The sequence below is a fragment of the Microtus pennsylvanicus genome, chromosome 2 (genome assembly GCF_037038515.1).
Source record: "Microtus pennsylvanicus isolate mMicPen1 chromosome 2, mMicPen1.hap1, whole genome shotgun sequence".
NCBI lineage: Eukaryota > Metazoa > Chordata > Mammalia > Rodentia > Cricetidae > Microtus > Microtus pennsylvanicus.
Genome location: NC_134580.1, coordinates 126,649,973 through 126,936,256, shown reverse-complemented (window position 1 = coordinate 126,936,256; position 286,284 = coordinate 126,649,973). Strand labels below are relative to the sequence as shown.

General features: G+C 46.2%; 6 protein-coding genes across 10 annotated transcripts; 3 read left to right on the top strand and 3 right to left on the bottom strand.

The window, feature by feature from the left end:
- The first annotated feature begins 30,018 nt into the window (after nt 1–30,018).
- Nucleotides 30,019–36,377, top strand: Nanp (N-acetylneuraminic acid phosphatase). The gene is made up of 2 exons (XM_075962437.1): nt 30,019–30,156; nt 34,186–36,377. The coding sequence occupies exons 1-2, from the start codon at nt 30,067–30,069 to the stop codon at nt 34,840–34,842; spliced, it is 747 nt and encodes a 248-aa protein (XP_075818552.1). The 5' UTR covers nt 30,019–30,066; the 3' UTR covers nt 34,843–36,377.
- Nucleotides 36,378–48,495: 12,118 nt separating this feature from the next.
- Nucleotides 48,496–108,329, top strand: Ninl (ninein like). 2 transcript variants are annotated; one of them, XM_075962429.1, is made up of 24 exons: nt 48,496–48,668; nt 69,040–69,233; nt 69,727–69,823; nt 74,454–74,629; nt 75,983–76,049; nt 77,960–78,150; nt 78,850–79,002; nt 82,730–82,894; nt 83,491–83,627; nt 84,298–84,438; nt 87,029–87,203; nt 88,477–88,587; nt 88,714–88,794; nt 91,037–91,169; nt 92,867–92,973; nt 93,462–93,769; nt 95,778–96,857; nt 99,912–100,016; nt 100,435–100,504; nt 102,254–102,412; nt 103,300–103,413; nt 104,301–104,468; nt 105,121–105,234; nt 107,558–108,329. In XM_075962429.1, exons 2-24 carry the CDS (start codon nt 69,051–69,053, stop codon nt 107,747–107,749), a joined length of 4,227 nt encoding a protein of 1,408 aa, XP_075818544.1. In that variant the 5' UTR covers nt 48,496–48,668; nt 69,040–69,050; the 3' UTR covers nt 107,750–108,329. The 2 variants fall into 2 exon arrangements, with proteins under 2 accessions (XP_075818544.1, XP_075818545.1); XM_075962430.1 differs by having other exon boundaries at nt 48,539–48,668; nt 102,284–102,412; nt 107,558–107,883.
- Nucleotides 108,330–110,228: 1,899 nt separating this feature from the next.
- Nucleotides 110,229–130,883, bottom strand: Gins1 (GINS complex subunit 1). Of its 2 annotated transcripts, XM_075963865.1 has the most exons (7): nt 130,587–130,813; nt 127,087–127,151; nt 125,616–125,714; nt 124,185–124,275; nt 117,419–117,535; nt 113,524–113,598; nt 110,229–110,668 (listed from the first exon to the last, which is right to left on the bottom strand). In XM_075963865.1, the coding sequence occupies exons 1-7, from the start codon at nt 130,659–130,661 to the stop codon at nt 110,600–110,602; spliced, it is 591 nt and encodes a 196-aa protein (XP_075819980.1). In that variant the 5' UTR covers nt 130,662–130,813; the 3' UTR covers nt 110,229–110,599. The 2 variants fall into 2 exon arrangements, with proteins under 2 accessions (XP_075819980.1, XP_075819982.1); XM_075963867.1 differs by lacking the exon at nt 117,419–117,535 and having other exon boundaries at nt 130,587–130,883.
- Nucleotides 130,884–136,110: 5,227 nt separating this feature from the next.
- Nucleotides 136,111–199,505, top strand: Abhd12 (abhydrolase domain containing 12, lysophospholipase). Its single transcript, XM_075962442.1, has 13 exons — nt 136,111–136,450; nt 174,252–174,376; nt 181,814–181,919; nt 184,253–184,372; nt 187,216–187,246; nt 188,728–188,773; nt 192,089–192,218; nt 193,098–193,135; nt 193,474–193,553; nt 194,440–194,522; nt 196,643–196,721; nt 197,574–197,701; nt 198,912–199,505. Exons 1-13 carry the CDS (start codon nt 136,260–136,262, stop codon nt 198,949–198,951), a joined length of 1,197 nt encoding a protein of 398 aa, XP_075818557.1. The 5' UTR covers nt 136,111–136,259; the 3' UTR covers nt 198,952–199,505.
- A 996-nt stretch (nt 199,506–200,501) lies between these two features.
- Nucleotides 200,502–247,058, bottom strand: Pygb (glycogen phosphorylase B). Its single transcript, XM_075962423.1, has 20 exons — nt 246,689–247,058; nt 229,972–230,073; nt 227,830–227,908; nt 225,511–225,614; nt 222,971–223,102; nt 222,512–222,623; nt 222,012–222,094; nt 220,516–220,659; nt 219,927–220,019; nt 218,675–218,821; nt 217,669–217,832; nt 216,733–216,847; nt 215,672–215,773; nt 214,736–214,883; nt 212,444–212,502; nt 210,151–210,292; nt 206,195–206,402; nt 204,766–204,900; nt 202,655–202,721; nt 200,502–202,018 (listed from the first exon to the last, which is right to left on the bottom strand). Exons 1-20 carry the CDS (start codon nt 246,929–246,931, stop codon nt 201,866–201,868), a joined length of 2,532 nt encoding a protein of 843 aa, XP_075818538.1. The 5' UTR covers nt 246,932–247,058; the 3' UTR covers nt 200,502–201,865.
- An 8,996-nt stretch (nt 247,059–256,054) lies between these two features.
- Entpd6 (ectonucleoside triphosphate diphosphohydrolase 6) lies at nt 256,055–277,403 on the bottom strand. Of its 3 annotated transcripts, none has more exons than XM_075962421.1 (14): nt 277,205–277,403; nt 273,072–273,399; nt 270,868–270,944; nt 266,359–266,502; nt 265,082–265,157; nt 264,028–264,063; nt 263,082–263,170; nt 262,078–262,157; nt 261,554–261,618; nt 260,266–260,367; nt 259,482–259,619; nt 259,006–259,062; nt 257,269–257,381; nt 256,055–257,069 (listed from the first exon to the last, which is right to left on the bottom strand). In XM_075962421.1, the coding sequence occupies exons 2-14, from the start codon at nt 273,361–273,363 to the stop codon at nt 256,971–256,973; spliced, it is 1,368 nt and encodes a 455-aa protein (XP_075818536.1). In that variant the 5' UTR covers nt 273,364–273,399; nt 277,205–277,403; the 3' UTR covers nt 256,055–256,970. The 3 variants fall into 3 exon arrangements, 2 of the variants coding, with proteins under 2 accessions (XP_075818536.1, XP_075818537.1); XM_075962422.1 differs by having other exon boundaries at nt 277,281–277,374; XR_012909720.1 differs by lacking the exon at nt 261,554–261,618.
- Between the last annotated feature and the right edge of the window lie 8,881 nt (nt 277,404–286,284).

Here is a 286,284-nt window from a genome sequence, read left to right as displayed (position 1 = left end):
AGGACACCCAGGATTCTGGCTACCACTTTAAGTTATCCAGTCAACTGAGGGACAATTGTAACCCCAAGGAACTGTCCGCCTATTTCAGCAGTGCTCACAGTGCACCAGGGTGGAGATGGGTGGTTAGTAACAGTGCCTCTAATCACGGAAAGGCATCTACTGGAACTAAAAATCCTAGGCTCAGAGCCCTGGAGATGAGGGTCCCTTTAGAAGTTAAGGAGACTTCTGGAAGGGTCTGTTGCATTAAAAACACTGGCTCTCACACAACTTCCTGAAATCAAAGCTTCAAGAAATGAACCCTTTGTTGAATCCCTGGCACACAGGGGAACCAGGAACAGTAGATGCAACTGGGAGGGGAATGTGCTATGAGCTTCCAGTGTCCGCAGGAATGGGAACAGAGTCCAAGGTATCAGGAACGGAGGTGAGTGGTGGAAATTTAGTAGCAACTGAAGGAGCTCGTCTTTGAGACAAGGCAAATAAGAGAAAAGGTTCAGGGGATGGAAACATAACTAAACAATGCAGAAGCTAACTGTAGGTGTACACATGGGTATGTGAAAATCACTGAACAGTATATCCACTTGTCTGAAAAAGGCTTAATCCTTTCTATAAAGAAATGTGGCAAGAGTTCGGTTAAGAACTGAGTCAGGGAAGCTTCCTTCCAGCTGGAAACAGGAGGGTCCAGGGATCTCGAATGACAACTGAGAGCCCAGCTATCCAGCCCGCCCTTGTGGTTGAGCAAATGATTAATTGTCCCTCAGTTGACTGGATAACTTAAAGTGGTAGCCACTTAAAGTGGATAAGTTTGAAACCAGAGAAAGTGGCTCAGGTGTGGTCCAGCAATTGGAAGGTAGAATCCATGCCTGAGCCTCATAGAAACAAACTGCTGCTCAAGGACCAATGAGGCCCTCAAGCTGCAGTCTAGAGACTTCACAGAAGGACCTAGGGAGGCCTTCAGGCTGCAGTCTGGATAGAAACTTCACAGAAGGACCAGTGAGGGAGGAAAATTAAATGATACTTCAAATTCCCCCAGGTTGGGCAATAGATTGGGTTATGTATACTCGAATGAGTGTCGATCATTGTCAATGTGACCAGAATCGACAAAGAGCCCAGACAAGTGCAGAGCAACCCTTGGCCAACCCTGCTCCTGGCTCAACATCAACTTCACCTATCGGTTGCTCCCAAACAACACAGCAATTATTGGCCAGGCACTGTGACAACAAGTGCTCAGTCTCTCTCCCTCCCCTGCCTAAAGACATTTGCCCCACACTATGACTTGGGAATCCAGGCAGGAATGACTTTTGTAATGAAGACCAAAAATTAGAAAACCTATCTGATTGTACTTTGCTTTTATTGACAGCATGGCAAAGTGAAGCCGCTCAAGATGATCTTACTTCAGCTTCAATGCCATAGAATGAATCTCTGCCCTACAGGTTAATAAATACAAGCAGAAGTGATGCACCTCAATTTTCTTGCATTGCCGCATTTAGTCCATTAGCTACTATGGAGAGCCTCATGAATTTCCATTCATTGGATGACATATCTTTGCGGGCTGCAATAACGCTTTGCTGCTTTAGTCCAGAAGTTAGCCAAATCTCGATTACCATCCTATCCTCATTGCATCTGGGTCACGAGAAGCTTCCTGGTGATCAAGAGCAGACAAGTTGTCAAGTCTATTTTGCATCAAGACCGAAGGGCCCAATTTGAGTCAGCTTTGTGGGGCAAGGGAGATCGGAATGCCTTAACCACATTTTTAGGGCATCATTTACGGTTCTGAAACCTTGTCCCTGTGAGAGCTCACAGCAGTGCAAGCAGGGGTAACACATCTCACTCAGACATTGTGTCAGGAAAAGATGATTCAACAAAATGTTCAGGGCATGAAACCTCCTCAACATTGGGGAATGTGCCACTAATTAAAAAAAAAACTAACCTAGGCTCAATATCTGTAAGGTTCACTTTTAAGATTTTAATCGATGTGGGTTTGGTATAGTTCAGATTAACCTGTTGATCAGGTTTAGAGTAAGAAAAAAATAGAAAGACCAGTGAGGCCATCAAGCTACAGTCTAGAAACTTCGTTCAAAGACTGCAGAAGCCGATGAGGGAAAGAAAGGAGGAAGACACAGCCATTCGTGGTTTGTGACAGCATGAAGCCAAGTTGCTCCCGGCAAAGAGACATCCTAGCCTTCTTAACACTAGGGTCCTCAGACAGAAGGGCACTGAAGTGGAAATGCCACCTCCATAAATGAAGTCTCTGAGAAAGAGAGAGCCACGATGAAAAGAAGGTAGAAGACACATGTGCCAGAGGCAGAGGACAGGGAGGCAAGCAATGAACAAAGAGTTAATTCACCAGAACTGCTGTTCCTGGGATTATGGCAACCTGGGAGCCTGAATTTTCCCAGAGAGCCAGTATGGGCATAAGGAAGGCCATCGGCAAAGGCACAGGCACTGCTCCTGGTCTTCCACACCCAGTGTCTGCATGGGGTCCAGCACTCGTTGCTGGAGGTTCCTTTGCGACACTGGCCTCTCTGCTTACAGGGGTGGATATGATACAACTACTAACCCTGAAGGGAACTGCAGAATGGTCTTCTCCAAAACCATCATTTGTTCCACCTTGGAGTGAGTCTTCCAGTTTGACCACTGACCCACAGATCCAGGGCAACAACCTGGGGCCTAATGGCTCCACTGCCAGATCCAGCCAAATTATAAAGCAGCCCTGGCACTCTAACAAGCAACACCCTGACACCTACATGTACAACCTTTGCTCATACTGTTTTCTCTGCCTGTGCCCCATCTCCCTGCCTTCCTGGAAAATGCTTTTCTAATATTTCTCAAAACCACACAAACAGATCCTCTAGGATACTGCACCCCACTCAAGGCCAAGATGGCATCCTGAGAACAGAAACCTGAAGGGAAGGAGTTACATTAACTCTGGGGCTCCCCTGGGCCTATAGAGATGTTCTGCCATGAGCAGGTAGTCAGCAGCTCAAGAAAGCCTATAAGCTCTCTTACGGCTACAAGATTCCTTCAAGTGCCAAGTTTCCAGTCAGGAGTTAGCAGAATCAATGCCAATGATGCCAAGTGCCAACCAATTAGCCTAGGCAAGAGCAGTTCTCCTGGTGACTTATGAGTGGCATTCTGGCTGAGCCTTGAGCATCTTGAATGGACTTTGGTTCCTGCTCAGGGAAGGCACAGAGAGACTGTCAATAGAGATACTGCCTCCTTTTCCACCTTTAGACTGGTGAGAGGCTGCTGTGTCCTTCCCAGTCTCTCAAAGAACAAGGTTGGAATGGTACATCAGAAACTCAAGATAGCTGGCCCCGAATGACTCTAATAAGACAGAGCTCAACCTCTATGGCTACATGTCCAGCCCAGAATCATGTCTTCGGGCAGGACAACATGACACCAGGGACCCTGAATAGGTTTGAGAATCACAAATTGTGAAAGGTGAGATGAGCCAAGAACCACCCTAGATAACAGGTGTGGCCCCTGTCCAATGACCAGGGCCAAGCAGCACTTGCTGTGTGGTCAGCTTGATTGACCAGAGCTCTGATCAGGGAGTTCTTGGACCCCACTCTGTCCTACTCTGCTTCTCCAGGCCACCCAAGCTCACATTTGCCAGATTTAGAAGACAGTCATTTAGCTTTCCTGCTGAACACATTGTGAGGGGGCGGGGATTTCTAGTGTACAGTAAAGTCACACACTGGCAACCTTAAATAGCAAGGATGCTGGAAGCCCCACCATGCTTCAGATACCCCTGAGGAAGCCCCATGGCACTAAGGATAGGCAGATAGGTTCATCAAAGACAATTCCACTGTGGCCTGAAAAAAATGAACCGCGTGTGCCCACATAGATCCTGGTACCTGGAAAGCTTCCATTTCTGGGAAGCCATGTCCAACTTTTCTGTTTCTTTTATTTTTAAGCTATTGCACAGGATAACATAGGAAAGATGAGTCCTGGTTTGGGTGGATGAGTCTCATTGCCTCATGGTGTTTTCGGACTCCTGGTAGAAATCAGTAGGGCTTGAAAAAGGATATCTTATACTATGAGTTGAGTTGCTATGAAGGCGATCAGGGAGAGCAGAAGTCAAACTAGTGCTGAGCTGCGTGATTCTCGTAGGTATTTGGATACTTCAGAGAGGTGCTGTTGGCCTGGCCCACCAGCACACAGAGGGAATTAGGTGATGTGTGAACCAGAGACTCTGACCATGGGTTAGTCTCCAGGTTCACAGAACTTGCATGGCCTCTGGGTATCTCTGTGAGGAAGCCATTCAAAGCCTCCTAGAGCTGCCTGGACAACAGGCCTGGCAATGGACAGAACCCTTCGAGGCAGTATTTGTCTGCCTGTCAGTCCTTAGCCAGGTTCCAGACTCCTGTCTCCTGATCAGTTTGGAAGTTAGCAACCTAATCTGACGGAGAGGCATTCCAGGACCTTCCTTCCCAAGAATCTGGGATTTCCTCAGGGTCGTGAGACTGCCTGAAGGATTTGGAAGTGGAAGAGGGGTTTTTGTTTGGGAACAGATAGATAACTGGAACATGGGGGACAATTTTCTGAGAAGTCCTGGTACTATCACCCCCTCACCAGACACCCATCTCCCTTCCCAAACCTTTCTCATGGGAATCCAGGAAAATCGCTCAGGGTACTTTGAAAATCTACGGGAATAAGAACTCTGAAATGAGGTCCTTCTTCCTGATGACAAACCAGGAAGGAGTACTTCCACATGCCCACCACCCACAGCCTGGCTGGTTAGAGCTCATCCCTGGTAATGAGAAACAGTGGTTTCACGGCCTGGGAGGACAACTATCATTAAAGACATTTTCCTGGGCATAAAGACATGGCCGACTGTGGAACTCAGGAGTGGGAGAGCATATGTGAGGAAAGGGCACTAAACTAGCAAGACAAGAATTATGGGAGTAACTGGAAGAACAGGTGGTGTCCACTGGTGGCTTTCTTTGTAGTTGCAGCAGGGTTCTGTCTTTTCAGGCCAAGGAGTAATTGGTAGCCATTGACAAGTTAGGTGTGCCCATTCCTCCTGTACTTAGTTCTGTGTAGTTGTCATTCCTGTGGTCTCTATTGGAAAAATAAGCACTTGTAACCTCATGACAGAATGCTTTGCTTAGTCTTTCAGTCTAGAAAACCTTTGGTGCATTTAAGGTTCCCAGTTGCAAGAAAGACACATATAGCTGCTGCCCCAGTACAGGGGTGAGTCTTATGGAGGTGGTGTGTCATTCTGCCACATTGACTAGCAGTCAGTACACAGACAATATAAAGAATGAGTATGCGAAGACCTATTAGAAGAAGGGTGTCCTAGGATTAGGAAACCCACAATCAATTACAAATCACTCAGCAGTTAAGAGTACAGCAGCTGTGAACACTTGACCTAGAAGACTGGCTGAGAAAGGGGTGAAATAGATTGCAGTCCTCGGGCCAGAGCTGCAGTCAGGCTCTACCTGGGGTCATACTATGAGTTAGCAGAATGACAGGGATGAGGTCAGAGCATGCACTGCACACATCTGGCTGCTGCTTCTATAAGGCTGCTGGGTAGCTTCTGCAATACGTTTCCCTCAAAGATAGGGCTGTTATGGGGATGGAGCGTGTGTGTGTTTGTGTGTGTGTGTGTGTGTGTGTGTGTGTGTGTGAGTGTGTGGAGTAGGAGTATCTCCTATGGAGGTTGGGTAGACTCTCAAAAAGGAAAGACAGGGCAATAAGCGCTGATAACTTGGCCCCTTTTCTCCATGCTCAGGGAGATGAATGACACTTGCGGCTACTGATGCCAGCCTCCTCCTGGGTGTTGTGCTGATAAGGCAGGAGGTGGATGATAACTGAGGTGGCCGTGCAGTTGCTGCCTTGGCTGCTGTCGTGTCAGCATCGTGATCTCTGAGTGACAACTGGTCATTTTCTTTTGCGGGAGCCTAGCAAGCAATGATCACCACCTACTCTAGGAGTCTGATAGCGTCCAGTAAAGCCATGATATTAGGTGGGGCTCTGGGTGGGCTATTTGGTAACCTTTCTGAGTGGAAGTATGGACATGAACAACATGGGAGCAATAGCTAAGTGGTGTGCGACACAAAGTGTCCTATTGGCTTGTGACTGAAGCATAAGGCAGAATGATAGGCAGATTTTGGTGCCACTATGGGTCTGGCTAGCTAGGGAGGGGGAAGTGTTACAGGGAATCCAACTCCAGTAAGGCTCAAGGTAACCAAGTGTAGTCCAGGTTCTGGCCTTGACCATAGGTGAAGCACAGGGACTCAGGACCAGGGAGGATTGTCCTGGAAGTTCTGGCCTGGTTTCATTGATAAGGATTCCAGGCAGCAGTTTTGGGGTGAGGGGGCATAGCTTGAGTCTGGTAATGAGACAGCCGGATTCAGGATCTGACAAGGCCTAAGGCCCACTCCACACACACGTGCCATCCCCAAAGCAGCCCCCCCCCTTTTTTTTTGGTTTTTCAAGACAGGGGTCTATCCTGGAACTGACCACGCTGGCCCTGAATCACAGAGATCTGCCTGCCTCTGCCTCCCAAGTGCTGGGATTAAAGGTGTGTACCGCCACTGCCCGGTGGGGGTCTAGGGATTCTAAAAGTCAGATCTGGTGTTTGTGAATGTGGGTATCCAAAACCCATGGGGAAAGCCTTGGGCTTTAGTGGATCTATTACCCAGCAGGGTGTAAGAACCAAAATTCTTTGAGTTCCTACTACTTCGGAGGTTCTAGACTATGAAAGAAGCTGTGGCCAAGGAGACTCAGTATATAGAGAGCCATCTCTGTGATACTAGATCTATTATTTTTGATGGGTAAGCTACTGGGCAAGAAATTAATGCCAGAACTTGGATGAAGACCCCCAAAGCAACAATCCCCAAGGCATGACAACTCCTATTCCCAATGCTGACCTTTATAAAACTTTTGTCAGCTGGGTCCTTGTATGCAGAAAAACAAAATAAAAATGCAAACCCAATCTTAATGCCCTTAACAGGAAGCTGTCTGAAATCTCAGGCACCTTGAACACAAAGATGGGAAGTACAGCTAGACACAGTAGTGTGGCCTACAGTCCAGCCAGTCAGGAGGCTGCAGCAGAGGGATCACTGTTGGCCAGGAGTTTGAGCCAAGCTGGGCAACAGGGTAAGACCCTGCTACAAAACAAAACAACACAGCATACTGAACAACACTAGCCATTAGGGAAGAATTACATCCAAATGCCTGGGAGCTGTGGGATGTTGTAGCTGGAATCTCAAGTGAGGGCCCTGAGACCCCATCAACCCCTCTATTAGAAAATGACTAGAGTACACGACCCTGGTACTGAACACCTCTTGCAAGATTCTTGGTGCAGAGCCCAGCATCACCTCTCTCCCTGACACCTGGCCACTGAGCTCACAAACTCATTTGTGTAATGACGGGGTGGGTGGTAGGGATAGAAAGCTGACTAGCAGCCACAAATCAAATCATTCTATTCACTCAATTATTAAATTCCTCTTCTCTCTACTAAGGCCACCTTTTGGGAACCAGTCATAGGGAACACAAGTAATTTTATATCATTTGCCACTCAGAGAAGTCTATACAGCATCTCGTCCTCAAATGTCCTTATCATGCATACAGAAGTCAAGCTAAAAACTTCCTCATGGCAGACCAGTTCTCATGGTGCCAGAAGTGCAATGAAGGCCAAAGAGAGGAAAAAAACAATGGCATCCCTGAATGGCTACAATACGAATCTGCCAGGCAAGATGAGCCCACTGGTTCAATAGTGACATAAAGGTTTTACAGGTTAACCAAAGACTTTTAGCTTGGATTTGACGTCTGCTCCACAGGCAGGAATTCAGGCTCAGTGCTATAACTTTGTCAAAAGCCTTGTGAGTGTATAAAATAATGGCTGAGCCTACTTCTGTTGTTTTACTAAACAATGTATTATCAAACTGCTGTCTAAATAGTTCTGCTTACACCCAAATATTAGAGCTGCCTTCCCTCAGCCAGAGAAGCTCCTCTGAAGTGCTCAGCAGTTAGTGCAGAAACTCCTAACTGGTCAAAATGCCGAGAATAAGTGTCAATTGAGTGCTCAGCTCCAATGGAGACATTTATATCAACTCCTCCCCCAGCTGCAAGGCTCGGGGAAGATCACAGAAGGAGGGAGGGAAGTTGTAAGAGCCATAGGCTGTCCCCAGACTGCTGGGAAATGCTGTGTCTTTAGGGCACTCTACCACTCAACTAGTGAACTCACTTGCACAAGCTAAGTCAACAAGGTCTGTCAGACCAGCAACAGGCAGCACTAATCAGACTCTGAGTTGTCAAACAGAAAAGGAGGGGACATGGAAGGAGAAGGGATATGTTGGGAACACCGGGAGGGAAGGGAAGCTGTTGAGGTGCATATGCTGAAGATGCATGGTGTGTATGCATGGAATTTTTGAAGAATCAATAATCCCATTAAAAATTTCCCTGTGATCTACATTACGCTCATGCACCAGAGTCTGTGACCCTCCAGAACTCATGAATTTGGTCATTTCTTCTTACAAGCCAATTGTAAACCAGCTTGTCTCTACTGTGAGAGAATATCCTAGGAAGGACATATGTCAAAAAAGGAGATGCTCTAGAAAAAAGGGAATTCTAAAAATTGGCCATGAATCTGCAACTGCCTGCTTCTTGGTGGTGCCCAACTGTTCTGTCACACGAACTATTTGTAGACAGGACGCAGGACTCTCTTCCGCTGTGAGATTGGGATACGAGACAGAAGGGAGTGGCATGGCATGTGTCAGGTTAACAGGTACGTGACTGCCCCCTACCGTAAGTCTGTCTCACAGAGAGTAGCGACAGTACTTTCCATGGATGCCGGGACTCCCCTTATGAATCATTCCTACAACAGTGGTGAAAGTTGTGTCTTTCAGACCCTTCGTGTGGGTGGGTCTTAAATGACAGTTCCCCTTGGACAACTCTCTGCCTGAGTCTTTGAACCCTTAAACCACAGTATTGTAAGCATATCCAACTCACTGACTAAGGACCAATCTTGTGGTCTATGTATCAACCAACCTAATCTCATATCCAGTGGCCTGCTTAGACTTCTGCTATACACCTAGAAGCAAAGCAAGACTGCAAGGGGGCTTCTTGAGCACATGGGCACGGCCTTGCTTGGAGCTGCCTCACAGAAGCCACGAGAGCTTCCCTAGGATGGACGGGAGACCCCCTCTGATGGTGCTAGGCAAAATGCATCACTACTAAGAGAGGATGCTTCTGCCACTGACGGAAAGAACAGCTCTCCCAGTGACAGGGACAAACCTCTTTCACTGGCAAAGATTCATCAGAATTCTTCTCACTGCCTGCAATGGTCAATTTCTTGATTGACAACTTGACTATGTTTGGTATTAACTAAAACCCAAGTGGCAGGATATACCTGTGACAAATATTTTTTAATTAAATTACTTAAAGTGGGAAGATCCACTTTTATTATTATAAAAAATAAATTTATTCTTATTTATTATACAGTCATTGTTTGACTATATTATCATGGAAGCTTTATATCATGGAAGCTCCCAGTGTTTCACCACAACTTCCCAGGAGGGAAATGAGGCACACAGGTTGTTCCTAAGGTTACCAAGCAAAACCCAGATTGCTACCTCCGTCTGCTACACATTCTATGTTTTTGCCAGAAAGCAAAAGATGACTGAAGATTGCAGAATTGTTATGGTTTTTTTTAATTCAAAGTAAGTAAAATAAATTTGAAAGATCTGGAGAATAGTGGGAAAGTGAAGAAGAGTTTTGAACTGAAGTGTAATATTTAAGAGGAATTGGTATCACCAACAACACATCCATTATTTAAAAAATCATTTCATGTGTTGCTGCATTATTGTAGTGTACATTTCTACCTCTGCTTTAGATACTTATATATTGTTTATGTATTGATATATATATTTACCATATTGTAATGTATACTTGTACATTGTTTACATTTAGAGGTTATTGTCTTCATTTATTGCACAGTTGTTTATTATCTTAGCCTTTAAGTTAGATAGGTATTGAGAATTATATAGATCAATAGTCATCTATGTTTGTCATTTATAATTAGACTAATCAGGTTCTTTAGATACATAGAGATTATATTAAGTATAGATAGATAATCTTCAACCTCTTCAAAGAGCTGTAGAAAATGGCCTTTAATCTAACTCAGAGTTCTATGGTAGTGAGACACAATTGCTCCTGGCAACACCAATCTATTCCCGAGAGAATGTTGAGCACCAAAACACCCTACCAGGAGCCTTTTTTCTTGGCAAAACTGGCCTTTAGAAAAGAAATGCCCATACCCCAACCATTGATAGAGAAACAGAGTATATCCGTAAATGGATAAAACAGGACTGCCATATCCTACCAAGACAGGGTAAGATAGTTTTGAAAAGTTTCTTGCCTTTGAAAATGGTATGTCAGTTACGTTAGGCCTTAGCCAAAGTTGGTTCCTTTAACGCTGCAAACGTGACCTTGGGTGATTGCCCAGGTAGCTAGTTGTCTCTGTGATTTGTTGCACGTTTTGGAAGTTGTTTGATTGCACTTCCTAATTACTCAGGTAACATTATTTCCCTTCTCAGATCTTCGATGGGGTTGAAGACTATATAAATGTAGTTACTTTCCTCTCATGACTTGGCCAAGTTATTTATTATACAAGACCTAAGCTAGTTAGAATAGGATATTTGTTCTTATTGTATATAATTTCGTAGTAGGTTTAGAACTCTCTTACTTAAACAAAAGGGGGAGGTGCTGCAGGAGCTCCTTCCACTCCTTTAGCCAATAGCCACTGAGATACCAGCCCACTAGGGTGTGGTCTCTCTCTCTCTTTAAAAAAGCAGTGGCAGCCCTCCACTCAGTCTCTTGCTTCCAGCTCCATTTCAGGCTCCTAAACTCCTTTCCTGATCGCGCAGAGGGCTGTTGTCTGGGACGGTGATCTGTAAGTTTTTTCCCATTTAAATAAATAACCATTCTATTAATCATTATTCCAAACTGGTGTGGGATTGTTTGTGACTTTCGCCTTCAATGTGTATCCTATGAAAGTCCCTATTCTAGAAACTGAGGCTCTACACATCCTTTCCCTGTTTGACCTGGCATTATGTTTAAAGAAGACAAACGGTTCTCGTTTCGGTGTGGGTACTCATGAATTTTAGTTGCCAGAGTTTGCGTAACATTGGTCCAACACAAGGCTCAAATTCCCTTCCTCACGGTAGATGTAGTGTTGCAGGCTTCCAGATCTTAGTAGTTCCCCAGACATTAGCACAACTGATGCCATGATGGAAGTACCATCCAGGCCTTGGAAGCCAGCATGTAGGCAGCAGCAGCACCTGCTAGAATGAGAACAAAGACGTACTCTATCTAAGTCCAAAGTTCTGGGAAAGTCCCTAAATACACGAATTTTGCATTTTGGCTTCTTTTGTTTGACTTCTGGCTAGATTTTCTTGCTAACTGTGGATTGTCAACCCAGGATGTGGTTTTCAGGCTTAAAAGCTCACCCTGAAAAAGGCTTAGGACTGCACTCAGATCCCCAACACCCAGGGTAGTTGCTGGCTGGCTAATAAAGGGTTCTTATTGGCTTGAGCCATGCCTGAGAGGTCTCTCTGGCAGATACCTCACAAATGTAGCATCAGGAATTCCTCATGCACAGACTTGAGTGCTGGCCCTTGACTCCACAAATGAACATACCAATGTAAAATGCTTATCACTGTCAGTGGCCAATTCTATCATTTCCTCTAGTGCTGCTGGTAATAGGCTGGTCTCAGTGGGCATCTCTTTCCATATCTGCATACCCAGGAAGCAGATAATTGTATTGTCCCCTTGTCACTCAATGATGAGGCCTCACAGTGTTTACAGATGTAAACAATTCATAAAATGGAACTGGCAAAAAAAGATGAGAGTTCAGAGAAGAAGCAAGAAGAGCTACTGCTGGGGTCAGATGTGTTCTTGACCAGCATGGAGTTAGGGGAGGGTAAGCAAGTGACTGTGCAGTGTGGGCACCAACCCCCTTCAAGAGACTCTACGTGGGCAGCAGATAATTTCATGAGGAACGTGGTGGTAGCAAAAGAAGAAAGATGGCACCATCTAAACCTTCACACTAAAGAAACTATAGCAGAGATCTCCCAGCACCAAAAGTACATACAAAGGGATTAGGTGTTGATCCAAAACACACAGAGGATGATGATTAACAACATAGAAAATATGTCTGCCTTACGGAGCGAAGACATAAGAAGTCACTGTTCAAAGTATTCTTCATATGCTTTTCTCCATAAATAAAGATAAAAACTCACAATGTCTAAGATTTCAAACTGCAGTGTACCATACTAAGAATAATTGTTTTGTATTATTCTTTACACATTTATTACTGACAGTATGGTTTTAAAGATTGATTTTTTTTATTTAAAAAATTTTATGTCTATATGTATGTGTAAAGTGTGTGTGTGCGTGTGTAGGTGTACATGGAGTCTAGAAGGGGGAGTGGATCCCTGGATAGCTATAAGCTATGTAGAAGTGGGTGCTGGGAACTGAACTCAGGTCCTTTGCAAGAAGAGTATGCACTTTTAACTGCTCAGCCATGTCCCCAGCCTTGAAGGATTTTAATGTTTGTAGAACCTCATAAGGTTCACAAGGGGCTGAGATGACTCGCGGGGTAAAGTGCCTGCTGGATAACTGTGAGGACCTGAGTTGGTGTCACCAGAACTCACATAAAGCAGCTCATGACAGAGGGAGTCTACAAGCCCTGCTGTTCCTCCAGCAAAATTGGACCCACTTGTATAAAGAGGAAAAAGAATGACTTTTATTCCTAAGTTAGGATGGTACTTATTTGAAAACAGCAACAAGGTTTAAGAGTTTGGTTAAACAGGAATCCAGAAAATGGTGTAGCTATGGAGCAAGAACTGTTGTGACAGTCAATCCCATGGTGAGCGTCAAAAACCCCTTGATGTGCTCAGATTGGGTTTATTCTCACACTCTAGGGAGGGTCCAGAGTCAGGGCCCAGAGCCCATTCCTGGGCACCTACTCAGTACCATGAATCTAAACCCACCTCTGGGGCATCAAAGCCTATGCAGAGGAACAACCAGATATTATGGGCTGGTTGCCGTCCTGGGAGGGAAGGCATTAGGAGGCAGCAGAAATTAAGGGTCCAATGCGGCAGAGGAAAGAGAGAGAAATGAGGAAATATGTCCCATTTAATAATTTTCTTACCATTTGTCAGTTACCCCTGAATTGATATGCATGCCCTCAGTAGACGAGAACCCCATGCCAGAGAATTGTCACTTCTGTCTCCTTCCCAAGTCATGACCATCTTTCCTTGTCACTTCTTGATCATAAGCAATAGAAACAGCCCTAAGAAAAGACCACCTATAACTTCTAAAAATGTAGATTCTACTTGGCTCACAGACTCCTAGCCACCCACTAATCCAGAGACGGCCTCCATGGAGACCATGAAAGTCAGTGTTCCTTCCATCACCCCGTGGTCCACCTCCTTTAGGTCATTTAGGATGCTGTGAATACTGTTGCCAAGTCCTTGACCTTGCAAATCACACACCTCCTGGGAGCTGGGAACTACCCAGAGTTTCATGAGACTCCTGAGTATGCCGAGCAATGTGTGATAACTTCTCCAGACTCCATAAACCTGATGTTTTGTGGTCTTACCTGACCCTCCGGCTAGCCTTGCCCCTTCTATAACAATCCTTGGACTACCCTCCCTCAAACCTACAGTCAGATCTTCTGTCTCCTGTGGACACAGACAGCAGAGACAGCAACTATCTGCAGTACCACGGAGCTGAGGAGCTGAGCTATGAGGACTGCAGCAGTAGATGCCTCCAGTTCTGGAAAAAAAAAAAGGGGGGGTGCAGAATGAGTCATTAGAGAAGCAACCTGGGGCTACTTCAGAGACGAGGACATCGTCCCCTGTTAACAACCTGGGGCTTCCTTCAGAGACGAGGACATCGTCCCTGTTAACATGGGCCTGTAGCAACCTATATAGGTTTGGTGTCAATGTTAGGATTGAAAGCAGGCAACCATGCAGTTCCTGAAGCCAGCATGGTTCCCCTATGCCATGCTGGGGTGTGCCACTGTCAACGCTCTGACCCAGTGCCATAGAAGGGACACTATGGTTCTCACTGCTGCCTCTTTCTTTGTTGAATGTGGGCTTCTGCCACTACCTGGTCTGTGGGCAGGTGCTTCAAGGTATCTGCTGTTCCCAGGGCTGCAAGTGATAAAGGCTCCCAGAGCTGAGCTCAGACCTACAGTTATTAAGGAAACATCATGACTAAATTGGTGGCACTGTGCCCTCAACTGTTGGTACGTCCACACGTGGGCATCCCATCCCTTTTTAACTAACTCACAAATAGTACAGCTGGTTCATGGAACCAAACACTTGCCTGGCCCCTGCACTGCACATCAGTGAACTCCAACCACAGAGCTAAAGACAAGCAGCAGCTGCAGAAGGAGCGCTGTGCCCATTGCACAAGGAACTGCCAAGGCCTAAGGAGGCTCACGATAAAACACAAAACAGGCTGGGAAAAAAAGGATAGGTTTGAATTCCTGTAAATGAGTCAAAAATTCTATTTCAGGGTTCCTCTGGGCAGCAACTGTTGTGGGACTCCTGATAGTCTGAGTAAGCAGGGTCTTCTTTACCATACCCTTCCTGGCAGACTCTCCCTACAAACCAAGGATGACTTTTATAACAAAAATTTACCACCGCGTTGTTTAATGTGTCATTGTACCATGAACTTTTACCGTTTTTAAATGTGCCACCAGGAACTGGAGACCTGGCTCAGCAGCCCAGCACTTGCTGCTCTGTTGGAGGACCTGGGTTAGATTTTCAGTCTACATCAGAAGGCTCACAACTCTGCCTGTAACTCCAGCTCCAGGGGATCCCTGCCCTGTCCTGGCTGTCATGGGCAACTGCACATACCCACAAGTAAACACACATATACATAATTAAAAATAAAACAAATCTTTAAAAATTAAATGCATTTCTGCGGTAAGAGAAGACAAAATACTCTTCAGGCTGTGGTGAGAACATGTGTAGTGTTGTGTGCTTTGAAAAGACATTTAGTTTGTCTCGGAGAAATTTGCACACAAGGGAATCAGTTTACAAGAGCTGCAATACGGCTGAAAACCAAGCACATTTTTTTTCCTTGCAGAAACCAGATACTTTTACATGCAAAATACTACGTGTGTTGGGTAAGATATTATCACTTTTACAAGTCTGTGTTTTGGACTTAACTGTTTTCTCACTTTATCATGTGTACTCTTTTACTGTATAAGCTATTTATGTATAAGTATATCAACTCATTGCTTTTTTAAAAAGCAGTCTGGAAGCCCTCAACAACTGATAACTGAGTTCTCTTATCTTAGGATAGTCTGTGCAGACTGTGTATTTTTTAAATCAGAAGTGGTCTCAGCTTACTGATTATAATGGATAACACCTGCCTTGGTTTTGTTACACTGGCCTTGACCTCTACTGAAATGTGAATTAATTACCCTGCTAAGTAGGAAGCTGTGCACCTTTTATTTGTTGTTCTTCACATTTGAATTGTTCTGTAAAGACAATGCTATATTGACACCTTTTACAGACCTTACTGTAGCTTTTTCCATCCATGTAAACAAACTGTTTTCCTACTATACACACACACTAATACAGACATTCCATAATTCAATGCGGAGATAAGGGTTGGCAGAGGATGGACTAATGAGCAGGGTAGTTTCCTAACGGGGTCATTTCAATGGTTACAGGTCCATTCTGACTATACACATGACTCAAACGGAAAATCCTCAGCCTCTCCACTTCCATTTCTTCTGCATTAGGCTTAAAATACTTACAGATGAAGAAGCAAAGCATCGTGATTTATTTCCACTTTCACTGCTGAATTAACAGTTTCTTCCACCATAGAAACCTATGAAAGAGTGCAAAGCAAATGAAATAACTTCAGTTTGAAATTACATTTAACAAAATTTATATGTAAATTAATCTCCGCCATGACTGATCTACCATGACTTGTTAGCAGTCAGACTTATTTCTGTCGGCACCATAAACAAACTTCCATCCTTTATCTGTCATTTAGCTGAGGAAGAGGGCAAGGACAGTGGTCTTTGCCCTATTTCCTAGTGATGAAGGAATACTCAGGACTCTACCTGTTCTGTCCATGAATGCCCAAAGCACTAAGTACACTCTCCCCACAAAGTCTGGCTGTTACAAAGTCAGCCTCAACCTGGCACCTAAGAAACTGGTTTTCAAGAAAGTTCCAACCATTCACTCAGAAGAGTGGTACACACACTAAGCTGTGTGCATAAGCAGTGCGGCTTGTGTCCAACACCTGCTTCTGTGTGAGTCTGGGTTATTGGTACCTTCTATGAACACGACACCTATGTGACACCTGCAATAAACTCTGAGCACTGCATTTGTTTCTAATGTTCTTCACGGGCTCACATACCACATGCATTCCCACAACTCACTGTCAAAGAAATTAAACAAGTTCTGTGTGACTCTGGAGGAGACCTTGTAGGCTTGGCTCTCCTTTCCTCATAGGCACCCACCCTCCACTTCTCTGTAATAAATCTTATCCAGGTGTGACTGTGTGCTGAGTCCTGTATATCCTGCTAGAGAATCACCAGACCTGGCACCACTGTGGGAACTCACCCATCATGGGAAGCATCAGTGTCTCACCAGCTTCAGGAGCTTGTCATCTATCATCTTCCAGTCACTTCACTTTTGTTGTTTGTTCCTGTGTCTTCCTAGAGATCATGGGCAAAGCACATCATTCAGTGAGTTCTCCAGTGGTCCAGATGTTAGGACAATTGCTCCAATCTTCTTTTCAAATAATTTTGCTCAGTGTCTTCCTTTGGGTTAGATGATGACTGTGAATCAATTAGTCCTTTTTCATAAGGCAATTCTGGAACATTCTCCAGTTTATTGCTAGTGACTAATATATGTTTTATTTGCTGTGGGACAATGCTCTTGTACACTGTAAAGATTTGTCACACATATTAGTTTAATAAAATGCTGATTGGCCAGTAGACAGGCACAAAGTATAGAAGGGGCAACCAGACTGGGAGAATCCTGGGAAGAGAAAAGGCAGAGAGAGTCAATCACCAGCTAGCTGCAAAGGAAGGAAGATGAGAATGCCTTATTGAGAAAAGGTAGCAAGCCATGTGGCTAAACACAGGAAAGAATTATGGGTTAATTTAAGTTATAAGAACTAGTTAATAAGTCTAGCTAATAGGCCAAATATAAGCTTCTGTATGTTTGTTTCTTTGGGACTGAACGTCTGCGGGACTGGGTGAGACAGAAACTTCTGTCTGCATTTTGTGAATTTAGCTTCTAAATTATAGATGAAAAGTTTAATCCCTCCCTGTAAATAAAGCATTGGAAAGTTCAAAAGAAAGCCCTATACTATTCAATTAGTCCACAAAATTGCTATTCTGAGCTGGTCAGTGGTGGCGCATGCCTCTAATCCCAGCACTCAGAAGGCAGAGTCTGGTCTACAGACTCCAAAGCTACAGAGAAAGTCTGTCTCAAAAAATGCTATTCCAATTAAATTTACACACTTAACTTCATATTGTTTTGATAATTCAGCAATTTGTTCAGAGGTTGTGAGTTCTGGAGGCTATGATATCCTTTTGATTATTTTGGTTTGCATTTACTTAAAGCAATAAAAATTATATCAAGTTATTTAAATCTAAGAATAATAAGCAGAATAGTGAAAGATCCATCTATTTTAATCTAAATATGCCCTTTTATATATTCACATCTTATATCTATTTTAATCTAAATATGCCCTTTTTTATATTCACATCTTATGTGTGATTAAATCACATCTACAGAAGTCAGGCAGCCAGTTAGTAATGATTAAGGTTAAAGTTGGAACTTTAAAGCACTTACAAATCTTATTTTTATCACACTTTTTCCCAAGTGTTGATACATTTACTATAGAAAATGCACAAATTTTGTCTATGTGAGAGGGAGAAATAATGAAAAAGACTTCAGATCAAAATTATGGATGAATTATTGCTGTGAAAATGGTGACCCCAAAATTAACTCTGGAGGAATTTCAACATGAAGAAAACATTATTGGTGACAACTGAAAACACCTTTAAGCAATAGACCAGAGGACCAGGTTGACCACATGAACCTCAACCCTGGGGATCAATTTACAGCTGACAGCAGCTAGGAGATGGAAACTCAGTTTTCTTTAGGAGTGTGGTCCATGGTGGTAGGCTGAGCGTGCTCCAGGGGACGGTCCCACACCCATGTGTATGTGGGAAGCACTAATTACACTCAATGATTATCTAAAATAGGGGCTATACTCAGCAGCAGTTAGGAGCACCTGCTCTTGCAGAGGACTGGGGTTCAGTTCTCAGCACCCACACAGTGACTCATAACCATCTGTGACTCCCGTTCCAGTGGATCTGCCCTCTGCAGGCACTAGGCACTTGTGGTGCGCATATGTACACTAAGGCAAAACACACACACATACATACACACACACACACACACACACACACACACTGTTTTCAAAAAGTAAATACATCAGCTTGGGGTGGGGTGGAAAGAGAGAGCACTGAAAGAGACTACTGGAAAGTGGGGGCATTTCAGGGTCAAGGTAAAAACTTGGTACAAGGGAATGTCCCAGGAATCTACAAGGATGACCCCAGCTAAGACTCCTAGCAATAGTGGGTATGGAGCCTGATCTGCCATCTCCTGGGACCAAGCAAGACTTCAAGTGGAAGGAGTGGAAAATCAATCCAGACACATAACTTTCGATTTACATTCTGTCCCAACTATGGGATGTGCTGGGATAATAGTGGCCTAAAGATTAAGGGAATGGCAAACCAATGACTTGTCTAGACAAAAACCCATACCAAGAGATAAGTCTACCTATGAACGGCCTGAAACACCAAGACCTACAGGTTGGCTGATGCAGAGACCTAGGATAGAACCAACCATGACTAGAGGACAAAATGTCAATGTAATGATACCTAACAATATTCTGCTATACACACAGATTGGTGCCTAGGTCAACTGTCATCAGAGAGGCTTCATCCAGCAACTTATGGAAACAGATGCAGACCTACAGCCAAATATTAGGTAGAGTTGAGGAATCCTGCAGAAGAGGGGGAGAAAGGATTATAGGGACCAGAAGGATCAAGGCCACCACAAGAAAACTTACAGAATCAACTAACCTGAGCCCATAGGGGCTCACAGAGACTGAACCAACAACCAGGAAGCTGCTTGGGACTGACCTAGGGACTCTGCATATATGTTAACATTGTGTGGATTGTTCCTCTTGTGGGCCTCCCGACAGTGGGGTCAGGGGCTGTCTCTAACTCTTTTACTGGCTTTTGGAATCTATTTATACTGGATCGTCCTGCCCAGCCTTAATACATGAAGAGGTGCTTAGTCTGACTGCACTTTGATATGCCATGTTTCATTGCTACTCATGGGAGACTTGTCCTTTCCTGAAAAGAAACGGAGAAGGAATGGTTGTGAGGGGCAACAGGGAAAAGGGGAGGGACTGGGTGGAGAAGAGCAAGGGAAATCTACTGCCAGGATGTAAAATAAATTTATTTAATTTAAAAAATAAAAATAAATACATCATATTTAAAGTCAGGTGTGAGCTGAGCATAAAAGGAGGCAGGAAGTTTGCAGGCAGGTGTGTGGGCAAAGACCAAAGGTCAACCTGAGGTGTTGTTTTTCAGAAGCCATTCAGCTTGCCATTGTCCACCTTGTCCTCTGTGGCAGTCTCTCACTGGCACCTGGGTCACCAACTCAGCTAGACTGGCTAGCCAGCTAGCTCCAGAGAAGACTGTCTCCCTCTTCCCAGGGCAAGGACAACCAGCACAAACTACCACACCCAGGCTTTACGTAGTTTCTGGGGATCACATTCAGGGCTTCATTCTCAAAACCAAGAACATTTTACCAACTACCACAGCTCCTCAGGTCCAAGGTATTCTTCATAAGAAAAGCTATTAAGATTGTGTGTTTTTGTAGGGTGAGTTACATGCTCCTTGAACTGTGTTAAACTCTAACTCCAGAACTTAGGGTTGTGTAGTTATTCAGCATAACTGGGATAAGTCCCTGATAAAAGTAAAGAGCGAGATGAGTTAGTTAATTATTTCAGCTTCCTAAACCAGTGTTCGCACTTACTTGGCCATGTGAGCTGAGTGCAGGACGCAGTGGCGGCAGAGAGCAGAGCGTAGCAGACACCGTTGCACACACATTGCAGCGGCCAAGGAGCAGAGGCCGTCTATGAGGTATGTCCATGGGTTAGAGCCATTAAGAGCCACTGTCCTATGTCCAGAAGTTTCCAGAAAAAACCAAGGCTGGAGAGAAGAGCAAACAAGAATTCAAAACATGAGTCTATGTGGGACATTTCAGATTCAAAGCATAATACAGATTTTTGCAGATGTAACCAAGATGAGTTCACGAGATTAGAGTGGGCTCTAAACTGGTGACTTTCCTATGCAAAGTGAAAAAAAGACACCCAGGAGGGTTTGACGGGAAGACCGGCTGATGACGCTGTGATGGTGAGTCCACAAACCAAGGGACATCTGGGATTGCCACCCAGCATCTGACGCTAAGAGGAAGGTGCATACTCTCTAAGAGTTCATTTTACCCAACCCTGACAGGACCTGGATTTTAGACTCTTACAACCCCAGTGTGTGAGACAGTACATTTGTTTTACTCCACCAAGTTTGTTCCAGCAGCCCTAGGGAAACTCAGTCTCTTGCTTCCTCCCCTCTGCCCACTCCACCCCACTTCCGCCATGGAAATGACCCCTGGGAAAGCAACAGGACTGCTAGAGATTAAATTGCCCGATATCCTTCAGTAATAAGGAAGAGGAAAACACGAGTTAACCTGCTTCAGATGTGCACAGGCAGGCAAGGCTTTTAGCTGCTTTACAAAACAAGTAAGTGAAGGAGACAGAACTACACTGTCTCCCACACCTAGCTTAAGAAACTAAGGAGCGAATACAGGAAGTTCACAAAAAGGGGGAGGGCTCCCCTGAAGAGAATACTTCTGTTAAGTAGAAAACAAAGATTTCAGATATCCACTGCATTACCCCCTTTTCACCTAAAATAACAACGGCCCAGTGCCCATGGCCTCGAATTTCACCAAAGTCTTCCACGCCAAGCAGGAGCACCAACTGCTTCATCCAGAGACCTTTGTGCCAAAGCAGCCGCTCGTCAACGGCTTCACCCAGAGGCCTTTGCGCTGGAATGTAACGTCCACCAACTGCTTTACGCAGAGACCGACTGTTGCTGCCTTGTGCAATGCCCGCCCACTTCTTTACCCAGAGGCCTTTGGGCCCCAGTCAGCAGCAGGAACAGAAGCATGTAGTGCCTATTTCTCCCAGATGCCATTGCGGAGAAAGACTAACGTTATCACTTCCGCCAGAAATGCACTCCAACTTAAGGTGGCAGCGAGCACACAGCGAGCACACAGCGAGCACACAGCGAGCACACAGCGAGCACACAGCGAGCACACAGCGAGCACACAGCGAGCACACAGCGAGCAAGAGGAATTGCAGTGATGGCTTCCTGAAAACCTTCAGTGACTAGGAATAAAGTTCATGCCCCATCAAGAGCTGTGTGTTCCGATGTTCTCCAGAATTCCAGATGTGCCAACTGCACAGCTGTTTAGGTTCTAGGAAAGAGAGAATTCGCTCATTTGTGGTAGAAAGTGAAATGTCGGCAATCTAGCACAGAAAATGAAGTCTAAAGTTCCAACAGCGTCGCTGGGCACAGATAAACAGTTGAACACATGCGCTGTGCCCAGTCAGCGCTTTCTTCGGAAGAAAACCTAGTTTATCGAAAGCGGAGTTCCCAAACTGTTCAGTATAGTCTTTATTCTCAGAAAGGTTCGGAAGATCCAGACACCATGGTTCTCGATTATCACCATAAATAAATCATGGTTTGGAATACAAACACTTGGAGATAAAGGCTGCTGTCACAGCATAGTCTCCGACATCTGTGGGGCCTGAATCCTGGGGTGACATTCTGGGTTGTCCACTAAGCAGCTATATGGGCACGGACAAGGTAACTTCCCTGTATTGCCTGGTTCTTCTTTATAATGTCTAAATGTAGCCTACCTCCAGTGACATTACCATATGCACAGTGCTTAGAATAATGCCTTATGCCTGTATGGTAGGCCCTGGGAATGCTAACTCATTCTTTAAAAAATAATTTCCTATATATGTATATGAATACACACATATATATACACAATACATTCATATATATGCGCGCGCACACAAATAAATATATAAATACAAGCTGCTGAGTTCATCTATGTTATTCATATATATGTTTTGGGGGTTGACCACTAGTATTGGATACTCCATCAGAGGATCCTCCCCGGAGAACACTGATTCTCCCTCGCTGAGACTCATTAACTGCCTCTAACTCTTCATCTAGGGACCTCATGAGCGTGTGCCCACACATGGTGTCACATCAACTGGTGTGGTCATCATTCAGATCTTTCCTAGGCAACCATATTAAGAGTTCATGGGCCAAGCTTCCCAGAAGATACACTCTTTCAGCATGTAGCAGTAATAATCAAAGAAAAGGAAGACATGAAATCAAGAGGGAGACACATAAATATGGGAAATAATAAATGAGTATGGTACACACGCATGAATTTTAAAAAATAATAAAAGCAAAAGAGTTTCTCTCACATGAGGATTTAATGGAATGTTTCCCCCAATGGAATCTATTTTTATGGAAATGGCAAGGAAAAGACCCACTGTTTTTCATTTTATCAAGTAGTACACGTAACACTATGTTTCTTTTGTTGTTCTGACAGTCAGAAAGCTGCATCTAAATCTATTTGCTATGAAATTATTAGTGGCATTATTCTCTGTCCCTTCATGCCACTCTTCCCAGTTATGGTTGAATGTCCTTCTAGAGGAAACACTGTTTTTAAATAACCTAAAAACTTTATAAGCAGTAGAAATAATAACAAATCCAGAGGCTCGTTCTTTCTTTCTTTCTTTCTTTCTTTCTTTAGAATTTTTTAGGGCTGGAGAGATGGCTCAGTGGTTAAGAGCATTGCTTGTCCTTCCAAAGGTCCTGAGTTCAATTCCGGCAACCACATGGTGGCTCACAACCATCTGTAATGAGGTCTGGTGGCCTCTTCTGGCCTGCAGTTGTATACATAATAAGTAAATTTTTAAAAGAAGTTCTTAAAAAAAAGAATCTTTTAGTACAATATTTTCTCATTTTACATAGTTATCCCCATTTCCACTCCCTCCCTTCCACCCATCCCACCCTCTCACCCCACTACTCCACCCACTCCTCCGAAAGTGTAAGGCTTCCCATGGGGCAACAACAAAAGTCTGACACTTCATTTCCAGGCAGGACCAAGCACACACACACACACACACACCCTTATTTAGACTGAGCAAGGTATCCCTTCAATGAGAGTGTGCTCCGAGAAGCCAGTTCAAGCAGTAGGAATAAATCCTGGTCCCACTGCCAGTGTCCCCATAGACTGTCCAAGCCTCACAACTGTCCCCCACATTCCGTGGGCCTAATTTGGTCCTATGCAGGTTCCCCCACTATCAGTCCAGAGTCAATGAGCTCTCATTAGCTCAGGTCAGCTCTGTCTGTGCCTATCACCATCATGGTCTTGACCCCGTTGCTCATATTATCGTTCCTTCTGTCTTGGACTGGTCTCTGGTAGCTTGGCCTAGTGCAACGTTGTAGATCTCTGTATCTGCTTCCAGCAGTTGCTGGATGAAGGGTCTATGATGACAATTAAGGTGGTCACCAATCTGATTACAGGGGAAGGCCAGTTTAGGCGTCCTCTCCACTGTTGCTTAGAGTCTTAGCTGGGATTATCCCTGTGGATTCCTGGAAATTTCCCTAGTGCCAAGTCCAGAGGTTTTTATATAAAAAGACAATAGTTTAGATATTCCTAATAGTTTACATATTTAATGCTTGCTGGAAAGGATTTTATGGAATATCTAATAAAAATTGTTTTAAAATACTACTTTTTAAAAAAATACATCATAATTGTATACTGACATTAAACTCACATCTATCTCCATAGTTACCATCTCTTCCTTTTTGTGAAATTTCACCTGGATCAAGAATAGTTTTTGGTTTTCCTTTTTGCTTGTTTCTGGAGCTGAAGGAGAAAATTTTGAAGCTCGTGTGGTTCTTTGGAAACTCCTCTTCCAGTCGGCTTTCTCTGACTTGCTTTGTCTTTCTATGCATCATTCATACATGGCTATGGTGTCTCTGATCTGTCATAAAAGGAACAAGTTTTTCTTTTTATTTCCTCAGTGTGATGCTTCCTGCAAAGATCACAGTCCAATGTCAACTTATGCTGCAATGTAGAGGTGTTCCCTGCTGTCTGAAAATGCAAAAGTATCAAAGCTCAGCACAATCATGAGAAAACCAACTGGGCAGAATCACGACCTAGTTGCCAGCTAGTGTCAGCTATATGAAGTGCATAATTCTCAAAGTCATTGGGAAGTCCAGACTTTTGCCCTGCGTGTCCAACAGGGAAGGCGATCAGAGTCCATGGCCAGTGAGGCTGGCTGCTGGAATTTGCTCTCATCTGCCTGGCTTCTGGTTGTATTCTTCACAGTTTGGGATTAAAACACCTTGGGCAAAAATGTCACCATCATAAATGGATCCTGTGATCCCTAATGTCAAGATTCCTACATATCCTGGCCCACACCTCCTGTGGCCACAAAGGATCTCTCCTCCAACTCAGCTGAGAGAGAGACCTGCCCAAGGTAGACAGGAGTCAGAGAATCAAGGGCAGCGGGGCCTGCCTGGTCCCTCAAGGTAGCTCAAGTGCCACAACAGAGCAGAGCCTACTCTCAGGAACAGCTGGACCTCAGGACAAGCAATGCTCTCACCCTGAGTCCCTCGGGAACAGCTGGACCTCAGGACAAACAATGCTCCCACCCTGAGTCCCTCGGGAACAGCTGGGCCTCAGGACAAACAATGCTCCCACCCTGAGTCCCTTGGGAACAGCTGGACCTCAGAACAAGGCAATGCTCCCACCCTGAGTCCCTTGGGAACAGCTGGGCCTCAGGACAAACAATGCTCCCACCCTGAGTCCCTCGGGAACAGCTGGACCTCAGAACAAGGCAATGCTCCCACCCAGAGTCCCACATCCTCCTATAATCACATGAACACTTTCTGGCTCATTCTCAGGTCCCGATACTCCAGGATACATACTCCATGTCCATATCTGCTGGGACTGTCGCTGTATTTGCCTTGGGCATAGAGACACAGACTGGTGAGGAGCCCTGGGATCCAGGATCTTGCATCCAGGGAGACAAACCTGGGTTCTCCTAGAGCTACTCTTCACACACTGGAAGAGCCAATGCTATGGCCTCTGGTGGGATCCCAACCTCTAAGCTCCTCCACTTCCTCACCTACATGGGGTAGGGTGCAGGCAGCATACAAGGCTTGCAGTGCTCATATCTGCAGGCCTGTCTTAGTTAGGATCACTACTGCTATGATGAAACACCATGACCAAAGCATCTTGGGGAGGATAGGGTTCATTCAGCTTATGTTTCTACACCACAGTTCACTGACGAAGTCAGGTCAGGAATTCAAGCAAGGCAGGAATCTGGAGCCAGGAGCGAATGCGGAGGCTATGGAGAAATACTGCCTGTATTTGTGTTCTTGTCACATGCTCTAGGACGTTCTGGTGAAAGTTGTTAGCTCAGGTCCCCCCTCACTATGGGGAGTATGAGGGTGCTCTTATAATTTTTCTGGAATTTAATCTCTGTCCCTTACCCTGCCCAGCCCTTCCAGGTTAGATGAGTGGGTCGGAAGACTCCACCTTCTACCTTATAATTATTGAGTCTTTGTGGTAACTTAGCCTTCCCTGAAGTTATCCATGTATGGTCCCTCAATGCACAGCTATGAACTTAGATGTGATCCAAGTGGGGTCATTACAGGTAAGAACATTCCTATCGCTCAGGGAACTCTGTAACTGGGACAAGGACATATTCATGATACAAGCGGTCGCCCAGTATTATAAATGACCAGACCTTTCCACAGATTAATAACACGGAGTAGGAATAAAGCTCTTACGGTACAGAGTCAGTTTCAACAATTAGTTCACTATCAGGCTGGACAAGAGACCTCGTGGCACAGCCTTGGCCCAGGACACTTCTGTGCATCAGCATTTCCTTTCCCAGGCCATCCAGTCATATCTGCTGCCAACCTTGATGCCAGTTGCTAGATGGTGGATCCTCTGGTCCTTGTGTTCAACCCACATAGGTGTGCTAAATGAAGGTTGCTTTCTACTTGGGCTACCCCACTTAGGGCTATATCCTTTGTGCTCGAGCCCTCATTGTTAGCCCCATCCTTTCACCATCCTCCTGTGGCCTTCTTCACTGTCTGCCCAGTGGGTACCCCTGCATTAAACGCAGGGCGTGATACAACAAGCATGCACAAGGCCCTGTGTTTGGTCTGCTGAGCCCACCAACATACACACAAAGAGAGAAAGGAAGGAAGGAGGATGGGAGGGAGTGAGGAAGGAAGGGAGGGAGGGAAGAAAGGAAGGAAGGAAGGAAGGAAGGAAGGAAGGAAGGAAGGAAGGAAGGAAGGAAGGAAGGAAGAAATCAGAGCTGGGCCAGGTAGTGAATGCCTGCCTGTAATTGCAGCACTTATGAAGGAGAAGCAAGATTAAGAAATCTACCCCTACACACCAAGTACACACACACACACACACACACACACACACACACACACACACTTGTCTTTTGTGACAGCATGTATAAATCTAGACAACATTATATTAAGTGAACTAAGTCTAGCACAGAAATGGTTCAGAGGAGAGGTCCTGAGTTCAATTCCCAGCAACCACATGATGGCTCACAACCATCTATACTGAGACCTGGCGCCCTCTTCTGGCCTGAAGTCATACATGCAGTCATCATATACATAATAAAAGGGTGATCTGAGGAGCAGACTAGAACAATGGTTACTGAGTGACTTAGGATTTCTATTGCTGGGAAATCACCACGACCATGGCAACTACTATAAAGGAAAGCCCTTAATTGGGTGGTGTATAGTTTCAGAGATTTAGTCCATTATCATCATGGCGGGAAATGGTGGTGTGCAGGCAGACATGGTGTTAGAGAAGAAGTTGAGAATCCTACATCTTGCAGGCAACAGGAAGTGGTTTGCCTACCTGGGTGTGGCTTATGTGTGTGTGAGACCTCAAAGTCTGCCTCCGTAGTGATACTCTTCCACCAACAATGCCAAATCTCTAATAGTGCCACTTCCTTTGGGGACCATTTCCTGCAAACCACCACACTCAGAGACACAGAAAATGTTGAAAAATGTTAGTGAAAGGACACAGATTTTTAAAGGAACAGTTCAGGAATCTGTTAAACAACACAGCCTGGGACTAATGACAAAGACAAGTATATCAACTTGATTTAGCTGTGCCCCAGTGTTTATAGATTTCAAAACACTGTTTTATATAATACATACAATTATATTTGTCAACAACTTAAAATTTTTGAGCAAAATAAAAAGTGTAAAATAGTGTGCTGGCTGATTTTATGCCAACCTGACACAAACTAGTGCCCTCTGAGAGAAGGGAACCGCAGCCAGAATTCTGGGAGGAAGAAGGCAGTGTGGCAGACGCCATGAAGCTCCTGTCTGAGACTGCCACTGCCGCTGGTTAGAATCTTTCCTGGTAAGCCACGACCTTGTGGTGATACACAAATTGGCGGAAATAGATTAGATCAGGATGTGAGAGTTGGCCAAGAAGAGGCTAGATATAATGGGCCAGGCAGTAATTCAATTAATACAATTTCCGTGTGGTTATTTCAGGGGTTAAGCTAGCCAGGCGGCGGGACGCGGCCGGCTCCTCCTGACAACACAGAAATGAGCCTAAGCTAGACTAATAACTAATAATAAATCTCTATGTGATGATTTGGGAACTTGGCAGCAGTCCAATAGAAAAAGCCTGATATACATGATAAACTACTATCCATATGTAGTTTGTAACTTTCCATCCAGCCCATTTCTGGAAAATTATACTCATCTTGAACCTTTTAAACTCAACTAAGTTGTGGTAAGTAAAGTGGTTACTGTTATAATGTGGTATTTAAACAAATAAACAAACAATGCTTTTTCAGTTGTCTTTGAGAATAAACGGAAAATCTTCAGATGCACTATTTTAGTGTAGCATCTTGTCTACTGTATTTTGTAAACACGGGAGGAGGTTTGACCGACTGGATATAGAGCTAGAATGTAACTCTGCTTACAAACATTGCTATTTAGCTCCTGCTTAGGGTGTTCTAATTGTCTGTGAGCACATTAAAAGCAAAAAGCAGATGCAAATATGATGTGGGAAAGATCGGGGTCAAGGAGATCACAGGACACCAAAATGAAGAACAGCAAAGGACTCAGCTTCTTTGGGAAGCAGGGCGCAGAGTCTTTATTCTTAGCCATCTTATACTGTCACAGCTCTGATCACAAAATACATACTGTGTAAGACAGTAACCTGTAACATTTGTTTTTCTCTTCCTGGACAAAGAGTAGCTTTTCTTATGTTACTAATTTGTAGGAGGCTGCTTGTTCATTTCCCGGCCACCCAGACCCAAAATAATCACACAGAAATTTATTAATTGCAACACTGCTTGGCCAATGACTCTAGTATATTCCTAGCTTGCTCTTACATCTTAAATTAAACTATTTCTATTATAGTTTACCACGAGGCTTGTGATTTACCAGTAAGGTTCCAGCGGGCTACTTAGGTGGACTACATAACATTGTCCTGACTCTGCCTTCTTTTCCCCTCTGTCTCGGCTTGGAATTCCTGCCTTTGCTCTATTCTGTGCTGCCATAGGCCCAAAGCAGTTTCTTTATTAACCAATGGTAATAAGACATATTCACAGCATACAGAGGGGAGTCCAACATCACTAACTGAGCCTTTTCCCAGTGTGAAGAACATGACCTCTGGCCAAAGAAATCCTTGTTGGAGTGTGAGGGCAGTTTTCTACCAAAACTCTGCAAACATCCTCTTGTTTTCAAGGTACATCTGGCAAGTACATTGTCCTGGCTGATATCAGTTTGGCAAATCTCCTTCAAAAATGTGGTGATATAATCAATTGAAAGGAAGTTTTTTTTAGGATTATGTACTATTCCAATCTATGACTATATCAAAGTTCAATATATAGTCCCTCTCTGGCTATGTTCTGTTGCTTAACAAAATACACAAATTAGGCACTTTATTTTTATTTTTAAGGAATTTCTGTGCATCCACAGTTCTGGAGAGTCAAGATCATGACATCAGCATTGGGATGTGTTGTAGTGAGCCTCGTGATGGATGGAATCACAGCAACAGGAAGCGCATGCAAAAGAGGTAAACGGTGGGTGTGGAAACGTGGGAGTCATCAAGCTCACAACAGGAAAGTAACTCAGTCCAGTGAGCCTTGCCCACTCTACCAGTGCAGCATTGGTGGAGCCCAGTGGCTTAATTATGTCCAGCACGTCCATGTCCACTCCAGTTCTATCACCTCACTATCCCTAAGCTATACCAGTCTTTGAGGGGCAAATTGATAGCAGTTGACAGATCCATTTTTTTTGTTGTTGTTGTTGTTTACAATGCTCATATCTGTAACAATCTAGGATCTGCCTACTAAGAATGGGGCCACCCACAGTGGGCTAGGCCCTCCCAAATCAATCATATAGCAAGACAGTCTCTCTTACAGTGGTAGCCATAAGCCCTGAGGACCCCAAGCAGCAGGGTTCCTCGGGGCTGGAAGGTGTTCCAGGTTGTGATGGTGTCTGTACAGGCACCAGTGACAGACCAGCCCTGTGCCTGGAGAGCTCCTCCGGTGTGAACCGCGCCGCTAACGATCCACCCACACACCAAAGACGAAGCCATAAAATGCTCTAGCCCATCCCGCGCACGCGCACCTTCTACAAAATTTATACTGTCCGACTCTCGCGTAATCTCTCGGCCGCACATGCTCTCGAGGCCCCGGCGCGCTTCGAGAGAGTCAGGTGACCCCGCGACCCCGCCCCACGGCTTCCCTGCCGGCCTTGCGCATGCGCGGTGCGGCCGAGGCGGCTCGCGCGCGGCTTGAGCAGCCGAAGTGATGGGGTTGAGTCGGGTGCGCGCGGTCTTCTTTGACCTGGACAACACGCTCATCGACACGGCCGAGGCGAGCCGGAGAGGCATGATGGAGGTAACGTCCCCGCGCCGTCGTCCTCCCCGGCCGGGCCAACACTCCGCGGTCGGCTCCGCACCCGCAGGTCCCCCGCTGCTCGCCCCTGGAGCTGCTCTTCCTTCCCGCGCGCGCGGGGCGGGGTGCTGGACTCTGAACTGCCACGACTGCAGAGTCGCCGCCACCTGCGGCCACCCGGGCTCGGACGGCCCGGGACGACACTGCGTGCCCTCCTCTTGCTGCAGTCCCCCGCGGGAGGGGCTGCGGTGGGTTGCGGGGAAAGAGGCTCAGACAAGGTTTTGGCCCAAGGAAGTTACATAACTCTGAGAGGCGGGCCTGGACTTAACCTACAGCAGAGTCGTTTTTCCCCCTCCGCACGCTTCAGTCTGGCTGGCAGGGTGTGGAGACCCCTGGGACGTAAAATGCTGAGTGGGCTTTCTTTTAGTACGGCGTTGCTGATCCGCATCCTTCTTGCTGTAGCTGCAGATGCTATCGGACACCTTCTTTGTCTTCTCCAGTCCTTAACCCACCTCTACTTTCTTTCCTCTGCCTTCAGCTTCAACAAGAAAGTGAAGGAGTACCAGATGTGGAAAACACACTTATAAAATGTGTTTCAATATAAGGGTCCTATGCTTCATCAGGTAGTTTTCGTTTATCCAGATCATAAACTTTCCCCATTTTTTTCTTGCCACATTTCACACATGCAATTCGTGTCTGTCTCATACTTTAATTTTTAATTTTTTTTTAATTTTTGCACACCCTCCCTCTTGGACTGTGCTTTTGTGCACAGCTGTGTTTTTAGAAAAATCTACGTGCCTTATCTCCAGGGCTCTCCCCTGTGTATTTCCAAATCCGTTGGCAGGTAGCTTTTGTCTCCACCACTTGAGTACAATAGGCTTGTGAAGTGGTTAGATTACTCCCAAAGTGCCAACGTCGCTAGGTATTTGGAATTGGTTTTGGGTGTGTGTGTGCGTGTGTCTACGTGTACACGCACACTTCCTTGGTGCTGAGGTTTGAACCTAGGTCTTGCCATCCTAAACAAGAGTTTTCCACGGAGCTGCTTCTCCCCACATTTGGAATCAGTCTTAAAGGAAGCTTTCCACACTGTTGGTTGTCTCTTGTATTCTGACACTCTCTCCATTATCTCTACCTGCAGACAGTCAATGCTTAACCCAAATTCTTACCCAGATAAGCCCAGTGTTTGGAAACTCAGTTTTTGTTTTAAGCCGTTGCTGGTTACAGGCTTCCGAAACCTCACATGGAGTTTAAATCACGGTTCTCCCGGTACCAAGTGCCTCCGTAGGTTCCCTGTCTATGCTTAGCTCAGATCCCCGTAGAGTGTGAGTGTTAAGTCTGTGTTAAATGTCAGGTGGTTTCAATACAGTGCATAAGAAGAATGTAGCACCCAGTGCTCGCACAGTGAACCATGCCCTCATCCACTCTTGTCTCTCAGACCCCCTTACCTGCCTTAATTGCAGAAACGCTTGACCTCTGTAGAATTGTACTGTGATCTTGTCTCCCACTGACCACATCCAATTCACCCTCCACATTCCTGCCTTGGTGAGCTTTGTTTTTTTTTTAAAAAAAAAAAAACAAAAATTTACGTGGGAGACTAAGGCAGGAACATCACTTGAGCTCCAGAATTTGAGATCAATCTAGGCAACACAGTGAGACTCCTATCTCAAAGCAACACCACCAACCCGCTGTATTTCTCTACAGTGGTGACGCCATGCTCTTTTCTTATGCTATGTCTTATTGCACCCGTCAGAGGATGTTATCATGAATTGTTGCAACTCATGTGCCTGTGGCTGACTCCTGAGTTTCCTGAAAGGGAATGTGCTGTCTAAATTGTCTTTGTTTGACATGAATTAGATGCTGAATGAATAGTGAGTGGTGGACAAGAGTTCAAATCTCCAGTCTTTGTTCTTTTATTTATAAATGGTCTATGAAATTAGCACAGTTAAATGTTGTAAAGACTTTATCTTATAAGGTTGCAACAGTCCTTATAAATTTTTATACTATCCCAAAGTAATATGCCAGCTGTCATAAGCCATTCCGAATGTTTTTTGATGGTGGTGCAGGAAAGGCCCTTGTTCTGCTGTCAAGCACCACTCCCAGCCACCATAGCACAATGCCTTGCTCTCGCTTCTGAAGATAAATATTTGCCATGGTATGGCTGACTTTTGAAGCAGGTCGTTCAGTATAGGTAGTTGGTTTGTAGGGTGTGGGAGATAAGGGTGGGGGTGGCTATCATGAAGTATATCAGTGATCAGGTGGCTGCTGGCATGAGACATCATTCCGGAATGACGCTGTGAAGCCTGCCTCCGTTGTCACAGGAAGCAGTGAAGGTGTGGTGTTTATCCAGTCTGCCTCTTGTTGGTTGAATACTGCACTTAGGGCAACGCTTGAGCCCCAGTCTGCATGCTGGATGCCTATGTGGGGAAAGTGGGTGAGAAAAGGATTTGGGCAACATCTGTTCAAGGGCCCTCCAGCATATCCTTGTCTCCTTTGCCTTCCGTTTTGGCTCAAGCGGCTTGCCCCATTGGGGTCAGAAGTCCATGCCCTTGTTGCTTCTGTGTGGAATGAATTAAGCTCCCCTTGTCCATGTTACCTACCTGTCAACTCTTGTTTTAGAGATGACTTTTGCCAAGCCTTATTTAGCTGTTCTTAAGGATGAATTCAGGGACCAGGTGGTAGTGGCACATGCTTTTAATCCTAACGTTGGGGAAGCAGGAGCATGTAAATGGAAGTTTCTCTCCCGCCTGGTCCCACAGCTGTTTAGTATCGGTGAAACACACAGAGGCTTATATTAATTATAAACTGTTTGGCCTTTTAGCTCAGGCTTATTGTTAACTAGCTATTACAATTTAAATTAACCCATAATTGTTATATATGTTTAGCCACATAGCTTGGTACCTTTTCTCAGTAAGGCATTCTCATCTTGCTTCCTCTGCATATGGCTGGTGACTGAGTCTCTGCCTTTCCCCTTCGCAGAATTCTTAGTCTGGTTGCCCCACCTATACTTCCTGCCTAGCTACTGGTCAGTCAGCGTTTTATTAAACTAATATGAGTGACAAATCATTACAGTGTACAAGAGCATTATCCTACAGCAGAAGCAGGTGAATCTCTTAGTTCAAGGCCATCCTGGTCTACAGAGCTAATTCCAGGACACACAAACCCTGTCTTGAAAAACAAAAGAACAAAACAAAAATTCAGTTTTATTTCCATAGTCCTTGTCCGTTTAACTGCTGGTGATACTCTAACCAGCATTAATCAACAAGTTGTCTGTCTGCTTCCTTTTTCTGTGGTGATGCTCCAAGGACAAGGGGTCAGTACGTACTATCAGGCCAGCATGTCTTCAGTGGAAGCAGGCAAGTATGGATTCAGATCCCAACTCAGGAAAATTTTTTAGCAATTCTAAGGATTTCAAGACGCTGCCTTGTCTTGAAGAGGAAATTGTAGAGTTATAGCAAATGTTAAGAAGGTGTGTACTAATTTAGCCATAAAGCTAGCCACATTTCAGTCTTCAGTAAATGTTAAGATAGACCAATGGGTACAATAGGGCTGGGGCTGTAGCTTGGTGGTGTGGTATACCTAATGTAGACAAGGCCCTTGGTTCCATTCCCAGTACTTGTGTGTGTGCGCGCGCGTGCGTGTGATAGAAGTGCTTTTCAGAAGTTATTAAAATGTTCCACTAGATTTAAGCAAAATTCTTATTTTTGTGCCTTCATGACCAGTGTGAAACCTGGTAGCCTACTGAACCAGTGAAATCTTGTTTTTTGCTTTATGTGAAGAATCATCATAAAACAGATGCTGATTTTTAAACATGGGAATGAGAGGCAGAGAAGGACGCAGGGTGGAGGTGGGTGACAGACAGATGATATGTGTATATGATTGGTTGTCTCTGGGGGTGGAGAGTTCTAAATTTGGTATCTCCGAAACTAAGGCCAGTTCCCTCGAGAGAAGGTGTGGTAGTGGGAAGAAGTCTCTGCTTCAAGACACGGCTGCTAAAGACAAGATATGCTGACCAAGTTATCTTCTTCTGCCTAGGTGATAAAGCTCTTACAGTCAAAATACCACTACAGAGAAGAGGCGAAAGTCATCTGCGATAAAGTTCAAGTTAAACTCAGCAAGGAATGCTTTCATCCTTACAGTACCTGCATTACAGATGTGAGGACTGCTCACTGGGAAGAAGCCATCCAGGAGACCAAAGGTGGTGCTAACCATAGGAAATTGGCAGAAGAATGTTATTTCCTGTGGAAATCTACGCGTTTACAGCATATGACCCTAGCAGAAGACGTCAAAGCCATGCTCGCTGAACTTCGCAAAGAGGTCCGCCTACTCTTGTTAACAAACGGTGACAGACAGACCCAGAGGGAGAAGATCGAGGCTTGCGCTTGCCAGTCTTATTTTGATGCTATTGTTGTAGGAGGAGAGCAGAAAGAGGAGAAACCAGCACCTTCCATATTTTATCACTGCTGTGATCTCCTTGGAGTGCAACCAGGGGACTGCGTGATGGTTGGCGACACACTAGAAACCGATATACAAGGAGGCCTCAATGCAGGACTGAAAGCCACAGTCTGGATAAACAAGAGTGGGAGGGTGCCGCTGACTTCATCCCCCATGCCTCACTACATGGTTTCCTCCGTGCTGGAGTTACCTGCTCTCTTACAAAGCATAGATTGCAAAGTCAGCATGTCTGTGTAACACACAGAAGAACACAGCAACCAAGTGCAGAGCCACTTACAGGGTTAGAACTAATGAACACCAAGGCATTCTGTGTTTGGTTCAGTTCTAAGAGTGTGAGTGAGGGATTCACTGCCATGTTGTGAAGAGCCTCCCACCCTGCTGCTGTTGATAGCCATAGGCTGTTTTCATATCTGAGATCCAGGTTTTTTGTGTAGTCCAGAAAACTTGAAGAAGGCAGGGTAGCTTACATGTGGATGTGCATGTACTGGTTTATAGCATAGATATTTTTTTAAAAAATAGGTATTCTAAAATAGAGATTCAAGCAACTGAATTGGGTTGGTATAAGTACTAAATCATACAAATCAAAGCATTTCATAGTGAAGTTTTGCATATTGTAGACATTTTTTGTTAATATTTTGCCTACTTCCAATGTGAATGTTCTTATCTATTATCTGATTTTTCTGCATGGTTTTTGGACTAAATTTTCTGTGGTATGAACATGACAAATTGTTATAATTTTTTTTAAAAAGAACTATTAAAAATGAACCCATGGTGCTCCTTTTCCACGCCATTTTCATACTTGTAGAGTGAGCTTGTGACTTCCATAGTCTTTATTCCTAAAGAGTAAAAATTACCTATTTTCGGGCACACAGTAGAGAGGACTGGGCATTGTGCTTAGGTTAAGTGCTGGCACATGACACCGAAAGGCTCTATGGATCTACAAGAAGAGAATTGTCTCCATGTGTTCAGACCAGGCAGCCTCCCTCCTACTCTGACCTCTGGTGACCAGATGACCACACTAGCAGAGAAAGTTAGGTGTTGAAAGCTTGGTATGGTGGTGCAGAGGCAGGCGGATCTCTGAGTTCAAGGCTGCATAGTGAGAACTTGCCTCAATAAATAAATAAATAAAGAAGAAGAAGAAAGAAAATCAACTTGAATGGCTCTCACAGTTACCTCTGCCTTGAATTATTTTCCACAGAGGAGGCACTGTGACTCAGACCCCGTAGTACTAGCTTGGAGCTTGATTAATGTTCCATGGCAGCATTGACAATCAGAGAATTCCCCCCAGGCTGTTAAACTGACCAGACTCATGATTTCATAACCAGGCTTGGAATGGGTGGCTAATCAGGGGAAGATAATGAAATGGATATTATTGAGTTGGTTTGAGTAGGTTTTAAATACTAGAAGAAAGCACTAAAGGGAAATATTAGGCTACACTGAGAAACGTGTAGGTTTGACTTGAAGAGTGAGACAATCAAATCCTAGGTTCTACCTGCCCGTGAGCCTAATAACCACTGTTCAGTGTCAGTTAATAACAACCAGATTCTCTGCTTATACAGATGTCCTCTTGTGTTTGCCTCTCTCTTTTAGTCTTTAAAACATTATTGTGTCCCTCCTTGACTGTATACAGTGTGGCTTCTATGAAGTAGAATGTTCTAAGAAGAGTGCCTATATGACCTTGATCAAAATGTACCTATGTAAAAATTGTTGAATTGAGAGAATTTGGGCAAAAATAATTATGTAGATGGTTATTAAAATACCAGCCGACATCAGACTGTTGTGTTGAGGTTCTTCTCTCCTGCAGCTCTGGGAACTATGGCAGTCCATTGATGAGAATGTTTCTCTCTGTTTGGCCCTCTGAACCCTTTCAAAAACTGACTCTTTGATCCTGGGAAATGCTAATGGGTGTGTATGAATGTTTGCCTGCATGCATGTGTGTGCACCACGTGTGCAGAGGGCAGACAAGGGCCTCTAATTCCCTGGAACTGAAGTTAGAGATGGTTTGAGCCATTGTCTGAGTGCTAGGAACTGAACCAGATTTTACAAGGCAGCCAGTGTTTTTAACCGCTGAGCCATCTCTCCAGCCCCTATTGTTCATTTTCAATGCCCCCCTACTCCCTTGGGTTTTGTGGGGATTGTTATTTTCTTTTAATGAAGCTCTAACTGTTCAGATGTTAGACCCCCCCTCCATGACCTCCCACACTTTATTTTGCTCATTTCCCCATGTCTGTTATTAACTTTTTGAGATGTTTCTTCAACTTTATTTTGCAGTCTTTCTAACCCTTTTCCTGACTACTTTCATACTTAAAGTTTTCAAGAGCTTTTTCAGATTTCCTGAATGTTACTTTTCCCAGTGGACAAAAGAAGTCATTGATTCCCACCCCTACTCCTGAAAGTCAGCCTTGCCTACCAGAGAAGATCGTCAACTCAATAACATTTAGTCATGGATGCTAGCACACAGCCCTCACCTGGATGAAGGGCAGTTCTCACCTTTGGCTTCAGCCCCGTTGTCCATCATGTTGGGGAAAGTGTGACAACAGGAGGCAGCTGGTCGTTATGCCGTCCGCACTCAGGAAGCAGAAGACAGTGCATCACAGCTGGGCCATCTGGAAGGGACCCAAGGCAAGGAAAACCTAGCCATCTCTTCCTTACCTACTGTTCCTTTAATATCTCCTTAGTTGGGGACGCCTTCCTCCAAGAAAAACAAAACACAAACTAGTCTTCTGCTTGTTCCCAGAAAACTATGTGGTCATTTTCAAAGAAATCACTCAGCAATCTGAAGGGCCCAGTCCAAAAGATAGGCCCACTCTCCACTGTAGCATTGAACATTCTCAGAGTCTAGTCAGACCTTCAAGGCCGGCACTGTTGAGGGATGAAGAGTGGGTGGTTGCATCCCCGCCACACACATACACACTCATCCCCTCCTGGTTGGTAGGAGCAGGACAGAGGATTGAGCTGCCCCCCTGTCCTGAGGTAACGGCACAGCCTCCAGTAGCCTACTGAATATGTGGACTGCCCTTTTTTTTTAAAAAAAATTTATTTATTATGTATACAATGTTCTGTCTGCATGTGTGCCTACATGCCAGAAGAGAGCACCAGATCTCATTACAGATGGTAGTGAGCCACCATGTGGTTGCTGGGAATTGAACTTAGGACCTCTGGAAAGAAAGTCAGTGCTCTTAACCTCTGAGCCATCTCTCCAGCCCCTGGACTGCCCTTTCTAGACAGCTGCAGGCATGGATTGTTGTCTTCCTGTTGCACAGGGTGCCCCCTTCCATCACTGGACCCTGCAGGTGAGTCTGGAAAGGGCTCTAGTTGACTGCAGATGTTCCGTATCCTTGTCTGTTATCAGTGAGAACTGAGGTATATCCTACTCACGTTGTCCACTGTCTCTCATGCCCCTGCCACAGCCCCCTTATGTTTATGCCATACATGCGAGGCACACTTATTCCCCAACCCTCAGTTCCACCATTGGACTACACACTCGGCTCGATCAAGGGGCTCACAGCACTAGAAGCTCTTCAAGGAAATAGGGCTGGAGCAGAGTGAGTTTCAGATCAGTGATAGAGCACTTGTCTAACATCCCCAGCACTGAAAAGCGTCCATCAATTCCCTTGCATCATTTTCGTTCTCAACTCATATTCTTAAAAAGTGTGTGAGAAGTTCTAGGAAAAAACATGCTCTTTCCAGCTGCTTTGAGAACTCCAAGGACTCTGGTTTTCTTTGACGTCTGTTTGCACCAAAGAGTGTTGACTGGATATTCTGGTACATAAGCAATCAGGTACTGTATAGATGCAGAGATCAAAGGACAGCTACTGTGCAGGTCCTAACTCCTAAGCTGTTTTAAAGGGATCAAATGGAAGAGACCATTTCCAGAGAGTGAATTCAGCCCAGCACCAGTGCATGGAGCCCTCAGCAGCCAAGAGGATGTCACTGTCTCCAAAGAGGTAATGTCAGCCTGCTTGAAGAATGGGATCTTCATGAGAGACGGATGACTAGACCTTCAAACACAGGCTCTGATAGGGGGTCCAAAATGGGTAAAGAAAGCTGCCATCAACATTTCAGAAAAGGGCTGTGTGAGCGTGTGTAATAAAGCCTTGTGGCCCGTGGAGACAAGGCTGTGTGTGTAATAGAATGTATGCATAGTGAAGTTTTGGGTACCCAACATGAGGAGCAGTTCTAGTGTTGTGGCTAAGGGTGGGGGGGGGGCTGTGCTCAGTGAGATGGTATGTGTACAGTTTTGTGGATCCGTGGGAGGTTTGTGTATACAGTGGGAATTTGTTAGAGGCGTGTGCATGTACTTCTGCAGCCCCTTCCCTCAGGAGGATGTGTAATGTTGCATGGGCTCTAGAAGCACAAAAACTGGTCTTTCTGTACTGGTTTCAGTGCTGTATTTGGGGATATTTGCATCCCCAGCCCCAGTGCTCTTGGGAGACACCCTCTGGCTGTTTTAGCCACCTGAGGGTGCATAAATTGAGGAGTCAGAGGAGACTGGGAGAACCTGCCTGGCCCACACACTGCAAAACTAAGGGCCAGCAGAGGCTCCTGATAAAAAGAAGGAACTCTGCTAAGGGAGGATAGCTTAAGTGGCCATCTGATAGATTCTCTCCCCACTGCCCCCCCTTACCTAAGAACCCCCAAATTTAGAAGATCAAGAGAAAAATTTCTCCAACACTTCATCTTTTTCTTTATTCTATTACAACTTTTTTCTTTATTCTTTTGGTAGTAATTTACTTGTTTTAGAGGCAGGGTCTCACTGTGTAGCTTTTGCTATTCTGGAAATTACAGAATTTTGCCTGCCTCTACCTCCAGATTGCTCGGATTATAGTGTACCACTATGCCTGGCAACTTTATCTTTTAAAAGCTTTTATCAGGCTGGAGAGATGGCTGAGGTTAAGAGCACTGATTGTTCTTCCAGAGGTCCTGAGTTCAATTCCCAGCAACCACATGGTGGCTCACAACCATCTGTAATGAAATCTGGTGCCCTCTTCTGGCCTGCAGGCACCCATGCAGACAGAACAGGGTATACAAAATAAATAAATAAATCTTAAAAAAAAAAAAAGCTTTTATCCAGCTCTCAGGAGCCTGAGGCAGGAGGCTCACTACAGTTTGAGACAAACCTGGGATATATAATGAATTCTCAGGCAACCAGGGTGAAAGGCTGAAACTGCTGGAGGAGAGCATAGGAAAATTGCTCCAAGATAAAGACCAGACAAGGACTCCATATATATATGACAAGAATTGACGAATGTGGGCTTGCTAGAGAGATGGCTTAGTGGGTAAGAGTGCTTGCTGTGCAGAACTAAGGATCAGAGTTCCAATCCCCAGCACCCACATAAAAGCTGGGCATGACCGCATGTTCCTGTTACAGATTATGGTCCTTCAAGCAAAACAACTCCCGCCCTCATTAGGTTAGCAACATATGCTTGCAAGAGTCCATCATGATTAGGCTTGTCAACTGTTGACATTTTCTCATAGGAGGGGAGGGTCACTGAACCTTCACCTGAGGTTCCAGTTACTTCTCCCAGACATTTGTATGCAATTCTGGCCCCATTGCAAGTGGCCTTTGCCTCTTGCAAGATGCTAGGGTATATGGGCCTGAGAAGATTAACTGAGATGGGATCCCATCTGTGTGCCTGTGGGAAAGCCAGCATCCATGCTGACTGAAGACTTTCTAAGTGCAGCTGCTTTGGGGCGTCACCCAGACTCCTCCAGTAACCCCTTTCCCATGCTCTGTGCATAAGCTCAATACACTCTCTGGCTTCCTAGGGTGAACTTGGGCAGAATAGTACTTTGGCTTACTGTTGGGACTTTATGATGAGGATGCAGAAGCTTTTTCTGTCTCACCAGAGGAGGGATTTTCACAGCAGTGCCTGTAAACCCAGCCTTGGGATGAAGACAGGGGACCATGGGCCAGCCAGCCTCGCTGGAAGAGAGAGCTCACATGCAATGAGTGACCTCGTCTCAAGAGAACAAAGTGGACAATGAGAGGCAGGGCACTTGAGGTCTTCCTCAGGCTTCCTCAAATGTGCATGGGTGTGTGTGTGTGTGTGTGTGTGTGTGCAGTTGTGTGTATGCTCATGTGTGCACACACAATTGATAATTGGAAATGCATGAAACTGAAAATCTTCAAAGAAAGCAGTCATCAGAGTGAAGAGACTGCTCACAGGATGGAAGCAAATTCTATGGTGCATCTGGCAGTGGAATCATTTCTATAGAAGGAACTAATGAATAAACAAAAGAATCCAAGCAATAAGTGAGGAAATTAATTGGATAGTTTAAAAGAAAAAAAATAATGGCCAGTAAACAGATGTGAGAAAAGTACAACATCCTTAGCTGTCAGGGGCAATGCCAGTTGAGAGTACATTTCATTGTAGTTGGAATTATATTTAAAAAAATAAAAATAAAAAACAAGCAAAGCCAGGCACGGTGGAAGTGGAGGTTCAAGAGTTCAGTGCCATACTTTGCCTCATAGCAAGTTCAAGGCCAGCTTGTGCTATGTAAGACCCTGTCTCAAAATAAAAGAAAGATAAGTAAATATTTTAAAAGAAAGGGGGGAAAAAGGAAAGAAAACATAATACATGTTGGTATTCCTCTACACTGTTGGTAGGAATTCAAATGGGTGCAGCCTCTATGGAGGTTCCTCAAGAATCTGAAAACAAAGCTGGATGTGGCGGTGCACACCTGTAATCCCAGCATTTGAGGCAGAGGCATGAGTATTTCTGTGAGTTTGAAGCCAACCTGGTCTCATAGGTAGTTCCAGGTGAGACCTGGTCTCACAAAAACAAACAAACAAACAAAAAAACCCTATTGTGTTATCCAGCTATATCACTCCCGGATATATGCCCAAAGGAATCAAGTCACTAAAAACCAAAAATACTTGTGTATCCACGTTTATTGCAGTTCTTTTTCTTGGTAGTCAAGATGGAACCAACCTAAATGCTGAAAAGTGGATGGGGCTATAAACCATGGTGTTAAGCAAAACAAGCCAGACTCCGACAGAGATGTTTTGTCTTATATGTGCAATGCAGATTTAATTTTAATAATGTATGTGGGACTTGGGAATAGAAGGGCTACTGTGGTGGGGGAGAGAAGTGAGGAGAGTGCAAAAGAAAGGACAATGAGCTGGAGAAATAGCTTAGTGGTTAAGGATAATGAGGAAAGCAAATACCATGTTTTTCTCATGCAGAATGTGCATTTAAATATATTTACATACGATGTGAAGGAACATGGATTATTTGCAAGAAAGATGAACAGTAGGAAGAGACACATTAGAGTAATGAGAGATTGGATATGAGTGGTAAAATAATACGTATGTAAAAATACAATGAGAGCCATTAATTTATACACTAAGATAATTTTGCAAAGAAATCCTAATTTAAATTGGAGGCTTCAGTATGAGCTCATTTATTTAGCATAGAGTGTATATAGTTAGTGTAGGTTGGTGTGAAGATGATAGCCATCTCAATAACCACACTCACTCTGATCTTTGTTTCTAAACCTGATTCTGCAATGAAAAATCAAGGCTTTTTTTAAAAAATATTTATTTATTTATTATGTATACAATATTCTGTCTCTGTGTGTGTGTCTGCAGGCCAGAAGAGGGCACCAGACCTCATTACAGATGGTTGTGAGCCACCATGTGGTTGCCGGGAATTGAACTCAGAACCTTTGGAAGAGCAGGCAATGCTCTTAACCACTGAGCCATCTCTCCAGCCCCTCAAGGCTTTTTAAAGACTTGGCCTGATGCTAGTACTGAGACAAGGAAAATATAAAGTGCACAAAATTGAGAAACACCCTCCTAAAGGGAAAAAAATGAGGGCATCTAAAGTGAGCATTTTGAATGGGTCCCTAGTGGCTACAGCTGGAATAATTTGAACTATGAAATAACAGCCTTTGATTCTAATCAAGAGTATAAAATAAGTATATAGGCGTCCGTGCTGGCATAATAAATGATTAAAAAAATAAATGAATTGGGAATAAGAGATAGGCCTTCCTTATAAAGAATACTAAATAATATATGTAAATAATTCCCCCTCCAGGAGAAGGAATTTAATCCTCTCCTAGAGGGTGGGCTGGATTGCTAGCAAAGAATAGAATATGGAAAGCGACCTTTCTGGCTCTTTCCCCAGCTAAAATGTCACATCTGGTTACTTCCTGAGCAGTTTTACTGATAACTCCATCACTGGCATTATGAGCCCAATATTTCCTTCCCTATCTTCATTATTTGGCTCACGTGGCTTCTACCAGTCAAGTTCAGATTCTCCGATTGACCTTTGGAAGTGTGCAGAACAATTCCCACATCTGCAAAGTGGGTCACTTGAGGGAAGAAAGCTCAGTTCTGCAGACAGTCTGATCTGTGTGATTGATTCAGGACAGCTGCTGCACAAGAGACACCGGAGCAGATGGATTTACCAACGTAAGGGAAATTCATTTAATGAATATGAAGCCTAAGGTAAGAGACCTGAACATTCGCATACTGTTGTGTTGGAGAGGATTCATTGCCCTCAGTATTCGCTTTCTTATTTTGCAGTCATTCTGAATAAAGACTCTGTATTAACCAAGTGTGGTGGCAAACAGGCTGGGAAGCAGAGCAAAGGATCGTGAATTTGTAGCCAGTGTAGAACACGGAATGAGACATTGTTTCAAAGCAGACAAACCAGCAAAAATACTAACATAGCCATAAAGCTTGCATGCCTGCTCTCCTGGCTGCTGGATTCAGTGTCTGTTCCCTGTTCATACAGAGGACTGTGATCTGTGAGTCTACTTCTAAATAATTAACTGGTTATTATACCCAATTCTAAACTAGTGTGGGATTACTTTATAGCATCCATCTTCAATCTTCCTTTTTATTTAGACAGAAAAGGGGAGGTGATGTGGGATTCCCCTCTGTATGCTATGAATATGTTTTATTGCTATTTGTTAGTAAAGAAGCGGCTTTTGGCCAATGGCTTAACAGAGTAAAGCCAGGCAGGAAATCCAAACAGACATATAGAGAGACAGTAGGTGGGGTCAGGGAGATGCCATGTAGGTGCTAAAGGAGAAAGATGCCTTCCTGCTAGATAATAACCAGTAAACCACAAGCCTCGTGGTAAAATATAAATTAATAGAAATGGGTTAATTTAAGATATACAAGCTAGCTTGCAATACGCTTAAGTGATTGGTCAAGCAGTGCTTTAATTAATACATTTTCTGTGTGATTATTTTTGGCCAGGAACAAACAAACAGCCTCCGCCTACAGTGGTAGGCTGTGTATAGAATTCCAAGCTTGAAATCCCAGTATTTAAATAGCTGAGGCTAGAGAATTCAAATTCTCAGGCCAACCTGGGCCATATAGCTATGCTCGTGTTAAAAAAAGCAAAGCCAAAGAAAAATAATTTTTAAGAAAGGAAGGATCTAGTCTAAGGTGGTTAGATCACTGTGGCCACTGCCCTCAGAAGATGGTGATATTGTTCTTGTGGGTTCCTGGTTAGTTCTAGCAAGAGTAGGCTAAGATTAGAAATCCTTTTCACTGCTTGGTGGTGGTGGAGCACACCTTTAATCCCAGCGCTTAGGAGGCAGAGGCAGGCGGATCTCTGTAAGTTTGAGACCAACCTGGTCTACAAGAGCTAGTACCAGGACAGGCTCCAAAGCTTCAGAGAAACCCTGTCTTGAAAAAGAAAAAAAGAAAGGAAGGAAGGAAGGAAGGAAGGAAGGAAGGAAGGAAGGAAGGAAGCCTTTTCACTAAAAGATAGACGAAAGTGAAGAAGGAAGTTCTTTTCCCTCCCAAGTGAAGGAACTGAAAGTTAGGGAAAATCAAGTTCTCCCTGATCACAGAGCCATGAAGATAGATGGTAACACATTTGTGTCAATTGTGGAGAGAAGGCAACAAGCTCCAGATGAAACAGGCAGTGGAGAAACTCTTACAACAATGTTGTTACAAAAGTTGGTACCCTGACAGGACTGATGAAGAGAAGAAAGCGAATGCCCCCCCTAGCTTCTGAATATGATGCTTTGGATGTTGCCAACAAATATTCTGCTAGCTTTGTGAATCCAGCTGGCTAATTTTAACTACACATCTTTTTTCACCATTAAAAAAAGAGTTTGAGGGCTGGAGATATGGCTCAGTGGTTAAGAGCATTGCCTGCTCTTCCAAAGGTCATGAGTTCAATTCCCAGCAACCACATGGTGGCTCACAACCATCTGTAAAGAGGTCTGGCGCCCTCTTCTGGCCTTCAGGCATACAGACAGAATATTGTATACATAATAAATAAATAAATATTTAAAAAAAAAAAGAGTTTGACACCAAGTATGTGAAAAAGCATGGCCAACCCTAGTCAGGAGCACCTAATCTTAGATCATCAGTATTCGAAACTGTGCTCAATTAAACTCTTCTCTTTATAATTACCCAACTGCAAATATTTTTTATATATCAAAAACTGGACTAAAGCAGCATCTTAGCTAAACTATCGCTCCATTTCATCCCCCTCATGCCATGTCCTCCAGCTACTAGACTACCAAAAAGGAAAAGAAAGAAGGAAGGAAGGAAGGAAGGAAGGAAGGAAGGAAGGAAGGAAGGAAGGAAGGAGAGTGTGGTGGCATGTACCTATAATCCTGATATTTGGAAGGTTGAGACAGGAGGATTACCAAGTTCCAGACCAGCCTGGCCCAAATAGAAAGACCGTGTCTTACAAAAGGAGGAAAAGGAGGAGGAGAGGAGGAATGATCAATCAGGAAGAAATCACACAGTACAAGCCAACTGATATCAAAAATAGTGGGCAAGAAGGCTGGGTGCAGATGTAGCTAAAGGGAGGGAGGAAGAGAAGGATGGAGGAGGGAGGAGAAAATGTAGGCAGGAAGTCATAAAGTCATCATCGACTGGGAGGAATCTCAGTGATAGAGCACATACCTATCATACACATGGCCCTGGGTTCAATTCCTGACACCTGAACCAAATGTCACTCATATCAAATGGTGAAGAAAGAGATTTTTTTTTTAGAATGGCAGATTGCTCAAGAACACCATGAAACCTTTGTAGTGGTTCTGTCATTTCCTCCTCTGGTTCAGTCGGGAACAAAAGGACAAAATTCAAAGAAGAAGATATGGTCCGAGGACCAGAGAGAAATTCTGTTAGTGCGTCTCACTTGATCATACCTTGAGAATGCAATGTTGAGACTGGAGATGCAGATCAGTTCGAGCACATGCTCAGCCAGCTGCAGGCTGTAAGCTCATGCTCAACACCAAACTAAATAAGTCAATTAATAAATTAATTAAAATTAAATAAAAAGACAAAAGAAAAGAAAATAGCAATATTAGTTCAAGAGTTTACTGAGTTACTGCCAAAACAACTGCGTTAAATGGAGGGAGAGCTGTGGCCCCCACACAGACAACTGATAATTTTAAAATGAATGTGAGTCAGCCATGCTGGAGAGTGAGCCGCCCAGTTGCTCAGCATTTCCTGAGCGAGAATAGATAAGGTACCAGCCTGGGCTGCTAAACCCATAGACTCTGGGGCAGAAGCCTTGTTTCCTAGATCCTTGGCTTTAAAATGACACATTATAGCCACAAATGAAAGGGGATCCCACTTTGTCCCGTGACAATGCAACTTTTGTTGTTGGGAAGGTAAGTGTCATCTGCCTGTCAGAGAGATTTGAAAGGGAAAAATGTATATCTCTATCAGGAAAAGCAACTGTCTCTATGTGGGAAGTCAGGTAGTCTCAGAACCTGATCTGAATGCCACTCCTTTAGTGACGGCTTGGGAACATGTGTTCTAACTTTTTTGTTAAAAGAAGAAATAGGGGGCTGGAGAGATGGCTCAGAGGTTAAGAGCACTGGCTGCTCTTCCAGAGGTCCTGAGTTCAATTCTCAGCAACCACATGGTGGCTTACAACCATCTATAATGAGATCTGGCGCCCTCCTCTGGCGTGCGGGCATACATCGAGGCAGAATGTTGTATATATAATAAATAAATAAATCTTAAAAAAAAAGAAGAAATAGGAAGTAATTATTGTTTAAAACATACTTCCTTCTGGGGCCTGTACAGTGGCTTAGCTTGACACGGATGTTGCAACTCCAGGAAACACACGTGACCCCCCCCTGTTCACTGGCTAAATTGATTAAATCACCTTTAGAAATCAAACAAATAAAGTGTTCACAAAAAGAAGACCCACCAGGATGTGATGCAGTTGGGAAGTGTGGATTAGACTAAGGAGTATAAGAGAGACAAGACTGACTCATACTCTTTCCAGAGCAAATCTAGAGGACAGTTCAAGCATTGGTATTTTTAAATTTTAAATTGTCATATGGAGGGCCTTATTCCCCTCACATGAGAGTTGGAGCAGGTACGTTTCCCACATATTACCGGCTTGGTTCTAGTCTGTGGTACTGTGGAAGCAATAGACCTTAGCACCAAATCTTCTGGTCATTGAGGAGGTGCCCGGAAGGGATTCTGCCGCTACCCACTCCCACCCCATCCCAGCTTTGATGTGGTGTGAACTAAAACCTCTAAAATTGAAAGCCCAAAGAAACCCTTTTTTTTCATAAGTTTTATCTCAACTAATTGCTGTAGACAGGGAAAGTGAGCAACATACCCTGTTTCTCTCTGGCTAGGAGCCACTGCTGTGACGGCTGATTTTGGTTGCTGACTTGACCGGATAGATCATTTAGTTCATCTCCCTACAATGGGTATTTTTCTCAACTCCACTTCACAGATGAAGGAAGTGAAGATCCCAAGGACCATATAACTGGATGGTAAAAAGTCGAACATTCACTAAATGGCATGGTGATTCTCACTAATACCAGGCTTGCACTCTAACAGTACATAAAAACCCAGAGTGTAGCCGGGTGGTGGCGGCGCACGCCTTTAATCCCAGCACTCGGGAGGCACAGGCAGGCAGATCTCTGTGAGTTCGAGACCAGCCTGGTCTACAAGAGCTAGTTCCAGGACAGGCTCCAAAACCACAGAGAAACCCTGTCTCAAAAAACAAAACAAAACAAAAAAACAAAACCCAGAGTGTAAGGAGATAGAACGTATAGTCTTTTTAAAATATTTTAAAAGCTTTAATATTGTGTGAATGTGTGTGTGCATGATGCTTGCATGTGTGTGTGTCCAGAGGAGCATTACCACAGTGTGTGTGTGTGTGTTCTGAAGAAAGCGGAGTAGATGTATGTGTATGGGTGTTTTGCTTGCATGTATGTCTATGCACCACATGCATGCCTGGTGATTGAGGAGCCCAGAAGAGGGCATTGGGTCCCTTGGAACTGGAATTACAGATGGTTGTAAGCTGTCATGTGGGTACTGGGAATTGAACTTGGGTCCTCAGGAAGACCAGCCGGTGTTCTTCACTGCTGAGCCAACTCTCCAGTACTTCCTATCACCTTTTCATGGGGTTGGGGATTGAACTTGGATAATCAGGCTTGCAAGGCAAGTGTCTTTATGCCCCAATTCATCTCCCCAGTCCCAATAAAACACATTCTTCACAGCAGCAACTATGGCATAGCGCAATTGGGAACTTCATACTACAATCTAGAGGGAATCAGGGCCCTGGCTATATGCCCCACAGCTACACCACTGCCACAGGGTGTGCATAGCTGTCCAGTCCATCACTGGCTGGGACAAGTTATGACACATCAAAAGGGAAACAGCCAAAGTATGGCTGATCAGAGTATGGAATGGGCTTTTTACAGGACCCTGGCTGCCTTCCATTCTGTAGAATTCTCCACCTGAAAGGACTTAAATAACTTGTTTTTTTTATGACACCCTATCTCCCAGAGACTAACTTCTTTACTGTATCCTTTTCTTCCTGACCAACTAGGCCCCTTGGTCCAGCTCCGCTTGCTTCCTTGCCCCGCCCCTAAGGCTCCGCCCTCTGACACCGCCCCTCCCCTTCCCTGGGGAGGCCCCGCGAGAACGAGGGGGCGGTGCCCGGAGGCCTTGGGAGCCCAAGGGAGCGCGCCGGGCGCCAGACACAAAGAGCGGCTGAGGGACGCGCGATTGGGGAGCCCACCCGGATCGCTTTGCAATAGGCTCCCGGCGTCCACATCGCGGACTCAAGACGCGGAGAGCGGAGCCTCCCACTCCCCAGGTGAGTAGGGCGTGGGGATAGGAGCTGAGGGGAGGGGAGCCGAGCGGGGCCGAGGGATGCCGAAGAGGGCCGAGCGGGGCCGAAGAGGGCCGAGCGGGGCCGCGGGGGTCGGCATCCTTAAGCTGCCGCCAGTACGTAGCGAAGCGGATTCCTGGAATACGGGCGCGCGCTAGGGAAGGCACACCGGAGTCCCGCTTTTCTGGGGTGCTCTTTGACCGGGAGGGGGGTCGGTACCGAACTCGTCGTGGGGTGCAGCCGCCGCCCCAAACTTTGACGAACTCGGAGCGCGTGTTGCATGAGCGGACCGCGCTTCCCGCCCTCGTCTTTTTTTGACGAGGGGAACCGGAGCGGGAGGCGAGCCCGGCCTGGGTCCGTGCCCACCAGTCCCCCTGGAAAAGCCGGGGACCGTGCTTGATTGGGAGCACCTGCTAGAGTTGCGCGTAGGTCTCTCCTGTGCCTCGTGAAGACGTCCTTGTGATCTCTGGTTGTATTATCAGTTTGCACTCAGTTGTTGAAAACTGGGACACCTCTCTGGGGCGGAGAAGCCTGTTGCATCTGTGTCAAGGTCGTCCCTGGCTACGCACCCCGTTCTGCTACTTGGCTGTGCACTTCCAAGACCGGTCCATCAGTATAGAGTGGCAGCGATCCCGTGTTTGAGTTCAGTCTAGTTGGCTTTTGAGTTCACAGATCCCACGGTGGGAGTCCAATTCATGGTTTCTTGCGCTCACACACTGTCAGCTGTCTACGCTACAAGATTTAGTCAAGCTTTGGAACCGGAGAGGCGGTCCCGAGAGGGCCCATGCAGAGGTCAACTGTTGCACAATGCAGGTAGCCGAGAGGGATGGTGATGTGTCTTCTTAGAGGCTTTTGGCTGAGATTTCCATGTTCTTGATATGGATTTACACTACTTTTGGAGGGGTGGGGGGAGAGGAAAAGATAGAAAGGAAATAGGTTTGTTCAACAGAACACTAAGCCAAGCAGTTTATGAACTGTACAAGAACAGGTGTGTATAAGAAGGAACATGCCAGTGAAGGCGGTTACAGCAGCAGCCAGCTTGCCCACCCTGTTCGTTTTGCATTAGTGGCTTAAACTACTACAGATCAGGCTAGTCTGTAGTCATTTGCCAAATGCTAACGCTTTAATGGAGGACAAACAACATTCGTGAAGGTGGTCCCAATAAGAACGAAAAAAAAAAAACCCTATCAGGGATGTCATTCCTGTAACCTTGTAATGTTTGTTACGTCCTTGTTATCAGTCTGATCTGCTAGCTTTGTAAGAGTTATTGCATGCAGTTTGGTGTCATGTGTAATGTTTACTTTTGGGGGTGCTGGGGATGGAGCCCATGGTCTCAGGAATGCCAAGCTCTACTTCTGAACTACATCCCCAACCCAGTAACAATAACAAGGATAAGCCGCTCTTATTCGTTCATGTATTTACTGTAACTGTACTTCTGTCGTGACTTTAGTTTTCTCTCCAGAAAGCTTCCTGTAAGACAGCATGCCCTGCTGTGCTAGCAGCAGCCTCAAGCATCTCGTGTGTGGAACTGGTTGAGAGGCCGCTCAGGCCTCTATTAATCATTGATATCTGAGCTAGTGTATGTGCATTCGGTGATGTTAGCATAGTCACGAAATTGGCACATGACTCACTTTAGCAAATTCAGTCTTCATGGTAAAGTAGGGTCTCTCTGTTACATAAAATGGAGAGTCAGTAAAAACTGGAGGAGGATGCTGCAACCCACGCTCCAAATTCATCTAAGTTTGGGGTGGCGGTTACAGCCCATGCTGAGTTTGGTACTGACCACCCTTCCTGGTCCAAGAGCACCCCAGAAAAGCGGGAACACTGGTGTGGCTTTCCAGTCCTTTTTTCGTTTGTTTTTTCCGAAACAAGGTTTCTCTGTGTAACAACCCTAGCTGTCCTGGCGCTTGCTCTGGAGAGCAGGCTAGCCTCAAACTCACAGAGATCCGCCTGCTTCTCCCTCCCTAGTGCTGGGATTAAAGGCGCACACCGCCACCACCCGGCTTGCCCCAGTGCTGATACTGCTTCTTTCTTTTCTTTCTTTCTCTTTTCAGAATGAGAAAATAGTAAAGCCTTCTCCAAAAACTTGAATGTGGGATAAGATGGTACAACACTGACTTAGAAAAAGAACACTTGATAAAGGAAAAGTTAGGATTTAAGTTTTAAAAATCTGTACAAACTTATAGAAAATGGGCTTTTTCTAACTCATTTTACTTTGCAGTTTGAAGACATGCCAGGACATGGGTGGCCTGGGGTTATTTGCTGATAGCCAGGTGTAAATCCCTTAGAATTTGCCTCTTTAGGAGTGTTCAGCAGAATTCTAACAGTAAAGTATGGGTTTGATTGTTATTTGGTGAGTGGCACACTCTAAATTTTCAAGATAATACATGTGACATTTGAGACGTGAAACACTTGAGGATCCCGCCTGAGCTCCTTCTTCCTAGCGTGGGTACCTGCCTTTGAGTATTACCGTGACTAGGTAGCTGTTAGCTACCTGTCCTTTTCCAGACTCAGTAAAGATCTAGAGGCAGGATATAAAATCTGGGGCACCGTCCTGGCCTCACAGCTGAACTCAAAGTTCCCTGGCCTGGAAGAGTTCTCTGTGCTTTGCTACCTTTCTGCTCATCACTGCTTGAGTGGCAGTGACTCTAGGTTTGGGTTTAACTCAGTCCTTGGCTTCAAATATGAATTAGAAATTCAGGCTCAGTGCCAGAAATTTGGTTATTCACAGCAGGAGGTCAAAACTTTGGGTCCTACTCTACCTGGAGTTGTTGGAGGGTGACTGCAGTTGCTCCCACCCCCATCCTCCTGGGTGACCTTGAGCCTACCACGTTCTGACAGCTGAAGTCTTCCAGGAACTGAGGGACCGTGTGGAGGCTATCTCCCATCTGTGGGACGCATCTCTAGCCCTGCACTTTCCTTTCTCTCTGGTATGGACTCACTGGCTCGGACTTAAGTGATGGAGAGCCTGTGAGACTTCTTGTTTCCCAAGGGCCAGTGTGTGGTCTCCCTTGCGTTCAAGTCATGTTTTGTTTCTCGACGAAACCAGAATCCTCTACATAATTTTGATTGCTCAAGTTTGAGAAGAGTGCTGGTGTGTATTACAATTTTTTGTGCATTGTTTTGTAGCTCATTAGAGAGAAATGGTGTTTTCTTTTTGTCTGACGTGCTACAGTCTCAAAGATCCCAGTTACCTTATTTGGGAATCTGCTTCATGTAATAAGCAATGATTTTGATATATTGGAGTTTCACTAAGGGGAGGGTCACTGTCTATTAGGAAAATCAAAAGCTCTGGGTTTTAAGTCTTGTAAGAGCTTTGCACATACAGATGTATGTCAGTTAAGATGTTTTAGCTGCCAGTGACAGGAAACCTAGTGTAGTACAGTGTAAACAAATCAGGAGGTGGGCAAGACTTCAAGGCATCAGTGGCAGCTGAGGGTACTTGAGTTACCCTTTTGCTCCTCTGTGCATAGCAGTATGCAGGGTAGATGCAAAGGTGCATCCTTTCTGCAAAGACAGAGTTGACCTCCATGACTCTCTTTAAGATCAAGGAGTTTGGTTATCTGCACATGCGTGCACTCGCACATTCGCACAAACAATAAAATCAATCTTGAAACAAAGAACAAAGAGTGGAATCTAGTCCATTGGAACTGTCAACAGCAGTGGGAGCTACAACTCAGGGTTGTGTCACACAGCCCGAGGACTCTCAGGGCCCGTGTGTTTGTGGCTGTGTGTGCTGAGTTCTGCGGAAACCTGGCTGGGGGATTTGGTAGGAATGAAGGAACGGCAGACCAACGTTCAGAAAGCTGTGATTGGGTGGGATGTGCTCACTGATGGAAACACCTCATAAGGAGGAGGGATTAGGTAGTCTCAGTAGGCCGTCGCTGTCTGGGAGCAGTCCTAGAGGAACGGGAGGAAGCTATGGTTTCCAGTTTTTGCACACACTGGCCAGTCTTTTCCTGAACCCTTGTGAACCCTTGGGCTAGGGGAAGGCTTTGTTATTCCTTTTTATTCCTCTGAGTGTCACCCAGGTAAGACTTTGCTTTCATATTTCTGAGTTATTAGGGTCTTTGACATGGCTGTGCCCATGTCAATAATACACATTCACCCAGGACTTCATTCTCTCTCTCTTTCTCTCTCTCTCTCTCTTTCTCTCTCTCTCTCTCTCTCTCTCTCTCTCTCTCTCTCTCTCTCTCTCTCTCTCTCTCTCAGTGTGTGTGTGTGTTTCTCAACAAAAGAAATTTCAGGATGAGTAAAGCAGTTAGTGTTGTTGAAGCAGAAAGACAAGACACACATGAAGAGTCAAGTGTGTAGAGGAACACACGGAAGTTCCCCAGTAGTAGCTGCTTATGTGATTGAGGGGCTTGATTCTGCAACTAGATTAGATGTTAGAGAGAGATGTGCTGGTATGGCTTTCTTTCTTTCTTTTGTTGTTTTTTTTTCTTTCTTTTTTTTTTCTTTTTTGAGACAGGGTTTCTCTGTAGCTTTGGTTCCTGTCCTGGAACTAGCTCTTGTAAACCAGGCTAACCTCAAACTCACAGAAATTCACCTGCCTCTGCCTCCCGAGTGCTGGGATTAAAGGCGTGTGCCACCACTGCCCGGCTATGGCCCTTTTTCTTATTTCATAGGAATCTGTCTTTGAAGGGAAGACTTTTCTAGGTACATAGTGCTACCTTGTGCCTGGAGAAGGGAGAGCTAGTAGAGATGAAGCATGGGTCACAGGGAGACTTACCTGTGTTCCGAGGAATGTGAATTGCAGGCATGGCCCACCAGCCACTTCAGCGATGTTGTTTAGACTGTTTCTGGTCCAGTGGAGCACGGCTCTTTACAGGTGATTTAGTCAGTTATGTCAAAATTCTTTGTGTCACTCAGCAAAAGACAGGAATTAGAATCAGGAGAGACAGGGAGCCTTGTCTTTGTGTCTCAAGGGTTTTCTGGCTTTCCTGGATGAGAACCCCTAGATGTGGGGTAGGTCCTGTGCTTGGAGGCAGGATGCTGTGGGAGCTTGGGAGAAACAGACTTTGGGTACCTGGTTCTTGGTGGGCTTGTGTAGGCCTCATTGCGGGAGTAGTGGGTGAGCTGTATCAGGTCCTATGTATGGCTTGATTATGAATCTGTCAGAAATAGAGCCAGGGTTGCTGAGAATTTGGGGCTAAATTTTAGAGAGAAAGTGTATGTGTGTGTGTGTGTGTGTGTGTGCATGTGTGTATCAAGGTCAGAGGTTCTTGTCAGGTGCCTTCCTCAATCATTCATCATGACAGGGTCTTTCATTGAACCTGACACTCCTCAGTTTAGCTAGACTGGTTGGCAACCAGACTCGGATCCTTTTGTTGGTATGTTCACACATGGGCATCCCATCCCTTTTACTGTATACATCAGTCCTATGACATTCCTTTCTGTTCTGTCCACAACTCCTAAAACCTGCTGCAGGGAGACTACACCATACTCCTTGGCCAGAGCCAAAATTAAATTTACATATCAAACACACCCCAAGACACATCTTTATGAGAAAGGCATTTGCCATGAAGACCCTTCATCGGTGTGGCTTAGATAACTGATCCATCAGATGCACGGATCTCAGCACAGGAGAAAAACAAGGTGGTTTGAGGCTTCCCAAATATATAATTCTCCAGCAACAGATGAAAAAGGAAATGATATTGATGAAATGTCTGATAGCAGATTTAAAAATGAGTCAGGAGATTGCTCAGTGGTAAAGTGCTTGATGCTCAAGCGTTAGAGCCTGAGTTTAGATCTCCACATTCCACATAAAAGCCAGACATGGTGCAGTAAGAGTGTTCCCAGCACTCCTGTGTCAAGACAAGCTAGAGACAAGACTTCCAAAGTCACAGGACAACAGCTCGGTGTGTACAGTGTGAAGAGTCTTGAATCAAGCAAGGTGGAAGGGAAGGATGAGCCCCTGAGGTTGACTTTTAACTTCCGCATGCAAACATGATGTACACACATGCACCTGTGCTCGCTCCTGTACTGACACACGAACACAGACACAGAGAATAAGGCTTTAAGATTTTAAGAGGAGCTTCTTGATGCCGTGAGTAGGGTTAGCGCAGAGACTCCCGGAACTCAGAGTGATGCCGTGGGTAGGGTTAGCGCAGAGACTCCCGGAACTCAGAGTGATGCCGTGGGTAGGGTTAGCGCAGAGACTCCTACAACTCAGAGTGATGCCGTGGGTAGGGTTAGTGCAGAGACTCCTACAACTCAGAGTGATGCCGTGGGTAGGGTTAGCGCAGAGACTCCTACAACTCAGAGTGATGCCGTGGGTAGGGTTAGTGCAGAGACTCCTACAACTCAGAGTGATGCCGTGGGTAGGGTTAGCGCAGAGACTCCCGGAGCTCAGAGTGCTGAGAATAAGGGATTTCAAGGGCTCAGTCATAGATGGGACAGCTATGGCACCTCCTCTCTCCCTCGGGGTTCCAGAAACATTTCCCAGGATGATGCAGATTGTAAGAGCTGGGTAATGGGGAGGAGCGCCGAGAAGTGCTGTCTTCTGGACTTGACATGGCTGCTGCACTCCTCAGCGCAACAGCAGCCATGGCTAGCTGCATAAGCTAATCCAGCCCAGTTCTGGCATAGATGGGGAGTGCTCTCCGGGTCCCATCCCTTACCTGGGGTTACTGACAGCTGATAGTTACTAGAGGAGGGAGAATCATTCTGTTCTGAGCGTGTGGCCACTGGCGGATTTCTCGTGATTCAGTGGGTGACTCCACACCCATACACAGGTGGACAGCGCTTGCAGGGAGCTCAGAAAGCCCTGACTTAAGTATTGAACAAATGTGTGTTGTTAATATAGGCATAGCTTCATAAGGACCCCATAGGGTGCCCTCGAGCTCCAAGGGATGGTAAAGCTCTCCTCGGGGTGCTGTTGTGAGTGTCGGCAGTGTGTGCAGAAAATACCCACTCTAGCTTTCTCCCCCACCCATGATGCTTGCTTCTGAAGACTGCCCTCCTACCAAGGTTAACTAAACTTGTCTCCTTAGTTGAGCTGTGTAAACTCTGCCTCCTAGTTTATCTGTATGCGATACTCAGCTCCTGTGCAGGTGTATGCTTTGGCCCCACTTCTCTGTTAACTCTATCTAATAATCTGTTCAAACTTGTGGGGTGCTGAGGTTTCTCCAGCAGAGAGCCCAGATCCCTTGACCCCAGCCTCCTGTGTGTGCATGTGTTTATCTCATTCCCTTGCTGCCCCAGCCAAGTCCCGGGAACTGTGCATGAATGCGGCAATAATTGGGCTGAGTAGGTTAACAAACAAAAGGAAATTAAGCGGAAAGGAACCAAATTAGAGAGGATTTGGGGGGAGTGGAAGGGAGAAGTGGAAGGTGGGTCTGATCATGTTTCATTTTATCCAAATACAAAATCCTCAAGATTAAAGAAAAAGTATTAACATTTTGAAAGTGTCTGCCCTCCATTCACAGTGTCTATGACTCAGAAAACCCCTTGTATCCCCCTTATTCCACGATGGGCCTTCTTTATGATAGCATTTTTGAATTTGGGGCGCACCTCAATTGATGTTGTCTTTGCACCCATGAGATTTTGACTCTGTTTTTGTCATTTGCCATAGAATTAGTGGTCTCTTAGGTTTTTGTGAAGGGCAGTGACTTTCTGTGGTACAGGGTCTAAAGAGCAGGGGAAGATGATAGTCCTCTGAGGAGCATCATGTGTAAACATTTTCTGTCTCATGCCAACATCTGTGCCCAGTCTGGTCTCCTGCCTTGACTGTTTCACCCTTCACTTCCTACACACACGGATACTTTAGAGTTCTGCTTTCTGCCCCGAGCTTCAACCAGACATACCCCGGTATAGATTTGCTGAAGAATGGGGTCATGTTCAATGAATGCTTTAGCATGTGACTTCATAATTGTGCAAATACTACAGAGAGTAGGTACGCAAACTAAACCTACTACGGTGCCGCTGGGATCCATGTTAAATATGCAGTTTTTCTTAGCCAGTTCCTCCTGCCTCAGCCTCCTGTGCTGAGTTTGGTTCAGCTCATTTCTTGGAATAACTGGAACCCACCTGCCTGAGCCTCAGTTGCCCCATTTGTCAAGAGAAAATGGTTCCCAAGATAATGGATGAGGTAGCCTAAAGTTCTGACTTCTAGGACTTTCGATAGGAGTGCCTAAGTCAGAGTGAGAGAATGTCAGTGCACAGTAGGCCTACAGCTGTGTGAGCTTCTCTCTGGACCAGGTATGCGCCTGAGCTGTTCTGCCTCCTGGCTCTCAGCATTCCCTCCCAGTTCCTTTTCCTTACTTGCTATAAGTTCCTGGCGAGTTTGTTTTCACTGAGTAATTTACTCCTGGCCTCATGGAGCAGGTACTTTGTGCGGTATTTACAGTGTCCCTCCGTCTGCTGTCTCCCTGGGCCTCCTGCCAGTGTAGTGCTCGGAACTGTAGTTGCTTTAGACATTGAGGCCCTCTGTGTGTCTCTGCAATGTTTCCAACCCAAGTCTCATTTTTAGCGGTTCGGGATTCCTGCTTGGCTAAGGGGAAACTTTGTATCAGCCCAAGATTATAACTTGTTAGGTTATTTTGTTTGGCATGTCTTTTAAATAGCTACAGTAGAGAAATGAGTGATCATCTCTTTGCCTGGTTTCTTGAAGGGTTGTGTATCTGCATTTAGGATAACTAGTTTGGGGCAATTCTGAATCCCTTGGAGCCTTCCAGTTATTGGTGTTGGCCTTCACAGCAGGTCCATTCTTTAGAAGTAAAAATCCAAAATAGTAATGCTGTCCAGATTCTCTGGACTGTTTATGTACAGAGATTAAACAAAACAGTCAACAGTGTGCTATGCCTCAGGCTCCCCGTTGCATGACTGGAATTTCAGATAGGAAAGAGTAATTATGAGAAGAGTGTGTGTATGTGAACATTCCTGGGGTTTTCTGGTGAGATTTTTTTGGTTTTCCGAGACAAGGTTTCTCTATATAACAACCCTGCCTGTCCTGGAACTCGCTCTGTAGACCAGGCTGGCCTCGAACTCATAGAGATCCGCCTATCTCTGCTTTTCAAGTGCTGGGATTAAAGGCATGCACCACCACTACCCTGCCTGATTAGATTTTTTATAGGTTATACTATTTTATCCTCTTATTTCCTTTATAGCTAACGTGAGAAAACATTGCACCTGGGTTCTGGTGAAGAGAAAGCATCTTACTGGGATTGGGGTGTGAAGTGCCTGGTTGAAACTTTTTCTTAATTTGGTGAACTATTGGCATTAATGGCCTTTCCCTGTAGTGAGGGGTACTAATACAGATTCTTGCATGATATTAAGACTTTCCATTTGGTAGGAAAAGGAAAGAATTAATGTTCCTTGTAGTAATGAGCTGCGGGCTGTGTCCCACCGCCCAGCTCTCGGCCACAGCTAACTTATGCCCCAAAACAACAACACACAAATAGTATTCTTTTAAACACTGCCTGGCCCATTAGCTAGTGGCTTATCGGGAAGATTCTAGCCTATGTCCATCTTGGGTTGGAGCTTCTTCGCGTTTGTCCTGGAGAGGAGAGGCATAGCTTTTGCCCCACTTCCCTTCTTCCCAGCATTCTGTTCTGTTTACTCCACCTACCTAATTTTCTGTCCTATCAAAGGGCCAAGGCAGTCTCTTTATTAACCAATGAAATCAACACAAAACAGAAGACTCTCCCACATCAGTTCCTATATATTTTGGATATGAAATCCCTGTGCTTCATAGAAACGGTTTTAAAATGTTGTATTTTATGTGCACAAATGTTTTGCCTGGATGCAGGCCTGTGCACCAGTCTTATGCTTGGTGCTGTGGAGGCCGAAAGAGGCCACTGAATCCTCTGGAACTTGAGGTACAGGTATTGTAAGCTACTGTGTGGATGCTGGGAATAGAATCTGGGTCCTCCATAAGAGCACCCAGTGTCTTAATTCCTGAAACATTTTTTAGGTACGAAAAAATTCTTGATGTGTTTGTGCACTGTTGGTAGGAATGAGGAACTATTTTTTTTATGTTGGTTTTGTAACTGGAGTTAGGACTCATTTAATCAGCTCTATGGCCTCATTGCCAAGACTCATATTTGTCATCACTGGAAAAGTCCAGCCACTCGAGGGGCCAGTTGTTTGGGCAAGGAAAAAGATTTATGTAGGAAGTTAGTGTCTTGGCTTCTTTTCTGTCAACTTGACATAAGCTGGAGGTATCTGAAAAGAGGAAACCTCAATTGAGAAAATGCCTCCATAAGATCTGACTGTAAGCGTTTTCTTAATTAGTGATTGATGGGGGAGGGCCCAGCCCATTGTGGATGGTGCTGCCCCTGAGCTGGTGGTCCAGGGTTCTGTAAGAAAGTAGATAGAGCAAGCCAGTGAGCAGCTCCCCTTCATGACCTCTGCATCAGCTCCTGCCTCCAGGTTCCTTCCCTAGCTGGGCTTCTGCCCTGACTTCTTTCAATGTGGAAGTGTAAGCCAAGTAAACCCTTTCCTCCCAAACTTGCCTTTGGTCATGGCCTCATCACAGCAATAGAAACCCTAAGTAGGACAGTTATCATGGCAACCTTGCTGGCATGTTATGGGTATAAGGCCTGCAGAGGGAGCCAGGAAGGTAGGCTGCTGCAAGGTGCTTAGAAACTTTGGAAGGTCTGCTATTCCGACACCAGACAGGGCTGCTCTCTCTAAGTCAAGGGGGTTCTGGCCTCTGTGAATCTAAAGAAAAGTTTTTGATAGAAAGTTTTAGAACTCACATCTTTTTGGCTCCTTTTCTCTGGATTGGCTCCAGTGCAGTTACCAAAAGCTTCATTTCCCCATCAGGAGAAGATAACTGAAGGCTACTTCTCCCTGAAGGACAGGGGAGGCAGAGACAAGCAACTTCCTGTAGAGGACATGGGAGGTCTGTGAAAGGCAACTTCTTCAATAAGATAGTAAAATGCAGCTTTTCATTGTAACAGTCCGAGGATCGTCTACAGCAAAGCCAGTGGGAAAACAGTGTGTATAAGAGGTGTGTGTGTGCGTGTGGTGTGTGCGCGTGCGCGGGTGTGTGCGTGTGGTGTGTGTGCGTGTGTGTGTGCGTGTTGATGATAATATCAATGGTGCATCCTTATGTGTGACTGTGGAGACCAGAGGAGGACATTGGGTGGCTGGCTCTACCTGCCATTTTATTCCTTTAGAGCAGGGTTTCTCACTGAACCTGGAGTTCACTATAGAGGCCAGAGGAGGACATTGGGTGGCTGGCTCTACCTGTCATTTTATTCCCTTAGAACAGGGTTTCTCACTGAACCTGGAGTTCACTATAGAGGCCAGAGGAGGACATTGGGTGGCTGGCTCTACCTGCCATTTTATTCCCTTAGAACAGGGTTTCTCACTGAACCTGGAGCTCACTGGTGATTTGTTGATTTATCCCTAGCTAGACTTGTTGGCAGTGAACCCCAGAACCCTGGCTGTGCTTTTGGACCACATCTAGCTTTCATGTGGGTGCCGGGCACTTCAGTTCAGGTCCTTGTGTTTGCAGAGCTAAGGCTCTCACCCACCAAAGCATCTCCTCAGCTGGTGAACAGCCTTTAAGTCAACTGAAGGTTTTCCCTGCGACAACCTTGGACAAATTGCTTGCCTCTGTAGGCCTCAGTTTCTTCACCTGTCGGTTGGGAACAGTCTTGGTGACTCATGAGACTCCATGCATCAGTGCTTAGGAATGTGCCCAGGATATTCATGCTTAAGAAATGTTTTGTTTATCAAAGGTGATTTAGCAAGAGTTCCACCAAGTTTCAGCCATGGACTGAGGGGAAATCCCAGGACCTGCATGCCGAGAGGCAAGTGTTCAGAAACTCAACCTTTAAAGTCACTTGACTAAAACAAAAATGAAACAAACTACTTAGAATGGCAAAATATGTAGAAACTTAGGTCATTTAGGGAAAAGATTCTATTTATGGTTTTCTCATCTTGTGTTTGGGGTCCTTGAGAAATTAACTCCTTATTCTTGAAGTTAATTTCCTCTTTCTAGATTAAAAACATTTTATTTTAAATATTTATTTATTAATTATGTATAGTGTTTTGCGTGCATGCATGCTGCAGGTCAGAAGAGGGCACCAGATCTCATTACAGATGGTTGTGAGCCACCATGTGGTTGCTGGGAATTGAACTTGGGACCTCTGGAAGAATAGTCAATGCTCTTAACCTCTGAGCCATCTCTCCAGCCCAAGAAGGGGATTCTGGTTTTGTTTTGTTTTGTTTTTCGAGACAGGGTTTTTCTGTATAACTTTGGAGCCTGTCCTGAAACTCAGTGTTGTAGACCAGGCTGGCCTCTAAAAATTTTTTTTGGTGTGTGTGGGTGTTTTGCAGGCATGTGTGCCTGTGAACCACATGGTTGCAATGCCTATGGAAGCCAGAAGAGGGCATTATATCCCCAGCACTGAGTTACAGACAGTTGTCAGCTGCCGTGTGGGTGCTGGGAATTGAACCTGATTCCTCTGGAAGGGCAGTCAGTGCTCTTAACCGCTGTGCCATCTTTCCAGCCCCAGGGCTCTTTTTTTAAAAAAAAAATAATGTGGGTTATTTTTTAAGATTATAATTATATCACTTCTTCCTTCCCTTTGCTCCATCAAATCCTCCCATGCACTTCCCCTTGCTCTCTTTCAAATCATGACCTCTTTTGCTTTAATTACTGCTACGTGTATGTGCATGTGTGTGCACACGCTTATGTGCATGCGTGCAGCTCAGATCACTTTATCTGTTTTGAAGACTGGGTGGCTTCTCAACTTGTGAATTTAAGCCATGCCTCTTTCCTCTGTCACCTCCATGCCGCTGCTGAGCCATCAGGTGAGGCTTTAGTTTCAGACCCTTGGCATTCGGTTTGGAACGTCCATCTGGGCCTTTTAACATAGTTTCTTTCTCTGCCAAGATTCCTGGTGTGCATGCTTCCATGCAGAACCTTTTCCTCTACACTGCTGAGCGGCCACAGCAGCCCCAGGAGCTGAAGGCCACTTGGTTCAACCTCTGGATCTTCTGGGAAGTTCTCTGGATGTGTTTCTCTTGTTGTTTTTTGTTTGTTTTTGTTTTGTTTGTTTGTTTGGTTGGTTGGTTTTGGTTTTAGTCTTCCCAGACAGGATTTCTGTGTGTATCTTTGGAGCCTGTCCTGGAACTCGCTCTGTAGACCAGGCTGGCCTCGAACGCACAGAGATCCACCTGCCTCTGCCTCCTGAGTGCTGGGATTAGAGGTGTGCGCCACCACCGCCCAGCTGAGAGTGGTTTTTTGTTTGTTGTTTGACTCTGCACTTCTGGGATGGATTTTGAATTACTTCTTGGTTTGTGAAATGAGCAGCACAGATGTTGTGGGTTCTCTTCGTATTTCGTGGCAAACACTGATTTTTACCTTCACCGGGAAGGCGGCCCCAGCTTGAAAGCCGCCTTCTGTGCAGCAGCCTACGGCTCATTCCAGTTTTCGTTCTTAGCGGAGTGGTGGGAGCTGCTCCGCACAGGCAAGGTTTAGGGCCATCTAAAGAGTTAGGCAAAATTCGTCCATAGGATGTGAGTCTTTCCCTTCATGGGTTGTAACATGTAGTATTCTCCCATTTTCAGTTGCTACTATGTTTAGCTGTTAGTCTGTTTTGAGTTATTATGAGAGAATGCTCGAGGCTGGTTTTTTTTCTTTTTCTTTTTTTAAGAATAGAAGTTTGACTGGCTCATAGTGTTGGTGGCTCTAAGTTCAACCTCAGGTAACTTTATCACTTAAACCTCTGGTGAGGGCATCCTGGTAGTGACATCACAATGGCAGGTGCCAGTGTAGAGATCAACATGTTAAGACCGAAAGAGAGATTTAAAGGGACCAGGCTCACTCGTAAAAGTTTACTCTTTCAGGGACCTGCTGCGGTCTCACTAGAGCTGCACTAATGTCCTTTGGTGGCCTATCCCTTGTGAACTGTTGCCCTTACACTAGGCCCCGCCTTTTAGTAGTTCTGCCACCTCCCAACACTGCCCTACTTCGCACAAAACTTCCACATGTGACCTTCCGATGGGCACATTCATACCCAAATGACCAAAGTCCCAGATTTTTGACTTTTTTAGTTACTAAAACTCTTTAATCTATATCCCCTCCCTCCTTTCCTCGCCCCTATTTTTAAATATTAATTTAACTTAATTTTGTGTATATGGGTGTTTTGCCTGCATGTATGTATGTACACCACCTGTATGCCATGTTAGTTATAGTACCTCCAAGGATTTAGGATGCCATGAGGTATATACAGTGGGTGCTCAGCAAATGCCCATCGGTGAGTGAATGCTTTGTATTTTGCTTCTCCTGGCCCTTTAAAGCTTGAGACAGGATCTGGCTGTTTTGTTCCTGGGTTCCAGTGATTTCCTCGCATCAGCTCACTAGGTAGCAAGCAGATTGCATTGGCCTCTCTGTGGCTCATGTGCTCACGGTTTCGTACCTCTTTCCTGATCACTTACCCCAGCAAGTTACAAAGTTACAGCGCACTGCTGATCTTTTATTCTCCTGCCCAGCAGAGCATTCTCTTCATCCGAAGGTGAATTGACAGTTGATAAGTGCTGAGTCATCAGGCTGCGGAGCCCTGTGGACTTGGTTCACTCATATGAAAGAAGTACCCTGGATTCGACTGTCTCTGTGGCTCAGTGCAAATCATCGCAGATAGTCATCTCTATAGGATGAGGTTGCTGAGGTCTCTTGAGGCAGATACTGCTTACTGGTAATTGCCGGAAACTAAAAATAATGCAAAACATAAGGCCCTGGAGAATAACACAAGGCCTTGGAAACAAAACGACTGTAGAGCAAAGCAGGAATTGTGAGCCAGTGACTTGCTTCTGGTACATGATCTGGGGAAGAGCATAGTGAGCAGCCAGAGCCTTCTGTTCTGTGAAATGAGGTCGCGGCTGTCTCTACATTTTACTGCCTTGTGTTGCAGCTCTCAAAACTGCGTGTTCAGGATACTCAGTGCCTCTGTCCACCTGCTTAGAGCTATCCTTCAACATGTTTCTAAAGCTCTCTGGGAAGCACAGAGCTAGAAACACATCCTCCCCTGTGCCCTCAGCCCTCAGCAGCCAGTTACCTCTGCCTTCTAGGCAAGGGTGGACAGTCACAGCTTCCTGAGTCCTGCTTAGGTCCTGCTGATAGCTGAGATGAGTGTTATTAACTATTTTTGTTGTTATCCACATGGAAGGAAGGGCTGTGGATGAGGGGAGAGCCAGAAACTCAGGTGGCAAGCTTTAAGCCTTCACATGCCTGATGCCCACAGAGGCCAGAAGAGGGTATTGGATCCCTTGGGACTGGCTACGGATGGTTGTGCTCCACCATATGAATGCTGAGAACTGAACTGTGGTCCTCTGCAAGAGTAGCCAGTGTTCTTAACTGCTGAGTCGTGTCAGTTGTGGAAATTACTTTAACTATATAATGATGTGTTATATTTGTTTCTGTTGTGGAATATTAACTGTGTAAAGATGTGTTACATTGTTTATTTCGCATTTGTTTAATTATGTAAAGATGTGTTGCTGTTTCACTTTGCTTACCTAAGGCACCTGATTGGTCTAATTAAAAGCTGACTGGCCAATAGATAGGCAGTAACGGGATAGGTAGGGTTGGCAGGCAGAGAGACTAAATCTGTGAAAGGGTCTCTTTGATTGGATTACAGACCCCTGTGATTTTGAGATGTATTCAGTTTTGTATGTGTGTGTTTCATAAAACTTTATAGAAGGTTAGAATTTTTTTTTTGGTCAGGCACTGATTTATAGTGTACAAGATTTGTGATTTATATATTCAAATATAAACTTAGATCTGTATCTTCATTTATGGCATCTTTGTGTGTGTGTGTGTGTGTGTTGGGGGCGGGAGGGTGGATTATATGAACCTGAAGTGGCAGAGTGACATTTTCTCTTCCAGACTGTGTGTCTTAGTAGGTTGCCAAGGCTGGTCTTGAACTTCTGGATGTAAGTGGTCCTCCCATGTCTGCCTTCCAGGTAGCTATGAGCTACGGGGGTTTGCTGCCATGCATGATGATTAACCTTTTTTTTTTTTTGGTTTTTCGAGACAGGGTTTCTCTGTAGCTTTGGTGCCTGTCCCTGGTCTTGTAGACCAGGCTGGCCTCGAACTCCCAGAGATCCCCCTGCCTCTGCCTCCCGAGTGCTGGGATTAAAGGCGTGCGCCTCCACCGCCCGGCTTGATGATTAACCTTTGAATTCTAATTAAGGAAGAAAAAAAGTTAAATATAAGGTAGTTTGTTATACCATGCTTTGTGATTTCCAGGAGAAATGTCACTTTCCAAGGGAACGCCTATAAATATTGAGGTCAAAAAAGATGTGTGTGTGTGTTTTTTTAAGACATTTGAAAGAAATTTTACAGTCTTTGAAGTACGCCTCAACACCACGTCACCAAGTAATAGCTGTTGCTTTTGTCGCAATGGCACAGTGGGATCTCTTGGATGTGCTGTCAGCCCGTCTTTCCCTTCTCTGGGTGGCGTAGTTATGAGTCTATTTGCTCTATAAACATCCCTTGAGTTTATAAACACACCCATCTCGTGCTGGGCTCCCCCCTCCCCCAGCTCTGCCTGGAAGCTTCACGCTTGCTTCTCTAAAGCCCTTGCGGTGGTCTGCCTCCGCTGCTCTGGGGAGTGCTACTGGTGAATTCCTTGTATCTTTCAGGGACTGGGCATTGGACCCTCCCACACAAAGGAGCATCTCCCTGTCTTTCTGCTCTGACCTCTCTGTCTGAAGGCAGGATTGCTGGACCCAGAAGCATCATGGATGAGGTCAGAACCATATCCTGTCCCGTGTGTGTCCCTCTGAGTGACTCACCCCCTCACTGCCATCCTGGTGGAGAAATAAAGAGAGAATAAATCTATGACAGGCCATGTTCCCCATCCAGGTTCCTGGGTGTTACACGCCTGTGTTTGGTTTAAAAGAATTAGGAGTTACCGGACTCCAGTTCTCTAGTTCAGGCGTATGCTAGTGCTCACCTAGCCTTTTATTTTAGGCTAACTCCTGTCTCCTCTGGACTTTGGAAGAAATTATTTTGCTTTACTTTGGGAAATGACTACAGTTATTATTTCTTTACTTCATTTTCCTTTTTTTTTTTTTGAGATAGAGTCTCATGCAGCCCAAGTTGGCTTCAAAATTGCTGTATAGCCTAGGATAACCTTGATGCTGGGGTTACAGGCATGTGCCACCACCATCACACCCAGTATGTATGGGCTGCTGGTGATTGAACCCCAGGCCTCATGCATGCCAAGGAAATACTCGAGACACTGAGCCATATCCACCACCCTTATTTTTCTTTACAATTGTCTTGATTAGTGACTGAAATCAGAAAACGGCTTTCTGTATGTCACCCAACAGCTGTTAGAGATGCCAAAGCACAGAGGAGAGAGAACACCAATGGCAGTGCCTTAGTGTCCCCAGCCCTGGCAAAGACCACTGTTGGCCCGTGCATGATAGTGCATGGGCTCTGTTTAAAATGCCGCTTCTCCAGCCCTTGCTTTAGATCACATACATCTTTTCCAGTAGCATTTGGAAGCCACTTAAGGTTTTCACATAAACAAATATAGGCAATGACTTTTGGTATAGTGGGGTTTGGAATGGGAAGTCAAGGCTGAGCTGCTGTGAGGATTCTTCAGACACTCGGGACCTTGCTGGTGCAGGGCTGACTCCACTGGGTGTCATTTACTGACTCAGACTCCGCTTATCCATGCTTATCGTACAGCAGGAGCTGTTGATCTTCACAGAGGAGCAGAGCCATCAGAGTTGCAAGAATGGCCCTTTTGTACTGTGTTCACACCTGTTATGATTCTAACACTCAGTGGAATCATTGCAAGTTCAAGGCCAGCTAGAGCCACGTAGTATAAGACCTGGTCTCAAAATGGCAAACAAACAAACTGTAAGCCAAGTAAACAAAGCTGTAACAACTAATGGCTCCTGGGAATTCCTCTCGTCTCCTTCCCCACTTGTTCATCGCGCATTTCTTTCCCTGGACACACCTTGGAGAGCGGATCTTTTCAGAGCTTCATCTGCCCAAAGGGGGCATTTCTAGACTTGGCAGCTTACCAGTCAGCTTACCTTTGCCAAATATCTTCTCCTCATGGCCCCTTGGTTTCTCTAGTAGAAGAGCCTAGGTGGCCGTGTCATCTCGCGGTGCCAGCAGGACTGGAACCCAGGCTCTGGAGTACACCTGTGCTTTTGACTCACAGTGAAGCTCTGATGGACCCACACAGCAGAGGATGCTGTATTACTGTTCCGTCAGTAGGCTTTTGACTTGAGAGGGAAGAAGGGGGAAAATGAGAAAAGGTTTAAGGGAAATCCCTTCCTGTGTTCTCCCTGTGGATACAGGTCCTTCCTTTCTGCAGATGCTGACTGTTCGTTCTCTGTCAGGTCAGCATTGTGTCCATTTCCACACTGCTTGTTGTATTTCCTTTGACTGTCATGGCCTCCCTTTCTAGAGGCATGCTTGCCAGCAGATGTGCATAGCAAGCTTAGCTAGAAGCTGGTAAACATCATGAGTCCTGAAACTGACCCAAATCTGGTTTTGTACATATGGAAACAGTTTTCAAAACATGTTTGCTGTACTCAGGATTTAGTGAAGCTGTTTGGAAAGGATGACACAAAGCGAGCTGCCTTGGAGTGCCTGTCACCCTGGCATTGAGGGTTATCTGCTTAGTCATTGTCCAGTGTGCACCGAGGGCAGCAGTTTCTCAGAGCCCGTGTCTGCAAAGAAGAGAAAAGAACCAGAATGCTTTCTTCTTAGCACAGAGTAACCGAGGGAAAGGAGCCATTGCAGGAGGATCCTTTGGGAGCCAGGCTTCTACTGAGCAAGTCAGTGGATGACTGTGACCAAGCGCTGAGCCCGGGAGCTGCACTCAGCCTGCGTTTTGTACACACAAGTGGTTGCTTCTAGAGCCCTGTGTAGGATCAGGGCCTCAGAAGGTGTTGTTCTGGGCACAAGACAGTCAGAAGTTTGGATCACAGAGGTGCCTTGGATCAGGTTTGGCTTCTTCATTTGATATATCTGGAAGCCTAGGTCCAGAGAGATGAAGGTATTTGACTGAGGCCATATAGCTTCTCAGAGAGTGGACATACCAATAGTACCACTCTAGGGGTTGCAGGAAAACATCAGCTGTACTAGGCCAGGATGAAAGTTGGTGGCTGTCATCATGAGCATTGTCATGGCAGAAAGTGCATGACTGTAAGGCTCATGTGCCTTCTTGAGTTAGACATTGTAAGAAGCTTAGAGAAGACCAGCTGAGCAGATCCTGGAGAAGACATGGGAGGGTGCCTGAGTGAGCTGCTGGGAGACCAGAGGGAGAGGGAGGGGGAGTAGTCACCATTAGGTTGAGTTGTGTCCCACCCAAATTCCTAAGTTGAAGCTTTAATGCCCTCCATACCTCAGAATCTGGCTCTTTTGGAAATAGGGTCTTAGAGTAGTCAATTATGTAAAAACGAGGTAGAACAGGAAGTACTTTGTCAGCCCTCTGGTAACACTGGAAGCATGATTTTGCACATCTAGTGATTCTCTACACACACTCCCTGAGTGTCCTACAGTTTCATGTAGGTTGACAGGGACTCCCTAGGGGCAGCACACTCTTGGGACAAACTGTCAGATGCCAGTTACAGACTCTAGGTTGTAAGCCGTACTTATGGCATGGTATACTATAGAGTTCTTCCTGACCGTGTGCCTGGGCAGCTTACAGGACTGAGACACATTTGCTTGTATTTATAGGCCTGTTATACCCACAAAGGAATTCATGTCCTATGCAGGTAGGTATTTTTATGTATAAAGGAGAGATCTTGTGTTTATAAGGTAAAAGGAAAGTAAGTGTGTGTGTGTGTTGAAAAATGGTGTTTGCTCTCCAAAATATTGCTAACAATTTTTCTAGGTATTGGAATTGTGAATGGTTTGAGCTCTTTTTGTGCTTATCTCTTTCTCCTCCATACCTCCTCCTCTGCCTTCTTCTTTCCTCTCTCCCTCACTCCATTCTCCCTTCCTCTTTTCTTTCTTGAAGATAGGATATTGCTATGTTATCCAGGCTGACCTCAGACTCTGGGGATCAAGCAGTCCTCTGCTTCAGCCCATATATAGCTGGGTTGGTAGGCACGAGCCATAGTACTAGACTTTATCTGTTTTCTGGATATTCTACAGTTTTTCTAAAAAACAAACAAACAAACAAAAAACACAAGAACAAAACTCCTTTTCTTGTAACTGCTGATCAATGAATGACTTGGACCCCTGTCCAAGCATCTCCTGCAAAAAAGAAGCTGATTCTTTCAGTTGTACTTGACCCCAAAAGGGCTCTTGATGCCTTTGGACACAATAGCTCTGGAACCTGCTTTTGTCCAACATGTAGGCATGAGAGGAGTGGGGCCAAGAAGCCTATCCTGACGATGTACTTTTCTCCTTCGTGACCAGCCTGCTATGGGATGGACAACGAAGAAGAGAACCACTATGTCTCACAGCTCAGGGACGTCTACCGCAGCTGCGACACCACAGGGACCGGGTTTCTGGACCAAGAAGAGCTGACCCAGCTCTGCACTAAGCTTGGCCTGGAAGAGCAGCTGCCAGCACTTCTTCAGATTCTTCTTGGAAATGACTGCTTGGCCAGGGTGAGTGTGGGCTCGTCCTGAGAGAGAGTGGAGTCAGAGCTGTGCCACTGACGTGGGCACCTGGTACCCAGCACCCATAGAACGATAACTGTGAAAGGAAAGTCACCAGCAGTGAACCAGGGTTGTTCTGGGGATTATAGAAAGAATTTGAGGGAATGTAAGCAGCCGCATCGACCATGTGGAGGTGAGCCACCACACCCGGCTGGTGTTCTCTAATTGTGTTGTTTGCTTTGGTTTTGTAAAGTTGTTTATTTAGTGGTGGTATGGTGGTTCACATTTGCCTTCTGTCCTAGAGTCTTTTAGTGAAAATGATTTAAATACATATTGTACATATTTGGAAAGTGAGGCAAATGTTTCACTACAGAAGGCAACGGTCAGATGTCTTTTGAGAAAAAAAAGAATCAAGGTTGTTTTGTTTGTTTGTTTTGTCCATCAAATTAAATGTGAATCGGTGGAAAATAACAGTGTCTTCTCCTTACCCTAATTCCTGCAGGTCAACTTCGAGGAATTTAAGGAAGGTTTTGTGGCTGTGCTATCCTCTGGCTCTGGCGTAGGACCCTCTGATGAAGAAGGTAGTTCCTCGGAGTCAGGTAAGAGGATTTCCTCTAAGTGCTTGAGTCTCTTTCCTGTGTTCATCTGCGGTCTTTCAGAGCGTAGCTTCACTGTTCTAAAGTCTAGCCTCTCTCTCTGTTACCGTCAAGTCGTGTGGATTTGAGCAAAATACCTGGAGTTTCCTCTTCTGTGAATGTCATAGGCTGTAACGTGCATTACTGGTAGAGGCCACTGACAAGTGAGCTGAGGGGTGCGGAGCAGGGAGAGGTGGGAGCCCCAGGGCTGTGTGGTACCAAGCACATAGCCTGACCTTCTGTTCTGGACCATAGCATCTGCAGTCATAGCCAGTGGTGTTACAGTGTGCTAACACGGCTAACAGGAGTCCCATTGCGGAAATATTTGTGGGGCAGGAACGTAATGAGTACTACTGTATCGTGGCAGGAAGCCACCAGGCTCAGGGCCTTGGTGGGGAGGTCCAAACACAGTGGGCCTGGGTAGGACGGAGCTGGAGGCAGGTCTGTTTAGGGACATGAGGACTGTATCAGGTGGACAACTATCCCCTCTGGTCTGCAGAGTGGCCATGTAGCAGGTTAAAGGACCCTGGTCAGGAGCAGAGGCATGGAGATGAGTAACAGTGAAAGTCACAGGGACTGGTGCGAGGCCTTGAGCCTCACGAGTATTTTATATCCATTTCTTCCCTCTTAGAAGTTCCATGTCCGAGAGGACATTTATCCCTGACCTGTCGTTAGTACCTGGTGACTTGGGTTTGTGTCCCTGCTGTCCACCATCCCTGAGCTCTGTGCACACAGAACACTGTGCTTCTTGCTCTGGATGACATCAACAGTCCCTTCGTCACCTCCTCTCTGATTGCAGAGGCTCCAGGCACAGGCCACAGAGCCCTGGGGTCTGTGTCAGCTGCCAGCCCCACACTGCGTGCACAAGTGCTTCTCTCCTATCTTTCTCTCCAAACATGTGAAGAGGGCTTGTAGTCTTTCCTGATCCAGAGTTTGGATGGTAACTGGGATATCAGAATGTCACTTTGGAAAGTGAGACCCAGCCCCTATGTTGGACCAAAGATAAAAGGTACCCTACTTCCTGCCATGTGACCTCCTGCCAGGTGACGCTTCACAGCTTGAAACTCTCTGGAGCAAGCCCTGTTTTCCCCAAGAAGAGAGCCACTTTGATCTGCATTTCTTCCCCGCCAGTACCAGTTCTTTTTCTTCCTTGTGATAAAATTTGAGCTTTTCTCAACGAAGCAGCTCCATGCCTTTCCTGAAACACTGCCCATCTCTGTTGTGTGACCTCTAGATTAGTGGGGTTACTCACAGGAGCATGGATGATTCCCCCAACCCCCACCAGCCTCTTTCCCCAAGCTGCTGCTCAGGGCTGATATAGCCTTGAACTTCAAGTCTTGTGAACCTAGTGTCTTCCTGAGCTTCCTCAGTCTGATAAGCTTCGTGAGCTTTGGCTGTCTTGTGAACCTCCCTCCTCCCTGGAGGAAGGAGTGTTTCAACTTGGAGGAACTAGCTATACAGCAGTCTGTTCTCCCATTCTTTTGTTAAAGGCCGTTGGTGATCATGTAACTAAATGCACTTGACTTTCCAACTCTGTTGTACTTTCTCAGTAGTCTGTACTCTTAATAATGGCACATAGGTATGCTGCATTCTGGCCAGGCAGTGAGGCTCCTGCAGGATCCTATGGGATGCATATCGAGTTGGTGTTGTAATGGACTGGTGGGATATGCTGGATCTGGGTGACTTACTCTGCTCCACCTCATGGGAGAGCGCCAAGGCTGCTATAGGCATTGGACACTGCCCAGTGACTGTTACCATTGCTCTGCCGCTGTTGCTTCTGTGCTGAAGAGCCCGATGGTCCCCTTTCCTGAGTAGTGCTTCTGCCCGTGGAGGGTGAGTTCTCCTCGGGATGCTCGGGTGAGATCCGTAGAACTGTTGCGAGAGGAGCATGTGTTTTCCTCCATGGTTCCCGGCTGTGAGGGAAGTGCCCCTGTCTGTGGATGAAGATGGAGAGTAACTGCAGTGTGAGGTCTGTGTGGAGCCTGACCATGGACAACAGAGATATAAACGGGGCCGTCGGACACGAGGAAGCCGTGAAGAGGAGAAGCATAGCAAGTTACACCGTTTTCAGATGTGCCTGACTAACTCCAGGGTGGGGCTGTAGCCATGGCCTGGTGGCTGGAGTCTCTTCTGTGGCCTCCTGGTGGGGAGGACGAGTGTGGGTATCTTCTTAGGTTGCCCAGGTGTCGTGTGCTTTCCACAGCACACGATAGGGGTTTCATCTTAGCTCTACCAGAAGGTGCTTCCCCAAAAGACAGGAAGGAGAACTATACCCAGCCACACCTTGCCTACAAATGAAAACCAGTCAATGATAAGACGCTTTGTTCTGTGATTGCTCCTTCTTGAGAGCCAAGTAACCAGATTTCTTAAGGGAAAACAAGAGTAGCTTCATAGGGTGGAAGAGGTCCCAAGGGAAGGAAACTGCAGATACATGTTGTAGGGGCTTTTAATAGGATTTATGGCAGAAACTGGACAAAGACTGAGGTAGTTTCAGTTGAGATGTCTAATGCTTTCCCAGGTAGGAGGGTGGTCACTTGTTAGCTGTTAACCTTGATTTCTGCTGGCTGCTAGCCTGGCCGAAACTCTGACTATTGACCTTGCAAGTGTTGCTGCTCTCTAGCCTTGGTTGGCATTTTGCTGGCTGCCAACTAAACTGTACTGCCTTTGTTCTTCTGTTTATGTGACTAAAAGCTCTTTAGTGGGGCTTAAAGACACCGAGACAGATTATTGAAGATATTGAAGTTCATTGAAAGAGTTATTGACACCACAGATAGCATTGCAGGGCCTCTGAGGGGAGTCTAGGCTCCAGGACCAGAAAGAGCATGCGTGGACTCTGAAACAGTATCCACAGCCCTCGAAGAAGTGTGAGTGACATGCTTAAGTTTTACCTTGTGTCCTTCCCCACCTCCTCCCCACCCCCGCTTTTTTTTATTCTCTCTGCCTATGGGGAGTTGATTCTGGACTCAGGTCATTTTCTCATGTATTCTTTTGATTTCTTTCTGTGGAATGGATGTTTTTCCTTCTTCTCAACATGCCCCATGACCTCTGTCCCTTCAAGGACCCTGTCGAGCCTGCCAATGTCTGTTGTATTAGAGCAGTTACTAGTAACACTCACGATGACTGTCTGGTGTCCTGAAGAAACAAGCCCTGTGTGTGTTCAGACACCTTGAATGCTACACCGTCGCTCCCCGTTCAGCAGATCCAGAGCAGAACTCAGCATTGGCCCCACTAAACCTTGTTCATCCCCAGTTACTGTGTGCCTTCAGGTCACCCAGATTCCTCAGATGGCCCAAGGGCCGACAGGTAGTGACCGTCAGCACAGAGGAAAGAGTCCAGATGTTTTTTGGTCTTATGAAGCTGCCCTCTGTTTGGTAAAACCTGAGTCACGTGTGCTGTGAAGGGCTTCTCAACATCCTAGCCAGGCCTGGCCTCAGTGGGCTCATCCAGGTCTCCTTAGGGTTCTCTTTCAGAGTTCTGATCCTGAATTCTTCTGAATCCACATCCCGTGACTGCTGCTCTTGTTGCCCTCCCTGTGCTCTCATCTCCACGTGTGCTCAGTTAGGCTTGTGTAGATGTGCCCATCGGATGAAGAAAGAAGAAGCCACAAGAAAGTGTAAGGCTTGGCGTATTCCCTTCAGTCTGGAGACTGCAGTCCATGCTGCTTCTGCTGCAGGCCTTCACACTGCACAGGACTGCAGAGTTGGTCTTGTTCTGTTGCCCATGCCTGCCTGTAGAGCTCTTCTAGCCCTAAGGACTTGAGATCCTAAAGCAACCTAGCAAGAGTGGGGATTTTCTAAAGAGACACATGTGCCCCTCACTCGGGCTGTCGTGACCTTTGGAACAAGACGCTAAGGGAATTGGGACTTCCCTCAGAAATCTCATACTGACGGAAGGAAGTTGCTGAATCCTGGTCTGAGTTGTGTGTGGAGGGGTCTCGTCTCTAGGAAAGCAGAAGGAGTCCACGCGTGTTGACAGGTTTTCAGACCTCCTTGCAGGAGAGACTGGAGTCAAGACAGTGGTGGATCACTGATAGGCAGAATCAGGGCGCCAAATTATGCATATCTCTTGCCTTCTAATTAAACCGTAACCTCGAGGCAGGACCCTGCAGATAGACTCAAGGGGGGCATTGGGTCTCTTTATCCCTTTTCTTAATGTAACTACATTGAGTATACCTGCTTTTATTGTTAATTTGGCTCTTCTAATTGACTTACTGCGACGGTGGCTGAGCCTGGCTTGTTGCCCTGAGTCTAGTACACTAAGGAAGGAGTTCTGGAAAATACCCTCAGTTCTCTAGCTTCGTGTTCTTGGACTGTTGGTGTTTCCCTAAAATATGCTCGAGAGAAAGTAAAGAGCACCCGGTGTTTAGTAGGACTCCCCCGTGCCCGAGCTGGCATTCCCAGTTTTGCTTCAAGTAATAGGACAGCCACTGTTGATCAGTGTCCTTGCGTCCCCAGGCGAACGTGCTCGACAGTGTGTCTGTGAGCCATACTGGTGCTCTGACCTGTAGCTTCTAAGAAAGGGTCTTGTTGGCATGCAGGCCCAGCATCCTTCTTCACAGCCATCCCCTCTGTCCCGTCTCCTTTTCTCTTTCCAGCTACTTCCTGTGCTGTCCCTCCAAAGTACATGAGTGGCTCTAAGTGGTATGGCCGTCGGAGCCGACCTGAGCTTTGTGACCCTGCCACTGCAACCAAATATGGATCAGAACAGCAGCAGGCCAAGGGTAGTGTGAAGTCACCTCTGAGGCGGTCTGCATCCCTAGAAAGTGTGGAGGTGAGTCAGCCTACCTTCCCCACCCAGACTGCCCAGCATTAGGGCAGTGATTGTCAGTTTGTCACTGTCTATACACATGGTCCTGGAGGATGCAGGCAGGGGACCAAGTTCTTGGGCCTTAAGATGTCAGCAGCCTCGGTATGCATGGCAGCTGAGCTTCATTTGAAACTCTCTTATCTGAGGCAGTCCTGATCGCAGGCCACCGTCCTTCAGATTTGGAGCAGTGGGAACTTTGTGAAGACTTACTTCTCTTTCGTGGCTCACCAGCCACTCCTTCCTCTTACTGTGGGAAGTTCAAGTTAGGGTGTCCCAACCGAGGAACATTACATGCCAAGGAATGGAAAAAGAAGCTGTTGGTGAGCCTCCAGGTTAGGAATGAATGTGGGAGTTTGGAATCTATAGTGCAGGATATACCAGGGTCCACACATGCTGACACTTCCCCTGCCCTTGAGCCTTTCGTTGCTAACAGTGGGGCCTTGCCTGCTTCAGGTAAAGCAGTCTGTGCCCTGGGCAGGCGAGGTGAACACACTTACGAGCTGGCGACTCTCCACCTTCATTGTGGCCCTTCATCTCTGACTCTGAGTGCAGACGCGGAGAACACTGTTGTCAGCCCAGTTGAACGGAAGCAAGTGTTTATCGCCACCTTGGGTTCTGGCCTCTGAGAGTTAGGGCAGCTTTAAAGGGGCAGCGCTTTGGTCACCCAGGTGTTCATTCAGGAACCAGAGGGTCACAGAGCACTTGCTCAGAAACGGGCTTTAGCTCCGGTCTGCTGGTGTGGTTTGGCTTTCACTAAAATCACACATCCTTGCTGGCCCTGTCTTCCAGGCCGAGGTGTCAGTGCTTACTGTGGACTGTATTGTCCCCAGAGCCCCTAAAGGGTCAGTGGCTAGCCCTTCTGTTTTCTGAACTAGTAGGGATAGTAAAGGATTGTGCACACGGCCACGATACCGCAGTATTAGTTGTAGGTGTCCCATGAGTGGGATGTTGTACAGTTCCTGTTGAATGCTGGTGTGTAAAACTAGTCACACTCTGCTGTGGGACACAGGAGCTTTTTGTGTTTTCAGTGTGACCTGCTGGTAGTTTATGCTAAGGAGCCCAAGTATGCAGAACAAGACAAATGCCCAAACTCACACCTGAACTCTTTGCTCTCAAGAGGGCGTTAGTCTTCTTCATAACACACAAAGCTTGCTTAGTGGGACCCCAACCTGTTGATGTCAGCCTAAGGGTTCCATCCCAGAGCGCATCTTCAGTGGCCCCTCCCACCCCGCTCTCCTTTGTGCTTCTTCTCGATGGTTCGCCCACTGCGCCACCCACTGGGTACTCACGTCCTTTTCCTCGCTTCTTCTTCCGCAGAGCCTCAAGTCAGATGAAGATGCCGAGAGTGCTAAGGAGCCTCAGAATGAATTGTTTGAAGCACAAGGTAACCTGTGGCTTCATGGCTCATGCTGTGTCTGCTTAGAGCTCTGAGAGCCACTGTTGGACAGGGCAGTGTCTGGAGACCTACATGTTTCATGTATGTGACCCTCATAGGTTCCTTCTCCAGAAGTGGTTAGTATGTTGGTGTCACAGCCATGAGACGGTCACTCGGTGTTCAGTTTTCCCCGTGACCAGTTCCTGAGATAGAGGCTTCTGGCTGAGGTTGCAGGGTCCTGCCGCTCCGATTCATGGCCTGTGGGTTCCAGGTATTGCCCAGGAGTCTCAGACCAAAGGGCTTTGCTTGGCCTGCTTGTAGGTTCTCGCACTTTGAAGGGGTCGCCTCAGGCCCTACCAGGGTTTGAGTTGTCCCCCAGCAGAGAGTAGCATGTGTTTCTGTTCTGGAAGAGCCTCACACAGCCACCAGATTCCCACAGTTGGAGCAAATCAGTTTCAGGAGAGTGTGGCGGGCCCAGGGGCTCTTGGCTGTCGGAGCTGCTGTGGTCTGTGTGTGATACTGAGCTCCAGACAGCCCCTGGGTGCACAGGCATGAGCCGGATGGACCTTTCTGGGATGGCGGTTGTATTACATATTCCTGGGGGTATAGAAATTCACAAAAAGGGGGCTGGAGAGATGGCTCAGAGGTTAAGAGCAGTGGCTGCTCTTTCAGAGGTCCTGAGTTTAAATCCCAGCAACTACATGGTGGCTCACAACCATCTATGACACCTGGAGCCCTCTTCTGGCAGGCAGGCATACATGCAGGCAGAACATTGTATACATACTAAGTAAATAAATAAATTAAAAAAATTTTGCTTTAAGAAAAAAAAAAACAAAAAGAAAGAAATTCACAAAAAGTTTTCCATAGTAGTACCTAAGAGACAATATGGAGGCTTTATAGGGAAGTGATATTTAAACTCGTGTTTGCCTACATTGCTTCTGTGATGAAAGATAATGAAATGGTGCTTACATGTTGGGGTTGGCTCCATGAGGAGAGTTCTCACCATGTAACCAGAGGACCTGCGTTCACTCACACTGAAAGCTGGGTCTGTCAGCACACATCTGTAATTCTAGCGCTGGCAAGGCAGAAACAGTGGGATCCCTAGAGCTGGCTGACTACCTAGTCTTTCCCAGTCAGTAAGCCCCAGGTTCATGGAGAGACTCTGTCCTGGAGAATAAGGTGGTAAGTGACTAACATACCTGACATCGCCACCCATGTATGTGTACCAGCAAGCATGTGTACACCGACAGATATAAACGAACATATATTTACATGTGAAAACACACACACACACACACACACACACAAATTGAATCCTGAAATTTAACTGGGGAGGTGAGACCAAAGCCCGTGGCAAAAGATTCCAAAGCAAGAAGAAAATGTAGGGGGCTGCAGAGATGGTTCAGTAGTTAAGAACAATGGCTGCTTTTCCAGAAGACCCAGGTTTAATTCCCAGCACCCACATGGCAGCTCACAACTGTTTGTAATTCCAATGCCCTCATACAGACATACATGCAGTCAAAACCCCAGTGCATATGCAATAAATAAATCATTAAGTCAAAAGACAATGTATGATTAACTGCCATCATCAGTGGTGCTTGCGGAAGTGATGAAAGGAGCTTGCTAGCATGAGGGTGACCTCTGTTCCTGGCCACTGTGCAAGCCCTGAGGAGCTGGCCGAGGGACTACCCAGGCTTTTCTGAGCCTTTCAACGGGCTGGAAGCAATCTGAGCACCTCTCCCTTTGTAGGACCTGTCTTCTGTGTTATCAGAACCTACCTCTCCTTGGAGGACAGTGGCTTTTATGTTACTTGTTTAGTTGTGAAAGTAACTAATTCCCATAAGGCTAAGTATTCCATTTGGTTTCTTTGTTATTGGGTGTATTTATCAGTGTTTAACTGTGAACCTTTCTTGCTTCAGGCCAGCTGCAATCCTGGGGTTGTGAGGTCTTCGGGACACCCCAGAAATCCTGTAGCCCCTCCTTCGACACTCCTGAGAACCAGGTCCAGAACATCTGGCATGAGCTTGGGGTTGGCAGCAGTGGTCACTTGAACGAGCAGGAACTGGCTTTGGTCTGCCAAAGCATCGGGCTCCACGGGCTTGAGAAACAGGTGAAGGCCTAAAGCTGCCCCAGTGACTTGGTCTTTGTAGAGGGCACATTTAGTGCTGGGTCTGGAAAAGCAGCTCACCTCCAGACAGCTGTTTGCTTCTGTTCTTTGTAACCTCAAATCTTTTGATGGCTCCCAGGGTTGTTGGCCATAGGTTTGAGATTCCTTTGAGAGTCCATTTTCCCCTACACATTCCATCCTCACAACCTTATGGCTGCTGCCCTCAAGGGTCTCAGCTGCTTCTAAAACCCTCACTCTGGGCTTCTACCCAGAACAAATACCCTTCCTTCTTCTTCTGCCCAGTCCAACATAGCGCCTTTGACCTGGCTACACCCTCGGTATGTGCACCATCCTTCTGGGAAGGCTTGTGCAGGAAGTTGGCTGTGGTGATAGCATAGGTCCCCTCTGTCATTGTTCCTACCCTGGATCCATGATGGACCATGAACTATAAGGCTCAGGCTGGGTTTCCAGCAAGGTCCTGTCCCCAGTGGACACTTGAGTATCTGTAGAGATAGGGCATTCAGATGCTGCCCACTCCCTTCTGACAAGACCACATAGGGTTCAGACCAGCTGAGCAGCCTTCGTAAAGCAGCTAGACAGTTTAGTTTGGGATAAGCCAAGTGCCCTTGTTGGGTTCTTAGAGCGAGAAGGACAGAGCAAGGTGACTCTCTAGGCCTGAAGGGTGGCGGCTTTTTTGTTTAGGAACTTGAAGAATTGTTCAGCAAACTGGATCAAGATGGAGATGGCAGAGTGAGTCTTGCAGAGTTTCAGCTTGGCCTGTTCGGGCATGAACCTCCTTCACTTCCAGAAGCTTCCAGTCTGGTCAAACCAAACAGGCCTTGGTCTCATTATCAGGTAAAAGGGGAGAATTAAATTCCAACACCAGCAGTACTTGGTATTGGCCCTTGATCCAGTTAGGGTGCTGGTTGGTGGTTGTGCCAGTGTCACGGCCCTGAGCCCAGAAGCTGCGTAAACGTGTTCACACACCTGTGCATGTGCAGCGCTCCTGGACCTCAAGCTCATCGGGTGGTGAGCATTCCTGACGGCATATTTCACCTTCTCTGGGCTCTGTGTTCATCTGTAACATGGGGACAATCCGAGCATCAACCTCAGGACGTTCCGGAGAATAATGCACTGTGAGGAACGTGGCAGCTCCTCAGCATGGCCTCTCGGGTGTGCAACTGAGTGGTGTTTTTCAGTGAGACAACCGTCTCCTTGTCCTGTTAAACACTGAGGATGGGTTTCAAAGTAGTATAGCTTGTCTGGGATTCTTCCTCCGTATGGATTGAGGTTTTTCTGACCTGAAGTCCTGAATTTTACTTTTCCCAGAGGCTACTGGCCCAACACTTATTTATTAGCACCAAGACATAGTACGAGCTAGCTCTGGGGACAGGTCTTGGTATGGGTAGGTGAATTTGGGAATCTCAGTTTTTAACTAAAATCACTGGAGAGAGGCAAAGAAGCTCAGGGCAAGCTCTGCAAGATGGCATCAGCCCTTAAAGTCAGAAATACCAGGGGCTGGTTGTGGATCCATGGTGAAATTCTTGCCCAGCACGTGCCATCCCAGCTCTATTCTCAGCACTACATATAAACACAAAAATCAAGACTGAAAGCCTGAAGGTGAGGCTTCCCGAGCCATACTCAGTGTTGGTTCAGCTGGATCCCCCTCTGAGTGAGGCCACGTTTCCTGTGCTTTGATATCACTGGCAACTGTTATCAAACGGGATCTTAGAGTCTGAACCGCCTTCTAGAAGGCCCAGCAGCTACCTGTACACCCAAGGCTAGCATATAAGGAGGACTGTGTGTCCCATGTACTTCCCAGAAGTTGCCTCTTCATCTGGCAAAGTCTCACCTTTGGCAGCGGTCATGGTCTAGAGGTTGCAGCTCCTCTCCATATACCTTATTTCTTTTTCTTTCCTGCACACGGTAAGTTGCTCCCATGTTCCTGGCACTATGGATATTGGACCAACTTCCCATCTTGTTTTCTCTGCTCACAAACTACCTGCATACCACTGTACAACACAGGCATTCCTCACAAACCACCTGCATACCACTGTACAACACAGGCATTCCGCTGCATGCATCCATACCTACTGTACTGTGCTCACTGTGCACACATCATCTGTCCATACACAGTTTATTGAGTACACACATACCCACCATGCATGCATTCCTGCTTAGACATGGCACCCCCATTTTAAGCATAGATCTGCCATGTACTCACAATGTAAATGCTCACCAGTTGTACACATATATGTTCACTATACATCATCGACTATATACACACATTTTCTGTATGTGTATGCCTGCTCTGGACATGTGTACATCCATAGTAAATTTGAACTTTCTGAAGACACATGTGAATCCACTGTATGTGTGTATGTGCTGTAGACCTGTGTGCATGTACTCTACCTGTATGTAGATGTGTTTAGGCTCTGTACATGTCTCACCCAGCATAGAGACATTCAGTGCACCATACCTACACATCCACTGTATGTGTTGAACCTGCTGGGGGAACATTCACATCTATGGTACATGCGCACCCACTGTACATGAGTCTTGTCTCTGCACCACCTACTGTTGACCTCTGTACATTCAGTATATATCTGTATCTACTGGTAACTCCATACCTTCTGTATGCACACATCTGCTGAAGGCATGCACAGGTTCTGTATATGCCCATCCACTGTAGACACATGCACAGGTTCCATATGTGCATCCAGTGTAGACATGTGCACATCCATTGTTCTTGTGAACCATGTACAAACACATCTTATTACATACACTCCTACTGTAAGCACACATGCAGGCTCTGTACATACATAGCCACTGTGAACAGTTGCTCATTCACTGCATATGTGCACCCGCTGTATACACAGATCTTCTGTGTTTATCAAATGTAGATATGTGTCTGCTGTAGACACATCCATAAGCACAGCATATATTTATCTACTGTATGAACCTACTGTGCGTTTGCATGCATGGCACATATCCACGCCTACTCATAATATATACGTGGATATATGTAAACATTAACATAAGCCTATATTCATTGTACGTAGTGCATACGTACACACACACTGCTCTAGCATATTATGGCACATGCTGCCAAGGTGAAGAGAGAGTAGATTCTGACTTTAGTTTGTAGAACACTAAATTCCTGCCCTTCTTATGTCTCTTGTTTTGGAATGTCTGCCTCCTACTTTGGGCAGCATTCAGGACTACAGGGGTTTCAATAGCATGACCTGCTTGACTGCAGGGTTGAGCGTACCGTGTCCTGTGTGGGCTCTACTGGCTTTATGTGGATGTGTTGGCTCCAGAGAGATTCACATCAGTCCTGCCCTCCTGCTGGAGCACAGAGCAGTTCCTCAGTGCATTCGGGTATCAGGGCTTATGCACAGGTGGTCATCATTAGGCATGGTAGAGATGTTGTTTGCAAATGGGGCAATATGTTTTGTAGGGTTGTAAGACAGCCACACAGGTCAGGAAGAACTCTCCCTGGGTGTGCAGGAGAGGCAGGGCCAGGTAAAAGAGCAGATGTATGGGGCGAAAGGGAGACGAGCTACAGATGGAGAGAAAACTGCCAGCAAGCTCTGCCCGGGTGCTGCACATTGATGCAACATCTTCAGGCTGGTCTGGGGGAGTTGTCAAAGCCAGGTCCAAGAAAGGAGCAAACCAGGATGGGGTGAGGACAGGATGGTAAGTGTTGGAGAACTTATTTCAGCACAAGAATGTTGAAAAGAAAAAGGAGATGTAGGCACTGGAGGTGACGAGGAGAGTTCACAGCAGCCCATCGAAATCATGCAGGGTATGGGGTGTGGTCCTGGGTCCAGCGGGTGCCTGGAGACCCCCACCACAGGCCTAGAATAAAGGAAGCACTACCTGCCTCAGTCCCAAGGTCTCTTACAGCTGAGAGTGGTGGGGAAGAACCCTAGGTGGAACAGGAGAGAGTGGGAAGTCATTCTTGTCTTTGGGTTCAGGTAGTAGAGAAGCCTTGCGGGCAGCTTTCCCTCTGGGAGACAACTTTACTGTCCCATAAACCTCTGTAGTACTGCCTAGCTCTGGCCTGTGGGTCTGAGTTCTGGGAAATGTGGGGTTCCGCTTGAGCTGGTCCGCCTTCTTTCTGGGCCTATTTGTAATTTCCTTTCTCAGTCTGGGTTTTCCTGGCATGTACTTTCTTAACATAGGAAGAAATGGCCAGATCCCTTTGTTGGCCTTCTGTACATGATGCTGTGTTGGCCAGAGCTGACTCAGGCCTAACAGGTATGAGGTGCTAATGATAGATAAAAACAGGTACCCAGGGATCCTTGCAAGGCCAGGGGCCGGGGCCTAAGGACTGGGTGCAGTCCCTCTTCTATCCCCTGTAGAACCGTGTGATCCCAGGTAGATCCCGGGCTATGCTATGCTTCTTCCCAAGGGAAGGGGGGTCAGTCATTGCGGGTATGCGTTCTCTTGTTTTAAGCTTGGCTGAGAAGACAAGATACTGAACACAGGCTGGCAAGGTGAGATGTGTGTTATAGGGCACAGACACTACAGCCTCAAGACACCCAAGTACTCAGAGCATCTTCCTTCTGATGTGCAGGAGGAGAACGGCTGCCATACAACCACGACCTCGTCCCTCGTGTCTGTGTGCGCAGGCCTGCGCCTCTTCTCCAGTGTTGACGATGGCAGTGGCTTTGCCTTTCCCGAACAAGTCATCTCCGTATGGGCCCAGGAGGGCATTCAGAATGGCAGGGAGATCTTACAGGTTTGGGGTGCACTGCTTGTGGTGTCCAGAACCCTGGGGCTGAGCAAGGGGCACGAGAGGCCACGTGTTCACAGAGAATAAATGCAGGAGAGCATGTGCTGGGTACTGATGAACCCCCACCCTGTGCAGGGGAACCCCAAAGGGAACATTTTCCATCAGGTTTTGCAATGAAAATAAATGTAGGACAATTTAATTCAGAAAGTAAAAGTACAGAGAAAACAGTCTGGAACTTGGTTTCAAAGGGGGAGGGCCCCATTCTCAGTTCACGTGATGTGCTGAGGTGAGATGCTCCTTACTGCATCTTACATTTGTTTAGGTAAAAGGAAGAATTCTGTCCATCTTGAGATTGTACCCACCTATGAAATGGTGTCTTAGGGACCACAGCATGATGGGGAAGCCCATTGTTGACAGCCCAGTTGAGTTACTGGGGTTGAGAAGGAGACTCCAAGAACCAGAGACACTTGTAAAGAGGGAAGAGGCAGGTGCTGGCTGTAGTTGCCACTGTGGGTATGGGCCCCTGAGCTGCCACAGATTAATAGAGTACATTTGGAGAAGCTCCTCACTGCCCCCTGCCTTCTGGGGCTTGCTGATTCCAGAGCCTGGACTTCAGTGTGGATGAGAAGGTGAACCTCTTGGAGCTGACCTGGGCCCTTGACAATGAACTCCTGACAGTTGATGGTGTCATCCAGCAGGCAGCCCTGGCCTGCTACCGCCAAGAACTGAGCTACCAGCAGTAAGAGCCCACCAGGGAATGGGGATTAGGGTCCCGCTGGCCAGGTCCACCTCCTGGGAAGTTAGGTCACACCTCCCCTGCCTCACCTGAGTTTCCTCTGGTGGCTCCCAGGCTACCTGTTCCCTGCTCTCCTGCCCTAGTGACCAGAGCTCAGATGTACAGAGCAGAGGAGGCCTGAGGGCCCAGAGCTGTTCACTGCTGCTACTGCTTGGATTATGTGTCCCTGAAATTAAAGATCAGAGCATCCTCAAACATGGGATACAGTTAGAAATCCATATATCCGGGACCTCAGTCAGCCACTTTTTTGATGTTTGAAAATTTGAGCTTGACCCTCCTTCTGCTGATTCTGGGGCTCACTGTTGTGGAGGCAGAAACCCTGTGGTTTATAGGGGTCTGCTTCCGAGAACAGCCAAGGGATTCCTGGCCAAGGCTAGCAACAGGAAAAGGAAGTCCATTTGAATGCTAACCTTTCCGATGGGCTGGGATCTGCTTTAGCTTACCATTGAGGAAGTCATTTGCCTGTCTTAACACGTGCACTGGTAAAACTGCCACAACAATGATAGAGTGCCCAGCGGAGGTGGTTGAGGGGCAGTGAGGTCACACCCGGCTGTGAGGCTCAGGGAAGTCTGTCAGGCTTTCAGCAGTGTCCCATCTGTCCTTCCCATGGCAGAGGGCAAGTGGAGCAGCTGATGCGTGAGCGGGACAAGGCGAGGCAGGACCTGGAGAAAGCTGAGAAGAGGAACCTGGACTTCGTGAGAGAGATGGACGACTGCCACTCTGCCCTGGAACAGCTCACGGAAAAGAAAATCAAGTAGGTGTGGGCCCACAGTTCCCGGGCTGCCGCAGCAGTGAGCAGCCCCACTTTGGGGGACACCAGCCAAGGACCAAGGATGCCATTTGACTGGAGCCAGTGGAAGTTGGGACAACTTTGGGGAACACCTTTTCTAAAAGGGAGGGTTGCATCTGACAAGCAGTGTCCTGCTTTCTGTGATGTCGGTACAGTGACCCCTGGTGTCCCCATGTTCCTGTAGCCATCGGGAAAACCCTAGCTCTGTCCATGGATTTATCAGGCTCCTGCCTTAACTCGAGTTGCCTGTATTTCAAGATGGTGAGTCATTTGGAAGAACAGCACCTGCACTGATCCATAGGAGTCAGTGAGAGAGGCGGCCCGGTGGGCCGAAAAGAAAAACACAAAGTTACCTCTTGGGTTTAACCAGATATTGGAGAAAACGCTGGCATGAAGACTTGTAGGGCTACAGTATGGAAGAGCATCCCCAGCTCCACTGTGGGAGTCTTAGGCTTCCTGGCCAGCTTCAGCTATGTGCTCGAATGCCTGATGCTCTTAATCACCCAGCTTTGTGTCAGATGTGGGCCAGAGAGGACTGGTCGCTTTTCCCTCTTCTCCATCTTTGGTTGGCACTCAGCTAGAGAGACCTGCCCAAGGCCAGAGTCCCAATCCTGCTGTGCCTAAATCCTTCCCTCAGCTCTTCCCGTGTGCTGGGTGGGGCCAGTCTAGTATCTTGTGTTCTTAACATTGAGTGCGCTGCTTGTATCAGTGTGGCCTGCACTGCATGAGGGGAGGAAAAGGGAAGGTGCTTGGTGTGGAATGGGCGTCCACCTGCTGAGGAGTCTGTGTGTCCTGCCGTGTGTCCTGCGGCATCTGAAGGCCGTACTTCTTCACAGCAGTCCTGACACCTGGGAATGTGGAGTCGTGTGTTCTAAGCGCTACTCAAGAAAAAGCCTCCCACACAGGCTTGATGGGAGCTCAGGGGATTTCAGGGGGATTTTCATCCTCCTTTGTTTACCTTGTATGCAGCTTTGGCACCTGAGTCCACCTGGCCAGGGGCCTATTAGGCCAGCATGGCCTCAGGGACAAGAGATGAACAACATAGGGTCAGATTGGAGCCGCAGCAGCCTAGACAACACTTAGTGTAGCTGAGGACAGGGGGTTTCGGGTGCCACAGGCTCTTCAGGATGATTTCCACGCTACTGCACCAGCCCCTCCCTCCTATCAGTTTGATCGTATTCTGCTAAATGCGAGATTTAAACCACAAGCCCATTACTTCCTTCACCCGAGGTGTCCTGGCACTTTTGTAGGGCAGCCCAAAGCCAGAGGTTAAGGAAGCAGGTGAGGTTTCAGGCTGTTGTGTCCTGTCTGTGTCAGGACACAGGTGTGTCTGCCTCACCTATCCCCCAACACCCATCTCAATCCCATTTCAGGCAGGCAGGGAAATGGAGAGTCAGACAAGCTCATAACTTGCCCACAATTACTCACGGGTGTATGCAATTGAAACCCAAGGATTCCCTGTCCAGGTCTTACACCGTTCCGCTCTCCCTTCTTTCTGGGTCTCATGCATACTAAGCCAGTGTTGTACTACAGAACTACATCCAAGCTATTTACGTACATATTTTTATTTATATAATTTATATTTTGTTTATATAGTTTATATTTATAAATATAATCTGTATTTATAGTGATTCATAGTGAAATGAAATCTATGTCATTTTAAGACAGTCTTACTAATCTCCTCAAGCTGACCTCCCGCTTGGAATCTTTGTCTCAGTCTCCTGAGTTGCTGTGGTTATAAGAAGTAGCCTGGGCCAACGTGCCTGGCTAGTCCTGCTGTATCTCAAAGATAGCTTATTTCTTTAGGGAGTGTAAGAACCTTAGGTCTGAGGAGTGTCAAGGAGTGCAGTCTGCACACTTGGTCAGGCGGGGTGTATTATAGGCCTCCCAGTGCTATGAGGTTTCAGCCGCTCCCATTTCCCTGTGCCCTAGAGCTCCCATAGAGCTGCCGCTATGTAGAACAGCCCTGCCTCCCTTCCTGCAGCCAGTGATGCCCCACACTGGCCAGCTCTGGTAGGACAGGGCTGGGGAAGGCCAGATGTGTGAGGAGGGTTGTGTGCAAGATGACATAATGGAGTTACGGATGTGCACCTCGACGGCAGCTGTGTTTGAGAACGAGTGTGCAAGTGCCAGGTTGTGGAGCCTGGCTCCCCGAGAAGGAGGCTGACTTGATGTGCATCTGGGTTCAAAAGCCTGTCACAGGGCTGCTGTGGGCCAGGGCTGCCCGTATGGTGTGGTACAACATGGATGCAGGAGGTAGAGAGGCAGAGGACATCCAGGGTACTTGCCCAGAGATCTCTGCCTACTTGCTCACCCCAGGGCTCTGCAGGCAGCTTTGGATATTTGTCATGTGTTCACCACCACCCCTCAAGTCCCCTTGACCTCCACCAGCCCATGAGAGGTGCAACCCACCAATGCGCCTGTCTGTAGCATCCACAGGTCATCTTCTGAGTAGATTGACAGGGTTCCACAGAGGGGGAGTTCCGAGGACAGGTGCCCAGGGAGGCAGAGTTACACTTCCAAGCGGGACTGTGTATTTTGTGCTGTGTCCTAGGCACCTAGAGCAAGAGTACAGGGGAAGACTGAGCCTCTTGCAGTCGGAGGTAGAGATGGAGCGGGAGCTGTTCTGGGAGCAAGCCCGCAGGCAGAGAGCTGCGCTGGAGCAGGATGTGGGCCGCCTCCAGGCTGAAGAAACCAGTCTGCGGGAGAAACTGACCTTGGCCCTGAAGGTAGGTGGGATGCATCCCTGGTGTAAACTGTGATGTCTTAGGGCTTCTATTGCTGTGAAGAGACACCATGACCACAGCAACTCTTATAAAGAAAAACATTTTATTGGGGCCTGCATACGCTCAGTGGTTCAGTCCATTGTCATCATGGCAGGAAACATGGCAGTGTGCAGGCAGACATGGTGCTAGAGAAGGAGCCGAGAGGTCTAGATCTTGATCCACAGGTGACAGGAAGTGAACTGTCTCACTGGGTGTGGTTGAGCATATATGCGACCACCGCCACAGTGACACACTTCCTCCAGCAAGGCCACACCTCCAGTAGTACTACTCCCATGGGTCACACATTCACACACGTGAGTCTGTAGGGGCCATTCCCATTCAAACCGCCACAGCAGAGCAGGGTGATGTCATGCTCTCACTCCGCTTTGGCTTTGCTTCATCCTCCTCTGTTCTGAGTCATAGGAACTCAAAATCAGAGCGAGTCAGTTTCCGCAGCCAGTGTGGCTGTGTCCCTAGGGTCTGGGAACACCTCCAGAGACTGCCCCTTGGCCTGGGCTCACAGTTTCAAGCAGACACAGCTTTCAGGGTTTTGGTGAATGTTGATGCCTTGTACCTACCCTGCCTTGTGTCCCAAAAGCTGTCTGAGCTGTTTAGACAGCCAAACTCCAGAAGCACTGACCTGTGAGCCTTCTTGCTGTTCTGCGCCCAGCTTCGTCTCCTGCCAGGATGCCTAAAGACCTCTGTGGTCTCTCCCCCTCCCACCCTGTGTCCTGCAGTCCCTGCCCATTGTGGTAGGAGTATCTGGACGTAACTGACATCACCCTAGTGTGATGCCGCTATCTTCCCAGCACAGCCCTTGTCTCCAGACACTCCCCCCCCCCCCCCCCGTTGTGCCTGACCTCTGAGCCATAGTGACACAATTTCAAACCCATCATTTTAAAAGAGCTCAAAACTGGTGCATCACCAGGCCGTTCTTTTGTCACTCATGAACTTTCCGAACGTGGGAGTGGGGTCAAGGAAAAGGGGAACCAGTGGGGAAGCAATCACCTTGGAGTTGTTGAGTGTGCCAAAGGACGTTGTGGGTTCCAACAGCACACTCTGCCTGCTTGATGCAGCGGCAGCACACACCCACATGTCCCCTGCCTTTCTCGGGGTTCCTTCTGAGAAATGCTGCCAGGAACAAGCCTCCAGCAAACAGAGAAGTGACGTGGACATTTGTCATTGTCTTCCTCTGTGTCCTGAACCCTGTCCACCCCACCCTATCCCCGTCTCCTAGGAAAATAGCCGATTACAGAAGGAAATCATAGAAGTGGTGGAAAAGCTTTCAGATTCGGAGAAGCTGGTCCTGCGCCTGCAGAGTGACATCCAGTTTGTGCTGAAGGACAAGGTGAGCCTTTTTGCTATTCCGGGTTTTCAGAGAAGTGCCTGTGGGTGGTGGGTGAGAGTCAGGGCATCGGTGCCTATCTTCCCAGGGACCCTGATATGCTGATGTGTACACGTTTCTCACTTTCAGCTCGAGCCTCAGAGCATGGAGCTCCTGGCCCAAGAAGAGCAGTTCACAGCCGTCCTGAAAGAATATGAGCTCAAGTGCAGGGTGCGTGCCTTTCGGAGTTGGCTTGGGCATCTTGAGCATCCCTGAGTCCTGCTCCTGTAGCCTTCCCTGTAGCAGTGACAGGAAGGGAGGACCAGCTCCACAGGGCCAGCACTATGGGTTCTCAGAAACTCCCTGGCTCTGACCCTGGAGGCCATGTGAGGCCTCAACCTCTCTCCCCTCCTTGGTCTACAGGTTCAGGGTGACCCACAAGTGACAGCAGGAGCATCTTTTCCAGCAAGAACTTCTTATTCAGGCTGTGCTCAGTCATGCATGGCCATTGCTTAGTTGTGCAGCAGATATCCCAGTGACTAGTCAAATCCCAGGACAGAGGTGTCCCTGACTGTACTCCCAGGATGGATCTTAAAGAAGTTTCAATGTGAGAACAGAAAGGAGAAGTAGAATTGACATGGTTCATCACTAATGATACTGAAGAGACTTTGATTTATAAAGTGATCTGTTACAAATCTTTTAGTCAGCTTTTAGTTAAGCTTAATTTACCAAAATCAATTTATATAAAACTTACCAGAAACATTATTTATAAAGAGAGGCATATGTGTGGTTAAAAACTCCGGCCCCTGAAACTGAAATGTATAGTAGTGTGCTGTCTCAGTGGATGCAGGAGCTGATGCAGGAGGATTGCTTGCACCCAGGAGCTAAAGGTCAGTCTTAAGCCAAACACATGCTTGCTTATAATTCCAGGTCTTGGGAGGTGAAGGCAGCAGTATTAGGAGTTCAGGGTCATTCATCTTCGACTCCATAGCCAGTTGGAAGTTCACTTGGGCTACCTGAGACTTTGTCTCTAAAAAACAGTACCTTCCAAAACCCACAAGAAAACAAATACAAGGCAGCCTGGGAAATGTTGCAAGACCTGTCTCAAAAACAAACAACAAAATCATTACAGCCCACAGGCCTGTTTGCTCCTTTATATTATAGGCATCAAGGAGAGTAAGTCAGTAGCTGCTGCCCAGTGTTGTGACTATTAAATTAGTAGAATTTTGCATAGGTTTTGTTTTGTGTTTTTTTGTTGTTGTTTTGTTTTGTTTTTTGTTTTTTCGAGACAGGGTTTCTCTAGCTTTGGAGCCTGTCCTGGACCAAGCTGGCCTCGAGCTCACAGAGATCCACCTGCCTCTTCCTCCCGAGTGTTGGGATTAAAGATGTGTGCCACCACCACCCAGCTAAAATTTTGTGTAGTCTTGGAAATAACACTGGTGATTCTAGAATCACCTTCATAGGCAAACCCTTCATAGACAACACTGCCAAGTGACCAAGGATAAGTAAAATGGGCGCTCAAGGAATGGGCACTTAAAACTTTACATAAGGTTGTAATTCATTAGAGAACCCCCATCTACACCATACATAAGTTCTGGGTCTGGTCTCCACAGCCCAAATAAACCCACTCAATAATAAACTCCTCCGACAGAGATAGCAAATCTAAAGTCAGTAGAGTTTACTAGTCAGTCATTTATTTTTCTCGTGTTTTTACTATAATAATAAAAATATGACAAGTGGTAATTTATAGCTATCTGAAGATACTACTGAAGGATGTTGATGAAGTAGACAGCTGGTTTTAGGTGCATGTGATTCTTTACAGCTCCACCGACCATAAGGCTTTGCTCTGAGTCAATTCGTGCTGAAAATCCATAGCTATTTCTGGGGATGCCATTATAGGCATGGTTATGACACCAAGAGTTACAATATAGTTTTCCATGATATGAAAATTGATTCCCACATGGCAGAAGACTGTAAAGAATTAGACAGAAAACAAACTCAGAAATGGAAGTGTGCCTCATCAGGCTTCTGCTTCCCAGATGCTATCCTTTCTCTCTGTTAAGTGCGTCCTACTCTATAGCATTTAATCTAAACAATTGGCCTGACAGCTATAGCTATAGATCTTCATGCCAGTTCCTCTGCAGCTGCGAGAAGAGAGCCAAACTTAGCCCCAGACATGACCCGAGACGTTGGTTCCCATGCATGTGCCATGCTACCACCCTGGTGGTGAGCAGCATCTGTTGAAAATTTTCTTGGTTTCTGCACAGACATGGTTTCACTAGTTCTCCTAGGACCTTTAGATAGTAGTCTTAAATCCAGGTTTAGTGTTACATGCTTGAAGTCAGAATCTGCACCTACCTGTATGTCTAGCCTGTAGTGGACACTGACTGCAGATGGGGCTAGTCTTGGGTTTGGCCTCTCAAGGCTGAGTGGCTGCAGCAGCTGGAGGAGACATCTGGCTCTGCCTACACAGGACCTACAGGACCGCAATGATGAGTTGCAAACGGAGCTAGAAGGCCTGCGGGTGCGGCTTCCCAGGAGTCGACAGAGCCCCTCAGGGACCCCAGGCACCCATAGAAGGCGGCTCCCTGGACGTGGCCCAGCAGGTAGGAACTCAGTCCTGAGGGTAAGTTGAGGGTGAATCTCTTGGACACGACCACAAGACTGCACATTAATTTGGCAGCCCAGAGGTCCGAGATAAGGAGAGGAGGGTAGAAGATTTTGTTACATTTGTAGAAATCACAGACATTAATTACCTGACCCTGAAGGATACAGGTTTGCCCTAGGGGCCTGTTTCCACAGGGGATCCTATGAGATCACAGGGGTGACAGGGCTAGACAGGGAAGGTCACTGGCATGGAATGTCATATAGCAAGGTTTATGTCATATGGCTGCTGGGTCTTGTTGAAACCACACTAGAGGCTCTTTGGCTATTGCGCAGTGGGTTAAGACAAGGGCCATGTTGAAGTGTTCTTGGTCTTTTCTAGAGACCAAGGTGGGGGGTTTGTGGAGGTGAGACAGCCCTTGTGGAGGACGGGTACTGGCTAGTCTCTACCCTCCCACTGGCTGTACCAGGCTGTCGTCATCAGTGCAGTCACTCCAGCTCTGCTTTCTTCAGCAGCATCGTGTGACACTCATGGCCCTCATCTCTCTGCTGCCCATGAAATCCAGCAGCCCTCACCACCCCTACCCAATTACTTTATGGAAATCCACACCCCTCAGCATTGTTCTCCAGCCTTTGAGAGCTCCTGAGTCTCTTTTTTTTTTTAAATATTTATTTATTATGTATACGATGTTCTGTCTGTGTGTTGCCTGCAGGCCAGAAGAGGGCACCAGACCTCATTACAGATGGTTGTGAGCCACCATGTGGTTGCTGGGAATTGAACTCAGGACCGTTGGAAGAGCAGGCAATGCTCTTAACCTCTGAGCCATCTCTCCAGCCCCCTCCTGAGTCTCTTGTACCCTACAGCTGTTTATGTTGGAAAGCAGGAAAAGATCATGTACCCTTCAAGAGGAACTTAGTAGAGACTTTACCTGTGTGGGACATGAGTGGCTGCCAGAACCTCTGGGACAGAGACTGGATATGTGAGCCCATGCGTTTGAGTGTGGAGTCTGGGGCACGAAGCTTTACACAGTAGGGAGGTTGTGAAGCTGTCGCCATTCTGCCTTGTCTTCTTGTTTCCTCTGTGCTCCTGGCATCATCTGGAGCCAGACTTTAAATGCAGTGAATCCGCCGTCTGACAAGGATCTTTCTGAGAGTTGCAGGAGCCTCCTGGTTCTCTCTTAGTAACCAGTGATATGGTGGAGACTCGAACCCTGCTGGGGAGATAGTTTAGAGGTTAAGCGCATGTTGCAGAGGACTTGGGTTCAGTTCCCAGCAACCACATATAGCCCACAAAACCATCTGTAACTCCAGTTCCAAAGCATCAGACATCGATCTGTGGCCTCCATGGGTGCCGTACACACATGGTGCCCAGGCATATATGCCAAACACATAAAATATAGATAAATCTTTTTTGAGAAAGGCTTGAACCTCTGAGTTCTTTATAGTATCAACTTGCAGAACAGTGTGACTCTTCCTTCCGTCCCAGAGTCTTCAACCACAGTGCACCGGCAGGGCAGAGTGACCCTTACTACCAACCCCGTGTTCTTTATACAGTGCTGGTGGAGGGCAGAGAGACAGTCTTGCCAACCTGCGGTCACATGTTACAGGTTGGGAAGCTGCCATCTAGAAGTCAGACGAAAGGCTCAAGAAGGCGCTGTAGGTATCCTAGACATGATGTCATAGAGTGTCTTCTTTGCAGGCAATCTGTTTGTGGGTGACTCTGCTCCGATGAGTTTGGAGACAGAGATAATGGTGGAACAGATGAAGGAACATTACCAGGAGCTCAGGATGCAGCTGGAGACCAAGGTGAGGGGATTTGGGACCTCAGGCTGCAAAGCCATGTGTCCAGCTCCTCAGACTGCTTATCAGGGGCAGGGTGTTCTGTCCTACTATTGTAGCCTCGTGTTTCCTGGTAGATGTGCTGGGAGCTTCTGACATGGCTTAGCCTGTATATCTCTAGGGCTTCCAGGATGTGGAGTGCCGCCCTGCTGGTCTTGTGAAGGCTCCTTAGTTGTCATATGCTCTAGACTCATGGTGCTTGCCAGGTGCTTGGCCAGTCTTGGTCCCAAGCCTTCTGAGCTCACCCACTGAACCTGCCACAGGGTTACTGTGAAGGGGTGGCATAGGCACACTGCACACCTTGGTAACATCACTATCCTGCCATCCCCCTTTCTCCATCCTGGCACCTGGTCAGGTCTGGGCCATCAGCTCTTTTGAGCGTCCTGCCTGTTATCTTCTTGTTTATGTGTTACGCCACTAGGACTTCCTAATTAGCACTGCTCATCTTTCTTTAGGTAAATTACTATGAGAAGGAAATTGAGGTCATGAAGAGAAACTTTGAGAAAGATAAAAAGGAGTTGGAGCAGGCGTTCCAGCTTGAGGTCAGCGTGCTGGAGGGCCAGAAGGCAGATCTAGAGGCCCTGTATGCCAAGTCTCAGGAGGTCATCCTGGGCCTGAAGGAGCAGTTGCAAGATGCAGCACGGAGCCCTGAGCCCGCATCAGCTGGGCTGGCCCACTGCTGTGCACAGGCACTGTGCACTCTGGCCCAGCGACTAGAAGTGGAGATGCACCTGCGACACCAGGACCAGCTGCAACAGATAAGGTTTGGGATGGGTTTTGTTCAGGGATGCTTGCTAAGAACCAAAACTTAACCTAGGCTTATGTACATGGGCCAGGATCTAGTGCTTAGTGACAGGGAAGTTTCCTTTCCTCAAGGGCCCAGAGAACACTTTTCTAAGAATTTCACTTCCAGGCCACCTTGGGTCATGGAGCAGTTTGCTGGGTTGTGCCTAGTCACTGTTCTTTTCCTCCTTCTCTTCGCTTGTCTGATATCAAGATAATGTATTCCCCATCACTAAATATTGAGGACATTAAAGAGTAGGTGTATTAGTCTAGGTTCTCTAAAGGAACAGAACTGATAGAAGAGAAAAACAGAGAGACAGACAGACAGACATATTAGAAGTGTATTTATTAGATTGGCTTACAGGCTGTGGACTGGCTAATCCAATGGCTTCCTCTCAAAGGAAAAGCCAGTAGCTGTTCAGTCCTTAAGACTGAATGTCTCAACTGGTCTCTGGTGGAATCTGAAGAAGTAGGTTCTAATACCAGTGAAGGAATGCCTCAGCAACAGGGTAGATGACTTTGCCAGTGAGAGTGAGGGCAAGCAGGCAAAAAGCAAGAGCTTCCTTCTTCCATGTCCTTCTATGTGGGCTACAACCAGAAGTTGTGGCCCAGATTTTGGGTAGGTCTTCTCACTTCAAAAGATCCAATCAAGATAATCGCTCACACATGTACCCAGCAGCTTGGGTTTTAGTTGACTCCAAATGTAACAAAGTTGACAATATTAGCCATCACTGCAGTAGAGGAAGAAAAATCCAGAAGCCACTCTAAATAGACAGTTGATTTGGATTAGTGAGAAAAGTCTTGGAAAGCTAAAATATTTGTAGCTGGAAGGAAAGGGTCACTTGGAAAACCTGAACGTGGTGGGTTACATTGTGTCCGTTACCTGAGAAATTTCACCTGCCCTCTCTTCCCTGAGGCCAACTTGGTAGAGTAAGTACTCATGTTTGGTGCCAGAGCCTCGCACTGGCTAGACTAAGCAGATGGTTCAGTTGGTGTCATCTTGTTGGATCCAGATGTTGACGACGAAGGGACACATTCCTGTCATGTGTTGACAGCTGCAACTCAGCCTGTCGTGGCATCAGTTCTGATTGAAGTGGGCATGCTCCTCGGTAGGACAGAATTGAGAGTAGCCAGAAAACATAGGGTGTGAGGGGGAGAGAATCAGAGCCCTTCTCCCTCCCTTTGGGGATGATAGCAGCAGAGACCCTCGGGGCTGCTGGAGACCTGCGGGCACTGACTGTGGCACTCCTGACGGGCAGAAGCATCTTCAAGTCACATACTCCCCCAAATCCTAAGCTATCTCTTCAACACGAGCTGCTTTGGGGCCTGGTATGGTACTAAAGGCTGGGGCATGGCAGCCCTCTTTCTTGCAGCATGCAGGATGTCCCAAGCTTCTCCTTCCTGGGGAGCTGTGCAGCTGGGCACCTGGTACCTTGTCCGTGGAGGTGGAGCCACAGCCAGTCCAACTGTACTTATGTCCCCTGCCAGGGTCCACAGCATGCCTCACCAAGCTGGGCATTTCTGTCTAGCCCTTACCTCACTCCCACATCCTCCCCACTCTCTCTAGGCTGAGGAAAACCCAGGCCAAACTGCTTATAGGGTTTTCAAGGAGATTTTTGAGTGGGGGGTCAGTTTTTTCTGTCTCACTAACCCCTGGGACCAGCGCTGCCCAGTAGCACTTGGTGCAAGGCCTCCAGCCACAGTTAACTAAGCACTTGCAGTGTGGCCAAGGACAAGAATTTTAATTCTACCTAATAGTAACCCCATTATCTTTAAGCTGTCTGACATGGTGAACGATTCTGTGACTGTAGACTCCACAAAGGACTCCAGGGAAGGAACTGGGCATCCCGACACAAAATAGTCTCCAGAAAGGAAGGAGGGGCTAGTTAGGCACTTAGAGCAGGAGTTCCAGTGACTTTTTCTTGTATGAGTGGAAAGGCCTACGAGTCAGCTGGCAGAACCTGAAGTGCATGGCTGTGTTTCTGCAGGAGAGAGGCAGAAGAAGAGCTGAATCAGAAGCTGTCGTGGTTGGAAGCCCAGCACGCAGCCTGCTGCGAGAGTCTGTCCCTGCAGCATCAGTGTGAGAAGGACCAGCTGCTGCAGGCACATCTGCAGCGAGTGAAGGACCTGGCTGCTCAGCTTGCCCTGGAGAAGGGCTGGAGGGAGGAACGGGAACAGGAGGTCCTGGCCCACTGTCGGAGGCAGCAGTTAAAGCTGCAGGCTGTGATGAGCGAGGAGCAGGCTCGCATCTGCAGGTCATTCACCCTGGAGAAGGAGAAGCTGGAACAAACCTATAGGGATCAGGTGGAGGGACTTGTGCAGGAGGCAGATGCACTGCGTGCTCTCTTGAAGAACGGAACCACTGTGGTGAGTGACCAGCAGGAGAGGACACCCAGCTCCATGTCCCTGGGTCCAGGCAGCAGGCTGCAGCTACCAGCTCGGCCAGCTGTCAGCCCTGATGGACGGACAGGAGCACCAGCAGAAGAATGGCCTGGCCAAGGGAGAGCTAAGGGGAGTGAACTGCCTGGCCAGCCTTGTAGTATAGTTGCCATGCCAAGCCCAAACCCTGACCTAGTGTCCAGAAGATCCCTGGAGAGCCTGGGTGTCAGAGACAACCATCAAGGTCCACTCAGTTCTGAGGAGGGAGCTGTTCCAGAAGAGCCAGAGCCTCCTGCCAGGGCCTTAACAGGCCAGGGCCAGAAGCTGTTCTTACCTACTCAGCTCCAGATGCTGGAGCCAAGGTTGGACCCAACTGCTCTGGACAGGAAGCCAGCCCCTGTTTGGGTTCAGGGACAGGTTTCAGAGGGGCCAACGGGGGATGCTGAGGGTGTCCAACAGACTTGGCTCCATTTCACCAAAGAAGCTTCCAGGCCCTCACTGCCCTGCTCTGAGCTCCCAGATCCACATGAGGCCAAGTTCAAGCACCTTGCCACCCTGGGGGAAACAGAGGCCAGGGTGACATCAGTGATGTCAGAGAGTGAGATGAATGATGTGAAGACCAAGCTTCTGCAGCTGGAAGATGTTGTCCGGGCTCTTGAAAGGGATGCGGATTCCAGAGAGAGTTACAGGTTGGTCGCTCCTGGTCATAAAATGCACACAAACCCTCAGAGTTGTCCCTAGTGACCATTGTACAGTTTCCCCCAGTTTCTAGCTCTTGGTTGCCAATGTGGCTGTGTGCGGGAGTCACAAGCCCACTTCTCTCTCCTGGCTCTCCTGATCCCTGGTGTCAGCAAGTGGGCCAAGAGAGGAAGGGTAGGCCTTCTTGAGGCAGCCCAGCTGACTCCAGTGTCCTCACCTCATAAGAGTTTCGGAGGTTTCGTGTAAGTTGTGGGTCGTCTGTGAACCCTCATCCCTCTAATTTAAGAGAAGCGGGGGTTTGGGGCTGCAGCATGCCTCTGAGCCAGGCTCTGGGATGAAAGTGAATCAACAGGCTGCTGTGTTGGTTGGTGGGCAGCAGCCACTGAGGCTTCTGTGGAATGGGCTCCTGGGCTGTAGTGCTTTGGGTGGCTTCAGCACTGTCAGGGATCTGGGGGATTCAATGCTACAGGGCTGGAAATACTGCTGTAGCCGATGTCATTGGGATACCATCCGTAGGAAAGAGGCTGAGAGATGTAGATGGGTACCAATTCTGTCACAGATGCCAGAATCCTAGGAAGGCTTGCCTAAGCTACAGGCCATGGTTGGCTCCTCTAGTAGTGGAGGAGATGTTTGCAGGCACACCATGGTGGACCATATATGTTTCTCTTTACTCCCACCAACCCTCATTCAGCACACTGAGGAGGTATCTGCCCCTGTAGAGACTGGTCATTACAGGAAGCTCAGGCTCACAGTGACACACAGTAGGCACATGGGTGTGTTCCAGGATTGTGGTCACATATGAATGATGCAACCATTTTCAATAAAAGGTAAACTCCTGCTCACTGGGGAATAGCTTGCAGCTGCTTTCATTCTTGGGGAAAATGTGGGGTTTAGGTATGACGCAGTGACATAGCATGTACTTAGCATGTGTGAGGCCCTGTGTTATATACCCAGCACCAACATAGATAGGTAGATAGGTAGATAGGTAGATAGATAGATAGATAGATAGATAGATAGATAGATAGATAGATAGAACAGAATTTTAGACATGCAAATGTCACTGTATAAACAGCTTAAGAAAGTAGACATGGCTTCCTTTCATCAGGAAACATTATCTTCCAAGAATTCATCAAAATAAAAACCCAGTGGGAAGAGGAAAGGCACCAATATATGTTATCTAGGCCTTTAAAAAACCCGGAGTTGTTCCTTTGGCCACATATATAAGAATCCATGAGAAGGACAGTACTGTAGATATCAAAGGTACTGTTCAAAAAAGAATACCCCATAGATGTTAGCATGGCCGGGCAGGAAGAGTCAGTCTGCAAATGTTACCCAGCATGCTGCTGGCACTGCTGTAAACACGCGAGTTAAGGGCAAGAGCCTTGTCGAGAGCGTTAATGTACACTCTGAGCATATTAGTTGTCCAGTGAGAGCTGAGGAAACCTGCTGAGCGGAGGAAGTGGTCAGAAAAAGAAGGACGCCGAAGGGAAAGGAAGCTGGGTTTAGCTGCAGAACCAGCCTGCTCCACCCAAGAAACTCGCTTTGTGGAAATGAAAGGAGCCTGCACTGCTAGAGCCCAGCCCCTGTGAATTCATGGTCGGGGAGCGGGAGTCGTGAGGATGGACAATATTGTTCCCCTCTAGCCTCATGAGCCTCACTTCTGCACACTGCTCTAGAGACAGCTGGAGGTCATCTGAGGGGCTCTGGGCTGGTGGCACGGAGGAGGCCCTGAGTCGTCTCTCCAGCCCCATTTGTTGCTTTTATTTGCTGACATTCTCCTATTCAGAGTTATAGGAGGAGCGAGAGATGGGGAAGAGAGGGAGAGGGATGCCAGCCTAGATAGTGAAAAGTTCTCTTAATGAAATTGAAGCTAGATGATGGTAGCGCATGCCTTTAATTCCAGCACTTGGGAGGCAAAGGCAGGTGGATCTCTGAGTTCGAAGCCAGCCTGGTCTACAGAGTGAGTTCCAGGACAGCCTGGGCTACACAGAGAAATCCTATCTCTAAATAAATAAGTAAATAAATAAACAAATAACATTGATATGTGTTTCTCCCTTAAATATGTAAAGAAAAAAAACAAATCCCAGACATTTTGACGGGCTAGAAGCCTGACACCCTCCAGGCTGACCACATTGTACCCAAAGGGCTCTTTACTTCCTGCAGATGTCTATAGGGGTTTCTCCACACCTTTGCCTACTAAGCAGATGTAGAGTATTGTCTTGAGTACCCTGACTTCTGATATTTCTAGTGTCTGAGGTTCCTGGGGGATCCAATTATGGGTCACCTTGTTTCTGCTGTCATTCCTGGTGGCCTTTGCACATGCCTGTTAATCTGTGTGTGTTCATATTTACTTGAGGTTAACCTCAAGGAATCTTGAGAGCCTCAGTGAAGACTGCTTTTGGCTGTATTGCCTTGCAGAGAAGTGGGACAAAGTGAGATACCTGAGCCGGCCTGGGCTTCCTTCTGTGCCCCAGCTTCTGGGCTTCCAGCTGTGCAGGTGCCCACAGCATGGCTTCTCTGCCCTGCTGGCCGTGCTTCTGGGCTTGCAGCTGTGCAGGTGCCCACAGCATGGCTTCTCTGCCCTGCTGGCCGTGCTTCTGGGCTTGCAGCTGTGCGGGTGCCCACAGCATGGCTTCTCTGCCCTGCTGGCCGTGCTGCTGGCACAGACACTGCACCCTGGGCCAGCCCAGCTACTTGCTCGCAGCTTCAGTTCAGCTTCCAGGTTTTTGTTCGGTTTGGTGCCCCAGGAGTATGGCCTCTGTGAAGAAGGCATGCACCACGTGGGACTTGGCTCTTCATCGCCTCTAGGTGTCCGCAGGGTCCTGGTGCTGAGTGAATGGAGTAGGTGTGGGTGTGGCTCAAAGGACCTGGCCCTCGGGAAGTACACACCAGCGCTTGCTCCCTGGATACAGGAGGCCTAGAGCTGGTCTTCCTCCAGAGAGAGGATGCAGCCTGCAGTGTTCAGCACTCCCATGTGCTGGCTGCGAGCCTGTGTCCAGCTTGCCCCTTCCAGGTCTCACTGGCTTCCTCAACTTTGACCACAGGACTGAGTTTCAGAGGCTTTCTGAAGAAAACTTGGTGTTGAAAAGTGACCTGGGGAGGATTCAGCTGGAACTAGAAACTTCAGAGAGCAGAAATGAAACACAGAGGTAAGGTGGGCTCATGGTTCCCATACCTGTGTGCTGCAGCCTGATGGTATTCCTGAGTGAGCTTAGGAGGGGAGGATGGTGGGGGACTGTGAGACGATGTGCCGGCTTGGGTACTCCAGCTGCTGTCTCTGGGTCAGCAGAGCCTAGACTACTGTAATCTGTACAAGCTGCCGCTTGCCTGGCATCCCACCCACAGCTCAGGACAAGCATGTGTTAGCCCTGCAGAAATAGCCCACATGGCACTTGAGGAGGGGCTGGGGCTGCCAGTCCTTTGGAGGGGAGCAGGGCCTAGCACAGCCTGGTGATGGCCCACCATGCTCTTCTCCAGCCTTTACCTACTGCAAGTCAGTGAGTTAGAACTGGAGGCAGGGCTGAGCCCAGGCTGTGAAGTGATGTTTTTAATCTTCTTCTTCAACAGGGAGGAGATTGAGGTTTTAAAGAGAGACAAGGAACAGGCCTGCTTTGACCTGGAAGAGCTCGGCACACAGGTTGGGTACTAACCGGCATGAGTGGTGTCACCTCCCTCTCTTAGTTCTTGAAGAAATTTTTCTCTAATGAAAGGGGAGTAGAAAATTTTTTTCCTCTACAAGATCCAGTTGCAGCCGACCACCCCAGCTCTCCTCATCAGGCCCCTCCCTAGGTTGGTAGCTACCCTGTTAGCAGTCATGTGTGCCATCCAGTCTCCTTCAGTCTCTGCATGGTAGTCCCTCAGTGAGTACCTGTGTCCTCACTTCCTCTCACGAGGACTCCAGTGTCACCTCAGTTCATCTTTAAAGTGCTTTTCTCCAAGTCTAGTCAACATTCTGGGGTGCTGTGGTTAGGATTTCAAGATCTGAATTTTGGGGAGGACATGCATCAGCCCTTAATGGCACAGCCAAGGCATGATACTGATAGACTCTTTTAGCCTATTGAGATCCTCCAGTTTGTATACTTGCCCTCATTGGTTGCTTATGCATTGGATCCTATATAATTGTATCAACTGGGTAGACTCCTATGTTCTTCACAGACATGTGATTGGTGTTTCTATTAGGGATACCTGTTACCATTTAGTTGCCATGCCAACTTTCCCACCTGGCAACCCCAATCTTGTCTCCAGAAATGTCATTTCAAAGTGTAATGTAAGTGGAACTATACCAAGTGTGGCCTTTGGGGTTGTCTTTTTGTCACACATCACCATTCCCTGGTGAGTTTGAGGGACTCTGTGCAGCTACAGTTTCTCACTATTGCACTATCTGTTTCCTGTGTGTGCGTTCTTCCGAGCCATATCATGACACTGTGCTCTTAAATCCTCCAGCAGGCGTCCCCACAACAAGTGTGTCTTTTACTAATTAATTTAATATTGCTGAAGAGTTAACTGAACTAGCTCATATGCTTCAGTGATCCAAACATTACACAGTAAGCAGCTGACATATGGGGCATAAGTCAGTCACGCTGTCTTGTCTGCAGGGTGAAGGGATTATAAATGAGCCGGGCACATCTCTGGGGCTGTACCTTGATCAGCACCATCAGAGATGTAGCTGAGAGGTCCGGATAGCTGAGGTGATCAATAGCGCTCTCACTGCGCATGTCTGTGGGCATGGTGCTTCTCCGTGGGGCCAGATTCTGGGAGGATCAGGTGGACACTTCTTCCTGTGAATCCCATGGAGACTGATGGAAGCACAGGGTGGCTCCCTCGCTGGGCACGTGTTCAGTCACAGGGCAGACAAGGATTCAGAGGCCACTGCTAGAGACAGCAATGGAAATACAGTCTTCCGCAGTGACATATCAGCTCTATTGACCCCATTACACTGGCTTTTGGAAGAGACTGTTATCTCACAGGCTGTCCCTAGACTGTATCTGTTAGCTGCTTCTTCAGGGTGCCGTGCTGTTTGGTCCTTTGTTACCTGTTTGACTTGAAGACCAGAAGAATAATAAAGACTAGAAGACATCAGAAGGGTAGTTTGGTGGCTGTAGCACAGAATGGCCTCTGGTGGCCTGGGTCGTCTCCTCTTACAGAACAGAGTAGGGTTACTGTTCTCATCTCCTGGCCACTGAGGCTGTGTACAAGGACAGCCTCTGCCCACTTGCCCAGCTTCTTTGACAACTCAAAATGTCTCCAGGAGCTGCCAGATGTCCATAGGGAGAAGTCACCCCTGGTTGGGAAACTCTAGAATGATCTGAACTGAGCTGCTGTTTAAAAGCATTAATGTGTGTGTGTGTGTGTGTGTGTGTGTGTGTTTTAACTCTTTTTGCTGTAGACTCAGAAGTACAAAGATGAATTGTCACAGCTCAACTGCAGGATCCTTCAGCTGGAAGGGGACACGTCTGCCCTCCATACCCAGAAGGAGGAAAATCGCGTTGCCATCGAGCTGTTGATGCGGAAGCTGGAGGAGGCCAGGTGCCGGGAGGAGCAGCAGGTCAGGGGGCAGGCTGTACCTGGGAAGTGGTTGGAAGGAGGGCTTACTGGGTGGTGGAGGCCAAGGAGGAAGGAGGGTACCCCAGGAGTGAAGAAAAGGGCAAACCCTGGAGAAATGGGTCCACCTGAGCAGCTTTGGTAAAGTCACCAGGATGTAGAAAGGGGAACAAACTGTGTTACTGCTGGTGGCAAGGAGCAAATGCTGGGGTTCTCCAGCTTTCTCAGAGTAGAATAAATAGCAAGAGCCTGAGAGTACCCCTGTATGTTGGCTTTATAATTTTGCTTGTGAAGAGTGTACCTAAAAGCATTATGGATTTAGCTGGAAGTGTTTTTTTGTTTTGTTTTGTTTTTTCGAGACAGGGTTTCTCTGTGGCTTTGGAGCCTGTCCTGGAACTAGCTCTGTAGACCAGGCTGGTCTCGAACTCACAGAGATCCGCCTGCCTCTGCCTCCCAAGTGCTGGAATTAAAGGCGTGCGCCACCATCGCCCGGCTAGCTGGAAGTGTTTTTATTGATGTCCTATTTATAATAGAAAACAGGACCAGAATTAGTTTTGAGCATCATCAGTAGCTGAATGAGTAAATGATGGTGCAGCCTTTAGATGCCAAGTCCTCAGATAGCAGTGATTGGGAACGATCCAGGTTCCATAAGGAGGACAGCACTGCAGGACGCTGTGTACTTTCTGTTACGAGCTCACAGTAGAGGTGCGCTTGAATAGAAGAGAGTAAAGAAATGAGGTGTGGGCCTCAGCTTCTCAGGGTCATGGGAGATTAAAAATCTGCAGTTTTTTTCTTGTCTATAACTTTCTGGTTTCTGTGTTTCTGGTTTCTTTCAGGCTCTGCTTATAATTACGAAAATGGTTTTTTTGTTGTTGTTCTTTTTATAAACAGGGTGTCCAAATTCAAAACCTTGAAGTTGAACTTGAACGTGTAACTGAGGAATGCCAGGGCTTACGACTGTCACATGCAGAGATGACAGAAAGCCTCAAAGAGAGTCAAGGCCAGGTGGGTAGGTGAGGTGACCGGAAGCACTTGGTCCGGTCCTATGCTATGAGTAGTGTCAGCAGTAGGCTGACAGTTGCCATGACTCATCCAGCCCAAGGATGTTATTGGGCCAGCCAGGTGCTCCACAGCTGACCAGGAACTCAGCAGGCTCAGAGGCATCTCCATTTCGTGGTAACAAGGACAGATCAGAGATTAAACAGGATCTCTGATGGAACTAGCCTGCCCACTCTTGCCTCTGGGGTCTCGGAGGTAAACAGACTGCGGCAGCCAGTTCTTTTACTCTGTCAAGGATGTTCTGTGTTTTGACAAGCATCAAACTCCTTGAACTTGTGTTTCAGTCTTACCTTTGTTTGAAGGAGTTGGCTAAATTATGCATTGTTTAATAGCAGAGACTGCTCATAGCCATGCTGAGTTCTGTGGCTCTGGTCCCCTGGGTTTAGAACCTTATGCTGCAGTCCTTTTGGGGACAGATTCCATTCCTGTCCCCAAAGTCCTCAATGCCTTGTGTATTAATCACACTCCAGGACCTGAGCCATAGCCAAGTCTCAGAACTGAGAATTCCCTCTGCCGTGTAAGGAAACCAGGCGGGCTCACATAGCTTATGCCTCACTCTGGTCACGTGAAGTAGGCTGTGATGGACAGTGAATGGAACAGAACCTGATCCAGCAGCAAGCTGTTGCCCTGAGGGTTCTAGCGCATTGCATGGAAACACTGTGGCTAGCGAGAACTTGGCTCTGAGTCCCTGAGGACTGCCATACACACAGGCAGGTCCTTCAACACAGGTCACCTCTCTGGGGTGACCCTAACAGAGAATATAACACTAACACTTTGACTATGTCTGGTAATGACTCTGCAGTCATCAGTCATGCCAAAACTTGTCCTCCTAGCTGCAGAGTGTCCAGCTAACGCTGGAGGCTGCACAGTCCCAGCATGGCCGGATTGTCCAGTGCCTGCAGGAGCAGATGGGTCACTTGGTTCCTGGAGCTCACGTAGCCGAGCTACAGCACCAGCTCAACCTTGAGGAGGAGGCTGGGAGACGGCTAAACGCACTGCAGGTGAGTGAGGTATGCCACTTCAGGATGGCTGCCTGGGAAAGGGCATTAAAGACAAGGACGCTGGAACAGCAAGAAACATGTAATAGATGCTGACGGTAGACCAGGGTCTTAGTTGAAGTCTAGGAAGCCAACCAACCCAGAGACCCCTCCAGCCAGGGTCCACAGGTCTTCCCAAACCCAGTGTGTCTTCAGGTCACACCGTCATAGTGGGTCATCACAGGTGAAGAGTGACAGCATTATGGAAGCTCATTTGGTACTGGTCGCTTACGACAGTGTAGTCTACAGTGTCTCCCTGAACTAGCGAAAGAGGTGGTTACGGTAGCCTGTGGGGATGTTGCTGATATCTGCACAGATAGCCCATCATCCGTCATGTTCAGATTTGTGCATTTAGTCGTTTTTCACTTCAAAAAACAACCCAGGGGGCTCAAGAGATGATCAGAGCTTGAGAATGCTGGCTGCTCTTCCAGAGATCCTGAGTTTAATTCCCAGCAATCACACAATGGCTCATAACCACCTATAATGAGATCTGGTGCCCTCTTCTGGCGTGCAGGCATACATGTAGGTGCAACACTCTGTACAATCTTTCAAAAACAAAAAACAAAAAAACAGAAGCACTGTTTGAGTACAACACTGGTGTGTAACTTCTGTGCAGGAAGAATACAAGCAGCAACTGAAGGCCAAGGAGGACCAGGTGGAGGATGTCGAGGCTCGGCTGCGCAATGTGGAGTGGCTGCTACAGGAGAAGGTGGAGGAGCTTCGAGAACAGGTGAGTACCGCCTCTAGCCCTTCCTCCCTGGACGTCCCTCCCCATGGATCAACAAGGCTCTGCTTCTAGAACCTGGAGGTCCGTGAAGGGTTCATTCAGGCAGAAAGTGCATAGTTTTTCTTTAGTAATCCAGGAGAAAAAATGACATCTTGAAATTTGCAGGCAAATGGATGGAGCTAGAAAACATTATTTTGAGCGAGGTAACCCAGACCCAGAAAGACAATTATCACATGTACTCACTCATAGGTGGTTTTTAAACATAAAGCAAAGAAAACCAGCCTACAAATCACAATCCCAGAGAACCTAGACAACAATGCAGACACTAAGAGAGACATACATGGATCTTATCTACATGGGAAGTAGAAAAAGACAAGATCTCCTGAGTAAATTTGGAGCATGGGGACCTTGGGGGGAGGGTTGAAGGGTAGGGAAGAGGCAGGGAGGGGAACAGAAAAATATAGAACTCAATAAAAATCAACAACAACAACAAAAAAAAAACCTTAAAAAGCAATTGAAGACCCCAGACTTCAACCTCTGGCCCCCATGATTATGTGCACACATCAACAGACACACCCAGACTCAAAGTTCTGCTGATGGAATGTGCTCCCCATTACATAATTCTGAGCCCTTCTGCCTCCTTGTCATGAATGTCACATGTCCAGCATATGGGCTTGTTTGTGTCTTCCTACAGTGTCAGAACTGATTGGATTAATCATAATTCACAAGCTGCTATATCTGTGTCCTTCGCTAGGCTACAGTTAGACAAGTACTTCTGGTTGCCCATGGTAACTGCCCACTGGCAAGCCTAGGTTCTTTGATTCCAGTCTTACTAATATTAACCATCATACCACACATCGCATTTCACAGTAATCTATTCATGTAGGCCACAGGATGAAAGAACAGGTCAGAGTGTGCAGCGTTCAGGGGGTGACCCGCAGTTGAAAATGGGGCTGATATAGGTACACGGAAGATCCTTCACGGAGTCCAGGCGCAGAGCTGGACACTGCAACGGTGTCGGGTCAGCTTGGGGTAGCTAAGTGTCACATGCAAGAAACCTACACATGCACTGGAACCTGGGAAAGAGGCAGAAGTCCTTCACTGTGGCGGTTTTCCTGAGGGACCTCGTGACTAGAAGTGTGCCTGCCACACGCTAGTCCTGCTCAACCCCTCCCTGGTGATATGGCTGATGAGCTGACGTGCCTGGTGTTTCTGGCTTGATTTGGCGTATATAAACTGGTGACACCATTTCAGTTAGTACCTCTGGTGTGCCGTAGATGGCTTCTCTGCTTGAGTATACAGGGCACAGCCATCCTCTTTTTGTTTGTTTGTTTTGATTTTCGAGACAGGGTTTCTCCATAGCTTTTTTTTTTGGTTCCTGTCCTGGAACTAGCTCTTCTAGACCAGGCTGGCCTCGAACTCACAGAGATCCTCCTGCCTCTGCCTCCCGAGTGCTAGGATTAAAGGCATGTGCCACTACCGCCAGGCCTACAGCCATCTCTTCTTGCCACTTATATTCCAAACATTCATTCCCGTCAAGGCTGTTGCTTTTTAACATGGAGCCATCCACAGCTGGGCACAGTCTGAAAGCTGCCACTTACTCAAGAGTAAGCGAGGGCAAGCCAGCCTGTTCTCACTTCTACTCCAAGTCTCCCAGGCACCCGCCAGCCACAGGGCCTTTGTGCATATCCTCTGCTCTGCTGGCAGAGCTCGTGCCCAGTTCTAGGTTTTTGACTCTATTCTCTCTGTCCTTAGAGAGGCCGTACCCCGCTCATCCCCTCACAGTGGCACACACTGCTCGGGATCCTTTGCCCCTTTGTTTGTCTGCCTCCATTGTTAATGTGCTCTGCCACAGAACTGGTGCTGTCCGTGTGGCTCACGCGTCTGTGTCTGTGTGTCAGCAAGGGCCACTGCCTGGAGCTGCCTGTTTCCATCACTGATGTCTGTCCAGTCTCCCTGTACATAGCAACGGGCTCACACACCTGGTTACCATGGTGGCTGTAGCGATTCGGTGTGTCCTGTGTGGCATCACCAAGGCAGAGCACATAGACATGAACCAAGTTTTCTGGAGAATTGAAGATTCCAATCTGCACTGAATAGCGGGGTTTTTTTATTTCGTGCAAAGATGGCCATAACCTTGTCTTAAGTTTTCTCCGCATAGTTCTGCAGATTCTCACTTTCCTCCCTTATATCAGGGAGCAGAAACTGTCATTGTATCCAGTATGTGTGTCAGAGATCAAGAACACAAAGGGTAGACTGGAGCCGGGGATGAGGGCTAGCAGCCTGCAGCAGTTCACAGAAAAGTGTGACTTTCTCCCCTGTCTAGTTGGAGAAGAACACCAGATCTGATCTGCTGCTCAAGGAACTGTATGTGGAAAACGCCCACCTCATGAAAGCTGTTCAGCTCACAGAAGAGAAGCAGCGAGGTGCTGAGAGGAAAAACTGCATCTTGGAAGAAAAAGTTCGAGCTCTCAACAAACTGATCAGTAAGATGGCACCAGCGTCACTTTCTGTGTAGAAGCTGCTGATTCCTAGAGTTTCAAATAATTCTACTCTGATGCCACAATTCTCTATGGCTCACTAGCCACACTCCCTGGACACGTAAGGACTGGCTCCTGTTCGCCCTGCAAGACTGTCTCCTACGTGCCAGGTGCTGGGGAACTGAGTCTCGGGTAACGTCCTGGGTTATGTCCTCAAGTTTGATCCTCTTGAAAGACTCAGGCTCTCAACAGAGAGAAAGTGGCTGAGTATTTGAGTGCTGTGCTGGAAGACTGACGTGCAGAATCAGGTGCTCTCCATGTGGGTCAGTACACCTCCAGGAAGAGGTGGTCCCCAGCAGTCCTCTGCTGCTCCTGGAGATGGGAGGGGGGAGACATCGGAGGTGGTGCGCTCAGGGATAGCAGTGTTCGCTGTGCAAGTGCAATCTCATTACAGAAATGTTGTCCCACTGGAAATTGTACATATATTTTTAAAGGTATAGTTTTATAAATGAGATGCCTAAATTATGACCATTTGGTTTACCAGAGTATTCTACTGTGATATGAAAAGTTACTGTATTTTCAATAACTTCTTTTCTATTAAAATTGATTTAACTCTTTAAGTTTTTTAAAGTCTTAAGGTATTTCACACATAAGTAAATAGCTTTATAAGAGTCACTGGGTTAGGAACAAGGCTCAGTGGCCAAAGCGCATGATATGCAGCCTGAGGACAGAGTTTGGATCTTCCAATAAAAATACAAGCAGGGATCGATAGGTGTGGTGGCGCATGCCTTTAATCCAGTGTGGGTTGCAACCCCTTTGGGGATCATATATCCTGCATATCAGATATTTATATTGATTCATAACAGTAGCAAAATTACAGTTTGAAGTAGCTATAAAATAATTTTATGGTTGGGATTTACCACAACATAAGAAACTGTATTAAAGGTTCACAGTATTAGGAAGGTTGAGAACACTGCTTTAATCCCATCTCTCAGGAAGCCGAAGCAGGTGAGTTTGAGGCCAGCCTGATCTGCATAGCCAGTTCCAGGACAGCCAGAGCTACATACAGTAGTAATATCCTATCTTGGAAAAAAAAAACAAAGACTCTCTACTCCAGTCAGCTCTTCACACCCCAGAAAGGGGCACTCTTAAAATGTAGAGTCTAGTTTTACTAACGGTAAAATACTCAGTCTCAGTATAGGCATTGCCAAAACTCAGTGGGGCTGGGCAGTGGTGGAGCACACCTTTAATCTCAGCACTCAGAGGCAGGTGGATCTCTGTGAGTTCAAGGCTACCCTGGTCTACAGAGCAAGTTTTCTAGGACATCCAGGATTACACAGAGAAACCTTGTCTCAAAAAAAGAAAAAGAAAACCATCCCCAGTGGATGTACTTATTTTTTAGGTTTTGGTGGTTTTTGGGTTTTTTTTGGGGGGGGTATATTTGTTTGTTTGTTTTCTTGGGTTTTTTGGTTTTTCGATACAGGGTTTCTCTGTGCAACAGTCCTGACTGTCTTGGAACTCACAGAGATCCGCCTGCCTCTGCCTCCCAAGTGCTAGGATTAAAGGCGTGCACTACCACTGCCCAGCTCGTGGGTGCACTTCTTCACTTTGGGCTTCTGCCTGGCACTGAAATACCGGGTAAGGGCAGGAGATATGGGTCATGCAAAGTTCCTGCTGCATGAGGATAAAGACCTGAGTTCAGATCTCCAGAACCCTTAAAAAAAGCTGGCGCTGTGGACCTGTGATACCATCACAGGAGGTCACTTAGTCAGCCAGTCTAGCTGAATCAGTAAGCTCTAGATTTAGAGAGAGGCTCTGGCTCAAAATAGAAGGCGAAGGCCACGCAGTGGTGGTGCACACCTTTAGTCCCAGCACTCAGGAGACAGAGGCCAGCCAATGTGGCAAGCAATTGAAGATAACCAACACTCATGGCCTCTTCATCCATGTGCATTAGCAACCACACATACACACACAAAGTAAGGCTAAGGACCTTAAAACGCGATCAGCTAACCAACGTTTATAGAAAACTGATTCCACCCCCAAACTAAGCAATAGGAAATAAACCTGTAGCGATTACCATGATAGACCTTATTTGTGGCTTTAATACAAGTCTCAAAAAATTACAAAGACTGAGGCTATATCAAATGTGTTCTATCATCATGATATCCAATACTGTATATGCTAATCAAAAATTATTTGGGAGATGAATAGGAACAAAGCACATTGTATGAAATTCTCAAAATAATAAAAATTTTATTTAAATTTATTTTTAGTAATAACAAATGTACTCTCCATATACACAGAATAACTTATCTACTCAGTACTGTCCAGCCTCCAGTCTCCCACAGCTCCTGAAGAAGGCTCAGCCTCATCTTTAGCCTTCACTTGGCCAAAATAACTCTTTCCTGGAGGCTTATTCTACTGTTAAGGAAGCATTTATTTTCCTACTCCTGGATGTCAACATCTTCTATTAAATAAATATTTGTTACTTTTGAAAAAATATATCATGAAAACAGATTCAAACTAAAGACTTTATTTTTATATATAAAAGGAGAGCATTTACTGTGGGAATGGAATGACCAGAAGACACAGCTTGTAACAAAGGCTTCACAGTTGGCAGATGATACTACTAGCCAAGGGCTCCTGGTCTCACCTGCTCTTTGACTTTTGTTGTCCTGTCTTTTGAGGTGCTAGGGTTTCTCAAATGCTAAGCAAGTGCTCTACCACTGAGCTACACCCCAAGCGCCCTTCATGGTTATCTTAGAGCATGTCTGTAAATTTAAAGTCAAAGAAGGAGGGGAGGTCCAGTGAGGATATTTACATGAGCTAGACTCAGCTTCACACCTGGCAGAGCCTGAAGTACCCTGCTGTTGTCATCAAGGACGCAGTCAGGACAGCACGTGCTCTAGAACCCCTTGTCTGATTAACTGCTCACACTTCCACCGAGGCAAAAAGTGCTGTAAAAGGAAGCAGAAGGGAAAAAGTGAGATAAATCGTTAGGAAAAAAATTTAATTATATTACGTATCAATAAAAAGCAACAGTTAGTGTATACATTCAACTTCTATAGCTAAGTAGATAAAAGCTAAACTTAACTAATTTGCTGTTATAACCAAGTAAATTGATACTAGTAGATGAACATTACTAGTAAAGTTATTTTTATAAAAGTCACTACATAATTCTTAAGCTTTATTCATTTTTATTTTATGAGTATGAATGTTTTGTCTACATTTATCTGTATCACATACATGCCTATTGCCCGTGGAGGCCAGAAGAGGGCACTAGATTACCTTGGACTAGATAGAGTCCACAAGCAGCAAGTGTGCTTAACCGCCAAGGCATCTTTCCGGCTCCTTATTCACCAACTTTTTAAAAGTTATTAAAAGTGTTAAACATACACACACTCTCTCAGCCTTAGCGCCATCGTCCTTGAAACTCCTGCGCCATGAGAGTGCAGTGGAGGGAGAAGCGAACGCGCAGGCTGAAGCATAAGAGAAGGAAGATGAGGCAGAGGCTCAACTAGCATGTCCACACAGGAAGGCCAAGAGAGAGTAAGTAAGGGATGATGAAGGCGGGGGACGCTGGTACAAGTTGTTGGACTGTGCGCTACTGTCGGTGTTAGCCTCAGTGGGCCTGGAACCTCACCATCTGCACACAGAGACCACCTAGAGACTTAACTACCTCGTTACAACCAAAGCAGTTCTGCTGGCCCTTTGCTCTGGACCTGTGGCATTCTGGACTAGTTCTGTTCTCACTGTGGCCAAGTGTAACTCATGTACAATAAACCATCTTTCTCACTGTCTCAAAAGAACACACACACACTGAATGGTACATTTGACACCACATTTATAAGTATTAAAGAATACATGTTAAGTATTTCCCCACTAGTGTCTGAACTATGTGGATGATCTATACAGATACACAGTCAGTTTTTAATTAACTAATTTAGTATGCATGCATGTGAAGGTCAGGAGACAATTCTGAGGAGCTGGTTCTCTCCTGTCATCTTATGGGATCCAGGAACTGAACTCAGGTCACTGGGCCTATGTGCTAGCACTTCTACTTACTATCCCATCTTGCTGGCCCATGATCAGGTATTTTAGAAGATCCTTAACACATTAAACACAGACAGTGTCCACACAGGAGCAGATGAACAGGCTTAGGCCTCACTGCCTCAGTACAGTGGGCAGACCAGCACAGAGCTCAGGAAACCTCAACAGACTGAAAGCAGTTCCACTCATCTTGCTCTGAGGACAACTTTGCTCTCGGCAGCTGCAGGTTCCCATGGTACATTCAGAACTCAAGATTTTTTTTAAAGCACCTTAATTCATCGTGTGGTTATAATGCAACATCTTTAAGAAGGAGACACATGGGAGAAGACAGTTGATTTAATAAAGATTTTAGGGTATCTTGCAAAATTGGTCCTAAAAACCTAGTTTTGGGAAATTTGGGAAATGACAGCTGCATGCTAATAAAACAGATCAGTCATCCTCTCAGGCCAGAGCACCAGATGGCCAAAGGCATTCTGTTCCAGGATGTAAACAGTCCACATCAGAATTTAGGAACAAGACACTAACTGATCACTATCCACAGGGCAGGGCAGGCAAAGAAAAAAGAGTAGCCCCTATGAGGCCCTTTCCTCCTTTACTGTGATTTCAGAAAATGGGGAGAGGATAAAAATGAACTGTTTTAATATGAAGTCACAGCTCTTTACAATGACAATCCTACCCTATTAACTTGTTCTGCTTACATATTAAGTACTTAAAAGTTCTTGATCTACACCATAATTTTGCTTAAGAATTTTCATAAATTAGCTGGGTGGTGGTGGCACATGCCTTTAATCCCAGCACTCAGGAGGCAGAAATAGGTGGATTTCTGTAAATTCAAGCCCAGCCAGGGCTGTACAGAGAGTCTCTGTCTTACAAACAAACAAAAAACAAAACAAAACAAAAACAACAACAACAAAAAAAAATTTTCAGAAATTCAGGGACAAGCTCAATCCAACATTCTTTTGCTCCTTACTCTAGTACCATGGACATGAACCTGCAGCTTCATGCATGCTGGACAAGTGCCACCATTGAGGTGCAACTCCAGCCCATTTTTACTTTTCATTTTTGAGATAATATCTCACTAAATTGCCAGGAATGATGTAGAATTTCCTTTGTAGCCCAGGTTGGTTTTGAACTTGCTATGTAGACCAACCTGGTCTGGAACTTGTAGAGATCTGCCGGACTTTGCCTCCCAAAGCCCTGGGATTAAAGACAAGCACTACTTCAGAGACAGTCGGATCTCTGTGAGTTCGAGGCCAGCCTGGTCTACAAGAGCTAGTTCCGGGACAGGCTCCAAAGCTTCAGAGAAACCCTGTCTTGAAAAACCAAAAATCCAAAAATAAATAAGTAGATAAATAAATTAAACAAATAAATGGAAATTTAAAAAATGAAGATAAGCAACACTATATGTGGTTAGTCTTCAACTTTTGGTCCTGCTCAGTGGGATTAGCTTCTGAGTAGATGGGATTACCAACCCTTAAATTCAACATTTTAATAGTTCCAAATAATCTGACAACTAATCAGAATAAGACTCATTATAATAATTACTCAGGAAAATGCTTAATATTAACTATAAGCAGCAACCTAGTAAATAAACCAACTTTTCTTGCCATGTGAAACATTTGCTTCAAGTATTATTTAGAAAAACTCCAGGAAGGTCCACGATGCCAAGGAACACCACAAGGATACTCATCTTGCTACGGAATCCAGCATTTCCTCACACACATTCTTAACAAGTTTTAATGTCTATGACGATGGAAAATACCTGACTATTTTTTTTAAGCAGGACTGAAGTGCCATCATCAACTTCAAATTCTCCATAGTCTTTTAAACACCGCACCTGAAAGAACAAATTGAGATTTTGTTTTTGCTTTGAGACAGGGTCTTCAGCTGTGTTGTCTAGTTGAATCTCTAACCCTTAGGCTCAAGTGATCCTACCGTGTCGGCCTCCTGACTAGCTGAGAGTGGAGCTATGGCCCAGCATCAGGTTTATGATATTATAGGTAGTAATAAAAAAAAAACAGGTGTTGCATGAATATCTATGTAATGGCTAGATCCACTCAGCCTCATTTTGTAGTATTAATATAAGAACAGGATACAGGAAGAGAGTCTTCCAATCTTCTTCACTATGCAGACCATTTCAGGGGCTCTTAGCACACCTTTCATTTGTTGCCACAGTAAGAAGCAAAACTGAAGTTGTACTGAATTATCATTTTTAGAAATGCCCCTCCCCCCCTTGGCTTTTTTCAAGACAGGGTTTCTCTGTAGCTTTGGAGCCTGTCCTGGAACTAGCTCTGTAGACCAGGCTGGCGTCAACTCACAGAGATCCGACTGTCTCTGCCTCCTGAGTGTTGGGATGCGCCGCCACCACCCCTGAATTATCTTTTTTTTTTTTTTTTTTTGGTTTTTCGAGACAGGGTTTCTCTGTGGTTTTGGAGCCTGTCCTGAATTATCTTTTAATTTGTAAAAACTGCTTAATAATCTCAGCTTGTTCTTTATCTTAACCTTATTCATTAGGCAACTAGGTTATCAAAAGTGAGAGGTCTCGTTTGGAAGTCAGAGGAGTGAGGCAGCCTTTGACAGCAATTTCTGCAAAGAGCTAGCTGGGCTGTCAGGATGGCTCAGAGGTAAAAGCACTTGCCATGTAAGCCTGGTGACCCCTGATCTCACAGGATATGGAGAGACCCAGCTCCCCAAAGTTATTCTCATGTTTACCAAAGGACACACAACTGCACTCAAATACACATTACATGCAAGTAGTTTTCTTAAAGGGACAACACTAAGTGCTATCTAGGAAAACAGGGAGGCATTTCCACCTCACGAGAACTGGGAAGGAGTTTACTCTCCTGAGGGTTAGGGCTCATACTGCACTGCCATTGACTTTCAGTAAAGCCAACTTCAGCAGCAAGTACAGATATTTCTACCATGTCCTAGAATTAGTCTGAAAATTTACAATGACTCCCAGAGCTTTTTAACTTAGTGTGAGAAATACTATTAGAGGAAAATCCCCACTGCTATATTTACTTCTTTGAAAGGACTGGTTGGGGGAAAGAGGTGCTGTGGCCAAGTATGTTCCCTTCAATCACTTTGGGATTACTTTTTTCCCCATTTTGAGACAGGGTCTCCTGTAACCCAAGGTGATTCTGAACTCTTGATCATTCTGCCTCAGCCTTCTAACTACTAGGACTATGGGTATGAGCTACCACACCCAGCTTAAATGACCTACTTCTACACATTAATATTCCTAAATAAACAAACAAAAAAATAGTCAAGTATGGTGGCCCATGCCTGCAATCCCCACACTCGGGAGGCGGAAGAAAGAGGATCATGAGCTAAGTAAGGGTTACTCTTGACTACATGGCATTTTCCAGGCAAACCTAGGCTGCTATCTCTTTCTCTGTCTGTCTGTCTGTCTGTCTGTCTGCCTGTCTGTCTGTCTCATATATATATATGTGTGTGTGTGTGTATTATATTATACTCATATGTATAATATAATAATACTATCTCACAGATTCAATGCAATGCCCAGCAAAATCCCAACAAAATACTTCAAAGACCTTGAAAGAACGGTATTCAACTTCATGTGGAAAAGCAAAAAACCCAGGATAACCAAAACAATCCTGTACAATAAAAGAACTTCTACAGGTATCACAATCCCTGACTTCAAACTCTACTACAGAGCTACAGTACTGAAAACAGCCTGGTATTGGCATGAGAACAGACAGGAGGACCAATGGAACCGAATAGAAGACCCAGATATCAATCCACACATCTTCAAACACCTGATTTTTAACAAAGAAGTAAAAAATATCAAATGGAAAAAAGAAAGCACATTTAACAAGTGGTGCTGTCATAACTGGATATCAATATGTAGAAGAATGAAAATAGGCCCATATCTATCACCATGCACAAAACTTAAGTCCAAATGGATCAAAGACCTCAACATAAAACCAGCCACACTGAACCTTATAGAAGAGAAAGTGGGAAGTACACTATTGACACAGGGAACCATTTCCTAAATATAACCCCAGCAGCACAGACACTGAGAGAAACAATTAATAAATGGGACCTCCTGAAACTGAAAAGCTTCTGTAAAGCAAAGGACACGGTCAACAAGTCAAAACGACAGTCCACATCACACAGGGGTTTGATCTCCAAAATATACAAAGAACTCAAGAAATTGGACACCAAAAGAACATATAATCCAATAAAAAAAAATGGAGTACAGACCTAAACAGAGAATTCTCAACAGAGGAATCTAAAATGGCAGAAAGACATTTAAGGAAATGTTCAACATCCTTAGTCATCAGAGAAATGCAAATCAAAAAAAATTCTGAGATTCCATCTTACATCTGAAAGAATAGCCAAGATCAAAACCACTGATGCCAACTTATGCTGGAGAGTTTGTGGGGAAAAGAGAACACTTCTGCATTGCTAGTGGGAATGCAAGCTGGTACAGCCCCTTTGGATGTCAATGTGGCGATTTCTCAGAAAATTAGGAAACAACCTTCCTCAAGATCCACTAATACCACTTTTGGGTAAATATCCAAAGGATGCTCAATCGTGCCACAAGGACACATGCTTAACTATGTTCATAGCATCTTTGTTTGTCATAGCCAGAACCTGGAAACAACCTAAATGCCCCTCAATAGAAGAATGGATAAGGAAAATGTGGTACATTTACACAATGGAGTACTACACGGCAGAAAAAAATAACGACAGCTTGAATTTTGCAGGAAAATGGATGGAGCTAGAAAACATTATTTTGAGTGAGGTAACCCAGACACAGAAAAACAATTATCACATGTACTCACTCATAGGTGGTTTTTAAACATAAAGCAAAAAAAGCCATCCTACAAACCACAATCCCAGAGAACTTAGACAACAATGAGGACACTAAGAGAGACTTACATAGAGCTAATCTACATGGGAAGTAGAAAGTAGAAAAAGACAAGATCTCCTGAGTAAATTGGGAGCATGGGGACCTTGGGGGAGAATTGAAGCGGGAAGGAGAGAGGGAGGGGAGCAGAGAAAAATGTAGAGCTCAATAAATATCAAAAAAATGAAAAAAAACTATCTCATGTCATTATTCATTTAATATGTATACATTACCCCTTGTCTCGTACATATTTTAATGTTTTCCCATTTTATTTCATGAGTATAGGTATTTTACCTGCATGTATATCTGTATACCACAAGTGTCCAAGTGGGCAGAAGGGCATTGGGTGACCTAGGACTGGAGTTACAGATGTTTGTGAGCTGCCATGCAGGTGATAGGATTGAACCTGAATCCTCTGGAAGAGCAGCCAGTGCTATTTACCACTGAGTTCCTCAAGGATATTTTTCTAGGTTTTCATGTTGAAACTAGAATCTGACAGACCTACACACACTATATGTTATCTTACCTTTCAATCTCTAAGTTTCTATCCCTCTTTGAAAACTTTTTCTTTCATTTTGGCAATCTCTTTGTGAAACAAACACAAAATTACTAAAATGGTTATGCTGATGAAATTTTAGTTGCCATCCTAGAGACCATGGAAACTATCTCCTCCCACTCTGTTGTCTCAAGTTTCCTTTCTTCTTTCTTTTTAAGCGAAGTTGGTAAATGCTCGTCTTTGATAAAGGTAGCACAATGAGTGCATTAAGGTAAGCATACATACTTCAATATATAGGCTTTTGGGGGGTTTTACATCCTGTGTGATGTCCAAGCCTTCATCTCCTCCCAGTGACCTCATGTAAGTAGCAAGAGACTTTTTGTAATGGTTGAACCACTCCATCTGTGAACATAAAAATGGTCATTTGACAAAGGTTTAAGAAAATTTGTACAAACTATGTACTACCATTTCAAAATCAACACATCCTAGGGCTGGATCTTCCCATATCAATTAACTTAATTATGAAACTCCCTCACAGACATTCCTACTGGCCCAATGATGTCTTCCCAGGAATTTTAGGTTGTACTAAGTTGACAAAGCTATCACAACTGTCAAAGTGAAGACAGCTCTGGCAGATATCAGACACTCAGCCAGTACGATCTGAGCAACAGCATATACAAACCACAGGGAAGATAAGGGCCCACAAGCTCTGCTGACCCTGCCCACCGTGCATGGAATTGGCAGGCTCCAATTGTAGAGGACCCTCGAGAACGACCAAAAAGATGCTCTAGTACACCTCACCTATGCTTTCTTTCAAATCCTATAGAACCCCCTACCCTTTTATTCTTTTCGGTACACTTTTAGTGTTACTTTTATCTCTTTTACTTTTTGTTCGGGGTTTTGTTTTGCTTTTTGAAGACAGGGTTTTTCTGTGTAGCCCAGGCTGTCCTGGAACTCACTCTGTAGACCAGACTGTCCTCGAACTCACAGAGATTCACCTGTCTCTGCCTCTGAGTTCTGGGATTAAAGGTGTGCACTACCACCACCTGGCCTGTTTGTTTTTCGCACAGAGGTTCACTTTGTAACCCTGGTTGTCCTAGAACCTGCTACATAATCAAAATGGCCTTGAACTCACAAAGCTCAGCGTCTTGAGTACAGGGATTAAATGTGTGTACTACCACGCCTAAATATTTTTACTTTTTTTTGTTTTGTTTGTTTTTTTGAGACAGGGTTTCTCTGTAGCTTTGGACCCTGTCCTGGAACTCACCCTGTAGACCAGGCTGGCCTTGAACTCACAGAGATTCACCTGTCTCTGCCTCCCAAGTGCTGGAATTAAAGGTGTGTGCATTACACTATGGAGTACTACACAGCAGAAAAAAAATAACATCTTGAATTTTGCAGGCAAATGGATGAAGCTAGAAAACATCATTTTGAATGAGGTAACCCAGACTCAGAAACTCAATTTCACATGTACTCATTCATAAGTGGTTTTTAAACATAAAGCAAAGAAAACCAGCCCACAAATCACAATCCCAGAGAACCTAGACAACAATGAGGACCCTAAGAGAGACATACACAGATCTAATCTACATGGGAAGTAGAAAAAGACAAGCTCTCCTGAGTAAACTGGGAGCATGGGGACCTTGGGAGAGTGTTGAAGGGGAGGAGAGAGGCAGGGAGGGGAGCAGAGAAAAATGTAGAGCTCAATAAAAATCAATAAAATTAAAAAAAAATAGTGTGTGCCACCACTACCTGGTTTTACCTTGTTTTTGAAAAAAATAAAAAAATTACTAATTTTTTAAAATTAAAATATAATTATATAATTTCCTCCCTTTCTTTTTTTCCCTCCAATCCCTCCCTTGTAACCTCCCTGCTCCTTCTCAAAATCAGTCTTTTTTGTTATTGTTACACAAATATGTGTGTGTATATACGTGTACAAAAATATAAATAATACATGTTATATACATATGTTACATATTCCTAAATATATAAATAAAACCTGCTCGCTCTGTTAGTGTTACTTGAATGTACCGTGATTTCAGGGCTATTTGGATTGGATAACCAACTAGGAGGGCTTAGCTCGGGAAAAGACGATTCCCTCCTACCGTGCTTTGTCTATGGGTGGAGCTCACGAGATTTCCCCATTCTGTTAGCAGTCTACACTAGCTGTCCTTCAGGTCTTGGTAGTCAGCATTACTGCTGAGGTGTCATGGGTGAAGCTTTTCTGTCATTTCTAGAAGACAGTCTTACAGCAGGTTCCTCTAGCTCCTAGAATCTGCACTGTCTTCCACAATCTTCCCTCAGCCTTAAAGGGTTTTTTTCTGATTCATCTAATTTGGTTCATAGATTTTTTTTCACTATTAGGCAGTATTTTTTAATTTTCCTTCTCTCTCCCTCTCTCTCTCTGCCCATGTTTTCCCCTTTTAATTGCTCCCTCTATATATTTTGACTTTACATTACTGGTTTTAAGTACTCATTATATTTTTATTTTTTATTATCCTTATGACTGTCTAATTTTTGAACTTTTTCATGATTGAGATATCATTTGCTTTTTCTTTTATTTTCTAATTTCTTGCTCTTTTGTCTAAATGACATTTTTTCACTTAGCTTCTTTTCCCTTTTTTGCATTTAATTTTGCTTCTCTATTTCCCGCCTTTCCCGCCTCCTCCTTTTATGTCATCCATTTACTATTTCCGCACTCACTCTATAGATTAGCCTTGTCCTATAGCTTTGCCAGTTTGACTTTGGTGGTCACTGATGACCCATTAGTGGGCTGTACTCGATTTTAAATGTATTTCTGTATCTTGCATGGCTTCTTGGTTTGTTGCTATTGCAGAAATTTCCTTTCTCTCTATGAGGGTACTGGAGACTAAGCCTTCAAGAAGACCCCCAGATAAAACAGGAAGAGAGTTCCTGACCAGCAGATATATACATCACAAGTCAGAGATCCCAAACCATGAGAAAGTGGCAAACTGGCTCCTCCAAAGGGCTGTATGTAATTCACGACTAAGCTCAGGGACAGTGAAACAGCCATAACACTAGATGACGATTTCAAAAGTTTACTAGTAAAAGCCGATCAGTGTTTTCTAAGGCAATACAAAGAAATGGTTTAATTAAATTCAGAACCTAAAGAGAAGAAAGTCAGCAATACGGAGAGTAAGGTAGTAAAACGGGTGAATTAGGGACAAAAAGTCAGCAAACTGCTGGGTAAGTGGTGGCTCACACCTTTAATCCCAGTGCCTGGGAGACAGAGGCGGGCCTCTGTGAGTTCGAAGCTAGCCTGGTCTACAAAGTAAGTTCCAGAATAGCCAGAGCTATTACACAAAGAAAAAAAAAAGTCAGCAACCTAGAAGAAAATGTCAGCAAAGAAACTGAAATTGTGGGGGGGGGGGGGGGAGCAAAATAAACAAAACCGACGGAGCAGAAGAGGAAATAGGACATTCAAGCATTGACAAGGAAACAAGCGCCGGGCGATGGTGGAGCACGCCTTTAATCCCAGCACTCAGGAGGCAGAGGTAGGCGGATCTCTGTGACTTCGAGACCAGCCTGGTCTACAGAGCTAGTTCCAGGACAGGCTCCAAAGCCACAGAGAAACCCTGTCTCGAAAAACCAAAAAGAAAAAATAAAAAAAAAAAAAGAAAAAGAAACAAGCATCACCACACGATGACTGAGCGCTCTGATGCACAATCAAGGACCAAACCTAAGAATCCACAGGACAGAAGCTAAGGTAAATTTTAAAGGCTTAAGAGATTTCATCCAGTGAAATTATAACAAAATTCCCTAAATCTAGAGAAGGATATCAGACACAAGAGGTATTAAAACCCTAAAGACATATGAGCAGAGAACCTCTATATGACATATTATAGTCAAAATGTCAAAAATGCAAAGCAAAATAGAATTACAAGATGACATAACAGTTGGAAACATGTTGAAGAATCAAATTCTGATGTCTATAAAAGGTCAGAAAGGTCCTGATCCAATAGAGTAGGTGATTTCAACACACCATTCTCATTCAAACTGAGACCTCAGAATTAAATTATACTGCAGCGGCAGGGAGGTGGGTGGAGAGATGACCCAGTGGTTAAGAGCATTGGCTGCTCTTCTAGAGGGTCAGGGTTCAATTCCCAACATCCACATGGCAGCTATAACTGCCTGTAACTCAAGTGTCAGTGGATCTAATACTCTCATACAGACATACATACAGGCAAAACACCACTGCACATAAAAAAATAGGAATAAATAAAATATAAAAATGTATACTGTAGGGGCTGGAGAGAAGGCTCAGTGGTGAAGAACACTAGTTGCTCTAGCAGAGGACCTGAGTTCTATTTCCAGCATCAACATGGTGGCTCACAGTCACCTGTAATTCCAGTTTCACAGAATCTGACCCCTTCTGACCCCTGAAGGAACCAGGCATGGACATGGTATCCATACATACACACAGGCAAATCATTCATACACATAAAATAAATCTAAAAAATAAAAAATCAAACTACACTGTAGATCAAATGAGCTTATTAGATACACACAGAATGGCTATCTAACAGGTAATGAATATACATTCTTCTCGGCAGCCCATAAGCTTCTAGAAGAGAGATCACATTCTAGGCACAAATCAAGTCTTAAAAACATACAAAAGAAGCCAGGTGGTGGTGACACATGCCTTTAATCCCAGCACTTGGGAGGCAGAGACAGGCGGATTTCTTTGAGTTCGAGGCCAGCCTGATCTACAAGAACTAGCTCCAGGACAAGGTCCAAAGCTACAGAGAAACCCTATCTCGAACAACAAAAACAAACAAACAAAAAAACAAAAACACAACAACAAAACAATAACAACAACAACCACACACACACACACAAAAAAAAACCCAAAACTTTTCCCTCCTTCCTTCCCTTCTGTTCTGTTTGCATGTATGCCTGCAGGCCAGAAGGTGGTGCCAGATCTCATTACAGACCTCTAGAAGAGCAGACAGTGTTCTTAACTACTGAGCTATCTCTTCAGCACCCCCCCCATAACTTCTTGTATCTTATCAAATTAATGCCATAAAACTAGAAATCAACAAGAAGAAAAATACTGAAACCACACAAATACTTGGAGAGTCAACAATATACTTTTGAATGACCATTGAGTCACTGAAGGAAATTGGGGAGGAAACTGAAAATTTCCTAGAATCCAACAATGTGAGAATACAATTTACCAAAACCCTTGGTAGACAGCTAAAGCAATTCTCAAAGGAAAGGCAGTAACTATAAGGACTTACATTGAACAATTCCATACCAAATAAATAACCTAGCAATGCACCTCAAGTTTTTAGGCAAACAAGAACAGTCCAAGCCCAGATGCGGGAGGACAATAGAAATAATAAAGATCATGGCAGAAATTAATGAAGTAGAAACTAAAGAAATAATATATAGACACAATAAAAAATGGATAAATTCCTAGGCACATATGACCTGCCAAAAATAAGAGGAAACAAATCTGTTATAATCAGTGAGGCTGAAGCAACAATTAAAGGAAAGCCTCAGGACTAGATGGGTTCATTGTCAACTCCTACAAACCTTACGAGAACTAACACAAATACTTTTAAACTATTTCATGACAGAAGGAAAGAAACAATGCCAAACTCATTGTGCAAAGTCAGCATTACCATGACACTAAAACCCCATAATGATACAATAACAACAACAACAACAACAAAAACTACAGACAAATTTCTCTGATTGGCATAGACACAAAAACTCAATAAATTCTTAATAGTCAGAATTCAAGAACACATTAAGAACAGATCATGACCATGGTGACTTCACTCCAAGGACACAAAGTCAAACCACAAATCAATAGGTGTAATACAATATAAGAGCAGAAATCATGTATCACTGATGCAGAGAAGTATCAAGAGTTGTTAAGAAGGTGACTCACAGTGGACCCTCGACAGTTTATGCTAACTTAATGACACAGAGTAGAGGTTAGAAACCATATGATCAGTAACTGGGCTTCGGACCTCACTAATGGTGTGGCCTCCTGGGAAGGGAGAAGACTGAGTTGTGACAGAGTTGGCAATTCAATGGTCATGTCTCTGGAGTATAAAACCCCACTTGGACACCAGCGCCTGTAAGAGTACCTGGATGGCAGTGTTTTGTGTACCATTATGGAATGTGACAAGGGGGTTTCATGCTCTGATTTGCAAGGATAAGATGCCAGAAGCTTAGAGTCTCCAACGCTTTCAGCCTTTGAGACTCATTTGACTGGTTCTGATTTGTATCCACTTTGCTTTGTAACCATTTGGCTCCCAGACACTGAAGTATGAAGTAGAATGGTTCTCTGAGGTTTGTGACTCTGGTAAAGTACTGGACCTACAGGAATCATGGAACTTGTAACTGTTGTCTAAAGTAAGGGGAAGTCCTATGGAGGACTTAGGTGAAATGTGGTGTAACTTCAAGCAGTTACTATCTGAAGTCCTTGTAAACCTGTGCCATTTTTAAAGGAGATTATTTAGGCATAGGGAGAGGTCAAGTTTCTTGTTTGAGATAGACAGTTCTTGGATAGTAGGGATTTAAATTTATGTGGCTAAATCCAGTATCTGAAGTAATCCTGTGCCTTGGTTACTGGATCAATCAAGAATTATTACCAATATGAATTATTAATATTGATTAAAACTCCCTAGAAAACACTCAAGTAATAATACCTATTTTTAATCCCAAAGAGTGATCAGTAATAAATAGCATATTGGGCAGGATGCTGGTGGTGCACACCTTTAATCCCAGTACTTGGGAGACAGAGGCAGATGGATCTCTGTGAGTTCAAGGCCAACCTGGTCTACAGAGCAAGTTCTAGGACAGCCGGGGCTGTTATACAGAGAAACTCTGTCTCAAAAAACAAACAAAGAACTATTGGGACTCTGTTTTGTTAAGTACTTAGAATCATGCCCCACCACATACTTCCTATTATAGTATATAAGAGATTAGTACAATGTGGAAATCACTGGATACTAAAAAACAAAAACTATTAGAGAACACAGCATTTCTATACATTTGAATAGCGCTAACTTACTTCTTCAGCAGACATGTGGAATCGCAAAGCATTTGGTAAGACACTGCCATATTCCCACCTGAGTGCTCTAATCCGAAGCAACCGGTCATACCTAAAACATGAAAGGATTAGATGGTATAAGAATAAAAGGGGTCGCTGGGTGGCGGCGGCATATACTTTTAATCCCAGCACTGGAGAGGGAGAGGCAGGTGGATCTTTGTGAGTTTGAGGTCAGCCTGATTTATAAAGCGAGTTCTAGGACAGCTAGAGCTAAATCAGTGAAACCCTGTCTCAAAAAAAAAAAAAAAAAAAAAAGGAATAAAAGGGGTCAAAAGTCATTTTTCTGAGAAGACTCAGGACTCACAAAACCTAAATGGAACATATGAACTTTCTTTGGCTACTGATAGACAGCAACTAGACGACATCCTTGGGACAATGGGAAAAATGTGCGTAAGAACTGTTTAGAGTGCTGTGGTAGCAAATGCCTTAAAAGGCACGAGGACCTCTGTGAATTCAAGGCTAGCCAGGACTACATAATGATACCCTGTTTAACTCTCTAAGTTTGACAATATGCAGTGGTTACAGAAGCCAAGAGATCCTTGCTGCTTAGAAAAGAAAAGTATTAAGAATTGAGTGGTGAGGGCTGGAGAGATGGCTCAGTGGTTAAGAGCATTGCCTACTCTTCCAAAGGTCCTGAGTTCAATTCCCAGCAACCACATGGTGGCTCACAACCATCTATAATGACGTCTGGTGCCCTCTTCTGGCCTGCAGACATACACACAGACAGAATATTGTATACATAATAAATAAATAAATAAATATTTAAAAAAAATAATTGAGTGGTGAGCTGTCATGATAATCCAAACCAGTGCAGCATAAAAACAACACACAATGAAGTAAACAAGGCAGAGCAGTAAGATCTAAGAGCTACATTCCACAGGGCAAGTTATATTACCTCACTGTTTTTATGAATACACTAGTGTTTCATAATTTTTAAAAAAATGTTTTTGATAGGAAATCAGAGCTGGGTGGTGGTGGCACAAACCTTTAATCCCAGCACTCCAGTCAGATATCTATAAGTTTAAGGTCAACCTGATCTACAGAGCCAGTTCCAGGACAGCCAGGGCTAGATGAAGAAACCATGTCAAAAAAAAAAAAGAGGGGTCATAGGGGAAGTCAGGTGTGATTGCATATGGCATCAATCCTAACATTCAAGAAGAAAAGCAGAAAGATCTCTGTGACTTCAAAGTCAGACTGTTTACATAGCAAGTTCAAGGCCAGCCACTGGTAAGTAGGTAAGACCCTATCTCAAAAACAAGACTAAACAAAACAAAACATAAAAAGGAACAACAGAAGATCTTTTTCCTTGCTACCCACTGAGAAACAAACTACATAAAAGGGAAAAAACCTCCTAGGTTCCCTGAGACTTCAAACAAAGCCCGAGACACTTACAGATATGCTACAGTGCAGCGTTGGTTTCTTAACAAAGAACAATGCCGAAATCTGATGGTTGGTATCAAATTACCCCGTCCAGCTGACTTTGCTTCATTCCTGGTAAGGACATATAAGGAATAAGAAACATACATGTTCCAATGTAGGTAATAATTTCAAAGCCAGAATGACTGACTTAAATGCTTGTTTTGTCCATTTAAAGTTAGTAGCAGTCAATCTAGCAGAGTAGCTACCTCCAGGACAGTACTTTCATTAGTATATTAAAAGATAAAGAAACCAGAATTGGGTACCACCTTTGACCCCAACACTCAGGAGGCAGTCAGAAAAATCTCTTGAGTTCAAGGTCATCCTAGAGTGAGACCCTGTTCTTTTTTTTTTAATATTTTTTATGGTTTATTTAACTTTATTTTATGTGCATTGGTGTGAAGGTGTCAGATCCCCTGCAACTGGATCTTCAGACAGTTGTGAGCTGCCATGTGGGTGCTGGGAATTGAACCCTGGTCCTCTGGAAGAGCAGTCAGTGCTCTTAACCACTGAGCCATTTCTCCAGCCCCCAAGACCCTGTTCTTATACCGAGTATCTAGGTTGTTTTGCTTTTGTGGTGCTGGAGCTCAAACAACACAGGGCCCTACAGAGCGAATTCCAGGGTCCCCTGGGTTACACAGAGAAACCCTGTCTCAGAGAAGGCAGGGGGGAAAGGTTCTGACTACCTCAGCTTTGATCCAGCATTCAGCACTTTTTTTTTAAATCTTACCATGTGATGGCAGCCTCTGAAGTCTGTTCACACTGACCAAATTCTCCACTGTATGAGATACCATGCCTAACTTTAAATATACAATAAATCTATAGCCCTCTCTTGTCCTACTACGCGGTAGCCTTTTGTGATACTGGTTCTCAAAAAAACTCTACTCATGTTGTCAGAAATCGCTGCTATTCCTGCTCAATGGACCCTTCTTCAAACACACTAAGGCGTCTGTAAATGAAAATGAAGAATGGGAACTAAGGACTTACTTGCATTGTGGGTTTTATCTGACCCTGTCTCATCTTGTTACGTCTACCTTAACTCTTTTAGCTTAGAAGTCATACATTATAATACATCATGAAGATGTATTGAGCATCTAGCATATGTGAAGCATTGCCCAATCACAGAGCAGCAGAAAATCCTTTAAGTTTAAGTCCTGTGCTCGCTTGTACATCTAGGGTAAGATCAGGTTCAGAAAAATTTAACCTTTAATCCCAGCACTCGGGAGGCAGAGGTAGGCGGATCTCTGTGAGTTCGAGACCAGCCTGGTCTACAGAGCTAGTTCCAGGACAGGCTCCAAAGCCACAGAGAAACCCTGTCTCAAAAAACAAAAAAAAAAAAAAAACAAAAAAAAAATTTAAAAAATAAATGCATCCCCAAAGAGATAAAAAGTTCTGATTTTAACATCTCATTTCTTATTTTTAAAACACTGATATTATCACAACTTACACATCAGACTGGTTTTGTTCATACAAAGCTTTCATCTCTTCCAGAACTTGTCTGAGTCCATCCTCCTGAAATGTATAAATAAATTCATTGATTTCCCAATAAATTTCAATCTGTACTATATTTATCTTTCATTTACATACCTTAGCAAAAAAGATAGGCTTCACAATATTTCCATGGCTAGATATTGTTAAGGAACATGAGATGGAATAGCTTGTGGAAATCAGTTCCACAGCTGTTCAAACACTTAAAAGGAATGGACATAGTTCCTGAACCCAGGATGCCACGCAAGAGCATCAAGACTTCAGGGTTTTCATGCACTACAAAGATACTTCAGGGTCTTCATGCACTACAAAGATACTTCAGGGTCTTCATGCACTACAAAGATACTTCAGGGTCTTCATGCACTACAAAGATACTTCAGGGTCTTCATGCACTACAAAGATACCCTATCTTAAACAAAGGACCGCAATGCAACTCATTGGAAGAGCACTTTCCTAGCTTGCGTAAGACTGGAGCTCTATCCCCAGCACCAGAAAAGAGTTAAACTGAACTACCATCTGACCCAGCAATTCCACTCCTAGTCGCGTTTTCTTTTGTTTTTGTTTTTTGTTTTTGGCTTTATTATTTTCTTCCTTTCACTCGTTCATTTTTTTCTTTCTACTACTGAGATAAATCTCCAACCCATACACAAAAACTTACACACAATTTTGTTGTGTCTTTGTTTTGTTTTTTAGGCTTTCACAATTGATCTTCTTGAGACAAAGTCTTACTAGTACTATGTGACCCAGGCTGACCTTACATTAAACCTCAGCATCCTATGTCCTGGAATTACAGCCATACACTGGGCTTTATATGCGAATGTTCTTGGCAGCATTTTTCAAAATAGTCAAAAAGCAAAAATAATTCAAAGGACCAACAACAGATGGAGATATAAACCAGATGTGGTATATCACTCAGTGGAGTATAATTTAGCAGTAAGAAGGAATTAGTACTGATACATGCTACAAACATAGATAGATCCTGACAATTCCATTTTAAGCCAGAGACAGCAGACACAAAAGGACTGGAGTCTACTTATCTGGAATACCACCTAGGAAGGCAAATTCATAGACAGAAAAGCACTTTAGCCAGGCCTAGTAGCACATGCCTAGAAACATCTCAGCTACTGGAAGAAGTATCTCAAGATGAGGCCAGCTTGGACTACACAGTAAAATCCTATCTTTTTTTGGTTTTTCGAGACAGGGTTTCTCTGTAGCTTTGGAGCCTGTCCTGGAACTCCCTTGGTAGACCAGGCTGGCCTCGAACTCACAGAGATCTGCCTGTCTCTGCCTCCCAAGTGCTGGGATTAAAAAATAAAATAAAAAAAAAATTAAAGGCGCACCTTTAATTCTAGCACTTGGGAGGCAGAGGCAGGCAGATGTCTGTGAGTTCGAGGTCAGCCTGGTCTATAAGAGCTAGTTACAAGACAGGCTCCAAAGCAACACAGAGAAACCCTGTCTCAAAAACAAACAAACAAACAAACAAACAAACAAACAAAAACAAAACAAAAAAAACAAAAAACCAAAAAAATCAAAATGAGGCCAGGTGGTGGTGGCACATGCTTCTAATCCCAGAACTCCAGAGGCAGAGGCAGGTGGATCTCTGTGTCTCTGTGAATTCGAGGCCTTGTCTACAAAGTAAGTTCCAGGACAACCAGGGCTACAGAGAAACCTTTCTTGGGGGTAGGGTGGGGATGAGAGCAGGTTAGATGACTCAGCACGTAACGGCACTTGCCTCCAAGCCTGATAACCTGAGTTCATCCTGTAGCTCACATGGTAGAAGGAAAGAACTGAGTCTCCTATGTTGTCCCCTGACCTCCACAACTGTGCTGCTGTACAAATGCCTCCACCCACATAAATCAATACATGTAAAAGGAAAGTGGTCATCAGGAGCTGTGAGGAAAGGGGAATAGGGTATTACTGCTTAGAAATGACAAAGTTTCTGCTGGAGCAATGAAATGGTTTTGGAAACAACAACGTGAATGTAATTAGTGGCACTGGAATGAACATTAATATAAACTGGGCAACTTTATATTAGAATGTATATTTTAACAATTAAAAAGATAAAGCAAAGCCAGGCGGTGGTGGCACACATCTTTAATCCCAGCACTCGGGAGGCAGAGGCAGGCGGATCCCTGTGAGTTCGAGGCCAGCCTGGTCTACAAGAGCTAGTTCCAGGACAGGAACCAAAAGCTACAGAAAAGCCCTATCTCGAAAATCAAAAAAAAAAAAAAAAAAGATAAAACAAATCAACATTTAAAGAGCACAGTAGGGGATGGGGAGATGGCTCAGTGGTTAAGAGCACTGGTTGGTCTTGCACAGGACCCAGGTTCGATTCCCAACACTCACATGGTGATTCATAACCATCTGTAACTCCAGTTCCTGCTCTCTTCTCTGTGGGCACCTGGCATACATGTGCCCACATACATACAGGTGTGCAAAACATTCATACACACAAAATTTGAAAATAAATCTTTAAGCCAGGTGATGGTGGCACATGGCGTTAATCCCAACAGCTGGAAGGTGGAGGCAGGTGGGTCTCTGTGAGTTCGAGGGCAGTCTGGTCTACAGAGCAGGACAGCCAGCCAAGGCTACGAAAAGAAACACGTCTAGAAAAAGCAATAAATAAATCTTTAAAATAAAAAAGCTCAGTAATACTACTGAACAACTGAAAACATATACCACAATAAGAATAGTTTCTTTGAAGCTAGACAGCCCTGTCTCTTTTTAAAAAAAAAAGTCTTAAATAAATTATCCTGGGAGAATGAGGCCAGATATAGCTGCAAAGAGCGCACACTACATGATTCTATATGGCCCTTGACGGGGCATCAGGCCCTTTATAGAACTGTCAGCTCTTAGCAGACTGAACCCAGATACAAGGAAAGCGATTCAGCAGTTTCCCAAGGTTGCGGGTGGGACCTGGCTTCACAGGGACTCTGAACTACTGCACTTACATCAAAGGCTGGCTATAAAGATATACGTGGAGCTGGAGAGATGACTCAGTGGCTAAAAGCACTTGTTGCTCTCGCAGAGGACCTGGGTTCCTGGAACCCACATCCTGCAGTTCACAAACGCCTATAACCCCAGTTCCAGAGGTAACGCACACACATTAAAAAAAAAAAAAAAAAAAAAAAAAAGAGTTCGAGGCCTTGTCTCAAAAATCAAGAAGCAGATGGAAAATTCACCAACTTAATGAGTAGCATTAGTCTTTTCTTTTCCTTCCTACAATTCTTTTGGCACAGTTTCAAACTTTTTGTTTCCGATCTCGGAACCTAGCCAGTAGGTAAAGAGAACACAGCAAGAAACACGTGAAAAGAACCTTCCTTTGGCAAGCCACTGCGGACAAACCCAGGTAAGGTCCGCATTGGACCCGCCCCCATGGTTGAGACCCCGCCTCCAGGCCAGAGGCCACGCCCCACGCCCGAGGCCTGGTCTTGGACACGCCCTTGCCCGGCTGCTCACGTTGAAGGCCGGCAGCTGCCCTTCCGGCGCGCGGTGTAACTCGCGGACAAGCTCCATAGCCTTTTCGCAGAACATGACCGACGCTCCCGAGTCCCGCGGTCCTGTCAACTGCCAAGTCCAGTCACGCCAAACCGTCGCTGGGCTCTCGGCCGCGGCACTTCTATTGTTCAGAGCTCCAAAGCGCGCAGCCTCGCCTCCTCGCTTTGGCGCCAAACAGGTTTAACCAATAGAAGTGCGCTGTCGGGTGGGGGTGGAGCTCCTAAGGCGGCCGAGAAGGGACAGTTGACCTCCTTGAGCAGCCGTACTGAGAGGCTGGGAAATGGAGGGGTTAAGATTGTTTCTTTCCTGGAGAAGCCCGGGAAGTCAGTTGCGTCTAAGACACTAAGCTCTTTTCGATTGTTCAGCGAAGTAATGTGTACATTCTTCCCTTCTTTTTTATTTTTTCCATTTGAATTAGTTACCTTTAGGTTCCAAGGGGCACCTTTAGGTTAAGAGGAAAAGACGAGAAACTAGTAATGACGAAGTGTTTTGTTTTAGTTTGGCAGTGCCGGTTGTTTGACGTTAAAGGGAAACCATCTTTTATTGGGTACTTTCTGTGTAGTAGGGACTATGATGTGTATATCAGTTAATTCTCACAATTCCCGTAAGGGTTATTAGTATTCAGAACTGATAAGGAAACCTGAACGGTTAATTCACTGAAGGTCACACAATTCATAAAATAATTAAAACCTACTTTCTATGTTTTGCACTTTCAGCTCTTTGATTTTAAAGAAGTTATTTCAAAATACTTGCAAACTGGAAAATGTCACAGATAACAGCAGTTCAAAGCTTTATACTGTGGGCGAATGCCTGAAGTCCCAGCACTTCTGGGGCTGAGGAAGGCAGATTCAGTCCAGGAATTCTAAAGGAGCCCATCTTTTTTTATTTTTGTTTGTTTTTCGAGACAGGATTTCTCTATGTAACAACCCTGGTAGTCCTGGAACTTTTTTTGTATACCAGGCTGGCCTCAAACTCACACAGATTCACCTGCCTCTACCTCCTACATGCTTGGATTAAAGGTGTGTGCTACCAGTGCCTGGTAGGAGCCCACCAAAAAAAAAAAAAAAAAAAAAAGGAAGGAAGGAGAGAAAGAGAAGTTCAGTTAAAACATACTGTCTTGATTTGCCTTCTGTTGGTGTTATATGTTATGATCAAACACATTGCCCAAAAGCAAACTGGGAAGGAAAGGGTTAGTTTCGGTATACAGTTGTAGTCCACCAGGAAGGGAATTCAGGGCTCACCCTGCTTTACCTGGGATGATACTCCCCTCAGGGATCTGGGCCATTCCAAACCAATATGAAGTTCAGAAAATGCCCCATAGATTGGCCAATCTGATTGAGGCAATTTTTCAAGAGTTCCTCCTCCTGGGCGGTGGTGGTGCACACCTTTAATCCCAGCACTCAGGGAGGCAGAGGCAGGTGTATCTCTGTGAGTTTGAGGCCAACCTGGTCCACAAAGGGAGTTCCAAGACAGGTGAAAAACCCTGTATTTCTGGGGGGTGAGAGTGGATTCTCTCTTCCTAGATGTGATTAGGTTTGTGTCAAACTGACAAAACCAATCGGCACATTTAACTACACGATTATGGGAAATTTCCTAACCTTACATAATGCAAGATAAAAATCACATTATTATTGTTTTTGTTTTAAGACAGGGTCTCACTCTGTAGACCAGGCCCACCCCAAACTCACAGAGATCCACCTGCCTCTGTCTCCTGGATGTGTGCCAACTTGCCACACTATTTAGCTGATTTTTGAAAAGTGGTATTAATTTCTTTTAAGATTTTATTTATTATGTATATAGTGTTCTGCCTGCATGCCAGAAGATGGCTCCAGATCCCATTATAGATGATTGTGAGCCACCATGTGGTTGCTGGGAATTGAACTCATGACCTCTGGAAGAGCACCCAGTATTCTTAACCTGTGAGCCATCACTCCAGTCCAGCGGTATAAATTTCTATAAATCAAGAATGGAATTTTGTGGTGTTCTTTTGCAAATGTAGATCACAGCATTGCTAGAGGAACTGGACAGTGTTGAGAGACATGTTTCAGAGTCAAGTGCTGAGACAAATTGCCCTTCAGGTGAAACTTTGGTCATTATTACTAATGCCACATACAAGTATAGTGGGGTTCTGAACTAAGTAGAGGTCCTCCCTAAAAGATTTCAGAGGCATGTGGTCCAAAGCCAGACGGCACAGGCATGAAAAGGAGCCTGTACTACATGCTGGCTGCTTGAAGTTGGCTTGTATCTGTAACAGGAGGAGTGGGCTGCTTTTGTTCCGTCCGCCCAGCTAGCTTATACCTGAAATAATCACACAGAAACTGTATTCATTTAAACACTGCCTGGCCCATTATCTCTAGCCTCTTACTGGCTAATTCTCATATCTTAATTTAACCCATTTTCATTAATCTGTGTATTGCCACATAACTGTGGCTTACCGGCAAGATTCTAACCAGCGTCTGTCCCAGGCAGGAGATCCATGGCACTCTTCCTGACTCTGCTCTTCTTCCCAGCATTCAGTTCTGTCTACTCCGCCTACCTAAGTTCTGCCCTATCAAAAGGCCAAGGCAGTTTCTTTATTCAACCAATGAAAGCAACACATAAACAGAAGGACTTCCTACACCATATCTCCGTTTCTGGGCCAACTGGGGAAGGAGGCAAGATTCTGCCTTTTGTGACTTCTGAGTCATAGCATGGGCCTGTCATCTTCCTGTAGCTGATCCTGGAGGGAGGGAGGTTGCTGGAGTGTGGCCTGATCTGTGAGGCTACAGCTCCTGATCTAACAAGGACATACATTATCTGCAAAATGGGTATGGGAATGTCCCCACTTTAAATAGGAACTACTTGTCCAGGTGTTGTGTAATTCTGTCATTCCAGATGCTGAAGTAAGAGCATTCCAGAGAGTTCCAGGCCTGTCTCAGAAAACAATAGATATGCAGGTAGGGAGGTAGATAGCTAAGTAAGTAGGGCTGTTCCTTTTTTCCCTATTAGAGATACTTAGGTTAATCTGTACTAAACACCCAGTTATACTGCTGTAGGATTGTGTGTCACAGGCTGATAGTTACAACACTTCTTAGCCATGCATCTTTTCAATTTCAGCCAGGGGGCAAGTCCTTCATTGACCTTTAGACATCTTCACTTTTAAAATGGGAACAGTGGCATACCTGTGAGCAGTCTTGATGATTCAATCTTCCCTTCAGCAAATATTTATGAAGTGTGTACAATGAGCCAAGCATTGGTTCAGATACTGAAGATAATGCAGTAGATAAGGTCTTTTCTTGGAGTCTATCTCACAGGGTGGAAAACACCAATACAGATAGATATATCCATGTCAAGTATTTTGATGATTAGCACTAACAGGAATAAACCAAGGAAAGTGACCCCAGCAAAGATGAGAGGGTCTGACGGTTCTGTGTTAGTGTTCAGCAAACAGAGTTCTCAGAGGGCAGGGAAATAACTCTGTTGGTGTGGGCTTTAGGGAAGCAGAGCTTTGGGGTAACAAGAATCAAAATGCCCAGGTCTTAAAGAGGGGCTAGGTAGCATGAAGGACCAGCAAGGAGGCAGTGATCCTGGGAGCAGTTGGCGCCTGAGCGTGTGCCTGGAGCTCTTCCAGGTAGGCTCTGCCTCTTTTACTGAAGTGTTTTCAGTGACATATTCAGACCTACTTAAAAAAGGAAATCCCGTGGCAGATGAGTTAGTCAGAAGGAAGAAAAACAGACATGAAGGCAAGAGACCCTTAGACCTCTAAAATAATCCAGGGTGGGGATTGGTAGAGACGATGGGAAGTGGTTAGATATAGAATTTTGAGTAGTGGCTGACACAAAACTTGATGGCTGGTGTGGTGTGATGTTCATAAGGAAAAATGAAGGGTAAGACTCCAAGAAGGACAAGGATGGAGTTCCCATTCCTCAGGAGGGAAAGACTATAAAGATGGAGTAGTAGTAGTCAGCAAAGCATAGACCTCTACAGAAGAGCCTTAGTTCCAGGAAGGGTATGACCCAGAGATACAGTGAGGGCTTACCAGGGTGGGAGTGTATTAAACACTAGAAGACCAGGAAATGAGGATCATATGGACAAAGTCTAGACCCCCAACCCATCCCCTCTTTCTGGATCCTCTCTCCAGTTCCCCCTTTTTTTTCTGGGCAATGGAACCCTGATCTTCAGGTACACTAAGGAAGTGCTACTGCTGAGCTATATCCAGCTCTTTTTATTTCTGTTATTTTGAGGCCCAGCATCCACTAAATTGCCTGGTCAGCCTGCAGCCTCCCGCTGTCAACCTTTGTAATAACTTCAGGCATGTCCTACTAGATCTATCTACTCTTTGTTTCTTTCTATAAAGATTTTATGATTGATAGGTAGAAAATTATTTTTTAAAGCATTTTATTTGCTTTTTGAATCTTCAAATCTATAGTACTGTTTTTGTTGTTGCTTTAAAGACTATGGATATTCACACAGTATGAACATAGGTTGTGATATAGCAAAATGGTCAAATTCTTGGGCAACTTCAAAATATCATTACAAAGTCAACATAACCCCTTACATTTCTAAATTCCTATTTAATCTTTATCAGTTGCCAAGTTTTCAAACTGATTGACACACGTGTTGAAATTAAAAAGTAAATTCGGAATAAGTAGTCAACTATGTATCTCTTGGTTGCAGGCCGTTAGTAAAATCAATGCCACCATATCAAACAAAGCAAAAACTATAAAAAGCTACATTCATGAAAGTGTGTTTTCTCTTTTTTCTGGTGGATTGAATCATTACTTAAATTTCGGGTGTCATAGTACAAATTTATCTTTGAAATGGATTTCCTGGCTTCCACCATTTCTAATTGTTTTTGTGAAGATCCATATTTTAATAAGAGATTTCAAAGCATATGTAGACAGTTCATTTCCTTACATTCAGCCAAAGAACAAAAAGTAAATACAAACTTGTTTTAAATGATACACTAGTTACAAAAGAGTGTGCTTTTTTTTTTTTAAGGTAAAGCTTTTTGATGAGTATAACAAACCTTCAGAATATCTAAGGGTTCTCGCGTATTAGGGGAGTCAAAGGCCCCACAGAGGGAGTGGAGGGCGCCTATTTTGCCCTGCAAATGGAGCTAGTTCCCTTAAGGACCCCTTCTGGCTGTCGCACTCCCTGCGTCCTCACCATTTGGACCACTGAGATGGGGCATGCCCGAGTTAATCTGCAGACGACACCTGGCACCTAAAGCAACTCAGCCTGAGAACCCAAACCGACCCCAAACCACAGCGTGAACGCGGCGAGACCCTTCAAGATCAGCCCTGCCCGGAAAATGACCCGCAGCTTGAGCTTCTTCTGCCCTTCTCCAAGATGGCTGTTGTTGGCGCTAGGGATGCTGGGCGTGCAGCCCGTGGACCGGAGGGGGAGGCGATGGGGGCGTGTTTGGAGGTGGGCGGAGCTGTGTGGAGGCTTGCTCTGATTGGCCGCGATAGCCGACCGGCCTCCGGCGCTGGTCCATAGCGGGCGCCGCGGCCTGGGGCTGGGGATGTGACCGGCAGTGGGCACCCGGCTCCCGGCGGTGACGGCTGCGAGTGGTGGCGACTGCAGCCAGGGCGGCGCAGGCAGGCAGGCGAAGCCAGAGCACCGAGGACTGCCGGCCGACAGGGCCGCGGGATGAGGAAGCGGACCGAGCCCGTCACCTTGGAGCATGAGCGCTGCGCCGCCTCAGGCTCGTCCTCCTCCGGCTCGGCCGCCGCGGCGCTGGACGCCGACTGCCGCTTGAAGCAGAACCTGCGTCTGGCAGGCAAGGGGACGACAGAGCCGAGCAGCGGAGCCGACGCGGGCATGAAGCGGGCTCTGGGCAGGTGAGACGCGGCGCGGGTACTCATGGGCCCCTCACCTGGTGGGCAGGTAGTCCCAGGCCCCCACCTTGAGTGATCTGCTGTGGGAGCATCACAGCATCCCATTCTCCCGGCGTCCTCTTCGACCCTTCTTCAGACTTCCTCCTCTGGGCTGGCCCGCAGGGGTCGTCCAGCCCCATTCTTTCTTCCAGACACCTGCCTCTGAATCGCTGCTTCCACCCTCGCTTCCCTGCTGTCCACCCCTACCCTACGGGCTTCTCACTAACCCAGCCAACATTCTGACATCGAGACCCTTAGCTTAGCCCGCGGGGATACTTAGGGACCGGGTCAGTAGTAGTCAGGAGTCCAGTAGTCCAGACTGGCCCTGGAAGAGTCTCCTGAGGAGTTAGGAAGGCCATGTGTAAGAAGAGGGCCGCGCATGGTGGACCGCAGACCCCGCAAGTGTTGTTAGCCACTTCACTTGCTTTGCCTTGACCTCAAACGGAGCTCAGTAGCAGCGCTCCCCTGTCTGGAAATTTACGGATGCTTGGTCCTTTCCTTCGGTTGTTCATCCCAGGTAACTATGTCAGAGCAGCGTTCGCCGACCCTGCTTCGAGGGTTAGGCCGTTTTGTAGTGTCTAAGGGAAAGGACGTATGCATTCATCCTCAGCTGTTGGAGGGAACCGGTGGTTGTCTGTGCAGGTGGCTGCAGGCACTTGAAACCTGCACAGGAATTGGTCATTGAGAATCACTTTGTATGGTTCTGAAGTCTTCTGGGGTTGATCGATTAGTTAGTTTTGTATCCTCGCTTTGGGATGGAGAAGAGTACAGTTATGTAAAGCTGATTTCAAAATTGAAATAGCGTATTTCATAGGGATAGGTTTCTTTCCCTCTATGGTGGTTTCTTAATCTGACAATTTGCCAATTTGTAGATTATCTTTCTTGACAGTTCTGAAGTCTTGATAATTCATGACCAGGGATGTTGCTTTTCAATACTCCCGAGATAGGAATTGTAGCAGTCATTTCTTTTTACGTCAGTTGAACGTTCCTTATGTATATGTAAAACATTTACCTAAACAGAAAGAAAACCAGAGCTTGAAACTCTGTGGTAAAAGATCATGAACTTAAACATAGCAATCTCTTAAATCAGTGATTCTCAGTCTTGCAGAAGGGTCAGAACTGACTGATTTTGTTTTGTATGTGGGTAAAATTAACAAGATTACCTACCTGGTGAAGGCTCCTGCTCAGGCCTAATGACCTAAGATCCATCCTTGAGACTCCATGGTGGAAGGAGAGAACTGTCTCCTGAAAGTTGGCCTTTGACCTCCTTGCAGTCTACCTACATACATGCACAGAATAATAAATGTATTACATGTAATTAAAAATTAACTAGCAGGTGATCTTTTGTAAAACTGATATACTCTATTTTCTTTTAAGTTTACCTGCATTCAAAAATTCTTGATAGTTCAAATAAATACATTTTTATTTATATGCTTTTTAGATAACTTAGAAGTTCTTCCTTTGAGAAAAATCAAATTGCTATGCACAGTAATGTTCAGGGGGCAGGACTACTGCCCTGACACCTTCCTTGTATTAAAAAGACCTGATTAGTACTGTGAGACAAAGAGACACATTCAAATGGTGCCCACATCCTCTGAATGAACAGAGGCTCTAGGAGAATAAAGCATAAGGAAGGAAGGCCAGATTGGAGTGTTACTCCATAGCTTTCTTTCTGGTTGCCCCTACAAGACTTTCTGGTGCTTCTTCACCCAGCCCAGCCCAACCCAGCCCTGTTTACCTTATCACTTACCTGACCTTGCAGACTTGTTGACTTGCTTTACCTGTCTCCTCCCCCAACAAGAATGGAGCTGCAATTAGAGCAGGTTCTCTCCACCTCTGTATTCCAGTGCCTGCCAAATGGTAGGTGGTTAAAAAAAAAAAATACTTGTTGAATGAATGAGTATCCGTGGAATAAATTCCTAGAAGTGGAATTGCTGGGCCAAAGGATGTGTCTATAACTGACTGAAGAATTAGTACTGATTGTGACCTCCATCATTTTAAGTTGCCTGCATTTAAAACGGTGTATAATTACCACATTTTGACCTTGCCTGTTTCTTTGAACTCCATTCCTTGGGTACTTTCAGGTACACGAAAGTGAGGAAGACATAATGGTTCATTATATCTGCACACACATTGTAAACTTTCACTGTTTAGCGGTATTGAATCATTTCACTTCTCTGCATTTTTTTTTTTCAGGGTGGGGGGTGAGACTATTTTTTAAGCAAATTTGATTGATTGGTTGGCTGGTTGGTTTTTTGAGACAAGGTTTCTCTATGTAGCCCTGGCCATCTTGGAACTTGCTCTGTAGACCAGACTGGCCTTAAATGTAGAGATCCGCCTGCCTCTGCCTCCTGAGTGCTGGGATTAAAGCGTGCGCCGCCACCACCCAGTTTGCAAATTTTTAAGTACCTGAACAAAAAAATTTATTTGCAACGATGTAGTAGTGGTAGTACCAGATGTCAACTTTGTATAATGACCAGTCTGTACTCAAATTCCTAAATTCTCAGAAATGTCCTCTTGATTATTGTATCTTAAAATTGTTTTTTCTTTGCTCCCTACCTATCTACTTCTTTTAGAAAAATTCTATACATTCTTTTTATATTTTATTTTGTGTGTGTATGATATGTGTATGTGGAAGTGCATGTAAAGATCAGAAGACAATCATGGAATCTGTTTTCTCCTTCTCCCTGTATGTGGGTTCTAGAGTCTAACTCAGTTCTCCAGGCTCAGATGACAATTGCCTTTACTGCATGAGTCATCTTCCTGGCCTCTCCTACATTTTCATTCTAATTAGTTGATTTTGTTGTTGTTGAAAATAGAATCCTTTATCATAGTATGTATTCTTATTGTATTAGTCATAACTAGTAACATTGTTTTTGATAGTTTTTTACAATTGATTCCCTTTGTTTTCTGAGTTTTTGCATGGTGGCTGCAAGTAGTAAGAATTTTGTCCCTTGTCTTCCAATGTTTATGTCACTTGTTTCTTTGTCTTTTCTAATTCATGGTATTTCTAGGAAAGCCAAGTACTGTTGATAATACTAGACATTTTTGACTAGTTCATGACTTTAGTGACAGCCAAGTGCTATGAATGATACTTTAATTAGTTTATGACTTTACTGATAGACAAGTACTGTGGAGACCCTGGGCACCTTGATTAGTTCATAAATTTACTGACATCCAAGTACTATGGGTGATACCAAGCACCTTCATGACCTTATTGATGTTTTTGGTGTTTTTTGCCATTAAGTGTCATGCTAGCTATTTTGGTAAGGGGATTATTGGTGATATTTTTTAATTAAAAAAAATGATAGCTGGAAATTTATTCTTTTTTTCCTTTTTTTTCTTTTCTTTCTTTCTTTTTTTTTTTTTTTTGGTTTTTCAAAACAGGGTTTCTCTGTTGCTTTGGAGCCTGTCCTGGAACTAGCTCTTGTAGACCAGGCTGGCCTCAAACTCACAGAGATCCACCTGCCTCTGCCTCCCAAGTGCTGGGATTAAAGGCGTATGCCATCACCACCTGGCAGGTAGCTAGATTTTTGTCTGATGAGCAGAAATTCAGGGCAGATGAGGGATTTTGTAGGAGTTTTACTTTTTTTTCTTGTAACCCTGGGATTCTTGACAGTGTTCATGAAAGATTCAAGTGGTCTAGCATGGACCCTGAGAAGGCATGCATGAAATGTATAGGAGTGATCTTTCTTCATCTTCCAGCCTTTAGACCAAATCCAGAGATGGACAGAGACCAATGAGCTGCATGGGAGGTTTCCTAGTCAGATCCCTGATCATGTAAATACCAAAGAACACAGTCAACACCCTTCATTTTTCCTTGGTCCAGAGAAGGGCCCTCATCCAAGATGCTGTTGACTTTACTATAGCCCAGAAAGGCAGGTGGCTGAGGTCAGTGTCCATGTCATTCACCTTTAGCCATCCCAAGGTTAACCACACTTCACGCATCCCGGTATCTGTCTTTTCATGCTTAGTTTCAGAGCCAGCTTTTAATCTTTTGTTTTGCTCTACTGCACCCAAAACAACAGAATTGCCCCAGTGGTTACAATATAGCAAGTTGGCTTTGTCTGGTGTGCTTAATCAGGACCTCGGTTGGATCACCCTTTTCCATTGTGCCCTACCTTGCCATGGTTGCTCTATATAGCCTGACACCAAATGTTATTAGGACTGCGGGGTTTTTTTGTTGTTGTTGTTTTGTTTTTGTTTTTTGTTTTTCGAGACAGGGTTTCTCTGTGGCTTTGGAGCCTGTCCTGGAACTAGCTCTGTAGACCAGGCTGGTCTAGAACTCACAGAGACCCGCCTGCCTCTGCCTCCCGAGTGCTGGGATTAAAGGCGTGCGCCACCATCGCCCGGCTAGGACTGCGGTTTTTATATTTCTGTTTGACTCAAAGTTCCTTTCAACTCACAGTCACTACTCCTACCCAAGGCAGCTTTCTGTGGTAGGTAACTCTGACAGACAGGTCTGAAAGGATTAGTATGGACCAAGACATCCCAAGACCAAGTTTTTAGCACAAAGGAGATTTATTTGTCCCAGAGGGACAAAGGGCAGGGAATAAGAGACAAAGACAAGGGATAGAGAACAAGGGAGAAGGGAAAATGGGCAAGGGGAAGAAGGGGTATTTGTCCTAGAGGGACAAAGGACTGCCTCTGCATAGAAAAGAGACAGATGTGGTCCATAGGCAAATGGCAGATTATAAAGGTTAAAGTGGGGAACCAGTTTTAGCATGAGTTGGTTTGTTTTGATTGGGCATGTCAGTTAGGGCAGCAAGAAAAGGGCTTTTGATTGCTGGACTTTAATGGCTGGACCTTAGTAGTCAGCCTCAGGGGGAGGAAGTGGCCAAATAAGGGAATAGACCTTGGTGGCTAGCTTTAGGAATGTAATATAATGGCTTTTAGCAAGGCAGAGGGACCAGGGGAATGGCAAGGCCTGCCAGAGCCATTTTTGTCATGCATGGGCCTACTAGAGTCCTCCAAGGTCTACATTGTGGAGATGCCTTTGGGCAAACTGAGTTCTTGACATGCTCATGAAGGCTGCCTTAGAAAGAGTCATGGAATTTTTTAAAAGTTTAAAAGTGACTGGGTAGGGAGAGCAGTAAGATGGGTCAGTGGGTAAAGGTGCTTGTTGCACAAGTCTGGTGACCTGCGTTTGATCCTTCAAACCCATGTATTGACAGGAGAGAACACTACAAAGCTGTCCTCTGACTTTTACATGCGTGCCATGGCAAGCACACCCCCATACAATTTTAATACTTAAAGTCAAGGAAGATAGTCATTTTATCAGGTCTATGCTAATAAAACTGGGATCCTGCTTCAGTTTCCTGATATTCCTCCCAAGGGAACGTTTGCATTTTGAATAAAATATGCAGAAGACTGTGTAATGACAGTTGAGACAAGCTTCAGGTCAGTGCTCTTTGTCTACAGTTGCTACCATAAAACTTAGGTTTCAGTGGGTTTGTGCTTTCTGAGTGACTCTGTCAGCACAGCAAGTGACTTGTTCCATCCTATGTTGTGATGGGCATGTGGAATTTCAGAACAGAGCGGCCAGCCAACATAGAGAAGATGATAGCCAGAGTGCCGGGACTAGACTGTCCATTAACTAAAGGACCTGTCATTTGGGTTTAGTCTCCCCTGGACTGAAGTCCGTATTTTATAGGATGCTGCATAGTGACCTGAGTTTCAAGTGAGTCTTCTCAGAATCTGTGGCGTGGCATGAGCTACTTAACTTTCTGAGTCTGTTGTTTTCATCTGTAATGTGGGGATAAGAATGTCTCCCAGTAGGATTGTGGTGAGGCCCAGGTGTGTGGAAAATTCCTGGCACCTGGTGAACATCAGTCAGTTTTAGCATGAGTTGGTGCATCCATCCCATTGTTATTACTAATGTTATAAGCTAAAGGGACTGAGAAAGCTGTTAGCTTGTGTCAAGAATTTATTCCTACTTTCCATTCCTGTCCCCAGACTGTAATCTAATCTAGCATTTCATAGTTGTACATTTAGTATATCTTTTTATTGCATATATTTATTTGTGGTTTTGTTGCGGGGGTTGCCCTCAAATATTATGTGGAGGTCAGAGAATAACTTGCAGGAATCTGTTGTGGAATATTGTTTTTACTAGGTAAAGATGAATTACATTTGTTTATGCTGCAGAGTATTTGACTATATAAAGGTGTGGTGCATTTGTTTAACGAGGTAAGGATGTGTTTTTAAATTTGTAGAGATGAGTTGCATTAGTTTGACCTTGCCTGGCTAAGGCACCTATAGGATAGTAACAGTGGGTGCTTGAGACTTTACTGTCTGTAGCATTCCTGCTTCCATAGCATTGTTGGGCTTTTACCAGTGATCATAAATTGGAGTCTTTTACCTGAGCTCTTCCACAGTTGGAGACTCACTGGTAGCTCTACAGTTCTGGGATCTTTCTGGTGGCCCCACCCTTGTAGCTTTGCTGAGCATTTGCGCTCGTGCTATTTTTTTTCTTTTCTTTTCTTTTTTTTTTTTTTTTTGTTTTTTCAAGACAAGAGTTTCTCTGTAGCTTTGGAGCCTGTTCTGGAACTAGCTCTTGTAGACCAGACTGGCCTTGAACTCACAGAGATCCACCTGCCTCAGCCTCCCGAGTGCTGGGATTACTGCTCAGCTCCTCGCACTATTTCTGTGGTGGCTCTGCCTCATGATGTCTCTGTCTAGCCTCCTTGGCTGTTGACAGCTCTCATAATGTTCTAGAGCATGGACAAAACTGAGCTAAAGTCTTTGAACTTTATAAACGAATGATCTTTGCTCTGATTTCCCATATAGTTCCTCATTTGTGCCTGAAATCTCACAAGGATGGTCTTTGCTCTGATTTTCAGTATTATAGCTTCACACTTTGAGATTGCACAAGGATGACCTTTATTCTGATTTCCAAGATAGTTCCTCATTTTTATCTGCCCTGGTTAGTTCTGTCAGCTTGAGTTGATTGTTAAACCTAGAGTCATCTGAGAAGGAAGTCTTAAATGGGGGATTGCCCAGGTGGGATTGACATGTTGGCATATCTGTGGGGAATTGCCTTGATTGTTAACTGATGTAGGAGGGCCCAGTCCACTGTAGGAGGCACCGTTCCCTGGATAGGTGGTCTTATTCTATATCAGAAAACTAGCGAAACATGAAGCTACAAGTGAGCCAGCCAGTAAGCTCTCCATGGTTTCTTATTCAAGTTCTTGCTTGTTCCTGCCTTGACTTTTCTCAATGATGAACTGTAGCTTAAAAGGTAAAATAAACTCTGCCCTTCCCTAAGTTGCTTTTGGTTAGAGAGAGAGAGAGAGAGAGAGAGAGAGAGAGAGAGAGAGAGAGAGAGAGAGAGAGAGAGATTGTTGTTTTTGTTTTGTTTTCCAAGACAATTTCTCTGTGTAACAGCCCTAACTGTCCTTGAACTAACTCTGTAGACCAGGCTGGCCTCGAACTCACAAAGATCCACCTGTCTCTGCCTCTCAAGTGCTGGGATTAAAGGCGTGCGCACCACTTGCCTGGCTTGGCTAGAGTGTTTAATCACAGCAGCAGAAAGGAAACTGAATACTGTCTGATACCTGGCAAACACTTAAACAAAAAATGATGAATTCTTTACTTCCCTGAAGCTCTTTTTCTGAGTGCTTATCAGAACTTATCCCTAATGCTTTGCTCATGAAAATATAGACTTTTTCTAACTTTCTCTAAATTATTTCAACTTTAACCCTTTACCAAGTTCTTTGTTTGTTTGTTTGTTTGTTTTTCAAGACAGGGTTTCTCTGTGGCTTTGGAGCCTGTCCTGGAACTAGGTCCTGTAGACCTGGCTGGCCTCGAACTCACAAAAATCCGCTTGCCTCTGCTTCCCGAGTGCTGGGATTAAAGGCATGTGCCACCACCCACTCACAGAGAATGCGAGGCTACAGTCTCAGGTCATCATTCTTGCAGAGCAAGCACTCCTACACCACTGTGCCACCTCTCCAGCCTCTTAGTCTGTTTTTACAGCTATAACAGAAGACCACAGATTGGGAAGATTATGAACAAATAGGAGTTTATTTGGCCCATGGTTGTAGAATATGAGAATTCTAAGATTGAGGATCATATCTGGTAAGGGCCTTCGTGCTGTGTTATATGTAACATGCTAGAAGGCATCAAAAGGAGAGAGAACTCAGGAAGTAGAATAGCTTCAAGCAAGAAATCATATGCCAGACCCTGTTCACCTTTATTACAAAGCTACTTACTTGATTTTTAAGCCACTTTGTTCAGTCAGTTTGTCAAGATGAAGGTAGAGGACTGGGCTATGGCTTAGTGGTAGAACACTTAGCATTTCCAGGCCCTGGGTTTGATCCACAGTGCTGTAAAAAGAAAGAGATGGAGATAGAGGAAGTCTGCCAGTTGAGGAATGTAAGCAGAGCCAGGAGTGTTTTGATCTTTTTGTTGTTGTTTTGTTTTTAGACAGGGTCTCTCTGTGTAGCCCTGGCTGTCCTGGATTCGCTCTGTAGACAGGCTGGCCTTGAACTCAGAGATTCCCCCCCCCCCCCCCCCCCCCCCCCGCCTCTGCCTCCCAAGTGCTAGGATTAAAGGCGTGTTTTAGAAGTGGTCTTGCACTTTAAAGAGAAGGAAAAAGTTAAATTGTCTTCAGCTGTTATCCGACTAATGAAAGTTCCACAAAGGACTGGATATATTGACTGGCTGCTCATAATGGAAAGGTAAAAACGTAGAATTGGTGCCAATTATTTTTCAAAAATGACCCTAGAAAAGATCAAGATGTTGATTTTTCATTGCTTTTAATAATGTGTTTAGCAAATACACTATGCCCTTTCATCTTTGACCTGTGCCATTCTCGATCATGGAATAGCCACAAAGCTTTGCCTGAAAACAACACCAGTGTCAGGTACCTATACATTATTGTATTCATCAGTCACTAAGCTTTCCCAGGTACTATGAAAGCAACTGGTGATACAATGAGAGGATTCTTGCCCCTAGGGAATCTTGTTTTTCAGCTTTTATGAATGGCAGCCATCAAGTCTTACACTCAAATGTTTTGATCAGTGCTATGGCTCAGAGAGAATACAGTCTGTCTGCTCTCACATTCATATTTTTCTTTCAGAGTTTTGTTGTATAGCCCAAACTGACCTTAAACTTGCCTTCTGTGATGGTTTGGGGGAAGAAAAAATAAAAGGCCCCTAAACAGAGTGGCACTATTAGGAGGTGTGGCGTTGCTGGCGTATGTAAAGCCTTGTTGAAGGAAGTGTATCACTGTGGAGGCAAGCTTTGAGGGCTCATAGATGCTTAAGCCACGCCCAGTGTTTCAAACCACTTCCTGTTGCCTGTGAGTCAAGATGTAAGAACTCTCACTTGCTTCCTGCCTTTATAAGAGTTGCCATGGTCATGGTGTCTCTTCACAGCAATAGAAACCCAAAGACTTCTTTCTTCTGCCTCAACCTCCTGAGTACAGTAGGCATTTACTCATCACTATGCTTGATTTCCTGATGACCTTCCTTCCTTTTTTCTATTTTGAGATAGGATCTTTTGTAGCCAAATTCATGATCTTCCTGACTTTACCTCCCAAGTACTGGGATTATAGGTATGCACTGTAGACCAGCTGGCCTCAAACTCAGAGTTTGTCTCTGCCTTCTGAGTTATGGGATTGAAGGTGTGTGCCACCACTGTCAGGCATTTCATCTTTCTTAAAGACCAATTTATTGCAATATGTTTTACGTGCTGATTTATGTTAACAGTATCCCGTCATTTGCATCTCACTTCATGCAAATGTTATAATGCAAGGAACATCACTGACCAGCTACGCAGTCTAGAAATAGAAGAGGAAGTCTCGCAGTTAGGGACACAATGCTCTCTGACAAAGTGTGTCACGTCAGGACCCTGAGGAAGAACCAAGAAGACCACCATTATAGAACACCTAAAAGAGCCTCTTAAGCCAGTGTGGCAATGTAGAAGCTTGCCAGTGCCTTCCAAAGGCCTCAGGAGAAAACTGAACATTCTGTGGGGCCCAGGGAAGGAGTCTAGGTGTGAACTTACCCAGGAGATGCCATCACTATGGTGAAAGGCCGTCTCAGGGGCTATCACTCTCTCTCTCAGCTCCTTACTTTGTATCTGATTCCAAAGTAATAAAGATCCTGTAGTGAGAATAAAGCACAGAAAGATAACAGGGAGGTGAAATTCTCCAGAGTTTTAACCGTGTGGTGTATATGTGTGTTGAAAGTGGGATTTGTACTCATTCGTTTAACAAGTAGCTTTCACTTAGCCTTCCTTGAAGGCTAGATAATTCAGCTAAAACATGGCATAAAAGTGGGTTAGTCTGAGTCTGTACAGAGTTTACAATCTTGTGAAGAAGCACAGCCAAAAAGGTTACATACACATAAATACCAAGTAAAATTTCAACAGTGTGGTGACGTACTGTAGAAAAACAAAAATCCAAGAACAAGAGAGGAAACATGGCCACGTATAAAGTCTTGAAAATGAGCCCCACCTCTGATAATCTTTATTTTTGTTATTACCAGAACCCCAACCCTGTCCTCTTTCCCCCGCTAAACACAAAGCAGACCTTTCCATAGTGGGACACTCAGCTGTTCAACTCTGCCAACAAATTCCTCATGGTTTTTGTTTTCCTCTTTGAAAACAAAGAGACATTAGAGGTGGTTGTTGCATGTTTCATTAAGGTCTTGACGTTCTCAGCGGGAGTAGAGTAATTGCACCTACATTTTATTGTATTGTGAAGGTTGTTAAGATTTCCTCCAGCCAGGTGTAGTTGTGTATGCCCTTAATCCCGGCACTCAGGAGACAGAGGCAGATGAATCTCTGTGAGTTAGAGGCCAGCCTGGTCTGCAAAGCATGTTCCAGGACAGGCAGAGCTGTTACATAGAAAACCGCCAGCTCTCAAATAATGGCATAGAGACTTCTTATTAATTATGAAAGCTTAGCCTTAGCTTAGGCTTGTCCTGTTGCTCTTATAACTTAAATTAACCCATTTATTTTAATCTATGCGCTGTTATGTGGCTTGCAGCTCATGGCTTTTACCTCTTCTACATGTCCTGCTTTCTCTGAGTCCAGAAGGCAACTCCCCTTCTCTAAGTCTTCTCTGTCCCCAGAAGTCCCACCTAACCTTTTCCTGCCCAGCTATTGGCCATTCAGCTCTTTGTTAAACCAATCACAATGATACATCTTCACAGTGTAAAGGAGTATTCTGCAACAAAACCCTGTCTCAAAAAACAAAAGAGATTTCTATGTAAAAAAAAATTAAAAAAACTTTAATTCAGCTGCTAGTGTTGGGAAATTAATCTTTACTAATGGGCTTGTACTTTAGTTTCTAAGAAAATATGTTGTGATAAGATCAAAAAGAAAACACTGCAGCTCTTTCGATGATGCAGTAATGGAATTGTAATAGTTACTTTTCTCGTGCTGTAAGAGAACATCAGACAGAACAGCTTCAGGAAAGGGGATGCTTTTTGGTTCACAGTTTTTAGAGGGTATGATCTACTATGGCAGGGCAAGTATGGTGGCCAGAGCTGCTGATCGCTCATGTGGCAGCTGTTTGACTGTAGCCGGATAGAAGCTTTTTCCTCATATCCCATCCAAGCCCCCAGCCCGTGAACTAGTCCTATATTCAGGATAGGTCTGTCTTCCTCTGTTAATCTTCTCTAAAACATTCTCACAGATACTCAGAGGTAAATGCTTCAATTTCTTTGACGGTCCTAAATTTGACACCGAAGGTTAGTTATCACGAGTCCACTCCTTGTCAATTTTCAAACACATTACTTAAATCTGCAATACTTTCCCCCTACCTTCGTGTTCCCATTCATCCCTCTCAAAAACCCACAGCTGTCTAGCTCATGATTTATCTAATTTCAAGAATACCTTCAAACATATTCAGTTTAAGTTCAAAGTCTCCTCTTTGAATTGATACTTTGACTCAAAGCATTCTCTTAACTTGAGCCACTGTAAATATTTTAAAAATGTTACATATTTCCAATATACAGTAGCACAGAGTACACATTTCCAGTGGGGAGGAGACACAGCAAAAACATTATTAGACCTAGCCAAGACCAAAGCCCAGATGGAAAATACAATTTTTTTTCATATTTCTTATTTCTTTTTTTATGATGAAACTCAAATTTTTTTTTATTGAGAAAAGGAAAAAAAACCAAGCTTCTGCCTCCTCCCAGCTTCCCATTTCCCTCCCCCTCCTCCCACCCTTCTCCCCCTTCCCTCACTCCTCTCCCCCTCCCTCTCCAGTCCAAAGAGCAGTCAGGGTTCCTTGCCCTGTGGTAAGTCCTAGGTCCTCCCGCCTCCGTCCATATCTAGGAAGGTGAACATCCAAACTGGCTAGGCTCCCACAAAGCCAGCACATTGCGTAGGATCAAAACCCCGTGCCATTGTCCTTGGCTTCTCATCAGCCCTCATTGTTCGCCATGTTCAGAGAGTCCGGTTTTATCTCATGCTTTTTCAGTCACAGTCCAGCTGGCCTTGGTGAGCTCCCAATAGATCAGCTCCACTGTCTCAGTGGGTGGGTGCACCCCTCGTGGTCCCGACTTCTTTGCTCATGTTCTCCCTCCTTCTGCTCCTCATTGGGACCTTGGGAGCTCAGTCCAGTGCTCCAGTGTGGGTCTCTGTCTCTATCTCCATCCAGATATCACCAGATGAAGGTTCTATGATGATATGCAAGATATTTAATTTGATGTTAGCTGTCGGCTTGCTGTATATAGCTTTTATTATATTTAGGTATGACCCTTGTATCCCTGGAGTCTATCTGTTGCTGCTTGGGCTTCACATTCATAGCTTTACAAATACCTACTCAGGAGCTCCAGTCATGGAATCCTACCCTGCCATACATTGACTGAACCTTGATTCAGGGTTATCATTATCCTACAACACTTGTATTTTTCATGTCTTCAAGTGGCTGAGATGTAGCCTAGCCGCTTTGAACCATAACTTCCCTCCCTTCCTTTCTTCCTTCCTTTGTTTCTCTCCCACTCTTTCTTTCTCTCTTTCCTCTGTCTCTCTCTCCCCAGCCTCTCTGCTCATGGTGTTTTGCCTGAATGCATGTATGTGTGAGGATGTCAGATCCTCTGGAATTAGAGTTACAGAGAGTTGTGAGCTACTGTGTGAGTGCTGGGAATTGAACCTGGGTCCTCTGGAAGAGCAGCCAGTGCTCTTAACTGCTGAGCCATGTCTCCAGCTCCAGGAAAGCATTCTTCTAAGGTATCCTGCTACGATAGGGTGTCCTGGGAGCTCTGTCTTCTCAGGCATTCTCATCCAAGCATTCTTCCTTCAGATTAATTGCATTTTATGCCCTGGAGCTTTTGATAGATTGGAGTCTTGGCTTCATGATATCTTTTCTGTTGTCCCAGTTCTGAGTGTGAGCTCTTTTTAATTGAACCAGAATGTCAGTTACAACGACTTTGTCTTCAGCTACTTTGTCTGAACTTTAAAATTTGCTAAATATCCTCTGTTCACAAAAGTGTATGTTTTTCACATCTTTTTGCTCCACTTATGCATGCTCACTGTAAAGTCTAAGAACAGAGATCAGTAACCATGGCTTAGACTGAGTACAATCTTGAAATTACCTCCATAAAACAAACTATTACTGCCAGGCAGTGGTGGCACCCACCTTTAATCCCAGCATTTGGGAAACAGAAGCAGGCGGATATCTGTGAGTTCGAGGCCAGCCTGGTCTACAGAGTGAGTTCCAGAATTGCCAAGGCTACACAGAGAAACGCTGTCTCAAAAAAAACCAAAGCAAAAATCCCTCCCAAAACAAACAAACAAACAAAAAACCACAAAAAAGCCACCTATTACCTTCTAATTTAGCAAAAGAACAGATCTTTTGCTAGACTGTAATACAAATAGTTTCCATCACAGTTCCTGATAGAATCCTTATTTCTCACTGAAACCTGATGAGTCTTTTCTTATCTGCTTTTCTGTTGGCAGTCTAATCCCCTGAGTTTCCACCAGAACTGCTCACTAAGCTATGCTTACAACGCTCTAGAGTTTCTTCAGCTTCTTCCACTTTCCTGCCACATACCTGTTCCCAAAGCCTATGAACCATATGGTTAGGATTATCACAGCAAGACCCTGCTCGGCAGTACCTGTTTCCTGTATTTAGTTACTTTTTTACCTGTTTTATCAGTGGGGCAGAATATCTGACAGACCAGCTGAAGGGAAGGAAGGTTATTTTAACTCACAATCTCAGAGGGTACCATTCTGTCACAGGAGGGAGCCAGTTGGGTTGGCAGGAGTCTGGGGCAACTGCCTTGTACAAGTCGCTGAACGGGAAACAAAGTGAATGTTGACACTGAATTCACTTTCTCTTTTAGCCCATCCTGGCCCCCAGCTCATGAAATGATTCTGCTCAGATTCAGGATAGGTCTTTCCTCCTCAGCAAATTCTCTCTGATGGACTCAGTGGAGTGCCTCAGTTCCTCAGGTCCTTCTGAGTCCAGTCAAGCCAACAATGAAGGCCAACCATCACTACAGATACTGCTGAAAAACAATTATGAACACTTCTTTTTTTTTATTTTTGGTTTTTTGAGACAAGGTTTTGTTGTTGTTGTTTTGTTTTTTGTTATTTCAAGACAGGGTTTCTCTGTAGCTTTGGAGCCTGTCCTGGAACTAGCTCTTGTAGACCAGGCTAGCCCCTAACTCACAGAGATCCTCCCACCTCTGCCTTCCAAGTGCTAGGATTAAAGGCATGCGCCACCACCGCCCAGGTTAGCCACTAGGTCTTGAATACCCTATAGATGTAGAGAGAGGAGTATATGGGGAGTCTGTGTTGCTTCTGCTCTGTTTTGTTGTCAACCTAAAGCTGCTCTAATAAAATTAAGGGTTTAAAGGAGAGAAATGAATATTGACAGGGGCCACAATGAGTGAAGAGCTTGAATCCTCAAACATGATGTTTGAGGACAAAAAAATGGAAGTTTTTTCTAGTGACTGATGCATAGGCACTTGAAGTCGGAGCCAACTGGAGGGATTAAGAGGAGGCATGAGAAGAGCTGGAAACAGAATGTCAGACAGGCCTGTTGGTTTCCCAGAAATTGAAGTTCAGACTTAGTAGCTTATACACCTTTATGCAGTTAGTGTGTGTCAATTTGTCTCAATAAAACAGTTTTTAAAAACAGAGTTTGGAAGGAAAATACTGAGTTTGGTCTAGGATTCTGAGTTTTACTCCTACTAACCTATGGTATTTGTGAGCCTTGTCAGGTAATCTGAAACACCATGGAGAAAGCAAGGTCAAGTTTCCTTTGTGCATTTTTGTGTATTTCTGACTATGCTTTTTTATTCCAAATGAGGACTTAGTGGACTGGAAAGAGTGGGCTAAACTCGAGGCCTGGGATGTGAGTCATTGCCAAGCAGAGACCAGACCCAGGCATAGCACTTGATAGCATGAGTTCTATATAATGGGAGCTTCATCTTTGCTTCCTCCATTGGTGGATGTACTAAGATTTCAGCAAGATTCTATCATTAGTATGTACGATAAAGTTCTATAGTTTGTTTTCCCCATCTGTTTACCCCATCTATTACTTCTGAAATGTAAAAGAAGTTCACAGGAAACACCTATTTTTGCCTAGTTTTAGCCCCCCCAATGTTGAGGTGTACAATCTAGACAAGAGCTCTACAGCTTGGCTACAGCCTCAGTCCTACTTTCTTTTTCGTTTGATACTTGGTATCACACAGTACTTGGACTTTCCTTAAATTCACTGTGCAGCCCAGGCAGGACTTGAACTTGTAAACCTCCTGCCTCAACTTCTCAGGTAGTTGGAATTCCATCCTGTACTGTCAAGCCTGGCTTTACTGAAATTTTATGTTGCTGCTAAATATTGTTATATATTGCTAGCATAGATCATGTCCTTGTATTTTTTGCATTAACCACAGATTTCAGAATTTTCTTCAACATATTTTGTATGTGTGCTATACAAATAATATCAAAGATCAAGTAATTTTTTTCTTTTTTTTATATTTATTTATTTATTATGTATACAATATTCTGTCTGTGTGTATGTCTGCAGGCCAGAAGAGGGCACCAGACCTCATTACAGATGGTTGTGAGCCACCATGTGGTTGCTGGGAATTGAACTCAGGACCTTTGGAAGAGCAGGCAATGCTCTTACCCTCTGAGCCATCTCTCCAGCCCCAAGATCAAGTAATTTTATTCTTGGTAAAAGATATGTAACCCTATTTGTGTGCTATTGTAGGGTCTTTAGGTTTTACTGGTGTTGTGTTGCTTTTTGTGGTGTAGTGTGTGATCGTACCTTTTCTACTCATCTTTTCCTCTAATAGGTGTGGTTGGGGCTGTCTGAGATTCTGTTGAATAATCTTCTAGGTACCAGTGAATCCAAAGCTCAGATGGTTGTTCCTCGTGGTACAGTCAGTGTCACAGTTCTAGTTACCCCGTTGGTAATTCCTGTTATTGGAGGTAGCTCAGTGCTCCTGTGCTTTGGTCTGCCCCCTTGGAGTTTGCTGTCTCAGGCCTACTTTGTCATAGGCTGCTGGCTTTGATCTGTTTCTGTAAATCTTGGTCTGGATCTCCTTCTGCAGAAGTCCCTGGCTTTGAGTTGGACCTGTTGTGGTGGAGATCGCTGACTCTGAATCCGGTCACCAGCTCAGTCCTGATTTGCTCGTGTCCTGGGACTGGATTTGCTCCTGGCTTCGGCTCCTGGTGGAGCTTGTTCTCCCTGTGTCTTTGGTAACTGGTTCAGTTCCACTCTGCTTCCGGTGGAGATCTCAGACTCTGAGTCAGGTCGTTGGCTCAATCCTGGTCTGCCAGTGTCCCAGGACTTGGTTGGCTCTCAGGGCTGGAGTTGCTTCTGGCTTCTACTCCCAGTGAAGCTTGTTTCCTCCAGCCCTCTCTGTCCTAGGAGTCAAGATCTCACTTCTTAATAGTATCACAATGATAGCTGAATCTTAACATGACGTTTGAAGGGGCAAAGCACACTTATTAGTGAGATCACTAATTACTTTTCTGTGTTTGGTTTAGTAAAGTCTATAAAGCCCACCTCAAAAGTGGTCATGAAGATCAGGAGGTGATTTTTATTCTTCATGTTTCCCCCCCTGCATTTATATGCTCTTTTCCCTGGAAGATTCTTGTAGAAAACTGCTGTGGTACAGAGCCTCCTTTTATGCTGGAATGATTGTGTCTGGTGAGGTTTTGTTGTGTTTTGTTTCTTGGCAGAATTGTAGATGGACATTTCCATCCCACCTGGTCCTACAGCCATTCAGTCCCAAAGAAACACACAGAGGCTTATATTAATTATAAATTGTTTGGTCTATTAGCTCAGACTTATTATTAACTAGCTCTTACAGCCTAAATTAACCCATAATTCTTATCTGCGTTTAGCCACATGTTTTGGTACCTTTTTCTCAGTACAGTATTCTCATCAAGAAAATCATTAAACTTTACTAAGAAACAATATTATGTATGTAAAGAAATATTTTACAAAACATTTATTTTTTTATTTTGTGGTTTTTTTTTTTCAAGACAGGATTCCTCTGTACACCAGGTTGGCCTTGAACTCATAGAGATCAGCCTGTCTCTGTCTCCTAAGTACTGGGATAAGAGGCTTGAACCACCACTGCCCGGCATAATTTATTTTTATTTTTTTTTCTGTGTTTTTTTTTTTTGAGGGGGGCAGTGAGGGAGAGGGTTTCTCTGTGTAGCTATGGCTCTCCTGGAACTTGCTCTTTAGATCAGGTTGGCCTTAGAAATACTCCTGCCTCTGCCTTCCAAGTGCTAGGATTAAAGGTATGCACCATTACCACCCAGCTTTTTTCATAGTGTATCTTTCATATATACCCCCAATTCCCTCTTCCTGCTACCTTAAAACCCTCCATGTCCCCCACCCATTGTCCGGTGTCTCTGCTTATAACCTACTGAGTCTGATTAGTGCTGGAGGCTGGAATGCTCACTGAACTTGTTGGCCTTAGCTTTTACCCTCTTAAATAAACACAGTGTTGTGGTCGATCAGGACAGTAGCTCCACTCTGTTATATGAAATAAGAATCAAGGTCGGTCTGTTGGTCTGTCTGTGTCAAATTATCCTGATTCCTGTCCCAATCTGAGCAACTTCAGACTGGATGCTACCAGCTCCTGTGCCTCATTTGCTCACATGCTGATTCAGGGTTTTCTTAGGCATGTTGGCTTAATTCCTGGAGTTCTATTCTCTAGCTTCCAAATGTTATTTTTGATACTAATGTTTCTTTAAATATTCATTTATTTATTATGTATACAGTATTCTGCCTGCGTGTATGCTTTCAGGCCAGAAGAGGGCAGCAGATCTCATTATGGATGGTTTTGACCCACCATGTAGCTGCTGGGAATTGAACTCAGGACCTCTGGAAGAGCAGCCACTGTGCTGAAGTACTGAGCCATTTCTCCAGCCTGATACTTATGGTTTTATAGTGTTAAAAAATTACTGTTATTTTAGTGGAAGGAAGTTAATTAAATTTGTGATCTTTAGACTTGTATGTAAAAGTTTTATTTTCAAAGTGATTTTAAAGTTACATTTATTTAATGTATATTTGTGCATGCTTGTGCATTCATGTGTGCATGTGTGTGAATCTTGAGTGTTGTTCCTCAGGAGCTGTCCACCTTATTTGAGACAGGGCTTTTCATTGTCCTGAAACACTCCTATTAGGCTAGATAGACTGGCCATCAACCCCAGGGATCTGCGAGTCTCACCTACCAGCACTGAGATTATATGTTGGCATACAAAAGACTTTCACAATAGTCCAGAATGGAGTATAACAAAGGTTTATTTATCTGGGGATAAACTCACAGAAAGAGTAGTGATCCGCAGTCCTCTGTGTGCACTGGGAACTGGAACTGAATCCAGCAGGCAAGAGGCCTGTACGTACTTTTCATCTGCATTTATAGTACATAAGACCACACCCGAAGTGGGCCAGTATCTTAAAGGCTATTGACTGAAGGAGTTCCCACAGCACCTCCCCCTTTTGAAGAGAGTTCTAAGCGTAATACAAAACTATATACAATAAGAGCAAATATCAACTATTGTCCAGGGAAAAGAAGAAGCAAAAACATACATAAAAATTAGTTATAACCAGCATGGACAACATCAAACAAGAAACATATGCTAAATGTTTCAATGGTTATCCTGTTCTATGGAGTCTAATTATATTAAAAATGGCTCCACTAAGTCATGAGAGAAAAGTAACTATGACTATCTAGTCTTCAACCCCATCAAAAACCTGAAAAGGGAAATAATTACTTGAGTAAACAGGAAGTGCAATCTAGCAACTTCCAAAAGGCTCAAGAAATGACAGACAGCTGGCTACCTGGGCAATCACCCAAAGTCTCATTTGCAACATTGGGGCAGCCAACTTTAGCTAAGGCCTAGTGAAACTGACAGACCATTTTCAGAGGCAGGAAAATTTGAAAAATTGTCTTACCTTGTCTTGGCAAAGTTTGGCAGGCTTTTTGCTTGTATCCCACTTGTCCAGTCTGGGCACAGTGCTTTTTGTCAGTGGTTGAGTCAGGGTCAGTTCTTTGCCCAAAGGCCAGTTTTACCAAGAAGAAAACAATCTCCAAGTGGAGTGTCTTTGGCGCCCAACATTCTCAGGAGCAATCGTGTCTCACGTCAACAGAATCCTAAATTATTTAAATGCCATATTCTACAGTTCTTTGAAGTGTTTAAATATTACCTATCTATGCGGAATACAACCTTTATGCATCTAAATAATATGATTAGGCTAACTATGACAAGCATGGATGACTATTGACCTGTAATTCTTAATACCATGATAGCTTAAGGACTAAGGTGTCATATTAAAAAATTAAATTAAACAATCTTTAAACAACTGTAGAGCAAATGAGGACAATAACCTCAAAATGTAAACAATATATAAGTATCTTGATCAAAAGTAGAAATGTATAGTGCAATATGATAAATATATCCTAAAATTGCATCAATATACAAAATGCTCCTATTTCTATTTACAATAGAAACATGCATGCGTACAGTATAACAAAATAACAATTGCATCAATATACAAAATGCTCCTATTTCTATTTACAATAGAAACATGCATGCGTACAGTATAACAAAATAACTTTGCATAGGTGTACAAATATTGTAAATAGAAATAGGAGCATATTCAATATAACAAATATAATTTGAATTTTTATCAATGTACAAGAATCTATACCAATGTAAATTGTCTATAAATAATAGCTCTCATGTACCTGATTACTCACTATTATTGTGTGTGAGTAAGCTAACACTAATCTACCTATTATGCATTCCATCCATTCTCCCCCTTTTTTTTTTTACAAGCGAGATCCCTAGCCTGCTTCATTTCCACCCCCAACCTATACCAGTTATAACCAACCCCTAATAATGTCCCTAGCCTTGAGGACAAACTTTGTTGGGAGAGGGGATGTCATTTTCTATAATTACTTCCAGCAGTCATGGGGGTGATGTTATTTCTATGGGATCCTGTAAAAATTAAAGGGATAATTAATTTTCAAGATTAATGTCTGAAGCCGGGCGATGGTGGCGCACGCCTTTAATCCCAGTACTCGGGAGGCAGAGGCAGGCGGATCTCTGTGAGTTCGAGACCAGCCTGGTCTACAAGAGCTAGTTCCAGGACAGGCTCCAAAACCACAGAGAAACCCTGTCTCGAAAAAAACCAAAAAAAAAAAAAAAAAGATTAATGTCTGGTATAATTGCAGATAGTCTCTGAGTAGTCAGTAGGGTTTTTCTGAAGTTCTTATTTGAAGTTCTGGCTAGAGCATTGTAAGAAGGTGCACCATGTCAGCTAGCCAAGTTGTAATCATCTTGAGCAGTTTATAACCCAAAACCGATCTTAAAGTGGTGCTATCAGCATAATGACATCATATCAATCAGATGGAATTGTTGTTGTGAGCTCCCTCTACTTCCTGGAAATTTCAGAGATTACTGCAGGAAATTATTGTTCATAGTGGAAAATTTAAACATTATTCATACAGACATACATTCAACGAAACCATAGAGATAAAAATAGGTATGGGGAGACGTAAAATTTTGTGAAGTTTCTCTGTAGCTTTTGGAGCCTTCCTGGCACTAGCTCTTGTAGACCAGGCTCAAACTCACAGAGATCTGCCTGCCTCTGCCTTCTGAGTGCTGGGATTAAAGGTGTGCGCTACCATCGCCCTGCTGAAAAGCATGTTTTTTGTAATAGTAGTCCCTAGATTTTATCTTCTTCTGTCCCACACCAGGTGACTCCTGATATGAGACAGAAACTCTGAATTTTTTTAAAGATTTATTTATTTATTTATTTATTTATTATGTATACAGTGTTCTGTATGTCTGCTGGCCAGAAGAGGGCACCAGATCTCATTACAGATGGCTGTGAGCTATCATGTGGTTGCTGGGAATTGAACTCAGGACCTCTGGAAGAGCAATCAGTGCTCTTAACCTCTGAGCCATCTCTCCAGCCCTGAATTTTTCTTTTAACAACATGCTTGTATTTAGACAAGGATTGTCACTGTCCAATTCTGAAGCCAACTTTGATTTTTTTTTAAAGATTTATTTATTTATTATGTATACAACATTCTGCCTTGATGTATGCCCACACGCCAGAGGAGGGCGCCAGATCTCAGTACAGATGGTTGTGAGCCACCATGTGGTTGCTGGGAATTGAACTCAGGACCTCTGGAAGAGCATCCAATGCTCTTAACCTCTGAGCCATCTCTCCAGCCCCCGCCAACTTTGATTTTTAAGTGAGTTGTGACTACCATTATACTGAGAAGTAGGGAAATATCTGTGTTTAGGTAGGGAGATTTTACACTGCAGAGGATATTGGTATCATAAGTGAGATTTCTCTTTGCTTGTTGATTCTTTCTGGATAGCTATCTTTTCTTCTTTAAGCATCTAAATGTCCAAGGTCTCTTGACTTTTTGACAATGGGTATTTTCCTGCAAAGACAAGAACAGAACTGTGCCCCAACCCTTATGAGGTTTCCTTACACCTGTAGGATTGTCACCTCTGTGGAGGAGCTGTCATTTCTCTTTATCAAGAGGTTTCTCCTTTTCAAACCAAATCTTTATTAATTTTGATGGTATCCCTAGCTTTTCTTCCTCTTTGGAAACAAGAGCAAAACCCCTTCCCCAACATAGCACATCTCCTGGTTCTCCTGGTTTCCTTTCTGAGGCCAACACATCCTTAAAGTACACTGATTTAATTCAGAATTTTTTTCTATTATCCAATGTCTCTCTGCTGCTGTTGTTCCTTTCTCATTAGCAGTAAGAAAATTCAAGGTTAATAAAGCATTATGCAGTCTATTTCTGGAGGTATTTTTCCTCCCTTTCTGTTTGTTTAACATATCCTTTATAGTTCTATTTGATCTTTCTATAATGGCCTGACCTGTAGGATTGTATGGTATACTTGTAATATGCTTAATATTATAATAAGCAAAAAAACCCTTTCATTTTCTTACAGACACATGTTGGACCATTATATGTCTTTATTTGTGCTGGTATACCCATGATGGCCATAACTTCTAGTAAATATGTGATTACTGAATCAGCCTTTTCTAAACTCAAAATGGTTGCCCACTGAAAACCTGAATAAGTGTCAATAGTGTGGTGTACATATTTTAATTTTCCAAATTCTACAAAGTGGAACACATCCATCTGCCAGATTTTATTCTTTTGAGTACCCTTTGGGTTACTTCATGTAGGTAGTGTTGTTTGGTTAAATAAAGAACAAGTAGGGCATCTCCTTAGCTTGTTGCCTTGTGATAGAAAAGTCCTTTTTTAAACCTTTGCTATTGACATGATTTTTTTTATGAAATTCTGAGGCCCTCAGCACATTTCCAATGAACAATCCATCAATTTATTTACCTTAACAATTGTATTACCTTGTGCTAGAGGACCTGGCAGACCCATATGGGATCAGATATGTGTTATGTATATGGAACAAAGCCTATTCCTGATTATATCTTAAACCTGAATAAATAATGAAGTCAATTCTGTATCATCTGTTATAAATTCAGTGATTTCAATATGCAAAAGAACTCTCTGTATTTTTTGAATCAGTAACTTTATTGAGAGGTTCTTTTAAATCCTTAGTACCACGAGAATAGCATATAATTCTGACTTTTGGACAGCATCATAAGGGCTTTGTTCTACGTTACTTAAATCTTCTGATTTGTAGCCTGTTGCCTTGTTTGTTTCTTGTTGATCTACATTCATTGGTCCAATGTCTACCTTTGCTGCATCTTCTACATAATCTAGAAGGTTGAGGCCTTCTATTTTTGTCATTCCCAGAGGAAACATTATTTCTAGGAATGCCTTGTCTACAATCTCTTCTCAGATGTTCTATTCTACCACAATTAAAAGATTTGTTATTTTGATGTCTCTTCATACCTTTGGAAATTGCTTCTCCTACCCAAGCCTCAGTATTATAGCAAAATGACTCAACATTGACTGTGTGCAGGATTCTTTCATCCATTGGTGCTGATCTAACCTTTAAAGGCCCAAGTATCTTTTTGTTTCTAAGTTGGCATTTTCAAAAGCCAGAGTTTCAATAAGTAAATATTCGTCTAGCCTCTGGATCTATTACCCCTCTTTGTACAGCTTTAGTTAATCTTTGTAAATGTCACTAAAGGGTTCTCTTGGGCCTTGTATGACCTTAGTATGGGATCCAATTCTTCTTTCTGATTCTTGAATCCTATTCCAAGCATTTAAGGCTGCTGTGGTATAGGGATAAGATATACTCATTGTAAATACCTTAACTCTGTAGATCAGCATAATAGCCCTCACAAAAAGAATTTGATCTTGGGAAGCCTCAAATCCTTTGTCTCTACCTTACTATTCTAGGGCTTTAATCTCCTCCCTGCAATAGCACTTCCACTGTCACTGCGGCCTGTCTTCTAGCACCACTGAGACTAATTAAAGTCAATCATTGCTTGAAGCCCATGTCTTTACCATATCCCTAGCAAATGGTGAATGCATGCCATAAGATACTACTGCTTGCTTAATTTTTTTTTTAGATCTTTCATACCTATGGGTTCCCATTTACATTCTATACATCTGTTTGGGTATTGAGTATTTGCTGGATTTTCAGAGGTAATAACAGGATAAGTAGCTAACACTCTTCGTAAGTATCTTCTGATTCTGAGAGGTACTGGTGATGCTAAATCTTTTGCCTGTACCTTCCGTCCTTGCTTATCAGTTCCGACAAGTTCCTCAATTGATTCAACTCTCTTTATCATTGTCTTTTGTAAAGCCTGAATCTCTTGATCTGTGATTATTTCTAATGATTTCATCAAATCAATTAATTTCTGGTTCTCATTCTGCAATGTGATTCTAAGGTATTAAATTTTTCTCTTAGGGGGCTGGAGAGATGGCTCAGCAGTTAAGAGCATTGCCTGCTCTTCCAAAGGTCCTGAGTTCAATTCCCAGCAACCACATGGTGGCTCACCACCATCTGTAATGAGGTCTGGTGCCCTGTTCTGGCTTTCAGGCATACACACAGACAAATATTGTATACACAATAAATAAATATTTAAAAAAAATCTTTTTCTCTTAATGTTAACTTCTCATCCTTGGATTTTATTTGGATGATGTGCAGATTGCCTTCCCTGAGAGATGTTCTATCTGCTAACTTATAACTTTTTTTAAAATATTTATTTGTTTATTTATTTATTATGCGTACAATATTCTGTCTGTGTGCATGCCTGAAGAGGGCACCAGACCTCATTACAGATGGTTGTGAGCCACCATGTGGTTGCTGGGAATTGAGCTCAGGACCTTTGGAAGTCAAGACAATGCTCTTAACCACTGAGCCATCTCTCCAGCCCCCAAGTTTCTCATTCTTGATTCTGCTATCAAATCATTTCCTTAAACATCTCTCAGGGAAGGCAATCTGCACATCATCCAAATAAAATCCAAGGATATGAAGAACAAAGCTAATATCTATCATAATCACATATATCATATAGCTCTTGCAGAATTCCATCCATAGTAGAAACAAAAAGGTTGCTAATTTCCTGGATGGCAATATTGTCTTCAATTATCTTGGGGTTGGTTCACAATTTTCAAATTTATTTATTAATTAACTTACCTCCGTTATAATTTTCAGAAAATTGTTGTAGGTGTAATAATCTTGATTGGCCAGCAGGTGTAGCAGTTGCGGTATTAAGTCAGGTCGTCGATCAGTACCTGAATTATCTGAGACTTAGAAATACTAACAAATTTATTTAATTACTTAAGAGCAGCACACACGTGCCTGTATTTATAGTACATGAGACCACGCCCAAAGTGGACCAGTATCTTAAAGGCTATTATTGGCTGAAGGAATTCCCACAGCAAGTATAAGTATATGGTACTATACCTTACTTTTTTATGTGGGCTCTGAGGATCAAACTCAAGTTCTGTTCTTGGACAGCAAGCAAGCATTTTACTCTCAACCCCAGGGATATCCTTTTGGATGTATCATCTTACAGTGTTTTTCACTTAGCAGTATATCAAGAATTTACTTTTGCATCAAAAACTATTTGTATAAAATTAAGAAAAATAACATGGAAGTCAGTGTTGATTATGACTGTTCATTGTAAAAGTGCGTTTTCAGATAATATAGGAAGGCATAAAGTAGACAACAGATAGCTACAGGTTCACTTTCCATGGGCATCAGTTATCCTTCTAGCTGTGTTTACATGCTTTAATCTTTGTACACACAAGCACAATTTTCATTTTTATCTAAGATTTTGGTTTTGTTTTTGGGAAAGGATTTGCTGTATATCCCAGAATGGCCTTGAACTCAAGACCTCTTGCCTCAGTTTCCCCAGTGCTGGGATTATAGGTGTGTACCACTGTACCCAGCTCTACACATGATTTTATGAACAGTAACTTAACTACTGTATGCTAGATTTAGGTCCAGGTCCTCATATGGAGATGCCATTGTTTTTAACATTTGTATATCAAGTACCTTCCTTGTTTGACCCTGGGGTCTCCCTGTGTACTGAGTTGCCATAGTGCTGTCTGACTGAAAGATACAAGGAATAGGAATGATCTGATGTGTACAAGGCAACCACATGTGGCCTGAATGCCACCCTTTTTTATCTTTGTCACAGTGGCTGTGCTTTATATTACCAGTGGTTCAGCTGGCTCATCATAGAGCATGAGACTTGTTGTTGTTGTTTTTTGTTTTTTTTTTTTTTTTGGTTTCTAGAGACAGGGTTTGCTCTAGCTTTGGAGCCTGTCTTGGAATTCACTCTGTAGACCAGGCTGGCCTCAGACTCACAGAGATCCACCTGCCTCTGCCCCCTGAATAATGGGATTAAAGGTGTGCCACTGCCCAGCAAGCATGAGACTCTTAATCTCAGGGTTGTGGGTTTGAGACCCACATTGGGCACCAAATGTAGCAAGCTTTCTTGGACTGCTAACCCCTAAATCATGATGTGGAGACTTATTGATTATGAATGCCCATCCTTATACATGTCTCACTAGCTCTTAAATTTTATTTTAACCTATTTCTCTTCATCTATGTTTTGCTTTGGAGCTTTTTACCTTTCTTTCATTCTGTATGTCCTACTTCCCTGCTTTTTTCATGTCTGCCTGGCCCCAGGTCTCTCTCTTCTCTATTGCTCTCCTCTCTCAGCCTAGGTTCCTCCTCTCATATACTTATTCTTTCTGCCTGACAGCCCCACCTAGCCCTCTACTCCCTAGCTATTGGCTGTTCACCTTTTTTACTTATTTATTATTTTTGTTTTTTTTCTTTTTTTTAATATTTATTTATTATGTATACAATATTCTGTGTGTATGCCCGAAGGCCAGAAGAGGGCACCAGACCCCATTACAGATGGTTGTGAGCCACCATGTGGTTGCTGGGAATTGAACTCAGGACCTTTGGAAGAGCAGGCAATGCTCTTAACCTCTGAGCCATCTCTCCAGCCCTATTTTTGTTTTTTTAAGACAGGATTTCTTTTTTTTAAAAATATTTATTTATTTATTATGTATACAATATTCCGTCTGTGTGTATATGCAGGCCAGAAGAGGGCACCAGATCCCATTACAGATGGTTGTGAGCCACCATGTGGTTGCTGGGAATTGAACTCAGGACCTTTGGAAGAGCAGGCAATGCTCTTAACCTCTGAGCCATCTCTCCAACCAAGACAGGATTTCTTTATGTAACAGTTCTGGCTGTCCTAGAACTCAATTTGTAGACCAGGCTGGCCTTGAATTCACTAAGCTCCACTTGCCTCTGCCTGGGCTGGGATTAAAGGTGTGCACCACCACTGCCCAGCAAACTGTTCAGCTTTTTATTAGACCAGTCAGATGCCTTAGGCAGGCAAGGTGAAAGAAATGCAACACATCTTACATAGTTAAATATAGCATAAACATGTAGCACGCTTTTACATAGTAAAGTAATATTCCACAACACCACCCTGTGTGCTTTACATAAGACCCTTGCCTACTCCTGATAATGCTTGCTCTGTGTGAGATTTCTCCTGTTTGGCCTTGTCTTGCCCCTTACCATGTTTTGACACATATGAAGAAGGATGTACAGGTCCTACTCCAGATTGCGTATGCAGAAACAAAAGAAGGGAATTAAATGCAGTCTGGAGATGACACAGGAATGGTAGCATGCATTCACATAAACCTCTGTTGCCCCAAGGATGGAATGACCATTGAAGGAACAAGAGGAACCTGTGGCCACCCCTCATGACATCAGGGGAGTTTTAAAAAAATAGTTACTGCTTTACTCAGTCAAGACTTGGTATGATACATACCCAGCATCTTCATAATACATGAGTTCATCATTTATTTAGTCAGCTTCCTACAGATCTGGCTTTTCTCAATGCTTCTTGCTATTATTAGCAGTTTTCTAGTGTTCAATCTGTTCCTTTTTCAAAAAGTGCCTTGTTACTTTGGGTAATTTGAGATGTGGTGAGTCAGAGCATGAATATTTGCAATTTTGACATTGTTGCCAAGGTGACCTATGACAAGGTTATAATGTTTTACCCTTTTGCCTGGAATGTTCAGATGGACCATTCTCACTTTCATTAGCTATTATTAAGATTAATTGACTGTTTATGGATGAAAATAAAATTTTATGTGACACTTTCCTTTGATACATATACTGCATAATATTTATTTAATTTGAACCTTGCAAAATTTTATAGATTATTTCCTTGAAAATATTTTGTTAGTGGAAGTTGTTATAAGAACTTGACTTCTAGCTGGCTGGTGGTGGTAGCACACCCTTTTAATCCCAGCACTCAGGAGGCAGAGGCAGGTGGATCTCTGTGAGCTTGAGGTCAGTCAGAACTGTTAAAAAGAAAACTCCTGTTTTGAAAAAACAATAACAACAACAACAACAACAAAAAAGAACTTGACTTTTAGAGATGGATGTATATATAGCTCATTGACCTAAGAAGCTCTAGGTCCTGGGTTTGATGCCCAGCACCACCCCAAAATATTATTGTCCTGCTGAACTCATTTTTTTTGTCTAATCAAAAGATTCTTGATAGAAACTGAAGACTTCTGCCTTAATTTATGAACTTTGTAAGTAATATTTTTTTTTTTTTTTTTTTTTTTTTTTGGTTTTTGAGACAGGGTTTCTCTGTGGCTTTGGAGCCTGTCCTGGAACTAGCTCTGTCGACCAGGCTGGTCTCGAACTCACAGAGATCCGCCTGCCTCTGCCTCCCGAGTGCTGGGATTAAAGGCGTGCGCCACCACCGCCCGGCTGTAAGTAATATTTTATGAGCATCCATGTACTAGGTACTGGTGACAGTGTCAACTATAACATAAATAATGGAAAAAACAGATTGAAAATATATATTTAACTATTCCCTTACAGACTGTGGAGGGGAAGGAAAGCTCAGATTAGACTGGAGTCACAGGAAGACTTCAGAAGCAGCAGTCACGTTGTATGTATCCATAGTCAAGAGGAAGCAGGGAGTAAGGAATGCATGCGCAACTCAGTTCCCTTTCTCCATTCATACAGCCCAGGTTCCCATCTAGGGAATGGTGCAACCCACAGTGGGCTGTGTATTAGTTTGCTGTCTATTGCTGTGCTAAATATCATGAGCTGAAGCAACTTGCAGAGGAAAGTGGGGTTTTTGACTTACATTTCCCCCATTACATTCCCTTGCAATGTAATCAGTTGATTAATTTTGTTTGTGTGGGAGTTGGCTAGTCTGGGCAAGAAATGTTTCTGGTCTGAATTGAGAGTAGTAATTGAGATGACTGAAGGGAGAAGGGTTGAAGCAGGTGCCAGAAGACTTTGTGTGGGTTGCAAGAAGATGAGTAAGGGGGCAGATGCTGCCAGGTACTGGGGCTAGTGGTGTTTGCATGATGGAAAATGTGGCATAGAACAGGTGTTGGGAAGGAGAAAAAAGCAAGAGTGTTGGCTTTGAGTAGCCACGAAGGATCCAGATGGAGACCTAAGGAGAGAGAGAGGTAAGGAAACTCAAATAGTGCAGGCATAGATTTCGCTGAGGAACCAAGTCCACTGAAGCATGCTGCTTATTCCTGCTGTGTGCCAGCTTTTTCTGTTGTGGCCGGTCAGGGCCCAGGCCGTGCCTGCCACAGTTGCACACATACTTCCTCCACCAAGATAGACCGACCCTTCTGCTCACGTTCCCTAGTCTGAGCAGCACAGTTGGCCCTCTCTGAACTTAAAGTGGAAGAGTACAGCATGCCACTCTTCCACAATTTCAAACAGGAAACAGCTCTAGCCGTTGCCTGGCAGTTTTCCTGAAGACCCACTGGTACACTGGCCATTAGGTATAGTGGGGAACGGCCTTGAATTACCCCAAACCACTTGGCTCTGGGCCTGCCCTGGGGGAATTGTAGATAGAAAGCACTGTAGCAGAGTTTTTAATGGCTGGGCAGGCACAGGTGTCCTCGGAATGAAGTTGCTGCTGCCTACACTTGCCTGGAGATCTCTGCAGTCTCAGGCCACTAGTGCTGCTGAAGAGCAGTAGTTCTAGTGTGCCAGAACAGGAAATGTAAGCTCAGCACAGCACGGGTACGGGTTTGTCCAAAGGGGCCTTGTCGGGGTGTGTCTGCCTCTCTCTAGCCTCTGGCTAGGCTCTGAAACTTTTCACTCCCTGCCTCCTTCAGGGAGCTCACTAGTGGTCTTGGACTCTGGGGGTCTACCACATTGCAGGCAGCTGACAGGCAGAGCCAGTGGGGTTGCAGTGACTGAGATAATGCATCTAGGAAAGAAGGTCTAGGAGAGTTATGTGCTGTCCTCTAGAAGAAGCTGCTGATCAGAGAGTGACCACTCTCTGGCTCGGTTGATGGATGATTTGAAAACTCTGGTGTTTATTGATATATAGCCACTTAAAGGGAATGTGAGGGCCCTAAGGGAGTGAAATCTGAAGTCTCTGGTACAGGAGTAGAAATCAAAAGTTGATTAGGAAGTGAGTTCCCTAGTCGTATTGTGGATGATTTGAAAGCACTGGTGTGTATGAATACCTAAAGGGCATTTGAGGGTACCATGGGAAGTAAATCTGTAGCCTCAGGTGCAGGAACAGAGATGGGGAGGCTGCAAGTTACTGAGATGGAGACAGATGTGTACCTCACAGGGCCAGCAAATTCATGGAGTACCAGGACTTCAGCAGCCTTGGCAGAGGCTGTGCCAATTTTGACCTGGGGATTGGGCTTCGGGAGGGGGCTTACCATTACTTTACCTGTCTTTTGTTCTAATTACAAACGTCAAAGAACAGAGATGCAAGTTTGAGTATCTTTTTAGAAGGCACAGAAGTCAGTGCCAAAATGAAAAAAAACAACATCCTCAGCTTTTAAATGTGTGTGAGTGTGTGTGTGTGTTTGCATTACTGAGGTTGGAACTCTGGTTCACACTCCACTATTGAGCTATACCCCAGCCCTATGACAAAATATGTGTTAAGGATATAAATAATGAGCAAAGTGACAAAACACATGGGACAAGACCTAAAAGGGTTCTGAGTGTAGGAACTTCCATCTCCACGGAGCTGGGTTTCTCCATGCAGAGGACAAGTTCTCGTTCACTTTCCCACAAGTCCATGTGATCAGCTGTCCAGCTTTCCAGTGGGTTCCTGTTTTCTTCTTCCTATAGGCATGACTGAAGCATGGACAGCCACATAGAAACGGGATTGGACAAAAAGGAGAAAACACCAGAAAGCCTATCTGTCAGCTTTTTGGCTTGTTGATTTGGCCAGACCCCATCTGAAATAAGTGTTTTTGTTTTGATTTGTTTTGGTCAGGTTTCTTTGTTTTTGTTGTTGTTTCTTTGTTGTTGTTGTTGTTTTTTTGAGACAGGTTTCTCTGTAGCTTTGTAGCTTTGGCGTCTGTCCTGGAGCTCTTGTAGACCTCGACTCACAGAGATCCGCCTGTCTCTGCATCACGAGTGCTGGGATTAAAGGCGTTTGCCACCACCACCCGGCCGAAATAAGATTTTTATAAAAGGTCGGGAGACCATAGTTTACATTATCTGCCTTGAGGAAGAGAAATTGTGGTGACTGTGGACTTCCTTGTGATGAAAAAGAAAGGGGTGAAAGGGGTTACGGGTCAGAGATTTTGTTCCCTGAGACCTAGAGCACCCATCTACCTCGTCTCTGTGAAGCTATTTCAAAACAGCTTTATGACCCGAGGACGAAGCTCAAATGAACAGGATAAGCCTATTCTAGTCATTTAGGAAGCCCTGTGCCATCTCTCTGAAACCAACTCAGTGAGTTTCTATCAATGAGGGTTTTTGATACTTTTCTCAATGTCTGTGAGAGCAACCAGCGTTTTATATAGTCAAATGACATATTTTATATAATATTTATTTATTTATTTATTTATTATGTATACAATGTTCTGTCTGTGTGTATGCCTGCAGGCCAGAAGAGGGCACCAGACCTCACTACAGATGGTTGTGAGCCACCATGTGGTTTCTGGGAATTGAACTTAGGACCTTTGGAAGAGCAGGCAATGCTCTTAACCTCTGAGCCATCTCTCCAGCCCCCGATATTTCTTATAATAAAGATCATTAATAATTTTATGAACTGGGTGTGGTGGCACATGCTTTATTCCCAGCACTCAGAAGGCAGAGGCAGGCAGATCTCTGTGAGTTCCAGGACAGCTAGGGCTGTTACGCAGTGAAACCCTGTCTTGAAGAAAATAAAATTTTTTCCCATGAGAACAGATTATGTAAAAAGCAGTGTTTCAAAGAGGAAGTCACAGGGGATATTACCAAACACTTAGGAGAATGAACGTGAGGGTACAACAAAGCAGAATTGATGGGCAGAGCTAAAGCAGTGGTGGTGGCAATCTCACAGTGGGAACCTTCAGCATGAAGACCCTAGGACAAGAAGAAAGATAAAGTAACCAAAATGAAGGGTAGTATAGAAATTAATGAAACAGAGAATAGAAGAGAAAAAACAATAGTGCCAGAAATTGGTTCTTTGAAAAGATAAAGTTGAGAAACCTTTAGCTAGTTTAACGGGGGGGGGGAGGATAGGAAGGGGGGAGAGAGAATTGTAAATAGCTAAAATCAGAAATGAAGAAAAGGAAATGACTGCTAACTTTACAGAAATTAAAAAAAAAAAGCCAGGGGAGATGATGAAGGAACATCATGGGCAGTTATGTGCCTAAAATAGACAACGGAGAGGGAGAGATGGCAGCTTCCTGGAATCATCCAGGCTCTGTCATTGACTGATGAGAGACACTAAGCAGACCTTAGGTCATCAAGGAGATGGGTTAATTATTTAAAATTTACAGAGAAAGGGGAAGGAACAGGTAGCCTCACAGGAAAATGCTACCAAACCTCTGGAGACCAACTAACAACTTGTCTCCCCAAACTCTTACATGTACCACCTATAGGACTTTTATAAATTTTATCCTGACAATAAGGACAGAATTTCACAATACAACTATACAACTGCAGGTAATGCCTTTCATGATTGCAGATAATAGAATCCTTAACAAAATGCTAGCAAATCAAATCCAACAGCATATAATGTATCTACATTGTAAACAAGTAAGATTTTATCCTGAAGATAAGTGAGTTTGACATCTAAAAATCAACTAATGGAACCTACCATATTAATAGAATAAAAGACAGAAATCATACAATCATCTAAAGAAAGGCATTTGAAAAATTCCAACATTCCTCATGATAAGAACATCCAAACCAACTCAAAATAGAAATCTATCCTTTAAGACGCATGTAGGGCTGGGAAGATAGCTCAGTCCATAAAGTGTATGCTCTGTAAGTGTGAGGACCTGAGCCTGATGGTCAGAACCCATAGTAAAAAATAGCAGGCTTGGGCTGGATGATGTCTCAGTGGTTAAAGACACTTACCGCTCTTGGTGAGGACCCAGGTTCAGGTCCCAGTACTCACACCAGGCAACTCACACCTGCTTATAACTCCAGCCCCAGGGATCCTGCACCCTCTGCTAGCCTCCATGGCAACTTCATGCAAGTGATATACACAAACTCATATAGACATAAATGAACCAATAAATAAATCTTAAAAAAATAGCAGATGCCAGGTGGTGGTGGCACATGCATTTAATCCCAGCACTCAGGGAGTCAGGATCTCTGTGAGTGGATGGATAGATAGATAGATAGATAGATAGATAGATAGATAGATAGATAGATAGATAGATAGATAGATGGATGATAGTGTGAGCTTCTAATCTTCATACTAGGGAAGCAAAGATAGGAAGATCTATAGGGCTTGCTAAAGATCACAGCTCCACCTGCTTACAAAACTCCAGGTGAATGAGAGACTGTTTCAAAAAATGAGAGATGGCACCTGACGAGCATGGCTGAAGTTTTCTTCTGGCCTCTTTATGCACACACACAAACATGTATACACACATGATGGGCAAATACTCTACCATTGATTCATCTATAGCTTGAATAGTTTGTTTAGAAACTATCTGCCACCATTATTATTATTATTTTTTTTTTTTGGTTCTATGAGACATGGTTTCCTATAGCTTTGGAGTGAGTACTGGTATTAAAGGCATGCACCACCGGCTATTATTCTTTTAGTTTCAAGGGTTATAATTTGTGTTTCCCTTTGCTTAGCTGTTTTAACATACATGTGCATGATAGTGTTCAGTTATGATAATGGCAATGAATATACCCCTGTAACTGGTGTTTTACTCTGATGCTCTGCTTTGTTTGGATTACTGGTATGAGGTGGATATGAACTTCTCTCTGTCAAGGGGGAGTGCCTTCTTCCTATATTCCTTGTTCACTAAGTTTTTATTATTGCGACTACGTGTTGAAGTATCCCCACCCCAAGACCTTGCTTGTGTTATATATATTTTTCCACTCTATTTCCTGGATTTCGTTATTTATTTATGTGTGTGTGTGCGCGTGCGCACATTTACCATTATACTTATATGGTCAGAAAACAGCATGTAGAAATTGGTTCTCTCCTTCTACCATCTGGGAGTGAACTAAGATCAACAGGCTTGGCAACACCTTTGCCCACTGAGCCATCCTACCTATTCTCTCTTCCTCAAATAATGCAGGACACAGGTCTTCCAACTACCATCTCATACCCTTACCAAGCAGGCATTACAAGAAAATTTACAAGCAGTTCAGTGTTCCTTTCTCTCACCCTCCCCACTAAGTAGCATCTTATATAATCGTGTTGCAAAAATCAAGCCCAGGGCAGAGTTATCTATGCAATCCCTAGAGCGTTTTAGATGTACCAACTCAAGTACATTGCTTGTGTGTATGAGAGGGCGAGAGTGTATGTACATGAGAGACAGACTATGCAGTTCTACCATCCCTGTCTTCTCACCACCACAGTTACCCAAATACTGCTATGCACGTAGAAGTGGAGTGCCTTAGAGTGTGGCTCTGGGCCCTGTGGGAAATCTAGTTGCACTTATTTTCACAGTTCCCTTTTGTTTCATGGCCAGTGAGTCTTCTCTGTGCACTAAGTAACTTTTAATGAAAACACATAGAATGATAATGCAGTTTAGGGGGGGTGGATGTGACCATGGACTTGGGTCTATGAAGTTTGGAGAAACATGAGCCTCTGAGTGGACACAAGGTCCCATTCAGGGTCCTGAAGGAAGGGATGTGTTCCTTTAATGCTGTCCCAAGCCCTGAGGGCAGCCTTCCTTTCAACCAGCCAGCCATCAAGGACAGGCTGCTCACTGCAGGAACTGTAAACAGCAGCAAGGACACTGATTTAAATTACAGCTAAAGGAATTCTCAGTTACGGCTTATGGCTGTAATCCTCTAATCCTCACACCCAGGATGTTGAAGAAACTACTGTTTTTTTCCTGAGACAGGATTTCTCTGTGTATGAAACTCACTCTGTAGACCAGACTGGCCTCAAACTCACAGAGATCCGCCTGCCTCTGCCTCCTGAATGCTGGGATTAAAGGCATGCTTCATCACTGCCTTGCCAAAAGTACATTAGTTTACACATCAATATTTATAAACTCAGGTTGGACATTGGTGGGAACTTGAAGGAGTTAGTTTTCTCCTTCCTTCTACGGGGCCCAGGTCTTTAAGCATGGCAGCAGCCACCTTCACCCATTAGACCATTTCATTGGCTCCATGCTTTCAAAACTTTCTTAAAGCTAGACTTCTGAGCAAGGTGGTTCCTCCTATCTGTTGCTTTCAAGGCTACCAATACCACATGAGGTACAGCATCTAAAAACTTCCATTATATTTATTTTACTTAGACAGGAAAGGGCCAAATTTCAGGTCAGTGTTATGAAAATCAGTGATCTCACTGGGCCTCTGCAGGAGCCTGCAGTGCACCTGGGGAACTGCTGTGTCGCTTGGCGTCTCATTTGGTATCTCTCACAGTATGTCAGTATAAGCTTTGCTGGAGCCAATTGCTTAATTCTGGGCTATTTCTAAATAACACCTAAGATGATTTTTGAAACCTTCATTGGACTGCTGGCACATGTAACAGCAGAGATGAACCTCGAAGCACTGTGCCAAGTTAGTAAGACAGCCACTTACTGAATGCCTAGAAAAGACAAAACTGGAGGACAGAAAAGTAGAATAGTGATGCTGGGGGCTTAGGTCAGAGAGAGACTGACTGAGTGGTACAAGGGACTTTGGAGCAATGGAAATACTCTTCACTTTGTCCTTCCCACAGCCTCTCACTCATCTTTTATTCTACTGGAAAGTATTTAGTGGTTTGGGATCTTACACCCAAGGAGACAGAAAGCATATCCACACAAAGACTCTTCCATAGTGTTTCCAAACTGAAACTATATCAATGCTCACCAGCTGGTAAATGGACAGACAAACCCGTGGTATCCTCAGACTAAAACATAATGAATTAAACCATGGAGAAAATCACTGCTGCATGCAAACATCTAGAAGTTACTCATCCTCATGTGCTATTTTGGAGCGATGCTTTCTCCACATAGTAAAACCAATAACTCTATCTTTGTTTTTTTTTTAAAATATTTATTTATTTATTATGGATACAATATTCTGTTTTGCATATATGCCTGCAGGATAGAAGAGGACACCAGACCTCATTACAGATGGTTGTGAGCCTCCATGTGGTTGCTGGGAACCGAACTCGGGTCCTTTGGAAGAGCATGCAATGCTCTTAACCACTGAGCCATCTCTCCAGCCCCCTATCTTTGTTTTAAAACACATTTTTCCTTTCTGGTGTTGGGATTAGACCCAGGGCTTCATGCATGCTCTATTACTGGGCCCTTTTTTCTTTATGCTTTGAAACAGCTTACATGAGATAGAATTGTCTACTCTTTATAATGTTAGGAGAACTAACCAGTAAGAAGCTAAAACCAAACAAAAGATGTGATGAGGGTGGGAAACAAAGTCTCACTGTGCTGCATAGACTGAACTCAGCAGTCCTTTCTGGTGTGAGTGGTGCTGGAACTCAGGATCTATATGAGCTAGTCAGGTCCTCTAGGACAGCCCTGGGTTAACTCCTTGGTTTTAACTCCTTGGATGACAGCAATAAATATAAATAAATGTGCCTTAGGGTCCTCATTTTTTTTTTTTTTTGGTAAGTAGAGATAGTTTAAGACTACAAGTTTGAAAAGTTTAGTGACACCTTTTAAAGGGGATTGAGAAGAGACTGAGGGCCTCTCAGTACTACTCAAGAATCAGAAGTGTTGTAGGCTAGAGAGATGGCTCAGTGGTTAAGAGCACTAACTGCTCTTCCAGAGGACCCAGGTTCAATTCCCAGCACCTAGACGTAACAGCTGTCTGTAACTCCAGTTCCAGGGGATCTGACACCTTCACACCAATGTACATAAAATAAAGTTAAATAAAGTAAATAAATTTATTTAGAAGTGTTGAGAACAGATGTGGGATTCTGTGGGATGGTTGCAAGGGCTGGTCTCATTTTCAGCCTCTGCAGTCTCCAGGACCTGGTTGGGCAGGTTCTGCTGATGTCCTGGGTGGAGGGACTTCCTGCTTCCCACGAGCGGCTAATGAGTAACTCAGCACTGAGCTGGCTCAGAGCAGGTTAGTGCAGTGAGGCTTCAAGGCCCAAAGAAGCCAGACACTGCCAGGATGAGATGGAAGCGGGGCTCTGATATCAGGTGGGATGCTTTCTGAGGGCCTTTTGTCTCTGCTCAGTTCTTACCCCAGGGCCAGTACAACAAATCAACAGGACTGCCTTTGACTCTTAAGAAATAAAATGTTCCCTCTAGAACAGTTGAAAACTCAAAGACTGTGTCAGTTAATTAACAAAAGCAGATGGCAGGTCACTTTTTATCAGTGTCCTCTGTGTGGAAAGATGCCTATGGCACTTGTTTAGAGATCTGAGATGCAATTACTAAGCCAGCAGAATCGTACCTACTGCCTTTTGACCCATATTGCTTCTGTCTCATAGACGAAAGAGCCTGTGGTTCCGACTGAGGAAGATAATTCTCTGTGTTCTGGGGTTCTACATTGCCATTCCGTTTCTTGTCAAACTGTGTCCTGGGATACAGGCCAAACTGATTTTCTTGAATTTTGGTAAGTCCTTTGTATCAATTCTTCTTTGCTTTTACTTAGAGTTTATTTTCACTGTGGTGGCTGACTTTAAGAGATGTCTTTTTATTTTAATTGAGATTGAATTTACATGTAGTATGATATATAGATTTTAAGTGTACAGTGTGGTGGGAAGTAGAGCCACCACCCAGACTTAGGATTGTATGGGTCTGTGACCTGGGAGTTCCCTGCACTTTTTGTTCAGTTGAGAGACATGGCGACGATGGCTTACCATCCAGTGCTGCATTTGGGTCTCTAGGTGACAGTACTGCATTGGAGGTGATTATCTCCCTTGAGCCAAAGTAGATAAAAGTGTTGACAGCATGAACAGTTGTCTGAATCTGGCGTGTTAGAGACATGTTGTCACTTGTATAGTGCAGGTTAATTGAAACCATAGAAATGAACAGTACCTTTAAAAATAATAATGATGAAACCCTATGGGTTTTCTTTTAATTTTTATTATTGATCCTTCTTTCTTTCTTTTTTTTTTCTTTCTTTTCTTTGTCTTTGTTTTTGTTTTCCAAGACAGGGTTTCTGTGCAGCATTGGAGCCTGTCCTGGAACTTGCTTTGTAGACCAGGCTGGCCTCAAACTCACAGAGATCCGTTCGTCTCTGCCTCCTGAAGCTGGGATTAAAAGTGTGTGCCATCACTACCTAACTGGCCCTTTTCTCCAAAAACAAACAAATAAACAAACAAAAAAATCTGTTTTTAGCACTTTCCTAGTAAATAGGCTCGTAATACTGACCAATGGACTTTTTTTTCATTAATTTCTTATCATGCCACTATTAATCCTCCATCTTGAGCACTGTAGTTGCTTTTAACCATACCAGACCTGAGACAAGGCATTGTTTGTTATAAATATGTAATTGCATAATCGGCTCCGCTCAGCTGTTGTAAGCTTTGCAATAGCAGAAAACACATATATTGACTATCTGTTCCCATAGCTATTAGAGGGGTGTCTGGAATGTAGGATGTATATGGTAACCGTTTATTAAATAAATGGATAAATGAAGAAATAAATCTGTTTTTTTCATAAAAAGAAAAAGAAACTGACACAGTTTGATTTTTGTGGAATTGTTTGCTGTTTACAAAACGTTTTGGGACCTTGAGTTAACATGGACCCTGTGTGGTTCTAAAGCTGTTTGGGGTGGAAGAGGAAGGGAAAGTGAGGAGGAAGTATTGTGCTATAAGACGGGAAGACGGGAAGCAGAGGGCTCCAGGTATGTTCTCTAGAAACAGTCCTTTCAGAATAACATTTTGTACCCAAAATGAGGCAAAGGAGGGTACGAGGCATTAACTCTGGCTGTGAAAATGGCTATGGTCAATGTTAGAACGGGATGAGGTGGACTCCTCACCAGATCTTTGGCAATGCTGGTTTACAGAATGAGCTCTGGGCCCTTGTGTGTTTGGGAGCTTGAGACTCAGAAACTGGCTTGATGCTGTGCGACAGCAGGTAAGCTTTGGGCAGGTAGAGAGACTGTGAGGGTCCAGTCTGTGTGAGACTGTAGCCCAGGACATGATAGAGCCAAGGATGCAGGGCAGATTGGAAGGCATGTCTCAGGCTTCAAACCCCCAGTAGTCATAGAATTCCAGGCTCTGTAAGGTCTGGTTTTACAGATTTTGAATGTTCACTCTATAATAGACGTAACTGTAGAAAGATACTAACAAAGAATTTATATTTTTTAATCAGTAAGAGAAACAGAAATATGTGTGCTGTTTATTAAGAGATATTTTAGTTTTTCAAGTGGAAGGTCCTCAATCTTCTAGGGATTCATGATCTCTAAGTTAGGTAACTTGTAAGTAATAAACTTAAGAAGAAACAAAATTATTAGGAAAAGCGAGGTAGTGTTGTTTTTCTGAGTTAGTGTCCCTTAAAGAAGGCACAGAAAAGATGGTGTGTTTGCAGACACAAAGACGCAAGAGCTGTAAATTTATTGGTGTAACCATTAGAACTGACCCATACAGCCTGGGGCTCTGTGTTCTCTGCTGTTTGGCACACAGTCCGGTGCCAGCAAAGACCTGGATTGGACTTTTTCTGCAGTCTGCTTTAGGCATAGCCCACGGTTTTGCAGTGCTGGCTTTCTGAAGAGACAAACCGTTGCCACAGGCTCAGAACTTTGGGTTCTTAGTCTGACCATGTGTCAAGAGAGGAGGTTGTGTAATGACTGCTGCCCAGGCTGATGCTCCCCACTAAAGTTTTTCTTCCACTGCTCACCGCTTGGGGGCAAAGGGCCTGGGGCAGGTTTGGTTTGGTATTGTGCTGATTTTGGAGCAGTGGGATTTAAACCTTAAACCCAGGGCCTCGGGCTGGAGAGATGGCTCAGAGGTTAAGAGCGTTGCCTGCTCTTCCAAAGGTCCTGAGTTCAATTCCCAGCAACCACATGGTGGCCCACAACCATCTGTAAGGAGTCTTCTGGCTTGCAGACATACACACAAAGAGAATATTGTATACGTAATAAATAATAAAATATTTGGAAAAAAAAAGTTTAAAAAAAAAAAACCCAGGGCCTCACATGCACTATACCAGTGAATCCTTCCTTGGGCAGTGATGCTAAAGGGATAATAGTATAAAAATCTATCTCTGGGTTGCTGGGTTTTGTTTGTTTTGCTTTGCTTTTTAAGTTACTCAAGGGGCTGGGAAGGTGGGCCAGTGGATAAAGAGCTTGGTGCTTAAGAATAAGGATCTGAATTTGGATCCCCAGCACCCACATAAAAACTGAATATGATGACACATGTCTGTAGCCCTGGTGCTGGGTGGTGGAGACAGGCTGATCCTGGGCCTTACTGACTAACCAGCCTAGCAGAAATGGGTGAGTTCCAGGTGTAGTGAGAGTCTGTTTAAACAACTAATGCAAAGGTTAGGCATGGTGGTGCATGCCTTTTACCCCAGCACGTGGAAGGCAGAGCCAGATGGATCTCTATCATTTCAAAGCTAGTTTGGTCTATATAATGAGTTCCAGGCCAGCCAGATAGTGAGACACTCTCAAAAAAAAAAATAGAAAAATGATTAAGAAAGATATCCTGACATTAACCTCCAGCTTCTGCTTGAGCAAGCATAGTCCCCCACCTCCATACACACACACACCCCCAAAAAATAATATAAAAGACTTTTTGAGTTACTCAAGGGCCAGAGAAAGGCTCATCAGGTAAAGCTTTGCTGTCTGCCAGCCTGGAACTCACATAAAGGTGGAAGGAGGAGCGGCCTAACTCTACAAAGTTATCCTCTGACCTTCATGCCTGTGCCCGAGCACACACATATACCACCCACTACAAAGAATAAATAATAATTTTTTAAATTACTCAAGAATTTGGCACTGATGGATGTCATTTTAGGCCAGTGGTTAGCCATCACCACAGCCTTTTCCACAGCAGTGCTGGCCTGGCCCTCTTTGCCATGCTTTCACTGTGAGGCCTGCTCTCCTGGGAGGAAAGGGCAAATGGCTCAGGGCTTGCTGGTTTTCTAGTTATAGTGTGGACAACTTTAGTTGCTGTGCCTGTCTCCCCTTTCGGCTGAAGCATTAGAGGCTTTGAGGCTGGAGTTTTACCTATGCATGTAGAAGTTCTTGTCTCTTCCAGATGGGAGGGAGTCAGGACTTGTTGCTCTCCATCCTGACAATCTCTAGGGCTCACAGCATGGTTGATATAGTCATGAGTGTATAGCAGATTTCTCTTAAATTTGCAGTCAGATAAATAAGCAGGATTGACTTGTGAGTCTCAGGTTACCAGTGGGCATCTGATTTGGATCTTTACTATGCTGCAGAAAAGAATTTCAGCATGAGCCAGAGCGAAGCAAAGTATATGAGTTATCTCAGTGTTTAGATGGAAAATCACTGAATTAGTACCTTTTCTGTTACTACGATAAAACACTGACCAGAAGCCACTTATGGAAGAAAGTTTATTTTAGCTTATGGTTCCAGAGGGGTAAGAGTCCGTCACAATGAGGATACCTAGCAGCAAGCAGCAGGAAGCTAAGAGAGAACCGGAAGTGTGCTGAGGCTATGAACTCTCAAACCACACCTCCAGTGATCTAATTTATCCCTCCCACACACCCCATCCCAACAGCGCCACCAACTGGGGACCAAGTCTTCAAATAGCTGAACTTACAGTGGACATTTGTCATTCAAATCACCACAGACATGTAGGAAAAAGAATAATGCATAATCCCAAGACATGGGCCTAGGCTTCTCAGGAGAGTCATGCTAAGGTCAGCAAGGTGGCTCAGCAGGGAAAAGTGCACAAGCCTGAGGACCTGAGTTTAGTCCCCAGGACCCACAGTAGAATGAGTTGTCCTGACCTCCACATGCATTCCATGGGACATACACAAATGCCCGCATTCACACACATATGCATACATATACAACAGTAATTTTTTTTTTTAAGAAAGAGGCATACTTAAGTGTTTTTACAATGGCTGCGTATAATCCTGTGACTTTCTAGGTTCCATTCTTCAAAGGATGTAACTTAAAACAAGGTTCAAAGACTAAGCAAAGCTCAAATGCAAAAAAAAAAAAAAGGCCTAAGTGAAACTATATATGCCTTTTTACTTTTTCTTAAAGAATTTACCTTTGTGAGTAAAATTGTAAATGGCTTTCTGATGTGCGTTGTTTAGATTTAGTGACGATGGGGTCCTGTGTAAGCACAGTTCGCTTGCTGTTTTTAACATCCTGCCTGAGATGGCATCTGGAGGTCCAGGAAGACACCTATCTCTATCTCTGTGGGCAGTTTTGGCCCCATCAGTTATGTTGAATTTTGACTTCAGTGCCCCCATCAGCCACAGTCAAACTGGGTGTCAGCGAGAGGCTCTTCTTCCTGCTCTTATCCCTTTAATTTTTTTCTCTTTTCAGGTTTTTTGTTTGTTTATTTTTGTCTTTCAAAACAAGGTTTCTCTGTGTTACAGTCCTAGCTGTCCTAGAACTCACTTTTGTAGACCAGGCTGGCCTCAAACTCACAGAGATCACCTGTCTCTGACTCCTGAGTGCTGGGATTAAAAGTGTGAGCCACCCCTGCCTGGTTGATTTTTTTTTTTCTTTTTTCCCATCTTAATTTCACCTGCAAATGAGGCTGCAGCTTTCAAGTTCCAGTGTAGTCAGGTCATAGAGGGAAGCTTGGGATTGGCTTGTACGGCACAGGAAGTAGACTTCTTTCTAGTTGAAGCCCTCATAGGCCCCACTGTTATCAATGGAAAACTTAAGTAACAGGACAAAAGACCTGGCATTTCTATCTTCCTTTCTGTGCTGCCATTGCCCTCAGGTCAGGTTCTGTTCAGTCCTCATGCAGACCTGCTGATGTTCCATGGAGCTGGTCTTCAGCCTCCGAAGATTTCCAGCAGCTCTAGTGTATAGAACAGCCTCCACTCTACCTTCAGGCCAGCCAGTAAAGGCCTGCTCCTCCCTTTGTTCAGAGAGCAACCAGTGCTGGCTCCATTCTACTTGTAAGCTGGAGCCCCACTAAAGCTTTGCATGCATTCCTTGCTTCGTTTCATTTCTATTGCTTCCATGCCAGACAACTTCCAAGTCTCCAGTAACACCACTGGCACAATAAAATCTGAATGCTTTAGTATGACTGTCCATTTTCTTGACAGGTCTTCAGATTGGGTGGCTTAAGACAAAAGTGCTGTCTCACAGTCTCAGTGGCCAAAAGTCTAAGATCAAAGTGTTTGCACCCTCTGAGGCACCTGGATAGAGTCCATCCTTTCTCCCTCTCCTCCTTCTCCTGCCTCCCTTCATTCTGTAATAGGGATGGAACTCCAGGGCCTTGTGCATAGTGGGAAGCACTCTACCACCTCCTGCCTGTTTCACCAGCTGCCAGTGGCCTGCAGTCTTTGGTATGGCTTGGCTTGTAGAAACCTCTACCCATCTACGTACAGTCTTTATGTGGTCTCCCCTTTTAGAAGTCTGTTGGACAGGATGGGTTAGAGGTTATTCTGGAAACCTCAGTTAAGCTTTGTTACTCTGAAAAGACCTGGTTTCTAAGCGAGGTCAGAGTCTTGGGTTCTAGGAGTTTGGGGGAAGATGTTATTCAGCATTTAACAGAAACTTAAGAGGAGATTTAAAACTTCAGCCTGCTTCTTCAGGGAGATGTGGATTAGGAAGGTAGTGATGTGAGGAATTCCTCTCCTAATGTGACCTGGGGGAGATGCTCAGAGGAATTTCTGGAGAAGGAGCACATGCATCCTGTGTCCTCATGAGTCCGATGGTTCATTTATTCAGCAAGTGTTCATTGAGGCCAAGAGGCATTTCAGGAAGTGAGTTAGACCTGCCAGATGATATGTGAAGTTAGTCTTGAAACTCCACCTTCTTCTCCTCCCAAAAAGCTGTGAATGGATTCCTTCTAGAGCTCATGATGACCCAGAAGTCAGGACCATCCTGCTCTTTGTTGCTCCTCCCCCATGGCGAGGGTAAATTACACTTTAGGGCTTATGTTTTTGGTTTAATTTAATTTGGTTTAATTTCATTTAAGTTTTTTATATTTCCATTAATTTTTTCTTCAAAAGATATTTGCCATTGCAGTAAAGTACAGTGATATGTAAGGAAAAAAATATAAAGTTCCTCTGCACACTCACACTTGGCGTGTGTGTCTCTGCATCCCCTCTCCCAGCCACACATGGTGTGGTCACAGTTGTTGATGTCCTTAGCTTGTATCTGCAGTGACAGTAGGGCAGTGTCCCTCTTATCTGCCCTGTCCTGCACATTTCCCATAGCGGATGTGTCCATGCTCTCCCGTAGTTTGGCATCCTAGTTTATCCAGTTGGGGCCCTACTGGGAGATGACTGTACTCTAAGACTCTGCATAGTAGCCTTGAGTTCACTGCAGATGAGTTTTGTATTCATTCATTTTGATGTCTTTTCTGGGTTAAGTGATGTCACAGAGACTTGAGAACCTCTGTGCCTCCTTCCCTCTTGTACCTGTCATCTTATCCATTGCCCCTTTCCAGTGTTTCCCAGCCACCCTGATCTCAGCCTTCAGCTGTGGCTTAGGTGAGCCCCTCTGCAGGATCTTGTCCCCTCTGTGTCTCCCCTATCTTGTGCCAGCTTATCTTGTTAAAGACCGTCCTTTCCCTTGCTTCCGTCTTCCCCTTGAACAACCCGTCCTGGTTTCAGGCTCCACTCAGGCTGTGCCCTTACTCCAGTGTTTTCAAGCTGTATTTCAGGTTTTAGCTTTACCCCCTCCCTGAAGTGTGCCTCTCATGTGGCAAAATCCTGATAGAAAAACACTTAGTGCCTTTTCAGAGTTTCTCCTATGCTGTGGGGATGGGGTGTGTGCTTGTCAACGTGTGTGTCTCTGTGTATGTGTGGGGGGGTAGTGGTTATGTATTGCAGTGGTGTGTGTGGTGTGTGCTCAAGAGGGCATGTTAATACAAAGGTGAGCATGTGTGCCCATCCTCTCCCACTAACCCAGACTTCATCTCTTTGTCCCCTACAGTGAGGGTCCCCTATTTCATTGACTTGAAAAAACCACAGGATCAAGGTTTGAATCATACCTGCAATTACTACCTCCAGCCAGAGGATGATGTGACTATTGGAGTCTGGTAAGTGCCTACAGCCAAGCCTGCAGGGTAGAGGCACGAGCTTCTCTGGCCTCTTCAGGAAGCTATGAGGGCCCTGCTCAGCTTGGGTGGTCTGTGGACACCAGGCTCAGGGTGCTGTTCTGATCGGCTCGGGGTTCTGTCCTGCTCAGGTCAGGTGGTGTCCGGGACACCAGGCTTGTGGTGCTGGGCTTGTTTTTGTCTTCATCTGTCCTTAAGACCAAGGTAAGAACTCAGCTAAATTTGATCTCAGTGGTGCAGAGTGAGATGGCACCAAACTCTCTCCTGAGGTCCTTGAAACAGCAAAGGCTTTGTAACCACATTGTTTTTAGAGTCTTATTTCCAAGTTTTTTTTTTTAAACCAAACAATCTAGAGAAAAAAAAAGGAATGTAAGCACACAATCAGAAATACAGACTTGAGTGTAGCTCTTCAGAGAAGTGAATGCCTCCTGCCTGTAGGAAGGATGTCTACTTTTCTCCATAAATTTACACTGGACATAAGCCCTGTGACTTCTCTGTGGTTTCCTTGGGATATATTCTAATGGCTTTTTGTGTAAGTGATGATCCCTAAACAACTGGGTCAAGATTGACCAGAACTGCATCAGCGTTTCTTTTTTTCTCTCAGAAGCAGCTCAGAATAACTAACTGCCCCTTTATCTTAGCCGGGTCTGTTTCTCAGTTCCATAAAGTCTCTTTCTGCAGCCTTAGAGACCCACCATGTATGTGAGATGTTTGCAAATGAACCAGTGAGCAGGCTGCCAGTGTGGATGAGGGACTTCAGATGCTTCCATTGACAGTCTGTGGTAAAGAAGGGAGAACAAGAAGGGAGGCTCTTGTTCTCAGCAGAGGACACTGGGAGTAGAGTCTTTTTGCCATTTTCTTTTTTTATTTAATTGAGCAGTAGCTGACCCGTGTGTGCTTTTGGGACTTTGAAGAATCTGACCTGCTTTGTCCAGAGCTGTGTGAGGGTAGAATGATTGGCCCCTTAACCAGGATCAAGGTTCTGTCCTGTGCAAGAGGAGTATAATGGTGGTACTTAGGCAGAAAGCATTGACAGCCCCTTTGTACATTGTTAAGTTCCCACAAGAGTTAGAGTGATGGCTATGCAAATCTCGAGGTAGTAGACAGCTGCTGTCTGTCCACCTAGACCATTCCATAACCTTGGGCCTTGAGAAGCAACAGACTCCACTCTCGACTGCCCTCACTACGTCTTTTCAGATCCCCCACCCCAGCTTCTGCAAAGGCCTGAATGCAACCCAAGCACCATTCTCAGCTACCAGCTCAGTGTCAGCTACCCTCTGCCGACATGTTGGAGGTGTGTTCACTGGATCTCTGCCAAGAGATCCGAAATGAGGTAGTCTGGCTTCTGTCAGAAGAATATCAGCTCCAGATGTCTAAAATAGGCTGCCATCTTTCCCCCACTACTCCATCAATGCTATATATTGCCTAAGCTGGCTGAAAACTCCTAGAATCTAGCAATCTTTTTGCTCAGCCTCTCAAGTATCTGGTATTGTGATTGTATGAGAGTGATAATTATAGTGGCTAGAAACACAAAAACATGATCCTCATGAATAAACAAAAGAGATGCATTAAAATGAGAAAATAGCCAGGCAGTGGTGGTGCACTCCTTTAGTCTCAGCATTTGGGAGGCAGAGGAAGACAGATCTCTGAGTTCAAGGACAGCCAGGCTACACAGGGAAACCCTATCTTGAAAAAACTGAGATAGAGAAGCTGGGGAAAAAATATGGGGGCGGGAAAGATAAAAGGGGGCGAGAGAGAGGACAAACTTGGCTACTTGATTTTTTAAAGATTTATGTCATTGGTGTCTAGAATGAATTTGGCTAAGAATTTTAGAGGAAAAGTAGATAATCAATTTAGACCCTTCCCAGTGATTATCAGTATTCATTTTGTCCTTTGTATTATCTCTGAAGGAGAATTTGGCCAAATAGAATAAGAGTATCTAAGATCCTGGGTCAGCCTGGCTAATGATGAATTTGCCCATGTATTTGTGGCTCTAGAATGCAGGAAGGTTCTATCTAGGATGTTCTAGTTAATGCATGATCTATGTCTCTCATCTCTAGATAAAGGCCATCAGAACAAGCTGTTTGACCAACAAGAGGTTCTTTTGCTCTCTCTAAGGCTATCAGCAGCGACCTTGCAGCTTACAGTTCTAGTTACTTATTTGGAGAATGAGATAATATGTTACCCACCTGCTTGTCCACTTGTATATAGATAGGAGCCCTGCTGCTTTCTGTTTCCACAGACCTTCATGTAAGTGCTACTGTCTATGCCAAAGGGGCATCTGACTTTGCGTCCTTCTCTACTTCTGTCTCTAGGCACACTATCCCCTCCATCTGGTGGAAAAATGCCCAAGGGAAGGACCAGATGTGGTATGAGGATGCTTTGGCTTCTAACCACCCCATCATTCTATACCTGCATGGGAATGCAGGCACCAGGTAAGCCCACACATGTGGTGTGACCTCCGTGTAGCACCTGGCTCCTTCTTAGGCTGGAAATGTTTTAACTTAGACTATCTGAAGTGGGCCTGTGGTCTACACAATCAGGTTTACTGACCTGCTACATGCAAGGGAAACTTTTCCAGAACAAAGGAAGGTAAAGTTCTTTTGGAGCTGGGAGAATCTAGAGACACCCCAATGTGCTGAGGACCAATGGGTCTCTACCCAGAGGCCCCTGGGAGATAGTGTGGAGCATCAGACAACTTTGGAAGTTGAATTTGAATCAGGTGGAGGGGGGAATGTGCCTCTGCCAGAGAGACTCAGCTCCTCCAGCCATAGTGTGTTCTTTCCTCCTGCTTTGGATCAAAGGGCACTGTGTCTGCTAGTGTATGATTTAGGAAGCCAGGCTTCTCTTTAAGGAAGTGGTAGTCATTCAAAGAAGGGGTGGTGATGACCCTTGTTGGTGGCTTCAGTACACCTTGAGGAAAATGCTAGCTCCCTTTCACCTTTCTGTGTTTGTCACCCCTGGTCTGAAGAGTGGCAAGCAAGTCTGTCTTACCAGTGAGAGAGCGCCAGGGTGTAGACTAGGGCTTCACAGATGTAGGAAGAGGCTCACCACTTCTCCTCCTCCTCCTCCTCCTTCTCCTCCTCCTCCTCCTCCTCCTCCTCCTCCTCCTCCTCCTCCTCCTCCTCCTCTTCCTCTTCCTCCTTTTCTTCTTCTTTTCCCATCTCTAAAAGAGAAACAGTATTTAAAAGTGGCCAGAGGGGAAGCTGAAGGCTGAGCCTGCATGGGCATGTCCTGGACTGCCTGTGTGGGTGAGCTGTCTGCTAGCAGTCTTGACACAAGCAATGGCAGTGTGTCCTAATGGGCTGTTGAAAAAGTACACTGTGCATTTGGGCCTTTCTGGTTTATCCAGATGCTTCTCATGAGTGCGTTTGATGCCTTGGACTTCAGGCAGGCAGATGCTCTCCCACCTAAAAAGCTCATGTGTTTTTTACACCACAGCATGTTGTTCAAAGGGGGTAGAGGAGATGGGGAGGTACATTTTTCTAAGGAAATCATTGTTTGAAAATTCTAGGGTCCCTTTTTCTATGCTTCTTTGGGTTGCCTGTGAGAGAATCTGAAGAAGCCAGAAGGGAGGCAGGCCCTTCACCAGCAGGGCAGTGTGAGGGTAGCTGCGAGGTAAACTTTTTATAGGCAGAAACAGCAGGAAGAACAATGTATGGGTCTTTCTGTGGGGAAGGCAGTCCTGGGTAGTTATGTGCCATGCAGCAATGCAGAGGGCATTGTAGAAAGAACCCAGAAGCCCAGCCCACGAGGTTGGGTTCTGTGCCAAGAGCAGAATGTTTGGCTACTGACTCACCCTGCTCTGCAGTTTACAGTTGCTTTGTTGGGGACAAGCTGCAGTAGGTTTCTCTTCTGCTTTTGAAAGACCAAGGAGCTATAAACAGCTCTTGTTGCATACTTCCATAAATGAAAAAAAAATATAGTTGGCTGTGACACATGTTTCTGGTAGTCATGTGTTAAATGAAAAGAACAAAGCTTTTCTGTAACTATGTCTGAAAGAAATATGGTGACTGTGCCTTCCTACTCCCAGAGACTGCCTATAGTGCCTGCATTCTGTCTAGTTCTTCCTACACCCTCATTTCTCAAAGGCTTTGGCTCACCTCTGGGCCTCTTCTCCAGCTATCCCTCCCTCCCCAATCATAGCACTGAAGTCTCCCAAAGGTATAACTTTCTGAGCTCTCGGTCCCGCTTTCTTTTTTTAGTCAATGGAGGGAATTTGGGGGTTTTAGGGAATCTATCTTCCAAAGAGAACTAAAAACATCTGGCAGGATTTCCTTCTGGTCTTGAACACATTTCTTTTCATTTTTGTGCTGCAATGTATTGGTTTCTCTCCTCTAACTCATTCATGTGTCCCTGCAGTGGCATTCCCACTCACCACATACCTGCAATGGACTCACTGCTCATTATAAAAGAAAAATAGGTTTGAAGGATGAAGAAAGGAATAAGAAATGCTCGATAGGACTCTTGTCTGCTAGGGGAACAAGCCATTCCATACACTTATGATGAGAGGCAAGGGCCTCCTGATGAAGGGCCAGCAGCTGGGTCCAGGACTCATTCACCTGTGTCTAGGTATATTGCCATATGTGTGTATGGCACATGTGTGTGCAGAAATATTAGTGTAGCCTGATGAAGCAGCAGGCAGAAAGGAGCTCCCATGATTGGGGGTCTAGATAGGAAATGAGAGTTGAAATAGGAAGGTATATGGACAAATTCCTTGGGACACAACTTCCATACACATAGGTAGCCCTGACCCTAGGAAGCTGGGGAGGGCTGAGTGGCACAGGCAGGCAGGGTGTTTTCTTGAATCTGGGGAGTAAATATGCATTCCTACTGAAAAATTAAAGTACACATGAGAATTAAGAAATATCCCTAAGATGTTGGAGAGAAGTTTGATACCACTTAGGGGGATCCAAAGAGTCATGTATCTACCGTAGATCCTTCTTTGAAATGGGGTTTGGGATTTCAGATTTAAAATTTTAAAAATATATATATGTATGTGTGTCTGCATGAGTTTATGTGCACTATGTACATGCAGGTGCCCACTGTTGGCAGATGGCAGAGGGCGTCCAATCCCTTGGAACTGTAGTTACAAAAAATTTAAGCTGCCTAATGTGGGTATTGGGAACAACCCAGGTCCTCTGCAAGAACAGTAAGCATTCTTTACTACTGAACCATTTCTCTAGCTCTGACATCCAGACTCTTGAGGGCCATCTTGTGCCTTACCTTGAGCAGGGGCACTAACACCACTTCTGTTTGCTTCCTTTTCATGCTGCAGAGGAGGCGACCACCGTGTGGAGCTGTACAAGGTGAGTCCTGATGGCCCAAAGGAGCAGTGCTGTTAGCTACAGGACGCTGGAATAGAAGGGGTCACTTGAACTAGCCACTCTGAAAAGTCACCATTCATGGACTTGCTGAAGGTGATGCCTGGCCAGTTCTCCCATGGTTCTTCCATTGTGCTGCTTCTGGGGTGGGTTCCAGAACCAATACATTACATGCGCTTGCTAATGAGATGAAAAGCATTTGCCATTGTTTTTCATGATGTGTTTCTCAAACACAGAAGTGCTGTGGGAGCTTATTGCAGGATCACCCCTGGGGTGTAGGGTGTATAAAGGCAGGTGGGATTTGAGCCAAGTTCCATACAGGCTTGATAGTAGGTCCTGCAAGTAAATGTTCATGCCGTAGGCATGACATAGAATTCCTTTCATTTTTATAGTTTTGTTTTTTTATTTGTATGCATGTGCATGCATGCGTGCATGCACCACAGTTCAAATCAGAGGAAGTCAGAGGACAGCTTGGGAGAGTTGTTTCTTTCCTTGCACCATGTGAATCTTGGGTATCAAACTCAAATTATCGGGCTCTGCAGCAGGTCTCTTTACCCATTGAGCCATCCCACCAGCCCTGTGGTTTTGTTCTTGATCTTGGGTCTTGGAATCTTGGTACAGCATGGTTGGCCCACCATACATGCCCTCCTCTCCTTAGAGAGCTGTTTGTATCTAATAGGGCAGAAGAGAATGTACACAGATATGTGGGCCTATTTCGATCTGGGTAGTGGGAAGTTTTTATTCCCTTGAGTCAGTTGGATCAGGCAGGAAAGGTAAGTGACTGAGAAGTTAGCAGTTCCCTTGATGTTTCTGTAGTAGAAAAGAATCTCCTTGTCCAGGCCCACAAGGCTTTGAGTGTAGGCTAGGAGAGGGCAGGAGTCACCAGGCTGCCTAGGACAGTACCATGTCTCCCTGAAGGTGGAATGCTAAGTGGCTCGAGGTGACAGTGGTGATGTGGAGTCTCTTTCATTGTTCTAGGTATACCCTAGCCAGTGTATTGGACACTGCACTTGAGCAATGATCTTAATAAGAATGGACAACGACAACTAATTAATCTGTAGGAATTTTTAAAAATAATAGAAAAATTCACCAAAATCAGAGAAATACTAGGTTGCAGTGAGGATCCTCAAACGAAGTCTCTGGGGTCCACCAACATGCTGACTGCCTCAGGCCTGCTGACAGTATCTGAGAGCTCTGCTGCCCTGTATTGCGAAACATCCTGGGAACTGTAGGAGCTGGCCACTTGGCCGTCTAAGCAGCAGCAGAAAAGGCATCCTTCCTATGTTGTTCAGCCAGAGGAAGTTCTACATTCTACAGCAACAGGCCCAGGCAAGAGTTATATGTCAGCAGTCTGTTAAGCTCCCACTGTATGTAAGACTCAGGACAGAGCTCTGGATGGGGTTAGCAGGTAGCAAGCTGCTCAGTCCAAGTCATGTTGCCAATGATGGATGTCTTCCACTTCACAGGTGCTGAGTTCCCTTGGTTACCATGTGGTCACCTTCGATTACAGAGGTGAGGTTCTTTTTTAATGTATCCGTCAAAAAAACCAAAACAAGGCCGGGCGGTGGTGGCGCACGCCTTTAATCCCAGCACTTGGGAGGCAGAGGCAGGTGGATCTCTGTGAGTTCGAGACCAGCCTGATCTACAGAGCTAGTTCCAGGACAGGCTCCAAAACCACAGAGAAACCCTGTCTCGAAAAAGAAAAAACAAAAAAACAAAAAAAAATTATATTTAAAAAAAAACAAAACAAACAAAAGAATGTATCCAGGCATGCCCTCACTTCTGATTACACATGATGGACAGACTTGAGAGAGAGCTTGGAAGCTTGGAAGCCAGGCAGGCATCTTGTTTGTGTAACGCTGGGCCTGTAGGGCTGTGCTGTCAGTGGGCAGAAGGGTAGCAGGGATCTTGCTGTAGCTTCTGGGGGCTGACTGTACTGTCAGTGTCCTGGTAGTAGCATTTAAATACAGAAAATACTGTCTTTTCTCCTTACTGGACTCAGGATTTTCCCTGCTCTGGACATTAGACACTAGCTTAATAACAGAGCTAGTCTTGGTGAAATGATGAAAACTGGAAAACGGTTCACTGAGAACAGACTGATTCCTCTGTCTTGATGGCCTTGCTTCTTTCTTTTTGTATTTAGTCAGGGCTGCCACTGTGTGTATTACAAGCATTCTGATTAATGAGCAGCAGAGATACTTTTTTAACAGTGGGCAGCTGTTTTAAAGGACTATTTCCCCCACAGAGTCGCTACTTGGAGAGCTCAAGGGACAAAGGCTGCTTAGCTAGCTTGTTTACTCTTCTGGAAGAGGGCAGTTACTCACATGTCCTCGGGCTAAGGGACTGGGAAGGGGTGGAAGCCACTGCCACCTGCAAGTGGGACTTATGTTAGTTTTCTTGTGTTGATGTAAAAATTTCTACAAGCAGCATATCTTAAAACAAGACAAATTTATTATCTTGTAGTTATGGAGATCAGAAATCTAAAATCTTTCGCCCCTGTAATAGAATTAAAGTGTCTGTGGGCTTTGTTCTTTAGTGACTTCTGGAGAGGCCCTATCCCTTGCCTTTCCTAGCTGCAGAGGCCAGTGCTGCGGGAGCTCCTTCCGCTCCTTCAGCCAATAGCCTTTAAGATACCAGCCTAAAGCAGGCCCTCATGTTACAGGCCAGCACACTCTTTGGCTCATGGCTGTCTGAACCTTGGCATTTGACCTCTCTTTCTGTTATTAAAATGTTTATGAATAATTGGGCTTTCCCAGATGATCCAGTATTGCCCTATCTCAAGGTTGGCCTGTTGTCATTTCCATCATATCTGGGATCCCATGGCAGACAGCATTCAGACAAAATGCTTAGTCACTCGATGTGCTAGCATTTCTGGGGTTCCACAGCTGCACATGCACCATCAGCATTCAGACAAATTGCCTAGTCACCCCAGGGCCTTATGCCCTTCGTAATCTATGTGCATGTGCAGTATGGCCACATAATCTATACATATGTGTGCTGTGACTACATAAGCCCCTATACGCATGCGCTGAGATGCCTTTAAAGGCGGACATGCCCACCCATGCTCTCTTTCGCCATGTTTCTTTCAGACAGGTCTGTGCACCCTCCCCCCTTTCCTTCCTCTTTAGTAATAAAAACTCTTAAAGTGATAATGTCATAGCCCACTAGTGGCTTTCTTTCTGCAGCTTAACTCCTGGCATGAGGGTCATGTGTTTACAAACTCTGTTAAGATGTGGGCTTCTCCAGGAGTCACTGTTCTGCTGACTACAGTGATAGCTTTCCATAAAGAAAGTTCCGTCAGGATGAATGTTCTGAGCCAGGAAGTGGTGGCACACACCTTTAATCCCAGCACTTGGCAGATCTTGAGTTCAAGGCCTCCTGGTCTATAGAGGGAATTCCAGGACAGCAAGTAGATGGAGCATCGGGCTGCGTTCCTGCCGCCTGGCTCCCGGCTGCTTATGCCCCGAAATAACAACACACAAACTATGTTCATTTAAACACTGCCTGGCCCATTAGCTCCAGCCTCTTACTGGCTAACTCTCACATCTTGATTAACCCATTTCTAATAATCTGTGTAGCACCACAAGGTGGTGGCTTACATGGAAAGATTCAGCATGTCTGACCTGGTGGCTGGCTTCATGGCATCTGCCCCACTTCCCTTCTTCCCAGCATTCTGTTCTGTCTACTCCACCCACCTAAGGGCTGGCCTATCAAATGGCCAAGGCAGTTTCTTTATTAACCAAAGAAATCAACACAAAACAGAAGACCCTCCCACATCAACAGCAACAATTCCAGACAGAGAAACCCTGTCTCAAAACAAAACAAAACAAGGATGAATGTTCTGGGCTCAGAAAAATTTACTGAAGAACTGAAAAGCCCCGCTCCTTTTCCTGTCTTCTTCCTTCTCCATGCTGTTTGGTTTTTTAGAAACATTCTTCCTCATGTGTGCTGAGACCCTAGGGTGATGAAAAGAACACCTCCTTCCTTCTGTGTTCTCTTCCTGTAGTCTATCTAGAAAAGTTATCCAGGCATCTCTTTCCAGGCCGAGTCTCTGCCTGTCTGTGTGCTGTGGGACCACTCTAGTCTGTCTCTGACTCTGCTCCTATTTTCTGTTACTCCGTCTCTCTCTTCTTGTCTCCCATATGATATCCTAAGCTCTTACTCAAGTCCCTCCTCAGTTCTTCTTCCTGGGGTTGGAGGACTGAAGTGATAATTGTGGGGTTTGCTCACACAGCAGAATGCATTTCTGAGCCTTGTGGTATATGCAGATCGTGTGATGATGACTCAGTGCTGAGCTACTGGAAAGGCAATTGTGCTTGATCTATGCCGGAGACTGAGGAGGTCAGAGTTCCCTCAGGAGGGGAATCTCCAACCTCCCTGCCTCTCTGCAGTTCCACCACTTCCTCTTCTCTGACCTAGTCCTTCTGTGGGCCCTGGGCAGCCTGGGCTCTCTTAGGGGCACTGCATTCTCCTGGTCGTCATGAGCTTCAGTGCTGGCCAGTCAATAGAGTAGAGAAAGAACTAGCCTGGAGGATGTTCACACCTGTGGGCAGGCACTAGCAAGGCATGTGTTTGAGGTTCTGGTGTGCACTTTGCTGCCTTTCTTCTGTTGGTTACCAGTCTGATGTGCATGTAGAGCGACAGGAGCCTCTGGTGTGTCAGCCAGCAGAAGTAGGACAGGTACACTTCCAAGCCCCCCCTGCCTGTCTCCCTGCCACCAAAGCTGGAGCGGAAATGAGGGCACAGATGTGGGACTGCAGATGCTTACATGGCAGCTTCTGTTGTGGCTGCTTCTATTCACAGGCTGCCTTTGACATTCTTTCTCAGGTTGGGGTGACTCAGTGGGAACACCATCGGAGCGAGGCATGACATATGATGCACTCCATGTTTTTGACTGGATCAAAGCAAGAAGTGGTGACAACCCTGTGTATATTTGGGGCCATTCACTGGGCACTGGGTAAGTGCTTTCAGGCAGGAGGAAGACTTGGTGAAGGCAGGAATAATTTGTGACTTCTGAAGCCCGATGCCTCTGAGCCTATGGCATCATCCATTCTTACAGTCTCGGTTCCTGGCCCTGTGGTAGAGGGTAAGGGAGTGAAGTACCTTGAGAGACTAAAGAGAGGCTGGATTTCTATAGCTATTCCTCAATTCAGAAGTGCCTTAGGACCAATATGGGCAGCGGAGATGGCAGCCAGTGTTGCAGGAAGCTCTTGTCCCCCAGAGCTTCTTCAGAATGCCCATAGGACACCTAGACGGTGTCAGGTATGAATTAGTGTGTGCTTACCAGCCATTGAGTCCAAGAACGCTATGTGGAGATGTTTGGAGCAGCATTGTCACTTTGCCAGGTTCAGCTTAGCAAGGAGGATCAAGAAGATCTATGGGCAACCTGGATTCTGCTCAGCAAGGTCCCAGGTGTTCTTAAAAGAGCCTTGGTCCTCAACCTTCCTGATACCTTTCCCTGCAGGCACACTGGAGGGAGAATATGCCATGGAAGGATACTGGCCATCTCTGTGGCAGTCTGCATAGTATCTGCCAAGTGTTATCCTAAGACAGCAGGAAGTTACATGACAGTAGCACTTGTCACCCACGCCAGCTGAAGGGAGGGGACAGGGAAACCTGTGGGAGACTTCCTGGAGAGAGTTCACATGCCTGAGGACAGGAGGGTGGCCGTTGTCACCTTTTAAGAAGGGTCAACTGATGACTCGCCTTGTTTCTCCCCTTACTCCAGCCCCAAGTTAGCTTCAGGTTGTTTCTCTGGGCACTTTCCAGGATCTGTGCAGTCTTATTTAAAAGCATTTTCATTATCATTCAGCTGAACTCTGTTTTCTCTTCCCAGAGTGGCAACAAATCTGGTCCGGCGCCTCTGTGAGAGAGGTGAGAGAGCCAGGCACCGTGGCTGGGCACCTTGTTCATGTTAATGGTCTAGCCTCTGCTACACATTCTTACCAAGCAAGTTCTAACTGGCAGGCAGCACAGTGATGGCATGAGCTGACCATCAAGGGTGGGGCTCCAGGTGTGCTCAGGGTTTACCCAACCTACCCTCCCAACAGGATCCTCAAAAGTCGTCCGGGCCCCGTGGAGGCTGGGACTGATGGTGGTGGGAGGCCTGGGAGTACCTGGGCTCCCTGTCCTGTCTAAGCTTCCCAGACACTCAACCCCACTGGCTCTATCACTTCTTACCCACTATCGGCTCTCTGTGTTTTCTTATCTAGAGACGCCGCCAGATGCCCTCATATTGGAGTCTCCATTCACAAATATCCGTGAAGAGGCAAAGAGTCATCCATTTTCAGTGGCAAGTACATTTCATTATTGACGTAATTGCTGTGAGAGTAAGATCAAGTAGATAATGAAAATAGTTTAGTTTGACATTACTAAAGAATTCCCAGTTCTAGGCCCTGACCTGATTGTAGAGCTGCCAGAGAAGGGGGATAGCTTTTAGCCAGGGATACTGGTACTACAGGAGGCCTTGCCCTGTGGCCTTATTGTATACCTAGTACCCATGTGGCTTCACTGTCCACTGGTGCTGTAGAAGGCTGCAGACTCTCTCTTCTTGAGTGGAGCCTATACTTTGGGTACTAGAGGATGATTGGAACCCAAGCTTGGTGCACAGGAGAGTTGGACTTCCCAGCAATGTCTCAGAGGAAAGCATAGGTAATCCATGCTAGGGACTCTAGGGCAGGCTAGTCCAGTCCCACCTTTCCCTCATCAGGTGGGATCCATCCTTCTTCTGGCCTGCTCTCCCCTTCCCACTTCAGCTCGTGACCAGTGTGTGTTCTGGATTCTGCCTCTTGACATGACCTCATGCTACCACCTGCAGCAGAGCACCCCTTTATTTCCTCTCATATCATTGCTACTGCATATTTTCTGACATCTTGGGAGGAAGCCAGCCTTTGATCCCTATTTCCTTGGTGGATACTGCTCTTTTGTCTGTGGGGAGTTTGGTTTCTAAGCAGGATTCTTGTTGTACCTGAGGTGTAGAGGCCCCATCTGATCGTTGGGGCCGGCATATGAGTCTCCTGTCCCCACCTACAAAGCTAAAACAACTTTGGGAATGAATGTAAAGAAACTGCACACCCCCCTAACTCCCTGAACCTAAACTGCCAGAACCCTGGGCTCTTACGTCTGCGCAGCTATATTAATCCTTCTGAAAAACGCTCTCCGTCTTGTCTTGTGTTCAGATATATCGATACTTCCCTGGCTTTGACTGGTTCTTCCTCGACCCCATTACAAGCAGTGGAATTAAATTCGCAAATGATGAAAAGTGAGTATTGTGACCGAGTGAGCAGAAAGACAGATGTAGGGACCCCTGCGGGACTCACTGCAGTGGGATTCGGGAGACTTACGGTTGGTTTCTAAGAAAGTGTCTCCTTTCTTACATAATACAGGGGTATTGGGATTTTAGATGCCTGCAATCACATTTATCTTTTTTAACACACACTCCAGCGATCAAATTAGTTTGTCAGGCTTGCACAGTGAGCAAGTAGATAATGAAAATACTCATTATAAAAGGAACAGTCTTCTCACTGGTACAGAATTAAAGAATTTTAAAAGATTAATAGTACATTTTTGCCCGTATAATTCTTTTTTCAGTCTTTAAACCAGGACTTCTGAATTAAAGCAAGGCATTAAAGCAGTATTTAAATTTAACAGTGAACACATTGAAATAGATGTTTAAACATAAAGTTTTCCTTCAAGTATTTATTTTTTTCCTAAAAATAAAAATGTGCCAGATTAAAATTTCAGTAAATCATTGCAAAGTCCCTTGCTGAAATATTTTTTTAAATTTATTTATTATATATACATTGTTCTGTCTGCATTTATCCATGCAGGCCAGAAGAGGGCACCAGACTCATTATAGATGATTATGAGCCACCACATGGTTGCTGGGAATTGAACTCAGGACCTCTAGAAGAACAGCCATGGCTCTTAACCTCTGAGCCATCTCTCCAGCGCCCTTGCTGAAGTATTGCCATTGTAGATCTTAAAGGAAAAGTTATCTGTATAAGACAAATTTCTTTTTTTTTTAACTTTATTTAACCTAATTTCATGTGCATTGGTATAATGATGTCAGATTCTCTGGAACTGGAGTTACAGACAGCTGCAAGCTGCCATGTGGTTGCTGGGAATTGAACCCCGGTCCTCTGGAAGAGCAGTCTGTGCTCTTCACCACTGAGCCATCCCGCCAGCCCCTAAAACAAATTTCTTTAAAAACGAAAGTGAGTAGTGACCTGGCAAGCTCTCCCACAACAGTAGGTGGCCTATGAGTGGCTGCAGGACCATGCCCCAATGGAACCCATAACCTTCACAACAGCCTCATGTGGATGGGACCTTCCTAGGCTCAGATGGGCAGTTTCTGTACCAAGGACTTGTCTTGGAGGCTCAGGTTGAAGGACCCAGCCCATCAGATGAACACCACTGCCTAGGGAGATAACTTTGTCAGGGAAATGCTTGTCTTGCAAACATGAAGAACTGAGTTGAAGCTCCAGAACCCATGTTAAAAAAAAAAAAAGCCAGGCAAGATAATACATGCTTGCAGTCCCAGTGCTAGGAAGGCAAAAACAGGCTTCCCTGGGTTCACTGGCCAGCAAATCAGCCCTGCTTGCTGAATTCTAGGTCAGTGAGAGACCCTGTTTCAAAACAAAAGGTGGATGGGCACCTGAGGATGTTGTACAAGATGGTCCTCTGGCCCACACGTGCATACGTGTGTGGGTATATGCACAAGAAGTGTTCCACCACTGAGCCATGTGTGCTGGGTGCCTCTAGCAGGAGGTTATGTTTGGGTAGCAGGCTGTCTCAGGGCTAGGTCCAGCTCTGTGTGCTAGGATGGCACTGTGCTGCTCCCAGAGGGTCAAGTGGCTACCTCAGTGGTCCTGTCCAGCCTTGTCAGCTTGTCTTTCTACTACAGCTTGTGGAAGAATTCTGGCTCTATTGGACATATTGTCCCATTTACTGTTAAAGGTTCAAAGTTAGCGTGACTTCAATGTCATCAATTACACCAAAGATTAAATAGAGTACTGGTTCTTTCAACCAACAGATTTCGTAGTAATATGCATTTGCAGTAAGCTTCTTAGAGCACTTAAAATACTCCCAATTATAAAGATTGCTTTTTTAACTTTTAATATATCTATTGGCAAATATAATGGTTTTCAGTTTCCATAAAATACATAGGGGTTAGATGTTGACCCCTGGAATACATACTGATTTAAAAAAATAAAACAAAACCCTGAGAAGTTATTTCTTAGCTCTATAGTGAAAAGAAACCCAGCTACATTCAGACTATTAAGCACCAAGGCAGAACACACCATAAACCCAGATCCCTGCCCAGGCTGAGGGGTGCAGATGACCCCTCTTTGGTCCCCACTTAGCCCCTTTCTTCTACAGTGTGAAGCACATCTCCTGTCCTCTGCTCATCTTGCATGCTGAGGATGACCCCGTTGTGCCCTTTCATCTCGGCAGAAAGGTAGGTGCTGTGTGACTCTGCCCCTGGTGCAGTAGGTGCCATTGGCCCCAGGTATGAATCAAGTTGGGCATGCAAGGTAGGGTGGCAGCCCCTGTATACTAAATGGAGTGGGTTCAGGTCCCACTAGGCTGCATCTTCTCCAGGTGCTTGACAGCTTTTGAGGTCTGATGTCAGGATCAAGACCAGACTGTTGTCCTATCCACCAGAAACTATGACAAACATGCATTAGAACTCAGGCTGACAAAGGAGGACTGAGAGGCTAGGCTAGCAGCCGGCCCAACTGGCAGAACTGATGTGAAGACATCTAGTCTACCTTCTTGCCTTTGGGGATAAACTGCAAGGACCCTGCCCTTGCTTCTACTAATCTGCTTTGACTTTGCTGCTAGGAAGCTTGATTAGATTTATGAAAGGAAATAAGAGAGGAGTAAAGAACACCACATGGGCTCTTGGCATGTGTTCATATGCCAAGGAGCAGGTGAGCCTAGAGGAGTGCAGCCATCCCTTCCTATGCAGCCATTCCAGAGAGCGGGAACTCCCCAGCAATGCACCTGTGATGCATGGAGCCAAGGTGGGATTACATTGTCTCTGCCATTGGAGCTGCCCCCACTTAGCTGTACTCTGGAAATATAAGGGCAAAAAGGGTCTTAAATGGTGGACTTAAGGAGTAGCCATGCCTAGTGTTTGGTCCCCGTTAGTCCAGACTCTGGCTTCTTGGACCTTGGCTGTTGAAGGCTGTAATGACAGAAGCAGTGTTCATGGGCACTTGCACTGCTCTCTGGAGGAAGCACGCAATCTTTGTTGCAAGAGAGGGCTCTGTTGGGCTCTGGGCTGATTCATCTCTCCTCTTACCAGCTATACAACATTGCTGCACCATCTCGAAGCTTCCGAGACTTCAAAGTTCAGTTTGTCCCCTTTCACTCAGATCTTGGTTACAGACATAAGTACATCTACAAGAGCCCTGAGCTTCCACGGATACTGCGGTGAGACATTCTCTCGTAACCCATGGCCTCTCCTGGATAGTGATGCCTCACAACTAGCTGTGCAGCAAGTGGCAGCCACTGAAGCCATTTGAGGGGCTCGGTGGCGTACCACAGGGTCAGTGATTCAAGAGCCTCCTGCTAACATCAAAGGAGCCACAAAGCTTGTTTCCCCCTTCTGGATAATTCTAATTAGATGGGGCATACGGTCTCCCTGTACACATTGTACAAACCCACGTGAACATGGAAAGGGGGAGTACCTAGCAGTGTGTGTGCACATGCGCTGTCCTTACAAACTGTGTGTGTGTAGGATAGGAGTGTGTGAGCATCCAGAAGGCTTTCAGTGTGCACATTCACCATTTCCAGTACAGGAAGAACTCAGACACAGCTTCCCAAAGGGAGGCCGTGTTTCTGGCTACTACACACTAATCATACTCTTGGGCAGTGTAGGCTGCAGCCCCGAAAGACAAAGGCCCCATGTGGCCGGGACTCAAGTATGAGTGTGGAGTAACAAGGGGCAGAGCTTCAGGTGACCGGCCCTGCCTTCCATGCATGCCTGTCCTCCGTGCTTCTCTGCAGATTCCCGGGATCATCACCTAGCTCCCTGTCAGATGACCCAGGCTCCACCCACCACTATTCAGAGCAGCCCCTTCACAAGTCTAGCCCTCCAAGTATACCAAGGAGTGGGAGGGTACAAAACTGGGCTGCTGGATAGCACAGGACCCCGAGCTCTGGGCCCATGGACAGCGACAGAAGTGGCTTAGAGGCCAGTTATTTCAACCTGTGACTAAAACTGGTTCTGTAAATTGTCTCCCAAAGAGCAGTGTCCTGCCTAAAATTGTAGTCCCGACTCTGGCTCCTTCGAGAGTTTCGGGGGCAGAGCTACATTATAGTAAAGGGTTTCTTGCCATTTGGGACAGGGCACTGAATAAGTAGGGTTTGGGATTGACATCTTTTCCCCTCAGTATAAAAGGAAATACGGCAGAAAATTTCAGCTGCACATGGAGCGCAAAGCCTAGCTTTGTCTCTACTTCTCCACACTGGGATTTGACCTGGGAGCTGAGCTGCAGTGCCGTCTTCTTCACTGAGGGCTCGCTCTTGTCAGGCAACCTAGGTTCTTTGCTGCCTCCAGTACCCAAAACTTGAGGATTGTGGGGAGTGGGGTCTTGGGTCTAAGTACTTTGGCTCATGCACTTGTCCTTTTTCGGTCTAGGGAATTCCTAGGGAAGTCGGAACCAGAGCGCCAGCACTGAGCCTGGCCTGTGAAGGAGCATGAAGACCCACCCTCCTTCCCTTCTCCCCTGGCCAGCAGTCTGGCACCCAGTAGCCCAGGGTGTCGCTACCTGTGGTGCTCAGGAGCCCAGTGTGTACCTAGAAAGAGGACTCAGACACAGCAGGCAGAGGCTCCACAGACACGGATCTGTGAGGAAAACAGGGTGGCAGGCAGGCGGCCCCCTGACCTGAACTTTTGGGACCCCATATGCCTTGTGCTGGGCATAGGGAACCTGGGAGGGGCCCAGGAGCTCGGGACCACTCCAGGTTCTCTGGCACCACCACTTATACTATGGGGAAATGGTTCTTTCTGCCCTTCCTGGCGTACACAGAGTGGACTCTTAAGTGGTTCGGTTTGTCCCTTCAGCTCGTGTACCTGCTTGCCTTCCTCAGCTGACCCTGCCTCTCATGGCATTTGCTCACCCACAGTAAGGGGCACCTGGATCTGCAAGTCCTTCCATTCTGCCCACCTGTCTGTCATCTAACCTGGCTGTAGACTGAGCATTTATTTAAGAATAAAATCTTGGTGGTGGTCTATGTGTTGTTTTCTGAACAAAGCAGGAATCATTGTTGCCTCCTCTACTGTCCCAGGCAGGATCTCCATAGGAAGTACAAGAGCTGTTCCCAACTCCCAGGCACTGAGATTGGAGGCATCTTTTCCATGTCGGCTAGGTAGTCTTTTCCTAAAAGGCAGGCCCAGACAGAGACTGCACCACCACACTGTGTGTGAGCATCAACACCGCCAACACACAAGCACTGCCGTTCCAGAGGATGTGAACTATGTAGCCAGGACTTGGAAATGGGCCAGACACATTTCACCAGGTTGTCTTGATCTGAGTCTGTTTTGTCGAGGCAGCCTGACCTGAAGCTATGCACCTACAGACCAAGCAGGGCTGAGAGTGTCGGAGCACAAGGCTCAGCAAGAACTGGCACGAGGAGTCACAGGGCAATGGTCCTGTGCATGCAGTTGAGTACAGGTATCTGCACCGTCCACATCCTCTGTGATGCAAGATCCTCTGGGTGCAAGTCCACTGAGGACCCAGCCTTTCCTGATGGACTTTCTCCAGGTCCTTCAACTATGGAATCTCAAGGTACCAGTCCTGGGAGGTCAGAGGCCCAGCGTTAGCAGAAGTGAGCTTAGATGAAGGACCCATGACTGGAACTTTATACTCACCCATCCCAAAGCACCATAGGGCTCCCTAAGTGATTCTCAAGACACGGGAAACAAACCTTCCCTACATCATCTAGGGTCAGGGATTTAGTCCCACTAAAGCCGGCCCGTGACAAGAACAAGCTTCCTTCTCTTGGCCTGTAGCTAGCTGTACCCATCTTGTGATACCCATCTACAGTTCACTGTCAACAGGACGTGGCCATCAGGGAGCCCGTGGCCTCCTAGTGTAAGTGGTCTATGCCAGCAACCTGGGCCTCGTCACAGGGGGACTGTTGTGTGTGTTGCCTATCCCTTACATCCTCCAGCCTCCCATGCGGGTTACCCGACACTGAATATTGTGATAGAAAGACAGATACCACATTGGCCAACCATGGGCATAGAAGTTTAATCCATTTCTCACACAAGGAGGTAACAGCAAGTAGTAGAGTGATGGTCATGTATTGTGGCTTCAGGGACCTCATGCATAAGGCCCCACACAGGGCAGCAGATGACCAGCCCTAGAACCTGCCCACCCCACAAGCTACCACAGTGGCTCCGGTGAATTGAGTCCTGAAAGCAGACCCTTCCCAGAAAATTCTGGAGTGAGGAAAGTGAGCGGGTCCCCTGCCCACCCCCAGCCAGTATAGCGGTGCAAAGGGACAGACACCTATGGGAGGAGAGTCCCTCACAGTTTCTCTGACAACCCACTCTCTTTTGGGCAGCACTTAATGCAGGTTCAGCACGAGGAGGATGGCCCCTGTAGTAAGGGGGTGGGGATGCTCAACCTCATGTCCTCACTATGCTGCTATAGCAGAGCGGAAACTGGGCCCTTTTTCCAGACCTGGCTGGTGGAAATGGAGGCAGAATGGTGCCTGGTCTTTGTGTAGGCAACAGGAAATGCACCTCAGGCCATGGACAGAAGTGTTGGGGGGGGGGGGGAGTCCCCATTACAGGACAAGTAGCTAACTCTTCAGCCAGGCAGAAATATCCTTAAAGTAGTCAGACTGACCTAGTACAATGTTTACTTGCTAAAAAGAAAGGCTTTAGCTAGTTTCAATTCCTCATGAAGTGTTATTTCCTGTTGAAAAATCAAAACATCAAGCCAGCTCTATAAAATTGCCAGTCCTTAACCAAGACATGGGATAAAGGTTCTTCTTCAGCGCTCCTCTCCTGAAGTCCTGGGTTCTACATGACATCCACATGGTTCCACAGATGGTTACAGAGGCATGGCCTGTATGGGTTAACAACCCATCTCCCCAATACAGCCAAGGGTAGAGGACAGAAGGCTGTGAGCATGAAACCTGAAGAAATGATTATTCAGCAGGGCCAAGGAGGCCACATATCGGGCTTGTCCCTACCCGACAGCTAGTGACCCAGGTACCAGTAAAACACATAGAAATGCGGACTTCGTGACAGTTCCCTGCCCAGATTCTAAAGGTTCTAAAGTAAATACTTAAGCTCACTCAGCTATGTACAGAGTTTTGGGGGCTCAGCTCCACTCTCTGCACATCCTCTATGGGGACCATCTCTGCCCATCTGTGCTGTGAGCTCTGCAAGAGTTCTTTTGCAAGAAACCAGGAGGATGCCACACACTCCTTTATCCAGGTCCTCAAAACCATTCCCATGGCCCCTCCTGGAAACACAGCGCATCGGATAGCAGGGACCAGCAGCTGCTTGCAGTGCCTGAAGACTGGCATGGGCACAGGGTCAGCCGAACAAGCTACTGGTCTCACTGTGTGGGGTAATTAGTCTTTGGGGAGGTTGGGGGGTGGGATCTGCAGGTCGGAGGGCTCTACGCCCCAGATCTCCCGGGCATACTCAGTGATGGTCCGGTCACTGGAGAACTTGCCAGAGCAGGCAATATTCCTGATCACCTTCTTGGTCCACTCCTTGGAATTCTGTCAGAGGAAGTAGAGAGGATTAACCTTTGCAGAGCCAAGGAACCTAAGGGAGCCCAAGCTTCCAGGATGTGAGGACTATTAACAGTGAGCGCTGAGCTTTGAGACAGCAACCGTGTGCTCGGAGAAAAGGGGCCCTCACTGGCCAGAAGAGTGACATCAGACCTAAGAGCCCAGGAGCTTACGGCAGGGCCACTGTCCTGCTCTCAAGGCTCCTCAGCATGGCCTACAACATTAAGCAGGGAGCACAGTCAGGTAAACAAATGCCACAGGCAGACCAAATGTCCTAAACTGATCACTCATCATCTAAGACTTCAGCCCCATTACGACTCCCTCCAAGCTTCACAACTGTCCCCAGACTATAGCACACAGACCTCAATGGAAGGGGCCTTCTAGGAAGGGCTTGACTCCTGTGGGCCAGCCCTCCTGGATGCTGTTTTAAGGTCCCTCATTCTAGTCTTGGCTACCAGGAAAGGTTTCCCTGCAAGACACCTAGGTTTTCCCCCATGGTAACTAATGACAGGGCAGCTGACCACCCCACCCTCCCTGGTCTGGTTGAGAAATGGTCTAACCCAACAGGTCTGCATAGACCCATCCAGCCATAATCTACCCGTCTTGATGACCCACGAGCCTTACCCTATATAGGTGGTCCACCTGGGCCTGGCACTGTATGTAGGCTTCATAGTCGGCAAACACCTTGAACCTGAAACAGTAAGAGGAGGCTGGGTCAGGGCAGCAGGTGCAGCAGGTGAGGAGCCTTGCCTGGAACATCCCGGAAGACAGTCTCCCAGCCAGATCAGGAATAGCCTAGGCCATGCCTTTCAAGTCTACCCAGCTCTGTTGGGGTGCCAAGACAGAGACTGTTCTGCTTGTGGGTGCCAAGATGCAGCAGGTCCATGTGGCCACAGGCTTCTCTGGGGGTGCTTTTTTGGATGTCTAGTTTCAACCCAACGTTTCTTTTAAGGAAATTGTCATTTCCAAGCCAGCTGTTAGAAATGAACACGCCTAGAGGCAACTGCACACTCAGCAACAAGCCCATAGGGCATTTTATTTTACCTGCAAGCTAGAGGCATGGTTCACTATTTAAAAAGTCCCTTCTTCATCACAGGCCCAGCAGGGTCCCACTCCATGCTAGACACATGGGTAGAGCCATGATCTAGTCTGACTGAAGCCAATGCGTGGTACAGTCTTCAAAGAACAAAAACAAGTTAACTAGAGGCTACTGCAAGTGGAGATGTTAATACTAGATTCAGCTTTTACCAGTGGGGTAAGTCCTACCCCGAGGCACCAATATCTTTGCAGACTTGGCTATGTAACTAGGCTGGTCATAACCATACCAGGTATAAATGATATGATACCTCAACAAAATACTGAGTACATTAACAAGTTTGCAATGCAGCAAGTTGATTCCATTTTAACCATGAAATGTCCTTGTAGACTAACACTTGCCACGGATCCATACCCTCCCTCCCACCAAGTGGAGGCCCAAAAATGTGAGCCTATTTCCATCTTGTCTAAAGGTCAGAGAGTTTCAGCTTGTTCAAAGTTGTTGACAAGCGTGATTACATCCTGACCTAGGGTGTGGTTGCTTGGTCACAGATAGATCTACTCCACCCTGACCGAAGGTCAGGAAAGTCAAGCATACTTCTGCTCCTTCTTTTGAAATAGGAGGTTTGACCTTGGGAGTAGCTGCCTTCAGAACACTTGGTCTAGGGTGGGTTCACTGCCCAAACAGAATGCTAATGGTGGGATGGCTCAAAGTAACTGTTCTAGTTGTCCTTTGTATCGTGTTAAAGCAGTCTTTTGTCTTCTTCCCCATTGTACTGGGCTATAAAAGTGTATGGAAAATTAAACACAGGGATTTCAGTATTCACTGGAGCTCCCTCCCAGTACTATCCTGTTTTCTGTTTTATTATTTTCACTTGCATCTGTTCTCTTTACTATTTTTCTAATCCCCATGCCCCTATCTTGTTAAGTGGTATTTTTGTCCAAGTGGTATTTTGTGCCTCCGACACCACCACTCTGCAAGCTCTAGGCTGTACTGCCTGCACTCCTGAGCACCCTCTGCAACAGCCCAGGTGTAAAGATTCAGCCACACAAGGCTGACACTTCTGGGTTCCAGGGCCCTTAAGCAGAAGTGCCTAAGGGCCCTGGGAATCTTAAAGGACCCTGCATGACCCATATGCCGCATGGTTGCATGACCTATGTATGATGCAGCTGCGTGAGCCCTTGCGGGCATGTGTGAGCTCTGTCATCTGCATATGACGTAACGACCCCCCCCCACCCCCCGTGCATGCGCTAGGCAGTCCTTAAAAGCTGGAGGCGCCATCTTCAGACCTCTCTCTCTCTCTCTCTCTCTCTGCACACTGACCTTCCCCAGGCCTGTACACCTCCCCTCCAATAAACTCCTAAGCAGGTTTGTTGCGTGTTCCATGTTTCCTTCTCACTTGCACCAGGTAATTTCACCAGGGACATAGCTCCTCTTCTGGACAGGGTGGTTCTGTTGGCAGTTCTGAACCAGGGTCCCCAAGGTGCCACTAGAAGCCACTGCATTCTGTGGCCCTGGTTTGGCTGTGACTGGCTGGGGTAAGGTCTCCTAAGCTGAGGTGGAGAGGGGAGATCAGACAAACACGGGTCTTACACTCCTCATAACATGGAGTAAAGCCTACCAGGTGAATCCAGCTGTCTCAGTGGTGGGAAGTGGGCGGCCAACTTGGAAAGCAGAAGTAATAGGATTCGTGTCCTACCTGTCATGGTACATCAGCATGTTGACCACATCCTTGAAGCAGTCTGGATCTTTGGGAGAAAAGAAGCCGCTGCTGATCTGATCAACAGCCTGTCTCAGCTCTGGCAGGCGCTCATAGAATTCTCTGGCATTGTACCTACAGGAGATAAGCTCACTTAGCACTGGGCACCCCAGGCAAACAGCCTCCAAGTCAGGTGGTGGGACCAGCTTATGCTTGACCCAGACTACCCTGTGGCAACCCTGGTGACCAAGGGCATCAGCTACTGCCTATATGTGGTTCCCTTGAGAGGCAGCTTGTTAGACAAAATCGACCCCTGCTTCCTTCACTGTTCAGAGAAATGTCACCAGGATATGTGTATTATACAACAAGCCTCCCTTTATCTTTCTGCTAGAGAATACAGAGCCCACCACAAGCGTACCCCTCCAAAAAATCCTGCCCTGGGCTCTGAAAAAGATCAAAGGACAATCTGAGAGACATGATGCCCAAGAGGGTCACTAGCTGAAATGAAGAAAAAGCCAGACAAGATGACATAAAGCTAGCTGTGGCTCACCAGGAAGCCTGAGAGGACACATGAAGAGCTGAGAGAGAAACACATGAGCTTTTGGGGAGACGAGGACAGTTTGACCACAGTGACTCCCCAGGAGCTTTGGAAAGCAATAAGGACTACACTGCCTTTTACATACAGGGGCCAGGATTCCTCATCAATGTCAAGGTCAGAAAAAAAAGGGGGTGTTTTCAGATCAGAAGTGGGAATAGATGATCACAGCCGCCAAGAGCAGGAAAGGGCAGCACAGCATGGACTTTAATAACGAACATGCCACTGGGAGGCTGCGCTGTAAACCACGGTTAGCTGGAAGAGCGGGAGACAGGAGCTCTCTGTACTGTTTGCAATATTTCTGAATTCCACTTAAAAATGAAAAGATCTGTGGACTGTGCTCTGTCCGGCCCTGAGCGGTATGCCCTTCTAGGAGGAAACCCATAGCAAGGGCTTCAGCTGATGGGAAGATGCTTGCCATGGGGACAAAAAGGGGCAGCCAGATTCCTAACTCATCAGCCTCCTTGGGACCTCATGTTTTATGCTTATGAATGGACTCAATGAGCACTTACTCCCTGGCCCTTGCCCTGCCTCAGCTTCCGATCAGCTCCCTTTCACTTTCACAGGCCCTTCCCGAGAGCTGCCACATACCCCAACAGCAGGGGCAGGGACACATACCCCAACAGCAGGGGCAGGGACACATACCCCAACAGCAGGGGCAGGGACACATACCCCAACAGCAGGGGCAGGGACACATACCCCAACAGCAGGGGCAGGGACACATACCCCAACAGCAGGGGCAGGGACACATACCCCAACAGCAGGGGCAGGGACACATACCCCAACAGCAGGGGCAGGGACACATACCCCAACAGCAGGGGAAGGGACACATACCCTTTCTGGTCCAGGGCCTCAACGTCCTCCACCCGCATCCCAAAGATGAAGAGGTTCTCCTCCCCGGCCTCCTCAGCCATCTCCACGTTAGCGCCGTCCATGGTGCCAATGGTGAGAGCCCCATTGAGCATGAACTTCATGTTGCCAGTGCCTGAGGCTTCAGTGCCTGCAGTGGAGATCTGCTGCGACAGGTCAGCAGCTGGGATCACTGCAGGGAGGGAGGGACAGATACAGACAGGGTGGCAGCTCAGCCCGTCTCCATGGAGAGTGATCCTAGGATGGGAATCAGTCCTGAAACCACTGAGCTCACCACCAAACAAGGAGATGGACCCAAAGCAGCCACCTGAATTTTCCATTCTTCTCTGAACCAGGTTAGACAAGGCAGAGGGTCTAAGATGGAGACCCTCGAGAAGCCCCACAGTGACACGGGATTTCTGTCCTGGAATTTTTCTTATAATTTTTAAAAATTGTGTATGTGTGTTTTTCCTATGCATGTGTATGTACTAAATCATGCCTGGTGCCCAGAGAAGCCTGAAGACTTTCGATCCCCTGAACTAGAGTTAAAATGGTTGTGAGCCACCACTTGGGTGCTAGGAACAAAACTCGGATCCTGTGGAAGAGCAGGCAATGTCTTGTAACTGCTGAGCCATCTTGACAGCCAGTTCTGGGATTTTCCAGGAACCATTAATTAAGTCCAGTGGAAGGACTGAGTCCTGGTTTCCTGACATTGCAGATACTTCTTCCTCTGGACACTGGTATCTTATTCAATATAAAACACTCCTGATTAGCCCGAGAAGAACTTAGATCCTGCAGAACCAGATGGCGGATAATACTGGGTCCAAACTTGAGGTTCACAGCGTGGGAGTTAGTTAATTCATGTGCACAGGGCATACGCAGGCAGCCAAGTACCACAGCCTCTTCCACACTCAGGCTCCTCGTGCTTGGGAGGTAGCAGGCTAGAAGTGATATCCTTGGGGCTGGGTCACTGCCCCAGGTCCTAACCTGGCTGGAAACCTCATCTGAGCTGAAGCCAGAGCTGCTGATGCTACTTGGTGGCAGACACTCAATTCAGCCAACACCAGAACCTTAAAGGCGGGGAAAAGGCCCAGGACCAGTTATCTACAGCCCCTCAGGCCCCACAGTCCAGCTGATGATAGCTGCATGTCTCCTAGCAAGTCAAAGAGAAAATGGGGTCAGACCCTGCCTGAAGCCCAGACTGGTGCCCTGTGGCCGATTCTGTAGGTGAGCTAGAGCCAGATGGTCTCAAAAATAAAGGTGGACAGAGTTCCAGGCAGCAGAAAGGGCACAAGATAGTTTGGTGATAAGTTCCACCAGGGTTCCCAGCTAACACCTGTGTGGAGCCCAGTTCCCTGAACCCACCAAGGAACCTTAAGCATCAGGTGTACCCAATAGAGGTGGCAGCAATAGCTAGACCAAGGACCAGACCGTGGAGCACTCTGAGCTAGGGCTCCAGGGCTTCCAGCTACGGTCCGGAAAGCAGCACTATGCAGTGGCAGAAAGGGAATTGGAGCCCAGGCTCAGACTCCTCACCATCTGATTAAAAAACATATTTCCAGCCGGGAGGTGGTGGCGCACACCTTTAATCCTAGCACTTGGGAGGCAGAGGTAGGTGGATCTCTGTGATTTGAGGCCAGCCTGGTCTACAAGAGCTAGTTCCAGGACAGGCTCCAAAGCTACAGAGAAAACAAAACAAAAAAATCATGTTTCCTACCAAAAAAGACCTACCTAGGTCAGTGTACATCCTCCCCTTAGGAGAAGTCCCCAAGAGCAGCCCAAGTGGACGGCCCCAGGACAAACTCTCCGGCAGGCCATGAGGTGCCCTCAGGAAGGACAAACTCTCCGGCAGGCCATGAGGTGCCCTCAGGAAGGACAAACTCTCCGGCAGGCCATGAGGTGCCCTCAGGAAGGACAAACTCTCCGGCAGGCCATGAGGTGCCCTCAGGAAGGACAAACTCTCCGGCAGGCTATGAGGTGCCCTCAGGAAGGACAAACTCTCCGGCAGGCTATGAGGTGCCCTCAGGAAGGACAAACTCTCCGGCAGGCCATGAGGTGCCCTCAGGAAGGACAAACTCTCCGGCAGGCTATGAGGTGCCCTCAGGAAGGACAAACTCTCCGGCAGGCTATGAGGTGCCCTCAGGAAGGACAAACTCTCCGGCAGGCTATGAGGTGCCCTCAGGAAGGACAAACTCTCCGGCAGGCCATGAGGTGCCCTCAGGAAGGACAAACTCTCCGGCAGGCTATGAGGTGCCCTCAGGAAGGACAAACTCTCCGGCAGGCCATGAGGTGCCCTCAGGAAGGACAAACTCTCCGGCAGGCCATGAGGTGCCCTCAGGAAGGACAAACTCTCCGGCAGGCCATGAGGTGCCCTCAGGAAGGACAAACTCTCCGGCAGGCCATGAGGTGCCCTCAGGAAGGACAAACTCTCCGGCAGGCCATGAGGTGCCCTCAGGAAGGACAAACTCTCCGGCAGGCCATGAGGTGCCCTCAGGAAGGACAAACTCTCCGGCAGGCTATGAGGTGCCCTCAGGAAGGACAAACTCTCCGGCAGGCCATGAGGTGCCCTCAGGAAGGACAAACTCTCCGGCAGGCCATGAGGTGCCCTCAGGAAGGACAAACTCTCCGGCAGGCCATGAGGTGCCCTCAGGAAGGACAAACTCTCCGGCAGGCCATGAGGTGCCCTCAGGAAGGACAAACTCTCCGGCAGGCTATGAGGTGCCCTCAGGAAGGACAAACTCTCCGGCAGGCTATGAGGTGCCCTCAGGAAGGACAAACTCTCCGGCAGGCCATGAGGTGCCCTCAGGAAGGACAAACTCTCCGGCAGGCCATGAGGTGCCCTCAGGAAGGACAAACTCTCCGGCAGGCCATGAGGTGCCCTCAGGAAGGACAAACTCTCCGGCAGGCCATGAGGTGCCCTCAGGAAGGACAAACTCTCCGGCAGGCTATGAGGTGCCCTCAGGAAGGACAAACTCTCCGGCAGGCCATGAGGTGCCCTCAGGAAGGACAAACTCTCCGGCAGGCTATGAGGTGCCCTCAGGAAGGACAAACTCTCCGGCAGGCTATGAGGTGCCCTCAGGAAGGACAAACTCTCCGGCAGGCCATGAGGTGCCCTCAGGAAGGACAAACTCTCCGGCAGGCCATGAGGTGCCCTCAGGAAGGACAAACTCTCCGGCAGGCCATGAGGTGCCCTCAGGAAGGACAAACTCTCCGGCAGGCTATGAGGTGCCCTCAGGAAGGACAAACTCTCCGGCAGGCCATGAGGTGCCCTCAGGAAGGACAAACTCTCCGGCAGGCCATGAGGTGCCCTCAGGAAGGACAAACTCTCCGGCAGGCCATGAGGTGCCCTCAGGAAGGACAAACTCTCCGGCAGGCCATGAGGTGCCCTCAGGAAGGACAAACTCTCCGGCAGGCTATGAGGTGCCCTCAGGAAGGACAAACTCTCCGGCAGGCTATGAGGTGCCCTCAGGAAGGACAAACTCTCCGGCAGGCTATGAGGTGCCCTCAGGAAGAAAGACAACAGTGCTGCCGCATGACGAATGAGCAGCGAGGAGTGTGGAGGCAGGAGAGATGGAGAGGCTTCAAGAAGCAGGGGAAGGGAAGGTGGCAGGAGCTGGTGTTGGTGAGCAGGGAAGGAGAGGAGAGGTAGAAGGTTCTGGGAGGTCAGGGGAGTCACAGTCTGCTGCCAAGAGAGACCCAAGAGCATCGGGCAAAGCTGAGGGAGGACGAGGAGGGAGGAGCAGTGAGATCCAGAAAGGTGTGAAGAGGTCCGGGTGGCAAGAACAATAGCAGTTCTTCCTATGACAGGCAAAGGTTCTCAGACACTCGAGAAACAGTGTCGCCCTGGCAGAGCCTCTGTGTCCAGAGCAGAACAGCCCCGGTCAGCATAGCCAATCCCCCACCCAGCCCAAGCAGAAGCCAGGCAAGGAGTTCAGAACTACCTTTCTCAGCTAAGGACACCCGATAGTTCTCCAGGAAGATCACTTTGAGCCTGTCGCCCACAACTGGATCATGATTGACAACATCTCCAATGGATGTGACCAGCTTGATGATCATCTTAGCCATGTGGTAACCAGGAGCTGCCTGGAAAGAGGAAGGTGAGGTTAGGGGACTTTAGCATAAGGAGGGTCCATGGAGCACTTGGTAGCCCACTACCTTGGGCATGTAAGGTAGTGGGCCACTTGTGGGCCATGGAGACCTGTGCTGGATTGGCCAGTAGACTGCAGACCATGGAGGTCACACCTACAGTGGCCCCGCTGGTGGTGGGGAGGGGGAGGAGCTTAGCTTTGCCTGCCTTTCTTGACTTCGACTGACCCCACATGTCACCTCGCTTCTGGATTTGCCAGCTTTGAATTTGATTTTCTGACTCTGGTCAGTGTTTTAGAAACTATAAGATGAAGCTGGGCAGAGTGGTGCACACCTTTAGTCCCAGCACTTGGGAGGCAGGAGCAGGTGGGTCTCTGTGAGTTCAAGGCCAGCCTGCTCTATGTAGTTCCAGGATAGCCAGGGCCACGTAGTGAGACTCTGCCTTGAAATAACAAAACAAAACAAAAAGAAACTACAAGATAAAAGAAACGAAGACCTCTAGAGCTATTAATTTACAAAAAAAAAAAAATACAAAAAACAAAGGAATATACTAGAATGTACCAGGAAGGATATATTCAGAAAAGGCTACCCTCAGGAGAAAAATGTAACAAATATACTGAAAATTAAAATAAAAAAAAACACAGAAGGAAGTTAGGTGGTGGTGGCACATGCCTTTAATCTCAGGACTTGGGAGGCAGAGGTAGGTAGATTTCTGTGAGTTCAAGGCCAGCTTGGTCTACAGAATGAGTTCCAGGACAGCCAGAACTACACAGAAAGATCTTGTCTTGAAAACCCAAAATCCAAAACCAAAACAAACTCACAGAAGGAAAGCCCACAGATGTAAGAAAAATTAAGGGACCAATCTCAATTCTGGGTCTTTACTTGAAGTCTTGGCTGAAATCGTAAACATAGGGCCCAGTGGTTGAATGCTCTCCTAACATGTGGCAGGCCCTAGGCCCGTCCTGAGCACTGCAAAGAAAAGGTAAGTGTGACTTTAGCTGGGCATGGTGATGCCTGCTTGTAGTGCCAGCCACTCCAGAGCGGAGCAAGATGACTCTGGAGCCAGGTTAGGCGACATAATCAGAACCCCCAACTCAAAAGAGAAAATATTGCAACTTCAGTAAGAAAAAGTGGGTAGTGGTGCCAGAGTGGGTCGGAATTTATTGGCGTGGAAGAACCCCTGTCCAGTGTGTCGGGTGTCTGATCACACAGTGATGCTGAGAATCTAAAGCATCCTGTGGTTTCAGAGAACCTCTCTTGTGAATATGTGCAGGCACAGTATAAAGTACATGATCTGGACTCGGCAGCGCTGCAGCGGGATGTTCTGCAGTCCTTCCGGATTTCCTCTAGGCTTAAGTTTATTCATTGTACTACTTTCATCTTCCTAAAAGTCCATATTGCTTTGGCCTTGTACATACTAAATAAAATCCTATCAAAATAGTATCAGATCCAAATTTGCTTCCAAAATACCAGGCAATGAGCTTGGGCAGAGACCAAACAAGGCGAGGCACTCGGATGCTGAGCCTGACCCTCCAGACCCTAACGTCAGAGGAGAGAATGGCCTTGTGGCCAAGGGCAGCACCTATGTCTGCCTCACTCCAGCCATGGAATGCCAGGAACAGCAGGAATGCTGTCCATGGACGGCCATGCGAGGCTGTCCCAGGGCAGTCTCTCAGAAAGAAACTGCACCCCAACAGCTCATATCCTCTGACAAGACCCAGCTACCAGCTGAGCACAAGTAAGTGACAAGCCTGCCTGCTACCCCTAGAATGTGTCACAGTGATTAAATCAACTCAAACCATGCTAAACCCTCACGTGTGGCAGATGAAATAGTCACAACCACCACTGCACTGTGAAATCGTGGAGGCAGAGAAAGGATGTCGCAGGGCTGGGGTGGGGAGTGGGAGTGTGGGGCTGGGGATCCCCTAACACCCCTGAGTGAGGCCAGGAGGCTTGACTCCATTTCCTGCATAGTCTGTTAATTGTGTCCAAGGCTCCCTACCCCAGCCCGGCTCCTCATGGCAAGGTGCTGCGGGCATGCACAGTGCACTTGCTTTCTGAGCAGGCCGGCTACCCAGAGACAGGCCAGGAACACATCTGCTTCCAGGGAAGCTTTCAAGACAAGGAATGAGGAGGAAGTTACCTCACCTTGCCTCCGATCATAACAGTCCTGGGCACAAAGGCCTTGGCTGGATCCTTCTTTATTCCTGGCGGGCAAACAGAAGAGGCAACTTTACCAGATGGTCCCTGCTCAGCTTCCCAGGGAGACCTAGCGAGAGGCACATTCATCAGGCTGTGTGTTCTCACCTAGGACATACACAGCTGTGAATACCTCCGTGGGAACTTGTCGCTAAGAGGAACAAGGCCTCCCCTAGACTTTGCCCTGGCACACCAGGCCGGTGGAGAAGGCTACCCAAGACCCCTGCAAACAAATGATGCAGTATCCTGAGCTTGAGGAAAACCACGCACATGTTCCCAAAAAATTCAACCCAGGAGCTGTTTGCCTGTGATCATGAAGAGTCAGAGTGTATGAGACATGCACTGTGTTCTCAAAACCTAGTTTTCTTTTTTGCTATTTTGCTATTATTATCATGTGCACAGTGTGTGAGAGCGCGGGTGGGCATGTGCCGCTGTCCATAGGTGGGGCTGGTCCCCTTCTACAGATAGGGATGGAATCGGGCTTCAGGCTTCTGCAGAAATGCTTTTCTTTGCTGGGCCACCTCACCAGTCCTTAAAACACATCGTAGACACATCATTTTGATGATACTGAGAAAGGAGGTGACCTCAGGATTGTGGTCTGGTACCATCAGCCTTTGAAGTGTGAAAGTCTCCCCACTGCCTGTGTATGGCTTGTGTATGCAATCATTTGGAAATGCCCCCCAAAGGCCCCTGTGCCAAAGGCCTAGTCACCAGCATGCACTGTCATGGGAAGTGCTGGAGCCTGGTGAGGCTTGGGGAAGAAGTTAGACCACAAGAGGTATGCCCTTGGAGGGAACACTGAGAGGCCTTCTCCTGTTGCTGTCTCCTGGAGGTCAGGAAGTGAGCAGGCCTCTTTGTGTGTTCCCACTGTGAGATACTGTGCTACCCCTGAGCCCAGGGACCAAAGCCTGAAACCATGAGCCCAACCCGTGAGCTGGAACAGCCTTTCCCCCTTGGAAGCTGATTCTCTCAAGGCCTTTGCCACAGAGGTCACTTTGTGGCTGAGAGGCTCGCACCTGATGCTTTCCTGCGGAGATCTGGTCAGAGGACAGCGCCACAGTGGCCGGTTCATACCCATCCATTTACACATTTCAGAGTGAAGGTGTCGACAACAGGAACCCCCACAGCCATTCAGTAGGCAAAGCTAAGGAGTGGGGTTACCTTCAGTTCTGTGGGAACATGGCTATTTTACTTCTAAACCCCCCACTTCGGCGAATCAGGCAGAAAAACAGGAAAACAGTAAAAAAAGAGGCTAGGCAGGTGGCCACGCCTGCAGGCCAGACATTTGAAACACTGAGAAAGGATTTTTCTTTTCTTTTTTTTTTTTTAAGTACAGGAGTTCAGGGCCATCCTGGGCAACAATATAGCCAAGATCCTTTCTCTTCATTTAAAACAAAACAAAACAAAAAAACAAACCCACAAATGACATCTTCACCAAAACTACCGAAGTAGACACCAAGCAAACTTCAGTTACTTAGTAACTTCTATCAAGGACAACAGGTGGTGGAAGAAGCCAGGGTCTCAGAAATCTAACAGACTCTGCTTCAGGGTGGGCCAGACCTCCGCTGGACCACCCACAAGGCTAAGGAAACATGCCTCAGACCAGGAGGAGAGGCAGAAAACTGCCCTGGCAGAGGAACCTCCTAACAGCATCCTCCTGGGCATTCAGCTCTTCCCCAGCTCTAGGAAGCAGCCGTCTGCAGGCTCAAGCACCAAGACAGCAAAGACAGAGCTGTTTACATGATGAAGAAAACCAAAAAGCAGGGCTGGAAAGACAGCTCAACAGTCAGCAGAACTTGCTGCTCCTATAGAGGGGCCTGGGTTCTCGGCACCCACATGGCGGCTCTAATAAGTTCAGTCTTTCCAAACAAGACAAAATTCATTAGAGAAATAATAAACTTAAAACAAAAACTAAAATGAGTGTAAGACCTTGCCTGGGAACTCTTCAAAGCTCTACCTGTACAGACCATTCTTGGCCTCCACAAAAAAAAAAAAAAAAAAAAAAAAAAAAGCAAAACAAACAAAATAACCATGGGCCTTGTGTTTCAGTCCTGAGGTTTCCCAACCTCAGGCTCCAACACTGAGCTCTTAGAAAACCCAGCTGTGGCTCAAAAGGAATTTATCATATCTCCCCCCCCCCACACGCCTATGTATAAAAGGCAGGGGTTGAGGATCGAGTCCCGGGCCGCCTGGGCTCTAGAGGGAGGGAGGCCGTGGTAGCAGTGGGGCCCTGGGACTCACGGTTGTACAGGGTGATGATGTGTAGGCAGTTGAGCAGCTGCCGTTTGTACTCATGGATCCTCTTCACGTGCACGTCAAACATGGAAGCCGGGTTGATCTTCACCTTGTACTCCTTCTCAAGCAGGGCAGAGAACTTCAGCTTGTTTTCCTGAGAAACGGAAGATGCTGGCTATCCAGGCACGGGAACTGCCTGCAAGCTCTCCCAGGCTATCCAGGCACGGGAACTGCCTGCAAGCTCTCCCAGGCTATCCAGGCACGGGAACTGCCTGCAAGCTCTCCCAGGCCCATGGCTCTCCAGAAACCAGCACGGGGGCTTAGAGACGGGAGCTGGGATCAGAGACTGCATTAGCAGAGAGTGGGGAGCAGGGAAATATGGATTACAATGAAGACAGATGTGCTGGTCACACAAATAAATGAGAAACTGGGGTCAAGTACAAACCTGGGAGCTATGCAGAGAAAAGTGAACAGAATAAAGGGAGCCACAAGTGTGTTCTGCAGGCACAAAAAGCAAGAGGGTTGCTGGGAGTGAGGTGCAGTGGTGACAAGTGACTGGCGGGAGGGCCTTGGAAACTCAGCGCTACCATGGTTAGGTACCCAAGGCACAACTTTCTGCTGCCCCAAATGCTGATACCAACACCTCTGCCAGATGCCACCACAGAGGGACTTTCCTAGTTCCTGTTGAACTGGAGGTGCCTGTGACCCAGGCAGGGTCTATAGAGGCCACAACCTCAGCTCTCCCAGAAGAAACTGGAATGCCCCTGGCAGTGACTTCCAGAGGCGTCTCCACTTGTTGCTGATGGAGGAGCAGTGTGAGGTGAAGGTTCACATGGCAGGGCTGCATTTGCCCACTTGCTCCATGATCCTGGCTCCTGGGTACCTACCCAGGTCCCAGGTGCTGAGCACAAAGGAGGCAGACTGCAAGCCATGGACGCCTACCTGCTTGATCTTGGCTATGTCTCTGATGAAGGCCTCGTCATCCACCAGTGACAGCAGCTTCTTCAGTTGGCTCAGATCGGTCAGGAAGCCTTCCCCGATTCTCTGGTTAATAGGACACACGAGTTCTCCTCACCATGCCTCAGCCATCATGAAGCGTGTCCCTCCATCTGCCACCCTTCACCTACTTTCCTTGTATCCGCCTGGCCTCTGGGCCCTCATGCCACCCCCTCTCATGCCACTAGGACACAACAAACTCACAAGCCTCGCCAGCCACTTCCAGGCAGCTCCTGCGTGAGACACCCTATCACAGGTGATGCCTGGGGCCAGCAGAACAATTTTGCCTCCCAACCTCCACCACCATGAACAAAGAGGCTGTCTTCTCATTACCATAGCAACAATCATTTCCAACACATCCCATTAGGAGTCTTCCTGCTGTCTGCCTCCCACAAGGGGCCTTCCCAGCCTCTCCCCACAAGAGGCCTGGAGCTCTATGGACACTGCACTGGCTTCCAGACCCCTTGGGGTCACGGGTACTGTATCAGATCTGTCCCCAGAGAAGCTCCTGCAGACTTGCCTGGCTTTTTTCAGAGAACCCCCTGCACCCCACCCCCACAGTTCCAAGTGGACTGTCTTTTCCAGGCTCAGGGCACTGTGCCCCTCAAGGCCTCCCGCATCCTCTGCGGTCCTGACTTCAGCACAGGGGCTCACACATGAAAGCTGTGATGAGGGACACAAGACACTAGGGGTACAGCCTCATCTGGTCCGCTCAGGCTGGTGGCTGCCGCTCAGCTACATCCCAGGCCTTCCTGAAGCCCAGGCTAGCTTTTGAGCTGGCGCATAGCCAGAGCTGGGCCATCATGGTGTGCTGTGGGGTCTCTGCTGCCCATGTGTCAGGGCCACTGCTGGACATGAAAGGAATAGCCCTAGCAGTTCAACAGCCACTCTGAGAAAAGCCTGGTGAGCTTCTCGGGCGGTCAGCCTCAGCATCTGATTGTGCCCACTGCTCCTTTTCTGACTTCGGGCTGGTATCTCCCAGGACACAAAGTGTGGCCAGGACTCACCTCCACGATGATGTCCGCCAGCCCCGGGTTGCACAGTAACAGCCACCGTCGGGGTGTGATCCCATTGGTCTTGTTCTGGAACTTCTCTGGCTCTAGTTCATAAAAGTCCTTAAACCTGCGAACACAGAAAGCAGGGACTTGTCACAAAGGCTGGTATAAACCGGGTGAGACTGGAACTGTCAGCCGCTTGACTTTCTAAAGCACAAGGAGGATGTGCTGCCACTGCAAGCTGGAACAGCCACACAGAAGCAGCAAGTGACAGCCACCATAATGGCTGCAGCTTGTGTGACTATCATGTCCTAGGTGTTAGGACCTGGCTGTCTCCATACAGATCTACAATGAACAGTCAAGGTCACGAGAGTGAAGACTGAGCAGGCTACAGGGATGAGAAGACACCCAGCTCAGAAGCTGGGTGTTGGGAGGAATATACAAAGGGCTGGGCTAAGCCCCAGGACACAGGAGGGCTTCCACATGGGCTGATGTGGCTAAGGGCTCTTTACCCACGGTGCTGCTAGACTGGCAACTATGGTAGGTATTCAGCATGCCGGTGAAAGAGTGGGGGAAAGAAATTTCTGTTGCATCACACTCCCCACCTCCTCGTCGGCTGGACCCACACACTCAGCCCCATGTGGGGCATCCACATTACCCGATGGCAGCAGATGCCCTAACCAGCCGCTTCAAGAGGGCAGGAGCACAGGAGGAGCGACTACTGGCAGCAAGGAAAGATTCCTCTGCAATGTCACCAAGTCACTTCCTGTGAACTACTGAGACGTGATGTGATGGGGCTTTGGGCACCTTCGTCATGTCCAAAAGTGACTCAGTGGCTATATGCCGCACCTTGGTCATGGTGTGTGTAGTGGACAAATCCAAGTTGGGCTGGAGATCAAAGAGAAGCTCTCCCCCCCTCCCAAGCTTGGTGAAGATCCCCTCACTCACACAGACTGCTTCACAATCTCGGAGTGAATCCTCGCCACCCCGTTCACGGCATGGGACCCAATCACACACAGGTGTGCCATGTTGATTCTCTTGCAGTCCCCCTCCTCGATCACAGACATCCTCCTCAAGCGGTCCACATCCCCAGGAAACAGGGCGGCCACATGCTGGAGCCAAGAATACACATCAGAGACAGCAGTCGAGGTGCTCCCCAGAGCCCCAGAGCAGCCACCATGCCTGCAGGAGGGGCCACTGCTTCCAATCAGGTAGCTGCACTGTCTAGCCCTGAACACTCGTGCCCTTGAAACTAGCCACTTATCCCGGCGTCTTCACCCAAACCCATCTCAGATGCTGTGCCCTGAATTGCACATTTCACCCAGAGGAGGCCCTGGGACCAATAGAGCTCATTCTGAGGCAGTCGGGACACCAGTGGTGTAGGAGAGTGTATTCCAGTTCATGACGGGAGAGCTAGGCCATGGCCCCTGTTGACCTGAGCAGCATTAAGCTATACTTTCATTAGGGGGACAGCTGTGCTTTCCCCAAAAGGCTGAAGAAGTCACCAAAAGGCTGGGATACGGCCCAGTGACAGAATGAATGATAGCACAGCAAACACAAGGACCTGGGTTCATCCCCGGTACTACACACATGCAAAGGCAGGACAATTAGCCCAAACCAGAGATTCTGCTACTCATGTGCCATCCTCTCTGTGGGTAATACAGAATAGCAGGGTCTGTTTCTGAATTTCCTGGAGCTCTCAGGACACCTCCAGTGCAGCCCAGGAAAGACACTCAGACTTATATAGCCTGCTCAGAATGGACCTTTTAAAAAAGATCTGCATTCACACTTCCCACATACAGCACAGAGGTCTCACAGGTCAAGTAGGAACTCTGCCAGGGACAGTCCTTAGTCCTCAAAGTAAAATAGCTCCTCCTCTGCCAAGCAGGATGAGGCCAGTGTGATGGAGCTGTCGTGTGCTGTTGTCCAATCTCTATCCCCCACCCATGCTCACATCCAGGTGCCTCTGGTTGATGGCGTAGATGATGTCCAGGTGCCGGGGCAGCAGCTTCTCAAACATGGACACTGGCCAGCGCTCCAAGGCCTCAGGCAGCACGGTGTGGTTGGTGTACGCGCAGGTTTTCTTGGTGATCTCCCAGGCCTACCCATCGAGAACAGCAGATGTCACAGGGACACACTGGAGCCACGAGGGAAGGCCCTCATCCCATCCCTGCTCTCTGCACCCCAGGCATGCGATCAGCCCAGGCTAGGCACCACACTGACACACCGACCACTCAGTTTTCATATCCCACACACACAAATACATACGACAGACCCTATTACCTGAACCTACTCTCTGACAATTACCTCTGAATTTCTCCTTTGTAATATCTCTGTGGTAGATGAACTAAGACAATGGAGCGGTTTTCTGCTAGTTTCCTTTAAACTGTCTGTGACACCCACAGTGCAGGGGACACTGCTTACCATGTGCCCCCCCCCCCCCAGTGTAGAGTCTCAAGGGGAGTGTAGACCGTCAAGTCAGAGAGGGCCTCTGGTGTCTGAAAACTGCCTAATGGTTTTCTGGTGATTTAGTTAAAGCTCAGTCAAGAAGATGCTGCTGTACCAAAGATGAGGATCAAGGAAACTGAGCCTCTAGACAGTCCTCAGATAGGAACACTGCAGACTTTCTGACTTCTTCCTCACTATGTAGCCCAGGCTGGGTTTGAACTTACTACCTTCCTGCTTCAACTTCCTGAGTGCTCAGTGACAGGTAGGTACCACCACCGCCTGGCAACTCTTATATTTCTGAAAGTTTAACACTTCTAGGTTGTTTTGTTGTGTTGTTGAAACAGTGTATCACTATGTATCCCAGGCTGCCTAGGAACTCACTATGTAGACCAGGTTGACCTCATATTCATCGAGATCCATCTGCCTCTGCCTCCCAGGTGCTGGGATTAAGGCATGAACGGCCATACCTGGCCGAACTTCAAGGGGGGAGACGTGTACAAGACCCCTAGGGTCTCTCCTAGTTTCCTCTTCTGTCACCCTGGCCCCACTGTGCATCTCTCCCTCAGGGCATCCATCTCCTGGAACCAGACCCTCTCACTGGTGAATCCCCAACTCTCCCGAGGCTGGGAAAAAGTCCCTACTTCCTGGAACTAGCTCAGTCCATAAACGCCATGTGTCTCACAGCTTGAGATCGACCAAGGATGCTATCACCCAACCCCGGTCCAAGCAGGACACCGCCTTTCCCTTCTCACACTCACCTTATCCCAGTCTACCTTCTCCACATCCACCAGGATCCGCATGAGCTCAGGAATGGAGAGGGCGGGGTGGGTATCATTCAGCTGGATGGCTACCTAGAGTTCAGGAGGGTGCTGTTCAGTTGCCTCACCCTTGGCACCGGAAGTGGTGAACCAGGGTGGGAAGGAACCAGCCTAGGAATGCACTCTGGGGGAGCCCAAGAACTTAGAGGAGCCAGGAGGGTGCTGCTGGCCTGGCAGGTACCTGTGACCTGCGGTCAACTGTCCCCTCACGTAGCTGCAACCTGTGGACAGACGTGTCCCTAGAGCAGCTATTCTCTGAGCAGATGGAGAAGGGACTTCAGGCCACTGTCCCCTCACTCAGATGGGACAGCTTTGTTTAGGATTGTTACCATGAGCCTGTCACATGCATCGGGAGCCTTTCCCAGTGACCTCCCTTCCTCTCCTAAGCACCAGGGCTGCACTGCCTTTGGAAGAGACTCTGAGACTCAGGGCACACTGCTATCTTCTTCCTGCCCCTCCCCAACACAAGGAAGAAATCTCAGAAGCCTGAGGAGGACCCATGCCTATGACAATGAATCCTTTTACACACCTTGTCTGGGAACGTCTCGAAACTGGTTCTCACTGGGTCTCGGCAGCCGAACCTGGAGGACTTGAACCTTCGAATGATGTCCTGGAGGGTGGCAGCCACCACAAAGTACTCCTGCTTCAGCCGCAGCTCCTTCCCCTCAAAGAACTGCAAAACAGCACTGCTGTGGCACCCAACACCAACACAGTAACCCCAAGACTCTGATGGGCTGGAGGGGCCCTGCATTTGCTCGCCCCTATCTCCTGTGCTTATCCTTCTAGAAGGCCAGGTCAGGTGCTTTCCTTAAGATGGCAGAATGGAGGATTGCATGGTCAAAACCAGTCTGCCTGCCAGCAAGGCCTGCATGTACTCCTTCAGCACAGGGTCACCTAGTTACAAGTTATCTGGTCTATCAGTGAGAGAGTCAAGCCTAGCTATGAGGAGTGCCATAGCTACTCAGAACCAGTTCTCAATTCAGACATCAGGAGACACCCCACACCTGAAGTTCTGGAATGTAACCAGTTTCCAATGCCAGGAGCATTTGGTTTCAGCCACATGCACAGACCCCCTGCACTGACCCCTGTTACCACGTGCACAGACCCCCTGCACTGGTCCCCTGTTACCACATGCACAGACCCCCTGCACTGACCCCTGTTACCACATGCACAGACCCCCTGCACTGACCCCTGTTACCACATGCACAGACCCCCTGCACTGGTCCTCTGCTACCACGTGCACAGACCCCCTGCACTGACCCCTGTTACCACATGCATAGACCCCCTGCACTGGCCCTCTGCTACCACGTGCACAGACATCCTGCATGGTCCCCTGCTACCACGTGCACAGACCCCCTGCACTGACCCCTGTTACCACATGCACAGACCCCCTGCACTGGTCCTCTGCTACCACGTGCACAGACCCCCTGCACTGACCCCTGCTACCACGTGCACAGATTACTTTGAGAAAAGAAGAATTCCACTTTTAAAGAGTGCACAACCAGGGAGGCTGGAGAGATGGCTCAGTGGTTAAGAGCATTGCCTGCTCTTCCAAAGGTCCTGAGTTCAATTCCCAGCAACCACATGGTGGCTCACAACCATCTGTAATGAGGTCTGGCGCCCTCCTCTGGCCTTCAGGCATACACACAGACAGAATATTGTATACATAATAAATAAATAAATAAATAAATATATTAAAAAAAAAGAGTGCACAACCAATCAAGATAGGCCAATTTTGGTGATTTACTTTTGGTGTTGGGGACTGAGCCCAGGGCCTTGGACATACTAAATAGGGTCTTTCACTGAGCTATGTCTCTTCCAGGGTTCCTCTGACAGTAACAAGCCACCAGACACTAGTCCCAGGTGCGAGCAGAGAATCCAGCTGTGACCACCACCTTGCATGTGACAGGCATGTGGTAAACATGTCCAGGCATTGCTGCCAAGATGGGGGGCTACCACCCCATGTACACATAGGTCTCCAGCTTACATGTCTGCACTTTAAAGAGAGTCACGCTAGCCACTTACGTTATCATTGGGATACAGGACCCTGGAGATGTTCTCAGCCAAGTTTCTGTCCAGGACAGCTTCGATGTAGTCCCCAACGTTGACTAAGGAGAGACAGAGCTCAGTCAGTGCAGCCTCTGCACAGGCCTGAGGGTCTCTGCAAGGAAGGCTGCTGCAGCTGCCCGGCAGCTTCCTGGTGGAGAGGGGTGGGGGGGTCCCTGCCATCCTTGTCTCATCAGAACAGAGCAGCCCCCTCCACTCTCTCTGAGCCTCATTCCCACTGCACGTTACCAAACCCCCCCCCCCGCCCGGGTCTTTTCTGGGAGACATGACCTGGCTGGCTGGGGCCTGGCATCCTGTCCACCCTCCTACGTCTTACAGGGGGACTGTAAGGGTCACACACTTCACAAGACACCCCACCCCAGCAGAGAGTGTAAACATAGGGGCAGGAGTGGTGAGGGCCCAGTGTTTGGATAAACATCTAAACAGACAAGCGCATAGGAGCCGCGGTGGGAACTCACAGTCCTTCAGCTTGAAGTCATTGGGCGCCTTGGCAGACCAGAGCCTCATGGTGTTGACCGTGTTGTTCTTATACCCGGGCACTGGGGTGTCATAGGGCATGGCAAGTACCACCTGACCATAAGAAAGCACACGTAGGGCTGGGTCAGCAAAGTCCCCTTCCTGCCCAGCCACCATTCCCTGGCAGGACAGCTCGAGCTCCCCAGTCTCTGACCCCGTCTGCTTCCATGCTCCTATCTTCTCCCTCCTGCAGAACACACTCACCTGTCAGAACACTCGCCAAAGTGCAAATATTAATATATGTACAAGAATAATCCCTTTCTTAGGCTTTACTTTAAGACCTCCAAGGAAGCAGCATGCCCCCCGACTCCCCCAAATGAAGTCCAGGTGATAACAAAGGCCCACACTCAGGGTAGCCCTCTCTCTCGACAGCAGTGTGTCCCTGGGCGGGGCTGCCATACCTGTGTGTCCAGCCACAGGACGCCATCAGGGGTGTGTTCCACTCTACCGTAGAAGTGCACAGGCAGCATGTACTCAGGCCGCGCTTTCTCCCACGGGTTCCCGTAGCGCAGCCAGTCATCAGCTTCCTCAACCTAGGGGGGCAGCCGTGAAGGAAGCTCTCAGTATGGAGGCGATAATATTAACAAGCCAACCCAGCTCTTGGCCTGGGCATGCAAAATGCAGAGATCGCCCCGTGCCTGGCACCGAAACACCTAGTCAAAAGTTCCAACCCAGTCAGGCCACACACACTAAAGCTAGAGTCCTACACTATTCAGAAAAAGACACTACATAAAGAGACGCTAAAAAATCACTCCAGTGAAGGACTGATACCCTTGCCCTATGGGTGAATCTTGAAAAAAGATGCTGGTAGAAGTGAAAGAAGACAGGCAGACAGACAGACAGACAGACAGACACACACACACACACACACACACACACCACAAACTGAATGACTCCACTTACAGCAACCATCTAGAGCAAGCAGACTCACAGGACAGAAGACAGAGGGTTAACAACTGTCGGACACTAGTCACAATGATAAATGGGTAAGTGTTCTGGAGATAGTAAGGAAGGCCAGCTTCCCAACCGTGAGCCTGCAAAAAATGACATTAGACCTCCAGAGATGCTACTAAGGAGAGGAGGCGGCCAGGGAGATGGCTCAGCAGTTAAAGTGCTTGCTGAGTTCAGATCCCCAGATCCAGATGGTTGGAACTACTTGTATGCACATACATATGCCGAAAAACATGCACACCACACACACACACACAGATGGAAATTGGGGAAAAAATTACCTCGGATAATAAAAGGACAGTCATAGTGCAGAGTTAGGCATGGTGGCACACTTCTGTCATCACAGAAATTCGATGTGAAGGGGGAGTTAGGGCAAACCCCAAAGTCACAGAGCAAAATCTGTGCACCCAGGCGAGCTATGGCCTGGGAGGTACCCCCATGGGAATGTCCGAACACATCTCACTAGAGCAGCAGTGGTTCTCAACATGTGGCTCGTCAACTGACCCCTTTGGGGTTTCACATATCAGATATCCTGCATATCAAATATTTATATTGCCACTCATAACAGCAGCAAAACTACAATTATGAAGTAGCAATGAAATAATTTTATGTTTGGGGGGTACCACAGCATGAGGAACTGTATTAAAGGGCCACAGCCTGTAATACAGTAGAGAACCCCTGCTCTAGAGGATGCTGCTGTTTGGACATCCCATCCTCAAATCAGCTATTTCCCCACACCTAGATCAGTGACTATGCAAATCCCACTCCCACCGGGAATAGAAAAGTTTGAGCCAAATAAGTGTTTTTCATTTGAATTAAACAAGTGGTCCCAACATGTGACTCTGAAGGTTTGTTTCGAGACAGTCTCACGTAGCCCGTGTGGACCTCAAATTCAGTAAGTAGCTGAGGGTGATCTTGACCTCCTACTCCTTTTGTTTCCCCTGCCCAAGGCTCCAGGGCCACTTTATAAAGCGCTGGGGATTGAGCTTGGAGGCTTTGTGCAGGAAGGCAAGAACTCAGCCAGTGACGCTGCCTCCTCTGGGCAGGGATTCCTTAACCGCTCCTGCACAGAAGACTCTCTAGGGTGTTCAGGAAGGTGACACAGGGTCAACACGGAGTCAGTCACCATGCATCTCTTTATTCCCAACAAGACTCTTCCACGCATGGTGATTAGTCCTGCCTTTGACCCTAGGGCAGCAGTCCCCGGTCTGCCACTGAAAACTTCCCGTACCACGGCTGGTGTAACCCTGCAGAGTAGTCCCAAAGTCAGCGACCTGCCCAAATGCAGGCAGCAGCAGGCCCACTCTCAGGTCATTCTGCTCAATCCTTCCACCACAGAGTGCCACAGGCCACAGCCCTGCCTGTCACTTGTTGCTATCCAACCTCTGCCTCAGTGGTGCTGGGAGTGAAGGCAGAGGGTGGGAACCCAAGCTATGATAACTGCTTTCATTCTAGTCAAGTCTTTTGTTTTGAGACGGGGTCTTGCTATGGAGGCCTAGCTGGCCTAGAACTCAAAAAGTGGACCAGACTGGACTCCAATCTATGGTAATACTGTCTCTGGCCTCTTGGAGGACCGGAATTAAAGACACAAGTCACCATACCTGGCTTTGCTTCTCTAGTTATCAAACTGTTTCAGTGGATCAACCCCAGCCACAATACCCTCACCCCAAATACAAGGATCCCAGGACACTGGCACACAGCTCACGGTGTCCTGGCCACCACTGTTGCTGTGCCTGTCTGGGGTCTTCTGAGGCTCAGATGAACCTGTGTTGCCTCCCACATGACTTCCCTGTCCCCACAAAGCTGTTTGCCAAGGACTCACACAGCTTCAGCCTAGCCAGAGCCGGCTGCTTCCTGTTGTGCTACGCTAAGAACTGGCTAGTTCTCTCCAGAGAGTGTGGAGCACAGCCAGATGAACTCCAAGATTGCACACTCACTTCCATGTGTGAACGGGGACCGGAAAACAATGGAGACACCTAAGCTCACTCACCTGCCAGCCATTGACAATCTTCTGGTTGAAAATCCCAAATTCATAGCGGATTCCATAGCCATAGGCAGCTAGACCCAGGGTGGCCATTGAGTCAAGAAAGCAGGCTGAAAAATCCAACCAAAAATCACAGATCATCACCAGAACTCACAGTGCGGGATACCAAGGTTCCACTGGGATTTGGCCAGGGAGTTGTAAGGGAACCAGTGATAACCATAGCAACCTCAGTTTTCACAAAAGGGTACACTTCAGTCCCCCTCACCGCAAAACAGGGCAAAAGTGAGGAATGCCAGAGATCATGGCTAAGTCCCCTCACTGGCAGCCTGCTTGCAAATGATCAGGTTGACTTCTGTGTCCTCTAAATCGACAGCTCTGACAGCAGGGCACATCTGACTCTATCCATGGGAATCAGGCACAGAAATGGAGCCGCTGATGTACACCCTATGGCCAACCTCCACAGTGCCTCTAGGGTTCCAATGGGAGCTGCAGCAGCAGGTCCCCAAATGGAGCTCTTGTTTTGTTTTAGTTAAAAACCTCCTGAGGAGCTGGAGGGGTGGTTCAGCAGTTGAGAGCACTGGCTGGTTTTGCAGAGAAGCCAGGTTCATTTTCTATCACCCATATGAAGGTTTACGACTATCCTTAATCCCAGTTCCAGGGATCTGATGCCCTCCTTCTTCTGCCCTCTGCAGGTACCAGGCATGCATGCCATGTGCATCCATCCATGCAATGCAGGTAGAACATTCATACACATAAAGTTAAATTTTCAAAATTTTAAGACACTTCCTGAGAAAGAGATAAAATAAAAACAGTGTTTTGAATAAAAAAAATGTAGAAAGAAGCTTAGGCTAGGGAGGTGGTGCATGCCTTTAATCCCAGCATTCAGGGGGCAGAGAAAGGAAGATCTCTGTGAATTCAAGGCTTGTCTAGTCTACATAGTGGGTTCCAGGCCAGTCAAGGCTATACAGTGAGACCTCTTCTCCAAACAAGCAAACAAAAAGACCAAAAAGCACTTTCTAGCTTTAAAAGGGGGGCTGAGGTAGATCTTGGGGCTACAATGCTTGTAGGTATCACCAGCTTTAGAGAGGAGGATGGGACTAAGGAAGGAGAAAGGAAGCAAGAGAGAAAATAGGAAGGGTGCTCCGGAGAACACTAGCAGATAAAATGCATGTCTAATTCACCAAATGCAGACACCTGCAAGGGAGAGCAACGAGCAAGGCCTGGACTCCCGTGCTAGACTCATTCTTCTGGGGAAAAAACAGATCAATCAAGCCACATGGACTCACACCAGGTCAAAGAAGAGACTGGACAGGAAGAAGGAGGCCATTCAGGTTCGGGCCATACAGAGCAGGTGACAAGGTGCCTGGTATCCGAGAACATGCAATGGGCGCCAAGGCAGAGAGGGGACACCTGAGATTAGAATGGGTTCGCCAGACTGTTGCAAGGCTGGTAAAGAACATGGGGGCTTGCATCCAGGAAGGACACAGTCTCTGCATCAACAGAGCCAGGACAAGGCAAGACAGTGCGGGCTACGTGGTACAAGGCTTAGGTGAAGAGTAGCTGGGGATTACCGAAGAGTGGGCTTTTTCAAAGCCAGCACCATGCCTGGCCTGACCCTCTGAGAGGGGGCTGTGAAATATAGGGGGTGAGGTGGGCAGGGCAAGTAATTTATGTAGATTCAAGTACAGTTTTATTTGAAAGAAGCATGATGCTTTAGAAATCTTAAAGAATCTAGTTAAAATTTGAAAACATACAGGCACAGTTTAGAACATATCTCAATTTACAAATGGCAACTTCCAAAAAGGCTGGAGCTGGATATCCTCCCTCACTCACCCCACCACAGAGCCAGACTGATTTTTCAACTTCTCTGTTCATTACCTAGCTTGCTCTGTCCCCAAAAGTCTGTAAAATCCTCAAAGAAGACAACAATGCTGTGGATGTGTTCAAATATAGCCAGAGAAAGCAGGACGGCCCAAAGCTTGGCCCTATTCTAACAGGAGCCAAGCTACTCTGTTGGAACCACAGCCTCACTGGACATGGGCAATACTCCCAGAGCTGGAAAGTGGTGGGGGAGGGGATCTATGGGACCCTTCTAGGCACCACTGACCCAATGCTGGTAATCAAAAAGGGCCCTGACGGGGAGAGAATGTACACTTTCCTTTCTGTCTAATGATGGCCAAGATTCTGACCCAAACACGTCTACCTAGGCCTTTGAGGGAGGCCAATTTATGGTGATGGATGGGCATCAGGCATTAACATAATGTTGGCCTTGCCCTGAGATCCTCCACCATGCCAACAGGTAAGAGAGATGTAAGATCAGATTACCTGCCAGCCGCCCCAGGCCGCCATTCCCAAGGCCAGCATCTTCCTCTATCTCCTCCAGCTCTTCCAAGTCCAACCCCAACTGCGAACAAACACAAAGGTGAGGACATTAAAGACTGTTTTGGCCATTCCTAACCTCTTGGAAAACTACTCAGGCATGCAGATCATTTTGTCACACTCTGAAGAAACTGCCTGGGACCTGAAGAGGACTGAACCGAATCTCCAGATCAACGTGCAGAACTCTGCATCTTAATCTCAGTCCAAGCCATCACCCGGAAGTGCCTCTTCCATGTTTAAGCCTTCCCTGGTTTCAGCTTCCTCTCAGAGAACAAATGCTCTTTCTAATCTGGATAACCTTTGATTTCCAGTTCTTGCCTAACTACCTGGTCAGAACCTCCCACTGTAGGCCATTAAGACAGTGTGAGCAGACACTATGCTGTTAACACAGGTGGGTTAAACCCGAGATGGGAGACACAGGAAGATGACAGAAACTCTGCAAGGTAAGTCCATTTCTAAGAAATAAATCACGAAAAAGAGAAACAAACAAACAAACAAACAAAGAGATGCAAGATAAGCTACGGAAAATCTGGGAAATGTATCAATTTCAAAAATTCTGTTTGAGAAGGTCTAAGGCAATCTGTGGCTGGAGAGATAGGTCAGAGGTTAAAAGTACTGGCTGCTCTTTCAGAGGAAACAGGCTCAGTATCCAGCAACCACGTGGTGGCTCCCAGCTGTCTGCAGCTCTAGTTCCAGGGGATCTGATGCCCTCTTCTGGCCTCAAGGGGCATTGCATGCACATGAAGCACACACATTAAAAAAATGAAAAAACAGAATTGAAAAGAGAAGAAATTCTAAGGCAATTTGTATGGTCAGCATCATGGGGAGTGTCTTCTAGAGATCGTATTGAAACCCTGAGTTAAAGCTGATAAGAATAGTGTTCACACGCACTTAAGTTTTTCTATAGTGCAAATGATTTCCACTGTGCCATTGCTATGTTCACTCAGAAGAAAGCTGCTTCTTTTGAAGTTCTAGTTGTGAGAGTAAGCTGTTCCCTGAGCCTCCTGGCATGTCATACCTTGAGAGGTGACTGCATCATGAGAGCTGTGACCTCGCGGATGGTTGAACAACAGATGAACTCACAGGCTGAGTCAAGACTACCAGGGGAGGTCTAGTTAAAAGAACTGAGTCACAGCGGGGAAGGCACTCTAGAAGAGTGTGCCTGCCCCCAAACCCCGCCTCTGATTCCTGACTTCCGGGAGGGGAGTCTCCTCTGCCACATGCTCTAAACACCAAGGCATGCTGCCTGTCTCAGGCCCAGTGAAACTGGCAGCTAAAATAAACCTTTTTTTTTCTTTAATTGATTTCTCTCCAAGTATTTTGTCACAACAATAGAATAGTGACGAACACAGCCTCAGAGGAGAGACATGGGTCTCCAGCAAGACTTACACCCATGACAGTCTATGTCCCTATCAGGCTCCCCAAACTCCCCCAACTTATGCTCTAAACAAAGCAGGTGGGATGCTGCAGTGTAGGTGGGAGGACCCCCTCTCTAGAAACTTCTGTACATCCGTGCCAGCAGGGAGAAGCCTACAGGGTCTCCCACAGAACTTCCCCATCAGGGACCAGGGCGAGAGAAGGCAAAGACAGGCTGGGGAGACAAACTCGGCTCTGCTGAGGCTACAGCCGACCTGTGCAGGAATTACCCCAATGACAACAGTGTACGGAGGAGCCCTTAGGAAGGGCTGGCTGCTTCTAACGAGGACGAGAGGGGGCACTTCACACCTATGCAGGGGGGCTGTCTTGAGATGGGGGAGTGGAACCGAAGGAATCAAGACAAATTCAAAACCTACATCTAGGATGGAAGTGGGGAGTACTCTTTCCTAGAAACTTCCAAACCATAGCCTCACCACTCAACTCAGTCTCCCACAATAATTCCATTTATTGTCTTCCCTTACAATCGTACATTATCCGAGAAGGAGGAGGAGGAGGAGGAGGAGGAGGAGGAGGAGGAGGAGGCGGCGGCGTGCTGCCTGCCATCACAGTCCTTCCTGGTCTTGCGGCACACACCAGAGCACAGGCGTCCACACCCAGAGGGCACAAGTCCTAACATCAGTGAACACTCTGCAGGGGACAAACTAAACCTACCTGATAGGTGGCTTCATCACACGCAGTCTGAAGACCCAGGTTCACCATGGTGTTCTGCAGCGTGCGGCCCATGTAGAATTCCAGGGAAAGGTAATAGATTCGCTGAAGAAGTAAAGGAAAGAAACTTAGGTTTCCCATTCTGTCTGCACACAGGGAAGGCACAGCAGGGAGGTCGTCACAAAGCTCCTGGGGAGGACTTTTGTGTGAACCCAATACTGATCCCGGCAGGGTAGCCCTACCCTCCTGAGTCTTTAGTGCACAGAACTGACTCGGACATAGGATCAGGTCATCCTAGGATCTGGGAACAGGCTTCTGTGGCTGGCAGATTCCACGGTGAGCTAGGCTGGCCTCTTACTAGATGTGTGCCCTAAGACAGGCTGCTTTTGCACTCTGACATAGGATCAAACAGTCTACAGAGGAAAGGTTACCAATTATTAAATACATGCTGGCCATCCTGTGTTCTCTTGTTCCTGCTGCCTGAAAGACTAGGGCAGGGTCAGGATGACTGAAGCACAAAAGTGGGAAGCAACCTGGGTGACCTGGAGGCTTCTGGAGTCTACAGGAAGTGCACAATAGCCAGGAATGCGGATGCTGGCAACCCAGTGAAGACATTCCCTCAAGGCAAAGCCTGGTTTTTACCGGCTTTGCTGGTGTGGGGTGTGGTGTGACTGTGGCCACACACAGTGCTACCAGACCCGGCAGGTCCTATGAGCTACTGTCAAGACTCAGAAATCAATACCCCACCAACAGGTGCTAACATGCAGAGACATCTTGGAAGCCACTTTAAAAGGTGACATCCCAAGACAGGGGGTGGCTCTTAGCCAAGTTCCCTTATCTACCTGATGAGAGTTCCCAAAAGAGGAACATGATGCCTCTCTCTCCTTCCTGACATTCTTTGTGTTAGCCACAAAGAACTAACCCTCAAAAACAAAGACTGACACTGACTGTCATGTTCCGGGGTTGTCTTCTGGGACACCCTTGTTCTGTTCCCTGGGCCACTCAGCATTGCAGAGGACCCCCGCAAACTGCTGCTGAGTCTATGGGCCAAAGCAACTTTTCCTGCACCCATACTTCCTGCCCTGCACAGGGTATTTACGTCATAACCATCTGCCACTATTACTCCCTTCAGCATGTGCTATCAGAAGTCAGGCCTGACTGGGCCTGGTGGTGGATACCTCTCACCCAGTACTCGGGAGGCCGAGGCAGCAGCAGGAGGATCACACTTTCAAAGCCTGTCTGGGCAACTTAGTGAGTCCTTGTCTCAAAACAAAAGTTAAAAGTGGCACAGGCCTTTAATCCCAACACTTGGGAGGCAGAGGCAGGCAGATCTCTGAGTTTGGGGCATGCCTGGTCTACAGAACAAGTTTCAGGACAGCCAGGGCTACACAGAGAAACCCTGCCTTGAAAAATAAATAAACAAAAACAAAAAAAACCCCCAAAAAAACCCAAAACAAACCCAAACAAGCAAACAAATAAATGAATGATAAAAAGTTAAAAGACTAGAGAGATCGCTTGGCAGTGGAGAGCACTTGCCACCTTTCTAGAGGACCATGGCTCATAGCTGGCTCTAACTCCAATCCCGGGCAATCTGGTACCTTTTTCTGGCCCCTGCAAGCACCAGGCACATACAAAACATCCTTATTTACAACATTCATACATTAAATAAAGAAAACTGAGGATATAGCTCCAAGATAGCACCCTTGACCTACACACACAGGCCCCGGGAGTCTGTGGAGGGCAGAGGAATGTAGACTGTCAGATGCCAAAGGCTCTGAGGACAGAGGTGTGTGTGTGTGTGTGTGTGTGTGTGTGTGTGTGTGTGTGTCTGACAACTAAAAGGCACGGTGCACTCAACAGTGTGATGAATGCAAGGTCTTTGACTGTGGGGCCCGAATGCACAGGTCTGTGAGTGGTCTTCCCTTGCTTGCTCCCTCCCCAGCTCCCTTCTCCCACTTTTGCAGATCAAACCTAAGGCCTCCCATATGCTAGGCAGCTTCCCCCACACCCAGTCATCTCCCCAGCCCAATTTGCACATTTAAAACGGTAAATTATATAGCTATGAATTTTATTGCAATATAGCTCTTACCCAAAGAAAACATAGTATTAGAAAATCAAAGTTAAACTAAATCTAACAATATGTTTCCATTTATTCATTGTGTGTATGCTATGGCACATGTGTGGAGGTCAGAGGACAGCTTTAATAAATCAAATTTCTCCTTCCACTATGTAGGTTCTAGGCATCAAACTTAGGCATGGCAGTAAGTGCCTTATCCATGGAGCTATTTTGTTAGAAATTCCACAACAGCTGAGGCAACAGGATAAGACCTCACATTTAATAAAAACAAAACAAAATAAAAACCTCCCAATTGAAAGGATGGTGGGATAAAAATGCCCCTGTCACAGATCCTTTAAAACTGACTAGCCATAAGAAAATAGATAAAGTAGGACCTGGCTGTACTTATCTTTAATCCCAGCACTCAGGAGGCAGAGGCAGGTAGGTGGACCACTATGAGTTAGAGGTCAGAGTTGCATGGTGAGATTTTGGTCTCAAAATAATAAAACTGGAGGGGATGGGGATAGAAGGGGAGATTACTGAAACAGATTACTGGAAAGGGGCACATTTCAGGGTCACGTAGAAACCTGGAATCTCCCAGGAATATATAAGGATGGTTGCAGCTAAGACTCCTAGCAATAGCGGATATATAGAATGAACTGGCCATTTCCTGTGACCAGGCCAGACTTCAAGTGGAGGGAGATGGAAACCAACCCAGCCACATAACCTTCGACCCACATTCTGTCCTGCCTGTAGGATATGCTGGGGTACTGGTGGCCTAGAGACTGAGGGAGTGGCCAATCAATGACTGGTCTAGCCTAAAACCTACCCCTGACATTCCCTGGAGCACCAGGAACTACAGGCTGGATGACTCAGAGATTTAGGATAGAGTAAACCTACCCCTGACATTCCCTGGAATACTGGGAACTACAGGCTGGATAACCCAGAGACTTAGGATAGAGTAAGCCCACCCCTGACATTCCCTGGAATACTGGGAACTACAGGCTGGATAACCCAGAGACTTAGGATAGAGTAAGCCCACCCCTGACATTCCCTGGAATACTGGGAACTACAGGCTGGATAACCCAGAGACTTAGGATAGAGTAAGCCCACCCCTGACATTCCCTGGAATACTGGGAACTACAGGCTGGATAACCCAGAGACTTAGGATAGAGTAAGCCCACCCCTGACATTCCCTGGAATACTGGGAACTACAGGCTGGATAACCCAGAGACTTAGGATAGAGTAAGCCCACCCCTGACATTCCCTGGAATACTGGGAACTACAGGCTGGATAACCCAGAGACTTAGGATAGAGTAAGCCCACCCCTGACATTCCCTGGAATACTGGGAACTACAGGCTGGATAACCCAGAGACTTAGGATAGAGTAAGCCCACCCCTGACATTCCCTGGAGGACCAGGAACTACAGGCTGGATAACCCAGAGACTTAGGATAGAGTAAGCCCACCCCTGACATTCCCTGGAGCACTAGGAACTACCGGCTGGATGACTCAGAGACCTAGGATAGAACCAAATGCAGCTGGAGGGAAAAAATGTCAAAGTAATGATGCCTAACAATATTCTACTATACACATAGATCAGTGCCCAGGTCAACAGTCATCAGAGAGGCTTCATCCAGTAACTGATGGGAACAGATGCAGTGACCCACAGCTAAGCCTTAGTGGAGTTTGGGGAATCCTGCAGAAGGAAGGAAGGATTGTATGAGCCAGGAGTAAAGGACACAAGAAAACCCACAGAATCAACTAACCTGGGCTCATAGGGGTTCATGGCGACCGACAGCCAGGGAATCTGCATGGGACTGACCTAGGCACTCTGCATATATGTTACAGGTGTAGCTTGGCCCTCTTGTGACTCTTTACAGTGGGAGCACGGGTTGTCTCTGACTCTTTTACTGGCTTTTGGACCCTACTCCCCATACTGGGTCACCTGCCTAGCCTTAATACAGGACTTAATACTGCAACTTGATATGCCATGTTTTGTTGAAATCCATAGGAGACCTGCCCTTTCCTAAACTGAAATGGAGGAGTAGACTGGACAGTAGAACAGAGAGGGTGGGGGAGGGGAGAAGGACTGGGAGGAGAGGAAATTGCCTCTGGGATGTAAAATACATTAATTTAAAAATGTATCAAAAATTAAAAAAATAAAAAGATAACAGACAATGGGCAGCAAAATTAGAAAACGTCTCCAGTGCGTGCCACTTACAACTAAGAGGCAGTAGGGGCAGCTGTCCACTGTGAGTCCTGCCTTTAGAAGTCAAGGAGCACTCATAGGCTCCCACGAATGCACAGCACCCACCGGTTCCACAGCAGGTGCTCATAAGCACGCACAATTCATCCTGACCTTTCTCGCTCAAGAACAAACTCACAGACACCTTAAAAGAACTCCCCTTACCAGGCAGCGGTGGCACAAGCCTTTAATCCCAGCACTTGGGAGGGAGAGACAAGTGGATCCCTTGGAGTTCAAGGCCAGCCTGGTCTACAGAGTGAGTTCCAGGACAGGCACCAAAGCTACAGAGGAACCCTGTTTCAAAAAAACCAAACAAAAAATTCAAAAACAAAAAAAACCCAAACCAAACCAAAAAACCAAAAAGCAAAGAATTCCCCTAAACTGGGCAGTGGTAGCACACACCTTTAATCCCAGAGGCAGAGGTAGGCAGATCTCTGTGAGTTCGAGGCCATCCTGGTCTACAGTCAGGACTACACAGAGAAACCCTGTCTCAAAAAAAAAAAAAAAAAGAAAAGAAAAGAAAAGAAAAAAGAATTCCCCTAGAAAACCAGGTAGGAAGATGGGACAGAAAATATAATAGGCAAAAACCATACTGCATCTACCATGGGATGAAAAAAGTTCAAACACAAACTCATCCCCACAAAATCAAGGAACCATGAGGGATCCAACTGAACACAGACAGGAAAGACCGAGAGAAGGCAGACGACATCTCTGCAGCAGTGAGCACACACATACACACACACACACACACACACACACACACACACACACACACACACACACGCAGAGAAGGAGTACAAGTTCAAGGTCAAACTGGGCTACAGGGTGTAAAAAACAAACAAACCACCAAGTAGAATTTTTGGGACTTAGATGTCTCTATGTACTGAAACATGACATGGTCAAAAAGCAGAAAACTCAGCCCTCAAAGCCTATCATGGACCACAAGGAAGAGCAAAGCTGGAAACAAAAACGTGGCTGGGAAAGACTGGACAAAATGAGACAAGAAAATAATTAGTGGAAAAAATACTGATATTGGTGAGAAAGAACAACACAGGCAGATTCGGTGTGCCAGAAAAGGAAATAATAATGTCGGAAGAGAAGACAATTCCAGAACACTAAAGCTAACCGTTGAAAGACTATATTAAAAGTCACAAAGTCAGAATTTGGTCTCTGCCCCACCCCCATTCTTGATTTGATTACATGAACTAATATTGAATTTCTACACAAATTCCACTATCCTTTCAATGACAGAAACATATGGCGGGGGAACTGGCAAGTCCGTGGACAGCTGTAATCGCACCTGCTGTTATTACCGGTTCACAGTCCACTGCTTCCTGCTTTTTAATCACCTTTATGCTTTATTTGCACTCCACTTGAGCCCACTTGTTATTTTATAGAGTTTCCATAGTGCAAAGGAAGCTGCAAGTCCTGTCTGGGCGAGGTTTATTAACAAATGTGGAAACATACAGAGTCCAGCTAGATCCCAGCTGCCTAGGAAAATAAAGTGCTCAAGGTCACACGTACAAATTCCTTTTTCCTATGGACGGTATCTCCGTATCTCATGCAGGATGATCTCCTAAGATCTCAAGAGATGCCAACAGATGTCTAACAGTAAACCCCACACAGCTGAGCATATCTCATCTGACACTTTTTTTTTTTGAATGAAAGAAGCTAAAATGATCAGGTCAATGCAAATACTTCAATCTCCAAAATCTAAAACCACTTTTGGTTCTAGGCATTTATGAGAAGAGACTGTCAGCCAATATGCACCATGTTTTCCCATATGTGTGTATCTGTATGCATATTCATGAGCTTAACTTATAAATTAATAGCAATAATAAAAAGGAAATATAATGCTGCTATTTGATAATAACAAGGAATACACTCAAATGAAGTTCCTGACGGCTGCTGGGGATGGAAGACTGTTTTTTTCAGCGATGCAGCCTCTGAAACTGGACCATGTTCCAGGGCATGGTCCCACACCTGTGCACACACAGAGGGTACTAAGTACACTCAGTGTGGTTTTTTGAAAAAAAGGACATGAAGTTGGGAGGGAAAGGTGGTAGTGGGGGAATGGGGAAGAGGAAGTGCCAAGAGATTTGGTCAAAATACGTTATATGAATATATGAAGTTATGGGGTTTATTTCTAGAATTCTCCATTTAACACAGCTGACTACAGGTAACAGACTTTGAAAGCACAGGTAAAGCGTACAATGGGGTATACTGTACATACAGGCCTCTCTGTATCTCTATGTATCTACTGTTGAACTCTCACTAACGGAAGAATTATAAAATGCTGACTAGCTGGGAGTATGATCCGTTTTGAATGTTCTATTTTGCTGTTCCTAAAAATGTGTGTGTGAGTGTGGTATATATGCGTGATATGTGTTCAAGTGTGGGCATGTCTGTTCCCTGATGTGTATGTGGAGGACAAATGACATCTTTTCAGACCAGTTCTTACTCCCATCTTGTGGTTGTCTCTGCTGCTGCACTACATCTCAGTCAAGCTTGCCCGTGAGCTTCCAGGTGATTCTCCTGTTCCCACCTCCCATCTCACTACAGAAGCACTAAGATTACAGATCTGTACCAGCAGATCCAGATTTTACCGGAATTCCAGGGATCTGAACTCTGGTCATCACACTTAAACAATAAGCCCTTTTACCCACTGAGCCATCTCCCCAGCACAAAATCTTAAGAAAAAAGGAAGGCATGGGTCTCACTGTGTGGTCTTGGCTGTCCTGGAACTCTCTCTGTAGAGCAGGCTGGCCTTGAATTTACAGAGATGCTCTTGCCTACCTCTCCTAAGTGCTGGGATTAATGGTGTGGATATACCATCATGCTCAGCCACAAATCTATATATTTTTTAATTTATTTTTATTATTTTATGTGCATTGGTGTTTTGACTGCATATATGTCTATATGAAGGTGTCAGATCTTGGAGTTAGAGATAGTTGTAAGCTGCCATGTGGGTGCTGGGATTTGAACCTGGGTCCTCTGGAAGAACAATCAGTGCTCCTTAACCAGTGAGCCATCTCCTTTAGCCCACCAAATCTATATTTTTAAATCTGTGATAGTTTGTCCTTCCTGCGAAAATGTGTACCTTCCACCTAGCACTGTGAAAAGGAAATGTAACTGCAGGACCCCAAAGACTACACTGAGGACCCAACACATGCTGGGCCTAGCCTTGAAACCTTTGATTGCATTTTCCCGCCAAGATGATCATCACCAGGCAATTTCTTTCACATAAGCAGAGATGTCTCTGGCCAGGGTCAGTCAGAAGCAACGGTCAAGTAATGAGAGCCTCGGTCTTGACAGTTGGGAGGTGCTTGCTGCTTAGGATTCCTGCAACCTGTTTTAAGAATGTTCTTGCAGGGCGGTGATGGCGCACGCCTTTAATCCCCAGCACTGGGGAGGCAGAGGCAGGGGGATTTCTGTGAGTTAGAGGCCAGCCTGGTCTACAGAGGGAGTTCCAGGACAGCCAGAGCTGTTGCACAGCTGTCTTTGAAAAAGGAAAAAAGAATGGTCTTATTTCCTGATCTGTGTTGATTCTGTTTTTCCCATTTCCTTAAGATGGTTGAGTGAAACCCTTCAACCAAAAGCTTGCCAGAGGAGCCAGCCAAGACAATGGACAGACTTGATAGCCCAAGGAGGCCCAATTCAGGCTAGGCTGCTTTGGCCAGCTGGGTGCAGAGCACAAGGTGCTCACCCTCTGAACACCACAAAGCCACCCTGGGGTTTCTACCAGGCCAGGCTGGTGCTCAAGCAGCACGGCTTCTCTTCCTCACACTGTCTTAAAGGATGTCACAGAACCAAATGAGTTAGCCAGCAGTGGTAGCTGTGGAAAGCAGCCTGAGTCCCCTTCCCCACCTGAGAGCCACCCTTCAACGCTCAGACTCTCCACACTCAGTTCTGCCCACCCTCCAGAGCAAGGGAGCTCTGGGCTTCCCTGCTCAGGGCTGTTTCAGCTAGAGAACAGCAGGATCCTCAAACCCTGTGGGCTGTTGACCTTTGGAATCTGTCCCTACGACTACAATGGCCTAGTGGAAGCCTCTGTGTGAAGGTTGCTTTTGTAGTGCTAAGGATGGAACTCCAGTGCTTTGTTCACACGCAAGTGAGCCACACTCCTCAGCCCACTCTTAAAGTTAGGTTTATTTACCATTATGCAAAGCCTACACTATTAGGAGAAGCACAGAAAAGCCCTAATGAAGCTCTCCAGCCATATAAGTAAAACTCAAACACAAATACCACACAACATAGCGAGTGATCTCCCAAAGGCCTCTTAGAAGGTAAAGGGTTTAATAATACCAACAGACGGAGCCTTCATAGAGCTACTTTTTTTTTCTGTATTGTTTTCTCTTTGAGTTTTGACCTAGCTAGGTATCTCTGGTTGGTTTTGAACTTGTGATTCTAATGCAGACGTGTACCTTCTCATCACACATAGCCTGATGCCCTTTACAAAACCACCTCCCCGACTCTCAACCAACTTCTTTTCCCTCTTCTGAAAAAAAAAATACTTAATTAGGAGTCTCCACTTGCAGAGTGTCTGGGCACCATACTGGAAAGGAAAAGAGAATTTTCCAACATTTGGGGCACAAAACAAAGACTCGGGCAACCGCTTTCATTGGAATAGCCAAGGCTGCTGCAGCCAGTCTGAAATCTCTGTTCCTGTTTCCAGGATCACGTGGCAACATTCCCCTTGTCTCTTTGGTTCTGTGCACTCACTGATGACAGGACAGCTCTCATCAACAGACTACCCCTGCCTGTCCGTCCAGTGGCATTAACATGACACAGGCATACTATAGACCAGTAAGCCAGTGTCCACAGGCCCTGTTCTGGGAAGGCTCCTTGCCCCTTTAGACATACAGAGCCAAGCCAGGGGCTAGGTCTTCATCCTCCTGTTTCCTTTCTATAAGATGAACAAGGCCCAGACCCTTCCCAGCATGAACTGAGATCTAATGACAGGAGAAAGAACCGCCTACCTGCCAGACAAGACCTGCCCTCATCACCTTCTAACCATAGCACAGAATCCACACTGCATCACTCGGTTCCTGGGGGTAGGGAGGGTGTCTCTCCTAGGTCAGTCTTACACATCAAGCTATATTTGCTATAGGATATGTGGCCTGCCTGCCACAACTCTACAACCCCCTACCTTATCTAGTGAGTATTCTAGGGCTTGAGAATGCCCTTTCCTGATGGTGGGCTCAGTCATAAAGCAGACTGCTGGCAACTTTCCAACTCAGAGACTGGCAGGAAGCAGGAAGAAGGCACCAGCTAGGGGAGGAGGGGCCCACCCAGTACCTCCTGCTGATCTTGACTCTGAAACTAAGCACGGCTCATACTGAAAATGGACAGCAATGATTTTGTCTTGTTTTGTTAAGTTTTATTTTTAAATTTGATTTATGGATATGAGTGTTTTATCTGCATGTATGTCTGTAAATTCCTGCCCAGAAGAGGGTATTGGGATCCCTTGGGACTGGAGTTAAGAATGGCTGTGATCCACCATGGGGGTCCTCTGGGAAAGCAGTCGGGACTTCTAACTGCTGTGCCACCTCTCCAGCCCAGCAGCAATTTTTTTAAAAATCATTTTAAAATAGTTGAGGTAGAGATGAGGTCAATTAAGTTACAATATTTCATAAAGGTACAGTGGTCCTTATAGCCATTTATAGGCCTATACAGTAGGAAATCTCCAGAGAAACAAAACCAACAAACAGCACACACTGGACAGGAGGCTCTGCGGACTAACTGTGCAGTACAAAATCAAACTCTGCAGGACTCTGCAGGGCAGACCATAAGCAAGCGGTTAGCAGAATTCATTCTAAGAGGCTTTCAGGCCCTTGAAAAACGCACTAAGATATGTGCAGTTGGTCTTCGTGGCCAGAGGGCCTACACACTTGCTTTGTTCCTATTCTTTTCCTAAGTGGTAAGAATAATACATGCAAACCGGTCATTGCTAAGGACATGGTGGCACAGACCTATAATCCCAGCAGAGAGGCAGAGATGGAAGGATTTGGAAGTGAAGTCAGCCTGGGGTTACAACCTCAAATAATAACAAAAAAGCAAAACAAAACAAACGGCAAGGAGTGTCTTTTATACTCCAGCCTCATCTGACTTTGTGCTCATGGGGTAACTTAGAGAAAGTCACAAGAGTGGACACTGGCTGCCAGGAATCACGTAGGTGATGCAGGTGATGAAGGGTAGGACTGTGCAGGCTCAGTACTGCCTTGACCTTGTTAGGTAGCTGGGGTTGACCCTGAGTCTGATTCTCCTGCCTCCACTAGACATCTGGGATCACAGATGTATGCCACCAAGCCCTGTTCATGCAATGCCTGAATCAAGTCCAAGTCTGCGTCTGTCAGGCAAGCACGCCAATACCAAAATGGATCCTTCTCCCTCTCTTTTTGAATCTTAGTGACCTTCCTGGCTTTACCTCATTCTGAAATTCTTTCCTGTGGCAGTCAAGGATCCAGATTTACCTGAAGGAAGTCTGTGATGGTGTGATTAGAAATGGCCCCATAGATTGATATATTTGAATGCTTGGTCACCAGGGAATGGCACTATTGGGTGGTAAGGCCTTGTCAGAGGAAGTGTGCCACTGTGGGTGGGCTCTGAGGTTCAAGCCGGGCGCTGTGTCTCTCTCTCTTCCAGCTGCCTGCAGATCCAGATGTAGAACTTTCAAGCTACTCCTCCAGCACCATGTCTGCCTGCATGCTGCTGTGCTTCCCACCATGGTGACAATGGTCTAAACCTCTGAACTGTAGGCAAGCCCCCATTAAATGATTTCTTTTATAATAGTTTCTGTGGTCATGGTGTCTCTTCGCAGCAACCAAACATTGACAAAGACAGTAGCAACTAAAATTTTAATTAAATTAAAGCTAAGCAGAGTGGTATATGCCTATAATCCCAGCCAGGAGGCTGTGGTAGAAAGCTCACAAGTTCAAAGCCAACTGGGCTACACAGGGAGACCTGTCTCAAAACAAATAAAATGCAGAAACAAACCCAGGGATTTAGCTGTTAATCTCATCCCCCAAATCACCGTCCTATAAATCAGAATAATGCTGTCTGTCCGGGCACTGTGTCCCAGGCAAGTTTACACATAAAATTAGCCATCACAGCCTGTCAGAGCAGAGGCCAAAGGTGCATGCTCACTGACAGGAGTCTTCATCTGGTCAACACTGCACAGCTGCCTGCCGTCAGTTTCAGGCCAAAGACCTTCGTTATCTGCTGTGGGGGAAGCCTGCCCAAGGGAAAGGTCACCTTCACACACACCAGTGGGAACACATCAGGAGACTAGGAATGCCAAGAAGATTCCAGCGTTCGCTCCCATCGCTGATAAATTCTAACAAAGCCCCAGATGTGGGGCTCACAGAGGGGCCTGGCTGCTGCATTACCTCCTTAGAAGCCAGTCCAGCCAGACTGCAAATTCATTACGGATATCTTCTCTGAACTGCTTTTCCTCAGCCTCCTTTTACCATCAGGCCTCAAGCTGATGGGGCCGAACCATGGTCCAGGGGGCCCCAAAGTGAAGGTCACTAGCCACAGGGCACTCAGCTGGCTTTCCAAAGACCTCGATAGAGATTGTGCACCTGCACACCACACACATGACAGCAAGATTCTGGCGGGGCCTGTGAATGGACTTCATTTGCCATTTGTTTTCATGGCCAGAGTTGAGGGCCTAAGTTTAGTTCCTGACTTCACACCCAAATTTAACCCACCCTCTGCACTTGTCAGCCACAGAGCAGACTCCTCAATCAAAGGACATTCAAGGTATCTGGTCCTTTATTTTCAAGAGAAGGTTTGGAATACCCGCTGCAAATGGCCAGAGGCACTACAGACCATCACTTTAATCTTTCTTTCAGCTGGCGGAGGTGCACATCTTTATCACTGGGGAGGCAGAGACAGAGGGACCAGCCTAGTCTACCAAGTGAGTTCCAGGACAGGCTCCAAAGCTACAGAGTAACCCTGTCTCGAAAAAAATAAAATAAAATAAAAAATCTTTCTTTCTTTCTTTTGAAGATGGGGGTCTCACACTTTACTATTTTAAACTTGTGTTCCCTGACCCTTGGAATGAGTATAATCAGAAGTCCATTATTTAACTGAGCATGCTCAGGAGTGAACCAGTCCCAGTGTATCTACAGGCCTCCATAATAACAACCCAATGTGGGCTCTGCTCTGGGAGGGTACTGCTTCCGAGATAACTTCCATGCGCTCCTTGCTTGCTGCAAACTATAAGTCTTTTTCCACTGTGTCTGGCTCGTGACTCACCACAATTCAGATTCACTGTGCTTGGCTACACCAGAGTGCCTTACCCCAACCTCACAGAGGCCTTCTACTAATTTGAACCCTTTATGCTACACCTTCCTTGCTTAACCATCCTCAGATCTTTCTGGACGGAGGTTTTTCTTTATTTTCTTCTCCTACACAGGGTTCTACTGTGTAGCCCTGGCTAGCCTAGAACTCACTATGTAGACCAAGCCTTGAACCCAGAAACCAGCCTGCCTGTGCCTCAGAGGTATGTGCCAGCACACCCAGTAAGGTTTTGGTTTTTGAGACAGGGTCTCTTGCATGGTTCACGCCGATCTTAAACTTGCTATGTAACCAAAGATATCCTTGAACTCTTCTGGCTCCCAGAATTTCTGGATAGAGGGAATGCCAACATAAAGTGGGAACATTTTACAAGCAAACACAAAACCTTAGCCCGTCAGAATGACAAAAAACATCAATAGATTACCTGGCTCCACTCTCCTCATTTTAAAGAAAAAAATGTGAGGCTAAGAATGGCTTGAAAAAAAAAAAAGAAAAAGCTGAGCTGGGCGGTGGTGGCCCACGCTTTTAATCCCAGCACTGGGGAGGCAGAGGCAGGCGGATCTCTGTGAGTTCGAGGCCAGCCTGATCTACAAGAGCTAGTTCCAGGACAGGCTCCAAAAGCTACAGAGAAACCCTGTCTCGAAAAACAAAAAACAAACAAACAAAAAAGCTATATTCAGTTAGCTGGTGTGAGGTGTCACTCAAGGTCACTCTGGGCTACACAGAGGGATCCTGCCTAAAAGGAGCAGGGGTGTCAACCCAGACAGCAGCACACCACAGACAAGCGGAAAAATCAGGGTAGACAGGAGTTTGGGGCGGAAAGTGTGTCTCAGTGATTTTACCCAGAATGCTTCAGGTCCTATATTTGACCTCTAGCACCAACAAAGAAAACAAAAACTGAAAAAGGAGTTAGACTCAGGTTAGGCCTCCTTTGCTATCCAGGTCTTCTGGTCCCTAAACTGAGCGGCCTCCAACGAGAAGGATGGACTTCTAGACTTAGTCAGGAATGAAAAGAGTCCACGCTTTGTCTATAATTACTAATTTCTAGTTTCTAATAACCACAATGCTAGGGTTGGAGAGATGGTTCAGTGAAGAGCACAGCTGCTCTTTCAGAGGACCTGGGTTTGATTCTAAGCACCTACATGGCGGCTCACAAACTGTCTAACTCAGGTCCCAAAAGATTCATCACCCTCTTCTAGCCTCCACGGGCATCAGACTTAAAACTAATGTACAGGAGGCAAAACACCCATTTCACATGTATTTATATAATAAATATGTATTTATTATTTTATAAAATAATAAAATTAAGAAAGAAGCAAAAACACAATGCCTCTAAGTGAAAGAAAAAAGTGAATGACACTTCCAATGTGAGCACCACATGGCGGAACCAGGGTCAACATCTCCCTACTAGTCATTGCTTTTTTGTTTTGTTTTGCTTTCTGACGCAGGGTTTCTCTGTAGTTTTGGAGCCTGTCCTGGAACTAGCTCTTGTAGACCAGGCTGGCCTCGAACTCACAGAGATCCGCCTGCCTCTGCCTCCCGAGTACTGGAGTTAAAGGTGTGCGCCACCACCGCCCGGCTAAGTCACGGCATATTTTTAAGAGAACAAAAAAAGAATTTAAAAAAATAAACGATTTAAAATGATTGTTAAAGAAATTTCATAAAGCGCTGGTTTATCAAATATGCCTTAGTGTTCCCACTGTCTGAGATGTGTAGGTTCACATCCCTCAGGCACCGCCGGAGTCAGGGATGGCTCTGAGGTGAGTGGTTGGTAGTCCACTCCCACTCCTCACAAGTACACTGGAGTAGCTGAGTCCACACAAGCACACACCAGACCTGGATCCACCTCCCACTTCTAATTCACTGATGTTTGTATGACGCATGTGAGCACAGGCACACATCTGCCACAGGACAACTCCAGCGCTCAGAACACAGCCGACACGCCTTGTTCTTTCATCCCACCAAGGGTCTAGGGTTCAAGTTCGGGCTTGAGTGGCAAGTGTCTTTGCACCATCTCACCAGCCCTTAGCTTTCCAATTTTATATAGTTTTCCTATGTGGATGTGACAAACAACAATCTCCTGTTCACAAGCCAGGCCAGGTTGTTTATGTTTTGGTTTTTGAGACAGGGTCTCAATCATGAGAACCCTGCTACAGCACGCCGTATATGAGGGGGTTATCAGTATAAACCACCTAAACATACCCATCCGCACTAAAATAATATATGGGTATGTGTATGCGAAGTGGGGCATGGGGAGGAAGGTTTCCATCTGGAGTGAGGACGGCAGACAAGCCATCACACCTGACCGAGGACCAGGAGACTCGCAAGGTAGATGGCTGCATGGAGACACGTTTCTTTAGTCCTTGGCTCCATCACAACCGGAGCCTAGTGTCCTCCAGCTCCTGGGAAAAGACCACGAACATGCAGGCAGAGCTGTATCCTTTGTTCCCCTCTGCCTGGACAACACAAGCGACTCTGAGCTAATCTACTAACAAGGCTCTGGAGGAGACACTGCTCCTGGCCACTGGCCCTGGCAGTTATCCCAAGCCCTTGTTGTAATAACCTGTTTTAGCCATTTGGGGCCACTTCTTTAGAAGCTGTCTTGCATACTAAATATGAAGAGGCCCAACCGGTAGTCTAACAGCCTGTCCTTGCCATCTTTATTGTAGAAAGGGAAAAGCCTCGGGATGAGTGTGGAAAGCAATTAGTTTTGACTCCTAGCAATTATCAAATACACTTTAAGGCCCTAATAAAAAATTAATTACTCTAAACTTCTGTCAGTAAAGCAGCTGCTAGGTGCCTAGGTTTCTATTGCAATCAAAACATCACTAACTGGCCCCAGATCAGCAAGTGTCTTTTCCTTACTAGTTTACACTCTAGCTTAGTGCAGGGTAGGCAGAATTCTCCATTACAAAAGGAAAAAAAAAATAAAGGAAGAAAGAAAGAAAGGAAGATCTGGCAACAGGGGGCTGTGCAAAAATATTAGACATCCATAAATTGAAAAAACACTGGTGTGTATTATTGATCTAGAACCCTGTTTATGAGTGGAACCACAATGGTTTGGGATGAAACAAAATCCACAAAATTGTGCAACACACAAATCTACATGCCTGTGTATTCAGGAACAGAAATTACCTGGAACACAAATGGCAAAGAATCACGAGGACTGTGGGGCTTGGTGGAGTTGCTTGTGCCCTTAATCCCAGAACTCGGAGACAGAGGCAGGTGGCTCTCAGTGAGTCTGAGGACAGTTTAATTGCACAGAGTTACAGGCCAGACAGGGCTTTATAGTGGGTTATGTGTGTGCGTATGTGGGGGAGGAGAAAAGATAACTGCCAAAAGACTCTCTTCAATTAATTTTTTTTCCTACAGAGAACAAACATTTGCAAAATGGAGAAAATAACTTTTAAAGCAATCTCCAAACACGTTTTGCCAAGGTGGAGACCTCAAAGACAACCTTCTGAATCCTCCTATTTTAGGCAGGCATTACAAATGATTTTCTTCTCATCAGTCTTGGGGGGGGGGGGAATTGGAGGCGGGCACAATTCCCTGCAGAAGATCTCACCCCTTTCCAACTCGTAAAACTACCGGGCCTGGTTCCAGTCCCCTGTTCTCCACTCGGGGCTGCAGAAAAACAAAGGGGGTGGGTAGTGGAAACACCAACTCTGCAGCCATCTCGAGAAAGTTCGCAGCTGGAAACCTGCCAGAAAATCAGCCTGGATTTGGGGCCTGGCAGCTGCAGAACAGCAGACCCCAACCGCACTTCTTGCAGAACTGCGACTCCGTTGAGCAGAGGCCTGGCTCTGGACTGTCAGATTCGGGACCACACACCCCAGGGGACTAACTGCAGTGGAAGACGAGGGCCGCTCAAAACCATCCTCAGGACTGGGGGCTGCGGGCGGGGGAGCCAGGGGATGGCTCTCAATCAGAACAAAACCAGCAAGAGCAGGGTGTGCACACGTCCTTCTAGAGAGGAGGCATAGCTCTACTGTCACTTCGCTGGTCACTGGTGACCGTGGTACAACAGGGACCAGGGCCCACGGGCGACACTGGGGGGCGGAACCCGCCCTGCCCAGGGCCGGGTCTCCCTCCCGGGAATGGCGGGCAGCTCACCTTGGGGTCCCGCTCGTAGTAGTGCTGCTGCGTGCGGATCCAGCGGCCCACCAGGTGGTCGCGCACCGTGTGTGCCAGCGCAAAGAAGTAGTCGCGGGGCGTGGCCACATTGCGGTCCTTAACCAGCGTGAAGTGCAGGTGCCTGTTGAAGCTCTTCCGCACCTCGGCCACGTCGCCCAGCCCCGCGAGGCCACGCACGCTGATCTGCTTCTGCCTCTCGCTGTCCGTCAACGGCTTCGCCATGACACCAGAAGAGGCAGAGGACGAGGGATGGACCTGGAGCGAGCTGAGAAGACTCCAACGCCTAGGATGCTGCGGCGTGTCTGGCGCCAAGGACTGCGGCGGAGGCCGGCTAAAACAGATTGCGCGTGCGCACTTCGAGAGGGCAGGGCCGCGCCGAGGGGCAGGGCCTGAGCTGGAGGCGGGCCGCTGGGGAGAAAAGACCATGGATTTAGGAGACGGTGTTGTTTTTTAAGCCAGCAAGACAGCATAGCCGTTCAAACGTTGGGGAGTGGTCTATCACTTTTACTGGTGTGTCTGGAGCTGGAGTGACCGGTTTATATCTTCACCATACCTGAGATCCATACATTACTTTATGGGACAAAAGTAGAAACAGAACTAGTGGGTGCGACTGCCACACCAGAGGGCATCCAGGAACCCTTGCCATCCAGAGACTTCCTGGAGTTTCTGGGGCTGAGTCGCTGGCTCTGCCCAGAATCACCAGATGTCCGCTTTAGGACTGCCTTGGGTGCTAAACTGCAGAGGAGTCCTGTCAAATGTTAAGAGCGCATGCTTGACAGGCAGCCTCCAACGCCTGCTGGGTCCTGTCGCTGAGCTAACAGGTGGTTCTGAAAATACACCTAAGAAAATAAAAGGTTGTTTATACAATAATTGCAAATTCAGAAGTCCCCATGACACTTCACTTTAGTTCTGGGGAACAAATTGCATGGAGAGCCTCAAAATACAAAATACAAATGGCTAGTCTAGGCTTCAGTGATAGACCAAGCTATCATAAAATACTGATGTGTGTGTGTACACATGCATACATATATGTGTGTGAATATATACACATTCATGTACATCCATACACACATATGAATTATATCACATATATGAATATATGTATACATGCATATATGTATGTATCTATATCATCTCCTTATCACTCTGAATGACTACCAAGTCATTCAGAACCCCTGTTCCCTAAATTACACACTAGCAGACATAATGCCCTTTGATCTGAAGCAGGAAGAAGGAACACCTTATGGCTGGAGGCGCTCAGTCTCTTTAACAGAGACACACTCCCTTCCAACTCATGCAGAGAGCCACTTCCAAAGCCACAGCTCAGCACTGTCTCCCAGTGAGCAGACAAGATCCACTGGTCCTCAGCACACAGGGCGGCCAGCTGTAAACTCATCTGTCCCCAGAAGAACTCTACTTTTCCTTTGTTCTGGAGAAGCTCCCCCCCACACACACACATAACGAGGCTTTGGGTTGCTCTGTTAGGTAGTCTGAAGTTCCAAAAGCTTAGCCTGTGGAGCCTCTCTCCTTCCGCCTCCGCCTTGCGGATGTGAGCTCTTAGTAGCTACCGCTCCAGCTCCGCTTGCCTGCCCGAAGTCAGACTTCCTGCCGTGATGGTCATGGACTCTCACCCTCTGAAACTGTAAGGAAGCCTCCAATAAACTCTTCTATTTAAAAAAAAAAATGTCCTGGTGTAGGGTTGGAGGTGTGGCTCAGTAATAGACGTGGTTTGCAAAAACAAAACTAGTTGTTTTCCTGGTTTGATAGTTCCGAATTAATTGACCTCAACCTCTTCATCTACAGACTTTCTCAGGAGACAACACCCTGGAGTGACCTCCCCTTGCTCCTGTCTACTCTGGAACTCACTCCAGGGCTTTATCCTTGCGATGCTGAAGCCACTGATGACAGGGCCTGTGGGACTCCTGATAGTCTGGAGGCTGGGAACTCTGGCTAAAGTTCTCTGTCAGTGACTTTGCAGTGCAGGGGTCACACCAGTGCGTGTGCCCCTACAACACCACTTGCACAGGCCTGTGGAACAGACTGCAAGCTTCAAAAGACAAAACCATTAGAACTGGCCACGCCTGTAATCCCAGCCCTGGCTGAGGCCAGCCTCATAGGCAGACCCATTTCAAAACAAATAGTTGGCCAAAGGTAAGTTTTCTGGTGTGACAGATTACATCTAAAATCTGGAAAGGTTCAGCCGCCTACCTTGTCAGGGTATAGGGACCCTATTGCTCTAACCAGACGAAGGGGGAGTGGGCAGGGCTTGTCTCTTAAAGGGACAGGACAGACCATTACAATTATAACCCACATTCAGGAAAGCTAGTGGGAACTGGTAATGATCAGCTGCATTTCCTCAACACAGTGACTTTTGTTTCCTCCACACTAGGAGTGAACCCAGTGCCCTGCACAGGCTAGGCAACTGCCCTTGGCTTGAGACATGATGTTGTTGTATTCTCGGCTGGCCTCAAACTCATGATCTTCCTACTTCAACTTCCTGAGTACTGCGTGTGGGGCCCAGGGAAGCCTGGCCACACATAATGGGGCCCAAGCCATGTGGGGCCCAGGCCGCACAGGTACAATGGCAGGCAGCACGGGGTTTCAGGAAAAGCCATAAGCTTCCTTCCACCCAGGGAGGGCCAACATTCCAACCTTTAGATAAGATCACCAGATGTCCCTGAGCCCAGGACTCAGCCTATTCCCCTTTTGCCAAGAGCCCTAGACAAATGTTAGCCAATTGAGGTCCTGAAGTCTGGAAATCCCCTCACCCCCAACCTCTACTATGATAAAAACTCTACCCAGACTGGGTTTGGCACTCTGCTCTCAACTGCTGCGTCAGACAGGTGAAGAGTCCAAGCTTAAACTTGAATAAAGGCTCTTTGCTTTTACACAGAAGTGTGGACTCCATGGTAGTTTTGGGGAGACCCCGTGATCTGGGCCTAACACTGGGGATCACCAGTGAGTGTTGCTGCCTCACACCAGAATGAGGGACACCCCCCAGCCAGATAAGAACAAGTGGAGAAGCATCTTTAAGTTTTCCTCTGATATTACCAGAACTTCTGTGAAATGACCCTGAACCCCTTGGGCTACACATTTTAACATCGCTGGGATGTCCATGGCTTCAGTACTGACCACCGCCTCAGGTGCATCCCAGCCTCTTCAGTTTCTACATCAATAAAGCTCTTTACATACAGGCATTCGAGCAGCTGGTGTTGTGCACAGAAGGGAATTGATCCTTTCCTTCTGACCTTGTGATTCTACTCCAAAGAAAACATCCCACAAAAATGCTCAAGTCCACCTGAAGCCGCGTGCAGAAAAACGCTACTAACAGTGTGTAAACGTCCAAGAATACTTGAATGGGCACTAACTGTGACATAAACTGTGACATAATCGCATGGCCACAAGACACCCACAGCCATTCCCACTAGAGCAGGTCAGTAGTGCTGTGTGGTAGAGGCCAGCTCAGAAGAGCATGCCCAGAGTCATGCTACTGCACAAGGCTCTGGCAGAAATCAGCTCACAAGAACCTTGTGGGGGGGGGGAGTAGGTACATCTGAGGGGTGAAAACCTCTTGGACTACTTCTTAGGTCTTGGATGTTCTGCTTGCTGGTCCCCAGTTAGCTGTCAGGCACAGCCAGCTTGTGGACTCACCTTGTCCCCAAAGTGACTGAGAAACCTGCTGCAGACAGCAGTATCCCAGGAGAAGCTGCTAGCACATGGCTCTATGCTGGAGTCTCTCCGGGGCTCCACACTCAGCTGCTGCCTTGGTTTCCTCCCAGGCTCCCCTGTCTTTGGATGTCCCCCACTAGAGTTACCCTCCATGAGCTGCAGGTCCCACACTTCCTCAGGGAAGCTCCTAGCCTAGACTCTTCCTGCAAACCACCACCTCCTAGCAAGGGCCAGTGTCCAACAGCACTCTCTGTAGCCTGCTCCCAGGTCCTGTGGCTGGGCAGGGAACAGCAGCAGAGGGGCTGGGCAGGTGGTAACTGAAGACAGACACTGAGCCAAAGCTGGTGGTCGTTCTGATGGGTCAGACTCATGTCTTTGACCCTAACAAGTCTGGACTACATAGCAAGCTTCAGGCCAGCCAAGGATAGCAAGACCAGGTCTTCAAAAAACACAAACAAACAAAGCTACATACAAAGAACATATACTGTGAGATTCCAGTTATGGGATGTTGGAGGGCTAACACAAACAGGTGTCATAAAGGGGCCAGAGGTGTAGCTCACGAGCACGTGTTCAATCTCCACAACCCAAAACAGATGTGTGTCACCATGAAAACCAGAAAAGGGTTTCCAGGATACTGGGGTGGTAGACACGTTCTATACATTTTAGGACTATGAACTAACTGCATGAGGGCAAGCAGGTCACACTATCATTTACGTAGTAGTTTTAGGGTCTGTGTTGCAGTGAACCACTTGTTTGTCCCGGCCGCCTGGCTAGCTTAGCCCCGAAATAACCACACAGAAATTGTATTAATTAAAACACTGCTTGGTCCCTCAATTCTAGCTTCTTATTGGCTAAGTCTTACATCTTAATTTAACCCATTTCTATTAATCTGTGTATCGCCACGTGGCAGTAGCTTACCGGCAAAGCATGTCTATCTCTGGTAGCGGATCCATGGTGTCTCCCTGACTTTCTTTTCTTCTCCCAGTGTTTAGTTCTGTCTTCCCTGTCTACCTAAGTTCTGTCCTATCAACAGGCCAAGGTAGTTTCTTTATTCATTAACCAATACAAGCAACACATAGGCAGAAGGAGCTCCTACACCAGATCTGTGCATTTTACTATATGAAAATGATACCTAATGAAGAGAAAATAGCTGGACTGGTAAAGGCTAGAAACAACCTCTACAAAGCAGGCAGCCGTAGCCAACAGCCAGCCCTCAGAACAGCCCCCAAGTTCCTCCTGAGTGTCCTTTCATGCAGCACAAGCTGAGCAGAGACTGAGCCAAACATGGAGCTGTGGCTAAGAAGGGGAGGCAAGGAAGACTTCTTGCCAAAAGTCTATTTGCTTTGCTTTGCTGCTGAACCCTGGCTGTTTGATTTGGGTGGAGCTCTGCCTGGGAGCACCCACTGACAAGGCAGAGGAGCAGAAGACCCTACAAGGAAATGCCAAGCAGAACGAGGAGGGAAGGCCCACGTGATCCATCAGGGATCTCAATCTCCTTCACTCTTCTGGTAAGACTTCTCTCAGTTGAGGGCCCCTCCTCTAGGGTCACAGTTAGCCAGCTGGCCTGGCTCTTCTCTCAAGGGTTAGTGAGACTGCAGGTCTGTAAAAGGCCTTTGGGTTGAAATAACAACAGCATCTGCCCAGTTAAGAACAAAAGAACACATGTGGTCAGGCTTGACTAAAGAGACCTGCCCAGAGAAACCTGTTGTTTGTGTTTCTCGGGCAGCGTTGTGCCAGGAACATAGGACCTCACAGATTCTGTGGAAGCCCCTGAACTTCATTCCCAAGTTCACGCTTCCACTTTTCAAGCTGCGTTACTGAGATGTAGTTTACATTCCATAAGCTAGCTGTGTAAAGTGCACACTTCAAAGGGTTTTTAGTGTTATTACAGAGTGGTGCCACCGTTATAATTTAAGTGTACATGACCTTTCACTGTCTCCCCCAAATCCTGCATCTGTACTAGTCTGAACTTACTATCAATTCCTCCATATCTGCTCTGGGAAACTACCACCTTGATTCTGCCTTTACTTTGGGTATTTTATGTGAGCCAAATCATATAATATGTAATCCTTTGCGTCTAGTCCCGCTCTCTTTCCACCACTGTGCTGAGAATTAAACCTAAGGCCTTTCTCCACATGCTAGACAACATCACCCCATGGATTTAATCACAGCCAGGGACTTCATTCTTTTTAAAGGCTGAATTACATTCCAACGTGCTCCTTTTATTTTATGGTGTTCTGCCTGTATGTGTGTCTGTGCACCACATGCACACCACGTTCAGAGGCCAGAAAGGGGTATCAGATGCCCTGGGACTGGAGTTCCTGATCGTTGTGAACTGCCAAGTGGGTGTGGAAATCAACCAGGGTTCTGGAAGAGCAGTCGGTGCTCTCGACCAGTGAGCCATCTCCCCAACCCTAATGTACTCATTAAAAAAAATAAAAGTCCTTTGAAGGTCTGGGATTGTGGCTTAGTAGCAGAGTTTTTGTCTGGTATGTGTGCACACCCCTTTCCCCCCAAATCTTAGAAAAAAAAATTCTTTGAAATTTCCTACTCCTCAGAAAGTTGAAACCCTTATTTTTATTCCCACATCTCTCACCTTAAACCAATCCTGGCAGGCTTCTGTGCTTTGGCACTTTGATTTGCAAATGTCTGAGCTGCCCTCTGGGAGTGGCTTCCAGCCCTGAGTTTTCAGAGCACCCCAGCATAGCAAACATCCATTGCCTGGCTCTGTACCATGAAGCCTCACCAGGGGCTGGGGGTGGCTCAGTGGAAGAACAGGCATGCTTGTGCTGGGCACTCTTCCAACCCTTCAGACGGCTCCTGGAGAGAGCCTTATGGGAACTCTCTGCTGGGGAACTATGCAAAACCTGCAGCTGACAGCAGGATTTACAAGGCAGCACCCTCTGCCATAGAAACCGTCGTCTCTATAACCAACACAGGAAAGGACTAAAGGTTGGCGGATGATGATAAAGGAGTGGCTAGGCCTAGAGGTGTTGTTTCTCATCGTGTTGATACCTCACCATCACAGAACACATTACAACCATGACTGTCTCTTTTGTTTCTTTTTCCAGACAGGGTTTCTATGTGTAGCGTTGGTGCCTGTCCTGGAACAAGCTCTTGTAGATCAGGCAGGCCTCGAACTCAGAGATCCGCTTGCCTCTGCCTCTCAAATGCTGGGATTAAAGGCGTGCGCCACAGCCCAGTTTATCACTGATTCTTTAGGGTGGAGCCCAGCCTGTGGGGTGTGGGTTGGTGTGACCAGGAGCACTACGGTCACTCTTCCCCCACAAGGAATGAGATAGCACGCTGGCTTAGTGTGAGAAGGGAAGCCTTTGGGCCTCTCACTCACTAGAGAATCCTTTGAGTGCCTGAGGGCCCAGCTTGCCAGTGGCAATGAGGGCTACTTGTGTGGCTAGTGACCCAGTCAGGGTTCTGTGGATGCCCAGCAAGCACACTGCCCCTCACCACACCTCAAACCCAGAACTTTAAAACTGTCTAAGTTGGGGCTTGAGAGATGGCTCAGTGGTTAAGAGCACTGCCTGCTCTTCCAAAGGTCCTGAGTTCAATTCCCGGCAACCACATGGTGGCTCACAACCATCTGGAATGAGGTTTGGTGCCCTCTTCTGGCCTGCAGACATACACACAGACAGAATATTGTATACATAATAAATAAATAAATAAATATTTAAAAAAAACTGTCTAAGTGAGGAAGCCTCTGTAATTATGGAAAAATCTGGAAGCCACACAATAAATTTGTATGTAAATATAGATTTGATCAGTTTAAATAAAAAGTTTCAATATACACTAACAAGCTACCATAAAATCAAAAGGGTAGGCAGTAGAGAAAAAAAAAACTACCTCATCACAATGTAAAGATCCTAAAATCAGGGGGAAAAAAAATGACCAGTGTTCTGGATAAATGGTAGATACTAACAGATGTTCCACAGGAAACACAATGACACTTAAAAACAAAGATAAATTAGAGGAATCATTAGTCCCATTTTATCAATTGCCACACTGGCAAACATCAAACCATGGGCAATCGCTGCCTTGGTGAGGGAAGCCAGTCCCAGTTACCGGTGGGGTAAAGAAACTGGCAATGTCCACTCCATTTAAAATGCTAACGTCCTTGACTGGACAGTGTCAGGTGGATTGCATAGTGGGCATGCAAACAGGACAGCCTGAGGTCCTGTCATCTAAATGAGGGATGCGTGTGGGAGCCACCACAGCATCCAGCAGGGTGTCCATCATTCAAGCAGGAGCAGTGTAGGGCAAGGGACACGGCAGGAGGTGCCTGGGGTGTCGGGTGGACCCAGTGGGGGCCACAGGCGTACAAGGCCAGAGTGATGCAGCTGTTTAGAAAGAACAATAAAGTCCTCTTTATTATCACGAAGGATGCCAAGAGTGGAGTGACTTGCACGGTTTGCTGGGCCTAAGAATATCCCACAGTTTATTAGTGTTCTTTTGGGCAGTATCCAGCTGTTTACTTTTTCATGAGTGAGATCACTAACCTGCAATGAGTCCACTTTTGTATTCCGTCCTGCGGGTTTGATGCTTCGCCTCTGGAGGGCTTTAAACATTCAGGCCATTAGCTGTAGAAGAAAGGGGCAGTGGGGCCTCTGCCAAGGAGCGAGCGGTGCAGTGTGGGAAAGGACAGGATTTTTTCCATGCCTTCTTCAGCAAAACCCTCCGGGCTCTAGTCCCAGGTGACTTTTATCTGGAAAGACTCCTTCCTGCTTTATCTTTATCTTTCTTTCTTTTTTTTTGAGACAGGGTTTTTCTGTAGTTTTGGAGCCTGTCCTGGAACTTGCTCTATAGACTAGGCTGGCCTTGAATTCACAGACATCCTCCTGCCTCTGCCTCTTGGATTAAAGGCATGCATCATCACTGCCAGTCTGCTTTATCTTTTTATTTGGACACAAACCAATCCAAGGTTTTATTTTAGGGAGACCACCAGGCTTCCTTTGGTCTGGTTCTAGGGTCTCCCTACCTTGGAATTTGGGTCCCATGGACCACCCTTTCCCCCCAGGGAATGTCAGGTCTTACCCAGGCTCCCTCTAACCTTTCACCTATGAAGTTACTGTTTCTGTAGTGAGAAGCCACCCCAGACGGCAGCAACGCAGGCTCCACTGTACAAGGACCCAGCTTCTTCAGGGTCATGTGACCATCAAGAGGCAAGACCCTCTTGGAGTGACCTGAGCAGTATGGAAAAGGTGGCAGAGAACTGAGAGCTGGCTTGTTGGAGTGCTCACTGCCTCCTTTGCCTGCAGAATTCCATTACTGTGCACTGGCTAGTCCAAGAGGCATCCTTGGTGTAAGGGTTGGGGGTAGGAGGCATTTCTCAGGGCCAGCCTTGTGAACCATAGGCTCAGGGGGTTGCGAGCATTTGGGTTATCAGTGGGCCCACGTCCTTTCCCCATCATGTGACCCCTTTGGGACTATGCCAGAATCAAACTTGATCAATGTTGAGCAGAGTGACCTAGCGGTGATGTACCCAGAGCTGTCAGCCATGTCCCAGGAGAGGGAGGAGCTCAGCAGACAGCTGGGACAGGGAGCCCCTGAAACAGTCTAGGCACCTGGGTGGCCTGCTGCTGCTGCTGCTGGTTACTGATACCACTTGCTGTCCCAGTTGGGCAAGCTTTAAATGCTGGGTGCTCACTCAGGAGGCAAAGGAGAGAAACCCTTGTAAACGTTTATTCAGAGTAGAACAGTGGTGGCTCAGCTTACTCTATAGACTGTACATTCACTGACAGGACCACAGGGAGCCAGCTGCAGCCCAGTAAGAAGGGTGGGGGAAAGGGCAGATGGTTCTGATCGGCCCCACTGGTCTGCAAGTGGCTCACAGCAGTCATACATTCACTGGGACACAGTTGTGTCCAGAAAGGGGGCTCAGTTTTAACATAAAGCACTCACAGCTCACAGGGTAGTGCCTGAGCACACGACCCTGAACATTCTCACAGTTCCGCTCCTAACCCCATGCTCTGCAAAGCTGGAACACTGGGTCTATGAAGAGGCATCGTCCCACTTCTTCCTACTCAGTGTCCCCACATCAGTTAATGCCATACCATCCAGAGATGGAATAGCAGACCTCCAGGTAATGTCACGTCTATCCTGAGGAAGGGATGGACGCACTCCAGATACAGTCCCCTGGAGATTGCCCTGTGTCTGGGCCCGTCTACTCCATCTCCCGCAACTCAGGGAGGACAGAGAGAGGCTTGGCTCATGGGGGAACAGGGGCTGGAGACAAAACAAGACCCGTGTTACAGATATACATAAAAGCAGCCACAATCCCGAAGATGGACGGGATAAGGGCTGCATCTCTATCTCAGTCTGTGTCCTGGGCCCCACCTGGCTCCCTGCCCACTTGGAGGCAAGGCAGGAGATGGCCTCAGGCCAGGCAGCATTCCTATCCTGGCCCTGCCCCAGCTAGTGTGGTGTAGCAGGGCTAGCGGATGGGCCAGGTCCCAGAGGTAACACCGCAGGCACAGAGGAGGGTCCTAGCCAGGTGCAGGCTCCTCGGTGGCGTCACTTCCAGAACAGAGGAGTTGGGAGCCTTGGAATTCCAGCTAGGGTGGGGTCTAGGGCTTGGCCGCTACAAGGCACGAATCTTTTCTCTCTTCAGGGAGTCAATGTAATGAAAAATAGCCCCCAGAGCCCAGCTGGTTTCAACGTTGTCAATTTTCCGAGCCAGCTTGAAAAGAGAAAGGAAAGGAGAAGAGAATGTTACAGGCCCGAGCTGCAGAGACGGGGTGGCATCTGGAGGGGGCAGTGGCTGAGGAGGCTGTACACAGTTTGGGGCTGTTTCTTAAGGGTGGGAGCAGGAGGGTCAAGGATTCCCAGGATCCCACCCACGAGTGGAATGTGGAATTCAAGGTTGAAGAACCGCTTACCTTCAGTACCTTGTCCTTGGGAAAACCAAACTCCCGGAGCAGGAGGCTGATGTAGGTGAGGTCCATGCAGGCAAAGGGGCTACTTGGTGGCTGTGTCTCCAGGGTGCGGCACACTGGGAGAGATGCCCACCCCTAGTCATACTCTAGAGCAGCGGTTCTCAACCTGCTAATGCTGCTGCACCCTTTAATACATTCCTCAGGCTGTGGGGACCCCAACTGGAACATGATTTTCAATGCTACTTCCTAACAGTAACTTTGCTACTACTTTGTTGTTTTTGAGACGGGGTTTCTCTGTGTAGCTTTGGAGCCTGTCCTGGAACTTTCTCTGTTGACCAGGCTGGTCTCGAACTCACAGAGATCCACTTGCCTCTGTCTCTCAAGTGCTAGGATTAAAGGTGTGCGCCACCACCACCCAGCTAATTTTGCTATTATGAATCACAGTTAAGTATTTTTGGAGATAGACCCCTTTGGTTTGAGATTCACTGTTCTAGACAGTCTGAGGGTGGGGAGGAGGCGACCCTGACCCCGTCTGCCGTGGGGACCTTGCTCTTCACTTCTGATTCACTGTCACACTGCAGTGCAGTCACCCTACTGGCAGACCAAGAGGCCAGTCCACTAGGCCTGGACACCAAGAGCGACTTGAATTAGCAGTGGAACCCTCGCCCCCAGCCCCATCTCTGTATTGGAGACCCTTGACACTTCCTAGACGTCAACGTCCACTAGGATCCTGTCTTTCTAAGGCATGGAAATGACACTAAAGCTGACTGTCAATCTATTCTTGTGTGTGCGCCCTTCTGTGGGCACAGAGGACATCTGGCATCTTGCTGTCACTCTCTATTCCCTTGAGACAAGGTCTCTCATTTGACCCTGGAGCTCAGCTGATGACCAGCAAGCCTCAATGATCTTTCTGTCCTCTCCCCCACAGCCTGGGCTTTGAGGGCACAGGCAACCACGCCGCGTTTTATGTGGGTTCTGGGGATTTGAACTCATCCTCCTGCTTGTGCAGCAAACACTCACACCATTTTTATAGCTCCCAGAATCTATTCTTGATAGAGGGGCAAATCCATCTAGATACCTAATGTCCAGGGAAAAGCTAAGAAGCTGCAGAAAAGCATAAAAACGCCATGTTTTCTAGCATGGGAGGGTGGGAGAGGGAGAAGGAACTTCCTATGGAGACATACACAAAGCTTAATTGCTCTGACTTGCAAAGTGGGAGCAGCAACCAGAAGAGCTGAATATGGACATGACATTCAGTCTTGGGTGCCAGTGTGGTGTGACCTAGAACGGGTGCAGAAAGGGCATGGGAGGCGAGGAAAGACTCAAGATGCTGCCACAGCAGCTTCACTGTCCTGGAACCAAGTTCCTCAGGTCATCTGACCATCATGAAGTGGCTGTGACCATCCCAGGGAAGACTGATTCTCTTTGGGTTACTTTGGTAGCAAGGAAAAAAGGTCAGAGATTTGAGATGAGGGAACTGGCACCTCAGAGCCCTGTGGCGGCTCTGGAACTATCTGGGGATACCCTCCAATGAGAAGCTGTATCTGGGGTTGAGGCCCTGGGTGGTCCTAGAACACTGTGAATGCTGCCCTTCCATCCTCTCAGCTGATGGACAGAATAAGTAGTGAACCCAGCAGCTCTGGCCTTGCGCACCCTAGAGCAAACCCTACCTTCTAGCAGTTTCTGTATTCACAGCGATGATCTCTGCTCCCATCCCCCCTGACCATCACCCTGACTCACCATACTTGGCTGCTGTCTCAAAGTCTCCGACTACAAGGCTGCCTCCTTTCTCTGCATCTGTGGGACAGGATAGACACTGTCAGTCTCAGCTAACTCCACTGACTGACTGGATATCCTGCCTTAGGTCCTTAGGCCAAGATGAGACCCTCATTGCAGGTCTAATCTCTTCCTCAGGAAGAGAGCATGTGGCTACCCATCCCAAGTGGTTCCTGAGCAGACGCTACAGGGGCAAGGGCAGGCAGTAAACCACAGAGATAGAGTGCAGAGCAAAACCTACCTTCTAGCAGGATCTGTATTCACAGCAGATAATTTCAACTTTACGAGCTGGTTTAAAAGAACTAACTTACTTCTGAGAAGGGGCTTATAACTTCCTGCCTCTCTATTGCATTACCTCCTAAGCCTACTCATTTCACCCAGACCAGCAAAACTACTAATGGCTAGCATCAGCCCCCTGCCCAGACTGCCCTGGCCCTTACCTATAAGGCCAAAGTTTGCTGCAAGATCATAGTAGTAGGAGAAAGCATAGAAGTCCACATGCTGCACCTCTTCTGTCCTGTGCACTTTATTTCTGAGGATTTCTGACACCCTGCTGGCACACAGCTCATAGAGGTCCACTGCAAAAGGTAAGAGAACACAGTCAAAGTCGGCAAGCCCAAAGCACGTAGGAGACGCAGCTGCCATCCATGCAAACTGACATAGAACCAGGCTGACCACACACACAAGGCGGACATGCGCACGTCTTGTGTCCAGCCTGGGAACAACAGCCCAGTATTTCTCCTAGAAGAAATTCAAAGGACCCAGAATAACAAGAGTAGGGTGAGGGCATGTGACAGGGTGGTAGAGGCTGTGTGTCTTGGGACACTGGCAGGAAGCAGCCTTCATTTCTCTTTGCACTGAACTGGCCTGAGCAGAGCTTCTGGGCCAGGCGCCCAAATGTGGCCATTTGTCTCAGGCCCCAAGGCAGCCAGTTCCTTCCTCATTGGAGGCTTGTTGGGAAACTGGGCTATTTGGCTAGAAGTGCTTGGTGACAGACAAGGGGACTTTGTGCAGAGATCCTGAAGAGGGACGTAGCCAGAGGGGGCCCCAGCTCTCGACAAAAGCCTTCGCAGTCCTGCCATGGCTCTTGCTTGCCCACACTCTAGGGGAAGGGACAGTCTTGTCTGTGTTGCTGTCTGCTTCTTAGAGGAATGAATCTGGAAAAGGAACAGAGGGAGCAGACTACCTTTGACCCTCAGGAGCCTGAACAGCAATGCCACCTACCTGCCTTCTGTCCTGAAATCCTATAGGTGACCTCGGCATGCTCCCACTCTCCTCTGAACTGGGGAGACAGACAGGGGCTGACCAGTTCCTTGTCATTCTCAGCTGAAATAGAAAATCGTGAAGGGAAGAACGAAATGGTGCTGTGTCCATCAGACAGAGCTAAGAGGACTGGGTGGGGACTGAGAACACTACAGGCTGTAACAGGGTGCTGGGGGGCAATGGGACTTGTCTCCCAGGACGGTCCAGGTCAGCTGGAGAGAACTCCTGACCTGTCACAGGAGTGGCAGCCAATCTCATGACTGTGGCCCTGGTGAAACGCAACAGCTCGTATCCCCTGGGCATCTGGGATTCCAGATACATTGGGCCCAGTGCTATTTTATCAGTTATCACAATGACCCTATTTGGAGGAGATTGTCACAGTTTTACAGATGGCCAGGGCTGGCAGAAACTGGTAGGAAGACAAGGACAGGGGCCACCAGGTGTTACCATGTTACAGAGTGAGTCTGTACTGCACAGCATGAACTAGGCCCAGAAGCAAGTGCGGAAGGATTGTGTCCAGTCTTTAGCACTACTGAGATGGGGTGAAACCCTTGGTAGGTGGAGCCTAGAGGAGGAAGTTGGGGCATTTTCTTGTAGGAATACTGGAGCCCGACCTTTTTCCTCCTTTGCCTCCTGTTGTCCGCCAGGTGAGCAATGTCCTCTCCCACATGCTCTCACCATGATGTCATCCTGCTTCACCACAGGCCCAAGTGATCGTGAACTTAAACCTCCGAAGTCATAAGCCAATCAAACTTTCCTTCCCTAGTCATTTGTCTCAGCTACTGTGGGTGACAGAAAGCTGGGTAAGAGCTGATCCTAAGTGCAGAGACATGGCTCAGAAATTATTTTGCTATGATCTCTCCTTTTTTTTAATTAAAAAACTCCCTTATTTTTATTTTATGTACTTGGGTGTTTTGCCTGCATGTATGTGGGTATAACACATATATACAGTATCTGTGGGGGTAGACGAGGCTATCAGATCAGCTGGGTCTGGAGTTACAGACAGTCTAGAGCTGTCATGTGTGTGCTGGGAATCAAACCCGGTCCTCCAGAAAAGTAGACAGTGCTCTTAGCCACCGAGCCACCTTTCTAGCAAGACTTAGAAGACTGTACACAGGTAAACACGTCATCCCATATTCTATCCCACCCATGCTGGCTGGGTAAGCAGTGGCTGATTCGTTGCTGTGTGGCAGAGGGGAAGGGGAGGCGCTGGGAGTAGGGCAGAGCCTAGAGCAAGTGTTCTACTCACCAGGCTTCCCCTCCACACCACCCAGAATAGCCAGTCGTGCCGACATCAGTCCCAGCCCCAGGTAGCTGTGGAGACAAATCCTGGTGAGGCTGGGCAACACATGCACCTGCCTGGGTTCAGTGAGAGCAAGAAAGGCGTTCCTGCTTCTTCTAGAACCCTTACACTAAGGCCGAGACATGAAGTAATTGAACCAAGAGCCTGTTGTGAGCTGTGTACACAGCAGCAAAGGAGACAGATCCCATCTGTCTTTGTGGGGTTCTGCACGTGCCACGTGGTCAGCAGGTGGCTAACTCCTCACCTCGAGTCTTTTCCAAGCGTCCCCCAAAGTAGAACAGAGCAAGCACAAAGGATGAGATTTTACAGTAAACGTAAAAATGAAGCATGCGGGAAGAGAAGCAGGGGAGGCGGGATGAGGAGGGCCCAGGCAGTCACTGGCATAGGGGATTTTGGGATCTGGCATCTACGTGGGGAAAGGGTCCCACCATAAGCAGCAGGGGGAGGTGCATCAGGAGGGGCAGACCCACCTGTAGGAGTACAGCTTGTACGTCCTGTTGAACATCTGCAGCGCTGTCAGGTGGCCTGGTGGGGAGGCTTGCAGGGTACCCTAGGGAGGAACACGAAGCTATGGTGGTCCTACTCTTTCCAGAAGACCCTGCCCTCCTCCCTGAATCGTTTGGAAGAACAGGGACATTTAGGGAGCTTTCCATTAAGTCTTTGGCTATGACAGAGCGAGGAGCAAGTGGTAAAAAAACAAAACCATGCAGAGCGATGGCTCGCCCATTAGGAGCAGCTTTTTTCTGTTTTTCTTTCCATATTAGGGATCAAACCAGGGCTTCTAGGCACTCGGCCAGTGAGCAACACCCTCAGCATTTATTATTTACTTTATTTATTATTGTTATTTTGAGACAAGGACCTGCTAGCTTGTCCATACTAGCTTTGAACTCCTAATCCTCCAACCTCAGCCTCCACGGTGCTGGGATTACAGACAGACACCGGACCAGCTGCATCTTGCACATTCTGACGCACATGGTCCCATCAGACCAGACAAGCATCTGCCTTCAGTAAACTGAGTAGGACCACAGCTTCAGTGACTAGGTGTGTATATGCGTATGCACTGCACACTCTATTCCACGGAAATGAGATGCGATTGTTAATAAAGTGTGGGTGACAAGAGAGGTGTTTAAAATAGCAGATGCTATTAAATTCCAGCGTTTTTATCTCTAGAACATTTATCTTGAAGGCTGACCCCTCTCCCAGCTATGAGTCATACTGTCCATTCTTGCTCCTGGAACTTCATGGGGGATGGAAGGTGTCTGGTCTCTAGCCCAAAGAGTATTATTTGATTTCATTTCACTGAAGAGCAGGTTTCTCTTTTGGTTTTTAGTGCATAGAGTTAAAATCTAAGAAGTTATCTATGAGAATTCAGGGTGGAGGTGGCCAAGGGGCCTTCTCTGAGGGACCTCCTCTGGGTGGCTGCAGCTCCCTGACTGAGAGGCACACACCTCGTGAGGCAGGCAGGGCTGGTTACCTCGACACGCGGGAGGAAGGTGATCTGCGTGGATCCTCCACCCAAATCCAGCATGCCCACACTGCTGCTTCCTGGGGTTTTCAGACTGCCTAGATCACAGTGAATAAAGACAGTGCTGCCATGTTAGGGATGATATGAGAACACCAGGAAGATCAAAGAGAGGTCAGAAGCTGCCCTTCCGTAGGGTGGGAGGGGCGAGGAGCAGGGAAGCTACTGTAACTACTTAAAAAAATTGCAACTTAAAAGTATCCAAGAGTCGTGACTCTGCCAGCTGTGGCTTTGATGGACAGTAAGACTCTGACCACTGACAGAAAGGCTCACACTTGGCCTATCTTCTGGCAAGGCCAGCCTCACCTCCCAGGGAACACCGACTTCTCTGCTGTCTGATGCAGGTTCTCCCGTCAGGAATTTTCCTTGACTAGCTCCATCTCAGACTGTTCTTCCAAAGCATCTGAGGTAGCGATCCCTATCCTGTCCACCAGTGTCTTTCTGCCCTCAAGTTGGTGAGTCCTGCTAGGAAAACCCTTTCTTTGTCTACATACAGACACAGTACCCTTCTCCAGTACAGTGGCCGCACTGAAAACTACCTGCACGTATCTGTTTCTGACCCGCCTCCGAGGCAGACGCTTCTGGCACGGGTGACTAGCACTCACATTACATCGGTATCTGAAGACCTGACTGGGCTCAATTCACTGCTTTTCTCAGAAACAAACTACAGGTCAGGGTCCCAGCGCACGCTGGGTGAGGGCTGTGCTCAGAGAAGAGTAAGGGCATGAGGAGCGATGAACACGCATGCATACGGGCTCACACCGCCTGACCTGTCTGGGTACGCCGCCGCTACCCCAGTCTGCCTCCAGGCCAACAACACTGAATCTGGCTGTCATGGTAATGGGGTCTCCTTTCCCAGGGATGGTGAGCCACTAGCCTGGCATCCAGGGACACGCACCTGTCAGGAAGTTGACGGTGATCCATGCTGAAACACCTGTAAGAGAAGGACACAGATATTTCAATTCCTTTAAATAAAATTTTTTTTTAAAATATTTATTTATTTATTATATATACAATTTTCTGTCTGTGTGTATGCCTGCAGGCCAGAAGAGGGCACTAGACCTCATTACAGATGGTTGTGAGCCACCATGTGGTTGCTGGGAATTGAACTCAGGACCTCTGGAAGAGCAGGCAATGCTCTTAACCACTGAGCCATCTCTCCAGCCCTAAATAAAAAATTTTAAATGCATTTTTTGTGTATGGGTGTTCTGCCTGCATGTATATCTGTGGACTTTGTGTGTGCCTGGTGCCATGGAGACCAGAAGAGGGGTTGGAGCCCCTGGAACTAGAGTTATGGATGGTTGTGAGCCACAATATAGATGCTGGGAACCAAATTTGGGTTCTGTAAGAGTGGCAAGTGATCTTAACAGCTGTTTCTCCATTTTAACTCTTGCCACATCAAGTGGCTACCTATTTCCAGATTTCAGGGGCATTATGAGCACTGTTCGCCATTCCCAGCCTTCAGAGAGGAGCAGAATTGACTTAAGAACACTGTGGCTTCGGGCATACACTAAAGACCTAGACTACATTACCAAATGCTGTATCTCCTCCAGGGCTTTGTCACCAGCTTTCATTTCTGAAAGAGGCAGGCAGAGAATCCAATGTCCCCTCTGCCCTCCAGACATGCTCACTCTTAAGGTCATATTTTTAAAAATCACTGCCTGAGAGGAACCGCAAGTGACTGTCTCAGAATGAGCTACGTGACCACAATGTTCCCAGTATGGCAACAACTGGCATTCTCTAAATGCTGCTTCCAGAGGGCTTCATCTGCACCAGGTTTGGAGCTGGTCAAGATAAGATCCTGTCCCTAACAAACCAAACAGGACCATGACAGGCTAACCACAGTGCCTCAGGCCTGGGGTCCATGCAGCGGCAGTGGCGGCAGCGGCGGCACAGAGTCATTTGTCTGATGGGGACCATGCACTGATGAGATGCTCATTTGTCCACTCTACCTTCATCTGTGCCGTTCATGATGGAAACACAGTCGTCCTCTACAAGGAAGGGCGATGCCTTGAATACCTCCTTCACCTAAACACAAAGAGAAACATTTCTTAGCTTGACATGGAGCTGGACGGAACTTGTACTTGTCAGAACTGAGGCTGAGGCAGGAGATCTGGAGTTTGAGGTTACTTTGGTCTACAGCAAGTGTCTCACCCTCCGTCCCAACCAGAGCAAGGAGGATGTGTTCACTCTTCAGAAGCAAGATCAGGAGCTTCCAAGGGCATGGTATGCTCAGCTGGCTGTGACAGAACACTAAGGATTCTGTGGTGTTCTGAGAGGCAAAGCTTCTGTGGTTTTCTCTAAGGGTGTCCTTGGCTGATATCCCTAGGATAGCTAGGAGAAATGCTACTCCAGGTACCTCATCTTGAACTGCTGGGGATAGGAGAGTTCTGAGAGAAAAGATGGTCTAGAGAGAGTTGGCATGCTGAGCCTGTGGGGTTCCCAATATTGCCTGGCTTTGGGTTGAGAGATGAAGGGCAAAAAGCCCCGAGTCAGGGCTTAAACCTGGGGACCACTCATATGGCCTGTGTAAATATAGGTGGGGCACTGATCCAGGGACATGGGCCGTTAGAGCGCGGCAGAGGGAGGTGAAGGTGTGAATGACTGGGTATGTTTCCATTTTCTAAGGACATAGAAACTTCAGTGCACCTTGTCACCCCTACCTCCCTGTGTCCTAAGAGGGTGTCCTGTGCCACCATCTTACAGGTAAACGGTATAAGAACAATCTAGAAGTCAAGGGAAACTGTATCTTCCCAAACTTGGTGGATGTGAAGAAAATCAGAAATGCATTCTGGGGTTGAGGATGTGTCCCCAGTGAGTGACTGTCTGGGGACACCAGGCCTCCTGAGAAGTACGGGGACTAGGGAAGAGACCGAGGGTCTCTTGGGCAGTCACATCTGAGCTTGAGCTAAGACGCCAGCTCAGCTCATACACCTGGGGGTGCCCTTCAGGAGCACAACACAATTTTAAACCAAAGCTGTTTTCTTAAACGTCACACATACAATTCCTAACTGTTTTCTCTTCAGGGCACTTCTATGTCCTGCCTGCTTGACACTAGCTGGAGGGTTGGTGCCTGTGCCACCCTGTAGCCCCGAGTGGCCTCTGGTTTGAGACTGTCTTGTTGGCCGCCCAGGTGCTGGGCTGACAGGTTTACACCATCATGCCCAGCAGGGTTAGCGTTTTCAGTGATCCTTAGCCACCCTCCAGTGCAGGCGATGGCTAAGCTTACCTTTTGCAGCAACTTCTGAGCCTTTTCTCCCGGCAGCAGGCGCAAACCAGCTGTGGCCTTGAGGACCAGAGGGGTGGCCTTCCAGAAGTCATATGGAATGTGCTGCTTAGCAACATTCAGAAGCTCCTGGATCCCCTGAGCACTCTGTGGATGTAGTGAAAGCAAAGCAGGGCTGTCACACACACTCCCCAGTTACCACCACCCTTCAAAATGTGTATTAAACACATTATCTAATTTAAAAGTTAAACTAGGAAGATGTGTGTGCACACACTCCCCAGTTACCACCACCCTTCAAAATGTGTATTAAACATATTATCTAATTTAAAAATTAAATTTGGGAGATGTGTGTGCACGCATGTGCATGCTCTCATATAGAGATAGGAAGGCAACCTCCCTGAATCAGCTCTCACCTTCTACCTTGTGTGGGCAGGAACCTCCCTGAATCAGCTCTCACCTTCTACCTTGTGTGGGCAGGCTCTCTCTTGCTTTTGCGGCTGCCGGCTAGTTGACTCAGCACACTGGGCTTTTTATGTGGGTTCTGGGACTAAAAGTCAGGTCACAGGAATCTGAAACTAGTGCTTTTACACACCACCCCTCTCCTGGTCCCTTTCTCTGGTTTCCAAAATCAGTAGGAGTACTGCATCAGCACTGACCATTTGTGAGACAAGGGGTCAGGACATAGAGGACAGGCAAAGAATGCGGCGGGTGAAGACAGGTCAGGAGTCATGGGGCTGAGCCTCCTTTTAGAGTAACTTCCATGCTTTCTGAGCAGAACTTATACCCTGGCCTGTCACTACCTATGCTGGCTAGTTCTGTGTCAACTTGACACGAGCTAGAGGTAGGTGAAAGGAGTAAACTCAATTAGGAAAAGCCCTCCACTGGATAGTCTAGAGACGGAGGGGAGAACCAAACACAACTGGCAAAAATAAATAAGTAAATGAAATTATTCCTAGTGATGTTCTTTTATAGTCATAAATCGGTGCTTGGTCCAGTCATCATCAGAGAGGCTTCCTCTGGCAGCTGACAGGAGCAGATGCAGAGACCCCCCCCAGTCAAAAATTAGGTGGAGAGAAGAGAGCCCAGGGGGCTCTCCTTGAGCTCCTGCTCTCGGAGCTTGGGGAACCCATGGAAGAGGGGCAGGAGGAACCATGGGAGCCAGAGGGGTGGAGGATACTCAATAAATCAACTAAGCAGGGCTCATGGGGGCTCAGAGACTGAGTGGCAATCGTGGATCTGTGTTAGGTCCTCTGCGTATGTTATGGATGTTGGCTTTTTGTTTTGTTTTTATGGGACCTCTGACAGTGAAAGAGGTAGGTGTCTTTGACTCTTTTGCCTGCTTTTGGGACTCTTTTCCTCACACTGGGTTGCCTTGTCCAGCCTTGATGTGAGGCTTTCTGCCTGGTCTTATTGTATTCTTTTGTGCTATGTTTGGTTGATGCCCCTTGGAAACCTGCCCTTCTCTGGGGGGAGAGGGAACTGAGAGGAGTGGAGGGAGGGGAAACTGTGGTTGGGATGTATTGTATGAGAGAAGAATAAAAACTAAAAAAAGAAAATACTTTCATAAGATCCAGCTGTGGGGCATTTTCTTAACTAGTGATTGATAGGGGAGAGCTCAGCCCATTGTGGGTGGTGCCATCCCTGGACTAGTGGTCCTGGGTTGTAAGAAAGCAGGCTGAGCAAATCATGAAGGGGCAAGCCAATAAGCAGCACCCCTCCATGGCCTCTGCATCAGATCCTGCCTCCAGGTTCCTGTCCTGCTTGAGTTCCCCGGCTTCCATCATGGACTACAATGTGGAAAAGTCAAATAATCCCTTTTCTCCCCAACTTGCTTTTTGGTCATGGTGTCTCACTGCATCAACAGAAACCCTAACTAAGCTGGGCGGTGGTGGTGCACGCCTTTGATCCCAGCACTTGGGAGGCAGAGGCAGGCGGATCTCTGTGAGTTTGAGGCCAGCTAGTTCCAGGACAGGCTCCAAAGCTACAGAGAAACCTTGTCTTGAAAAACCAAGAAAAAAGAAAGAAAGAAAGAAAGAAAGAAAGAAAGAAAGAAAGAAAGAAAGAAAGAAGCCCTAACTAAGACACCACCCCTCACTAGGTGACCTCACAGGGTCGTGATTTTCTTAGACGTCATGAGCATGGGGAAATAAATCCTATGGTCCCTTGTAGAACTGAGTCCCATGAATAACTCCTGTAAGGGGTCACACCACCGGCCAGAGAGCTCAAAGGGTGGCTTGGTTCATGGTAAGCAGCAGTAATAGGTAAAGTCTGCACAAAGGGAAAACTTACTTCTTTTTATCTAGAACGCTTAGTCCACAAATCCACCCAAAGCTGCCCTTGTGCATATGGGTGATAAAGTCTGTGTCAGACAGACTGTCCCTCTCTACTGTATGCAAAATGAAAACAGGGACAAGTCTCAAGTATCTGTCCAAGGACACACAAAGCGGCTCTGTGAGAAAGCAGGGCATAAAGTGGAGGCAGCCCGGATACTCACCCCCTTAATGTCACCTATCTACAAGCTGGATTGTTTGTTTTTAGAGACCGGTTTTCTCTGTGTAGCTTTGGAGCCTGTCCTGGATCTAGCTCTTGTAGACCAGGCTGGCCTCGAACTCATAGAGATCTGTCTGTCTCTGCCTCCAGAGTGCTGGGATTAATGGCGCGTACCACCATTTCTCGGCTCTACAAATCAGATTTTTTAAAAAAATAATCTCACCAGTTTATTAATCTAAGCACATGAAATTTAATTTGTCTTAACTGGATGTCTCTCCTTGAATTGCTGATTCCTCTTTGGACAGCCAAGCCTTGAGCTACCCTGTCTGAACCCATGATGCAACGATGGGCGGAACAACGGACGAGTTCAGGTCTGAGGACGGCTGAATCAAGCTCCCGATGTGGCACATGAGAGGCCCTGGGTTTATACCCAGCATTTTAAAAGAAGAAAAGGAAGAGGAAGAGGAAGAGGGGAAGAAGAAGAAGAAGAAGAAGAAGAAGAAGAAGAAGAAGAAGAAGAAGAAGAAGAAGAAGGAAGAAGGAAGAAGGAAGAAGGAAGAAGGAAGAAGGAAGAAGGAAGAAGGAAGAAGGAAGAAGGAAGAAGGAAGAAGGAAGAAGAAGAAGAAGAAGAAGAAGAAGAAGAAGAAGAAGAAGAAGAAGAAGAAGAAGAAGAAGAAGAAGAAAAGGAATGACAGGGGACAGGGACATCACAACCTCTGAGCAAGCAGACCTGGCTGCTGGGTTCGCATATTCAAACATTAAGACATCAGAAGTGTAAATGCTACACACTTAAAGAAATCCTCATTTCACCTCATAAAATTTGTTTTACATTTATTTGGTTTGTGGCTTTCATAAATTATTTGTGATCTGTATTTATTATGTTTTTTTTTTTTGAGGGACAGGCACTACAGATGAAGTTCAGGGTAACAGGCGTGCTAGGCGAGCACTTACCACTGAGCTTCTCTGCTAGCCCTAGCGTAAGTTTTAACACTAATATTTGGTTTCAGTAAATGTTATATCTTCCAAGTAGAGGAACTGCAATAAAAAATTAAAATTACAAAGTCACTATGGGGAGTCTTAGCTCAGTATCAGAGCACTGGTCTAGCCTTGCAAAGTTCTGGGCTTCACCCTAGTTCCCTGCCTCAGAGTACTATGCAAAACTTACATTACTAATATAAACAATTTAAAGTCCAAATATAACCTTTTTCATATATATACATATATGGTGTAGGAGGTCCTTCTGTATTTGTGTCGCTTTCATTGGTTGAATAAAGAAACTGCTTTGGCCTTTTGATAGGGCGGAATTCAGGTAGGTGGAGAAGACAGAACAGAATTCTAGGAGGAAGGAAGACGCCATGGTTCTCCTGCCTGAGATGGATGCTGGTTAGACTCATGCTGGTCAGCCACAGTCAAGATGGGTTAAACTAATATGTGCGAGTTAGCCGATAAGGGGCTGGAGATAATGGGCCAGGCAGTATTTGAATGAATACAGTTTCTGTGTGGTTATTTCGGGGGCTAAGCTAGCTGGGCAGCCAGGACGACAAGCAGCCTGCCGCTCCTCGTACTATATGTAGTTTTTAAAAAATTTCATTGTTGTGTGAGTGTTTTGCTTGCATGCATGTCTGAGCACATGTGTGTTGTGCCCACCGAGGCCAGAAGTTGGCACTGGATTCTCTGGGACTGGAGTTACAGGTGGTAGCAAGATGCTGGACACTGAACCCAGGTCCTCTGGAAAAGCAGTCAGTGCTCTGAACCACTAAGCCATCGCTCTGGTCCCCAAAATAATGTTTCTGTATGTTTGTGGGTGTGAGCTTCTGAACTGTGTAAGGATCAGGGCCTCATGTCAGCACCCTGGTGGGTGAGACCTGCATTTCTCCCCACCTCTCTGTCTTCCGGGATACAGCATTCCTCAGGCAGTGCCTTTCTCTCAGAAGATGACCAACTGATCCAGTTTCAAAGGGGGTTGGCTAGGAAGCCAGAGGACATTGGAAGGAGAAACATACACAAGATGGTAGTAGTTACCTTTTCAACATCATCAGCATAAGCAGAAAGTCCAGGCTTTAGTGCTTTGAAGGTTTCATGGGTCAAGGTGGGAGTTTCTAAAAGGAAACATTTTTAAAAGATGTAATTATGAATATATACAAGGAGTATGAATATCTACAACAGAGACCAGCTGATGTTAAAAGCAGAGGCCTGACCATGGAGGCCAATTAAAAGGGATTATTTTTGCTTAAATTTTGCTGTCCAATTCATCTGAGTAAAGAAGTAAAGCTTGCACTAGACCTTTCCTTTATTAAATATATGAATGAACACACACACACACACACACACACAGGCTGGGGTGAATGTGCCTCCCTAGCATCCTAGAGGCCCTGGAACTGATTCCAGCACTGCAAAAAATACAAATGAGCAACTTGCACCCTGAACTTATTGAGGATAGCTTACTTAAATTTTAAGATAATTTTTATTGATTTAACAAGATAAATGACCTTAAACTGTAAAATAAAAATGACACCCGTCACTCTGAAAAATTATCTTTATACGGGCCTTGAACAAGCTTTTGAAGGTTTGCTTTTCTTCTTAAGAAGTTGGGTAGCTGATGTCAGGAGGGATGGACTGTATTGCCACAAGGGAAGTGTCCAGATGTGTCCTGTGGTAGAAGACACCAGTCCAAAATAGGAATATGTGAATATGAAGACTGAGGAAGAAAAAAAAACAGGACCAAAAAAAGCAGGAACAAAACTTTTTCACAAAACTGTTCTCTTTAGAACATTTGATTATAGTTATTACTGCCTTAAATTTATTTAATCTTTTTTTTATTTTTAATTTGGTGCTAGAAATTGATTGGGGTCCCAGACATGGTAGATAAGTGTTCTACCACAAAGCAAACTCTACTGATCACATCTGTTAAATTTGGTTTCAGAACCAATTTTGGAGGTAGGTCAGTAGATCTAGCATTTAATGTTTAGCCACTGCATTAAGTATAAAGGTATCAATGCATAAATAGCCAAATTACAAAAGGCTAGAGCATCATTTATGCTGTTGAGTCAGTAAGAATTAACTGTTAAATTATTATTATTGGTATTGTTTTTCAGATCAGGTCTCTCTGTGTAGCCCTGGCTACACTATGTAGATCAGGCTAGCCTCGACCTCAGAGATCCACCTGCCTCTGCCTCTCAAATGCTGAGATTAAAGGTGTGCACCATCATAGTCAGATTAACTGTCAAAATTAACACCTTAAATGGATACAAACTTTTTTTATCTAAATTATCCTTGATAACATTTCCTTTTCTTTTCTCATAAAGCAAAGTTCTGGCCCCAAAACATGAAAATTAATAATTAAATCAGAAGCAAGTAAAACAGGCTACTGTAGCTTTCAAGAGAGATGCCAGGGTTCTCATACTGACAGAGCAATCAATGCCAGGATAGTGTCTGGTCATTAGGGACCTGGATATGGAATCGGGCAGAGCAGAGGGCTGGATAGCTGGTTAACTGAAGGTCAGATGCACAGAGAGGGCAGATTTTAGGGCAACAGATGGAAGAGCCGAGTAAAGAGCCAGGCAGACAAGGGGTCCTGTAGAGAAGCCTCCACCTTCTGCCTAAAGTTCCCACTCCTGGGAGGGAAAGCAAGTAGGGCCTGAGGTACAGGACCCGAGGTACAGGACCCTTCTCAGTGCCGCACCAGGCTCTTAGGACCCACAGCAGCAGGTCCTGCAAACCTCAGCCCACGTTTCTACTACTGGTCTAACCTGCCTGGGCTCCGGCTCCCGTGAGCCTGAGTATGCAGTTGTTTCCTGCCTTGAGATCTCTTGACATCACGATGATCATCGTGACATGGCCCAAATCACAGGTTCAGCCACAGGAGGGCACAGGCCACTAAATGCCCTCTAGGGCCTAGCTGCCTATCAATGGTAGTCACTGGTGGTCTCAGAGAGTAAGGACAGCCTTGGGTTCCTGGGGGATTTAGGTGCACTGACTTTGTGTCCACTGCGTGGGTATCTCTTAGCAACTGCACCCCCAGCCCCACCCCAAGTGGTCTGGTGCTCATACCCAGGGCCTCTCATGTGCTTTACCGCTGAACTCTGCCTTGATAACTTCATGGTAACAGGTTTAGTCTAGGGCACGGGCTCAAGCCCACCGTCTTCTGAAGTTGAGAGCCTTGCCCTGTGTGGGGAGAAGGCAGACCCTGTGTTTGAGCCCATAATGACTCATGGTCAGACAGATACCTCCAGGTGGCCGGGCAAACTGGAAGACATGGATGCGCGTGCCGGTGCTCCCAGCGTCAAACATGATCCCATAGAAGACCTCGTGACTGCGCGTAGCTGAGCCTGGGGAGCTGAAGGCCTGCTGGGTCCACCGTGCTCCTGAGGCAGCCCCAGCAATGGTGAAGAAGGCCTGGGCAGCAGTGGCCCGGTGCCACTTGATATAGGCAACATAGATGAACAGCCCCACACACAGCCCGAGGGGGTATGCCACCTTCGTCACCCGCAGATTCCCATGGTTTGGTATTTTTCTCATTTCTCAGTCTGCCGGGGACTGGGTAGCTGCTGCTGGCTGAAGGAAGGAGAATTAGGTAAATCACATTAGGTTGTCGCCTACAGAGTGTGTCAGAAGTCCCCAGGCCTGGGGACAAAGTACGCAACTCAAGACTGGTCTGCACCCCTGTCCCCAGAAGTCAGAAGGGTTATTTCATTTTCTTGATGACTGTGGAAGAGATGGTCCAGAACGGAGAGTTCGGAACACCGAGTAACTTCCCAACAAACCATGGGACATCCTGCTGCTGGTATCAAAGAGCCCGGTGTCCACAGATCACTCCAGGTGACAAATCCAGATGCCCTCCCCAGTCTTCAAATCCTTACTCTCGTTCCCATTCATAGATTGTAATTTCAGCAATTTACTTTCCCAGGGCCTTAAAAATGGTCATTCAAACAACTGCAGTGAACCGGAGGCAAGTGTGAAACATTGGCCTGATTTTTCTGGGTGTTTAATGGACGCCACTTTTCATTGATAAGAAACATTCCTGTTGAGGGAGTAAATGACGTCTGGTACTTTCAAAGCCTCTAACATTCTATAAAAATAAATTAAATTAAATTGATGTCATCAATTTTGGTCCAATATACTCCAAACAAAATCATTCACTCATTTTTGAAATTTAATTTTAAATTTTTTTGAAAGGGTTTTGGAGACAGGTTCCTGCTCTATAGTCCAGTCTGACCTCAAACCTCAATCCTCCTTCCTCAGACTCCTCAGTGATAGTAGTCTAGGTGTGTACCATCATCCCTGGATATTTAAATTTTTTTAGTAGCTCCTAGTCTTAAAAATATGAGGAGAGGGAGAGGGAGAGGAGTGGGGGGAGGGAGAGAAGAGGGGGGAGGGGGGAGGAGTGGGAGGCTGGGAGGGGGCGGAAATTTTTTTTCTCAATTAAAAAAAAAAATAAAATGACATGATGACCACTAAAAAAAAAAATATGAGAAGTGAGGGTCCTGCATCTCAATGCGTCTCTTGTCCTCAAGGGATGTCTGTTGGTCTTTTCACCCCATACTCTTATCAGTTATGGAAATACAGCAGCTAATCCTAGAAGAGCAGGAAGCTTGGTGGTTTGGACTACAAGAACGACTTTGTGTCCTGCTGGCAGCACTGTGTGAGCAGCGCAGGCTAGTTCCTCCAAGGGCCTCCTCTGCAAGGACTGTTAGTCCTCTGGAGGACTAACACATGAATTACAATGGTATTTGGAAATTTGGTGTGTTCGAGACTATCAGCTGAAGACAAGCTCTGTAGATGGGCAGAGGACACATCGCCTGGAAACTAGGGGCAACGGCGGGCGGAAGGGCCCTGTGGCTGCGCTAGGCAGGGCCTGTGTGCTCATCCTAAGGCGGTCCAGGTGAAGAGAGGTGGGATGCCACTGCACACAGAGCAGGCTTTCCTTGGTTCCATCTCTGGCCACACTCAAATACTGTTAGCTCGGGGCACATAAACACTGCCCCTGCGCCCCAGGCCCAGCGAAGAGACCCAAAGTGGGGCAAGAAAACAAGACAAATCACCGCCCTCAGTTCCTGTCCCACAGAGGGCTCAGAAAGGTTCTCTGGGCTGGTGCCAAGGAGTAAGCTTCCCTCGCCAGTCCGGCTCCTGCCTTCCTTTGGTCTCACTTGGTCCCACTGCACTTGAGAGCGACCCACTGCTCTCAAGATCACACCCCATCAGCTGCTGAGGCCGGGCCCTTGCCGCTTATTCCTTCCTTTGATCCTCGTCCGTGCATTCCAAGAACACAGGGCCTCCTTTGGCATTGACAACTCAGTTCCCTGTCCCAGGCCCTTTATACATATACCCATTCCCAGAATGCTCAGCCACCAAGTAGGCCAATTTTGTCCAACTGTCCAATTCTACTGCCTTCCCAGCCTGAATGTCTTCGCCACGTGTCCTGAGTGCCCTACCCCCAACCAGTAAATACAAGATTCTACTTTAGACAGCCCGACAACACAGGTGAGTTCACAGAGCTACAATCATTACATTTACACATCAGCCAGCTCAGGGTGACAGTAACAATCTAAACACATCATATCCAGGGGGCACAGGACAGATTGGTCCACAGGCACCTCCATGTCTCAGAGGCCCAACTCCAAACACACTCACTTTATTCTGTTGTACTGAAGTGTCTGGCCATAGCTAAGGTACTTGCAGGAAGGACCAACCACAATCTGTAGCCATGTGTAACACCCAGTGGTGGTATACTGAGCAGACTCCCAAAAGGCTCACTGAGGAAAACAACTCAACCTTAGTTGCTCTTTACAGACAGAGGTTTGTTTTTTGTTTGTTTGTTTGTTTTTGTTTTTAAATGCAAGCAACAGGCAGAAGTAAAACCAGGTGGGGAACGGGCAGGAGGTAGAACAGGAAGCAGCATGCAGGGGCAAACAGAGGTAGCTTGGACAGGTCCACTTCCTGTTAGGTAGAGGCTGGAGTCGGAGGACGTAGGTGTGGCGTTAGGAGGGGCTATGGAATATGCACCCTCTGATTTGAACTGGCATTGGCCAGATTTTTCGAGGTTTGCACTGAAGTACAGGAAGCCATGAACGCAAGCTGCGCACATTAAATGTGTCCAAAAATCAAAAGCTCGCTAACAAAGCCTCACTGATTTCTTCTTCTAGTGGTTGTAGAAAAATCTTTTCTTGGAGAAGAGGAAAACCCTACACAGGAACAATCAGTCCTGTGAGGTCGGCCTCCTGGTGTCTTTTGCAGGCTGCTGCGCCTTCGTGGGCCGGTACCTACCTCAGACCTATGCACACAAAGAACAGTGCACCACCTCTCAGATTCTGTGAGGCTCCAGGAGGGCCTCAGGAGGGCCACCATATTAGCCCACGCTCCTTCTGGCGCAGAAGGAGAGAGACAAAAGCCCCTCAATTTTTAGATTTACCAGTATGCTTGCTTCATTTTTAAAGGGCTACATTGTTAGTTCACTGGTAACAAGAATAGGGAAACCTCCCCTCAGCGCCATTCAGCCCCCTCCATGGCTCTGCAGCGCTTCAGGAGAGCCCCTATAATCACGTTCATCTACCTCTCCCTGGGGGAGCTCCCCTTCGCAGGTGGCTATAAGGCTTCGCTATACGCCCTGTGATGTAGGATGTTTGGCTTACCACACATGACCGTGGGGTACAAGTGCCTGCAAAGACATAAAAGGCTCCGGTATTTTCAGGCAATTGATTCCTTTGGGCAGACTCGGTGTGAAGGGCTCTGTCTGCTGTAACCTACTCAGCAATGTAGTCTCAAAACCACCCAGTTACTTCCCGCTGCTCTTAAAATAAAAACCTGTTCGCTCTGATTCTCCATCATTCTGGGTGTCTATATCAGGACTTCTCCCTCCTTTAGCCTGAAGCACCTGTGGCCACACGTCAACTTAGGGAGAACCACCCCGACCCCTGGCTGGCTTTTCTCGGTCACCTTCGGTACACAGGATTTCCCCAGTTTCCTCAGCTTCCTAGCCGAACTGTGCAGTGCCGGAGGGGAGGGGCCTGGGTCTGGTTCTGCTGGGGGCGGGTCAGCACACACCAGTCGAATGAATGGATGGCGTAGGGCAGTTGGGCTGCATTCGGTCTCAGACCCCTCCGGCTTGGCCTACAGGGTAGCTCACAACACTGCCCACCGTGTAGCGCAAACGTGCGAGGGCTACGCAGCCGGGATGCAAAGGCAGCAAGGGGCGAGGACCCGGGACGCAAGAGACCCTGAGGCCTCTCCTAGGAGTTGCCACCTAGCTCAGGGAGGTGCCAGGCACTTGGATCCGCACTACAGGGAACCCCGACACTAGAGCGTTGGAAGACCCACCATAGTCAGTCACCCCGGGCAAGCACATCCCGCTGGCCCCGCTTACCCTGCACGGCGCCCTCAGCGCCTCTGCGGAGGCAGTGGAGTACCGGGAGAGAGAGAAAGAAAGAGCGACCACCCACCGAGGGCTCAGCTCTCCAGCCCTGGTCCGCGTTTAACACAGCCTTTACGCTCGGATCCCGATCTAGCAGTTCCCTAGAAGCAGCCCCCGCCTACGTGTACTTTGCGTCACCGGTGGGCGGAACGGCATCGAAGCGCGTGCGCTGTGGCGCTTGCCGGCTACGCAGGCGCAGTAGCCAGGTGCTCTTGTGGAGGGTTTTCCTTCTGCTGGTAGTGGGCTCCGGAGTCGCTTCTTAGGATCCTCTGACAAGCTCTTGAGGCGTGGCGGAAAGGAGCCTTGTCTTGACTGACGTAGGAGTTACTTCAGTCTCATCCATCAAGTGTCCTTTTGTAGGCTTTCCCCCTGGATCCCTCCTTTTTTTTTGTTTTTTTTAAATGTCTTCCTCCTGGCCACAAGGTTGCCAGCTCCTAACTTCAGTGAGACCCCGAATATATGACCCTAGTTAATTTGTCTGAATAACCCCCAAGTTGGTTCTCCTTTCTCCTTCAAACCAGGGCTCCTCTTCTGCCTGCCCACATAATGGCATCTGTACATTGGGGTACGGAGCAGGGGCGTTGATCCTGGTCCTGGAGGATTTTCCCGTCTGTCGTCTGGGAAAGGCCAGACACAAGGATTTCTAATGGTCAAGACAGGGCACTCGGGAGTGATCGGGTGGGTGGTAGCCACAGAGGGCAGGGACACTGTGGCAGTCCTCGTAGTCCCGCGAAACCATTGCAAATGGCCAGGAGAGCAGCTGATTGGATCTTGCCTTGTTTTATTAATCAGTCCCCTGAGGTTTGATTATAGTAGTAGTCTATACGGTCTCTTATTTGGTGGATATTAAAAGTTGCCCTGCCACCTCGGTGATTTGTTGTAAATAACACAACAGTATCCCAAGGACTCTCTTCCCACTCACTGTGGAGGTGCTGCAGGAGGGTCTTAAATGTAGAATTGGCCGTGATAAACGATATGCCCTTTGAAAACAACTCCACAGATAGGGCTGAGTTTTCTCTTTAGTTGTTATACTAATTTACACTCTTCAAATGTGTGAAAGCGTGGGTTCCCTACAGCTTCATCAGTGGAGTCTTTCCAAACAAAAAGTTAATCTAATAGTAGAAAAACCGCACCCCGCAGTTCTGGCTTAATTTTCTCGTGTTTTGAAGTTTGTTCGTGGACCTGTAATGACTCTGCTTCTGTCTGCCTCCTTTGCCTCTCTCTCTCTCTCTCTCTCTCTCTCTCTCTCTCTCTCTCTCTCTCCTCTCTCTCTCTCTTTTTGGTTTTTTTTGAAACAGGGTATAGCTTTGGAGCCTGTCCTGGAACATTCTCTGTAGCTCAGGCTGGCCTCGAACTCACAGAGATCTGCCTGCTTCTGCCTCCGAATGCTGAGGTTAAAGGCCTACATCACCATCTCCTGGCTCCTCCTTCACACCTTATATCACCTCCTCTGCTTTTACCTTATTTCTCCCTCATTCTAGAATTTGTCTCAGTTTGTATATGCTCTCCTCACTGCCTGGAAATCTGTTTTATCAGGTGTTTCCTTTTGTAGATCTCTTCTCATTTTTAAGATAACGCAATGCCGCCTTCTCAGACAGGTTCATTTTCAGTGACCTCTCCTAGCTATTCTCTGTCATTCTTTGTGTATTTCCTCCATAGTATAAGCCATACCCATCTCTATTTGTTGGCTGGTTTATTAGTTCATTCTCTGTTTTACTACTGAAATGTAAGTTTCATGAGAGCAAAAGAGTCTTCTGTCCTAAGCAGGAGGGGACTGTTCTTTACCTAGCATTTTAATACATGGACCCTACAACCCCAGCCTGCCTATGATGCCATCAGTCTGGTGGTAGTAGAGAGTGTCCAGGCTGGCCGCCATCTCGTTGCTGTTCTCTCTAGAGCTTGTGACAGCCCGGAAGTTGAAGGAGATAAGGTTAACTTCCCCGGAAGCAACTGCAGCCAAGTTCTCTATTGTCTTGGAGCAACTTGGTGCCCTAGGAAGGCAACATCTTGAGGCAAGAGGGAGCTTGAGCTAGGACTCTGATTGAAACAGTATCTTCTTCAGTGATTTAGTCCAGAACATTATGAGTTCTCTTAATAAAATAATAAAATCCAGAGTGTCTGCTTTTCAAAGTCTGAGGTACTATAGAGGGCAGGTACTGTTAAGACAACTTCCACCCTAGGCCGCCTTCCTGGACCTTAGGGGAGGAGGGAGATGGCTGGCAATGTGTCTAGGAGGCTGTTGTCCCTGGTGGCCTATCTGCAGGATATAAATACATGTTATGTAGTTTGTGGAGCCTTAATGTGCTGTGTATTACTAGGCTGAGACAAGGTGGTAACCAGTACATAGGAAACATGCTTCATAGCAACTCTTAGCTAATTGTTAAGTTTATTAACAATTATTAATTGCTAATTTGTTTTCTTTTCTTTTCTTTCTTTTTTTTTTTTTTGTTTTTTGGTTTTTTGAGACAGGTTTTTCTCTGTAGCTTTGGAGCCTGTCCTGGAACTAGCTCTTGTAGACCAGGCTGGCCTCGAACTCACAGACATCTGCCTGCCTCTGCCTCCTGAGTGCTGGGATTAAAGGTATGCGCCACTACTGTCCAGCTAATTGCTAATTTTTTAACACCTCAGTCTGCCCTTCACAGAGGTGCAGTTTTGAGTCCATAGTAGGCATGAGCCTCGGTTGCCCATAGCAATGGCTTCTTCTTCCCAGGTTTCCTTCCCTTCTTTCTTAGACACATTTCTGGGGGAGCACCAGTCAGACAACTGCTTATAAGCTCTTATCTCAGACAACATGCGGGGAAACTCAAGACAGTATTCAAACATGTCCTTTGAAGGGATAAATGGATTCACCGGGATGCTTCTGAAGTGTCCCTCTGAGAAGAAAGATGCTGAGAAGCCTCTACGCCGAGGCTGGAGGAGATGATGGCGCAGAGAGTAGAGCCGTGGTCATGGCAGGAATGTAGAAGTGTGCTCTGGCAGCAGACTTGGCTAGCCCTGCTTTGTGGGCTGAGGAAGTAAAGGAGTATGTAACCTATCTTAGCTCACTCAGTGACTGAGTCGTCGTTTTGCGCGTTGTCTGCTAGGTTTGCTTGTGGAGTTACACCAGCTGTAAGTCTGTTTAGTGGAGCAGGATCAGGGCCTGGTGGTACTGGCCTGCCATCTTGACTTCTCAGGGGGCTGAAGCAGGTGGATGGAAAGTTCAGAGCCAGCCTGGACAATTTCATGAGAGCCTCTCTCTAAATATAAAAGTCCAAGAAGGGCGGAGGATGTAGCTCAGTTATAGACACTTGCCTAGCATGAGGATGGCTGGGAGTACAATCCTCAGTACTGCAAAAGAACAAGACACACAAAGGAAAGAAGCAGGGTAACATGGTTCCGCAAGGCCTTTGGTTTCAGGGGCTCTCGGTGTCTTCCCACATGAGTCACCCCACTACAAGTGCCCACGATTCCGGAGCACACGAGTTTTCTATCAGTCAGAGAAATGCCCAGTGACGGGAAGTTCTGGGAAGATCCTGGGAGAAGCCTTCAGCTTGGTGGGAGAGTAGATGCCGGCTTCCTCTCAAGCAGACAGCTGTCCCTGGCATGTGAACTCTGGAACATGTGGTAACAAAGTATGGCTTTGCCCTCTTCCATGTCTGCCTTCCTCATCCCTGTATTGGTGTTTTCTGAGGTTGCTGAGTGGGTGAGTGGGATTGATAGATGGCAATAATACCAAACAAAATATCTCATTGCCTCTCTGATTTCTTTTTTGTTAGAAATGAAATCTGATGGTCCATTTCCAAAGATGCTTCGAGCCAGCTTAGGTGCAGCTGCCAGAAGACACTAGACTCCTATAAATGCCCTAGAGTCTGGTTAGTCCCCTCCACCCAAACTCTGCTAAGCAACCTCCATGTGCCCCCACCACACAAACCAGAAGTTTAGAGTGGAAAATTACTAAAAGCCAAGCTTGCCTGCAAGTTTGTGTATCTGATGAACTTTAAAATAAGCAGAGGGTAAGACACAGAGAAAACCCCGTGATGTTTGTTGAGAAAAGACAGAAGTAAGCAATTAGAGGAGAAGATAAGAACTAGATGACACCAAAGATTGCACACCAGGTTGTTTAAAAAAGGGAGGTGGGTCTTGTGTTAGGGTTTATAAAGATTGTTCTTTGCCTGGTAAGCATGCCTGTAATTCTAGGCTGACACAGGTGTTTGTAAGGTCATAAAATAACCTACCTTGACTTCACTAGTCTGTGTTTCTAGTGTTCTTATTATGAAGTGATTATTGCTTCTCAAATTTATTCCTTATATATTAAAAATTATTGCATCATTTTATGTGTATGGCAGTGCACACTCATATACCACAGCGCATGCAGAAGCCAGAAGATAATGCTGGTCAGTTTTCTTCTTCCACCATGAAGCCAGAAGATAATGCTGAAGTCAGTTTTCTTCTTCCACCATGTGCATTTGAGCTGCTAGACTTGGCAGCATGTGCCTTTGCCTACTGAACTATCTCCCCAGTTCTCCTCTGTGATTTCTTTCTCAAATTATTGCCGTTCCAACCATACACATTATCCCTAACTCCTCCCCAAACCCAGGCCTTCTTTGTTCATGGTGAGCCTTGCATTTTACAAAACCTACTACTGTAAGCAAGGGCTTTACCCCTGTTCTCAGGAAGCTGGTTGTTCATTATCCTCACCTGCCACTCTGGTGACTCTGTGGTTTCTGTGGGCTCCCAGAGACACGGTCCGACAGAGACCACCTTGTAGTGTAGTGGAAATCTGGCTGAGACAAGAAGTACAGCTGTAAAACAGGTTGTAATGACCTGAGTGGTTCACTAAGTGTCTTGGTGAGCAGAGGTCGGTGGAACTGTCCTGTTGATTCACCGTTGTCTCCTACCCAGGAGGGCAATAATAATATTGTACCCATAAGTGTGATGTTACCCATTATCAGAGTAAAAAAAAATCTCTTCCCTTTATAATACAGGAGTATTAATTTAAAAAAATGTTTTTGTTTCATTCCTTCCTTCCTTTATTTCTTTTTCTTTTCTCTCTTCTTCCTTCCTTTCTTTTTCTTTTCTCTCTCTCTCCTTCCTTCCTTCCTTCCTTCCTTCCTTCCTTCCTTCCTTCCTTCCTTTCTTTCTTCCTTCCTTCCTTTCTTTCTTTCTTGAGACAGCGTATTACTATGTAGCCTTGGCCGCCTGGAACCGGCTTTGTAGACCAGAATGGTCTTAAACTCACAGATACCTGCCTACCTCTGCCTCCAGGGTGCTGGAATTTAAGGCACAAACCACTACATATTGCTTTAAAATTTTGTTTTTATTTTATGTGTATGAGTATCTGCCTGTGTGCATGTAAGTGCACTGTGTGTATTCCTTGTGCCCACAGTGGCCAGAAGAGGGTGCTGGAGGCCCTCTTACTGTAGTTATGGACACTTGTAATACGTCATGGCGGATACTGAGAACTGAACCCGGCTCCTCTGGAAGAACCGTACATGCTCTCTCTTAACGTTGAAATCATCTCTCCAGCACCACCCCCCGATAATTTATTTTTATTATTAATATGGTGACTTAAGTTCTAACATTGAGTTATTTTACATTCCCAATAAAAAAGCATTTTAAGATGCACTGCTGAATTTGATGAGCCAGGAGTGTATTCTTGAAATCTTTTAAATGTGCAAGGTTTGAATTATCCATGACTTGAATAGTTGATAGACTATGCATATTCTTACATGAGATATTTGAAACTTCTGACCCATTTCGAAGGTCAAGTTTTCTATTTCTTTTCCAGAATATTTTGGTATCTTTATAGCAATGTTCCCCCTTCACTTTCTTCATCTTTATTGAAATACCACTATACAGACGACAGCGTTTCACAACCTCCTCATCCTTCTGCCCTTACGTTCGTTCCACCTCCTCTTCTGTTATGTTCCCTGAGCTTAGGTGGTGGTGGGGTTCACACAGATGTCCCATGTAAGGCTGAGCAGTCAGTTTCTTGTCCTCAGTCCTTTGGCCAGTTACACATCTATTCATTGACTGCTGCCCACCACAGAGAGAAGAACTTTACCTGACCCAAGTGGAGATCAGCTAAATTCTATGGATGTAAGCATAAATATTTAGAAGGCAACTTGGCAGCATAACCACGGAGCAAAACAGCAACAGTTGCTTTTGTCAGGTGTTGTGTTTGGTTTGGTTTTGGTGCTTGTGAGATACGACCTCACTCTGTAGCTCTGGCTGCCCTGGGACAGATCTACCTGCCTCTGCCTCTGGAGTGCTGGGATTAAATGTACACCTGTGTATTGTGTTTACAGTGTTCTTGGAGGCTAGAAGAGGGTGTTGGGTCTTCTGGAACTGGAGTTTCAGACTGCCCACAGCTGCCATGTGAGTGCTGGGAACAGAACCGTGGTCCCATAGAAAAGCAGCCAGTGCTCCTAACCCGAGCCATCCCTCCGGCCTCATGTGCTTGATTTTATCCTTGTCAAGGACTTGGATCAATGAATAAAGAAAGGATTGCCTTTTTGCCAACCTACCCATAAAATCTAATAATCACTTAGTTTAAATATTTTATCACTTCTTTCTGATTAGTAATACCCAGCATGGTTCAGCATTGAAAGGATGTCATAATACGCCATAGTTTTCCCAGCCATCCAGCCCTCTTTTTGGAGGTCTTTACTGCTAACAACATAAATTTGTTCTTCAGAGATGTTTTCTGTATGCATGGCTTGTCTGATGTCATGTATTTTACTTGTTCCTTTTTCTTTTCCTTTTGGGAGGGTATTGTTAAGTTCCTTAGGTTTGTCTGGAATTTGTTATGTAGCCTGGACTGTTGAATTTGTTATTCTCCTTGTTTGTACTATGTTTTATTCTTTTGGTTTTTTTTGGGGGGGGGAGGAGGCCCACCACCCAGCTCCAAAATAAATCACACACAGAGGTTTATTTTTAGTTGTGAATGTCTGACCCTTAACTTGGCTTGTTGCTTGCCAGCTTTTCTTAACTTTAAATTACTCCATCTATCTTTTACCTCTGTGCTTTTATCATTCTCTATTTCTGTATAGCTTTCTTTACTCCTTTCTCCATGGCTTTGTGCAGCTGGGTGACTGGCCCCTGACATCCTCCTCTCCTTGTTCTCTTGCTCCTCCTCTTCGTTTCTCCTTCTATTTATACTCTCTGTCTGCTGGCCCCACCTGCCCTTGCTCCTGCCTTGCTATTGGCCTTTCAGCTTTTTATTAGACCATCAGGTGTTTTAGACAGGCAAAGTAACACAGCTTCACAGAGTTAAACAAATGCAGCACAAACAAAAGCAACACACCTTAAAATAATATTCCCCAGCACTCCTTCTTCAGCGTCCTATTTCTGTGAACCTGTGCCATCAGGCCCGACTGAGGTAATTTCCTGAGCAAACATTAGGTGGCAGTATAAGACCACAAAAAGGGTAGAATCTGCTGCCTCATGTCACAAATACCTAAGTATGCACATAGACATGTTTGTTTTTGGGTTTTGGTTTTGCTTATTGAAACAGGGTTTCCCTGTAGCTTTGGCCTGTCCTGGAACTAGCTCTTGTAGACCAGGCTGGCCTTGAACTCACAGAGATCCGCCTGCCTCTGCCTCCCAAGTGCTAGGATTAAAGATGTGTGCCACCACTCCCTGGTATATACATGTAAGTGTACATATAAGTAAATAAATGGGAAATTAAAATTAAATTGAAAAAGCTGAGTTAAAAATCTTTTATAAAATGAGTTGTGGGTGCTGACTTGGGCACTCATAACTATTTACTTTATGGAGAAAATGTACATACTGCAAAGTTTTCTATTTATAAATGTTTTTAAATTGCCCTTAAAAAAAGAAAGAAAACAGTCAGGCGTGGTGGCACATGCCTTTAATTCCAGCACTCAGGAGGCAGAAGCAGGGGAATCTCTGTGAGTTCAAGGCCAGTTTAGTCTACAAAGCAACTGTCAGTGCTGTTACACAGAGAAAGTCTGTGTTGAAAAACCTGCAGGAGGGGGATAATGATCAGGTAGTGCCCTGGCCAGATTCCCTTATTGTTCTTCCCAGGTCATGTGATATCATCAACTTTATGTCTTTAAGTTGTTAGTATTTGATGATTTAAACTCATGCAGACAGGTAACCTGTAGTGTCTAAGTACTAATAAAAATTCTTTTATGTTGTCTGAGGCTGCTTGTTTGTTCCCAGCTGCCCAGACCCAAAATAATCACACAGAAACTATATTAATTAAAACATGCTTGGCCTATTAGCTCAGGCTTCTTATTAACTAACTCTTAAATCTTAAATTAACCCATTCCTCTTATTTTGTATTTTATCACAAGGCTCGTGGTAAGGTTCCAGAGCATCTGTCTCCTTTGGCAGCTACATAGCATCTCCTCGACTATGCCTACTTTTCTCCCGTCTCTGCTTGGAATTCCTGCCTTGCTCTATTCTGCCCTGCCATAGGCCCAAAGTAGCTTCTTTATTAGCCAATGGTAACAAAACATACTGACAGCGTCCAGAGGGGAATCCCACATCACTCTTACTTGTGTTCGTATTTCTCCTGGGCTTAAGAAACGAATCAGTCCCAGTCCCGTTCCCCATCTGTGCACTCCCCACCCTGTGACTGGTGCTTTGTCTTAGCTCCAGTGAAGTTCCAGACACAGGCAGAGATGGTTGGTCTGTTTCCTCATAGGAGCGGGGATTCCTGTCCTTGGTCAGAGCTTGCATTCCGTACACCTGCGCTTAGCACCGGTTTCATTTGCTAGCATACCCTGGAGAAAATTCCTTAAACTTTTTGAGAACTCTTTTAAAACTGAGTTATCCTTCCCATGTGGTAAAGAACACAAATCTTAAGTGTGTCAGTGGTTTTCACACGAGTTCACCCTGTGTCACCGCCAACCTTTTGCATCAGAGGCATATGACCGTCCTCGAGACATTCCTGGTCGTGCCCTCTCAAGGATCCACGATTGCAGCCCCAAAGCTATTTATTTACTCAGAGACTGGGTCATTTTCGTCTTCCTTTACCTACTTTAGATCCCCAGCTTCCTTTTTGCTCTTACCTCTGAGAAATC

Coding starts and splice junctions, on each gene's coding strand:
- Pygb (XM_075962423.1), bottom strand. CDS start 246,931: ATGGCGAAGCCGTTGACGGACAGCGAGAGGCAGAAGCAGATCAGCGTG. Junction 223,103..225,510: donor AGATTGTCAATGGCTGGCAG/GTGAGTGAGCTT, acceptor CTGCCCCCCTAG/GTTGAGGAAGCTGATGACTG. Junction 215,774..216,732: donor TGGCGGACATCATCGTGGAG/GTGAGTCCTGGC, acceptor CCTATTAACCAG/AGAATCGGGGAAGGCTTCCT.
- Entpd6 (XM_075962421.1), bottom strand. CDS start 273,363: ATGAGAAAAATACCAAACCATGGGAATCTGCGGGTGACGAAGGTGGCA. Junction 266,503..270,867: donor ATGCTGATGATGTTGAAAAG/GTAACTACTACC, acceptor CTACATCCACAG/AGTGCTCAGGGGATCCAGGA. Junction 264,064..265,081: donor CATGAACGGCACAGATGAAG/GTAGAGTGGACA, acceptor CTTCTCTTACAG/GTGTTTCAGCATGGATCACC.
- Gins1 (XM_075963865.1), bottom strand. CDS start 130,661: ATGTTCTGCGAAAAGGCTATGGAGCTTGTCCGCGAGTTACACCGCGCG. Junction 127,152..130,586: donor GGCAGCTGCCGGCCTTCAAC/GTGAGCAGCCGG, acceptor TATACATTTCAG/GAGGATGGACTCAGACAAGT. Junction 117,536..124,184: donor TCCACATGTCTGCTGAAGAA/GTAAGTTAGCGC, acceptor TTATGTTCACAG/ATGGAGTGGTTCAACCATTA.
- Abhd12 (XM_075962442.1), top strand. CDS start 136,260: ATGAGGAAGCGGACCGAGCCCGTCACCTTGGAGCATGAGCGCTGCGCC. Junction 136,451..174,251: donor ATGAAGCGGGCTCTGGGCAG/GTGAGACGCGGC, acceptor TCTGTCTCATAG/ACGAAAGAGCCTGTGGTTCC. Junction 174,377..181,813: donor ACTGATTTTCTTGAATTTTG/GTAAGTCCTTTG, acceptor TGTCCCCTACAG/TGAGGGTCCCCTATTTCATT.
- Ninl (XM_075962429.1), top strand. CDS start 69,051: ATGGACAACGAAGAAGAGAACCACTATGTCTCACAGCTCAGGGACGTC. Junction 88,588..88,713: donor AGTTTGTGCTGAAGGACAAG/GTGAGCCTTTTT, acceptor TCTCACTTTCAG/CTCGAGCCTCAGAGCATGGA. Junction 91,170..92,866: donor CCCTGGACGTGGCCCAGCAG/GTAGGAACTCAG, acceptor TCTTCTTTGCAG/GCAATCTGTTTGTGGGTGAC.
- Nanp (XM_075962437.1), top strand. CDS start 30,067: ATGGGGTTGAGTCGGGTGCGCGCGGTCTTCTTTGACCTGGACAACACG. Junction 30,157..34,185: donor GCCGGAGAGGCATGATGGAG/GTAACGTCCCCG, acceptor TCTTCTGCCTAG/GTGATAAAGCTCTTACAGTC.